Source organism: Crassostrea angulata, chromosome 8, assembly GCF_025612915.1.
Source record: "Crassostrea angulata isolate pt1a10 chromosome 8, ASM2561291v2, whole genome shotgun sequence".
Lineage (NCBI taxonomy): Eukaryota > Metazoa > Mollusca > Bivalvia > Ostreida > Ostreidae > Magallana > Magallana angulata.
In genome coordinates this window covers 723,826-1,010,187 of record NC_069118.1, presented here as the reverse complement: position 1 = coordinate 1,010,187, position 286,362 = coordinate 723,826, and the positions used below count along the sequence as shown (strand labels likewise).

Sequence of the window (286,362 nt, the reverse complement as noted above, 5' to 3'; positions counted from 1 at the left end):
CTCCATATGGCATAAGCTCTGCCTCCCACCTACTGATTAAGGTTGGAATAACCTCATTTTTATTTTTAAAAAATCATTAAAGATTTTTGATCATTTTTCAGAAGAAATAAGAGGTTCAAAAAATAAAGGCACATATGGATTAGGAAGATCTATCTATTAACAATGAATTCAAAAGTTTGAAATAGCTGAAACAATGCTATTGTATTGCATCACACAACTGTCAGTTAGATTGTATGCATTTTTAAGGACTACAAAGTCTAAAAGATTACAATCATCATCAAAAACACTTGCACAACATTTTATTCCCTTTTCATACCAGTATTTGATAAAAGCTGGTGTGTTTTCCACTTTTATATTAGAGTTATACCACTCAGGAACGTAATGAAATTTGTTTTTTAAATGCGGAGAGTAACTAAAAGATTTTATATAACAGGTCCAAGCAATGAAAACATCTTTCCAAAAGGCGTTGTTTTCTTTTATCAGACAATAAACACAAAACTATCTCCAAAATCATACAATTTCTGTAAAATATCATCCCCATTGAGAGCATAGGATATATCCATCCTTGGTTTATGTAAACAAGTTAACCTTTTAAACCATGTACATTTAAGTGATGTAATTAAACTTTTAACATTTACCATTTTCATACCTCCTGCAAGTAGACTTATGTTATAAGAGACCTTCTTTGTCTGCTTGGATTTCCATGGAAACTCAAAGATAGCTTTGCATATAAATGATACAATCTCTTTTCTGGGAATAGGAAGCGACATAAATAAATGATTTAATTATGAAATTAACAAACTCTTAATCCAACTTCTAGGACCTTTTCGGCTAGTTTGGAGAATTTTTTCGAATGTATTAACATTACATGGTGTTGTTGATAAAAAAAAAGCCTATCCTTACTTTTAGGTAAGGCTAATGTACTTACGAATACATGTAAGGCAAAGCATGATTCGATAAATATTTACTTGTTTACATGATTGTTTAATCAAGTTACTGTATGAAAGAAAAATTCATCATAAAATGAAATCAAATATTTAGACAAAATATGTATTTGCAAAGTTGACAAAGTGGTGCGATACGAATGGCTAACACTATATTGTAATTTCTACCACACATCATATAACTCATAATTATATTAAACTTCAAAATACGGTGCTGCAAGTATATTAAAATTTACCATAAAAATTAGTACAACCAACTCGTTATTTTCTTCGTTGTGGTGTGTATATTTTATGTAAACAACCAATGATTCATACAACAAATATATTTTTTTGCGACCCATTTGACGCTTGCGTCAATGTGATTTCTTGTCTTTTTTTGCAATACAGTACATGTAACAAGAAGTTCAAAACACAAAATTGTTACTAAAAATATTCTTATTTTTAACAAAATCACTGTTTCTGAACATAGTTGGAAAGGAAGAAAGAAAGTGTGTGTTTTTGTTTTGGGTATAATGTGTGTGTGTGAAATTCCTGCTTGTGTTGTTAAGAAGAGGGGCGGTTCCGAAAGCATTGTGACGAATACTGTTTACCTCGTTTCAAAAGAAATGGGTGTGTCTTATGTAACAATTGACGTTCGCTACAAACTCTAGAACATTCTATTCAAACAAACATTTTTACCACTTCAATGCGCTTCATTGTAACTCATGATTATGTGAAAGGTATCGACTCTTTAACTTCTAGGTTCAGAGCTATACGTGATACAACGTACAAAAAGAGCTTACAGCAATATCCAGGCGTGCTTCTATTATTTATCATAACAGGTTTGCTAGTAGAGGTCGCCCCTACAATGTCATAATGTAAAAACGGGGGTTTAGAGTCGTTGGAATTTCGGATAATACTAAAGCGTTCATATTTCTGTTAGAAACGCATGCATATGGTCCACTCATTGTAATACTTTTTAAAGGACAGTAACTTAATTGATATTTATTAATACATCAGGATTCATACGATGTCCAATCAATGGCATGAAAAAGTCCAAAGATATCTTATTTAAAACGTCCACTTTAGCCGGTTAAATTTTAAAAAGACAGCTTAAAAAGTCTACAGGTATTTTGATTTCAAGAGACCAAAAAGTACCCGGATGATAACATTGAGATTTGTACGATGTGTCCTGAGTGACTTCAAATTTATGTCAGATTTTACCTGAATTATTCTCTGTATGAAATTTCCTTTCGTTTCTTTGAATTTTTTTTTTACGTAAAAATAGATGAGGTGTGAAGGATATTGTTTTGGGGGATTTATGGTGTCAATTTTGGATTGTTTTAAAATTCAATATCCATAGTTAAACTTGTTCCGAAAAGGAAAGTATTATTTATCAAATTAATTATAATTCACATTCGATATAAAAAAAACAACGTTTTTCATGCTTACGGTTTTTAATCACAATGGAAATGTGAACTATTTAAAAGTTTGCAGGAAACACAGCTTAGACTGAATATTTCCATTGGCAGTCAGTAACAAACCTAGCAACATCTCTACAATTTGTCCCAGATTTACAATAACCTCTATTGCATTTTTTAAAATTATATCTGTGTACATAATACTAAACAACTTTGAAGACAAGTTTTAAGTTTTCATGTATCTTTTCGTAAACCTGTAATATCTTCTTTGTAAGAGCTGCTTTAAATATTTGCTTTCCTATTGGAATTATAGTTGGTACAGTGTGTTTTCAACTCCCTTTGTTTTGTGCAATGGTTTTTACCTCTTTCCTGGTTACAGGTTTTCTAAAATGATTATATCCTATCCAATTATATATGCATGTTCTGATGATTATCGCAACAAGTTACTTGGTCCTTCTCCTGCTGAAGGTATCTGACCACCTCAGTCATTTCTTAACTAGAAATTGCACGGATGTTGATGTTTTCTCTAGATTTCAGATCCAAACGTTTGTACCACCTTTACTTTGCTGCGTAATGTTACAAGACAATTGATTATTCTAAATGCCCTGCTTCTCCCCACTGCCAGGTTTTATTATAACAAAAAATTGCCTTGATGTCTTAACAAGAAACAATGACTTAAAGGAACCTGAATATTACACGAAACATTTAAAAAAAACTTTTCGTTGTCAACGGAATCTTATTACCTCTAGCTAGGCATCGAAAATGAAAAAAAAAATGATTTCTCAAACCTTCATTAACATTCTTGGATCGTACACCCGGAGACACTTGTAGATTTCCGATACAATTCCATATGCTTTTGTGTTTGAGAGCGTTTTTGAAAAACATTCACCAAACTTGAATGAACAGATTAACAGATTACCCACTGTATCTGAAACAACAAGCGTATAACGCATTAATGGTTTGTTCTGTACGTATGCAGAGCTTATGAACAGTATTTACTTAAACAATAAAATGCTTTTCTTTGGTGACTCATTCGGAATATGAAGGTAGCGACATTGCAGAAAAAATACATAACCTGCATTAAAAATTAATTAAGAAAAGTAAGTAAAATTCATCAAATTACTGTTAACGTACATATGTACGATAGCTAAAAGAAACAGCCAAATCGTCTCTTGTGGAACTTTGAGTCTGACATCATCATGATTAATTCGTGCGGTACGTGATTTTTCCTAGGTCGCTGTAGATTTCGACCAATCGATAAACAGGGCGTGTCAATTTGAGCCCTGCCACTTTCTTATCAGTTTCAACCGCTGTAGATTTCGACAATTCGATAAACGGGGCTTGTAGATTTCAGCCTGGCTGTTTCTATAGAGTTATGAATTAACTATAAGTTTCTGTAAGAAATAGAGGGAATAATACTTGGTAGATATAAATATCTCCATATGTAACAAGCTCCAAATCTCAAACCAACTTTAATTTGATCAGAAGAGTTGATTTGTATAACCGAGTTAAAGTCCGCACTGACCTAGAAACATGATCTGCTCGAAAATCCTTAACCTATATAACCTGATCCTCACTCACTCGCAGCATTCAAAATATACGTCTTAGTAGAAATGGAACCTGCTCAAAAACACGATCTGGACGCCAACGCAGATAGTATAAAATTCTACTTTTTCTCGATGAGATAAAAAGGACAAAAAAAATATATAACATTTATTTCTCAAAACAGCAACAGTATATAATAGCACTTGTAAACAATGATCAACATAATCAATGTGGTGTACTCATCTTTAATGAAAGTTTGTGATGATCCTGATAGTGATCAACATAATCAGTGTGGTGTACTCATCTTGAAAGTTTGTGATGATCCTGATTATGAAACAGTATATATGTGTAGTGTATATACATGATTGCACCATATTAATATCTTCATTGTATTCAATCAGAATGTTATTAACAAATTTACTTTTCATGTCATTTTATTCCAATATATTGCAGATCGTTTTTGGGGGATACGTTTTACGGTATAAACCAATGGCGGATTCAAGGGAAGCTTCCAAGCCAGTGTCTCAGCTTTCAATTATTTAACTCCTAATAGAACAAAATGAAATAATTAAACAAAGCAAGAAAGTAAAAATAAATATAGTAATTAAATGTACTAGAAAGTATCATATAATACAATAAAAAAAATTCAACTTCGGGTTCCTGTTATTGAACGCGACATTCTAAGCAAAGAAAATATAGCATTGAACCAATTCTGAGTTTCTATTATTTTGGTATTAGAGCAGGGGTCATGCTGACATTGATTTTAAAATCAAACTCTTTAGAATATCAAAAAGCTGGACTAGTAACATCAATTTTTGTTTTATTCTTACTTTTGTGAATTCAATATTTTTTCTCTATCGAGTGACTTTGTACCCCTATTGCATTTCTAGTCTCAACAATCTTTAATCAAAACTATCTAGAAGGCTTTCATGTAAATATTAAAACTTTTAAGTAACAAACTTAACAGAACGTTACCAGCGAATGCTTTGTGTCCAAAATGCAAGTACTTAAAACTTGATAAAACAGTTCCAGAATGAAGTATTACAGTTGATACAACAGAAAACAACAACATTACAGGCCACATGTTGATCAAAACAGCTTCTTTAGCCAACTGCTCAGATGAACCAATGAAAGATATAATTTTCTGTAACCAAATGCCTTGATCCATTTAAACACAACTAAATAAGTTAACGCAATTTTGTAAATTGTGTAGATAAAATCACATCACAACACAATAGATACCTAAACATATCAATTCTACACATAACAATAGATAATACACACACATCGAGTCCACACGTCACAATGGGTATGACAAACACGGTCCCTGTGTCACAATATGCACGAGGGTATGTTAGGGCTTTCTGATGGATTTTACAGCAATATATTTACATCTACTAAATATTATTCCTCTATTTCTTACGGAAACATATAGTTAATTCAGAGATTTATAGAAACAGCCAGACTGAAATATACACGCCCCGCTAACGCGGGTTATGTATTTTTTCTGCAATGTCGCTACCTTCATATCCCGAATGAATCCTTAAAGAATAGTTTTCATTCGTTAAGTGAAACAGTCAATTGTATAAACTTCATACAAAATGACATCATAATAAACTAACGACACGATTTCCATTCCATTCGATTATTCTGAAGGAATGTATCCTATCTGTTAAAGTTAGCTATAAAGAGACAGTTTCCTGTTTCCTTTACATAAATGATGTTGTTAATTCTGTACATACGTCAGTATCTTCAAAGTTTATGACATAAGAAAGAATTTTTTTTTTCAAAAACATATAAGATTTTAAGTCATTAATTACCTGCGCCGATGAGATTCAGTTACTGGAAAATCAGTTGCAAGATGATTTGTACGTCACATATGACAACGAAGAATATATGAAAATAACTTAATTCTGGTTGTAAAACGCTTTTTGATTGGTTAAAAAAAATTATTTTATATCGTATAAAGAATGTTACCTACGTCATAGTAAGACTAAAGACAAAATGGTATTAATCCGCCTGACGTTACGTTTGAATTTTTTAAAATTTAATGTCATTTTATAGATCATATGACTGTCTTCATCAACAATTTATAGCAACAAAAAAATTAAATTATAAGGAATGAATGCAATATTTTTTAGTTTTATACGTTAAAAAATGGTTTGGAACAGTTTACGCTTCGCGGTTTATAAAGCGTAAACTGTCCCAAACCATTTTATATCGTATAAAACTAATAAATAGTGAATTCATTCCTTAATCAAAGAAATGCATCAATTTCAATGCTGAACACCGGTGTAAATCATGTAATAAACATTTTTAACAATACTCTAGATTCCTTATTTTACGTGAGTATTTATTTGCGCGATCTAACTGTTTGTCATCAAACCGCAAGAATATTACATCGCGAACGCCGAGTTTTTATCATTATTATTATGGTTTACATGCGTCCATGATATAAAGGTGATGTGTTAAAATACGCGAGATGTGATTCTCGCGATTTTACGCGAATATTGATTCCTCGCTTTTAATTAGGAATTTAATTAGGTACTTCCCGTCAAAGTAGTTTTAGCTTTGGGACATAAGAATATTGATGTGTAAGTGTGACACTGTCCACTAGGGGTTCATATCTTGAATTCCCGGGATTATTTCCTCATTCACACTCCCCTCTGTCGACCCACAGGACTGACTCAGAGGGGAATGTGACATGTCAATGTATGGTCCGTCAAAATTGACCGGGATGCTGATGTGATGTGATAAAGAATGCTTTCCAACCTTTTTCTTGCAGAAAAAATTGTCCAAAAATGAGGGGTGTATGCAGATGGGAAGATAGTGTGTGCCGTCAGGGTTCATTACAAACGCTGGCAGTGGAACACTACTAGATAATTGTATCCCACTGGCGGAAGAACTACTGTGAATGGAACTACTTTGACTGCTGTGGGGGCGTACTTTATGGCGAGGGTACTTTCTCTTCACTTTCTCCTGCTCTTCTTCTCTTGAGCTGTTTGAGGAAGAGTCGCAAAAAGGCATCGATAAGTGAAGCTCAAGTTTCTCTTCCTGTGAAAACCTTTTAATGATGTTGTGTTTCAATTTGTATGCGTTATTTTCCTTTAATTTTGTCCCATTACAACTGTCCCTGTCAGAATCTGTGGACTTTTCAGGGGAATGACTACTGACCGAACTACATCCTTCAATTTCCTCCTGCCCGGAAATCTGATCTGGATTCCTCATTGACTTTGGATACAGGTAGAACTCAGATAAATTGGACCCACCAATAGAGCTGACAGATCCACTGATGGACCCACTCACTGACCCACTCAATGAACTCATGGACGGTTGTTTTGGTAAAAGGAAAGTTTTCAGGAACCGGTCCTGGATGTTGGAAGTGGTCACATCCTGGTGCAGTGATCTAGGCGGTACCACATGCGTCTCTTGTATCATAGCCCTTCCCACAACCCTGTCATCAGATTTCCTCGGAAGTGAGTGATCTGAAATCACAGAAATTTATAAAATCTTCTTTCAAGGGAATCTTTTTATTTCATGCAAAGAAATGAAATTCACTCAAAAATAAAATGCTAAAAAGATTTTCAAAACTTATAATCTATGAAATGTTCGACAATAACATTGATTTTTGGTGAAACTTGTATCTATTCTCTTGCAAGAAGCATTTATTATTGTTATCATATGTTTGCAGTTACAGGGAATTGATTTTAAGAAATGAATTTAATAAATTTTCTATTGATTGACGTATCAAAGGAAAAATTGACCAGAAAACTTTTAGAAGCGCCAATATCTCATCAAAAAAAGAAATATTAAATGATTCAGATATTTGGGCCCCATCGTAAGCAGACCAATTTTCTGTTTTCATTTGAAGCAGAATTTATTCAAAAACTTGCATTTGAAAAAAAAATTAATCATTCGCTTTGGCATTCAACATTGACGACGTATTATCAATTAACAATTATAACTTCCATATTTAAGTCGACTCGATATATCCTAGCAAACCTGAAATAAAAGATACCATAGAGTCTGCGTCATCTGTTTCAGATTTGGAAAGGGAAATTGATAATAACCTAACAACTGAATGTTATGATAAACGTAATAACTCTCTTGATGATTCTTCTAAAGTCAATTTTCCTTACTTATTAAGCAATATACCTTCATCTTACATTGTCATATGTCTAGCATCACGTACCATTACGTAGGAACTTTAGACTGATCTGTTCCAGGTGCTTGCTGATATTGACACAGACCGGGTCTTTGATGTCCCTTCCCTCAAACTCCACGTAGTACCGCATCACCTCATCCTGACACTCCTTAAAGCCCATGTAGAACTTGTCCTCACTGGACGGCCGCCCCACCCGCTCTATCTGGAAGTCTTCCATGTTTCTACCTGTAATCAATATATAATCAGTCAACCAACTTAAAATTATCCAATATATTATCAACCCAATAAAGCACAAACTTGGTATACATAGCTTGGAAATAAAGTGACTGATATGTTTGGTAGCCATTTTTATGATCTTGGTCTTCTTTATTCTTCCCTGACCGTTTAAGCAACATTGTTAAAAAAAGATAGTATAAGACGGAGACCATTTGAACTATTTTAACAATGTCTTTATTATTGTGGTTAATATCAGTAGGTGAAAATTACAACCATCTCGGAAACTTTCAGTAACTGAAGCCGTCTCTTCCTAACCTGTTTGAGATAATTTGCCTGTTTTAGTCTACTAAGCTCGGCGTAAAAGTTGTTCATTCTATCTCGACAACAAAAATTATGATCTATAAATTACGAACTTTTAAAAAAATACTAAAATGCTTACCCGTGAAATTTTGGGCTTTTTCATCCATGGTTAGTCAAACACTCGATTAATGGCAAGTTCTGCGATCCGAAATAAGAAAAGAACTGGGAACACATGTTAAATAGAATCTACGCCACAGGGAACACGCACACAGGAAGGTACAAAGGAAATGATGCAGGCAGTACAATTAACAACTATGCAGATGAATTTCCCTTCTAACCTTTTGTCTCAGCATGTATAAACTTTTATTAGATATAAAACCAATCCAAAATATCAACATAATTTGGAAAAGGATGTTTACCTTATCCTGCTTGTTTCATAATAACGTCGATTATCCCTCTTGTAGAGAGTCTTGTTTTTGTCAGCAGCTCTGTAAAGACATATGAACATACATATTTCTAAACATATATTTAATGAACAAGGATCGGAAAACAGCCACAGCTTATTTATGTCAACACCTTGTAGGTCAAATAAGGATAATTTATGAGGATATTATATAATTTTCAGATGTAGTTTTTCACATGAACTTGATAAAAAATTTAAGGATATTATTGGATTTGAGAGCTGTATTTTTGCGTAGATAATTATTATTATTATCATTATTATTCAAACTTTATTAAGCACCATATATAATTTATATTAAATTACTCTATAGCGCTGTACATATAAAAGTTATTGGCATAAAAAAGCTAAGAACATAAATAATATACCTAAATACACTAAATTTTAAAAACTAAAAATTTATATACTTATATAACACTAAATTTTGTTTACAGGTAAAAATCAATGCTGTGCTGTCTCTGTACTCAAAAAAAAATACAGTTTAAAATGCGTAAATACTTAAGAATAGTCTGGATAAGCCTTTCTGAAAAGATAAGTTTTCAATAATGTTTTAAAACGAATAAAATTTCCCTCGAATCTAAGATTATGGCCAAGGTTGTTCCACAATGTAGAACTGGCCACGTCGAACGCCTGTCACCATACGACCTAGTCCGCGCACACGACTGAACAAGGAGCATAGAGCTCTCTGAGCTAAGTAAAATGATATTCAAATCAAGATATACATATATAATTGATGAATAGTTTAAGTTGTATTAGTATATTGTATAGATATAAGTATTTAAGTATTCTTCAGAACTATGCTTAAGATAACAATAGAGGGAAAAGACATTATAAAGGCAATAACAACAAAAAAATAAAAATAATGATGATTTTCCAAAATTGAGTATAGGGCTTCCCGAATATCTTACCATGTATTCATTTAATCTCTCTACGATGTGGATGTAGAGAAGACGATTTTCTACGATTTAATACATTTTCGGTTTATGACCATATTGGACCCAGACAATGGGCCTGAACTCCTGATCCAGGAGCCATGAACTTTAAAAGAGGGCTTCCAGAACATCATAACCATTCATTTAGATTATTCAAATTCCATCATAACTTCTCATATGACCATTATAACTTTTCTCCAATGTAAATTGAAGTGGAGAAGATTGTTTTTTTTTTCAAAATTTAATACGTTTTTACCATATTGCCATACTGTAAACCAGCTTGCGATTACTTTATTTCGCGATTTACTGCCAATAAGGTGATTCGCGACAATTAATGTTCACAAGAAAGCGTTATGTAGATCAGCCATACAATATTGACTGGATCGCGGCAAGAAATAATTGAGGCTCACGCAAACTTCGCGAAAATATCTCGAATGAGAATAAAAATTAATTGAAAGTATTTATTTTAATTTTTTGCAGGGCTAAGGAGTCGCCCTGTTATACCTGTAAAGAAACCATGCCGTTTCACTTGACGTGGCTGTTGAGGGTGTTTTAAAGATTTATAAAAGACAGTTAAGTTATTACATTTTAAGCAATTTGTCTCAGGAAATTTTTGTTAGTAGTAAGACCCTAAAAATGTCTATCGCCTTTTTAACTTACTGTGACGAAGTAAATAATAAAGGCAAAGTTCTTTGTTCAGGATGTTTTATATGTACAAAAAGGTGATTCTGTAAATAAATATAAACACGTAAATATATATATATACAATTTATACACAGTAATTCATAATGGTTTAAATAAACCTTTAATCTTTATTATAATCTTAGTTTACTTTATGTACACACTAAGAAAAGTTAAAAGTTATACAAATTATTACAATTAATACCTTGTGCGAGGTGTTGGTGTACAAAATCGCCGGACCCAGAGTGAAACAAAATCAAAAGTTACCGGGTTTTACAATAATAGAAATGATCTGATTCGATAATACTATCCAATGGGAACAACAGCCAATAGAAAAGTAAAGAAAGTGTTCACAAATTCAACTCACCTGCGCACAAGAACTAGCGTAACTTAATTCATAATTAGATATTGTAAATTTAAAACCATATGCATTTGAAAGTAATAAATTTTGTTGTATAATAAACATTTTGTAATTTTAAATCTGCCCACATTACTCATACGGTGTCATGAAGCGTTATATTCTCGACTTTGGCGTTGAGATTTCTGGAGGAGGTACATCTTTAAAGTTATAACTGAAAATACCTTCAACACATTTTCGAGTAATCCTTCGGGAGCACCTTTAGAATGATTCGATCCTTTGTTTTTCAATAGTGCAGACTGATTCGATCCTATTTGTTCAATGCTGTAGACTGATTTGGTCATTTAATTTTTCAATGCTGTAGACTTATTTGATCCTTTATTTTTCAATGCTGTAAACTGATCTGATCCTTTATTTTTCAATGCTGTAGACTGACTTGATCCTTTTTTCAATGCTGTAAACTGGTTCGATCTTTTATTTTTCAATGCTGTAGACTGATCCTTTAATTTTTTCAAATGGGGTAGACTTATTCGATCCTTTTTTATAATGCTTTAGAATGATTCGATCCTTTATTTTTATATAACGCTGTAGACTGATTCGATCCTTTATTTTTAAATTCTGTAGACTTATTCGATCCTTTTTTATAATGCTGTAGACGGATTTGATTCTTTCTCAGTGCTGTAGACGGATTCGATCCTTTATTTTTTAACATTATAGACTGATTTGATTCTTTATCTTTCAGTGCTGGAGTAGGTTAAAATATTTGGTGTGGATGCAAAAAGTCATATCTTTACTAAGAAATGAAAGGTATATAATTCTATGATGCAAATGCAAGGCCATCTAAGAAAATCTATAATACATGTTTTGCGTTGGTGCCGGAAAATATTCAATTCAGTTGATGCTGGAGCAAGTAACATTTTCGATTAGGTGCCCTTTGATGATGGTCATATCTAGTTCTTATACGTAAAGGTTTCACCAAACTTGGGAGAAAAACGTTAAGATTCATGTTTCCGATTGTAATGTTTACAATGCTTCAGTTATTCAATTCTAATATCCAACCAAAATTTGAGTGTCATTTGTTGAGTTATTTACGAATTACAGAGCTTACAATTCTTTGCTATGTAAACAAAGCTTTTGATTTAAGGAATGAATTCAATATTTATTAGTTTTATACGATATAAAAAGGTTTGGGGCAGTTTACGCTTTATAAACCGCGAAACGGTTTATAAAAAAAGCGAAAACTGTTTCAAACCATTTTATATCGTATAAAACTAATAAATATTGAATTCACTACTTATAATTTAATTTTTTGCTATCAACTGTTGATAAAAACAGTCATTTGATCGATAAAATGACATCAAATTGTACAAAATTCAAACGTGACGCCAGGCGGATTGATACGTTTTTGACGTTAGTCTTACTATGACGTAGGCAACATTCTTTATACGATGTAAAATAAATTTTTCAACCAATCTGAAAGCATGTTACAACCAGAATTAGATTATTACATTTTAAATGTCAAAGTAAACATTCAAGTTTTAGTCCTTAAACGAACGTTTGTAAACGTTGAAACTGTTTATAAATGCTTAAAATGAATAAAAACATAAAAAAAAAATCGGCTTAAAACTTTTTTCACTGGTATGTTGAAACTTTGTAAACAAAAACAGGGCTCGAGCATTGTTTACATGACTAGGAAATGTGATTCCTGTACGTTGCTTAATTCAACTCTACGACTGACTCTCAAATTTCATTTGATCATAAGACATGAATTCATAGGCCGCATTTTTCAAAGGGACTTACGACTTATGACCAAAATATTGAATTCTGTAAATCATATATTAATCAATATAATAAATAATTGAATAATTAATTCAATTTTTTAATTTTGAAATACAAATATAGAATTGAAAATAGTTGTTAATCACTGGTTTTGTATCATTTTTTTCATTAAAGATAGTTCCATGATGTTGAAAATATTTACGACGTTGTCGTAAGTTTTTTTGGAAAAGGAAGCCCTGGAGCATTTTGAATAATAAAACAAAAAATAGAATTTGACCAAAATTGTGACCATGCCCCTTTAAAACACTCAATTAAATTGAATATTGAATAAACACAGGTACTTGATAGTAAAGAGGGACTACTATTTTTGAGAAGGATACAGTTTCTGAAGCGGTTCAGTATTCAAAGAATATGTCCTGAAACCAATCTTGTTAATTTGCATAATTAAGTTGACAATAAATTAAGATGAAGACCTTGATTATCAAACAGTGTTCGATAACGGGTTTAATCTGTCCAAAAAAAATCTGGTTCAAACAAATTCCAAAGTGCATGTTTTATGGAGTTCTGGATAAACATAAAACTGGCTACGAATATGTGTGGATATGTTCGGCGCCTGACCATGTTTAACTGGATTACTCATTAGATGATGCAAATCTGTGCTATCTACTTGTCATACCCTAATCAGACTTGCAGGGTGGTTAAAACATTAAAAGTCAAAATTGGTGCTTTATTCGGATACGAAGTTTGATTTCAGTTTTATCAAGACTCGCAAGCAGTCATTTCATAGCATATAAAAGATAAAGTAATAAAGAGACAATATGTCTTTTCCTTTTTTGTCTAGCATTTAGTTTTTGGTGTGTTGATGTTAAAATTAAAACCGCAATCTTCGGTTACAGCTTCTCTCTGTAGAGTCAAAACTTTGCCAGTGCATTACTTGAATATCATTTCTGCAAGTTGATTTTAATCAATTCTCCTACGCAGTTACTCTGACAATCCGAAACTGAAACAGCGTTTGGACCTAAGCACAAATCATCACCGTTGACAAGACTTAGTTCATTATTGATGAATGGTTTCCAGTAAATGTTCTGCCAAACCTCTCTCTTTACTCCTTACTAAAATTCTTACAGTAGTGAAGGAGAAACTTTAAAAGTTTTGCACAATTATATACTCCAGAAGTTGTGTGAATCATATGTGGATATTGAAAAACTCTAAAGAATTATTAGAAACTTTGAGGTAACAAAATCTTACCAAAATCAATAGCATCAAAACGTACGATTTTCCAACGTTTATACAACCATTCCCCATGACAAATTAAAATCTAGGCTTTTTGATATTATCGATATCTTCAATAAAAATGGAAGTCGTAAAAATGCATACCTTGTCATTGGAAATCTAAAAAATTATTTTGTTAAAAACCATTCTGATTACACACACAAGTACTCTGAAATTGACATTTAAAAGATGCTTGAGTTTCTGATAGACAACATCGATGTAGTTTTTGGAAATCAAATCTTCCAACAATCTGTTGAAATTCCCATGGATACCAATTGTGCCCCATTGTTAGCAGATTTATTATTGTATTCATATGAAGCAGAATTTATTCAAAAACTTGTACGTGAAAAAAATTAATCACTCGCTGTGGCCTTCAACTCAACATTCAGGTATATTGACGACGTATTTTCAATTAACAATTGTTATTTCCATACTTACGTCGACACGATATATCCAAGTGAACTTGAAATAAAAGATTCCACAAAGTCTGCGTCATCTCTTCATATTTGGATATTTTACTGGACATGGACATTGATGGTAACCTATGGACAAAATTATAAATATGATAAACGCGATGACTTCAATTTTTCTATAGTCAACTTTCCTTACTTATGTAGCAATATACCTTTTTCACCTGCATATGGTGTTTTTGTCTCTCACTTGATTCGATACACAACGGCATGCTCTTCGTATGAACAGTTTCTAAGACGAAGCAAGCTACTGACAAACAAGTGGATAAAACAGGACAATCAACAGTCTCGTTTGAAGTCATCTTTTGGCATCTTCCACTGGGTCGCATGCTGACTGACGTATTTCATACTATAATTGTTAGACCATAATTAATCACTTAATTGTCTACAGACTTTTCCGATTTTTTTCCCGATTACGACATAGAGCACACGGCGGGTGTGACCGGTAAGCAGAGGGTGCTTACTCCTCCTAGGCACCTGATCCTACCTTTATCTATTTGAAGGTTCGTGTTGCTCTGCTTTGAATTTGTTTATTTTTTTATGGATTTTTTGAGATGGTTCACGGTTTGTTATTGTCTTTTTTTCATCCGTACAACTTTTGTAATATTTCGATTACTATTTCATAGTTCGATGGAACCTATTCTATCTTTAAATATTATAATATCCTTGTACAGAAGTGGAGATCCTAATGACATAAATAAATAGGAAGGATTAACTGTCACTTGTTGTTTAGGAAATTTGTTCACAATTTATATGTTGATGACTTTTTAGAATACTTGCATAGTTAAGATACTTTACCAGCATATTTAGATTCAATACCTGATAATCACATGTTTTTGTTGATGACTTAGTTTTAATTTCTGAATCTCCATCTGGGCTCCAACATTGTTTGAAAGCTTTGGAAAAATATTGAACTGATTAGCAGTTACGAGTTAATATGGATAAAACCAACGCAATGATTTTCTCCAGAAAAACCACAGTGAAAGATATGTATGGTTTTTATCATAAGCAAATTTACCTATAACTAGATCAATATTAATGCTTAGGACAAGTGTTTACATCAAATGGAAAGCTTTAGTTTGCCTCTGAACAACTTTAAGAACGAGCTAAAAAGGCATATTATGCACTAAAATCAAGTATACCTGGAAATAATAACCTTTAAGTTCAAGTGTTACTTAAACAATACCATTCAATGATTGTACCAATTATAACATATGGAACTGAAATAAGGATCTCAGACTATAAACAAGATATAAAATCCTACCTCTATCTATTTGGAGGTCCGTGTTGCTCTGCTTTGAATATGTATTTCGTTTTATGGATTTTAGAGATGGTTCACGATTTGTTATTGTCATTTTTTCATTTAAAATCCTCAGAATGTTTTCTATTTGAAAAAATTCAGAATCATATATTCAAAGATATACTAGGTGTACATAGAATATCATCAAATTTAGCAGTCAATGCTGAACTAGGTTCTTATCCATTTTACTATTTTTGTTATGAAAACATGTTTATATATTATATCAGACCAAGAAATATGTAATCAAATACCACAAATAATAATGCACTTTTAGTTACAGCTTTTAAAGAAGACAAAGGTTAAGCTTCGAAAAAGAGTTATACTTCATGGCAAAACAAGGTTTTTAATCTCCAACAAAAACTAAACTTTACATCTTTAGATATTTCCCATAAGGATTTGAAGTTTAAGTTACATAAATTTTTGTTGATATGATCTTTGAGCAATTAAACAAAATCTCAACCTTTAACTCAGATAAACTTCATTTTTACAGTAAAATAATAAATACTAGTGAGTACTAGTTGCAAGATTACCTAAAGTTTTCCTTGAAAAAGCATGAAAGATCCCAGCTAACAAGATTAAGAATAAGTGCACATTCACTATTCATTAAAACAGGTATATATTGTTAACCAATTATCCCAAAGGAAAATCGTTTATGCTCTGTTTTATCAGTCCACAAGGAAATATTTTATTACAGTTTCTTTATGTTCTTATTCGTTTCACTCAAACGAACATAAAATATTTATGAAATAAACACAAACTCCTGAGTAGGATGTGAAGCACTCTGAAAGTGCAGTTGTTTTTAAATTAAATTCAATATAACAAAATTTTCTTTCTTTCAAACCACATCTTCCTCATCTACAAAATAAAATCACAAATTTTAGACAGTGGATACATCTTTTTAATATATAATACGAAGCAATGGGCGGGTGGGTGGGACTTAAATGAATGGGAGGAACTAGCCAGTTATTCTCCTTCACCCAATTTTTTGTAAAACAGTCTACAGCCTCTGATTCAGGATTCCAGAATTTTGAGTTGTATCTAAGCAATTTACAATTATTGAAATTTGCACATCTGTCTACAGTGAATGGCCCGAACATAAAACTAACAAAATCAAAAAATTCTACAGTAACTTCCCAATCATCATGATCTATGATTTTACTAAGAAAATCTGATTTGTCGTTTTCTGATCTCGGAATCCACTGATCATCAAGTGAAATTTTACTATCGGCGCACATTTTTAAAAATATTATGCCATAACTTGTAAATGGTGCTTCATGCTACCAGAGTGTACTATTTTCTCACAACTTTGGTTATCAGTAAACCACTTCACTGTCGTTTCTTGAAATTCATTCTTAAAAAATGCCAACGCCAATTCTACGGCCTTCAACTCTCTCCATGTCGAACTCATATTTTTCTCATCATCTTTCCACATCAAATGGAACACCTTAGAATTAACTTCAACTGTATATACATGCACTTGATGCTAAGTTGCTTGCATCTGAAAAAATGATTACATTTTTTCTGTAGAAGAATGTAGAAATCTTGTATTTTTACAAGGAATACAATTTTGAGTCCCATAATTCTTTTGTAGCTATTTTCATAGAAGAAAATCGTGTGATTATATTACACGTTACCCATTACTGGTGTCATGGAAATGATGTCTCTAACTACTTGTGCAGGTTCTCTCGTTGTTATATCTGGGAAAGGACCAATTACTTTCTTTAAACAACAAACAGCATCTTCTATTCGTCTATCCAGAACTGAAATGGAAAATGAATTTGAATTCCATGTCAAACCTAACCATTAATTTTTGATTTTGTCTATATTGACCACCAGTCCAGTTTCTGACAATGTTCTCTGAATGAAATTAAAATCTAAAATATATCGACCCTCAGTTGAAGCAAATGCTAACCCGTCATCTAGATACAATACAATCATTATACCACTTTTTCTCAGAAACTTCACCAGAGGTCTTTAACAATTAGTAAAAATAATTGGAGCTGATGAAAGACCAAATGGCAGAACTGTAAAGCAGTAATATTTATTATCCCACTGAAACCCTAGATATGCCTGATATTCCTCAGCTATATCTATATGATGGTATCCTGATTTCAGATCAAATTTAATGCAATAATAACCCTTTTCGAAATAATCTAATGCCGGCTTCCAGTCTTCAAACTTTATTTTTTCATACTTTACGTACTTATTTAACCTACTGAGATCAAGAATCAACCTCTTTTTGTTTTTATTTTCTGCAACACTCAGGGGACGGCACACAAATGGCTGAAATGGAACTTCTAAAATACGCTTAATTTATTTTTCAGCAAATCTGAAATATCTGAAGAAACAAATTCAACATTGTGAATGGCAGATTTCTTATTACGAAAACTCATTGTAGGTGGATTTGAAACAAGTGAATTTCATAACCAAATTCAATAACTTACAAAATAAATGGATTTGTACCAATTTCTCTCCATTTACTAATATTTTTTTCAAACTGTGTTTTATTAATGAACTTTGCTTTAAATAATTGTTTTGAAAGCATTTCACCTGGCCAGCAATAGTAGAATTGCCATTATAACCTTTATACTTGTCATTGACTTTGTGACTTGTTTTGGGGACAGTTAGTTTTCCCTTTTCCTGTGGAAAAACAATTGAAGCACACGTCACTGGGCTGTGGTTGACGCCGTGCAGATTTGCCACGAAAGAGCTGTTGCTGGTATGTTAATGGCTGAAACGAATTAGCATAAGGTACAGAAGAACTAAGCTGGGCTGCCGAGCCTGCCGCCGCCGCTGGGGGTGTCTTATAGGTGCCATATGGGTGAAAACGCCTTTTCTGCCTTTGTTTTTGTTGTCGGAGGGCGCGGTTTTCCTCACTTCTTATCGTCATCCGAGTTGTCCGCAATTTCTCTTGATTGAAATTCATTTACTGTTTTCCACCCGGCTGGAGAGGAATCAGCGATTCAAATATGTTTCTGGTGCGTTTTTATTTTTTTCTGCAAATCTCCTATGATAGTAACTGACTCGCTATCTTAATTGTCAAAGGCTCTTGTTTCTAATTTATCTAGACCCTCGAGAATCTCGGCATTAAATTCGTACTGTGCACGGTTCCCTTCAAATTTAATTTTCAAAATAAAATTTTGTTTTAATATTTAGTGATAGACTCCAACTATCCTGCTTTGAGCTGACCTGATAAATTTTGAAATTGCAAAACATCCGTGACGAGCTTCACCACGTCAGCAATATCCAGTGGAGCGTTTCCAGCAGCTTCTTTTTGAGTTTAGTTGGTTTCGCCTTTTTCTAATAGAGAAATTTTGTCGCCAGAGTCGTCCATGACAAAACGTGTTTTGACTGCACGAAAAATCATATAATAAAAGATTTACGAGGGTTGTTCGGAAATTATTGAGACAAGACGGATATTTCCATTTCTAAGTGACGAATTATGGTGAAAATTTGCATGAACATTGAAGAACCTTAACAAATAATTAAAGTAATATTTAAAAAATGTTTAATATTTTGTTTACAACGGTAGATTAACAAATCGATGGTGGGTACCCGGCGCAAGCATAAACTCGGAGAATAAGAAAACTAAAACATCGTCTATCTAAGTGTCCGCAAACTTACAGCTTATACTAAAAGAAATCAGATTATATTTGTTCATTTTGCTATTTATTGTGACTAACTTTTGATCAAGTTTCACGGGTGTTTGAGTTGAAATACGGATATGGTACAGATATATTTACCAAGCAATAGGTATTTGAAAACGACAATATATAGAAATTTGACGTCAAGGCAGCGCAGCGAATATACATCAATTTGATGGAAATTTCGGAAAAAGACCTTTTAATACCACCCAACTGCTTTAACAAAACTATACCATGGCAAGGGATAAAGAACTTCAGTTTATCTCTTTTTCACTAATTGTTTAGCTAGAATTCAGACAAAGTGACTTAATATCAAGTACTTTTTATACACTAACTGATGTAAACAGTTCTAAAATATGTACACAGAATCACTGTAGGAGACATTTAACAGTAATTTAACTTTCAGTTAGAAATGACCCGATTTTTTTCACAAAACCAAGAATGGAGGGAATATGCGAATGTTGACATCTTGAAATGTAAACAAAAGATGAGAAATGAAGAATTAATTCTAATTTTCCTTTGTTTGTTAGGTTTTCAAAACATAGGATCAATAAGAAGCGTCAAAATGACGTTGCGGTAAGTTTGCGGGTCACTGGGCGATGGCAATTCGGTGAGCTTACCAGGAATGATCCAATCATGCTATGGACAATATTTTTTTTACATTGATAAACTCTACCCTGGTGTACGTTTTGGTGAAATTTCAAGGATTTATCTGTTTCCCCAAGGAAATAATAGTAAATGTCTCAATAATTTCCGAACAACCCTCGTATATCAAATAATATTTATTATATTAATTAATACAATATCATTTAAATGTAATGGTTCAATTCGGTTTCATATTAGATAGAAGCTTATCGTTAAACAGCAAGTTGTAGTGCTATATTCTGTTTTCTTTGTTTTTATCCCATGTAATCTAATGAATCAGCATGGACAGTTTTATTAATTTTAGAAGGGATAGTACTTACAAAATATTGGGCAACACGTCTTTTCAGAAAGACAGCTGTATTTACCTAATCAAACAACGGTGACAATTGACAGTCGATTGATTACTCTAGAGCGATCGGCCACATGACCAACACCATCTCAGATTCTGCATCCAGGTCTACTTATTTCTAAAATATTCCCGTTATCACCATCCATATATGTTCGGTGTAGTTAAAACCAGAAATAACTTAGAGATAAAAACTGCTCCAAAAATAAAAATCCGACGCAGAAGGTAGATAATAAGTTCTCCGATTTCTGTTTTGGTAGGCTAACAAGGACAAATAAGTAAAGAAAATATATCATAACATTTATTTCTCAAAACAGCAACAAGTATATCATTGCACTTGTAAACAATGATCAACATCATCAATATGGTGTCCTTATTTCTAAAGAAAGTATGTGACGACCCTGATTGTGAATAGTATGTAGGTACAGTGACTATATTTATATAAATATATATATGACACTACCACAATGACGTCCTCAAAGTATTCAATCGGATTGTAACTAACAAACTTACTTTGCTTACCATGTACAAATACACCTGATTAAGTTGATATGGGACACTTCGATATTATGAAAGAGTTCTTATCTATATAAACATTACTTTATGATTTTTTCTTTCCCAAAAAATATATACCTTGCGTTGAATCGCAATGGATTAAAGTGTTAACGGATCTGTAAGTTCAAATCTCACTTGGGCTTTATAATTGTTATCTTTCCCAAAAGGACTAAGTGCGGTTTTATGCATTTTTTGCCCCCAAAATCAAAGTTTTAGAGAGAGCTTTAAAAATAAGGTGAAAGATAGTTAAAATCATATTGGAAATAAAGGTGTAAAAGGTTATCACCACAGTGACGTCATAAAGTAGAAATGACGTCATGAAGATTGCATTATTTTGATAAATTGATGTTTTTTAGCAAAATATGGGGTGTTTTCCGATGGTTTTTCGACTGGGAAACATCGAGCGCAGGCTTGCTCAAGTACCATTTTTAGTATAATGTGAATAACTATCTGAAGAAAAAAATATGTTAAAATCGCACTTGAGCAGACCTGCGCTCTATACTTTCGCATGCAAAATATAGAGCAAAAATGAGAATATTTTCATTTGTTTGCAAATTTGCGGGAAATATGTCATTTTGGTGACGTCATAGATAAATAGTGAATGAGCAATGATGACTAAAATCAAGATAACAGTTATAAACATCCTCCATACAATGATTTGTGAAGATTTTATTTTTATACAATACTATTTAAAAATTGGTTGAAATCGGGGGCAGATATTTGACCATACTGCACATAGTCCTTTTAAACTGAATTTTGGTCAAATATTGTATAATTAAATAATTTTAAACCGGTAAAAAATTTTGATTATATCATATTGTACTTTTATCTACATTGATATCAATTGTCCCATTCCACCTTAATGTTGTTGAATGATGGACAAAAAAAATGATGCATTGTCAGACAAAATACAACAGTGTGATAAACATCAACAAAACTAATATACAAATAAAGCTCAAGATAAAATCAATGTAATCTATAAAATCTCTCAAAAATCTTCATTGTTCTGTCATCACAATATCTGAAGTAAATTGTCTTGGTTTTTTTTTCACGGTATGATTTCTCCTTACTATTCGATGTAGCGAAAAAAAATCTAAGTTGACAATAATAATAGGGTGTACTATAAGAAAATGCAAACAACTGTTTACAGTCTGTAAAAGAATTGCTAAGCAGTCCTTTCTTTCTTTGCTTATTAAAGAGAGCTAAATACGACATGTATAATAGTACAAGAAATCACTACTTCAATGTCCTATTGCCATTCTAAGCTTTTAGATCCAATCTGTTGAATAACAGTGGACATTACTATAAATTATATATATTTTTCGTTAGTTTTTTGGTTTTGTGTACGGGATCAAACTCCAACTGATTAACTTCATTTTATACCATAGCAAAACAATTGCTGATAAACATTAAATATGATCTTTGAAATATGTGTGAAACAATGAGAAAATAACACTAGAAAAATATTCACTAACTCTATTTAGCTATCACTCTTCTTTAAGCATCATTTAATTGGCTAAACAAATTTATTTAAACCGCCATATTGTGACGTAGCCAAGTTTAACCAAACTTTCCTATATCATAATATGACGCAAGTGCAAAACATAGTTTTGTTTAAATTTTGGGCAAATTAATGTCATTTTGTTCTGTTTATATAATTGGGTTTTTTCCTGATTTTTGATGTAGTTAAAAAGCATAATTCTTATCATTAAAAAAAAATAATTTCTACCAATGTGATACGAGCAAAACAAATCTTGGGACAGTTTATACATTTTTAAACAATAACATATGTTTTGTCATTAAAGATATAAAGAAATTAAATTTTATTTAATCAAGGTCACCCCATATGCCTAGGTACCGGCATATTAAATATTAATAATAATTTTGGTGATCCATATTTAAGACAGTATTTTGTTGGTCAAAATTTTAGATGATCATGAAAATGTGTGGTACAGCACGTGGGAAAAATAAAATTAGAAAGATATTCAAAAACTTTTTGTAGCTATCATTCTGTATAAAGCATTATTTAACGACTTTGAATCAAAACTACATCCAAGAACACCAGTATATACAACAGAGAATGGCTTAACTTTAGATTCTACATAATCCAATTTTTAAAAAAAATGAATATTTCTCACCAATTTTCAGTATTTTGTTTTCACCTGTATGCAATAGAAATAAAAGGTATCGTTTGTTATCTTTACAAATATATAACACTACTAGAAAACTGATATATAGCCTGGTCCTAGAAAAGGTCAAATATTAATTCTAGCTCTAAATCAAATGTGTGTAGATGTTTCATAATGTTCAAATAAGAAAAGCAATAGTTAATTACTTTTGTTTCATAGCAACACCACAGCTGGTGGCTTTAAACCTCCCTATTGATTTTTCTGTAAATTTTCAAATAATCTTTTTCTCTCCTACTTATTAAATTCAGCTCAGCATGGCAATTATGTTATAATTTTGAACACAAAAACCCAATTATATACTACAGTAAAACAAGAGACTGGGTGTTCAACATTGCAAAAACAACATCTAATCTTCCTTACAATTTTAGACATGATTTTTTTGGCCATAAGCTATATGATTTAATAGTAAAGAAAAGATTCTTAACAATTCAGCTTTCAATTTTAAAGATTTTTCCATTTCGTTATAAAAAGATCTTCTTTTAAAGGAGATTAATAAAATAGTGGTCTAAAAATGGTCACAGTCAACCAGACCTCTTACTAATAACAATAAAATAGAATAGAGGACTCCTGTTACAGGCTACCTGAATGAAAATAAATACTAATGGACAAGTCTTTTGTAATTGGCAATTCACAATGCTAGTTTCTACTTCCCGTCTTCTCAAGTCTGATTACTTATCAAACTCTGCACACAAAATAGTATATAACACTTAAACATAAATACTGGGAACATTAAATCATCAACACTGATGGATATTTTGTAGTTTAGCTCAACAACTAAAGGCCCATGGGCCACACAACTCACATGATCTAAATGTCAGCATTTTTTGCATTAAACTAATATTGTGATCCCATGATTGATATAGTATAACACAATTTATATTATTTGAATGGTTATTTTGTACATGTATAAAAGTATTGATATGTATCAATAATTTTTACCATTATTCTTTTCAAAATAACAGTTTTCAAGATACTGCCCTTGATATTCTTAAAGTGCAATCCACATATCACCTCATCATCTGTCCAGTGATCTCAGTCTTGACAAACTAACATTTCTCTGCATTAAGTCAGTAAGCCTGCATTGTTATATTATAAATCACTACACTGTAGTTAAAAGGGAATTTTTTTAGGGATTTGTAAATATTATTCTATTGAACTTTGCACCCATACTAATGTCATTTTCCATTAGAACATTGTGATCATCTTTTTTATTCTTCCAATGTTGAATTCTTTCACCCTATTGGGGTTCCATTATTTGGTATTGGGGGGGGGGGGGGGGGGGGGGGGTGTCATGTCATCAATGAAACAGAAATCTGACTCTTTTGCTTATTAAGAAGCTAGAACAGCAATATCAAAATATATTTTATTGTTCCTCTTCGGCATCTACGTTTTTTTTCTATGTATTGATTTTGTATCCCTCCTAGTTTGATAAAACTTGAATCAAAACTATCTAAGATGCTTTTGGGGTTTAATTATTTGGTATCTGAGCAGAAGTCACGTTGTCAATGAATTTAAAGCTTGACTCTTCAGAATATAAAAGATGACACAGTAATTCACTGTTATTCTTAAATTTAAAGTTTTCCCTCTCTATATACTGTATTTTGTACCACTCCTAGGCATCCCAGTTTGAATAAATTTAAATCATATCAATATAACAAGGCTTTCCTGTAAATAACACACTTAACAGCAAATTAGATTGTTTTTGTGTCAAGATTTTTTTGTGTCAAGAACAGATCAAATTTGAACACTAGTTCCAGAAAAAAAAATATTACATTTGATCACAGAAAACATGCAACAAAGTCCGAACAAACTAATTTTGATCAGAAAGGCTTTTGCTCAGGTGCACTAAGAAGAGAAATAACTTTCTTTAAACAAATAACTTTATCAGATAAAACATAAATAAATAAGAATAAGAAAAAATAACATGTTTTTTGTACATTGTGTAGATAAAAGCACTGTGATAACAACAAACGATCAACGATGGGAGGAACTCTGTACAACAATGGATACCACATACACACATCACAATATCTAGGTCACACTGGCCCTAGAGGTTCATCTCTGGAATCCCAGGCATGACGTCTTTACCCACACTCCCTTCCATCGACCCACAGGGCTGGCTCAGAGGGGAATGTGGCATGGCAATGTATGGTCCTTCAAAATTGACCGGGATGCTGATGGGATGATATATAGAGTTCTTTCCCACTTCTTTCTTAGGGAAAATATTGTCCAGAAATGAGGGATGTATGCAGATGGGGAGATAGTGTGTGCCGTCGGGGTTCAACACGAACGCTGGCAACGGAATGTTACTAGTTACGTGTATTTCACTGGCAGATGAACTACTGTGAATGGAACTAGTTTCACTGCTGTGGGGGCGTACTTTATGGCGAGGGTACTTCCTCTTCACTTTCTCCTTCTCTTCTTCTCTTGAGCTGCTAGAGGATGTGTCGCTAGAGGGCACCGATAAGTGAAGCTCTCGTTTCTCCTCCTGTGAAAACCGCTTCATGATGTTGTGCTTGAGTTTGTATGCGTGATTTTCCTTTGAACTCGTTCCATTACAACTGTCCCTATCAGAATCCGTGGACTGATTCAGCTTCTCAGTGGAATGACTACTGACCGAGCTACAACCCTCCGTCTCCTCCCGCCCGGACATCTGATGTCCGTCCGGATTCCTCATTGACTTTGGATACAAGTAGAACTCAGATGAACTGGACCCACCAAAAGAGCTGACAGATCCACTGATGGACCCACTGACGGATCCACTAAAAGAACTCGAGGACGGTTCTTTCGGTAGAAGAAGCGTTCTCAGGAACCGATCCTGGGTAGTGGGAGTGGTCACCTCCTGATGCGAGGATCTAGGGGGCGCCACAGGCGTCTCTTGTATCACCGCCCCTCCAACACCCAAACTGCTGTTTGTGTCCTCCATCGTCATGTCCTCAGATTTTCTTGGTCGAGTGTGATCTGAAATCACAATACGCATTTGTTAAATTTACTTTTAAAAGATCTCTCTACTGATAGGTCCAAAAAAATAATTTTTAAAATTTCATAAATCACATTTCAATGGAATGTTATCTTTGACCATGACATTAACTTTTGGACAAACCTTTATATAGTCTCTAACAAAAAGCATTTAATAAGATTGATTGAAAAAAAAACATGGGTTGACAAGCTGTTACCATTACGTAGGAACTTTTGACTGGTCTGTTCCAGGTGCTTGCCGATGTTGACACAGACCGGGTCTTTGATGTCCCTCCCCTCAAACTCGACGTAGTACCGCATCACCTCATCCTGACACTCCTTAAAGCCCATGTAAAATTTGTCCTCACAGCACTGCCGCCCAGCCCCGTCTACCTGGAAGTTCTCCATGTGTCCACCTGTAATCAATAAATAATAAGTCAATCACCTGTAATCAAGACATATCAATCAACCACCTCCTGTTTTAAATCAATAAAAAATCAACCAACCACCTGTAAAACAATGAACATCAATCCAATCAACAACCTCTGAAATAATCAATACATAATCAATCAACCACCTGTAATCAATACATAATCAATCAACCACCTGTAAAACAATGAACATCAATCCAATCAACAACCTCTGAAATAATCAATCACAATCAATGCATATTGATTAGTCCAACCATACATCTGTACAAACGTCCATCCACAATCAGTTTAACAATGAGTAATCAAACAATCACCAGTAAAAAAATCATTTCACAATGAATAAAAACATCCCCTTCTTTACAGTATTGTAGAAATCCAAGTTCTTGAAAAGTATTCCCTTTTTTGATAAATTAGGCCTAACAAAAAAATAGGTTTGTTTCGCTTTTGGCTGAAAAAAATTAGGGTCGGTAGGTCGGCTTTTTTTTTTTTTCCCTCTCCATCTATTCAATTGTGCATATTCAACCACTTTGACTTATCTATTAAGCTGAGTAAGATAAAATAATTAAATTCAGAGGACACAATAAATTTTTAAATCGGATAAAAGATAAAAACAAAATTTTAACAAAAAACGGATAAAAACGAAACCTTACAAAAAAACTCGAAATTTTTTTTTGGGTCGGCGGGTTTAAGTTAGGGTCGGTCGGGAAAGCGGAAACAAACCTATTTTTTTGTTAGGCCTTAGAATTCTGTTTTACAAATGAAAGACAACTCTCTTTTGTGTGTTTGGTAAAAAAGCTGTGTACATACCATGGAAATTGTTCAGATTCTGTAGGTGACGGATGTGCTTGGAGGCCATTTCTATAATCTCAGTCTTTTCTATTCTTCCCTGACCCTGGAAAACAGGCAAAATTTCTTACATAAAAAAATATTTCAGAAAACAGGGAAAATATCTTAATAAGTGATGCTGTTACAGTATCTTGGTATATTTCAAAGAGTGAAGCAAATATTACTATCTCACCTGCTTTAAATAATTTGCAGGTATCAATCGACTAAGTTCAGCTAAACAGTTGTTCATTCGGTCTCGACGACGCTTTTCGATGATTCGATGGGACATTGGATCCTGTTCAATGAAAAATTGTAAAATGTTATGAGAATTCTAAATATTATACACCCTGAAGTGTACTAATACACCAAATGCTCACTGCCACATGCATTTGTTCACACAAAATTCTGAACGGCTGAAATGTACAAGCTTGACATCCAAAACACTAAATGGTTTGCATGAAATGCTTCACACAAAACGCTTTTAAAGTGTAGTACTTAGTAAAGTCTGTTAAATCAGAATTAAAACGTTCATCAACTTCTTAGCTCAAAAATTGTTAATTCAGAATTCAGAAAAATTATAAATGCATACCCGTGGAACTTTTGGCTTTTTCACGCATTGCAAGTCAAAGTCATCAGGATTAATGGCAAAGTTCAATGGTCTGGAATAAAAAAACCAACAAACTGTATACACCAACAATAAAAGCCTGCATTGCTAGGAATATATACCAGATATAACTTGTGACAGTACAATATGTGACAAACAATAAGAGTTTGACACTTAGCCTATCTGTCACAAATTTACAAGTTTCATAGTCACTAACGGGGATAATACATGTACTAAAATTCATGTGTATTTGGTAGTTTCCATAGAAAACAGCAAAGCTGCCATGGGAGATCACGGATAAGTTAAAGTTCATAATCCATCTAGCAAGCTGCATGCATGTGAAATTGTTTTAGTCTACTTAACATCTTTATAAGAGCCATACTGGTAAATATCATTATATGAATAAGCCTTACACCTTTATATATATTTAGAGAATATCAGTAGTCATTTCCTATGTTTACGGGACAGGAAATACCAGCAATAACCACCGGTTATTCTCAGCACCAGTATTTCCTGGCCAACCCTGACTACGTTTAACATATATAGCAGTGATCTGGATCTGAGTGATTAAGAATGGAGACAGGTACGTGTCCTAGCAACACCAGCACAGACAAGTTGTTCACAAATTCAGTGACTGACAGAGGTATACGTAAACAGGAAATGATAAAGCAAATCATACAGAACCAATTAACAACTTTAATTTAAAATTAGTAATAGAAATTAATTAACACATCCAAAATATCAAAATAATTTCTGAAAACGGATGTTAATAATTATACATTTCTGAAATCATCCACGTCACTATCTTGATCGATAAAAGAATGAACAGATAAACTTTATTTAAACATGATTCATTGTTTTGGAGTTTTTATTTTTTTAAAAATGTGATAACCGTATTTTTCCGACGATTAGTCGGTATTTTTTTCCTCTGAAGCAGAGCACCCGACTTATCGTCTTGTTCGACTTGTCGTAGGCTCGTAGTCAGAATTTTTTTTAAAAATAGCATTAAAAATCTTGGTTTTAATCATCTTGAGTTGGCTGTGTGATTGAAAATTACGTTGTTGAATTCACTGTTCATCTTTAATAATTATCATTTTCACTCATCTATCAACACTTAAATACATAATAATAACAACAGTTATTAAAAAATGTTACATTGTCTTTAATCAATTAAAAGTTTTACCGTTCCGTTTTTATAAACACATCGTCACATGGTTCTATGTATCACTAGTAGGAAGATAACATTGCGCAGTAAAATTGAAACCAAGTTTGAATGGAAGAAAATATTGCAGTAGGTCCGGGGATGTTTTTTTAAATTTAATTATTTTATTTGTAAAGAGTTGTTAGTGGAAAGTATACATCAGAAATATTTAATGGTCAAATTCAATCTTAAAATACGTAATTCGAAATTATCAATACTACTGTTTATACAATAGGCTGACACCGGTTGTGTTAATAATCTTGCCCTAAGGCTGAGATCTTTACGGCAATTTCACTCCCTGTGTATATAAAGAGTACCGTTATAAGAGTGATTATAGTTCATTGATTAATTATTGTCCAATTCTTTGATTATTGTTAGATCATTTTTTTAGGAAACATATGTATGTCGTATATCGTCATTATCAAGTCGTACAAATGATCGATTTATTTCTAACAGTGTTTATGTAAAACAATAGCGTGTAACTGCATTACTGGATACAAAGTAAACAAGTTTCATCAAATCATAGTAATTGCTAAGCTTTCTGCACTTGAGATCCCCCTTTGAAGTCCGACACGAGACAGGTGCATGCCTATGACACCGGAAATTGTTAAACAAACATTGACCACGCGCCGAGTCAACAGGTGGCTGGTTACGTATTGGCGAATACACTGGCGATAGTCAGAGTGGATACTTATTTTAATGCTTGGGAATAAAATATTTCTGACAAAGTAAGTTTAGTTTTGCATAACACGCGATATCGGGAATTGTTTGAAATGCAAGCGACTTTGTAGAAGTTGCCGGTATTTGAAAATTTGATGCATAAGTATAAAGCGTAATTGTTTAAATGTTAATCATTAATAATAATTGGTAGCAATATCGGTGACATCGTGGCATCATACACTGATAATGTTACTGCAGTTTTATAGGCCATTTTGAAGTGATAAGATCGACGTATGGTCTGAGATCGACGTATCGTAGGATTTTGTTAAAATTTTGGCTAAAAATGGGCAATTCGACGAGTCGTCCGCATCGACGAGTCGTCGGGAAAATACGGTATATAATCCTATGTTAATAAAGTATATATTAATAATTTTAAATTAACTCTTTGTAAAGTTTGTAACTTACAGTGGTAGATCCAAAATTAAGCTAGTAGCTGTGTAGCCTAATGGTGGTTTTGGGTTTTTAAATTAGTGGGAGACTGTAATAAATACATTGTACATGTTCCTCTTTGAATGGTGTTTGGGTAGCGGGGTCTCTCTTGGGGTTATTTTTTTCATGAATCAGATTTAGCATCTAATCAGGTATTTTTTTAATGATCTCTGATCCTCAGCAGTGTTTGATAACTCTAAATTATCCGGATTTTTAGATTAGTCTTCAAGTGTTAGCTAAGTACATAGGTAAGGGCTTCGAGCTGGGCACTGATGCACAGGTACTTGCAACCTTTTTCTTTTATCTCTACAAGAATATTTATTCTTCTTGAACAAGACTTGATGGTACATTTAAACTGAAATGAGTTGCTAGTTTGGATTTATATTCACAGTTGTTCAAATCAATAGCAACGACAGGAAAATTGATCGATAACTGGGCAGTAATTATCACACATCATGCTGATCTATAAGTGGCCAGATTACAGGAGATAACTCTTACTAATTATAAGCAGTTAGCTCTTTTCATTGCGGCTGGTTTACAGAATATACAAGATCTGGATTGCACAATATTTTTTAAACATAAAATGATAGGAAAATGTAATGGGACTGAATAATTTAGCTGGATTGGACAACATGGCGGAATGCACAATTAACATCTGGATTCAATGAGTTTTCCTGTGCATATTGTACATTTAATCATTTGTCAAAATGAAAGTTTTATATAGCATTATAGTGATGGATTTTTCATTTGGACTCCTTGAGAGAAGTTGACGGTAAAAATTTGATCTGGGTTATACCATGTACCCAAAATATTGTTAAATTTTTTTCAACCTGTTGAATTTGTTAAAAGTACATTTGCTCTCTCCATGCACATGCAATGACACCTCAATATATATAAACTATAAACAGAGATTAATTAAGTCAGTATTTCAAAATCATTTTCCACGTTTGGGATTTTTAAAGAATTTTCATCAAAATATGTCAATTAAAAATATTCAACTAGCCCAAAATATATTTATAATACATGTACACATACTAAAAAAATTATAAATTTCTCTAACAAATTCAACAATAATGATATGTAAATTTTTCCATTTCAAAGAAGATTTGTTCTTTCTTTTTTTTCTGATTAAGAATAAGTGCATGAACACAAATTAGAGATAGAGGTTGGCAGATATTGTAACCCTATCACTCCAAGGGATGAAAAATATTGTATTAATTGTCACACTGTTGTTGAAGATGAATATCATTTTTTATTTATATGTCCTCTTCATAAACAAATATGAAGTAAATATTGTTCACTTTTTACAGTAAATAACGTAGTGTATATTTTATAAGATTCTTCACCCAGCAGATATTTCATCAACAAGAAATATTTGTAACTTCATACGTGATGCATTTAACATATTAAGAGATGTCCTAATTTATATACATAATTTATGTCCTAATTATATTTGTATACTGTACGCATGACTTGCCCCATATGTGCTTTTTGTCAATAAATTGAATTGAATTAAATTAAATAAATAACCAGTAAATTCAAGCATACATTATATATTTATATAAGTATAGATTGATCAGAATCAGTCAAACAACTGTTGACAACCCCCTGGACATACAGGGTCCAAATGCAGTTAATATATCTAATATGTACATAAACAACTGGAGTAGATGTTTGACAAATCGGTCAAGTTTTAGTGAATCATATAAGACTGAAAACTGAAGAGCTCTCACTTTATAAGTGCATAAATTTGTGCGTTTATCAGCCTGAACAATAAACATGCACATGAATATGTTGATCTAAATGCTCCAATATGTCACAAACAATGTGGAATTGCTGACCTTTTCTGACCTTGTGCCACCATTAACATGATATTAACATGTTTCATATCCATTTCTTTCTGAACTTTTCCATCCAAAACCAGCTAAGTTGAGTTAGACAGTAACTCATAGCCCCCCCCCCCCATCCCCCACGTGATGAAAACATTGCAGACTGAATTCGTACATTGTGGTCCTTCACCAGTGATAAACAAGCAACACCTGACCTTGAGACAATTATAGCATTTTGTCGGCAAAATTCTTAAAACAATCATTCAAATTCTGTGACAACTAGACAGTGAACACACATTTATGCATGCAACAACAGGAAACTCCAAAAAGGTAGCATCAGGCATGACCTTTATAATAAGTTCAATAGGAATTAATTAATTCATCAATTGGAGGTTATCCGAATCAAAATGAAATAAATTATTGTAGATATCAACTGGAGTAATATAATGCCGAGTTAAAACACCAACAAATTGAATACAAATGTTGTATGAAGTATGTGTTAATAAACATTTCATTCTTAAAGCCCCAGTTTTTCTCCCATGGGAGAAACTTTTTTTATCAGGGTCTGCTGTCAACAAAAGGTTACAATCCAGTCAGATTTATGACTCTGCAGTGATGCTCTGCCTAAAAAGCTACAGCATTACTGAATGAAATAACAAGAATATGTTGAAATTTATTCCCACTTGTGTCCAAGGTAAGGAAAACTAAGTGGGTTTGGATACCTTGACCGTACTAATTTTAAAACAACCTTGTCCGCAAAACCTTCAAGATATTGAAGATGTGGAATAGTTCAGACTCGGACTATAAGAGTGATAATGGTGACTGAATATTATGTAAATATGGTTTATTTGCTGTGATAAATAATTGCTACTGTTAATTAATTGTATTAATTTGAGAAATTTTACTTAAAAAGTTAGCAATTGGTGTTTATCAATGAAAGTCAGTGATATACCAGCAGTGCTGAGCTGACGGCTCTGCAACTCAGCTGCTCTACATACAGCTGAATCTAATGCTAGGTGACAGATTCTGATAACAAACCAATTAAATTGAGTTTAAAACAAGCAGTGTGTGTCATACAGTGGCTGCATTAAATTCCCCCGAACTTGGGGCTTTAATTCAATTAATTTTTTTTTTTAGATTAAATGATTATGGCAATTGCTATGCTTTAACCAAATGGTCCAGAAAAGATTCACAAATTTGACTGTGTATATGATTGGATGTTCATGGACCAAAAATCAAGCCAAGCTGGTCAGCTATTCTGATAACCCGAAACCGTTATTTCCAGCACTGGATTTAAAAATCAAAAGACACATTTTTACACCCATTTTTCAAATTAACTTTGTTTTTACCAAAAGTCAAGAGAAATCCTTCTCCTAGACATGAGGGTCACAAAACCAGTGCAATAAAGTCCATGTGAGTCATTGACTCCCCTAAATAGAACATCAGTTTAAGGTAGGTCAACCCAAGTAGACGAGTGTCATCAACTCCCCTTTAAGGCAGGTCAACCCAAGTAGACGAGTGTCATCAACTCCCCTTTAAGGTAGGTCAACCCAAGAAGACGAGTGTCAACTCCCCTTTAAGGCAGGTCAACCCGAGTAGACGAGTGTCATCAACTCCCCTTTAAGGCAGGTCAACCCAAGTAGACGAGTGTCATCAACTCCCCTTTAAGGCAGGTCAACCCAAGTAATCGAGTGTCATCAACTCCCCTTTAAGGCAGGTCAACCAAAGTAGATGAGAGTCATCAACTCCTTTTTTATGGCAGGTCAACCCAAGAAGATGAGAGTCATTGGATGGATAGGATACCAGTTTGACAGCTTACCCAAGTCACCACACTTTGGGCGAGTTCAATTACTTAGGATTTACTGTGTTAACAAGGTAGTGTCCTAGATATTCATTTACCTAGATGTGCGTCCTGCTGAAGAGAGGCACATATTTTGCTCAGGACGCATGATGTCAACAAAAGTGCATCCCAAAGGTTTCAATAAATTTAGAAATACACATCTTTTTTATTTTATCGGGTATTTCCTAGCTTAGAAATTCCTAACTCATCCTCTAACATCATTTAATAAATATATCTTAATTTTAAAATCAAATAAATGCCCCACCATCAAATTCACGACGAACTTTGATCTACCATAGTTATTATAAGATTTTTGAGAAATAATGTGATTTTGACGCCTGAAATAAAATTTTAAAATGTGCAAAATCTGCTTTTAACATCTACAATAATACGTCGATATACGTAGTTGATAACTGATGCATTAAATTACTTTTTTTTTAAGCGAGGTACAGTAGGGATTTACAATGCAATATATATTGTACAGTTTTCAGTAAATTTTGCCCACATTCCAGTATTTTTTAGGTTCTGGTAAACAACCTGTACTCAGTCTTCAACTTATTACATGCATGGCATTATAATAACATATAATAATAATTTAACCTCCTTTGGTTCTAGCTGATTTAGGGCAGTACAAACAGGAAACCTTACCTAGCTACAGTCATTTGACTAGTTCCAAATTTTGACAAGTTCAGAATAGTTCATAAATTAATTAGTAAATAATTAATGAGAAAAAAGATTAAGAAAAAAATTAATATCTTTAATACAATACGTTTAAATTTAGCAGTTCTTTTATTTTTACCGGTTATATATGAATTTGATATTGGTCTTAGATAGTCGACCTACTTTCGCTCTGCAATAATTCCTGTTCATTGCAATGCTAAAATGCAAATAGAATTGTTGGTCAGCGCCTTAAATAAAATTATTACTTGCAACAAGATTTTTTTTTTATCAAAAGTAGGTTTGGTATGTATTCTAACATACCCTAAAAGCATGCAGGATACAAAATAAAATAAAATGCATGTATAGATGCAGATTTTTATGGAGCCGTCATTTTACAGGTAACTGTTCCAATTATCCAATTCATTTTCTTCTGTTTTAGGATTAAATAAAGGTATGGATCAAAATGAATACTTCTAGAATGCATTAAATGTCTTTTTAAGTCTTTTAAATCATATTGCACCACAATGATAAGTGGAGGCGCTGTTACTATATATGTATTCCAGCAGAATATTGAAAATTGTCTAAAATATTTTTATGTTTATATTGTCTGTCATTGCCATACAAATGATTGTAAATACCAATAACTGGGCGGTATGTATCAAACGTTATCTACATTTGATACATAAAAAAAAACAGCTATGGTTTTCTGAGCTCATTGCCTTATTTGCAACAGGTAAAATGCATATGAGGCGTTCCCCAGCTAATTTTGTAAATGACGAACAATATCTATATATGTTTACCCTCTAAACTACAAAATTGATTTTATAGTATAGAGGGTGGACATATATAAATACATGTACTCCTGTAGATATTAATTGTTCCTCATTTACAAAATTACCTAGGGAGCGCCTTTGATAAAACAGCTAAATCCCATGTAATTTGTTCAAATAAAATTTTACTTAATTAAAAATTATTTAATATAGCCATATTGCATTAATATCAGCTGGGATATGGTGTACATTGTTATCAACAAAAAATTACATCTAAATATAACACCTAGGAACATTTATACGGCACCGCCAAATCTGTACGTATCCTATGCGGAACTCGATCATGGTCAACAACAGTACATATATTTTTTAATAAATTATATTTTATTTTACTTTTCCTTTAATTTTAAACAAAATAATTAACATTATTTTGATATATCCCTATTTTTCGATTGGGGCTGGAAAACCAAATCAGGAGAATATTTAACCGGGAAATGTAGTTCAAAATGGGTCACTAAGATGCGATAGCTTTTACAAAACATCTATCTCTAAGATTCTTTACAAAACATATATCTCCATGTTATTCGCGTCTGTAATATAAACAAATAAAATACTATTATCATAAAGCTTATACTCGTGTAATCTAGAGGTCATTCTGTGAAGTGAGTTATCTCCCGCTGAATACAATCAATCTTTTATTAATAGATTCGTTCTCTACGTACGTTTGTATGTTCTGTTTCATGTTTCTTCTATAAGACTATGACTATACTGCAGTAATATATTCAAATCCAAAGAACGCAGTTTATTTAAATTCATACCAAAAATCCCAACGCATGTTCTGTTAAAGTATGCGGACATAATTAATTTTGTTTTCATGCACTGCATGGTTTATTCGCTATTTCCGCTCAACACACATGCCATGTGTAGCGACACGTGCGAGACAGTTCTATTTATAGAACTTGACCTGCATTTGATTTTTTGCGATGGGATTTCACTGCATACTTTCTATGTTGGGTGAAAAAATACACATTTTCTTAACTTTTTAATGTTATAGAATATACAGGCAGTTGAAAAATAAATAAATGACCAGTTAATCCGAAGCGCAGAACCTGGCCTCACGTTAGAAGTCAACATTGCTCCTTACCTGTCATTTACTTCCAATTTTATCCTCTTCGGCTCTTCCATGCAAGTCTCCATCTTCCTTAATCAACCATTTCCACTAATAAATAGAAAGTTGGACGGATATAAAATTTCAATCAACCGTCGGCCATGAAATTTGTAACGTGTTTAGGTTGGCTTCTACGATCATGCTTTTCCTCACGTGTCGAATTGTAAACTGTGACGTCACTTGTCAGGTTTGCTGTCACGCGGCCGACAGCCGCACATGTGTAAAACGTGCTTCCAATATTCCAAGTTCTTCCACGATTGATTTTTATAAAATAAAAGTACCTTTTTTAAAAAAAGAATAAAGAAATATATTTAACATATGCAAACATATAATGTCTTCTGCGTTTTAGATACGGTTGAATACCAAGACAGCAATGGGAAACATATGAATATGCGCACATCATTTAATTTAAGGTCAAGATCTAAGGCGTGTTAAACAGAGCGGGATTCCCAATACCTGAAACACAAATTTTGGTGAGCGCTTGCGAGAAGGCCTAAATGATACCAGAGTGTCTTTTTAGTGTTAGAATCATAATTAATAATGACGTCATAATTGAATGGTGAATATGTTTTCCCGTTCTTTAGCTTTAATGGAAATGACATTCGATATCAAATCATGGAAAAAGTAATTCCGAAACCCATATTCAATTTCGCATCATTTTAAAGAGGATCTTTTTAATGCTGTTTTTTTTGGAGAGACTTTAAATAGGCATTCTATAGATAATATTTCATTAGTAAAAACATGGGCAAAACTCCAAGATATGTTACATATTTAGGAATATTCCTTCATATTTCAAAGAAAATGACAGTTTAAAAATTAAAAGATATGTTACATATTTGGGAATATTCCTTCATATTTCAAAGAAAATGACAGTTTAAAAGATATGTTACATATTTGGGAATATTCCTTCATATTTCATAGAAAATGACAGTTTAAAACATGTTCTTCCATTGTGTTTACCGAAAATTTAAGCTCCGATACACCCTATCAAACAAAGATATTGTTGTGAAGCACTATTAAAAGAACATGTCTTGTATTTCATAAACCTGTAGGCACCTTTCTTTTATATAGTAGATCACCTTAAACTCGCATTTGGGCAAATAAATCAACGACAATTTTGTAATTATTATGGGGAAATTGATCGATTTTTACTGAAATGGGATCTTTTTCATGCTACGTAGAAAAATCACGGAAATTCAAGTTTTATGCAAATCCAAACATAATTTTTTACGTCTAAAAACCAGTAGCTATGCTTGATTTAAAAAAAAATCTATAAATTTGAAGGGGGGGTAGATTCATCACAATAATCTTTAATCTTGACAAGCCAAAAAGGCAAATTTGCAAATCATAAAAAATCCTAATCGGGGGTGTGTGGGGGGGGGGGGGGGGAGGTTGGGAATGAAATAATAGCACAGAGTGTTCAGGTTCACATCAAATTACAAACAACCATATGCATATTTATTCATCAATATATACAATGAAATATATGACTAAATGCAAGAGATAATGCCTGGACACTGCGGCTAGGTACAGAAACAAGGTGACCTGAAAACAGAGAGCACCAAGGGACGGTGCCTGTACGGTCAATCAGACTGGTCTACTTGTACTCAGAGTAGTCGAGCCAGTATGCTTATGTACATGTACATAAAATTTATAACATAACAACACCCCCTCTAAAAAGTAAAACTATTGTACATAATATGTAGCTACATATATTTTTTAGTCAGCATGTACAAGGACTTGAGAATTCTATTCTTAAATATATACATTTTCAACTGCCTTTCTCTGTGATAACGTTACGAATCAATTTTAAAGCCTAAAGCACAATAATTTCATAAAACATGAGTGACACAAAATAGGCGTGTTTTATAGCATAACCGAAACAAACTATTGGCTACGCCGCGTAGTTATCATAATACATAGCATGTGCTACATGAAAAAATAGTGGTTTTAAAATGTTGCTTTAAAGAGTAGAAATTAGAAATAATACTAGTATAAATATAAGTAATAAGGAATCATTCGTTGAATATTATGAGGTTATAATTTCGGTCGGGGCGTGATCAATTCTATCATAAATCCCTTCGGGATTTATTGGATTTGACCATGTCCCGACCGAAATTATCACCTCATAATACTCGATCGAAGAATGAGTCCTAATTTCATAAATTATAAAATTTACATAGACCGTCTCCAAACGCCCTTTTGAATAATTGTTTTGTTACTGACAGTAAATTTTTAATGCCATCATTGCTTTTAGTTAAAGATTAAATTAATCCTTTCCAGGTAGGGAATATTAATATTTACATCCTCCCTTCAAAAAAGTGTGTGGGGGGGGGGGACTCCTCGATAAATCTATTTTTCATATATGTAAATTTAAGAAAACATTTTGATGCAAGAAAAAGTAGAGGGTGGGGGCCAAATCCCCTATGCTACGTGCCCCGAGTTTTATAACCATACAGGGGAGTCGATGGATGAATCGGGGGGGGGGGGGGGGGTCCGTGGTTTTTGGTGACATTTTTAATCAAGAATAGAGCACAGGGCCCAAGCCCGTTTTAACATTAATTTAAATGTAACCATTGAAATTATAATGTTAAAACGGGCTTGGCCCCTGTGGAATAGAGGTACATTCTCAGTGCTGGGCTTATTTATTAAGGGGTAGAAATGATGCAAAATTAATCTTTTTCACCAAAACCAAAGCGCTCAACCATGATAAATGTTTGTTAGATTTTACTCACGGAAAAAAGTTCAAAATATCCTTGTTATTTTTTTAACAAATACTGAATTAAGATGTTTTGATATTCATCGATTGGAACTTTCCCCTTTCCCATATTGCTGGATCCGCCTCTGTGTGCGCGTCCTCGAGGTATCCTTAATGTCCAATGGATATTTCTTGTTATAGATCTATTTATATGCATTTCATGCACTAGTATTTCATATTTGACAAGTACATATGCTTTTTATTTGCACCATCTTTGGATTTCCAGACAGGTCGCCCGTACGGGGACGACATGTACATAGCATCTCGCCGAACAATCATTACATTTCTCCTTTTAATTGTGACTATTTCTTTTAAAATTAAATTCAATTTAAAATCAATTTATCTTATTGAAATGACGATCATTTTGCAAACAGCATACAACAACGAGGCTTGCATTGGGTATGTACATGTATATTGAACTTTGTTGAGCCATTTAATGGTATACCAGCCGGTGTACGCTATGTCTGTCTATATCTATATCATGACCTCACACCGTGCTGATCGGTGCACAATACGACTGGATGACATGTGCGCATTTAAGAAATTCATTTTAAAAAAGACATCAAAGGTGTATTAGTCACAAGTGCAAAAACGTCTTCTCCGAATCTTCTCTGAACTAACGACGTGTTACACAATAACGTGCACATAGTGGCAGTTTTTTTTTTTTCAGGATAAAATTATGATATAATATTAAAAAGTATGTCAACACGTGTATGAATTTCTTTCATAAATCACAAATATTAAAAGAATTAATTAAACCAAAGAGGGGTTTTTTCAGCTTGTATTTTTGCACTATCTGAATTTAACTTCATAATTATTGTCTATTCTACCTACATATGTAAATATGAGACAAGTGCAGTCACAGTCAGATTCAATCTAACCATGCAATATTCTATATCCAAAAGCAGTATTGGTACATAGGCGTCGGAACCGGGGGGGCTAGGGGGGCTTAGCCCCCCCCCCCCCCCACACACACACTTTTTTTGCAAAGGTAGACCTAACCATTAGGTACATAGCATCATAGAGGGTTCAGTCCCCCCCCCCCCCCCCCCCCCCACTTTTTCTCGCAGGAAATGTAATTGTTCCTAAATTTACCTTGAAAGATTGAGATTAGGAATTTCATGATTTGGGAAGAAAAAATTTTGGTAGGTAAATTTATTTTTGAAGTATAGGTCTACCCCCCCCCCCCCCCCCCTTACGGATTAGGATTTTCATTATTTTGGGAATTAGTTTTTTTTCTCAATATTCCTGAGGATTAGTCTAGCCCCCCCCCCCCCCCCCCCCTTTCAATTTGCTTCCGACGCCAGTGTGGTATCATTACTTGAACCTTTACAGGTATTCTGCGTGGTTCTCAATGATTTCTAATGAAACCGATTGATTATGGGGTTTTTCTCAAAATTGATCTGCTTTAATAGAAATCATAGGGAACCATACGATGCTTAATTTCTTCCGCACGTTCGCAAACACGCACCCAACTTCCGGACAGAAACAAAATTTTATTAATTCGGAAAACCCCCACCTCCGCGTTATTTTGACTTTGGTAGACCAATCATGACAAGAAGCCTACAACAGAAGACAGAATTATTGAGAATTTTCTAGAAAGTTGTGGAATGTTTTGATTTTATAAATGTCTTTCCACGTGAGGCACCTGACATTTACAGAGGAATCCAACTCCTACATTCTCCATACAGGTAAACCCTGGAGTCTCAAAACGTGATAGTGTGAGGAATAACAGACTCTAGGTGTACAGCTTCCCCACCCCATCTATATAGACTGGAACCCTGACCACGCGACCAACAGACAAATATATTTATTCCATTTCTTACACTTATATATATAAGAATCAAAATCCAGAAAAAATAGCAATATCTCAATATTTCAGTACACTGTGTGACGGCCCAATAACCGGAGAATGTCACATGACTCTATATCCTGATTTCTAGAAGGTCAAGCCTCTTTATAGAATATGTCTATGATGAAATTTGGGTGTTCGTACTAGTATGTAATAAATATGGTCTTACTTTTCCTCTTTATCAAATAAGGTATCAACTATACATAAGAACCTCCTTACTACCTCGAGTCTACGATGGCCGATATGGGCCTGGACAAAAAGTAACCACGAGTTGTGTTTGATTTGTCGGCAATTCCTAGATGCCGTCAGATCTTAGATGTGGGCAAATCTTACTTATTGTTCAATTAACCAGAGGATATAGAGGTATAAAAAAGTCAAGTTATCTTATTTGACAAAGGGTTTAGCATAAACAATGGCAGTGCTTATAGCTCATCAGTTTTCAAGGGCCTAATTAAAGGAGAATGTACCAGACATCTGAGAAATACTAGTGATCAAGCTGTATTGCAAAGTGTTTTTAAAAAATTCAAAACTCATCTCGAAAAAGAGGTTATAAACAATCAAAAATTGAAATATCGTGATTTCTTGTACATATATTAGAACAGTCTCAACAATTGAAATTTATTTTATAATCCCTTTGAGGAAGGGTTACAGAAATGGCTTATGAAATATTAGGAAAACATACAACATGACGAAGTATGCAAAAATTATTCACAACACATCCTATGGTTGCATACATGTACAATAAACACAAAATATAGGTGATCTAATCATTAGATCCAAATTAAAATCAAATGAAGTTCAAAGAGATTGATTGATTTATGCATAAGATGAACTCCCGACAATGTGGGTCTTATTATAAATTTGAAATGTAATTATTTATGACATATAAGCAATTGACAAATGCTTCATTAAGAGGGTCGGGTTTTAATGAGTTTAAATATTAGGATGCTGTAGATTCGGAATGCCCTTAACAATGTCGGCGTATACCTGTAAATTATTTTTTTACAAAATATCGACGATTTTGATGTTCAAACACCGACAGCGGGAAAAATCATTCTTGATTTAGCCTAATAGAATTTTGTACCATTTAAAAGCTTATAATTAATCAACCCTTAATGATTAGGACCTAAATGACATTTGAAGCAAACAGTTGATGAACCTTCCCTTTTTTATGGCAACTTACCACTGCTCAGCGTTCGGCAGAGTCCCCCGCGTTCGGAAAATCCGTATGACTGGGGTGGGTACCATGCATGTACAATGTATCCGGTCATTTTAGGTTTTATGCGATCACTTCAACATCGCAAAAATTAAATACTCAGAAATTATTTGTTATACTTGATAAATTGCAAAAAGTTACTGACGCGAGTAAAAGATCGAGAAGCCACACATATTCTACTGTGACGCAAAAAAAACCCCCCAAAAAACCCGGTATGAACACGATGCGTAAAAATTATTCAACAACGAATCTTCGGCTAACCTTCGTTATAACGTTGCGGGCACGTAACAATGAGAGGATGACGTTTTGTATATTTTTAAAATCATTCTTTTTCTTGCATATATTTGAAGTTAAAATTATCAAAGATTTGAGTTCTTTTCAGTTAATGTTCAGCTTTACTTTTATTGTTGTTAAAATGGTTTGGGATTATATCCCCCCCCCCCCCCCCCCCAACCACCACATAAACACATACTTAAACAATTAATTATTCTCTTTAGGTCAATGAAAAAATAGATGTACATTTTGAGATCACCAGGTGCGTTCCATTTTAGTTTATAGACAAAAAGTGTTGCATATGATAATCTCCTTTCCTAAATATTGTAAGGAAAATGCATGCGAATAAAAATAAATTGCACGTTGAATTTTAAATTGCAGTCTATGGGCAACGCATGTTTTGTTAAGATATATTGTTAAATGGAAATTTAAAAAATTAATGCAAATCTTTTGGTGAATATGTGCATAAACTTCCTCTTTGTTAAATCGTGAAATAAACCGAATCATATATTACAGAGACATTGGTTTTTTTTTTATTTTTTCTTCCTTTCATAAAGGGAAGATAACCCTTCAAATAAGAGTGCATATGTGAAATGGGTTCAATTTAAAAAGGCTGGGAGTTGGGGCAGCCTTGAGGCCTCCAGTGGGTCCAGAGCAAAGCCCTGATGGAGGCTCAGGGGGCTTGAAGCTTCCAGGGATGGGGGGGGGGGGGGTTAAACACCTTTTTGAGATATTCTAGCTTTATTTAACTTATTATAAGATCTATGAATAATCACAAAAAACTCTTTGTACATGTAGATCTACTATATAATTATTTTATAAAATTTTGATCACAAAGAAGGGGGTGGGTGGGCCTAAAAGCGATTCACTTTCATCGTTATCTCGCAATACACATTTTACACTAATTTAAAATAGTTAAAATTTGTTCAATATCTTTTCGTTATACATTGAATACCTTAATTATGCCAAAAGAAAAAACAATTATAAATTGCATGTTTTATGCCATTTGTGAAAAGGGCACTGTTCAAAAGTTGTCGTAAATAACATATGTATGTATATTCATTTATTGTATGAACTTATAAAATATATTTACATTTAGCTTCCAGTATCCTTGTTAATGATGTGGTTCTAGAATTGTAAGCATATCTATCTTGATTTAAAGAATTGTTAAAGTTTCCTTTACGGTCCAAAAACCTTATGATGACTTAATATTTGCCAGTATTTCGGAAGTTACATGTCCTTCGTTCTGGTTCTCATATTTTATTTCTCCTTTAATTTCCTAATTGAGTTTTTCCTATGGAGTGATGGACAAAGAAGATGCTGGCTTGATTATTTAATCAGTAAGACAAAAAAATTTGCATACATGTTATTTTACCTTGCAGATTCTGTGATAGTAATATCCAGTCAATTCACGACAAGTGTTTTTCCCCATCCTTTTTGTCGTTTGCCTTCTAACTTTCAGTTTCTATAAAGTTGCTTGCATATATTTGTTTAAAACTTTTGCTGTATCCAAGTTTATGTCTATAATTTTCATTTAAATAGTAAAGAGGGACAAAAATCGAGAGAAAAAAACAAAAAAAATGTCGTCACGTCTCCGACACAAGCGAGACAAATTGTTAAAATAAAAAGACTGCCTTGACAGCTGAGTCAAATTACTTTCTTCAGTATTTAGTAAGCTACTGTACTTAGGTGTCCCTTCAATCAATCGATCTGCTCGAATACCAAGAGAAGAGAATTTTTAGTACTTCACACCATAGGTGCAGGCACTCCAGGAGTGTCGGGACGCCTCTTTCCTTGGAGGGGAATAATGCGGTAGAGTCAGGTATATGGCATTCCTACTAGCTCTGGCTAGTGCGTTAACCCTTTAGCTCGATCAGTAGAGTGCTGGACTGGCATGCCAAGTGTCTCTGTTACATATGTATGATTTATTTTATTGCTATATGCAAAGGGGGATAACTTTACTTTTTAAGTTAACACCTCCCCCCCCCCCCCCCCCCCCACACACACACACCTCTTTCAAGTCTTGCATTAGAATAAAAATGAAAGACCTGCCTTTCATATTTCACATATGTTAATTTTCATATTTCTTGGCTGAAAAATTTAAAGGTTTATGTAAGATTTACCCTTGCTAGATAGACGTCCATCTCTGATAACTTAATGCACAAACTCCAGAGATGGGGGACCAAGAGATCTTCACGGAGAGCCACGCCAAGTCCATCCTCTCCACGATGAACACCCTCAGGAAGGACGGGACGCTATGTGACGTGACCTTGAAGGTTCAAGGTCAAAGTTTCAAGGCCCACAGGATTGTCTTGGCAGCCTGCAGTGATTACTTCTGTGCGATGTTTACGAACGAGGTGAACTGTCTCCTGTTACATTAAATATTACTTTTGGTTTGATTGATGGAGTCTTCCTACATAAACTTCAGATAATCAGTGTTAGACTGAATAATAATTTTGCAGTTATAACCATTATGAAGGAGTATGAGCTAGGCTTGGGTGGTTTATGAAAAAAGGAGTGAATTTATAAATAACTGAATTTATTATGATAATTTAATAATGAGATGATTTATTACAAGTTATACTCTGTCCGAAGTTTTTGCTTCCACCACTTTTTGCTTGATATTTCAATAATAGTAGATACCTTTGTGCTCAAAATACGTTCATCCGCTAATATGAAAAATGTCCAGATTATCCATTTTGAAACGCCTCCTCTACCGCATCAGGTTTCAATACACATCCCAAAATTGAAAGTCTATGGAGATTTTGCATTGCATCAGCCATTATTTAGCCCGGATGAAAACGTTAAAAAATTGCGCAATGTATTCCGAGTGTATTCTGAATGGAGAAAAGATGTAAACATTTCCCATTATAAATCTCCGTAAGAAATTTGTTTTTGTTCCTGTCAAATTTTATGAGTGAAAAGGGATAATTGTTCAATGAAGATATCTTGGATATATTCCCTTTCATCGATTTCAATTGTATTTCTTTCACAGGTATGTGTATTTTTATTAAAAATCATCATAAAGTGATGGAAGCAATAACTTGGGGCAGACTATAACTGAATTTTAAAGAAAATGCGAGGCAGATCAATAAGTTGCAAAATGCATATAACAAGATTAGTGGGAGGAAATGATAAAATACTGCAAATTTAATGAAGCATCTAATTGTATGTAAAGAAAATACAGATAGCTAAATGAATAAGTTGATAAAAACTGTGAATTAATGGCTTGTTTTTGCTACAGATGAGTGAGAAATGTCAGTCTGTAATTGAGCTTCACGAGGTTCCCGCCGGCATAATGGACGTCCTGCTGGACTTTGTTTACACAGAGACAGTCAACGTTAGTGTGGAGAATGTACAAGAGCTCCTCCCCGCGGCCTGTCTGCTGCAGCTCACTGGTCAGTATCATAGGGTCAGAGTTAAGGTCAAGGGTCGGAGGTCCATCATCAGCGTCACAGTCGCTGGGGTACTGTGGTTTCATTAATTTTCGTGGGTATCAATTTGCGTGGATTTTCTGAAAACCACAGTTTCAAGGATACGTAATTTCGTGGCCAATGATCCTATCAATACAAAATGTTTGTTGAAATTGAACTTCAATGAACATTTAATTTCGTGGATCAACTTAACAACGAAATCCACGAAAATTGGTATTCAACGAATATTGATGAAACCACAGTATTCAATGATCTTATGAGAATTTCATCATCCCAGATATCTCACTTTGTTTAAAGGGGGCAGGGCACAATCCATGTTTACAAAATTAAGACTTGTGATAGGTTTTTATCTCATAACTTGACAACTGATATTCAATGTTTTGAACATAAGACATACCCATAGTTTAGTGTTGTGAGCATTAAAGTTGGAAGAATTTAAATTTGAAAATTTTCAATTGTGACCATGCCTCTTTCATCTTATTGATATTTTTTGTAGGTGTGAAGAATGCTTGCTGTGCTTTTCTGGAGAAACAGCTGGACAGCAGTAACTGTCTTGGAATTAAGATTTTCGCTGAGCAGCATTCTTGTCAGGAACTATTTGATGCGGCGAATATATTTGGGTTGAAGCACTTCGAGGAAGTAGTGATACAGGAAGAGTTCATGAGCCTCACTCTCCAACAGGTGGAGTCGCTGTTTACCTGCAATGAAATCCAGGTCTGTTGATGTTAGATGCTATCAATAGCAGTTTGTTTCCACAGATTTACAAGCTATAAGTATAGGGAAATACAGCTTTTTAGAATTTAGGAAGTTTTACTGGGATAAATTTGCAAATAAGGCCAATGTAAAAAACCTTTGTATTTCCCTTCAAAGGGAAAGGTCAGGTATAACCCGTTGCTTGTGAAATAGTTTCAGTAAAGTTTGTTTTTAACACTCACCATATAATTGTATCAAAATAGGAGCTCACATGACATTGTCAAACTTTGATATTTAATCAGTGATTGTTGGTTACTTGTAATTGTTCTAAAAAAAAAATTATGGTTAATATCATTATTCCAATTTCTTTCTTAATAACATTTCCATTTGAAGAAAACACAGATATTTTTATTGGCAGGTCTTTGAATTTCATGTACATATCAAAAAGTAAGAGATAGGGGTATACCTGGGAAGATCTTGCAAGCAGATAAAAAATACAAATAGTTGAGGCATTAAGTTTGTAATTTTTTATGTACAGTACCCTGGTATACAATTTAATATATGTTTTGTAGGTGAACTCTGAGGAAGTTTTATATCTCTGAGGAGATTTAATATCTGTCTTGTAGATGAACTCTAAGGAGGTTTATTGACTGTTTTGTAGGTGAACTCTGAGGAGCCGGTCTATGAAGCAGTGGTGGACTGGGTCAAGTATGACCCGGAGGAGAGGAAGTCCCAGTTACCACGGTTACTACAACATGTCCGCCTACCTCTACTGTCCGCTAAATACATCACTGATGTTTTAGATAAGGAGGTAGGGAAACTGTTGGTTGCTTTAGTAGCAGTCACATTTCTAGCTTTTCCAGTTACCTGTAGGTCTGTTGCTCTCGATCTGACAAAGATTTGGATGGGCGACCTGGAAGCTTAAGTTTCTTACATGTTAAAAAGTTGCAATTTACATCACACAAAAACTTGTGCTAGTTTCGGACTGAAAACCATTGCACCTATATTCACAGCTACAGCTATTTCTTTGCAACATCAGATATTTCTTGATAACACTGTATTTTTCTGTTACATCTTATATCTTAATTGACTAGGGTCCCTCTGTTCTCTTTTCCACCAGTATAAATGTATTTCATTTGATTGACAGCCCCTCATTAGACAATGCCACGCCTGCCGAGATCTCGTGGATGAAGCCAAGAGGTTTCACCTTCGTCCAGACCTCCGCACAGAAATGCACGGACCACGAATGGCACCTAGGGTCGGTGAGTAAAGAGTGGTTCTTGATGTACAAGTATAATGGGAAATGTTGAAATGAATTCAGTAGGTCACTGTTGATATAGATGTCCTACAGGAAACGTAGATGGTAAAATGAAATCTTAGTGGTACCTTTGTTTTAATATATTCCTAAGATAGGGATATGGATTTCTCCTGTATACTTTGAAGGAGATTATTGTGACACAATTCAGAGGTTAGAATGCAGAATTTATTTCTATCAATACCATATATTTCTTTGTTAAGCAATAAATCTATCTTGCACAGGTACTGACGATCTGCTAGTCGTGTTGGGAGGATTTGGATCACACCAGAACATGGTGGATACGGTGGAGAAGTTTGACCCCAAACACCAAACCTGGAGCAGGCTGCCGGTAAGTGAGGAGGGGGTGGCCAGGGAACGGGGAGACCAAGCTGTAGATACATGTACAATGAGGGGGTAGGGGCAGATGATACCAAGCTGTAAATACAATGAGGGGGTAGGGGCAGGAGATACCAAGCTGTAGATACAATGAGGCCAGAGGGGGTAGGGGCTGGGGAGAGGGAGACCAAGCTAATTATTAAGAACAACACCCTAAATAAAATACAACTGATGTGCTTGATCAGCATGAAATTAAGTAAGTGCCAAATAGTGGACTGATATACTGAATATACCAGTGTTTAGGCCTGTCTTATTTATAAAACATAACTGACTCAATTTCTCTTTTTTTTGCATAGAACCTGTCAAAGCGTCGGAGGTATGTGGCTGCAGCTTCAGTCGATGGTAGGGTGTATGTGATTGGTGGATACGACGGCCAATCACGGCTCTGTACAGTGGAGTGTCTAGATTTATCTGAGGAGGAGCCAGCGTGGCAACTTGTGGCTCCCATGTCACAGAGGAGGGGGCTGGCTGGAGTATGTGTATATAAAGGTCAGTAAGTAAAGTTGGTTAATTAAGTCAGGGAATATACCCACAGTGAGGGAGTAAGCATAGTTTAATAGATTAGATTTATGCAGTGTTATAAGATTTTAATATTTTACACTAATGCATGCTACAGTGTACTTTGTATTAACACAGCTATGTATTTTGAGTGACATAGATGATGTGAGATTCCTGTTTAATGTTATTCAGGTGAGATTTTTGTGTGTGGGGGTTTTGATGGATACAGCCGTCACACCAGCATGGAGCGTTACACCCCCAAAGACGATCACTGGACCACCCTCAGTGGAATGGCAGTGGGTAGGGAGGGAGCAGGGCTGGTAGTGGCGGGGGAGAAGATATACTGTATTGGAGGGTACGATGGAATCAATCTTCTGGACTCGGCCGAGAGATACTGTCCTCTAACAGAGCAGTGGGAGACCATCACACCAATGACCACTCGAAGATCAGGTACACAGACAAACCCAGGCACAGTTCTACACACCAAGGCATAGCTCTACACACCGTACATCCAGACACACCCATACATACCCAGACCATCACACCAATGACCACCAGACGATCAGGTACTCAATCCTAGGCACAGCTTTACACTGTGTAGTACACACCAAGGCAAACCAAGATACAGTACACCCAAACATACCAATACATACCCAAACATACCAATACATGCCCATACCATCACACCAATGACCATCCGGCAGTTAGGTATTCAGACAAACCTAGGCACAGCTCTACATATTCAGACAAACCAAGGCACAGCTCTACACACCAAGGCATAGCTCTACACACCGTACATCCAGACACACCCAGACATACCCAGACCATCACACCAATGACCACCCGACGGTCAGGTATGTAGACAAACCCAGGCACAGCTCTACCCACCAAGGCAAACCAAGATACATTACATCCAGGCATACCCAAACATACCCATAAAATTCAGACACACTACTTAATACACTGACATGTACAAATACCAAGACACACAAACATGCTGAGGCACACTAAAGCAGCATAGACCCACAGAGAAACACCTAGACAAACTAAGGCAAATCCAGACACACTTTGACAAACCCAAAAAGATGTAGACACCACAGCACACCTTGAAAAAATAGACACAACCAAGCACAGCCATACACACTCCTATACATGTACATTAAAACTAGACAGATATCAGCTCTCTACTCTTCAGCTTACTTGGTGTCTTCTTTTTGGTTATTTTTAGTATTTATCTGCTCATCGGAACAAAGGGGTTTTCAAAATGTTTATTTGAGTCATGGTCACTAAAATCTGATGTTGTAAAAACATTAACTTGGTTAATTTTACACGTTGTTTGGGCTTGTTTTTTTCATGACAATAACTGCATAATTTTTGCCTGTTGTAGGAGCTAGTGTTGTCACGACAATAACAAAATTGATTTTTACATGTTGTAGGAGCTGGTGTTGCGGTGACCAATGACCTAATTTATGTGTGCGGGGGATATGACGGAACAGACCACCTAGCCAGTGTGGAGTGTTTCAATATTCACACACAACACTGGACACAGTTACAGAATATGGTGGTGCCACGGTGCTATGTGGGGGCTTGTGTACTGAGGGGTTACCTGTATGTGGTGGCAGGGTAAGTTATTGAGGGGTTACCTGTATGTGGTGGTAGGGTAAGTTATTGAGGGGTTACCTGTATGTGGTGGCTGGGTAAGTTATTGAGGGGTTACCTGTATGTGGTGGTAGGGTAAGTTATTGAGGGGTTACCTGTATGTGGTGGCTGGGTAAGTTATTGAGGGGTTACCTGTTTGTGGTGGTAGGGTAAGTTATTGAGGGGTTACCTGTTTGTGGTGGTAGGGTAAGTTATTGAGGGGTTACCTGTATGTGGTGGTAGGGTAAGTTATTGAGGGGTTACCTGTATGTGGTGGTAGGGTAAGTTATTGAGGGGTTACCTGTATGTGGAGGTAGGGTAAGTTATTGAGGGGTTACCTGTTTGTGGTGGTAGGGTAAGTTATTGAGGGGTTACCTGTATGTGGTGGTAGGGTAAGTTATTGAGGGGTTACCTGTATGTGGAGGTAGGGTAAGTTATTGAGGGGTTACCTGTTTGTGGTGGTAGGGTAAGTTATTGAGGGGTTACCTGTATGTGGTGGTAGGGTAAGTTATTGAGGGGTTACCTGTATGTAGTGGTAGGGTAAGTTATTGAGGGGTTACCTGTATGTGGTGGTAGGGTAAGTTATTGAGGGGTTACCTGTTTGTGGTGGTAGGGTAAGTTATTGAGGGGTTACCTGTATGTGGAGGTAGGGTAAGTTATTGAGGGGTTACCTGTATGTAGTGGTAGGGTAAGTTATTGAGGGGTTACCTGTATGTGGTGGTAGGATAAGTTATTGAGGGGTTACCTGTATGTGGTGGTAGGGTAAGTTATTGAGGGGTTACCTGTTTGTGGTGGCTGGGTAAGTTATTGAGGGGTTACCTGTTTGTGGTGGTAGGGTAAGTTATTGAGGGGTTACCTGTATGTGGAGGTAGGGTAAGTTATTGAGGGGTTACCTGTATGTGGTGGCTGGGTAAGTTATTGAGGGGTTACCTGTTTGTGGTGGTAGGGTAAGTTATTGAGGGGTTACCTGTTTGTGGTGGTAGGGTAAGTTATTGAGGGGTTACCTGTATGTAGTGGTAGGGTAAGTTATTGAGGGGTTACCTGTATGTGGTGGTAGGGTAAGTTATTGAGGGGTTACCTGTATGTGGTGGTAGGGTAAGTTATTGAGGGGTTACCTGTATGTGGTGGTAGGGTAAGTTATTGAGGGGTTACCTGTATGTGGTGGTAGGGTAAGTTATTGAGGGGTTACCTGTATGTGGAGGTAGGGTAAGTTATTGAGGGGTTACCTGTTTGTGGTGGTAGGGTAAGTTATTGAGGGGTTACCTGTATGTGGTGGTAGGATAAGTTATTGAGGGGTTACCTGTATGTGGTGGCAGGGTAAGTTATTGAGGGGTTACCTGTATGTGGTGGTAGGATAAGTTATTGAGGGGTTACCTGTATGTGGAGGTAGGGTAAGTTATTGAGGGGTTACCTGTTTGTGGTGGTAGGGTAAGTTATTGAGGGGTTACCTGTATGTGGTGGTAGGGTAAGTTATTGAGGGGTTACCTGTATGTGGTGGTAGGGTACATGTAAGTAAGTTACTGAGGGGTTACCTGGTGGCAGGGTAAGTTACTGATGTGGTAGGGTACATGTAAGTTACTTACTGGGGGATTACCTGTATGTTTTGGCAGGGCAAGTTACTGGGGGTAACTTACTAATAGAGAGATTGCCTGCCAAAGGTTTTGGTAAATCATGCATAAGAATTTTGTTAATGCCATTTTCTGGAAGACTTTGTCATAGGAAATCTTCTTAATCCCAATTACCTGGGCAATTACCTGTCATTATTGAGGACTTTTGATCTTCTTATCTGTTTAGATACGATGGGAACACACTTCTAAACACCATTGAAAAATTTGACCCCACCACTGGGAACTGGGAAATTCTGGATATTGCCATGACGACCCACCGATGTGATGCGGGTGTGACAGTTGTCAGGAAATGACAACCACAGGAAACAACTGGAATGTTGTCAATGAGAGAGTGATAACCAGTGATGTCTGCTTCAGAAAATCTCTTCTGTGTTGTCTGTGACTGTCCTTGCTCTGGGCGGCATATCCTAGGACTGAAGGATTCGACAACAGTCTATGCATTTAGTGACTAACAGACATTGACCTTTTTTTTGGTCCAAAGTGAGGCTCTGACAATTGCGGCCAATGTGATATACAAGAATGGTATGCTAGAAGACTTCTTGAAGGCTGATTGGAGGAATTCTGGGAGCATTTGAGAGACAAATTGTGCAATATACTTTTGAATATTCTGTGTGAATCTATATCTACGTTATCAACTGAATTGTACATGTTTTCTGTTTCTTCCACAGCTGTACATGTATGTGCATGTTGTTGCTTACTTCCACTGTGTCCAATTTAAATCCAGCCATTTGCTTGATGGTTTATTCAGCTATTTACAGGGTAGTGTTATGATGACAGATTATTTATATAAAAATGTTGTAACTTTATTTTCTGTGTTTTCAATGAGAGAGAGAGAGATCTCGAGAGATCAAGAGATGTTTCCAGCATACAATTAGAAAGCTGCTATCACATAACCCCCCCCCCCCCCCCCCAGTCAAGAAAAAAACCCCTAAAATATAGTTTGATGAGAAACCATATTATATAGCTGTAATACTCTAATATTTTATATTCAGTTAAGGTAGCTATGAAAATCATTCATGACTTGTGACCCAGTAAATATTAAGAATACATTTGTATTTGAATAGGACTTTCCATTTTCTGGTCCTTGAGAATCATTTGATGGTGAAAGAGAGACAATGAAAAAAAGGATACTGTACAACAATTAGATGATTTATTCAAATATCATAAAATTATGAACATATCAACAGGGAAGTAGGTATGGATGAGTTTATACAGTATTTACAATATGAACTTCTAGTGTCCTTATGATGCTTGGAATGTTGCTGATGCTTTACTTAGACCAGACCTCCTGAAAAGAGAGAAGATAATGCACAGGTAATCTCACAACATTTCAGTCTCCATGCAGAAGCAGTAGAATTTAATTAAGTCATCTTTATTTTTCCTTGTGTTGAGTTTCTTTTGTGTGTCTTGAGTGATTGTAATTGATATTTCTGGTATTTTCCCTTGTTTTTACATGAGTTTTATTGGAAAAATTGCAAACAGTAATCCACCTCAGTAAAAAATGAATTTGACGGGAAATTTCCCTCTTTAAAACATGCTATAATCATTATTGCACTGTAGGAAAAATGTATTACCATTACAGTTACAATGTTTTGACTGGCCAATGCACAACACAGGAAATTATTTTTGTTATCTACCCTTACTTAAATTCCCATGTTAAAAATCATTTCAATGAATACATATACATGTACCATGTCTTACTTTTTTAGTTTACAATTCAATGACTTTTAACTTTTAATCACAGCATTTGGCTGTTTAATTTATGGCGTTATAAAAGTAAGTACATGTAGTGTTTGTGTAGTATGTACAGAGTGCAAATGATAGGGATAAACATTGAAAATTGTTTCTAAATCAACAAATTTTTGAAACTGTAACAACCCCTTCATTTGACGGGCTGTGGATGAAGACAACTTACGCTTGAGAGAGGAATGTATCAAAGTTGATTTTGTCTTCGCTTGCACCTTCAACTTTTTCATTGACTGGGCTAATTCCTAGAGTATCCATAGCTGTCAACAGAAAAAAAATATAATCAGATGATCATTTCATTATGATGGAAGCAAGACTTAATTTTTGGTGTGTAGCAATGAGCGTAACAATAGATATCGACAGCTAATATGGCATTAGTTGGAGATAAAAGATTAAAGGGACTTGGACACGATTTGACTTAAAATTTTCAAATTTTATTTTTCCATTTTCAATGTTTATACTGATAAATATAGAAGATTATATAATGCTATGTCAAAATTTGAAAGTCAAATATCAAGTTATAAGCAAGATACAGAGTTCATAAACTGCTTTCTGATCTTGGGGCCAGACGTGTAATATTCAACCAAAGCCCCTTATCTATCTTTGCTAGCCAAGGGTTTTCATTACGGGGGCTATTCTTGTAGGAGGAGAGCAGAGTTTCCATCCTGCACCGCTCCATGATTGAAATCCTTGGCTAGGGAAGATGCTTGAATCTTTAGTTAGGTGCTCTTTAACTTAACTAAGTGGCACATGGAATGAAATGGGTCTAATCAATTCATGCAGACATTTTCAAATTACCGGTATGCTTGCTAAAAAGGTAGCACGTACTGTTCATATATTAGAATTTATTCATAATTCTACTACAGTTATTGCCGAGATCAAAGAGATGCCGCGGACATTACTCTCCAATATACCACGAACGTCATCAGTAAATTATTAGATCAGAAATACCTATTTGTCTCGCAATGATAATGAAAGAACAACTTCAAACCTTAAAAAGTTTTAAAACCATTTCAATTTCACGTGTTAGTTCCAGTCAAAACGATGTGTATCGCCTCAAATATTTATTTTTAAAGGGACTTGGACACGATTTAAGATCAAAAATTTTATTTTTATTTTTTATGCATTTTAAATGATTGACCAAAATATTGAATGTTAAAGTCAAGCTACAAGTGAGATACAGACGTAAGAAACAGTTGTTATGTAAACAAAGCTCGAGTCTTATAGTTGTTTACAAAAAATGTAATGTAGAGAATTACCATTTCTTCGACAAAATGACAAGTAAAAACTAATTAAACTAATTCAGTATCTTCATAAATACAATTATCAACAAAAGAAAGATACATGTGATTGAAATTACACCAATACAACACATATGTAAAAAATGACAATATTCGAGTTTGTTTACAAAACAAAGAATTATGAACTCTGTATCTTGCGTATAACTTGATATTTGACTTTCAAATTTTGACATAGCATTATATAATCTTCTATATTTATCAGTATAAACATTAAAAATGGAAAAATAAAATTTGAAAATTTTAAGTCAAATCGTGTCCAAGTCCCTTTAAGAGATCAATGCGGCTTCCCTAGCACATTTTCACTATGTGTTTTTACATAAAATATATAACGTATTGTAGTAATAATCGTATGAAATTGCCCTTAGAATATTAGGAATATGATTCAAAGATATTTTATAAATAAGTGAAGAGTATTAAAAATCCAAAGAAAAATTCTGTCGTCTGCATGTGATAATCATTCCTTTGATCAATACACATGTAAACATTCCTAACAAAACTGTTGGGGTTATATAGATGGCCATCAAAATGACCTAGATCGTCTCTGTATAGGATAAATTCGATCTGTAGAAATACTGGACTGTTAGTAGAATAGAAATAAAGTTCTTGTTTTTGTGAATGTTGCAGGATAACCTCCTCGGTCTCGAAATGTTGTTTGAAATATAATTAAAAGCCTCAGCTAACGCCTCGGCTTTTATATTTCAAAACAACATTTCTCGACCTCCGAGGTAATTCTGCAACATTCACAAAAACTTGTACTTTATTTCATAAATAAAATCACAGATATGGATACACCCTCTAATAATGAGGTTGTCCAAATATCCGACGTTTCCCAGACTTTTTCTTTGATATTATACTTTGCACTTTAAATATCCAATTCATTAGAAAGAGCCAAGAAAATGTCAGATATTCTAAAGTAACTGTAGTACGATAAATTCAAACACAGAACATGTAGATATCATTACACAGTCAGCCACATATTCAACATTTTTACCTTCTTTGTACTGTTGTAGTGTGATAAATCCCCGGTTTGTGGGGTCCAGCATGTTGTACACAGACTGGATATTTGTGTCGTCAAACAGACAGGGGTAGTCGTGTTTAGTAGCTCGGGATCGCTGCAGTTTCTCGAGTAAATCAATCATATACTTCTTTGGGTTTTCTGAAATTTTTAAAATGGCAGTTGAAAATCTCTTGCTTTATCTTAAATAGCCATCCTTTTTTTTCCTAATCAAAGAAAAGATACGTACCTGGTCTGTTGTATATGAGTTGTGAAGTCATGTTATTGAAAAGCTCCAACACTCGATGTTGTTCGAGGTATTCCCTCGCTTCGACATCACGACCAACCGTACTTGCTGTGGACGACATCTTTGATGACTTGTAATTGTCATGGCAACAGTTGAGAAATTGAAGGTAAAAAAATATAGAGTAGATAATTTTAATGTTTTGTGATATAAGGAATACATTAATATACACAAATATTTTTTTAGAGAAAAATCTTTGAAATATTGCAGGCCCTGAGTAAATGTTTGTTATTATATCCGGGCAGTTTTAAAATGGCAGCGCGCACTTGTTTCTGATGTTAACAAATAGAAAACGTTTATCGGCATGGATATGAAGAGAAATTCATTACCATTATAGTATTCAACTTTTATGGTAGTTATTATCTCGTGAGTGTTGTTATTTTTGGTTTGCATTATTTTGTGAATCATCGTTTTGCCTGTCAAATTATTTCGAATTGCCTCTATTTTTTTTTTTACCCCATTGTTCATACGTTATGTTTCATTACACATGTATTTAGATTCAATGTCTCTTTCAGACTGTTAAATCTAAATTAATAAATGCATCATGTAATGAAAGGAATAACTCAGTCATTGAAATGTTATCATATAATATGATGAATTTTATTTTATTTTCATTAGATTTAAAGTTTAAACCTCAGAAATGTCGTATCCAGTGGAACACAAAACAGTGTTTGTCCTGGACAGAGGTCCGCTGTTCGCGCGGTCCTGTAAACAGAGTATTGAATATGACGTCATGTCTAAGACCAAAACACCCGGAATTATCCCTGCTGCACCGATCACGAAGTCGATGTGGACTTGTAACGTTGAGACCATGATTGAGTACATGCGAATTGTGTTTGATATATTTCCTGCCAAACGAACGGTAGGTGTGAAATCTAAGACTGAATAAAAAGGTTCTCAAGAGCATAAAAAATGTTAAAAGAAATTATAAATCAAATAATTATTAACTGACTTAATGTGTAGTTCAAAATGGATTTAATAATTATGCATACTTCCAAATCAGTGCCTGTTTTCTTAAATGAATGTTAACATCAAATTCTCTCAATATGAAATGTTATAAAAACTGTTGAGGTTTATCTTTTTAGACTAAAAGATTATGAGTAAAGCTTACAAAAACAATAGATTTGTCTATATACTTGTAACTTTATAAGAATTCAGTTTTACATCTTGAATTAGATTTTATTTCATTGGCTTTAATAAAGATATCAGTCTTTTCTTACCGTCAAGTGACTATTCTGTCTTTAATGTTGTTTTGAAAGTTCATTTGAAGAGAGATCTTTCAAATCTTTTCATGTGTTCAAAATTAATCATATAGGATACTTTCCTTGGCTTCTCAGTCGCAATTCAAAATGTGAAGAGTTGTCCCTCTTTGCATGAATGTGATTGTCAAATAAACAGTGCAGGACCCAGTGAGCTAACTTTATATTGAAAAAGAATTGTTTTACATTTATAAGATTACCAAGAACATACACCTGTGTGTGCACCTGACTGACAGGTATAAGCAAGACATTTAACCTAAAAGAGCTATATCCACATACAAAATGCATTCAATGTAACAATTTACCTGACTGTTTGTTTTTATTAGATAAGAGTGGTAGTTGGAGATGAGACTTTAAATGAATGGCAGCAGAAAGACCAAAATATACAGCAGGTAATGAATAAATGACATATACAACAATGAACCATCAATCATTGTGAACAATAAATGTAATAGAGGGCACTACCGATTGTACTGGGACTGTGAACCTGGGTTCAAACCGAGCAGTGTACCAATGTGAATGAAGGGTTGCACATGTACCAATAACCAGAGCTAAGTTAGAAATCACACCCCGTCTCACTAGGGTGAGACCGTGTCACTAGTGCTTCTATAGTTTGTTCATTTTAACAGAGTGAATGCTGATAAATGTGGACCAGGTTGACAGATTGACAGCCATGGCAGATTGTAATTCTAATCAAAGTTCTTACATTTATCTCTAAATTATAGAACACAGAAACAAGCAAGGGTTTCAGATTGATTATTTGAGGTATTAAATTGGAATGCCCAATGGCGTGATGAAGATATTACTTTAAATGAATTGAAATTTGATCGATTTATCGCACCTATTAAAGTATAATTTATTTATAAAAATTAAAGTTGTTTAAATAGCTCTTTGTTTTTTTAAGTGTATTACTTCGTTGGAAGTAAGACTAACTTCTTACAAAAATGTTTATCATGAAGTGCTAATTCACTTGCTTGTGTCATAGTGAATTTTCAAAATGTGATGTTTTTATGTGTTGACAAAAATGTGATGTTTTTATGGGTTGACAGGTGATGTTGGCCTTGGGTCAGGTGGGACCCCCAGGGCCGAAAGCCAAGGAGGATGAGAATGTGATCCGGGGCCTGACCCAGGCTGTTCAAGTGCTGTGTGACCCCACCCCCCTCCAACAAGAGGAGGACCAGGACCTGCTTCAGAACAAAGGGAGGATAATCTGCCTCACCACAGTCAAAAGGTCAGGATTAGTTCTCTTATCCTGTAGAACTCGTATATTAAGATCAAAGTTCTCATATAGAGAAACAATTTATGGTGGAAATGCCAAGGATTGGATATGAAAACGAAAGTAGATTCAGTACATATAGCTAATCTTAAATTAAAACAGACTCTAATAAATGTACATACACACTGTGTGTATCCAGGGTTATACTCATCCATGTGACTTTCATCCAGTGGTACTGAAAAAGTAACTCCATTACAGCCTACATGTATGATTTACCATCTTTAACCAAACCCATTTCAAATGCAGTCATTGAAAATGTTGATGAATGGGAAGGAAATAAAATGGTTGTGAAAAAGTTTTTAAAAAAGCATGCAGTAGACAAGGGAGATTATCTATCTATGATGATTGTTGTCCTGATGGAGTAAAATCATCAACAGTTATCTGAATTTGTTCTTATTGATCAAAAGCACGACATGAAAGGTATCAAGAAACATCAAAGTTTCAAAATAATTGATTAGCATTCAGTTTTTAAGTGTGTAAAACCTGAAGGTTGTGGGCTTCTGTCCAGTTCTCTTTTGTGATAAAACAAGTATGTCAGCTTTGACCTCTATTGTTATTTGCAGTGAGAGTCAGATGCGGGCCTATGAGGAGTGTGTGAGTGATGCCATTATACAACACAACCAGCTGGCCGAGGACTCAGATAGGTAAGTCTACAACACATACAACAATAACACTTGAAACAACAACATCATAACATAAACAAAACCAACAACAACATACATCATACAACACAACCAGCTGAGAGAGGACTTGTAGAGTTTAGTGAACAACAAAAAAATCAACAACAAAAACAGAAAAACAACAAAAAACCAGCTCAAAATGAACAAAATACAACACAACAGCTGAGAGAGGACTCAGATATTTAAGTCAACAACACAACAACAATTGAAACAACATCATCATTCTCATACAACACAACAAGTTGAAAGAGGACCCAGATGGGCAGGTCTACATCAGGCACAACACTGAAAACCCACAACACAAAGAACAAATAAAAACAACAGACTCATCAACAACATACATCATACAACACAACCAGTTAGTGGAGAATGCAGTGAAATTATTCAGTAACAAATCGCGGCTATGTTAAGGCTGCCCGATTAATTTCACAGCGATGTGTAGAAAGTCACTTGTCTGTACTTCATAAGATATGACGTCATAGTTAACTTTGACGTCACGATCTGCATTCCTTTCGATCGTTCTTAGGGAATGTATCGTAACGTAATAAGTGATATTTGATTGTGCATAATAAAACCGCTTCATTCCTTTACATAGACACTGATGTAAATACCAGTGATACTAAATTCAATATCACCGATATGGAGTATAAAACAATCAACAGTTTTAAAGCTTCGTAATAGGTAAATAACTATTTATAAACTAATGGTTTTGAGACTCCCCCTGCTATGTGTAATCTAATAAATGAATGGTGATATGTATATGCATATAAAAAACGGCTTGGCACAAGTGAAAGATAAAAACAATCTAAGTATATTTTACGTGAAATCGGGAGAGAAAATAAGTACCCATGTAAATCTTGCTGGGGGAAACCTACCGATTGACCCGATTTTGTGTAAATCGAGCCTAAAATGTAAAAATGTGCCTAATTTTGATGGCAGTGCGAAATGTTTTGACAATATTTTAAATAAACGAAATATTTATATGAACTCCCAGCAAGAACTGCAAAATACATTACTTATCGAAGGATTTTTCATAAAAATATTTTTGAATTAATGTCATTATTCACTTGCGCCGATGCAATATTTATAGATTATTTACCCTGTTACAATACACCCGTCACGTGCTTAAGAGAAATATATGACGTCACAAAATACATCAAATATAGTGTTGGATCTCACTGTTAATTTATGTAATAAAAGTTTAAAGAAACTCACTCGGTGAAAGTATTTTTCGATAATTAAAATAGTATCATTTTTCGATATATATTTAGCTTCGGACAGCCTTAACATAGCCGCGATACAACAACAACAACAACAACAACAATTTAACACAACAGGAGGAAATTGTTCAGACAGGTCATTGACAACAACTCAACTGCATATAGTAAAACAACAGCATCAAATGGACACAGCACTCACAACAAGTTAAAACAATTCACTGACAACAAGAATAAAAACAACATTTTCAATAGCATCAAATGAAAACAACACTTATGACAACAAATAAAAGCAAACATCACTAACAACAAAAACTTACTAAAAAAACAACACTAATGACATCTACAACAAGTTCTTAACAATAATGTCATCCCCAGTAGCATGGAAAACAGTATTCTTGATATACCTGTACAATATATTTGGAACACAGGCTTTTTACGATACGTCTGTACACGTACATGTTTATGTGGGTGAGTGATTACATGGACTATATATTGGTATATATATAACAATAATTACTGAATCTTAATCCATATAATTCTGTGTATTGGAAATTGTTTTTACCAGTACATGTAGATGACACAGCTAGTAGGAAAGCCCAGAAACATGAACGGTTCATTGCAATAAGCAAAGTATGACTGTTTTATTATGAATTTATGGACAACATAAGATGGATGTTGTCAGATATGACAAATTGAATTTAATTTGTACGGAAAAAGCTCCTGTAGAATTTATATCTTTTACTGTCTGGAAATGTAAAGCATGCATGGATTACGTATTGTTTGGGGAGTCTGGCTTTCCTCAGGAGAATTTCTCTGAACAAGGGAATTATGATGATTCATGATAGCTTAAAATAATTCCTATTTAAATACAAAAGTACACTGAATCAGATATCAAAATGGTGTTGGAAGGGGGTTCTATTTTGATTTAATTACAACAGATTAATAATCAATTTATGTTTGATTAGTTAATCCAATGCAAGGTACATGTTTGAGTGATGTGTACTTTATTTTCTCCGATCAATGATTGCGTAGCTTTGTATATAACATTTAAACATATTGAATAGTCAACTGAGGGACTTGGGTATGAATAACTAAAACATCCACCAAACTTACACACTAATATAATACAAGGTAGGGTGATATTATAGAATCTATTGGTTTTCCTGTGACCAATACTTTGAGGTTCATGGGGGCATAATTTTACGAACTCATTAGTATCATTTAAAGTTAAAATTCTTTAAGGAGTTAATTGAGCAAGAGATTCCATGTAAAAATCTTATGATTTCACAATAGTACTCAGCCCCCCCCCCCCCCCCCCTTCCTACAGTGAACAAAAGTAACATGTCAAGGGCAATTTGGTACTTATGTCACCATCACGTATGTGTTTAAGAAGTTTGAATTATTTTCATGTTTGCCCTGTGTACTTTTGAAAAATGGGTCAGGGCCACAGGAAATCGGCATAGTTTGGGGTTGAGAAATAAGCTAAAAGTCTATATTGCAGAAAGAGGCTGTAAGTGGGGGTATTGAACAAGTGGAAAGGTTCCGTTGTTAAGATCAGCAGGTGCTTGCTGTAGGTATAATTGGGCCTCTTAATAACTCTCTTGATAACTTAGATGTGATCTTTTAAGTGAACTCCCAACAAAGCTATGTTAAATGGTGGATCGAAATATAAGGAGATATGCTTATTAGCAATTTACAAGTGTCTCCTCATAGATGGTCTCATCAATTATTAAAATGATTTTTTGTGCACTATCAGAATATTAATTATTGTAAAAGTTTTAAATTCCACAGATTCCTAAGGTAACTGTTCACACTGACTGAAAGTGGTTTCTTTTGAAACAGAGAAAAAACTGCGTATCTGAGTATTAAAAAAAATTAAGATATTAATTGTTTTAACTATAACGAAAGAATAAATTTATTGCTATGGCTCTCAAGCGCTAGCAACTACATTAGTCTTTTTCACTGGAATACTCGTGCTTTACTCCATAGTAGAGGATTCTGGAATACATGTACTGTACTACTGTAGATAAACTGTACCATTTGAGTTTTGTTTTATCATCTTCACATGAAGTTTTGTGTTTTATTGAAAATGTCAAAAAGTAACAGTAGCATAGGTCTTATAATGCAAAGTTATTTTAAATAATTATTATAATAAATAGCTAGCTTTATCTTAAATTCCTTCGAGCTCTGAAAACAACCTCAGATATGTTTTCCAAGCTTGCCGGAAAGGCCGGAGAAGATACAGTTGGGAGAAAACGGTACCAATGGTTCTTGAAAATTTTCACATCGAAATTAAAATTACAGTAGATACATAATGATCAAGGCTATCCCATGCATTGCTGATGTGAAACCCACTCTAGATTCACAATTCTAAATTGAGACCCCACTCCAGCACAATTCCAGTACACCACTGTGCCTTCTTATTGCTAATTAATCGATTCAGAAATTTAAACCATTGTTTTAGAAATCTGCTTCTGTGTTTTAGGATGGATACAGCGCTACAGTAGCTCATCAATCTTTTTAAAAGATTATAAGCTTGTTATAGAGTTATATTTCACCTTTCATTAGTTCATAAATATGAACTATTGACAAATTGTGTAACAAGCTTTTTGTTTTTTTGCTAAAGCCTCTTGTTGACCTTGACTGAGAAGATGCATTGATCTTACATGATTTCGAAACTTATGAACAAGGGCAGGTAATCTCAGAAAATGAGATCCAATAAAGATTATCAGAATTCGTGTCTCAATGAAATTGTTAAATTCCGTAAAGAAAGATAACTGCAAGATAAAATCATGTATTTTTATTTAAAAAGTCCTCATCGATAGAAAAGGTTCAGATTGGCCTTAATTGATTGGATGATAAGCTCGGGAGTGTTGCTTAAACATGCCAGGATAAAAATCGGATGTCATGTACTCACACATCAGATAATTGACAAGACATTAGGTGTTGCTCTGAATTTAGAAAAGCTGATTTAGCAGATTTAATTTTCTGAAGTCACTTCTATTCCAACTTTTAAAATCAGGCATTTAGAACATTTTACCTCTAAAAGAGCTAGAGCCACGAAGCATCAAAAATTGCCCTATCATTAAAAATTACCATATTTTGGTAAACTATAGGGTAGAATCTTAGCTTTTCATAGCTGTTTTTCTTTTTTCGATATCGATCATACTTTTTTATAAACGGAGTTTACAATATGGCATTGTTTTGATGAAAAATGTAGAACAGACGTCATTTTTGTTAAGTAACGTCATGAAATGATAAAACTACGTATGACTTGAATCTAATAAAAAAAAAAAAAACAATGAAATTATCATGTAGACATTATAATTAATTTATGAAAATAAATTCATTGATGAAAATAGCATGAACAATATAGTTTAAAACATATTACAGGGACCAGTGCTGAAGGTCAATATAACGGCGGTACATTTAAATATGTCGGTGTCTTAAAAGTTCTTTTTTCTGCAATTTGAAACTGCATGAAGTAATGCTGATGATGCGCAATGTATAACTGAGTATTAATCATTGAATTCTACCGATGTAATCACAAATTATTAAAAATAAATATATAAATATGACAGAGATACGGTAATTGAATTTAATAGAGATATATCTCGAATTTTGATGCATTACTGTCACAGTCTGTGTGCATTATTCTACATGATTATTTTACTTGTTTCAAGGCTTCGATATTTTCAATCAATCCTGGCGCTTTACAGCAGTTAGATGCCAGGGTTCAGTTCTCCCGTTGGCCTACCGTGCGTTCATGTGCGCTCACTGTGCGTTCACTTGCGCTCTCCGCTCCGCTCCGTTCCCGCTCATCGTTCACAAATCGCCCACCGTGCGTTCACAAAGATTTCGCCTTGCGCTCACTGCGTTTGTTCAGTGTTCACTTATTGTTTAGTCAGATAATATTTAGGCTTAAAAAAATACAAACATGTAGTTTATTGTTATTAGAGAGGTTTAGCAGACCAACGTGTACGTGTACTTGTACGTGTAGGTTACAAGTTAGAACTACCCGTACCAGCTCAATTACTTTTCTTGTTTAGCAGTAACTGTTGTAACGTGTACTTGTACATGTACGTTTAAATGTTTTAATGTAATTATGGATATCCTCTCCTACTAAGCTGAGAATGTTGGTTATATACGAAAAGTAGGAATTCTGCATGTGTTAATTTTATCAAACATCATTTATTATATATGCACATTTTTATTTATCGCAAATTAATAAGATAACGGAACCATTGCATGTTTTGGAGGAAGAGATGCGTGAAATATAACTCCAATAACATATAAAACGCTAATGAAAATTTATGTTGGTATAAGATATCAGTATTCGCATTGAATATTCAGGCTTAAGAAAAGTTAACATATTTTTTAAAATTAATAGACAACAGGGAAACAGAGGCTATAAGTTTGACCTTACGGGTACTTTGCAATTTACACGTATGTTCATTCGGGTAGATACGTGTAGAAATTCGTCATTTCACAAACTGATGACGTAATGCACATATTTTCCGTTATACACGTACACGTACGCGTACACGTTGGTTTGCTAAACCTCTCTAATATTTCCCGATTACCAACGAAACACAATGTAACAATACCGCCCTGGGCACTCCGAATAATAATCATCTTGCGTTCATACAGAGTACATATATCGTTCACTTTGCGCTTGCGTTTGCGCTCTGCGTTCGCTCTCAGTTCACCGTTCATAAGCGCTATCCAAATTCGGCTCAGCGTGCACCCGCCGTTCGTTTAGAGTGCACTCACTAAGCGCTCACCGTTCACGAACTGTTCAATTGAAAAATAAAACCTTTTAGCGACTGTGTATATGTAATGGATGTACTATTATGCCAAAAGCAGTTCTGTATGAAATAATATAAAACAGTTTCGAGGCCCGTTATAGGGCCGAGAACATTGATATTTTTCATACAGAAGTGTTTGAGGCATATATAGCCATTGAATATCATTGTTGATTCCTGAGACAGCCCGATTTTAAAGAATAACAGTGCTGTAACCACTGATAATGGTCTGATATTAAGAAGCTCTCTAATATATCGGACTGTCACAAGTAAATTTTTGACTGCTGGAACAAGGGAATGACATTACAGCAGTGTTTTAATGTTCATTAATTAAATGAAAAAAGAATATCGATTTCTTTAAAAATATTCTTATGGAGTTAATTATTCCTTATAAATGTCATAACGTCTATTCATTTATATTTCATTTTTTCTAGTGATATTCATGTCCTTTGAGAATTGTTACAAGTGATAAGCTATCCGTAAATGTCTTGAGAATTAAGATCATATTTCAGAGAGAGAGAGAGAGAGAGAGAGAGAGAGAGAGAGAGAGAGAGAGAGAGAGAGAGAGAGAGAGAGAGAGAATGTGGGTTTACTATTTTGAAGCGAAGATAGGTTAAAATGAACATTTTTATCTAAAACATCAAGCAGTAGCACATAAATAATGTCGTAAAATTGTCTTGAAAAGTCGAATTCATAGCTGTGTTATCATATATATAGATTTGTAGTGAACTCGGCCGTAAATCGATTTTTTCAGAGGGTAGGGAAGGGGGGGGGGGGGTTGAATGGAAACAAATATTGTTTTAATTCTCTCTGTACTCATCGTTGTTTTTTTTAAAGAAAGGGCCCGGCTATCTGATTTTTTTTCTATATACCACACAAGAAAAACTTTAATTAGATTTAATACGCATAAAATAATCAAAGATGATTTCAATCGAGAATTTTATAGGCAAAAGTAAGTCACCGATGTACATGTACACACATTTAGGGTGATTTTTTATTTTATTGGACAAATTATTAACAAAGACATCGCAATTAGGATTAGACTTCTATATAGAGCACATTCTGATAATGTATTCTAAGCTGTGTATACCAAAAGCCGTCTTCATCGAAACGGACACAATCGATCTTTTGGCAAAATGTTTTTATGCAAGGGACAATGGCTTAATATTCAATTACAGCTGTACTTAGGAATTAAATAATCAAGTTGTTTGACGGAATAAGTTAAGTTTATCATATATGTACATGTTTTCATGTGACGTCGACTGTCTTTCTCCCGCGGTATTCAGGAACAAGTACTTGTGTGAAAAAAATCGCTTGCATCTTTCCTTTCGTTTAATGCATTTCACCGTTTGACAAAAAACTCACAACTAGCTACTTATACATGCTATCGCTTATTCCACATAAAGGTATAGGAATATATATTTATTTACGTACGTACAATGTTAACTTTGCCAATTAATTTTTTTTCTGTTTGTTAGCAATGTTCATGTATCTCATATTCTACTGCAATTGAATAATACCGTGGTACATAAAAACAATGCTTTTAAAAAATGCATATTTTACTGGTAAATTCTATTGGCAAAATACTGAAAGAACTCAAGATTCCATGTACAGATTCAACTGACGTCGCAAACGTCAAACTATGACGTCATTGATGATGCACGATGTAAGCATGAATACACAGTATAAAATTACTAGATAAAACATGTTAAAGTTCAGTTTATATGCATTTCTTCCTCAAATATTTAATAAAATGATGATTTTGTAAATAATCACAAATAATTCTTTATCATTATTAATTAAATTCTGCTATTTCAATAAAAAGGAAGCAAATAATTACCCTAAAATAGAGTGGTCAGTTTTATTTTCTGTTACTAAAATTTTCAAAATTTGTAAAATACACATTGGCCACACTTGAGTACCTCTACGAAATTTTGCAAGCAGAAGCATTTATGCAATATCTCTCAGTTTTAAAAGTTTCAAAGAGGTACTCAAGTGTGGCCACATTCAAATTTGGGAAATACTGCAGTAAAATCTACAATTTTCAGCTATTTTTAACGATCATAGTATGTTTGATGATGCGCATGTGCTAAACGGTGGGGCCGAAGTGAAAAAATTTCATATGCATAGAAGCAGAATAGTGTGCCCTACATTATAAGTAATTACAATTTGTATTGTTTCAAACTTGAGTTTTGTGAAAATTTTAAGGCACATTTTGATGCTTCGTGGCTCTACCTCTTTGCAATATGCTAATACATGCTGCTTTGTGTTGCAGTACTGTATAGAATAATGATAATAATATGATTTCATTTTGCTCAAATTAATGTATTACTAAGTTGTGTATAACAACCCCCCTCCCCCCCCCCCCCCCCCCAAAAAAAAATAAAATAAAAGATAAGGAGTTATTAACAAGAGCTAGCAACAACAAAATTTAAAAAAAACCTCTGCATTACAACTTGGCCAGGCATACAACATTATCCCCAGTTGCCTTTTCAATATCTAGTATATATCATGTATATGTGGTGCTCACGTACAAGAGTGTTTTGGAATAATGACCTCTGTATTTGATAAGTTTTTTAATATGAAGACCATGTAAAACCACAGGAACGTCAATGTGAAAGTAGGCTACAATATCTGTAGCATTTAACCCTCACAAATCTCATTGGTCTTAGTGGTTCAAATATTCACTGACAAATGTTTTTTTTTGTGTAGTTGGTAATTTTAAGAGTCCTCCCATATGAAACAACCACCTGTGTGTGCTATGTACCAGTTTAAAGATACAGTATTTATGAATGAATGTTCAAGTTTTGTCCACAGTATCAAAAGAACTGAAATAAAAAAATATATGTAACAAATTAGTTTTATCTTAAAAAGACGAGGTGTTTCATTGGTCAGCAGTCAGAGATGTGTGGCTATAAATAGGTTGTATCTATAAATAGATTACACAGTACTCACATCTGTGATTTACGTATAGTAGTAGATAACTAATACAATGAGACAGGTGATGACCTGTGTAAAGAAACGGCAGAAGATCAGATCCGGCAAGGATTGCCTCTGTCAGGGTTTCTATAGAGTTGTGAAGAATCTTCTGTTGTACCTTGTGTATATATATTCTGTCATTTACTACCACACTTGTCTGACCTGTAAATGTATAATTTGTATCAGATTGGTAAATAATGATTGCCAATATCTTAAATTGTATCTCCATTATCCAGTAAAAAAATAACTGGCTAATCAGGATTAGTACATTTAATTTTGTTTTCTTGCAATAGAGAAAGTGCCCAATCCCCCCCCCCCCCCCCCCCCCCCCCCCCAATTATGTACCAGAAACTTGTTATTTTAAAATTTGTTCCAGTACTAAATGGCCTTTATGCCAGTAATAAGTGTTTTTTCCATTAGGAACCAGTGAGGTGTTAGGTATATATCTGATGGTGAACTACAAGATACCTGACAGTATTTAGTTGATACAACATGCACTGCTCCATGTCCTCTCTTTACCCTATAACAAGGGTATTTAAGAGAACGAGTGAAGCTGCACAGAGATAAATATTGTTACTGATAGACACTAATTTAAGGTATCTGTAGTGAGCTACAAGTTACTGACTTGATGTATTCTATGATATTAAGTACATTTACTGCTCCATGTTCAATCCTTGCTGCCTAATCCTTTTATACCCTATAGCCTGGGTATTACTAGAGCCACTGAGGTTAAGTTATAAATTATTACCAGTGAGACATTTAGGCTATTCCAAGTATTGAAGGTACTGTAATGACTTAACAATGCACACACTTGCGTACTTGAGAGGCTGCGATGTTTGCATTGTGATAATATCTCTGGATTTTTTTGGGGTCCTGTCTTTGCCAGGATTATGAGTTGAGATATCTCGAGCATGTATTATAGTACATGTATGTCTTGTGATGCCTGCCTTGGGATGCCTGCAGAATCTGTACTAGATCTTGTGTTTTTTATTACAGATATGTATTATCTACGACAGACTTTATACTTTTGACTTGACAAATTTGTCTAAAATTGTAAAAAAAATTATATGCCAATTTTTGTGATAGTTCGTTTATATTATATCTGCTGTAAACCAAAGGAAATCTTTGCAAAAGAGAATTCTTTCCACAAGAAGTTTATATTTTATCAAAATCATTTTTTTTTTTTTTATAAAAATGGGATTATCAGGTCATTTTGAACACTATTGGTCGATTAGTTTGACCAGACTTTGATATTGGAGTAAGTGGGCAGTATTTTGTATTGATCCTGTTCCATCTTGTCTTTAGGGTATTAGACTTTGGAAAAAATAAAGATATAATGTCCTGTATAAATCATATTTATTCATCCTTTTAATGGCCATAAAATGTGCATTGATGTATGTATCATTGCTTATTGCTGATTGGCTGTAAATAAAATGAAAAAATATACCTCAAGATTTTTTTAACTGAGTATGAAGCACAAGTCTGTTAAAAAAAAAACGTTGATTGATTTATGTAATAATGGTTTATTAGATACTTATGTGAATGATGATTTAAACATTTGCAGTTGCACAATGAATGGTTCCAGATTTTAACTTTCTGAGAGATTTGATCAATAAAATCTTCACTGCAACAGAGTGTTTTCACATTACACATGTATACATATTCCATTTGAAACAATATATCACAGACACATTCAAATCGTCAGTTTAACCAAGAAATCAATGAAAACACAAATTTCAGATAGGCGAGTCGGGAGGTAAATCGTTTGTAGTCCGACCATAATCATTTTTTTCAAAACTCTGAAACTCAGGCTGTGTGTATGGATCATATGTATCTTGGGGGTATATCGCCCTCTCTGTCGAGTGTTCTAAAATTCCATTGGCTGAACTGTGGTCATCCATGTGATCAGGATACCTATTTTCCGATTTGAATAAAATGGCAACCAGTCGAATCGCGAGTTCCACTAACTCCATAATTGTCAGAATCGAAATCCCCATCCACAGTCCTAAAGTTCCTCCGATATCTGACAGTAAATCTGCTATATCATAGTCAGCCATCTGCTTAAATTCTATGACACTAAGGTCTTCTAAATAAACATTCAAACGAAGGAGATTTTGATGAATGAGTTGAGTGGCACGGGCCTGCTTTCGTCTCTCATCCATCGGAATATCGGCATGTAATAATTGTTCCGCATTTTCTCCAGTCATGTTTTGAGCCAGTGGCTCATATTTCTTAATAATTCCATGAAGATTGTAATAAGCCTCTGACATGAAGGAATTATTTATCCGATTTGAATCTTCTAAAATTCCATAAAATGTCTGTAAGGCGTTGTACTGGTTAAACTCGAGGGGCCAGTACGAGAGGGAGATGGATTTTTGATAGGAGGTTTCTTGACATGGCTGGAAACACCCACACCCGACCTCGTAACTGCGGTCGTTAGAGAGACGGTGGAGCACCTTGACCTCACAGTCCAGTTTCTGGTTGTACAGGTGTGTTCTATTGAATGAGCCAGACTTACTTAGCTGTTGGAATAAGTTCTGCCAGTGATGGAATGTCCCGCAGTAAGACAGATTTTTCTGTTCCGGAGTGCTTGGGAGTCCAGAGGTCCGACACTGACACTCGCGGATCACTATCTCTTGCTTACACAACTGGAAACAGGAGAATATCGTATTCCTGTATTTTGGGTATCTCTTAAGTCTGTCATATGTACAGTTTCCATAAGGATAAGGTTTCCTTGAATTCATTACTGCTTTTAGACCCACGGAGGACGAATACCCAGGAGGGATGTCAAATCCGTGATCCATGGGGCTGGGCATCGTCTGAGGGGCATGAACCTGGACCCTCAGTCCAGCGGTGTGCTCAATGTTACTCTCTTGGTTGTAGAGTCCGTATGCCCCTAGTGGAGGGTCGTCATTGTCAAGTGCCATGACGATTGAGAGGCCATGCTGGGGACCGGTGGTATGCATATACTGCATGTTATGGTCCCCCATCTTACTGTTAAACGTGTAGCAGTTATAGTAGTTCTTGCCGTTGAAATATCGAGTGAAGTTGTGAGGGTGACACGGCCTTTGATTGAATCGGCAGTGAAGTAACGTATCGTTTATTTCATGGCCCACGTTTTTGGCTTCCTGGAATAAATTCTCGTAAAATCCCTGAACAGACTCCACTCGCGAGAAGTGTTCACCAAAGTTTGCATTGCTAATAAATTGAAACCAGTTGTTGATATCGGGAGTTTCATTCATTCTGTCCTTCAGTTTGGTAAGCGATAAAGCCTGCGTGTTGCAGATTGTTACCGATGGAAATTCCACCGGCATTCCGTCCTTCATTTCGGAGACTTCCACCACATTGTACTGTAGGTACTTTATCACAAGGAATGACAAATGTATGGCGGCCGCCGTAAACCCAATTATCACCAGCAGAGACCACATCACTTTTCGTTTAGTTTTTCGTGACATGGCGATTTTCGCTAGACCATGTGCATTACTTTCGGACCCCAGTTCCTGCACTATGGCCATGGCCGATTTTCGATTTTTCTTTCGAGCATGGGTGTCATTTGGCGGCATCTTCAAATGGTCGTGAAAATAGTTAAACTTTCCTACAGGTGAAAACTTCATGTGTTCTTTATTCTGACCCCTACAAAAAAAAGAAGGAAGTGTTAGGACTGGAATTACAATTATCAACCTACGAACTCAACAGTCCTGCAGACATTCATAAATATTTGCTATTAAACTTTTAAATTACATCAACCATTTAAGGTTGATCTTATATGGAGATGCAGTTAGAACTGCTGGGTAAATGACAGCAATTATTTTAATAATTCTAATACATGTAGTATAGAGGATACAGCTAATAACATGTCATGAAGAACACTTATGACTTTAGTTATGATTTTACAAGTCCGATCTCTCTGAAGCTTTGGATGTGGAAAATTGGTAGACTATTAGAGTTCAGGCTGAGTTATTAATCCTCGTAAACTCCTAGGGATGCTGTTTTGCCTCCGTAAATGTGATTGCTTTATTGGTATGGATTCTTTTTCAATTTGTCCCCCACACTCAAAGTCAGAACATAATCATACTTCATGTAAATATGACGTGTCAGCAAATTAACAGGAAGGAGGGATGAGCTTAGATTAAACATTGTTTTCCTGAACTGATTATCGTAGATTAACTGTTGTTTTCTGTACTGATCATCGTTAACCTTGAGAAAACAAAGATGCGAGAGATTCAAGTGACAAATGTCAAAACCTTCACACCAGGAGACCATCATAATTGTTATTTCAGAACCCAAGGAAACAATAACCTCCCCCCCCCCCACCCCCCCCCCCCCCCAAAAAAAAAAAAGAAGAAAAAAAAGAAAAAGAATTTTTTTGTTTGTTTGAAAGAGAACTGTGAGAAATCAATTGACGTCAGAGTTTTGCTACTAAATTGAATGCAACATCAGCAGATAAAAGGACACATCAACTTTTTTTATATAAATTTTTTTTTGTATAAGCTGCTCTCGATCAGGACCAAAGAGTTTTAAGAAGTTAATAGATACTGTGTTTCTAACCTTGCAGGAAAACAAAACAATGGATCTAGTTAATCTCTTGCTATGAACAATGCTGAAGTATGAGAGTTGCTTAAAACGCTATCGTATATCCGACCCAGGTTTAATATTATAAGTGAAGACATATGCACAACAATAACAGTGATATAGGTAATGTTCCGGTAATAGCGGCCATTCCGTGGAGGAGATTCAGATGTGTCAGGAGGAATTAACCTATATTTTTATTTATTTCTATTGGCGTAACCCCGACCAACATATAAATAAACAAAGTTATCGTTCTCTAACTAAGGTTGTCTCCCCTGTAATCAGCAATATCATATTACATAGGAATGGCATATGATTGAATTATTCAATAAAAAGCAGTATGTAATCCTTATGAATTACAAAGTTTATTATCATATTGGTCGTGGTTCATTAGGCCTTACTTATGTGTGTAATTTATATTTGGTGTATTTTGAAAATAAGCTCCGTAACAGCTGATATAGAAGAGATATATAGATACTTAAAAAGCTCTCTCAGATAATATTGTAATGAATTGATTCTGGTTAAAGTAGCGTGAAATATAATTTGCAAAACACAGATGTTTAAATCATAAAACATATGTTGCCTACCTAACAATGCAACACACATGCAAAACAAATTATTTCTCTTAATATACATGTAGCAAATTTAAGTGCAAATTTTGACCAATTAAGATACTTTGGAATTCATTTTTTTAATTACAAATTGTTTTACGCTCTGAAATGGTTATAAAAATTTTATAAATATGAATTAACTTTATTATACACCTAATTGTATGTAATAATGTTAGTATAACTCTTTCAAATTAAGAAATTCAAGTTTAGAGTAATCTCCCTTGAATTTTTTCCATCTGTTTTGTGTTTTTTAATAAAGTTGTTAAATGATAATTACAATGATTAAATTTTTTTTCTTTTCAAGTCATACATCATCAAGCTTTCAGCATAAATCTGTCAAAGGGCGTATACTTGGAGGACTAACAAATATTGTTGCACTCATTTACTTAGTGTCTTTAAAAAAGTCGAAAAAGGTAAACGATCTAAAAAATTTGAAGATCTTTGTGGCTGAAATATTTGTTGGTGGGGTGAAAGACCGTGTTCTGTGGGCTGGCTCCTCTGATATTGAGTGCTCGATTGAGCCTGTTATTGAGTGCTCGATTGAGCCTGTTATTAGTTGGCTTCGAGTTCTTCTTTTAAGTGAGTAACTCTAACCGCACTACAATGAGAAACCTGTTATACATGTCTGTGAATGACCTTCAAAAGATCAAACACTGGGGACCTTGGATAAGAGCAGTTCCTGAAGAAGTTCACACAGAAATTTCTTAATTATGTCTTGTATTCTTTGTGTGCAGGTGTAAAAAGAGAGAGAGAGAGAGAGAGAGAGAGAGAGAGAGAGAGAGAGAGAGAGAGAGAGTCTCTGAAAGATTTGTGTGGCAAATATCCCAAATATTCTGCATGTTGTTAAATTTATGACTCTTGAACAAATAAAATATAATTATAGACAGGTTCGGTTTGATTAACAATGTCTGAGACCAAAGGAAGGGAAGTTCTCCAAGATGTGTGGTTCCTTTAATACAGCCAAGGTTTATAACAAAATGACTGAAGTTCCTGATCTGGGATAAAGACAAAAGAAACCTCTGTGGATCTTTAAGTTTTTCATTTCCCATTTTTTCATTACATTAATGAAGGTTATAGAGGTTTGTGCAATGGCAGGAATTTAGGGATTTCTTATTAATCAGTGCTTCATTATAGTGATTGTTTACCTCACAGAGATATAGAAAAAAAGACTAACTCCCCTCCCACCCCTGAAAAAATTAAAGATTTTAGAGAGCCAACCCACTCATCCCTTGCTGGTAATTTTTTAGTCGCTCAAGGAATGTGTAAAAATGTCCAGAATTTATTTACTGACTACTGGTGTAATACCAGGGTGTAATATATGAAATATCATATTTTTGGGTTGGGAACCATTCATTTCTGAGCTACTGTACATGTATTACAATGTATGAAATATGGTAGATTACTTATTTTACTCGAGTTCTTAATTTTGTGAGCCTGCCGTTTTCTATCTAAACGTGAGAATTTAAAATCGCGAATGTAGAACTTTTATTCTAATAACTCTCAAAATATAAAACCAAGATTTTAAAATCTGCGGTGGTGCTTCTCGCGATTTATGCAGATATTAGTTCCTCGCGTTTAATTATGAACCTACAGTAGTGCTAAATTAAGTTCCAGAGGCAGCTCCCTTGTAACCCTAAAATATTGCTTCTATTTTTGTCAAAGAAAAATATACTACTGAGCGCTTTCCAAATATTTTTTCAAATTTGTCTGAACAAAATTGTCTTAATGTTTTTTTTTAACACAAACATTTTCAATTCTCAAATAAACAAACAAATAAAATCATGAATACAAAGGCGCGTGTCTGGATCATTGATAGCTTTATCACTCTCACCATATAATAACAGTGTTGTGTTAAATGTGACGAGAGCCGCAAATTTGCATTTTCAAATGTGGGATTGATTTTAAGGGACTGTCTTTGAAGAATTAAAAGTTTGTTTACTGCGGCTGAAGCTTCTTTGAGACCTTGATCAGACGCGCTCTGTATTCACACCTTGGATTGATCGCTGATCATTGATGCAGCATCAAGGAAGTGGGCAGGCGAACACTGAACAGCGTTTCCTGATCTGTATACTTAACAAGGAACCTCGGGTCCAATCTTTGATGGGGGAAGCAAAGGGAGGAAACAGTCGGAAACTAATGTCCGCACGGGGATAAATCCATCCCAATCTGCATCAACTGATCAGCAGAAAATCAGAAACTTCTGACAAAAATAAGATTTCTCTGTTTTATCAAAGGCAGGCTGGTTTACATTAAGGCACCAAATCAAAGGTTGAACAGTTTTTGGGAATAATGAAAAAAAAAGAAAGGAAGGAAGAATTTGATATCAGTGTGGTATTTCATCTTGAGTGAGATCAAGATGAATTCTGCTGTGTTCTTATCACATAATGACACACTATAAAAATTAAAATATTAACTTTGATTCAACACCCGGTAACAATTGGGATTGTAGCTAATTTTATCTGACACCTCCCTGCTGGGGTAGAAACATTAAGATGATGGAGGTCTCTTTGAATCGGACCAGGGTGTTGTTACAATGATGGATGAGTGATAAATTGAAATAGTTCACTAGTAGATTATGGCTCTTGAATTGATTGTTATAACTAAAACTGGTACTTCTAATAGGCCTGTATCAAGTGTACTTTGATAAAGAAATGTGTGGTACCTCAAATAGGTTTGTACTTTTATGATGAGAGAAATGTTTTACTTATGCAGTCAGCTGCATTCCTTCATCTTTGGACATTCTTATCAAACTGTCACAATTGAGAGGTATTATACCATTTGTATTAGGATTTGGCCCATCTTGAAGTCAAAGCAAACACTAATCTTGAAAGTCATATTTGTTCCCCTAATTTAACCTTAAAAATCTATTTTCCTTCTTCTTTCTGTATTTTTCTCTTTTACATTTGATAATTTCTGCATATCATGTAAAGATATCTTATTGACTGGGGAGCAGCAAGCAAACAAAGTACATGTATTTTTGAATATGTCAGCTTAATTAGTACATGTGCTAGAAAATACCAAACATTACCTCAATGGGTGATGCTGGGTAAAATAAGTGATGCTGTCCTCACAATATGAGATAAGTCACCTCAAGTTTGTGCTGGGGTGGGTGGATGGAGAGGTGATGCACAATGTGTACATATAAGCATGATTGAGGGTAAAAACTAATCTCTCTTTTATAAGTGACCCAAGCTATGAAGTTGTGGATGAGGGGGTGCACTTTGGGGGTCCATTGAAACACTAAGAAGGGTGGGGGATGGTTTGTTAAAGGGGGATACATAAAACTTCCTGGCATGGATATTACTTATATCTGTCAAGTCCCATCACTGGGCTGGTCATGAATGGCAGTAAATAGCTTTCAGATGTGGCTGATCTTAACATTGCGTCACAGGGCTGGAGGGTTAACTAATGGCTTGTGTCTGCTTGGTTATCCAGCTATAGTGGGGAGTGATGGGGCATTGTTTGTGGTGCCCTGCTTGTTAAGGCATGGAATTAATTAGCACTGGGCAGCACCCGGCCCATTAATTTGTGGAGGCATTAGCACTCGTTGTTAGTGTTTATTTGTAAACGATCAGCCACTTAGAACAATTTATTTTGGCTGGGTGTTGATAGGTGTAATGGTGCAGTAGTATGCATCCATTTGTTTTTTGCCTCTTAGATTGAGGGAATGCATTTTGTATGATGTACTTTAGGATGTCCATTGTGTGACCTACAGTTAAACTTCGATATTTCAAACACTTATATCTCGAATACAATGGATATGTCGAAGTTATTTGTAAGTCCCAACTTCTTATTTTTTAAGTATTCTACTCTCGATATCTCGAATACTTTGATATCTCGAAGTTTTTAAACAGTCCCATCTAGTTCGAAATAACGAAGTTTGACTGTATCTGAACTGGAGTCTTTGAGTGACTGTCCAATCAAAGCTTGATCTGTGTATTATGGGAAATAAAGAAGTTCAGGTGGGGGGGGGGGGGGGATGGGGGGGGGGGGGTGATATACAAGAAGTGAACAGTATAGGTTCAATCCTTTAAATGGGTCTCTGTATTAGGATGGGATATTTTACTTGAACTTTGGTATATTGAACATGCATATCTGAAATCTATCTTTTTATATTAAAGGGAGAAGACTTCTAAGTTACAGAATTTGTGTCCAATCCTAATTGTATATATTAACTACAATCAAAATATGTTCAAATCAAGGCAGAGTATTTTAGTATATAATAGATGAGTCTCTTAATCAGTACTGTATCTCCATTTCTTAGATATTTTAAAGGACTATGTGCGGTTTTATGCATTTTTTGCCCCCGAAATCAAAGTTTTAGAAAGAGCTTTGAAAATAAGGTGAAAGATAGTTAAAATCATATTGGAAATAAAGGTATAAGAGGTTATCACCACAGTGACGTCATAATGTAGAAATGACGTCATGAAGATTGCATTATTTTGATAAATTGATGTTTTGTAGCAAAATATGGGTGTTTTTCTACGGTTTTTCGATTGGGAAACATCGAGCGCAGGCTTGCTCAAGTACCATTTTTTAATATAATGTGTATAACTATCGGAAGAAAAACATATGTTAAAATCGCACTTGAGCAGACCTGCGCTCTATACTTCCGAATGCAAAATATGGAGAAAAAATGAGATTATTTTCATTTTTTTGCAAATTTGCGGGAATTAGGTCATTTAAGTGACGTCATAGATACACAGCGAATGAGCAATGATGACTAAAATCAAGACTAAAATTATAGGTATCCTCTATACAATGATTTGTGAAGATTTTATTTTTATACGATACTATTTAAAAATTGGTTGAAATCGGGGGCAGATATTTGACCATACCGCACATAGTCCTTTTTCCTTGTTCTAATTATTAGACCACATAAATGGAGTTAGACATAAGAAGGTTTTACTGTATGCATCCTCCACGAAATGAAAATTAAGTGTAAAAAAGAGTAGGGGGGGATGCAGTCATATTTGTTGTAATGGTCAAGTCTTAACTTAAACTGAGACAAATGCAGGACTTCTCAGATCTGTCAGCCATTTTATTTGTAGAACCTTTAATGGCAACACACTGCTTGAATGCACTTGACAGAGAGCAAATATCAGCCTTGAAATACATGTAGAATAAAGGACCCAGCATTGAGTATTGATATCTACACTGATTACACATACACTGTACGTGGGTTACATCATAGACTGAAGTTCTTTTAATCCGAGGAAACTTGTCAGCTTTCACTTGATTTAATAACTATAGAAATATATATCTATCTGTGGGTGTATCCAAATTCAGACTAATTCTATATAGTCAGGATTTTCTTGGAATTCCACCAATGTGGAATACATCAAGCAGTGACAGATTTTACGGCTAACTTAATCCTTCTAGATTTCTCATGAATTCTGAAGTTTGTACTGTTGAAAAATGATTGCCATTATGATATATTAAATTGCTAAAGAACTCTGTTATGAAGTAATGGAATTAGGAATTCCAAGTCATAAAAAAGTAGCCCAGAAGTTTAGCACTTAGCCATTAATTTTGTCAGTCAATTCTCAATTCAGCTCAACTCACTAATAAATCAGACAAATCTAAATTCCGATTAATCATCTCTCGGACAGACTTGGGAGCAGAAAGAATGCTGAGTCTTATGCTGCCAAATTATGTAAATTTTGTTAAAATTGATGGTCTTGGCAAATTGTGACAAATAGAGTTATTATTAAGGAAAAGCATATGCCTTGTTTCTGCCATTAGTCTGTTTGCTAAACATGGTCACGTGATTAAGTCACATGACCTCACTGCAAAGGAACTAGACTGGTCTACACACAACCCAGGAGTCTTATAGTGCAGAATCTCAAGGGAGCTTACTGCTTTAACCCCCAAATCTTCCCCAGGTCTGTGCTTTCTCTGAATGACTGTAATGGCTTGCTCTTTCAGGTTTTGTCTTGATTCTATGGCCGTTTTATGGCAGAATGATTCAGTTCCATAGTTCTGAGTAGTAGAGATAAATCTCTCCGTCTCAGAATGCAGGCTTCACAGAATGTCTTGGTAGATATGATTTATAGTTGGAGGTTGATTACATTGTAAATATTGCTCTAGATCAAAAATAAAAATATATATAAACTCTGGGGAATATCAACTTTTTACACTCACAGGGGATCTGACAGACCTTCTATAATCAGGCATCATCAATAACCAATGATAGGACATCTCACTACTAGGAAAGTTTGCTGACCCTCTTAAAGACTCCAATACCGGTAACCCAGATTTTCTTCTCACCCAATGACCTTCAGGTTAACTTAGTTCACCTTAGACATGACCTGACCTTCATTTTCTATGTGACCTTTTCTTAATCAGTCATTCTACAGTTGACCATTCCTGAACCAACTTTAATTTATGTGTGAACCTTAAAAAACAATGACAACCTGACCCTCAGTATATGTTGAACCTTTACAGACTTCATCCCAAATGTATATGTCCCAATGACCTTGATGACCATTAATTTGGACCTGAATAGAATAACTTGAGTCAACTCTGCATGATAGATGGTCATAATTATCCGGTACATGATTTTCTTCCCAACTTCTTTTAGATGCTGTTTATTAGTACTGTGGAATCATTAAATTTCGTGGGGGCCAATTTTCGTGGATTGCTCAAGTTTTACAGGTTAATGGGGACATAATTTCGTGTATCATCTTATACCTACAAAAGGATATATGACTTTATAACCCATATTCAATAAATCGTGGAGGATGTTAATTCGTGGATGAGAGGCAACCACGAATTCCACGAAAATTGAGCCACCACGAAATCTAATGATTCCACTGTATCTTCATGCATAGATCAATTATTTCATATTGATCACATATTATTTCATTTGAAACTTTTAGCAGCTTATTCTAAATTCCCATCATCTTTGTAAAATAACCATTAAAAGGGAATGTTCCTTTTTTTCCAAGACTTTTTGAGATAACAATATTTAAATATTGAATGACAGTTTATACATGTATAAACTAGAATATTATAGGTCCAACTAGTTTTCATACACATGCATACATTGAACTTGAGCTTTAACTTGAAAGGATACAATATTAGATGTACAATCAAACCAGTATTCATTCATGCCAATAGAAGAAAATGAAATGACAACATCATTGTTATATTTATAAAGAGTAAACCCTGCAGTGCATCCTTTTCCAGTATATGTTAGAAATGCATACCATATACAACCCTATAATTTTATTTTCTTATAGAAGAATTTATACCCAAAACAATCATTATCGTAAATTTCTACCATTGTTTTGTGCCCATTTTTTGCGACTCCTCTTGATATTTTTCGAGGGATTCCATAAGTGTTGTGTATGCAGTCATAATATAATGTTACGTATTCTCATGTCGAGTTTTCCTCTTAGAATTTCTGGAGTATTGTTATATTGACAAAGAGCTATTGACTTAGAGAGAGTGTTTCACAACAACATAATCTGGAAATCTCTTCAGAGAGCATTGTTTCCTGACTTAGGCCTCAATTCATTCAAAGTTTTCTAATTCCGCAGCTCTTGATGCAGAAAAGTTTGTGAACATAGTGGTTCAATGTTAAGTCAAGAGGTGCTAGGAACGACAAGTCTCAGACTCGCTCACATCGGCAGCAACCCAATAAATCTCGCTAAACTGCGTTCTCCTTCATAGATGAAATATTTTCTCATCAATTTTCATAATCATTATCAAATTGATTTAAATGTTTGAATTATAATTCTAAAGTAACTTAAATGATCAATTAATTGTTGCACGTTTTTGTAGATTGCAATTTGTACCATTAGATTGAAATATATTTTTGTTTCAGCTGACATATGCATTTATTAAGGGACAATGTAAGATCTCATTTTTTATATAAACAGGGTACAATTGTGAAATTTATTTTGTGTTATAGCAAAAATAATCCTTTAAGATTAGTATGGTGAAATTTTGTTTTTTCTACAGATTTTAAAACTTCCAAAATTCAATTTTGAAACAAGATATGACAATACTGAGAGATGTAATATTGTAATTTTAATTCAAAACATTAATTAATTTTCATGGTCATATATTGGTATTAACCATGGAAATAAAAGCTCAAACTGTGTGGCAAGGCTTCAGCCTATATAAGTTAAGCACGTTAAGCTTTGGATTATTTTTGACGTCTTTGTTAATTCACAGTCGGCCATTGATGTCAGCTATTTGACAGTTACAGCTCCTGTGTCATGTTTTTGGTCATTGTCTCTGGGCTCTCTCTGTCCCCCAGGAAATGCATGATAATACAGCGGAATACAGGGGAAGACATAGAGAGCGACTTGGACGTGTCAATCCGTCGGGGTCCGCTCTAACCAAGTATTCTCAGTTTCTATGACAACTTCTTCGTTCACAGTTCTAAGTGCAAAAAATTGACTCCTCGGTGTGTTATCTTTTGTGAACTTATGAAATATGATTCACCCCTGGTGCAGAATATTATCTAATTAATTTTACATCAAATCGAACCACTTGTGAAGCTGAGTATTAAAGGAAAGAAAGATAAATATTGACCTTCAAAAGTCAATCTAACTCAACAGTTGGATTTAACCCAAGGTTGAATTCTCATTTTGAGCTGTTAAAAAAATTTCTAATTTCTATGTGTTTTAAATTAAGGAATGGTTATCTTATTTCAGTTTTTTTGTGTAGAATGAATAATTGAAGTTGACATATTGATATGGATAAATCAACCCCTCGTTGATTGATGGTCAATTGATGTCAGGGTATTGTGGGCTTTATAGAACCATGGCAATATTAACTAGATGTTAAAACTGACAGATTAATTACAGATGAATCGACATTTGATTGATCATTCCTAGAATTTATATTTTTACAATATGCTGAGGTTACCAAGCTTTATAAAACTTGCTCCAGAAAAAGGATTGATGAGAGTGATATTTTACCATAAGATATATTGAACTTACCCATTTGCAATATATCCATTCATAAGTTAGAATTGTAATAAATCACAGTAGGTAATAAGAAAGCATCAAGACCTGCCCGAGCATCACTGAGGCAGTAAGCTGGGCGACAGCATAGCTACGCTTCACGCCAGTGTTCTGTGTTGGAGCAGCAGAAAAACACCCAATCCCACTACCTGTGGGTAATTGTTTGTGATGGGAGAAATGTTCCCTGTCTAATTAGAGGGGGGAGGTGGGGAGGAAGCAGTCGTACACCTGGACACCTGGAGACTACCTTTATCTCCATATCCCAGACCACTGGTCATTCTGAGTGCGGGAAGCTGAATGTAGGTACGTGGAAGGGAGTGGCCACAGTGAGACTACAGACTTACAGGGAGAAGAAGTGAGACCACAGGCTCAAGGGGTGAATATTAAGTAGGGCTGGGACGATACTGTACTGAGCCGATTCGGTACATATCACAATACATGAGATGCGATACGATACATATCACGATACATTGCAATTAAATGAAAACATGAATAAAAGCTTAAAATTTATTCAATCTGCCGATGTATTACCGCATGTCCAAAGTTATTTTGTTATATTCATAATGAGCGTTGCACAATTTACAAATTACTTTAGTCTCGTATACACTAGTTTTTCATAAACAAGTAATCCAAAAGTTTTCCACACTCCATATTTAGCTTCCTAACAGTTTCGATAACTTTACGATGTTTTCCGCCATCTTTGTACTTTCATATAAGGAGTGCGGACTAAATAGCCGATATATGAAGCTCGGATATTTTTGAAAAATTAAAAAAGTTCGGTAAGGTATTGTTGTATAAATGGTAAATGTATCGATCCAAATATCGTCAAAATAAATACCGTGATGCACCGGTGCATCGGTGGATCGTCCCATCCCTAATATTAAGGGAGACATTTTACAGACTAGTAGGGTGAAAAAGAGAGACCCCAGACTCAAAAAATAGGTGGGGGTGGTACATGTATCAGCTCCTTGCTGTAGGTGACCAAGGATGTCCATGAATGTACCTGTGTTTTAGCAGCTTTTACCTAGAAGATGTTCATCATTGTATTGTGTATTGCAAACACCTGAACTCCACACCTGTAGACCTGAGAGTTACAGACCAGGTATCAGCTGTACTAGAGGGTCAACTGTTTCACTGGCTGATCTTTGTGTGAGACATAAAATAACACCAAGAGACAGAGGATTCCTACATCATACTGTGGCTCTTTAACCTGTTATCAGTCCTGAACATTAGCACAGGGATGGATTGTTTTTAAGCAGGGAGACCAAAGTTCCAGGTGTTTGTACCTCAAGATGGCAACAGAGCTTGAGAGGGTGGGGGTTTGGAAGTCAGGTCTAGATAATTTATGTACAGATGTACATTATTTTGATTTGTTTTATGAGGGTTCCTGTCCTGAGAGGATGAAAAATCATCTGTTGATGGCCATATTGTAGAAATACGTACATCTGTCTAAAGTAATGGCTATGTCTTTCAGAAACGTAGAAGCAGGAATAAGATTACCGACATGGGAACATAATGATGATGATTATGACCGATGATTACAGCGCTGGCTGATTCACAGATCCCAGTTATTTATTACCAATTCTACAGACACCACAGACAAGTACAGGCAGCTTTAGCAAAGCTCTAAATTTTGTCTCGAAATCTGTCTTTTCTAGCCTTCCTGTATGTAGCAGTGTTTGAGGATTTTCTGTTTAGAATATGATGGACAAGAAGTTCTGTATATGTGGAGTGTGAATCTCTCCCCTCTATCTATCCAGTTTCCCTATCTGTGATGCCATAGATAAAAGGTTGTCATAGGTAAATATATGTTATGTTAATTCTAAAACATTCCACACAGAGAATACCTGTTCAAGGTGATTCAGTTCAGGAACCATTTACTGCTGACCTGTTATAAATTTCAGCTCCCCCAGATGGAGCAAAGCATTCCAGACACAGAGCACAGGTGATAATGAAGTCCAGTGATTGCTTAATGAGGGATTGCCATTCCTCTCTTAACTACAGTATGCCTCTCTCTCTTTCTCTCTTTTTCCTCTCTCTCTTCTCCTCTCCCATACTTTCTCTCTGTCTTTCTATCTCTCCCTCTTTTTCCTCCCTCCCTCTGTCTCTTCCTTCCTCTCTCTGACCACCCCCCAGATTCCCTGATGATGGAATCCTGAATTCCAGTGTTGGATGCCAGGGATTTTAACAATCCTAGCCAGTGGCCACCCTTTGATGTAAGCCTCTGTGTGGTACTGGCTGAGGTGTCCAGTATTGCAGGCACCACGGGGCCAGCTGGCATTCATTAGTTCCAAGGGTGTCTGAGGACATCTCCTCAATACACTGAAGTACCATTTCATAATCGGATAATCCAATTATATGATAACCCTTATATGTACACATACATGCAGAATTCCAGACTTCATATTAAAACAAAAAAGGAGGGTTACTGCTCACCATAATTATGGCTTTAATCAAGAAAAAGAAAATAAAGGCAAAGTACAGTAAAACTTGTTTAGTACAAACATGGAAATAGCAAATTCTCAAATATAGCGAAGTTTTAATAAGTCTCCAGTAAAATTCTTATCATATCTTTGCAAAATTTTACGGTTATAACGAATTCGGATATATCGAACTGAATTTGAGTCCCGTACACGTATAGAGGAGAATAATAATGAAATTTAACCCTTTTATAACAAATTTCTTTACAAATCAGGAAGTCCGGGCTACCATTTAACTTGATAGTTTGAATGAATTTATTTTCATATTAATTTTTCAATTCACAATCCGATTATTAAAGGTATCAAAGTAATGTATTTTTATTTCAAGCCTCAATTCTCAAAAATTATAGTGTGGTGAAAGAAAACATGTATATAGTGAATTCGCTATTAATAGTTATTATTATGAATTTGTTGTATGAATATAACATTGCATTGCATTAAAGACATGAATGTTCAGCGGATGATAACATTAAAAAATTGTGCAAGGTGTCCCAAGTACTTCAATAAATAGAGAAAAGATGTAATAAACATTTCCCAGGTGTTTAAATCTCTGTAATAAAATTTGGTTTTGTACCTGTCATCCAGATGATGTATAAATGAAGGTAGGAAGATTTTTCCTTTTATTGATTTGAATGGTGCTAATAATTAACAGGTATGTTTAATTTCATGTAAAATTATCAAAAAGTGAAGGAGGCAATGTAGCTTTGGACAGACCTAGTGGTAGTGGTTTGTACCACTTTTTTCTGCTTTCTGGTATTCAAAAGGCAGAAAAAAGTGGTAAAAATTTTAGTGCATGATAGTCACGATTTTGGTCAAAAATCATTTTTTTCCAATTTTAATGTTACAGTGCTTCAGTAAGGCAACCAAAGTTTTAGTGTTATTGGTCAAGTTATAAGCAAGTTTCATAGCTTACAATTCTTTGCCATGTAAACAAAGCTTTTGTTGTTGAAGTGAAAATTCCAGATTTTGACCTAAAATAAATGTGTTAAACGTTAGAAATTATATATTTATGCTTAAAATGAATAAGAAGATAGACAAATCAGCTTGAAAAAAGATTTTTTACTGGTATATTGAACCTATGTAAACAAAAACAAGGCACAAGCCTTGTTTACATGACAAAGAATTGTGAGCACTGTTAATCTTACTAATAGCTCTACGAATGACTCTCAAATTTCATTTCATCATTAGAAATGCATTTCTAAAGCATTTGTAAATAATCAAAGCATCAAAAAAAATTAGGAACAAAATTGTGACCATGCCCCTTTAAAAACTGTTGGGGAAGTTTAACATATTCCTTGGGTCTTACAATTCGTCTGAGAAAAAGACTTGGATATTAATGACCATGCTATACCTGATGTAAAGGACTAAGTGCGGTTTTATGCAATTTTTGCCCCCCAAAATCAAAGTTTTAGAAAGAGCTTTAAAATAAGGTGAAAGATAGTTAAAATCATATTGGAAATAAAGGTGTAAAAGGTTATCACCACAGTGACGTCATAATGTAGAAATGACGTCATGAATATTGCATTATTTTGATAAATTGATGTTTTGTAGAAAAATATGGGTGTTTTCCGATGGTGTTTCGACTGGGAAACATCGAGCGCAGGCTTGCTCAAGTACCATTTTTTAGTATAATATGTATAACTATCTGAAGAAAAACATATGTTAAAATCGCACTTGAGCAGACCTGCGCTCTATATTTCCGAATGCAAAATATAGTGCAAAAATGAGAATATTTTCATTTGTTTGCAAATTTGCGGGAATTAGGTCATTTAAGTGACGTCATAGATAAACAGCGAGTGAGCAATGATGACTAAAATCAAGATTAAAGTTATAGGCATCCTCTTTACAATGATTTGTGAAGATTTCATTTTCATACGATACTATTTAAAAATTGGTTGAAATCGGGGGCAGATATTTGACCATACCGCACATAGTCCTTTCGAAAACTAGGGAGTAAAAAAATTAGCCGGTATTTGAGCTAAGAAAAAAAAAAAAACTATGAACAAATCTCCCCAACCTCATTTACTCCAAATTAAGGATTGAGATAAATATAAGTTTCTTCCAAAGATGTAGGCATTCTGTTGCAGATAGGGTTTGATTGGCTGCCAATTAGCAGCCATATTGGGATAAGTCCATCAGTGAATCCCTACAGAGCCTAACTCTGTTTTCAGACAGAGCTATAGAGGGCTGCAAGACAGGGGCTCCCCATAGTGATGTTTAGCAGCTTGTGTTTAACAAATAATTACATTTAATTTGACAAATGAATGTTGTTTCTCCCATTTAATTTGTCCATAAGGTTCCGTGCTCTGGGATTTCGCGAGACATTTAGCTGCTGCGGGGAAATTTTTCTTTTTATTGTACTTGTATTGATCTGGGCTTTTGTTTTCTTTGTTCAAAAGAAAGTTATTAAAGGCTGCTCAGAGGTCTCAAACATGATGCATGTCCTTTCCTTAAAAAACAAGATTAAAAAGTCTTCAAAAGTAAAAAAAAAAAAAGCATCAAAAGTCTGAAGAAAATGAGCTGAAACAGAAAGAGGCGGAGGTTTCAGAGTTGTTATTGGTCAGCTCGTCCATTTATTGTGCATGTAAGACATGTACTGGTATTGACTCCTTTATGTTACAGAACTTTTCAAGCCAACATTACAAGATAAATGATAAAGTCCACTAATATATTTATAAGTACACAAACGCGTTTTCACTGTCATTCAAAATGGACGCGAATTGTAGCATGTATAGCTTTAAAATTACTGAGAGTTTATGTTTACAATAATCCAACCGTCAAGCGATAAGCATGTGCTATGATCATTGTGGTGTCATGAAAAAGTTCACACAGAATTGAACGTTTTTGCTATTCTATAGGTTCATATATAAGGAAACATATTTACAAATGTAAATATTGTATATCTTTAATGTTTTGCTTGTGTCATATAGGTAAATGTATGAATTTCTATATTCTGGTGAAAGACGATCTGCCTCGACTGTCCATTTAAATGTTTCCAAGGAATTTGAAAATCATTTCTGGGCAAGGGCCAAATTCTCAGCTTGAAAATTGTCCTAAAATCAATGTGAGCTCAAAAGATGAATAAGAATAGTTTTTCAATAGCCAAATCAGAGGATAGTTTCAAGTTCTCCAACGATTCCCATTCAGATTCAGAGTTCTTATTCTCCTTAAATTAACTAGCCAGCTTAAAAGTATAACAATAGATATAATTCTGCAATTCCCAGCATGGTTATAAACATGTGGCTGCAAATTGTCATACAATAGCCAGCTTGGAGGAGTATATAAGCTACAACTTGTTCTCCACTCAGCAGGTCCAGAGCTTGTTATCCACTGGCCGGCTGTGGAGGGTTTGGGGGTTATGATCTGTAGACAATACTCAGGCACAGATTGTTACAGATTCCTGCTAATTTAAGCCGTACCTGAGAGCTTTTAGTCAGCCTTTGATGTTTGAACATTAACCATGTCAAGAGATAGACAGAAGAATCACTCCAGCCACTTCTAATAAATCTGTCACTGAGCAGATGAAAAGATAGACAGAATACCCGCCCTGTCACATTGTATTATAAAGATGCAGTTATCACCCTTGTTGTACTAATTGTATGGTCGGGTCTTGTTGTTTTGATGAAATTGAGTGCTTAATTTATGTGAGAGAGAGAGAGGGAGAGAGAGAGAGAGAGAGAGAGAGAGAGAGTTTTCATTATCTGAATTACAGGATTAACAGAAATTGTTGTCAGTTCAGCAGATTCTAGAAAAGTTCATATTTGTGGTTTTTGCATTTTATAATAATTTAATTGAACGTGCAGAATTGGATAAAAAACTTTTATATCCATGAAACTGCTACACATGTCTGTCCATTACAATATCAGGCTTCTTTTTATCACCTCTGTAAGTTGAAATGCAATAATTTATTATAGACTCTTGGTTAAGTTCAAGATGTGAAAGCGTGAGTCTACTTTAAGGCCTGACTGATCTTGATACCTCCGTATTTGATGCCTTTAGAATTAATTCATTTGATTTCTCTGAACTTTTGACTTGTGTTCCAAGCCTTGTTTTTTTCTGTCAGTTGAATGTGTGGTCTCTGCATTGATTTTTGATCAAAGTAAAGTTTCATGCACCTTTAAAATTTTAAATTTTTTTTTTTCACAGTTCAATCACTTAATGGTACATAATGTACAAAAAATATTGACAAATAAGTGTACAAATGCAAGATATGTTTTTTTTTTAGTAGGGGAAGAAAAGTGGGGGTGTCTTTATACAAATGTAATTAACTTTTCTACCTGTTGCAATTGTTACAGTATCAATTTTTTTTTTTTTTTTTTTTTTGGGGGGGGGGCACTCTTCATAAATTATTTAATAACTATTATAATTGTCAAACTTTTGGAAATATTTTGGAGAAAAAAGATTGATTTAATGGATGAATAGTATCATTACCTATTTTAATTACTATTTGGCAAATTTGAATTTATATATCTATGAAATAATATTATCATCTACTTATAAGTCAACAAATGCAATTAATTATTCCTAAAATCATTAATCCCTCTTAATTATATATTAATGCAATTTTGATATATGTAACTGATCTTTATTAAAAAAAAAAATTAAAAAAGACGCAGAAATTACTAGCCTTGAAAAAAAAATATCAATTACTCTATCTAAATATTTCATATTTTAATATTTGAACATTGATTTTTATAAATTAAATTAATTGTCAGAGAAATCTCACCTTTGGTTCTGGACAGGAACGTAGGTGTTACTTGTGCAGTAAGCTGCACCACACGAACAGTGTACGCGCATCATCTAGACTGACTAAAAATCCCGGCACCCCATAGGGCAGTAAAGAGTGGTTGTCCAATGGCTGAGGGTCTCCGGTAAGCCACCCCACGCAGGAATCACCGTCACATCCAGTTAGAGACTAAGCTCTGATTTCCCAGAAACTGACAGAATCTCTCAACAGCCCACTCAGTCTCACTGGCTCAACCCTTGCTGATCAGTGGCTGATTTTTTTTTCCCAATATTTTAAACTTATCAAACCTGTGCAATCATTAATCCAATAGCCTTAGCCCCCTCAGGGCAGGAACCAATGACCCCCTGCTTTCTCAGTTAATACTGACCCTGAGCGGCCAGATTTCAGGGTTCAGTAGAATAAGTATTTGAGGGTCCTAACAGAGAGAACCCATTGTGTTAGTCCTGTAACACTGACAGATGCTATAGACTATAAGAGAGCCGGAGATGTAGACTGTGAGGAAAACTGAGACACTACCTCCTGCTATGGTAGTCGTGTACTTTTTTAGGTCACGGTTCGGGGTATGTAAATTTCTTGTCAGTGGTCTACATCACTGTCTACTGGTCAGACAGGACGGTGAGGGGTTACACAGCCTTGTCTGGGGGTGGGGGGGGGACTTAGAATCATAGACTGGTCCCCATCTCACAACACAAGCTGTCAATTATCTTATTTGGATTTTATTTTGGTTGTTTTGCTTAGAATTCTTTAAAAATGTCTCAGACAATAGGATTATTGGCTTATATTTACAGAGATGAATTTTTTTGTCTGGGATTTTAATGAGATTTGAGATTTTACATCAGTTGCAAAAAAGAAAGGTTTATAGATTTGGTCCAAAAAGTGGACAAAATGATTGGTTGAAAGCTTAATGGTGTTTTTAAATAGCAGTATGCCTAGGGATATGAAATTTGAATCATGAATTATATCTCTGACTGCAAAGAAATTTTTATAAGTTGGTGACTGGCAATAACTGGCAGATTGTAGCGCTGAGGGATTTTCCTAGAAACAATTAATCCACCATATTTCTTGGATTTTGACAGTTTTCCCTTAAGTCCAACAAATAATGTAATAAATCTTTTATATATTTTACTAAAATAAGATTTTTTTCAGATTATACACATGACATGACAGGATTTTCCTTGTAATAATTTAAATAAATACATCCAGTTTATTTAATTAAGTTTTCCACTTAAATCCAAAAAGTCTTCTCTACTTTGCTAAAATATAAAGCTTAATTGAGATAATTCAAACTAATCCCTATTCCATTGTTATTTTTCAGAGTTTAAATAATTTGTGATTCAACTTTTTTAGATTTTTTTCCATAATCTTCTTAATTTCTCTGTTTCCAAAAGCAAGAGGCTAAATCTGCTGAAGCTGTAGTTCAAAATGACTTATGCCACTGTTGATTATTTTGATTTTGCAGTGCATCGTGTCAATATCCTCTGTTGTAAATGTTAGATAAACTCTGCAATTCTTCCCCCAAGGTACCAGTTCTATGGGTCTAAACTATTTTGTAATATGATCTGAAACAAACTTAGCATAGACATTTACCCTACAGACCAGGCCAATACAATGCAGATACGGGATATCATCCCCCTACACAGAACTCAGGTTCAGGAAGCCAAAAAATATATATCAAGCCAAAAAAGGCCAAAAATCAATTGAATATATATCAAGTTTATCGCACCTGAGGGATGTCTTATGAAAGCTCTGAACAGTCCTGGATTATCTGCTCTATCTATTACCCAACTGTTGTAAGACACCGGCGGGCTTCCTATGAAAGCACAAACCATTGCATTACTTTAAATTAAAAGGGGAATTGGTGGCGGAGGAGGAAAAAGAATGGCTTTGCTTTTCTTATTAATTTTTGGAGGTTTCCCTGATGTAATAAAAGTAATTGGTTTAGAGATGTATTAATTTGTTTGAAATTGACCTTTTTCTTTTATTCCAACCTGACAATTCAAAGAAAATAAATAAGTGCAGTTTGGGGTGGAAGCTATATTAGGCTTTGTGAACAAAAAACATTCTTAATTAAGTAAGTCAAGTTTGCAAAAAGGCCATTGAATAATTATAATTTCGCTGCCTTTATATTGGGTGAAGAATTTTGGCATCAAATAATTTTGGATTATTTCTTTCAAAGAGTAAGTGAAAAAAAGGCTTTTGATTTTTTATTATTTTTCAAAAAATAAACTATGTTAAGTTTGTAAGTTTGTGGAAATGTTGATTCTTTATTTTTTTTTACAATTTTATTTTATATGTCGCCAATATATTACCCTTTGCAGTACCTGAAGTTGAGTTAACAAACTTTATTGAGAGTCTATGACAAGTTCCATATGCTGCTGAAATATATCCAGTAATTGTAATGAATATATACTTAATCAGAGGGAGGTGTGATGAATGAAGCTAAGAGCTTTTTCTAAGAATGTTTTTCTTAGTTCTTTATGTTTTTGTTTTACTCTTTTGGACTTTCAACTTGAATAGACCATCATGTATTTCTGTAACTTCTCAACCAAAGACTCTTAAATGTAAGACGCTTGAAAAAAAGTTTGCATGACATAGATTACAATTATCTGCGGAATTCCGCTGGCCGACAATGGTGTAAATGAACGTCTAGTTCCCTCAGATCAAAACTTTAGGAAACACTGAGAGAATTATTGATACACTGTGGCCAGTTTAGGTTCTCAGTTCTTATGTCAGTAATCAATGTTTTAAACAAAGAAAATGGCCAGTTCTGCTATCCTCTAGGGATATATGCTGTACTTATAACTCTAAGATCTCTCTGTGTGAGAGACCCATTGAACCTTAATAGACATATATATAACATCGCAAACAGTTATCTTTAGCCTTATAAGAGGTTTTACTGAATAAGCTGATGAATAATTGGCATTTTACAACTTGACATGCTTCTAATTTTTTTTTCTATAGAGAATGGGATCTGCAACTTGGTAAATAACTGTTTATATACATGTATCGACTCTGATTATGCATGTGTACAGTTGTTTAAAACCTACAGGGATATAAAGAGGAAGGCCGACAATTATCTTTTTGAAAAAGGAAGTCATGTCCTAATTGATGATTTTTTATAACCGAACCATTTATTCAAAAACGGTTTTTCCATTAAACTTTTGCTCCTCATTTATGTAACAGGTCGCCCCAGTTTCTTGATTTATTAATCTGTTGCTATGACGTCCTAGAGAATTGACCAATCAGGGTTGAGAGTTGATTTACATTGATGGAATGGTTTATGTTGTGTTTAATTTTATTTCAATTCACAAGGGAGGAAATTTGATGCTATTATACTAAGGATAAATATTGATACAGTTTATCAAATACTTTTTTTAGGGTATTTTTTTTTTTATCAAGATTGACCTAGATATGAGTAGCATAGGTTCAATAAACATTTCTTGCCTAATAAAAGGTTATTAAGGGTCAATAATTGCAGGTTCACATGAAGCCATAAATTGTCACAATGGCCTCAACAACGTGCCTTAAAGTATTCCATGAAGTCCTTTCTGATATAGGTAAGCACATTATGACGCCAGAAACAAACCAATTAGAACTGTACAAAATGAACTTATAATGAAATCAGTGTATGTAGATGGAATATAAAATGGATGATGGAGTGATAAGCAGAAAGACAGTGCTATGATGGAAAGCCATCCCCCCTTCTCCTCATCACAGAGGTTATTATCCTGTATAGTTAAGGGTATTAGGGACCCTTCAGCGGAGGGGAGATATTGGTCATAAATCTCACTTATTTATCTTGTATATGAAGGCATTAAGCACTGGACGTCATCTTGTAATTGAGTAACAGAGCTGCTTGTTCCCACTTCAGTCAGTCCGTCAAATATATTGAGCGGACTACGACCCCTCATGACCCCTCATCCTTCACTGCTGACCAATGGATCACTCCAGCCTGGCATTTGTCAAGACTTTTGTTTTGTTATTGATACCGTATATGGTCTGTTACTTGGGAATCCCATTAGAACTGCTTAAGAGTGCTGAATGATGCACCAATACACAGTTTGTTTCCTAAAGTACTAGTTAATGCATATGTCTATTAATCTTGCTTAAGTAATAGCATTCAAGCTTCTGGTACAGCCAGTTGCACTAAAATAATATCTAGTTATGTATTTTCAGTTTTTCTGCTGCTTTGAAGCCTGCTTGGTCTCACATAATGATTATGAAAAAAAGAACTGTCTGGCAGATATAGAGACAAGGGACTGTTGTTTTTATTTGGTTTTCATTTTCTCCGACATCGTAGGCTGTATAATATACCTGTTTATCCTTTAAACAAACTTTCCCATCACAGTTTCATGAAAATGATCTGTGCAACATTAATTGTTCTTTCAGCATCAGTTTTGTTTTCTATAGGAAAATTGTCACATCAGCTATCACTGTCTGATTCCATTCGTACAGTAAAACACCGTTATAGCAAACATGCCTATAATGAAATGATGCTTTACTTTATAACATGTTGTGAACTTGACGGAATTAATGAATTACATTTATAATGAAGCAAAATTGCCAATCCCTGGCACTTTGTTATAAGCATTGTCTAACTAAGAATGCTTTTGTAATCAGAAAACTTCATGTATAAACTTGCCTTTTTTCAAGTGACCAGTATATGTATTATAACATGTGTATATTAATTGTATATGTCTATGAGCTGTACAGCTGTTGACTAATAAACAATACAATACAATACAACTGTATAAGGGCTTACATTGTCTTAATACTTAGTCAGGGCCAATGATTTACTAGGTCTTCTGATTCAAATTATTTGTTTCAGGAGTTTGTGAAGCAGGAAGTTTCTGTAATATGTCAGGGGGTTTTATATATGTGCATGAAGGGCAAGAAGTCTGCTGTTTGTGGTAGAATTTTTTACTTTCTTTTGAGGCAGAGAAAATTGTCAGAGGAAAGGAGAGTTTTTTAAATTGTTGTTGAATTTAATCAATGATTTAAAGAAAATCAAGTGATTATCATTATGCCAAGATGTCAATTGTAGTACATGTATATTAGTTTAGCAAGTTTAAAGATGATTGTATTGATCTGCAATTAGCCCCCTTGAGTAGCAAGGACAGTTTGACCTTTTGAAGTGAAAATGACCTGCGTCATAGAGGGCATCTTTTATTTTTATGGTCATATTAAATTAACTTGAGAAAGAATTAAGAACCACAGATTCTGTCAGTGGAATCAGGTGGGTCTGTGGTCATTCATCACTCAAAGTGGTCCCCAAATATTGGGATGATTTTATCCCCAGTGGGACTAGATCTTACTGGGGACTACAACTTCTCTTTAAAGAGGCTGTTTATGTATGTGTGTGTCATGATGATGATTCTCTCGAGAAGATGGTTGTTTAGAGTTTTAATTTTAGATCCAGAAGATTCATCGGTCTCTGTCAAACGCGACCATACAGTTTCATTGATTCATGGCTTGTTATTTTGAGTGCGTCTGAAGCCTGTGCATTGTGCATGTAGTGCATTGATACAGTATTTCAGTTTCCAAAGAGATTGTTCATCATAATTGTTATAATGCTTATCATTATGTAACATCCAAGGCTTGGCATCTTGACATAATCGATAAAGAGTGAAAATTAACACATATTTCTTAACACTAGATCATCAAGTGAATTGAAATGTTATTTTTCTATAACCCGAACTGATGCATTATGATCTTTAATGATTATTGACATAAAGCCATATAATGATTAACCTGAATTCTGTTTCCAGTTTGTTACCCATCAGTCACTGTGAGCTGGTTCTGATACACGTCACACCAGTCGGGGACGAAACCAAGATCACAGAACGCCTGAGTAGAGAGGTAAGAAACGGACACCACAGAGAACAGAAGCCCCAAAAAACACCATCAATAGTACCACCAACATTCCCGCAATAGTACCACCAAAATCCCCACAATAGTACCACCAACATCCCCGCAATAGTACCACCAACATCCCCACAATAGTACCACCAACATCCCCACAATAGTACCACTAACATCCCCGAAATAGTACCACCAACATCCCCACAATAGTACCACCAACATCCCCACAATAGTACCACCAACATCCCCGCAATAGTACCACCAACATCCCCGCAATAGTACCACCAACATCCCCACAATAGTACTTCCAACATCCCCGCAATAGTACCACCAACATCCCCACAATAGTACCACCAACATCCCCACAATAGTACCACCAACATCCCCGCAATAGTACCACCAACATCCCCGCAATAGTACTTCCAACATCCCTGCAATAGTACCTCCAACATTCCCCCAGCACACAACACAAAGCAGAAACTACTAAAATATGCCACAGAGCAGACAACCTCAAAAAAACACCAATAATCGAACTTAGACACAAAAATTTATACTGTACCACCAAAAGATGCAATCATTACTTAACAGACACCAGAAGATACACATCAATAGGACAGAAACCCCTAAAGACACCACAAGCTGACACCAATATGCAATAGTACCACCAACTATTTCTTCAGTATAGACACCAATTAACACAAGTATACAACTAAACTTTACCTCGTCAAAGAAAAACCATTGGCAGGATGTCAAGGTTTTACCCAAGGAACACTTGTAGATAGAGATAAATGGACATAGGACCTCTTAAATACTCAACCTACCTGCTTTAACTTGGTTTTTTAATGTCTTTTATTTAATTTATGTAGATTTCTTAGTGCAGAAGGAAGAAGTCGGCCATTTTCTTCATTTTCTATAATATAATGTCATATTTCCATTTTTGTAGATTTCTCTGTACTTGAATGGCAAGGTCCTTGTTGTGCTCTTTATTTATGTGATCATAAGTTAACATATTTCTTTATTCGTAGATTTCTCCGTACCTGAACGGGGAGGTCCACGTGACCCAGTCGGGGAAGTTACTGTACAACAAGCTGATCCAGCTGGTCCAGATGCACTACGGACTCTCCTCCACAACGGTCACCGGGATACCCATGAAGGTCAGGGACAATTACCCATAATGCCATGTCAGCAGAGCAAGTACATGCTCACTGAATAATAATGTCATTTACATAAATTTATCATTAGTAACACGATATGTATGTGATAATTTATGCATGAAATACATTCATGTCTTAAGTGATGCATTTCTCATCATTAACTTTTTTGACAATCAATTAAAAATTTGCCTTGAAAATTTCTTTTCTTTTCTTGAATTCACCGAAAACTCTTAATTTTTTTTTACACAGGAGGAACAGAATGCTAGCTCCTCAGCAAACTATGACGTGGAACTTCTCCATCCCTCGGCGGCTCACGATGATCTGATGAAGTCAGGTAAGTTAGGACAGCAAACTATGACGTGTAACTTCTCCATCCCTCTGCGGCTCATGATGATCTGATGAAGTGTGGTAAATTAAGACAAAGGACTATGTGCGGTATGGTCAAATATCTGCCCCCAATTTTAACCAAATTTTAAATAGCATCATATAAAAATCAAATCTTCATATATCACTGTACAATGGACGCCTATCATTTTAATCTTGATTTTAGTCATCATTGCTCATTCGCTGTTGATCTATGACGTCACTCAGATGACCTAATTCTCGCAAATTTGCAAACAAAAGGAAATATTCCCATTTTTGCTTTAAATTTTGCATTCGGATATATAGAGCGCAGGTGTGCATAAGTAGGATTTTAACATATGATTTTCTTCCGATAATTATACACATTATACTAAAAATGGTATCTGATCAAGCCAGTGCTCAATGTTTCCCAGTCGAAAAACCATCAGAAAATACCCACATTCTGCTACAAACATCAATTTATCCAAAAAAGGCAATCTTCATGACGTCATTTCTACATTATGACGTCACTGTGGTGATAACCATTTACACCCTTATTTCGATATGATTTTAACTATCTTCCAACTTATTTTTAAAGGGACATGGTCACGATTTTGGTAAAAAAATATTTTCCGATTTTAATATTTACAATACTTTAGAAAGGCATTTTTAATAGGCAACCAAAATTTGAGTGTCATTTGTTGAGTTATAAGCGAGTTACAGAGCTTGAAATTCTTCGCCATGTAAACAAAGCGTTTGTTTACATTTTGAACGTTGAAGTAAAAATTTCAGTTTTAAACCTAATGAATGTGTTAAACGTAAGAAACTTTTTTCTATGCTTAGAATAGATAAAAAGATAGACAAATAAGATGGACAAAGATTTTTTACTGGTATATTGAACCTATGTAAACAAAAACAGGACACGAGCCTTGTTTACATGACAAGGAATTGTGAGCATTGTATCTTTTTTATAGCTTTACAAATGACTCAGATTTTATTTGATCATTAGAAATCAATTTCTAAAGCATTGTAAATAATAAAAACATAAAAATAGAATTTGACCAAAATCGTGACCAAGCCCCTTTAAAGCTCGTTATAAAACTTTAATTTTGGGGGCGCAAAATGCATAATACCGCACATAGTTCTTTAAGATACTAGACATACCATTCTATTACGAACATGCATCCAGAAATCAGTGAGTGATGATAACTCGACTACAAACAAAAGAACTTTTACACAACAAGGATTCTCCAATCACTCAGGGGGAAAGTACAACTGGTGTCAATAATTACAATATGAATTGGAAAATTATTTAATTCTTTTAGTAGATGAAAACAGATAAGACTTTTATCTTTCTTTGATATAGCTCACAGTGACGGATTGGTGATTGCCTCTAAAGAAGGACTCCCCACAGAATCAGTGACTCTAAAATGGTGTACCCCCAAGTCCAATATTGTAGGTAGGTCACGTCCAGTAGGTCTGTAAACTCCACAATTAAACTCCCCCAATTTATTTTTTATTTGCATTTGCCTAAGTTAATTTTGAATGTATTATTTGTTACTTTGTAGGTCAATCAGAATACTGCTACTTGATTTTAAATTTGTGATTTGAAACGCATAAATGTTAATGAAAGAGAGATAACTTTGGTGGGTTTTTTTAATGTTTTAACTGATTTGTGGGATGTTCATTTCCAGAGCTGCAGTATTGTACATGTGCTGCCAGAATCACGCCGGTGGACGTCAACAGTCGCCCCTCATCCTGCCTCACCAACTTCCTACTTAGTGGTTCGCTTCTCTCTCTCTCTCTCTTTCTCTCTCTCTCCTCTCTGCCCTCCATGTCAGTTTCTCTCGTACTCATTGCTTTCAACCTACTGTCTTTTTTTTCTTTCTGTATCTCTTGTTTATCTTCTGTATCTTAATTTATTTCTTGCATTTTAATTACATGTAGCTGTCATGCAGATCATACAAATGCTCTTGATAACTCAATATGTAGAATACTTGCTCACTATCATAATTCTCTGATAATCACGTAATCATGTTTTATGCCCAATCTTACAATTTCATTGGCTCTATAGGTCGAGCTGTAATGTTGGAGCAGCCCCGGAAGTCAGGTACCAAGGTAATCTCACACATGCTGGCCAGTCATGGGGGTGAGATCTTTATCCATGCCATCAATACTGCCCGGTCACTGCTGGAGGACCCACCCTCAATCAGTGAGGGGTGTGGGGGGAGGGTCACAGACTACAGAATCAATGTAAGTTATCAACAGAACGCTCCCCTTTCAACTGCTCAAGAACTATTGTTATGCCTTGGATTAAAATGATGCAATTTGATTGGATAAAATGCATCTTGATTGTCGTCTACGTTTCTCTTATCGGCAGCTAGCCATAAAATCTCTTTTTTTACGTTTCTTTCTTCAATTTATTGGCATACAAACAGTTTTGGTCCTTGACAAAACAAAACACCTCTTAGGTTTAGCCCAGTCTTCTGTGGGCTTTGCCAACATGAAATGTTTCCATAGTTAGTCAGTAACAAACATAATAAGTAAAAGTAATCTGTTGTTTCAATTTCATTACAAGCTGTTGGTTTGGTCATATTCTAGTCATTCTTTCTGAAATTAAATAAATCTTTTACCTTCAAAAAGGGAGGTCTACTTTATGTCAAAGAACAATAGGGTGTCTCTTGTAGGATTTCAAAGAGTTTATGAAGGAGAACCGACTAGCACCAGCATTACCAGACATGCTGTCAACCGGCATCAACTATCTAGACCGAGGTGAGCTTAAAAGACTCTATTCAAGATCTTAAAGATTTCCTGTTAATATAAGGAATAAGGAATCATTCTTTGAGTATTATGAGGTGATAATTTTGGTCGGGGCGTGATCAAATCCAACAAAGCCCGAAGGGCTTTATGATAGATTTGATCACACCCCGACCAAAATTATCACCTCATAATACTCAAAGAATGATTCCTTATTACTTTTATTTATATAATTTTAAACCATCGTACGATTAAATATTTAAATATTAATAAGCTTACCCAGCTGGTGCCTCAATTTGGCTTTATGAGTTATATTGTACAAAATCAGTATGTAGTGTTATCACAGGCAAAGACACTGGATAATGTAAATATTATAAATTGAGGCATACTTATTTTCTAACTTTTTTCAAGGCTTTTGCTGTTAGGAAAGTCAATCAGATCAAAAGAAATCTTAAACTGGCTTGAAATGTCTAGAGAAAAAATGTCAATAATTTTTGTTGTAATTATTTAGCCTCTGGTTCTGTCTGAATGTTTCTTGTTCTCTGTTGTAGCCAAGACACACCTTGAGAGGATGAGTCGATTCTGGCCACTGGTCATTGGAGAAACCATCATATTCAACATGGCATCCGTAAGACAGTTTTTTAAAAGGGGGGGTTAGATTTTTTAGTTCTTTCACTGCTATCTGTCAATCATGTCATGTTTGCAAGGAATTAGGACTGTGGAATTCATCTTTAAAAATGCATATGATGATTTTTTATTATTAATTTAACATATCTTGCTTGAAAAGAAGTCATTTGGACATGATCGTGTAGCTCTTGACGATTGAATTCTGTATAACAATATAAGTGTATGTTAAGAAAATGCTGCATATAACCAAGATTGCATTATTATATAGGGTTATTACCCTTATTCCTATGAGGAAGTTTTATTGCTTTCTGTAGAAGTTTGAAATGGGTCTTAATCTTTGTGTAATATCTGTGACAATGGTCAACATAAATAGATGTAAGTGATACAATATATTCTTCTGAAAAGAATTACAATATATTACAATTATATTCTTCTAAAAAAGAATTAAAATGCATATGTATGTCTAGTTTAAGGTTGTATTTCTTGCTACATTATGTAACTAGTTCTTGTAATGGTATGCAATATTTAAGATAAAGACTATTTGGTTAGTGTTTTGGAGTGGTGCTGAGTTTCCTATATTGAATTTCATTATATACCCGGGTATTCATTTCCTGTGTCTCTGTAGCACATTGACCCGCTCCCTACAATCATTGTTAAGGAGAAGTTGGATGACGAGGATGTGTTGGAATGTCAGAAAGCTATCTACCATGTCGTGGGGATGGAGTCCAGGAACGAACCCCTACCCACCTCTAGTGCAGGAACCCGCGGGAAGGGACCAAAAAGGTAAACCCAAAAAATACACATACTCTTGGTACCTTCCCTGTCAATCCAGATAACTCAACATTTGGAGAAAATCAAATCCATTAGTCACTTTAAAGAGGTTCTAGCCTTAAAATATTTTAATTAGTTGCACCCAGATTAAATCCAGGCCCCAGAATCATGAAGCGATCTTATACTCAAGTTAAAATTGAAAACTGTCTTAATGTCCATTGATTGAAAAAAATTGAAATGCATTTAAAAATATCTTGATATATTGTTGTTAATTACAAATTTCAATCGTTATCTTATGAAAAGCAATAATTTTATGACGGACAGAAATTTTTACTTACGTTTAAAATTGCTTTATGATCCTGAGGCCAGAACTCAATTTATCTTAAATGGATAGGTTTTTTGCTTGCTTATTTATGTTTGATAATCTCTGTAGAGACGAGCAGTACAAACAGATGTGGGCGGAGTTAGAGAACCTGATCCGCGCCCACGCAGACTCCTCCCCTCAACACCAGAGGGTGCTGGAGTGTCTCCTGAAGTGTAAGAAGCCGAGCGACGACGTCAAATCCTCTCCCAGCAGCACAAAGGAGGAGAAACAGGAGGCTAACACTGACCAGAACTATGCCTGGAAGGAGCTCGACAGGTCAGGGGTCAAAGTTCAATGTCTGTGTATTTGTAATCTTTGATGAAAATGCATTTGAAATTTGTAATCTCTGATGGAATTTTGTTTATTAGAGAAAGCATTTGAAATTAAAATTGGAAATTTAAGTTAAATTTTTTTTTGTTTTTTGTTTAAAGATTTCAGAAAATGACAGAGAAGGAAAAACAAGAAATGAACAAATCAGAAGGAGGACCATCCTCTGTTAAAAAATCCAGACTCAGCACTGATGATACTCAGTTCAAAAGCAAAGGTAGATGGACAGTGATCTACATGCATATAGAGGGTGGTCTAAAATGTATCTAAAGGGTGTCTAGGTGTATCTATAGGGAGTCTAGATGTATCTATAGGATGTGTAGATGTATGTAGAGGGTGTCTAGATGTATCTATAGGGTGTATAGATGTATGTAGAGGGTGGTCTATACACATAAAAAAGAAAGGGTGTTTAGACTGTGGTCCATATGTGTGTAAAGGGTGGTCTAGTCACAATTTAATAGGAAGGGTGTTTTGACAGTTGCCTTTGTAGAGGGTGCACTGTCTAGACACAATTTGTTGTGTAGAAGCTGAAAATACTGATATACAGAACACACAGTTTGATCTTAACCATTAACTTTAGTTACATGTCTTGCAATAAGGTTGTGTTTGAAAGATATGCATTGTCAAATTAATTTATGGTAACTCATATAATGATGTCAGATTTTGGTTTTGTCTGATGGCTAATCAATAATTTCTTCATTTTTATCACCAGGTGCTAGTAATCTGCTTTCGCTCTGGACCGATCGCATCAAATCTGTCCACTCCAAGCGGCATGTGGAATTTTCCGGGCGTGCACAGAGCGACGGAAACCAAGCGGAGCTGTATCAGAATCTTAACAAACAACTACAGGAGAATTCTGGGTAATAACAAGGGGTTGATGGTCTAGAACAGAGGGATGGTAAATAGAGAGTTAACATTTGGTTATTTATCAAACAGGAGAATTTTGAAGAAAAAGAATTATAAATCTGAGCAGTCTTTATTTGAAAAAGCATTGAGAAATTTTGGTTATAAAATGCAGAGAACTGTGTCCAAAGGAAATTTGGTTTATACATATATATAAGTTTACAATGGCACTACATGTATTTTACAAGGAGTCCTTTTCATTAAAGTCTCAGTCATACTGTTTTCTTTGTTGAAAATGGTGCAATTCCAATACATAAGAAATGCTTACTTCATTGGTATATTCATATTGTTAAATGTTGAAAATGAAAAGCTACTCATTTGTTAATTCTTCAAATTTTCTCATAAATATTTTGTACATGATATACATGAGTTAGAATAGTTGGTTTAAATTGTTAAATTAAAAGTCTATGATGAAATTGTCAAATTAGGAGTTTATATTTCTGATTAATTTTTTTATATGAAAGAGATCTAATCTAAGCGTTTATATTTCTGTTCTATTGTTTTTTTATGTGAAAGAAATCTAAATGCAGACAACCTTTGTAAAACAATGTCACATCTTTTATTTGTTTTTCAGAATGGATGTGTCGACTCCACCACAGAAGGGTATGGGGATCCAGAAGAAGATGTAGAGACATTTTGTCCATGAAAGATTTAGTGATGATAATCTGTAAACATCCAAGTGTCAACAAGATGGCCACAACCATCCATATAGAAATGGAAGAGCTCTATTGGAGTTTATCTGTAATAGACCAGTTAGTGACATCTCCGTGAGTGTGGACAATTACAATAAAGTCAAGATCTTCATGGCTGCATGTGTCGGTGAAAATCACTTTGATAAGTTTTCTGAATTATCAGAAGCTCTTGTGCAAATCTAGAAGGTTCCATTTTGCAGTGAACAATCTAGTATAAACGTTCTGTTTTCTGTTGCATCATTAGATACTATGTGTTGATATGTAGACGAGTTGGTAGGAAGTCCTGGGGAAACCGTGCTGGAATTGTTTTATAAGATGACTGTTATGTCCCCTTACCAATTTAAAAAAAGTGTTAGCTTGGTATCTTTATAATATTGACTATTCCACATATTGACATGCAAAACTTGAAAATAAAAAATACATAAAAATGCATCTTGGATTATTTTGATTTCAGGTCTAGAGACAAAGGTTTCATTGTTGTCATAATTCATTTGGCTGTAAGTTATTCAAAGAAGGTTTCCCTGACAAAGGGCATTTATACCAGTTAAAAAGCGACGATGAACATTTTTTTGGATATTGTATATGTCAGTAGAAACGACTTAGATGAGCTTTAATTTCTGGACAAGCAGCTACGGACATCTTTATCTGGAAGGTTCCGTTTTGTGAACAATCTAGTTACTTACTGCTCTCTGCTGAAAATATTGAATACTCCATGTAGATGTGTATGTTAAGATGTCTAATAGTTGGCAGAAAATCTTCAAAGAAATGTTGGAATTGAGCCTTTTTTTTAGTAAGATGACTGTTATGTTACCCCTCTTTCCAAAAAAATAAATTTTGAGATTACGGTAACTATAGCATCTTTTCATTATTTTGCTTATTCCATCTACGCACGTAGAAAACTTGAAAATAATTTTTTTAGAAATATGTATCAGTCATGGGATTATTTTGCATTTTAAGTCTGGAGACTTAGGATATAAATCATCTATTCCACTGTTGTAATTATCATTATTTCCAAGTTATTCAGAAAAGGTACAATATTCTTGTATTTAGTGTTTCCAGTAATAGTATTTAACCATGTTTTACGTAATGGATATATGCCAAAAACAGTTCTGTATGAAAAAAAATATCAGAAAGTTTCGAGGCTCTTTAGGGCCGAGTACTGTCCAATATTTTTTCATACAGAACTGTTTGAGGCATATCGTATATCGTACTTAAAACACTGCCATTGAATTTCATTTTTGATTTACCTGAGACAGTCCGATTTTGAAGGATATAAGTACTGTAACTATTAGTAACGTTCTGATTTTAAGAAGCTTACTTATATCGGAATGTCACAGGAAAATTTTAGGGAATGACATCACTGCAGTGTTTTAACCTTGGTTAACACTGTTTACATTCATTGAACAGCTATAGCATAAAAGCAATGTTTCTAAATCCGAAATGAATTACAGTTAAATCTTTTATTCACAATTCCATTGCTGTAAACCGATATTTTAACTTTACAATGTATAACATGTTTGAATGATATTAATTGATTTTAATGATGTATCCTTGTACAGGTGTGACAGTGAGGACCCGTCTATATTCACAATTCCATTGCTGTAAACCGATATTTTAACTTTACAATGTATAACATGTTTGAATGATATTAATTGATTTTAATGATGTATCCTTGTACAGGTGTGACAGTGAGGACCCGTCTAAATTAGGTTATCGCTTCGTTCCAAAATGTCGCATTCTACAAGATTTACTTTAGTTAATTTAGGTCACCGTGTTAGAAGTCATAATGCCTTCATTTTAAAACAATCAAAGTTGTTTTATTGCCATATTGGTAATTAAGATGTGGATATCTCTTATAGTTTTTTTAAAATTCTCCTTTTATTTATAATCATAATAAAACAAAAATTCTCTGAAAATAAAATGCTCAGATGAATACTATATTGTTTGATCTCCAAAATAAGAACAGGCGGGAATTACTCTTAAGAAAATTTATTTAGTTATAAGCGTTTCCACTGAACCAGGTAGCACCAGAACCAGTTTCAGTCCCGTGTGTTTAACGTCTGCGAGTTTTCTTGTTCCAGTTCATACTGGTTTTCCAGAAAGTCGTCTGCAAACATGAGCGACTGTCGTAGAGCTGTAAGGGCAAGGATGTTTATATCCGTCTTCAGTTGAGTTTCCTTCTCATAATTTTTGACCGGAAGAACATGGGATCTTGGGATAGCGATGATGTCAGCGGCTTTATTGACGGCATCTTCTACAACACTGCTCGTGAACATTTTGCTGACATCTTTGTTTACTCTTTCACAAATCTTGTCCATCTTTGTTAGAAAAGCCAACTGGGGTATACCTAGAAACAAAAAAACAATTTTTCACTTGTACAAACTTTTAATCTTTGAAGTTTCCCCGGTGTCACAAACATTTTTGATATTGACTCGCCCCTTCTAAATCTCTGACAGCCATAACTCATCTCAAACCACTATATGAGACTGACGTAAATCACACTTACACAACCACACCTGTCCACCAAGAGACTTAATTTCTTTCAGTTATAAAAGAAAAACCCCATCTATAAGAAGAAACCAGAGACATAAAAGTACGTCTCTGTAGTAAAGCACGGCCTTTATAACAAAAAATTGTTGTTTTTTTCGTTGTGTCTTTTAACAATCTCCTTTTGTTAAGGCTTTGATCTCTTTGAGGTTTACGACCTCTCAGAGAGAAGTTACTTTCTATACATGTATCTTCCACGAGACTTTTAATATCTTTGAGTTTTGTAATGGCCTTCTCAGACAGAAGATACTTACCACTTTCTACCAAAAGACTTTTAATCTCCATGAGTTTTGTAACGACCCCCACAGACAGAAGTTACTTACCCCTATCTACCACGAAACTTTTAATCTCCATGAGTTTTGTAACGACCCCCACAGAGAGAAGTTACTTACCCCTATCCACCACCAGACTTTTGATATCCTTGAGTTTTGAGACGACCCTCTCAGACAGGACGTCTAGGGTACTACCGTCAAGTACAAACACCACCACGTGTATCCTGTCCTTCACTGTGGGCTCTTTGACAAAGCCTGGAGTTTTTGTTGATGCTTTCTCTACAGGGTTAAACTGAAAACCAGATTGACTCAATTTGTTAATACTTGTATTTTACTAAGAAGAGAAATTACTTTGGAGTTTAACATGCACAACATCACTAGATATATACAAGATTAAAGAGTCATATTGTAGACTTAGTCAAACCTCCGTATCCATGCCAAAAGTGAAACGTTTTGTTTTGTTTGAAAAATTTGCAATGCCCATTTTTACTGTCAAGCTACCTGTAATGTCAAAGTTGTAAATGATGGCTTCAATTTGGGCTTTCTTTACCAACCTTTCCTTGTGCTATTACATGTATCATTTTAAAAAAATATCCATATAAAGACACATTGATTATTTATCAGTTGAGGAAGATACAACATCCAATACCGTGTAATGATTTGGGAGGTTTCCGTCCAGAATAAAGCCCAGATCTTCACTTTTGATGGACAGCCCCTCCTCCACGCCCCGTGTGTCACAAATCCGGAAACGGAGGTACGTCTTGGTTGATGGGTCACGGATCCGGAATTTTTCAAACTGATAAAGAGATGAATTGAAGGTTTTTTAACGTTCTTAACATCTTTAAACATTGAATCTTTCAATTAAAATGTTATTCTAGTGAGGACAGAATCTTAGACTTACAGTTTTCGTGAGGCTGTTTTCGGCGCTCCCTGTGCATGCGCGGGAGGATATCCCGCCCTTGAAGATGGAGTTGATGGTGTTGAGGAAACTGGACTTCCCGGCTCCGACCTGTCCTATCAGTAGAATGTTGACTTCTGGGATCTTCATCTCCTCCAGGGGCTCGTAATTTGCGACACATTCTTTTAATTCTTGAAAAGTCTGAAAAATCATACACAAAAAGGCAAAATAAGCGGTATTTTTTATCTGATTAATAGATGTAAGAGACAGATACTCGATAAGCAATTCAGTTTATGGATGCAGCTTTGGTGTTCATTATTATAAAATATAGTATTTATCTTGGTAAATGTTGTAACTCTAGAATTTAAAACCTCTAGTAATCCGTGTTTGATATAACGAGAACATATATTTAGTTTTATTTTAATGAAAATTGGTGTGGTTGTTTTCGAAATTACTTGAGATGTCTTTGCGAAGAGTTATTGAAGTGGACGAGTTACTTGGTTATTTGTAGATGAAAACAGACGACATACCTGTGAATTCCACTCCGATGAGTCCCTCCAGGGAGATTCCATCTCAGCATCTGGCATTCCATCTAAAACAGCAACAAAGATATGAAATACACGCTGCATATTTGAATAATCTTGCATAACTTAATACCACGAAACAAACCCCCCCCCCCCCCCCCCCAAAAAAAAAAAATATAAAAATTCATCAACAGCAGAGCTGTGCACATTGAACACTGAATAGATTGAGATTTAGTATCTTAAAATATTATGAACTTCTTTTAATAACCATACTGAGATCTTGATTACAGCAAGAAACCATTGGCAACTAGAGTATAGTTATTAATTGTATATGTTATTTCAACCTGATTTTGAACGGTTTCAATTCTCTGATGTTACAAATAAATTAAATGCATGCGTGTTGACTAAATGTATATGTTTATCTTACTTGTCAAATATGATTCATTGTTCTAGCGTTATGAGGATGATGACACTGATGATTTGACGAGGTAGAATTTTTGTTTAATATCGTTGATATGACCGTGACGAATTTTGAACCTCTAGTTCATTCATATACATGTACTGTTTAAAATGATGGCTGAATAAAGCAATTTTATTTACCTTTCACCAGGTAGACCTCCAGATCTGTGACATTGTTGTGACCGTTCGCTACAGACTGAGCAGTCTCTCCTTTCATGTCAAATCTTTCCCCGTCAAAAAGGGGAACATTATGTAACACGTAATAGCCTTCTGCTGATTTGTTCGTAATAGTACATGAGTAAAATGAAGGCGACGAATGAAACCATGGCCCATTATTTACTGATTTATAATGAGTTTCTCCACTTGCATAAGGAAACATCATTGGGTTCCAGTTGCCAGCAGAATATAGTTTGAACAAGAACGCTGTCTGGTCTGTACACCAGCCCCCAGTACTCCCCCAGCTGTCTGACAGGTACCCCCCGTACACGTTGTTATCCTTGTTGTAGAAGATGGTCACCGTGGGTCCCTTGTTGTCACATAACTCATGGAACCTCTGGTAAGACATCCCATCACGACTAATTTTGTATATGAGCTCAAACTGACTGTCCCTGCCAATCCATTGTGATATCTGCTTCTTGTCTTTACGTGTAAGTAGATCTGCCATGCTTCCTATGCTCTCAAACAAATGTGCATACAAAGAAACTGAAGAAATGAATAATATGTAGTCTTGTAACAATTTTGAAAAGTAATTTGTAGTTTTATATATTTTATTAAACGAGTTGAAGGCATCATTTTCTAGTATTTATTATATGAGTATACTTGTTAATCGCTAAGTTAAATTAAAGATACATGTGGGGTTTTTTTGCATTGTGATCATTTCATTCATTGCTAAGTGGTGGGGACTATAATTTGTTAGTAGTAATTAATTCGAATTTAATACCACAGTGTGACTGATATTACCTATGGTATAATTTAAAGGATATTTGAGTCCAAATTCAAGTTTAAAGATAAAAATTCACATTCTTTTGTAATATTTATGTAAAGGTACGGTAATACTGAACCTTATGCCTTATGTTTACATGCATATCATGCAATAAAACCCAATCGACGTGCATTGATGCGATATAAAATTTTTAAATTAAGTCACAGGAGCTCGTCACGAAGTTTTTGCAACCTTTTATATCTACCACCTCTATACAATATTTATATTGAAAAAACTTCGTGACGAGCCCCTGTGATTAAGTTAACTATTATCAGTAGGATAAAAGAGTAAGGAATATGTTAGGCCTACATGTACGTTATTAATAATATCTAAGATGCATTACATGTACTTAAAAGTTGATATTTAAAATACTAAAAATTTATGACGTCATTTTGATTCATCATGCAGATATGCATCTTAATCATTGATGATATCAAAATACAGGTTTAGGTGATATGTGCTAACGGGCAACTTGCAAGGAGAATAGAAAGAAGAACACCTATCAAAATAAGTTAGTCTGCAACTGTTGGTTGCCTAAACCGTTCATTTGTTATATAGTTCACGTTTACTATGTGAGCTCCTTGAGGTATAAAGTCTAACGTTAAGAAACTACATTGTTCAAAGTAACAATAAAACTATACAAACCGTGCAATTCTGCTACTTTCGTTTCATTTTCTGATTATTCAAGTACGGTATAACATATCAACCACAAAGGAATACATTTTGCGGGTTGTGTGATAGTTCACGTAGAGTTAACCCCTTCTGTTATTTTTAAATCTTTTAAGCTATCTTTCAACTTAATACACATTAAAGACAGTAAACTGACCATTCTAAAAAAATAGATTGTAAAAGTTTTTTGTTTTTTGTGTGCCAGGCAATCGTAAAAACTTATAAGACGACTACAGGTAGGTAAACAATATTTGTGAAAATAAAATCCATATATCACACTGGTAGTGATCTAAGAATGTTTAACACTGTCTCGAACAGACAAAAGACATTTTCACGTTGCTCAGTAGTTAATTAAATTCGATACCAACCTTAGCCTGGCTCATAATTAATCATTGAGTGAACAATCTTTATGAAAAGCTTTGGACTGTAAATTTATCTTATGAAACTTCCAAATGATTAAAGATTCATATTTACAAAATTTACCCTATTGAAACTGGAAGATGGAATAACATAAAAAGATGTCATAGAATTGATTCATTATGTAATAAAAAGCCATAGAATTTGTTAATTATGTAATAAAAACACTTTGGGTGACGAATACCACTATGTTGTGAAATGCCAAGCATTTTCTTTATTCCACAACGAATCATTAATTGAAGAAAAATATTAAGGAAGGAGTCTTTTCTGGTTTTCGACTTGTCAAACGTAAATTTGATTAATTGTTCATTAAATCAAGATGAAAGGAAATTAAAATAGTATATTTTTCTTTCTTTTTTACTATCATACAACTTGGGATAGAAAAATGTAATCAATGTTTAGAATGGAACAAGGACTATATTTTTGGCGTAGGAAAATATCACATGTTGCGCAATTCAGATTTGCTGCAGATTATAAATATATAATGAGTCTGTTTTAGCATTTTAAAAACAATAACAATAATGTTGGATTTTTTTTTACTAATGTGAACTAATAATATGATACTTGGGTTTCAGAATATGTTTTTAAAATATGATTTGCCTATCAAATAATATTTTTATAAGCTTTTTAAAGCGCCCATTCTATACATTGATTTTTGTGAAAAAATCACTAAAATCAGTTTTTCTCTCTTATGAAACGGTCAATATATTAGCTTTTCTGTCAATTTATATCTTTATATAAAGTCTTCATAATACATAAAAATTAGAAATATTTTATTATTGGAAGCATAAAAAAATAATCAAAATTTCTTCAAAATTTAAGAAAATTAGAGGAAATGCGGGCTAAGCAATATCAATTTTAGTATAAATATTTATTCCAATTTAGTAGTATAAGCTGATAGACACTCTCATGGTCTATGACTTCATTGAAGATTTGAATCTTCAAATCTTAAACAAATCTCTACAGAACTATAAAGAGCTACACTTATTTTTATCACTCTTTACGTTGAGGAAAAAGGTAGTGACCTTGACCTGACCTTTATCCGAAAACAAAAAGGTCAAATTTAATTAAACTGATAGAATCATTAAGTAATATGATCCGTTTGACTGTGTCAAAATTTCATGCATTTCTTATTATAAGAGGTATGTTTGATAATAAAAAGACTCCTTCCTTAAACAAATATAATATTTATAAATATGGGAATTTTATAAATACCAATAACATTGATTCATTTAAAAAAAATGTCCATATTAAACAAATATTAGCTCGATTTATTTAACTCTGTACTTTTTCTAACTTGCCTCTGCATTTGTACATTTGTAAATATTTTTTTTGTACATCATGTGCCATTGATATGATTAATTTGAGAGAAATTAACATTCATTGAACAATACAGTAAACTCCACACAACACTAGTTTTGTTGTAAGGACCTTTGTAGCAACTCTAATGATACACCGTCCTCTATCAGTGGTCAGTGGACTGTTTATCATTAGAGGTTGCTACATACCATGATCATATTTGTTAACAGGTTTACCTGATATTGTCCTTTTTTACACAGTTGATTAAATGCTTAGAGAGAATTAAAAGTCTTAATCTGTCATTCTAGATCTGTAAGTAAAACAGTCAAACAGTTCTCTCGCTCACAGAATAAATAATTTGAGGCTTATGTCCTTTACATGTAACATGTAGCAGAACAGATTTATACACGTTGGTTTTTTTTAGGTTTTTCTGTCATAAATACATGTGCCCAAATAAATGAACATGTTAATAACATTTACCAGTATGCAAATTACATCAAATGTACATTTGTTGCTTTTAACGCCTTCCCCAAACAAAAAACATATAATTAATCTCTTTTTTGTAGCATTAATTCACTTTTATTTTACTTCATCCTTAAGTTACACGAAGTTAACCCAAAAACGTCACAAAAGAAGTTCTAATCGTTTCCTCAGAGAATCCTAAACCGTTTGGGGGCCTCAGTCCTGTTTATTTAACGTCTCCATTTTTTCTTGTTTTAGCTCATACTGGTTCTCAAGAAAGTCGTCTGCAAACATCAGCGACTTTCGCAACGCTGTTAAAGCCAAAATGTTGATACTGGTCAGGAGTTCAGATTCTTTCTCATAATTTTTGACCGGAAGTACATGGAATCTTGGGATAGCGAAGAGATCCGCGGCCTTGTTGACAGCATCTTCTACAATTTTACTATTGTACACTTTGCTGACGTCATCTCTGACCAATTCACAAATTTCGTCGATCTTCGTAAGAAAAACTAAGGGAGGAACACCTATAAGAGTTTATTGTTTCAGAGTATTAACTACTAAAGTAAAATCTAACACTTCGTTAATGAATATACTAATGCACATCTATATTTATTCACCAAAGAAACGAGAATAATTCATTGCAATACTTTAGATATTGCTTTCATTTTTTATTAAGTGACTTTTCAAAGTTCAAACCTCTATCAATAGCAAGACTTTTGATCTCTTGAAGTTTTTTAACAACGTCATTTGACAGAAAGTTCAGGTTACTCCCGTCAAGAATGAAAACGACCACGTGTATTTTATCCCTCATTGTTGGTTCCTTGACAAAGCGAGAGCTTTTTATTGACGCCCCAGTCTCGTGGTCAAACTGAAGAAATTGAGTTAACTGAATAAGACACATTTTAGTTAATTGTCATATACTTATAAGCATAGCGAATAAGTAACAATAAGAAGAGAAGGCGGAACTTCACATATCGTGCAATCATTTTCAGAATGACTTCTGAAATTTGCTTCAAAAGTTATATGATTTACAGTAAGAATGACTTCTGAAATTTGCTCGAAAAGTTCTATTCTTTTTACAGTGGGATGATTAACGATGTTCCTATTTCCCTACAAAAAGTTTTATTTTTTCCCATTTCCTCAAAAACCTTGTCATTTTGATTAATACTTCTTTTAAGTTTAAAGTATAAAACCTAGATTATCATCTACTATATAACAATTTCGGTTACTTTTTTAATAACTGGCTTCATTCTCATTTTAAATTTAAAATGTGCTGACTCTTAGAGAATTATGTACACTGTATTTTGTTTTCAAAATTTCTTCTATTCTCCTTAGATTTTGATTTTAATTCTTATATACCGTGTAATGATTTGGGAGGTTTCCATCCATAATAAAACCAATATCCTCGTTCTTGATGTTTATCCGATCCTTTACTCCACAAGTATCACATATTCGGAAACGAAGATATTTCTTGGTGGATGGGTCACGGATCCGTAATTTATCGAACTATTAATGGAATATTAATATTGAAAAGAAAAAGTCTATATCTTAAGATATCAATGTAATCGTGCAAAATGAGTATTGTTAGAGAGAGAGAGAGAGAGAGAGAGAGAGAGAGAGAGAGAGAGAGAGAGATCTCACCTTTTGTGTGATGCCCTTTTCTGCACATCCGGAACATGCACGGGAAGACATTCCACCTTTGAAGATTGAGTTGATGGTGTTAAATAAACTGGATTTTCCGGCGCCGGCCTGTCCAATCAGTAAAATGTTGACTTCCGGAATTTTCATCTCATCAAACGGTTCGTAAGTGGCGATAAATTCCTTTAATTCTTGAAAACCCTCAAACATAAGGCACATATTTGTGTTAGTTTAAAGATAAATGCAAATTGACTTGAAAATATTTTTAAAAAATATGCTAATTCGATGTTAAGACTATATAATTGATATCAGCCCCATTGTAAGCTTCCTTATTACCACATACATTCCTCAGTTTACTTTAAACTATGGATTTTGATTATCCTTTCTGGAAAAATGATATAACTTGTATCAAAAATCTTTTATTCAAAAGCCAAGAAAAAAATAAATATCGATATTAATTTATCAATTAAAGCACCTCATTGTTGTTTAAAATTTGGTCAAAAATTTAATTTTTTTGGCAAATAATCCGATAGGGTATGAATGTACTTTATAACATATAAAGGTATTTGAAGAACTTTTTCTTAATGTTATTAAAATCGGTGCTCAAGGACAACTAGTCTAACGATCGAATATTTTATTCTGATGTAGCAACTATGTTACTTCACAAAGTTGTCTAACTTACCTTATTATTCCACTCTGTAGAATCCCTCCAAGGAATCTGTAGTTCCATGTCTGGTAAACCATCTAAAATTCAGGCACAAAGTCATCAAATAAGAAGATTTTTTGGGGTTACCTTTTTAGTACTATATATACTTCCCTGAAACGAACATCTCTGCATTAAGATGTGAAAATTTTCAAGGCATAAAGACAGTGTATACTCAGAGAGAAAAAATCCACTCATGATTATATATTGTTTCCTACAGAATCTTGGTTGTAAATATATTTTATACTTCTTAAAAACGCTTTCAATGACCAATATTTTGGGTTAGCGACTATAAAATGGTTTTGAAATTTTGTATTAGATCAAAATTTTAAATTATACGTATATTGCTGATAACTAAAGTTTTAATTAAATAAAATATAATGATCTTTTGTACCTCAATTTGTTTCAAATAGACAACATTTTTTTTTATTTTAGTAGGCACTTAAAGTATTCGGACAAATTATACCCAAAACATTGAACATTATAACAATCCCATTTGACAACTCTGGGCATATAAAATCCTTAACACTTAAATACTTTATTTATTTAAAATCCACTTATGATATACAGTTTATAAAGAGATGTTTTATGATACATGTATATATAGGCTATAGATAAAGACATCATTTCTGAAATTCTAAGGGTATTTCGATGACCACTTAGCCTCTTTAGAAAGTAAAAATACAACGAAACATTTAATTGCTCATTCTGACCATCCGTCAGCAATGTAATATCATTGATGATTTGATGAGAACACATTACCTTTAACAAGGTAGACCTCTAGATCCGTGACATTGTTGTGACCGTTTGCCACCGACTGAGCGGTCTCTCCTTTCATGTCAAATCTTTGCCCGTCAAATAGACCAGTTGTATTGCATTTGTAACAGTTTGATGGATTTGTTTTTTCCATTTTAACACACGTGTGAAAACTGTTTAATGAATAAAACCAAGGTCCATGATATATTGTTTGGAAATGTGTTTCTCCATCTATGTGAGGAAATTTCATTGGTTTCCAGTGACCAGCACTATACAATGTAAACAGAAACGCTCTCTGGTCTGTACACCATCCACCAGATCTTCCCCAGCTGTCTGACAGGTACCCCCCGTACACGTTGTTGTCTGTGTTGTAGAAGATGGTCACCGTGGGTCCTTTGTTATCACACAACTCGTGGAACATTTTTGTTGACCCTCCGTCTCGACTTAATTTGTAAAGGAGCTCAAACCTACTATTCCCGCCAATCCATTCTGATATCTTGTTCTTGTGTTTATGCACGAGGAATCCGTTCATATTGTCGAAATGCCTAAAAGGTGTTCGTGATTTTTTAAAACACACAATTTTTTTTCTCTGCCTGAAACAATGGGAAATATTACAGACAGTGTTATTATTTTTTAGCAAATCTAATTTTTAATGAGAGTTTGAAAGTTATGGTAAATTCAAGACTATATCAATAGATGTAAGAACATCGTTTATTCTGACTAAAACGCCTTTCCTTACAGTGCACATTTTAAATATGTAACAACTTTATAACTGTAGATGCATATTCTTAATATCTACATTCATACCTGATAACCTTCAACAACAAATATAGTTATTAAACAGCCGATCAAAAGTTATGAAAATACTTAAAACGATTTGCTTAACTTTGTAGAAAAACAAATAAACTACGATGCTCCTAGCTACCCTAAAATATTAAATTAACACCAACTTACCAAAATAAATACAACTACTTTCGTTTTGATTTAACTCACCGGTTTTTTAAAATAAGCATATGTACGGTTGGCTAAACTAATCATAAAAAGGGAAGAATAAATATTTTTGATTATGTACGCTGATGCATATATATATTAGATACAATTGTACTTGAGCATTTTATTATCATGATTCTCAAAACTAAATTTATAAGTAATTTGACTCAATTAAAATAAAGCAATATAAAAATCTTAATTAATTAGATAGTTAAGGATTTATTTTACATTTTGTTAACTTATATTTTGTTACAGAGAAATGTCAAGTCATTAATTATACCTTACTAGTAAAACAGAATTACCAATACTTCACTTATGGTAACAGAAAATGGCAGGAAATGGGAAAGAATTCAGATATATGTATTATGCTTGTAACATTTTTATTAATTAGAAAACATTGCAAATACATATCAAGAATTGTGAAAATTAAAAATTAATCAAATATTCTATAAAAATAATTAAAACAAATCGTACAAATTGCCTCTTTAAAACAATCAATAACATTGAGACATAGTTGACAGAAAAAATGTAAAATTGGACTCTATTTTTTTTCAGAACCAAACTTTATTCTTTTTCTTATGATTTGGCCAACGTTTGTTTTTCACATTATAAAAACTTGTAAACATTATAAATAAAGAAAATTTTTGAAGTGTGAAAGTGACTGTCCTAATTTACTTATAGAAAAATTCGTTAAGCGGGTCAAAAAATAACATTCAAATAATATTATTATACATCTACGAGACACCAAGTATCATAGTAAAAACAATAAAATTGATGGAAAAACCTTTAAAGCCTTTTCTTATGAAAGTTCATTCCATATTTTTTGTTGAGAAGGCCACTGGGCATGGTAGTTTATGCTTGTTGATGTAAACACTGACTAGCTTGAACAGTAAATACACTTGCACTTGATAAAAGATAATAATTATTTGGAAAAGTATAAATATTCTTTGGACCTTAAAAAAACCTGGTATTTATTTCCACAACTTTTAAAAAATTCAGATTATAAAAAAAATAATAATAATGATATAATAGTAAAAAATGTTAATATAAAAAACTGAAAGCTTTCTTTTTTTCCATTAAAATGTTTACGTGTCAAAAACAATCAATTATTTTTCTTTAAATTTTTTCTAATATAATCGATTTGGTTTTTGCTTCGGGGGTTTGTTTACTAAAGTAACATAGTGAAGAAGTTGTCATCCCTGAAAAAGTAACAGAATCTACATAAACCCCGTAAATAAAATCAGGACATATTGTCAGTCAAAAACAAAACAAAAAACACGACGCTTTATATGCTCGGAGTAAAATTCTTTCTGTTGTCATCATTTTGCAGCACACAATTTTGCCTGTATGCAATGTGGTCGGTTCAAATTGTCTTGAAGCAATTTTAAACTTTTTTGACTCTATTATTCACTATAAATTGTCCATATGCGACTATATAAAGTATAAGTTTTAATTAGGAGATATATATACAAAGTTAAGCTGAACATGTTTAATTACACAGGCGACATCGATGTAATTTCAAATTGAAATAACTTATAATACTAGTTCAATCAAATGAAAGCTTATTTAAATCTTTTAAAAAGCTCAGTCTCTTTTGTTTAATATCTGTACATTATCCTGTTGCCAATCATACTGGTTCTCCAAAAAGTCATCTGCAAACACCAACGACTTTTTCAGAGCCGTTAGAGCTAGAATATTTATATCCATATTAAGAATGGTTTCCTTCTCATAATTTTTGACCGGAAGGACCTGGGATCTTGGTATAGCTATGATTTTAGCAGCCTTATCAATCGCATCTTCTACGTTTCTACTCTTGTACGTTTTGCTGACGTCTTCCTCAACTAATTTACAAATTTTGTCGATCTTCGTAAGGAAAACAAGATGGGGTATTCCTAAAAAAAACCCATAGTTTTAATAATGATTGGATTTAACAAAGAATTGCAATATAATGACGAATAGTAGCCAAGGAACAGAATAAGAAAGGCGAATATATACATTTATAGACTCAAATCAGTATTCATAGTACATTATCTTCGTTTTTGTACAATATTCCTTTTCCCTCATTTTGGCCTCTCCTTCATTTTAGATATTTAATTATCTGATGACAGGTTGCTTTGTCACCTGTGAATTACTATAAATCAATCATATCTTAAGATTAACAATAAGATCTTATAAATTTGATAAGGTTCATTCAAAATGTGTTTTATTGACATTGTGTAATGTAAAAACAACAGATGATTATGCAGGCACGTAGCATCGTTTTTAAAACGGGGGGGGGGGGGGGGCCAGAATCATCCCAAAAAATCTTGACAAGTAAAAAAATATTAAGGTAAAAGGTTATACTTTCCAAAAAAAAATCTTAATCCGGGGGGGGGGGGGGGGCAGTAGGTATACTTGTGACTTTAAATTTTAACTTTATAGTTTTGTATTTGACCATCACAAAGAAACCATATCATCAACGTTCCGTTTTTCCCTTTTATGACATTTTCCCGATTTTGACATTTACCTCGATTATCACATGCCCAATTGTGACAAGGAGCACGCGGCGGCTGTGACCGGTCAGCAGAGGATGCTCACTCCTCCTAGGCACCTGATCCTACCTCTATCTATTTGGAGGTCCGTGTTGCTCTGCTTTGAATTTGCATTTCGTTTAATGGATTGTTGAGATGGTTCACGGTTTGTTATTGTCATCTTTTCATTTCACTGTCTATTTCCTTATTTTCAGTTTAGGTTTTACATGGTCACAGAAAGGGGGGGGGGTTGGCAACTCCATCTTCATTCAATTTTGCAAATTTAAGAATAATCCTTGCTGCGCAGAATAGTAGGGGGGGGGGGGCAACCGCCCCCTTCCGATTCTAGGTGCCTGTTATATCAAACAGAATCAAGTAATGCTGTAAGTTCAGAACTTGTACCATAGTGTTACTGTTAGCGTAACCAAATTATTAAAATAATAAAGTTTCATATTACAAGAAGTATTTTGATTTTGATAAGTGTTGTTCTACCATACTTATTATCCGCTGAAGTACGTTAACGGCCATCACACATAGTTTACTTAACTAACCAACATGATACTTTGATCATCTTAATTTTGTAACAATCTCTATGACATTAGATAATTACCCCTATCTACCACCAGACTTTTGATATCCTTGAGTTTTGAGACGACCCTCTCAGGCAGGACGTCCAAGATACTTCCGTCAAGTGCAAACACAACCACGTTTATTCTGTCCCTCACTGTGGGCTCTTTGACGTACCCTGGTTGTTTTGCTAATACAGGGGATTCAACTTCAAACTAAATAGATAAAATACCTGAAGGTTTATTATATGTTTACATAATCATACTTATGACTTTTTGTTTTCTATGTGCCAATCATATTTTGAAAACGTTTAAACGCACTTTTTTGCGTTGCTTTTAAGTATACATATTCTATTACAATTGCGGGTAGGAGACCACGTGATTGAGAACTTTGATATTTCATTTAAATTAGCAGATCTCTTACAAACTAATCTCAGCTAACATATTACACTTAGCCTATATGTACGCTGTTAAGGTGATATGATATGAGGCTGCTACATACATCTTAGAGATTCCCTTTTAAACGTTCTCGATTGTTTTCCATTTTGCATCCACTCTACTGCGTACCTTTATCAAGGACGTTTACCAGGTCTTAGCTTACCTTGTAATGATTTGGGGTGTTTCCATCCAGGATAAAGCCTACATCTTCAATTTTAATTGATACATCCTCCTCCAAACCCCTTGTGTCACAAATCCGAAAACGAAGGTATTTCTTGGTCGAGGGGTCACGAATTCGGAATTTTTCAAACTATTTAAGTCAAGTTAAAGTTTTTTTAGCTTTTAAAAGCACTGTTTCACTTTTGTATAATATTAAATACTAAATCACATAACGTAAAACAATATAATATTTAATATCATAATAATTAGTTATGAGAAAGTTTGGGGTTGATTGATAGATAGATAAATAGGTAGATGATATCAGAAAGGTCTCACTCTTTTGGTAAGGCTGTTTTCGGCACCTCCGGTACATGCCCGAGAAGACATTTCGCCCTTGAAGATTGAGTTGATGGTGTTGAGGAAACTGGACTTCCCGGCTCCGACCTGTCCTATCAGTAGAATGTTGACTTCTGGGATCTTCATCTCCTCCAGGGGCTCGTAATTTGCAACATATTCTTTTAATTCTTGAAAAGTCTGAAAAATCGTACATGTACACAAAAAACAAAATACATGTAAGTGGTATCATCTAGTGATATCATAAAAATAATCAGATCATAATCTAATGATATTTCGTTATTTTTGATATGCAAAGCGCCGTCGAGATTGCAATATAATAGTACTGTATCTCGTTATATGTTGCGGAAATATGTAGTATAAGGTTATTAATTACAGAACAGTACCGCAACAATTAATTTGAATTTTATACGGCAAAACCACACAGACAATAATCTTATTTACTGGAAATGAGTGGTTGTTGTAAGTTTCATTTGAAATGTTCGAGTAAAAGTTAATGAAGTGTTACTAGTACGTAATGTATTAGATATGCTTTTTCAATGACATACTTGTGAACTCCAGTTTGGTGAGTCCCTCCAGGGAGATTCGAGTTCATCATCGGGCAATTCTTCTACAACAGTAATAAGGGATGACAAACTGTCATGTACATATGCATATTGTACACACATTTCATTTCTTCATTTAAAGTGTACATATATTTTAGTTCTGAGATACTGATAACAGAACCCAACAACTACTTAAGCAAATGATAAGTATATTTACATGCTATCTCAACTATTGAAGTCATTGCAATATGAATTAATTCATGTGAATTGACAAATTATCTTCATTTACCAACCCTATACACTTTTTCTAACGTTTTCATGATGATGACGTCCATGAATATACTGACATGGATATATACTGACCTTTGACTATCTAGAAATAACAATTACCTTTGACCAGGTAGACCTCCAGATCAGTAACGTTGTTGTGACCGTTTGCCACAGACTGTGCGGTCTCTCCTTTCATGTCAAATCTTTGTCCGTCAAAGAAATACTGTTGAGAGTAAAGTTGATAGAAACCGCCCACTGTTTTTTTCAAAACATTATTTGAGCATGAAGCCAACGAATGAAACCATGGCCCGTGATTGCCTGCTTTAAAATGAGTTTCTCCACGTGTGTAAGGAAACTTAACTGGTTTCCAGTTACCAACAGAATATAGTTTGAACAAGAACGCTCTCTGATCTGTACACCAGCTCCCAGTACTCTCCCAGCTGTCTGACAGGTACCCCCCGTACACGTTGTTATCCTTGTTGTAGAAGATGGTCACCGTGGGTCCTTTGTTGTCACATAACTCGTGGAACCTCTGGTAAGACATCCCATCACGGCTTACTTTGTATATGAGCTCAAACTGACTGTCCCTGCCAATCCATTGTAATATCTGTTTCTTGTCTTTACGTGTAAGTAGCTCCGCCATGCTTTATATTCCCTTCAAACAAATGTGCACACAAAGGAATTAACTAAATGAATGTAGTCTTGTAACAGTTTTGAAAAAATGTTGTAGTTTTATATTTTATGAAATGAGATGAGTTGAATACATCATCATTTTCTAGTATTTATTCAATAATATTACATGTATGTAATCTTGTTTATTGTTAAGTTATTATAGAATGTCTTTTACAAGATACATCATTTTTTGGCAATATGAATCATTTCATTTATTGCTAAGTGGTGGTGACTATGATTTGTTAGTAGTAATTAATTCGGATTTAATACCACAGTGTGACTGATATTGGCAATGGTATAATTTAAAGGATACTTGAGTCCAAATTCAAGTTTAAAGATAAAAACTCACATTCTGCAGTATTAGTTTTGTTAGGATACGATACCAGTGAACCTTAAGCCTTATGGGCTATGTAAGTTGTATCCTGTCATCATGGGTTTCCGATAGTCTAACACTAAACGCTGCCTCTAATGACTCTTTTTAATTAACAATTTTGAATCTATCGCATTTTCAAGTTCAGGCATAGCATTAACACAAAATCAAAATTAGTTGTCATTATATTCAATTTGTAGCTTTAAATAAACTGGATGCCACGTTTGACCAAAGACAATGTGTGTCATGTGTTTCCGAAAGTATAATTCATCAACTTTTATTTTCAATAATACTTAATATAAATGTGAAATAACCTTTTGAATATATTCTATTCTTTTTTTCAATTGTTTTCTAAGCCTTTCAAAGTAAATCATTCAAATATTTCATTTTCCCTATAACTTCATTTTATCACTTAAATCATTACAATAATTACAATACCGTCATTTACATGATTATTAATAACGATTTTATTTTAGAAGAAGCTGAATTTGTAGCGCTCCTAGGAATGAGGATTGAAAACTTAAGAAAAACTTTACAAAGTCATATGATAATTTTATCATGTAAAGTCATCATCAGAGATCTATTTTACAGAACAATAAGTATTTATAGATACTGTGATATTATTAATTCGGATTTTGGGCAATTTTAGTGACTTTAATTAGAGTTACAGTAAAAATTAGTTTCCTATGGGTCCTTGAAAAATTGTGTGATTTTAATCATTTCATACAGCATTACTTTGATAGTATATACATGTTTAATGACGAAAAGAGATTTCGTTAGTCCCGTGTCCGAGGGAATGAGGAATATGACGTCATTTTGGAGAAAACTCAGGCGACCAAAATAGACTATCAGAAGCACATAACGGCACGATAGCACAACTATTACAGGTGCAGACCTCCACTCTCCTTCTTAAAAGCAATTTTTGTTTACATGCATTTCATGCAATAAAACCCAGTCGACGTGCACTGATGCGACAGCCCCCCCCCCACACTTTTTTTGGGCAGCAAAGAATTTTTTTAAATAAACATACAAAAAATTGAATTAAGATGGAGTTGCCCCCCCTTAATTGGACCATGTTAAAATTTGAATTGAAAATAAGTTCACTGAAGTTAAAAGACCCCCCCCCCCCACCCCCACCCCCCTCCCCCACGGTTTAGGATTTTGGAAAGTAACATTTTTCCTTTTTTTTTTTTGCTTGTCAAGATTTTTTGGATGAGTCTGCCCCCCCCCCCCTTTCAAAAACGATGCTACGTGCCTGAAAATTTTAAAATTAAGTTAACTATTATCAGTAGGATAAAAGAGTAAGGAATATGTTAGGCCTACATGAACGTTATTAATAATATCTAAGATGCAAGACATCATCATTTACTTAAAAAGTTAATATTTAAAATACTATAAAAATTGATTATGTCATTTTGATTAATCATGCAGATATGCATCTTAATCATTTATTATATCAAAATACAGGTTTAGGTGATATGTGCTAACGGGCAACTTGCAAGGGGAATAGAAAGTAGAACACGAATAATCTTGCTTATCGAAATAAGTTAGTCTTCAACTGTTGCTTGCCTAAACCGTACATTTGTTAGTTCACGTTTACTATGTGAGCTCCTTGAGGTATAAAGTCTAACGTTAAGAAACTACATTGTTCAAAGTAACAATAAAACTAGTACTATACAAACCGTGCAATTCTGCTCCTTTCGTTTCATTTTCTGATTATTCAAGTACGGTATAACATATCAACCAAAAAAGGAATACATTTTGCGGGTTGTGTGGTAGTTCACGTAGAGTTAACCCCATTTAAATCCTTTAAGCTATCTTTCAACTTAATACACATTAAAGACGGTAAACTGACCATTCTAACAAATAGATTGTAAAAGGTTTTTTTGTGCCAGGCAATCGTAAAAACTTATAAGACGACTACAGGTAGGTAAACAATATTTGTGAAAATAAAATCCATATATCACACACGTAGTGATCTAACAATGCTGTCTCGAACAGCCAAAAGTCATTTTCACGTTCCACAGTAGTCAATTAAATTCGATACCAACCTTGAACCAGAATTAATCATTGAGTGAACAATCTTTAAGAAAAGCTTTGGACTGTAAATTTATCTTATGAAACTTCCAAATGATTAAAGATTCATATTTACAAAATTTAACCTATTGAAATTGGAAGATGGAATAACATAAAAAGATGTCATAGAATTTGTTAATTATGTAATAAAAACACTTTGGGTGACGAATACCACTATCTTAAGAAATGCCAAGCATTTTCTTTATTCCACAACAAATTGAAGAAAAATATTCAACAAATGTTAATACTTATAAATTTGGGAATTTTGTGAATACTAATGACATTGATTCATTAAAAAAAATTGTCCATATTTGTTAAGAAAATATTCGCTCGATTTATTTAACTCTATACTCTTTCTAACTTGACCCTGCATTTGTACATTTGTAAATATATTTTTTGTACATCATGCACCATTGATATGGTTTGAGAGAAATAAACATTCATTCAACAATACAGTAAACTCCACACAACACTAGTTTTGTTGTAAGGACCATTGTAGCAACCTTTAATGATACACCGTTCTTTATCAGTGGACTGTTTATCATTAGAGGTTGCTACATACCATGATCATCTTTGTTAACAGGTTTACTTGATATTGTCCTTTTTTACACAGTTGATTAAATGCTTAGAGAGAATTATAAGCCTTAATATGTCATTCTAGTTCTGTAAGTAAAACAGTCTAACAGTTCTCTCGCTCACAGAATAAATAATTTGAGGCTTATGTCCTTTACATGTAACATGTAGCAGAACATATTTATACACGTTGGTTTTTAGTTTTCCTGTCATAAATACATTTGCCCGAATTAATGAAAATGTTTACCAGTAGGCCTTTGCAAATTACATCAAATGTACATTTGTTGCGTTTATCCCCCCCCCCCCACCAAATTATTATATAATTAAGATAATTTTTGTAGCATTAATTTTCTTTTATTTTACTTCATATTTAAGTTACACGAAGTAAACCCTAAAACGTCACAAAGCAAGTTCTAATCGTTTCCTCAGAGAATCCTAAAACGTTTGGGGGCCTCAGTCCTGTTTATTTAACGTCTCCATGTTTTCTTGTTTCAGCTCATACTGGTTCTCAAGAAAGTCGTCTGCAGACATCAACGACTTCCGCAACGCCATTAGAGCTAAAATGTTGATACTGGTCAGGAGTTCACAGAAAGTTCAGGTTACTCCCGTCAAGAATTAAAACGACCACGTGTATTTTATCCCTCATAGTTGATACCTTGACAAAGCCAGGGCTTTTTATTGACGCCCCGGACTCGAGGTCAAACTGAAGAGATTGCGTTATCTAACTTTTTAAAATGATGAATAAGACAAATTTTAGTTAATTGTCATATTTTAAAAAGCATAGGGAATGGGTAACATTTAAGAATAGAAGAAGGACCTTCACATATCGTGCAATCATTTTGACAATGACTTCTGAAATTTGCTTTTATGTTTTACAGCAAAACTATTGTCTGGGATTTGCTCGAAATTTCTATTGTTTATAGTCTTTTATTGCTCGAAAGTTCTATTGTTTATAGTCTTTTATTGTTTAAGACTATAATTTCTTTGAATGATGAATATATCTAATACTGTAATAAAATTATAACCATGACATTCAACTTTATAACAGTCCCATTTACTTACCTCAGGTATATGAAATCCTTAAGGCTAAGATAATTGAATTTTTAATTATTTTTTTCATTTAGCTTATGATTTACAGCTTATAGATTGAAAGATAATTTCTGAAATTTTAAGGTATCTTGCTGACCACCCAGCCGTCTTAAAAAGTAAAATTACAACGACACATTAACTTTCTTATTCTGGTCAGCAATGTAATATCGTTAGCATTTTTTTAAAACGAGAAAATATTAATATGATATAAATGAATGAGCTCAAACCTTTTACTCGGTAGACCTCCAGATCAGTAACGTTGTTGTGGCCGTTTTCTACGGATTGGGCGGTCTATCCTCTCATGTCAAATTTTTGTTCGTCAAGGAGCTCATTTGTATTGAATTTGTAAAAGTTCGATCAAAATTTTTCAATCATTTTAAAGGACCTGTAAAATGAGCCCAATTGCAAGGAAAAAAACAAGGCCCTTAATAAATAATTTAAGAATGTGTTTCTCCATCTATGTAGGGAATCGAAGCTTCATTGGTTTCCTTGACTAGCAGTTTACAATTTAAGAAAAAGTGCCCTATGTTTTGTACCACTGCCACCGCATTTCATCCGATTTGTCAGTTATCCAGTTCCCACTGCTCCCCAGATTTGTGACAGGTATCCCCGTACACGTTTTTGTCAGTGTTGTAGAAGGTACTAACCTGGGGTCCCTTGTTGTCACCCAACTCAAGAAACATTTTTGTGGACCCTCCGTCTCGACTTAATTTGTAAGGAGCTCAAACCTTCTATTTTTACCGACCCATTGATATCTGGTTCTTCTGACTGTGCACGAGTAACACGTTCATATTGTCCAAATTTATAAAAGGTATGAGTGATTTTTTTTAGACAACCTTTTGACTATCTGAAATAATGGGAATTATTATAGACATAGTATGTTTTTTTTTAGTTTCTAATGCGAGATTTAAAGTCTTGGTAAATTGAAGACAATATCATTGTATTTGATATCAAAGCTATACATAAAGCTGTAGGAAAATATTGAATTTATTCTAATCAAACGGTTTTCCTCACCTTATGCCTGTTAAATATGCAACACCTAATGCATATACATGCATTCACATCCCGGAACTGTTAATTGGTGTTTTAAAGAGAATCAACTTGTTGTACTGTACAAATAGTTAATAAATAGTTAATTGATTGAGAGCCAATCAATAGTTTACTTAAATTAGAAAACATGAAACATTATAACACCCTCAGTTACCCTAAAACATTTACACCAACTACTTACCAAAACAAATATTGCTACTTCCGTATTGATCCAAAATGATCTGTTTAATTTAACATAGGTAGGGTAGCACGTGTCAACGATAATTTGAAAGAAAAAAATTTATCAGATTTTTTATGAATTAGGCGTTTAGATACTATGGTACTAAAGAGTTATGATACAATGATTCTCAGAGTCATATGTAGTTGAAATTGACTCAATAAAAGTATTTTCTTTTAATTATTCAAATTCTATGATACAAAACATATTAATAAGCCAACTGCTTCTACATACATCACAGATTTTCAAGGATACAAAGTGTGTTTAACAGTGCAATGAAACAATTGCATCAACATTGCATATATAATGAATGTTTAATAAGAAAAAAAATACATATTGAGCATAAATTTTATTGAGAGAGAGAGAGAGAGAGAGAGAGAGAGAGAGAGAGAGAGCATGCACTCTAGAGTGAGTTAATCACAGGGGTTCAAATTTCCCAGTCCGTATTGAACTTATCCATTTCACTTCTTTCTGTTGCACAGAACTGGAATACTTTATGTAACTTTTTTAAATCATTCATAAGGGCATTTACTGTTAATTAACTACTTCTGTATATGTAATTTTTTATCATGATGAGTACAATATTGAACACTTTTGACTTCACACCATCTAAGACACCAAAAGTAAAAGTTTTATTATTAAAGACTATTCTAATTCCTTTAGAGTTGCAAACTCTACCAAATTTTGCTAGTAAATGTTGTTAATATATAATAGTTTATTCTGAACTGCATTGAAAGTTAGAGTCTGAGGTAATAGTAAAAGATAAATGAAATATTGAAACCCATTGTTTTTCTGTAATAACAAAATGTTTACTCCATTTTTCCTTTACCACTGGTGTTACATTTGTCTGATTTGATATATCATACAATGGTTTTAAACCTTTTTTTGTTAATACAAAGGTTTTTATACTAAATGGTTTAAAAGGTTTGAAAACTTCATTTCTAATGAAGCTGTATTTTCTTAAATCTGAGAGTACCGCTTGTCTAACTCCCATATATATTAAATAATTCATTTGAATATTAATTTTTTTTTTAATGTTTCAAAATCTAAAATGTTTTCATTTTCATCAAACAAGTAAACTACACGTCTTATTCCTTTAACATACATAACAGAAATAATGCATGTGCATTTATTATTATTGTGAAGAAGGTCACTGGACATAGTAGACTTATTGATGAAAATACAAGTCTAAATTTCCATAAACCTTTTAAATAATTCAATTCTAAACAAAAGTGAATATCAGTGAACCTTTAAATTACAAAAACTGGCATTTATATTTAGTTAATAACTGTTTAAAAATCCGATTTCTAAAGAATCAAAATATTATAATTAAAAAAAAAACGGTTAATATAAAAGAAAATAAAAGCTTTCTTATTAGAAATTAATTTTATGTAAAAAAAAAATGTCGATTCATCATTAACCTCAATCATGTGACTAATCATTAGTAAATTGTCTCATGGGTTTATTGACTGAATTAGCAAAGTAAAGAATTAATTATCACTATCATAATCATTATCTTATTATCTGAAAAAAAAGTAATAGACTGCCTTGCGCATTTGATAAAATCTACAAAACCTTGACTAAAATCCGGACATATTGCCAGTCAAGAAAAAAGGCTATATATGCTTAAAGTGAATTTTGAAACATTGTTATCTTTTTTGTGCCACGGGGTTCTTGCTTGTATACAATGTGTCTGATTATATATTGAAACAATTAAAACGTTTTTAGTACTTATTTATTCAATATCATGTGACCAACTGCCCTTGTTTAGAGTTCAAATTCATATATTCACAATCTTGGGTAAACTGGTGATATTGATTTGCAAATTGAAATGAGACTAAGTGTACAATGCTATTTCAAACTATGCAATCCCATTCATTTAGGATCAGACCAATGGTTTGAAATGCTCAGTCCCTTTTGTTTAATATCTGCATATTATCCTGTTGCCAATCATACTGGTTCTCCAGAAAGTCATCTGCAAACACCAACGACTTGCGGAGAGCCGTCAAAGCAAGAATGTTTATATTCGTATTGAGAGTAGTTTCTTTCTCATAATTTTTAACCGGAAGTACTTGGGATCTTGGGAGAGCAATGATCTCAGCGGCATTGTTGACGGCGTCTTCTACAACTCTACTCATGAATGTTTTGCTGACGTCTTTCTCCACCAATTTACAAAGTTTATCTATCTTGGTAAGGAAAACTAAATGTGGTATACCTGGAAATAATTATAATATATAAGATTCGAATGTTTTATCTATATATGCATTAACAGGCATGGCTTTAACTGAAATATTCATAATAAGAAGGAAGCACATTATTGCTTAAACATATTTGTTATATACCCTTCATCACGTCGTGTCACAATCTTCTTCGGTAAACAAGTAGTCGACTCGAGAGCGTGACCGTTTGATAATGGGATAACACATTTGGTAACAAAAGGAAGAAAAAAGCAGATCGGGAAATGAACAATGTTTTGGACTGAAGAGCTCCCAAGAGGAATAATATTGATATTTTATTTTATTTTTTCTCTTATCAAGTGTGACAATGGTGGTCCTTACGTGTTTATTGATATTGTTAATATTTATCTTTCCTAATGAAAAAAAAAATGATATAATAAATTGATATATTTTGCTTACATTATAGTAGTATTTTCATTTTCTCACTTAAAAAAAACCCCACTTGATGTCATTCATTTCCCCCTCGATTACTTTTCACGCGCACATGCGCAAATCTACACATATGTAAGTCGTTCACTTATATACATAAGACAATCTCCATTTCTTTTCCCATTGAATAATCAAGGTGCTAAACTAATAAAATAAATAATCTGTCATATTTGTCACAAATTGTTCTTTAATGCAGCCCATAAAACTGACAAACTTAGGGTCAAGTTTTCAACATAGCGAGTTTTAGAAAGCGTTAAAACAATACTTATAGCTATTCTTTTTATGTGGATCGTAAGTTGTTTGAACAATTGCTTAATCCAATCGAATCAATCATATTTATAAGGTGATTTGTATCGAATGATTTAACCCCTTTACTTACCCTTTACTCACGCTTCATTTACTTTTTGAGTATTTCATGCGTTTCTTAATAATAAAAAAAATCTTTTTTTGAAAATAATATACAGACCCTGAAACGTGCTACTACACCTCTAAAACGAACCGTACCGTTCCGTGCAAGAAACGAACCGTACCGTTCACAAAACGAAACGTACCGTTCACAAAGCGTACCGTACCGTTCACAAAACGAACCGTACCGTTCACAAAGCGAACCGTACCGTTCACAAAGCGAACCGTACCGTGCAAAAAGCGTGCAAGATAATTTATGCAAGACCCGCCTCCAGACGGACAAAAAAGCGTACCGTACCGTGCAATAAATGTGCAACTTCCATATACGGCTTATTGACCTAATGTCTTTCGATGAAAACGGACGGAGATTATCGCTGACCAGATAAGTTCAATATTTTGCTAGATTTTTTTTTATACGGGATTAGATAACACATACTAAGATTTAAAACTGTTATTCTTATTAAAACAGTCACAAAAATATTCCCTTTCATAGGCCGTAATCTTTTTTTTGTTTTTCCACAAAACTTGCATCGCCGATTTCTTAAACATTGTAAACTATTAACGTTCACACAATTCGTGGTTATACTATTTTAGTTATTTTTATGAAATGTTTGAAACATTGGGTACATACTGGACTTTACATAGCTTTAAGTGATTCTCAGGAAAGAGAGAGAGAGAGAGAGAGAGAGAGAGAGAGAGAGAGAGAGAGAGAGAGAGAGAGAGAGAGAGCGTTCTACTCGAGACGTTAAAAAAGGAGCGTATGCTTAGAAATAAATACACTATGGCTAAACAAGGGTTGAAATATATATAATGTTATGTCCTTTTAAATTAAAAAAAAAAGGATATCGACTTAAGTTACGCAGAACCAGAAAATTGTCGGGACTTTCAACGTGAAGTTGTGATCTGTAATCGTAAATGGGTAACTTTACTTAATTTGTTCTTAGATAAATTCAAATTAATTTACCAAATATATTTATTAGTCAATTGATACATTATCAAAATTCAAATCAATTTAAGTAATACGCTTTTTTTCTTAACAAATTAAATATATGTGCTGTAGTAAATGACAACCACATATTACCGGTGACTCGAGTGATTTGTTCTGGAGCTATTTATGTATCAATAAATAAACAAAAAAATCACTCATATGATAAATTGTAAATAAATACTTGTACAAAATCTTAGTTAATTAAATGCAAGCACTGAACGGAAAAAGTACACGCATTCCATAAAATAACTTTCAACTTTATTTCCCGCATAGCTGGTAATGGCGTCGTCATTTCACATGAACAAAAATCGCTCGTGCGAAACACGAGTACAGAAGTACAGATCTTTGGTTCTATACACAACAGGTGTTATTGTCTTTGTTTTTTTAGCAGTTATTGTACTTTACAACTAACTCTGTATATTTGGACGCTTAAACAGGTGTACACGAGATGCCGGTATTCACTTTTTTCCACGGACACCTGTGAGGTAGCTCATCACAATCTGTCGTGTGTATAGTCTGAATATATCTTACTTCTACCTTGTTAGTTTTATGGCTTTTCTTAATCTCTAAAAAACAAAAGAACTGTCAGTAGAAATGGACACAAACAACTACACGTAAGACTATCAGCGCGTGGATCCGTAGAACAATTCAGCGACTCTATACATGCGGGGTTTTCACATATTAACTTGCGATAAAAATATCATTTACCGGGTACATTAATGTACCAAAAAATGATTAATTACATCATATTAAATAGTTAAATGAGATAACAAGTACATGTAAGCACAAACACAGCTCTTTAAAAATATATATTCAATCTAATATGTGTGATGTGAAATAGCGTCGAAATTTTAACCGTCGAGATCAATCTATATGTACATCGTCCACTGTACAAACTTTTAGTCATTGTGTAGAAATCGTTGTGAAAATCGTGAGAATAAAATAAATGAATTCAATTCATACAAATAAAAATCAATAATTCCAAATGGTTTGCACATAATCACATACACACTCAGATTGAGAGAGAGAGAGAGAGAGAGAGAGAGAGAGAGAGAGAGAGAGAGAGAGAGAGAGAGAAAGAGAGAACGTATGTGTTGATTATAACACTTAAATTAAAGTTTTATCACTGAACTTTATTATTTCGCTTTAGGTTTCTATAGTTGGTCATTTGAGCGGGATTTTATCTCAGAACTCCACGTGCTTCGCCTGTCAATCAGTTTAAGTATAACAGTACAGATCACGCCATGCGCCGCGTGCTACTTGGCTCCTCCTATATGGCTAAGAGAAAATTATCGAATAAAACGTTTTTGTTTTATGTTTTCTTAAATCCCTATCGAAAAGAGTGTTCCTATTTTAAATTATTGGACAAAAATTTATTTCCGATTTCATAATTATAATTCATCTACTGGCGATCAGGGTCGTTTTCCCTCGCTGTCGTATTATTTTTGTTACTAGATAAATTCTTATATATTTATCACTTTTAACATTCATTTGTTGATTACCGGGTATTTTTTCGTGTCCTGTTTACAACAAGTATGTGTGTAAAAGGTAAATAAAACATAAACAGGTTAGTTAGCATTTGTAAAACGTCAGCTAAATCGCATGCATACAGTGAAGAGCGGACACTTGTTCAACAGAATGATAAATATCTCCATTATATATATAAAAGTTATTGACTTGTTGTTATATCAATATGTGTACATATTGTAAGAAATATGTTACATGTACATGTATAGTTTAACGGAAAAAACCCAAACTAATAGTCATAGTTTGACTATACACGCAATCTTAGTTCAGATAAGAGAAGCGATGACGGGTTACATGTAGGTATCATCTGTGTATACGAACAATTGCAGAAAATCATAGAATCAATATTTAAATGAATAAAAATTCGTTTCAAAAAACTATATAACAGTTGATTTCAAGATTTCTTATCTGAAATTCATTGTTTATCTTATCATTAATTTTACATCGTCTATTCACTACGGCAATCGGCGATCGGCAATAGTACTACAGTAGTACGCAATAAAGAATGATCATACGAATTATGAATAATAACAACTAGCCGAGAATCAAGACAACGATAAAGAAAACTAAAGAAATATCGGAATAAAGTTGGGGCAATTTTCCATAGCAATTTTAAATGGATTAGAAATATTTAATGACTTCAACTCAAGTACATGTATAGAAATAAAAATTTAAGATGCTTTGTAAAATTATCGACAGCTCGCTGAATTTACAAAAATATATCGGATCAAAGTCAAACAGTTCTTTTAATCTATCTTAATGATTACATCAATCTTAATTAATTACTAATAATAACAGACTGATCAAAATCAAAACTACCCTCCGCCTCCCGGTTGTCACTGAGTACACGTTTCACGCAACGTATCAAAAACAGGGGAACAGATGGAAGTTCTGATTTTAAATAGATCGATTGAAATACTTTTGTAATATATCATGTAAATAAAGAAAAATTCTTGTCATAATTACCACCTTGCTAAAGTAGATCGGAAAACTAAACAAAATTATATCGAGAAAAATCAAAGCGTTCAGGCCACGCCTACCTCATTAATATAGCGCGCAAACCGTTCACAAAGCGTGCAGCTATTTTTTAGCAAAGCGTACCGTGCAAGAAGCGAACCGTTCCGTTCACAAAGCGTACCGTACCGTTCACAAAGCGAACCATGCCGTTCACAAAACGAACCGTACCGTTCACAAAGCGAACCGTACCGTTCAAAAAGCGTAACGAACCGAACCGTGCAACTGGTGTAGTAGCACGTTTCATGGTCTGTAAGTATTACTAGATATGAGTTTAAATTTGTAGTTTGATATTAACTATTTTGATTTAAATGAACATTTGTTACTGCTATCAACCATAAGACATTACATCTCCATGAAGTTGGCAACGACCCCTTCAGACACGTGTTATTCATCCCTACATCGATACCTTTTATCTCTAAAGATTTAATAACAACCCTGTCCAACACAAGTTACTTACTTCTGTCTACCACTTTTCTTTTGATCTCTTTGAGTTTTGAGACGACCCCTTCAGACAGGACGTCCAGGGTACTACCATCAAGTACAAACACCACCACGTGCATTTTCTCTTTGACTGTTGGTTCTTCCACGAAGCCAGTTCTTTTTGTTGACGTCTCCGAATCGAGTTGAAACTAAAAGTATATTTTATTTCAGAAGCCTTACTCTATACTTGAAAAATATAAGTTAGTTTTAAATGATAATGAAGCAAATTTTTGTGATTTATAAAAAATATCGGATGGTAGTAATTTTTTTCACACATGTGTTTGTGTTTAAAACATATCTAGATCCATACTTACAGTGTAATTGTTTGGGAGGTTTCCATCAAGGAGAAAACCTAAGTCTTCATCATTAATGGAGACACCTTCCTCCACGCCCCGGGTGTCGCAGATCCGGAAACAAAGGTGTTTCTTTGTTGTAGGGTCACGAACCCGGAATTTGCAAAACTATTTATGTCATAATTTCGTATTTAAATAAACCCTGCTTGAACTGTGTACTAGAGACTAGAATATATTCTTGAATTAAATGTTTAACACAGAGAGAGAGAGAAAGAGAGAGAGAGAGAGATAGAGAGAGAGAGAGAGAGAACGAACCTTTTGTGTAAGACTAATTTCTGCGCTTCCAGCGCATGCACGAGATGACATTTCGCCCTTATAAATTGTGTTTATCGTATTGAAAAAGCTAGATTTTCCTGCACCAACCGGACCAATGAGAAAAATGTTGACCTCTGGGATTTTTATCTCATCAAAAGGTTTGTAGTTCGCGACAAATTCTTTTAATTCTTGAAAAGTCTGATGATTGAAGATTAACCAAACAACAGTGATATATATCAGCCAACATGTTTTCTGACATTAGCGCCAAAAAAAGAAAAAGAAAAGAAACACAAGCACTTTTATCAAAATAAAACTATTTGAAAAGGTTATATTTTGTACGTTGAAATACTCTGAAGTATAGCTTCAACATTCGTCTAGTTAAACTCATTTTCATTATCATTTTTCATAATTGTATTTGCGTCTTGTATTTTTGAGCCAAAATTTAAGTTATCTAGACATAAAAAAAATGTAATTACATCTCGTCTTTTTGAGGTTTTGTCAGACACAAGAGCACTTTAATGATCATTTTATATTTATTTCTGTCAAACTGTTAAGATATGGTTTTGCAATTTTTGGCATGGCATATATTAATTTTTTCCTACTAAACAAGAGAAAATACTATTTTGGTGTCAAGATACTATATTTTGAGTACTTTCTAGATTGCATCATTGTCAATGGTATTTTTTTTAAATAACACAAACCTGTTGACTCCATTCTGGTGAATCCCTCCAAAAAGAGTCCAGTTCTTCGTCTAAAGAACCTTCTAGAATAGAATATTAGTATTCTTTTACTTGTGTCTCTCAGTACTTATCGAATGACAACGAAAACAAAAGGGAAATACGTACTAATCGGAAACCATTAAGTTTTTTAATTTGAAGCATGGTTTTGCTCAGAAAAATAAAAAAAAATCGCTATTTTGAACAAAATTCCTAATGAGAATAAAGATCAAGACCACAGTTGGGAAGATTATTTTCAAGCATAACAATGATAACTTGTAGGAAGAATTTCTGACCTTTGACATGGTATACTTCCAGATCGATGACATTGTTGTGACCGTTTGCCACAGACTGGGCGGTTTCTCCTTTCATGTCAAATCTGTGTCCGTCCAAAAGACTCGAAGTTTCTAAATTGTAATAGTTTGACAATGGTTTACCAGTCGCGGTTATCTTTAGAAAAAATGATTTCAACGAATAAAACCATGGTCCGTTAGATTTATCTTTATAATGGGTTTCTTTTGTTACGTATGGGAACTTCATTGGTTTCCAGTTGCCAGCAGAATGTAATTTGAACAAAAACGCTCTCTGGTCTGTACACCAGTTTCCAGTACTCTCCCAGCTGTCTGACAGGTACCCCCCGTACACGTTGTTGTCAGTGTTGTAGAAAATGGTCACAGTGGGTCCTTTGTTATCACACAACTCATGGAACACTTCTGTTGATCCTCCATCCCGGCTAATTTTGTATAGAAGCTCAAAGTGACTGTTCCTGCCAATCCATCGTGATATCTGGTTCTTGTCTCGACGTGTCAGTGATCTTTCCATGCCTTTGTATTAGCTTTCCATACATAAGAACCTCATCAAACAATACTTTTTCTTGATTAGAAAAGTAATAAAACATCAATATTCGAAGTTACATGTGCATACAATATAAGTACATCATAAACTTACCATTTAACTACATCAATATCTTATAAATTGACATTTCATACTTTCGTTTTTAACCGTCAAAGGAGTACGGCAGCAATTAACAGTCTCAAAATAGTAGCGCTAGGGTTATTTTCAAAACACGCTGAATGGAATACAGGTAAAACTTGTAACATATCTAATAGTAATGTTTTATAACAATAATTGTTTTAATATTTGATATGTGTTTACGTGTCTGGATTATAGAAGTTTGAATATGAATCTTATTTTTCCGTCATAGCTTTTTTTATTGAAATATAAAGATGACGAAAAATATAAACTTTTCGGAAAATAACTGAACAGTAATCAATACATCTGGTCAGAAAACAGGTTTTAGGTTAACGAAAAATCTGAAATATGTATCAGTGTTGGCAATCACAACGAAGTAAATATCGTGTCTGTAATATATTCATGTTTGCATGTATCTGTAAAAATCATAGCGATCAAATCGGACTAAATTATGCATGATATACGTATATAGTGAAACGGATAGAAAACAGGTGCATTTCAGCGTGTGGGTTTATGAGTTCTTGAGACTTCCGATAGTATCGTTTTTAGAACTTATATGAAAATAAGCTATGTAAGCATCGGAAAAGAAACCCCTACTGATAAGAAAAATAATTTTTAAGACACGACTTAAACATTTCGGGTTAATAATAAAGTCTGGGCTGTCGCTTTTCGGCAGTTTTATAAAACCTTCTAATTACATCAATTTTATTTTACTCAGATGGCTTAATGGTGAGAGCAACAAGCGTATTAATGAAATGCAATACGTGAATAAGTAGTCCAGCAACATCATAAATGTTCGATTGAGTATTTAGACATTAAGTGATAAGAAAAAGAAAAAGAAACTCCGAATAATATAAATGAACGGAAACAATTGCTGACGACAGATATGAAATTGGATACATGGCTTATCCATTAACCGTAGATAAAGATAAGACTTTGAACATTAATTTATGAACAAAGAGAAACTTTATAATTATTAAATGATAAACCATTTGAACCATTAGTTACACTACGTATTCTAAGATGCATTTCCATGCACATTTGGAAAGCAGGAATCGCTGCTACGCTGTGGTATACCATTTTTAGACTTGGTTGGTCACATACAGTTATATACTGTAGTATACTTTATTGTAATTTGAATGTTTAATTATTGGAATTTGGTCACATACAAAATTGGGAACAAGCCTCGTATATGCACATTCATATGTACAATCGCTATCAAAATAGCGCTAGACCGTAAATAATCTTAGTTGTGGATCAGCCCCAACACTAACGTTTTTGAAATAGTCTAGCAATAACTATCATTTTTTTTTTTATCTAAATACTGTAGATTGTATGTTTGTTCATCAGATTCAATATGATTTTAAAGGGTTTATCAAATAATAAAGTGAATAAAGTGTTACCTTTTATTTGATATTAAAAATAAATTAAATAGTACGAAATCTACCATCCTTACAGTTAGCATTGCAGTCTATATGATGAGTAAGATTTAAGAAATTCAACGTTTAAGTACAAATTTAAGATATTGCATAATGTTTTTTCTTAAACATTCCCTTTAAAATTTAATTTTACCAATACATGTAAAAAGAAATGCATTTTCCTTATTTTTCTTAAAGGCAGAAAGCTATTTACAAATATTTTATGTGCAAACAGAATAATTTTATTTATTGCATACAGTCCCTTATAAATATATTTTTGCCAATCTTTTACTTATTGTAATTAAGTTGTAAAGCAATACAGTTAAGACCAAACATAAATGTTTCGAGGCTCTTTAAGGTCGAGTACTGTCCAATATTTTTTCATACAGAACTGTTTGAGGCATATATATCGTACTTAAAACTTTCCCATTGAATTTCATTGTTGATTTACCTGAGACAGTCCGATTTTGAAGGATATAAGTACTGTAACTATTGGTAACGTTCTGATTTTAAGAAGCTTACTTATATTGGAATGTCACAGGAAAATGTTAGACTGCAGGAACAAAGGAATGACATCACTGCAGTGTTTTAACCTTGGTTAACACTGTTTACATTCATTGAACAGCTATAGCATAAAAGCAATGTTTCTAAATCCGAAATGAATTACAGTTAAATCTTTTATTCACAATTTTATTGCTGTCAACCGATATTTAAACTTTACAATGTATAACATGGTGTTTGAATGATATTAATTGATTGTAATGATGTATCCTTGTACAGGTGTGACAGTGAGGACCCGTCTATATTAGGTTATCGCTTCGTTCCAAAATGTCGCTTTCTACAAAAGTTACTTTAGTTAATTTAGGTCACCGTGTTAGAAGTCATAATACCTTTATTTGCAAACAATCAAAATTGTCTTATTGCCATATTGGTAATTAAGATGTGGATAACACCAATAGTGTTTTTTTTTAAATTCTCCTTTTATTTATAATCACAATAAATCAAAAATTCTCTGAAAATAAAATGCTCAGATAAACACTATATTGTTTGCTCTCCAAAATGAGAACAGGCGGGAATGACTCTTAAGAAAATTCATTTAGTTATAAACGATTCCACTGAACCAGGTAGCACCAGAACCATCCTCAGTCCCGTGTGTTTAACGTGTGCGAGTTTTCTTGTTCGAGTTCATACTCGTTTTCCAGAAAGTCGTCTGCAAACATGAGCGCCTGTCGTAGAGCTGTAAGGGCAAGGATGTTTATGTCCGTCTTGAGTTGAGTTTCCTTCTCATAATTTTTGACCGGAAGTACATGGGATCTTGGGATAGCGATGATGTCAGCGGCTTTATTGACGACATCTTCTACGACACTGCTCGTGAACATTTTGCTGACGTCTTTGTTTACTCTTTCACAAATCTTGTCCATCTTTGTCAGAAAAGCCAGCTGGGGTATGCCTAGAAAAGAGGCGCCATTTTACACTTCAATGTACAAACCTTAATCTTTGAAGTTTCTAGCTCCTGTGTCATAAACATTTTTAATACTGAGCCCCTTCTAAATCTCCAACAGACGTTACTCACCTCAAATCACCAGGAGACTGTAGTAAATTCCACTTACACAACCACACCTCTCCACCAGGAGACTTAAATTTCTTTTAGTTATAAAAGAAAAAAACCCTCTATAAGAAGAAACCAGAGACATACAAGTGCGTCTCTGCAGAAAATCACCGCCTTTTAACACAAAGCATTTTTTTTTTCGTTTTAGTCTTTTAACAATCTCTTTTTGTTAAGACTTTTGATCTCACTGAGGTTTACGACCCCCTCAGAGAGAGGTTACTTTCTATACCTGCCACGAGACTTTTGATATTTTTGTGTTTTATAATAACCCCCTCAGACAGAAATTACTTACCCCTATCTACCGCGAAACTTTTCATCTCCATGAGTTTTGTAACGACCCCACAGAGAGAAGTTACTTACCCCTATTCACCACCAGATTTTTGATATCCTTGAGTTTTGAGACGACCCCCTCAGAAAGGACGTCCAGTGTACTTCCGTCAAGTACAAACACCACCACGTGCATCCTGTCCTTTACCGTGGGCTCTTTGACGAAGCCCGGGGTTTTTGTTGATGCTTTCTCTACAGAGTTAAACTAAAAGCAGATTGACTCACCCCTGTTACTTGTATTGTGGGGCTGTATTACTTAAAAGATACATTATGTTTTGTTTTTAACATGTACAGCAACATTAGAGATATGAAAGATTAAAATCATCTTATAGAATTTGTCAAACCTCCGTATCTATGCAAAAAGTGATTCGTTTTGTTTGAAAAATTTTCAGTGCCCATTTTTCACTGTCAAGCTACATGTACCTGATGTCAAAATTGTGAATGATTGTGGCTTGACTGTACCATTTGGGCTTTCTTTATCAACCTTCCCTTGTGCTATTACATGTATCATCTTAAAAAGCTATCCATATAAAGACACATTGATTATTTATCAGCTGAGAAAGTACACAACAATACCGTGTAATGATTTGGGAGATTTCCGTCCAGAATAAAGCCCAGATCTTCATTTTTGATGGACAGCCCTTCCTCCACGCCCCGTGTGTCACAAATCCGAAAACAGAGGTATTTCTTGGTCGAAGGGTCACGGACGCGGAATTTTACAAACTGATAAAGAGTTGATTTGAAGATTTGAACATTCAAAATATCTTTAAGCATTGAATCTTTGATTTAAAGTTTATTTTAAATTGTATCAGAGTCTTCGACTCACACTTTTAGTGAGGCTGTTTTCGGCGCTACCGGTGCATGCGCGGGAGGATATCCCGCCCTTGAAGATTGAGTTGATGGTGTTTAGGAAGCTAGATTTCCCGGCGCCGACCTGTCCTATCAGTAGGATGTTGACCTCAGGGATCTTCATCTCCTCGAGGGGCTCATAATTTGCAACAAATTCTTTTAATTCTTGAAAAGTCTAAAAAATTGTACGTGTACACAAGAAATAAAATACATGTAAGTAGTATTTCATCGGATAATTAAAATAATCAGATCATAACCTACTGATATTTCTTTATTTTTGATATGCAAAGCGCCATCGAGATTGCAATATAATAGTACTATATCTTGTTATATGTTGTGAAAATATGTAGTATAAGATTATTAATTACAGAACAATACTGCAACAATTAATCTGAAGTTTAAACGGCAAAATAACACAGACAATGATCTTATTTAGTGGAAATGAGTGGTTGTTGTAAGTTTTATTTGAAATGTTCGAGTAAAAGTTAATGAAGTGTTACTAGTGCATATTAGGTGTGTTTTTTCAATGACATACCTGTGAACACCAGTCTTGTGAGTCCCTCCATGGAGATTCGAGTTCATCATCTGGCAATCTATCAACAACAGTGGCAATTTATAACAAGCTCTCATGTATATTGTACACACATTTCATTTCGTCAGTAAATGTACACATATATTTTAGTTCTGAGATACTGATAGCAGAACCCAACAACTACTTTAGCAAATGAAAAGTATATTTACATGCTACCTCAAGTATTGAAGTCATTGCAATATGAATTAATGAATGCATGTGAATTGACAAATTATCTTCATTTACAAACCTGTTAAACATTTTCTAACGTTTTCTTGACGATGACGTCCATGAATATACTGACATTAATATATACTGACTTTTGACTATTTAGTAATAATAATTACCTCTGACCAGGTAGACCTCTAGATCAGTGACGTTGTTGTGACCGTTTGCCACAGAATCGACAGTCTCTCCGTTCATGTCAAAACTTTCTCCCTCAAAAAAGGAAGAAGTATATAACACGTAACTGCCGTGTGCTGATTTATTTTTACAAAAACCCGAACAAAATGAAGGCAACGACTGAAACCATGGTCCATAAGCGTCTGCTTTAAAATGAGTTTCTCCACTTGTATAAGGAAACATCACTGGTTTCCAGTTGCCAGCAGAATGTAGTTTGAATAGAAACGCAGTTAGCTCCCAGTACTCCCCCAACTGTCAGACAGGTACCCTCCGTACACGTTGTTATCCGTGTTGTAGAAGATTGTCACCGTGGGTCCTTTGTTGTCACATAACTCGTGGAACCTCTGGTAAGACATCCCATCACGGCTAATTTTGTATATGAGCTTAAACTGACTGTCCCTGCCAATCCATTGTGATATCTGCTTCTTGTCATTACGTGTAAGTAGCTCCGCCATGCTTTCTATTCCCTTCAAACAAATGTGCATACAAAGAAACTGAAGAAATGAATAGTATGTAGTCTTGTAACGATTTGAAAAGTAATTTGTAGTTTTCTATATTTTATGAAACGAGTTGAATGCATCATTTTCTAGTATTTATTCTATGAGTATACTTGTTAACCGCTAAGTTATATTAGAGATACATGTGGGTTTTTTTTGCAATGTGATCATTTCATTCATTGCTAAGTGGTGGGGACTATAATTTGTTAGAAGTAATTAATTCGGATTTAATTCCCTGTGTGACTGACATTACCAATGGTATAATTTAAAGGATACTTGAGTCCGAATTCAAGTTTAAAGATAAAAACTCACATTCTTTTGTAATATTTATGTAAAGGTATGGTAATAGTGAATCTTAATATGCCTTATGTTTACATGCATATCTTGCAACAAAACCCAATTGACGTGCATTGATGCGACATAAAATGTTTAAATTGATTTTTAAAGTATTATCAGTAGGATAAAAGAGTGAGGAATATGTTAAGCCAGCCTACAAGTACGTTATTCATCCAAAGTCAGTTAAAGTGCCCCAAAACAATTTTTGTTGTCACAAGCGATTTTTGAAAACAAAATTCTCTATTTTAAGTTGTTGAGGGGATTAAATTTAATATATCTAGCTATGACTGACTTATGAATTAAGATATAATGATGTATTAATCCCATTTACTGTATTAAAATGAAACATTTAGAAGCCAAATTTGATCAAAACCGGATGTCACAAACGAGAGTGGTCATATTTAGGTCCAAAAAATAATTTATCATAAATATGAAATATAAATATTGATTCGCTGGGTGTTTAAATCAGGAATAAGTCTGTATTTGAGTGTAACGTAATTTACAGCAGTTTAACGTAATTCACGAACATACATAACTACTGTTTTAATTTCATATAATGACTAGAATGGAATATGCAAAGCTTTAAAAGAAATACTGATGAGAACCAAAAAGATCAAAGGTTAGAGAAAACTATCGCAAAGAAGAGGTTATTATGCTGTTTTTCACGCGGGGGGGGGGGGGGGTGATTTGTAATAGTCGTTCAGATCATGTCTCTGGGACGCATGTTTCAAAACCGTCAATTTGGTACCATAAGGCTTGCAAGAAGTGGGTAACTTGTTGTATGAGCTCGGATCCTTGTCAAGGCAGTGAGAGTGACACCCCTACCAACAGTTTTACAGAAAGCAAGCACTGGAACATGTATATTGTTGGTGATTAGGTGAACGCAAGTATCAAGTATATGCGCGCATATTGCCACCATGTACAAAGGTTTATAGTACACTGTATGTTGAACAAATTATCGGATAAGACCAGGGATATTATATCAATTTATGATAGGTGGGAAAAAGTCCTTTAGATGGCCCGAACAGTCAGACAAGACTTGGATTCCTAGTACAGAGAAATATTGATATTCTTTTCTCTTTAAACGAGCCAGTAAAGCAGGAAAAGACTAGAAATATGTTTAAATTTTCTGAAATATAGAAGAAGAAAGAAGAAGAAGAAGAAAAGTTCAAAGTTTGTGTGATAAACTGTTAAAATCCCTTCAATAAGATAACTTTTACTTAATCTTAATATTATGTTTATTTCCATATTGACTCTTACAACCTCGTTTGTGAACTACGATACCTTGCTTGTTTTATTCTACAGGTTTATTTTGAAATATAATGTATTGCCCATTCCCATCAAATTTATATGGACACAAGAAAATATTGCTTTTATTATCTATAGTAAGTAGTTATTATGTTATTTAAGAACATACAGCTTTTGAATTCCCATAAGATTTAACAAAATATGTAAAATGTGACATAATCTGATTTGAAACAATCATAACACTTGAGAGATATATGTTATCATTTGCCACATATCTTTTTTTATTTCCCATGCTTTCATTTGTGAAATAACCGCTGTTTAATCATAAATAAAACATATAGATTTGCAATTTAAGGCATTAACGTGAATCACGTTACAAAGAAGACCATTTCACTATGTCTCAAAACCTCTGAGTTTCAACATAACAAAAACTTAAGAACCTCTTATTAAAAGGTATACAAATGAAAGCAGATGCATAATTCTTTATTGAATTTAGAATGCAAGTCTAAAAAAAGAATAAATAAAATAGGTTTTTTATAACACGACATTTTTTTTCTTTTTACCATACAGATAATATGTGATAAATGGACTATTTTAGAATTGATAGTCAATTTTCCATTGAACTATGGTTTTTAATTGGATAGTTACTCTATCTGCATCAAATATTATTACTTGAAACACTATTTTTTGAATGCTACAATAAAAAAATTATTTTACATTTTGTATAGTATTCCATGAAGGTACGTAATTCACTTCTAAAATTACACTGGATTTGTTAAATATGTCTGAAAAATATAACATCTTATTTCCCATAGCTCGTATATGTGTTTTCTGGTCATTCAGATGTTGCTCTATCCACATTTATACATTTCCTGCGATATCTGTACTGAGCCGTTTTTCGGAAATTTTTGGGGCACTTTAACTGACTTTGGATGTATTAATAATATCTAAGATGCAAGACATGTACTTAATAAAATAATATTCAAAATACTAAAAATTGATGACGTTATTTTGATTATTCATGCAGATCTAGACATGCACCTTAATCATTTATGATATCAAAATACAGGTTTAGTGATATGTGCTTACGGGTAACTTGCAAGGGGAATAGAAAGAAGAACACGAATAATCTTGCTTATATAAGGAATAAGGAATCATTCTTTGAGTATTATGAGGTGATAATTTTGGTCGGGGCGTGATCAAATCCAATAAAGCCCGAATTTGATTTGATCACGCCCCGACCGAAATTATCACCTCATAATATTCAAAGAATGGTTCCTTATTACTTATATTTATATGATATTAGGCCATCGTACGATTAATTATTTAAATATAAATAAACAAACCCCGCTGGCGGTTCAATTTGTCGGCATTTGTATGATGAGTTATATAGTACAAAATCGATACGTAGTGTTATCACAGGCAAATACACTGGATAATGTAAATATATCGAAATAAGTTAGTCTGCAACTGTTGTTTGCCAAAACCGTACATTTGTTAGTTCACATTTACTATGTGAGCTCCTTAGGGTACAAAGTCTAACGTTAAGAAACTACATTATTCAAAGTAACAATAAAACTATACAAACCGTGCAATTCTGCGACTTTCGTTTTATTTGTTGATTTTTAAGTACGGTGTAACATATCAACCACAAAGGAAATTCAATACATTTTGTTGTGTGATAGTTCACGTAGAGTTAACCCCTTCTGTTACTTATAAATCCTTTAAGCTAACTTTCAACTTAATACACGGTAAAGACGGTAAACTGACCATTGTAACAAATACTGTGGTTTCATCAATATTCGTTGAATACCAATTTTCGTGGATTTCGTTGTTAAGTTGATCCATGAAATTAAATGTTGATTGAAACGTAATTTCTATTAATATTTTGTATTAAAAGGGCCATTGGCCATGAATTTACGTATCCTTGAAACTGTGATTTTCACTTTTTCCACGAAAATTGATACCTTGGAATATTAATGAAACCACAGTAGATTGTAAAAGTTTGTTTTTTTTGTGCCAGGCAATCCTAAAAGCTTATAAGACGACTACAGGTAGGTAAAAATATTTGTGAAAATAAAATCCATATATCACACAGGTAGTGATCTAACAATACTGTCTCGAACAGCCAAAAGACATTTTCACTTTCCTCAGTAGTTATTTGAATTCGATACCATCCTTAGCCTGGCTCATAATTAATCATCGAGGGAACAATCTTTAAGAAAAGCTTTGGACTGTAAATTTATCTTATGAAACTTCCAAATGATTAAAGATTCATATTTACAAAATTTAACATATTAAAACTGAAAGATGGAATAACATAGAAAGATGTCATAGAATTTGTTCATTATGTAATAAAAACACTTTGGGTGACGAATACCACTATGTTATGAAATGCCAAGCATTTTCTTTATTCCACAACAAACTGAAGAAAAATATTCAACAAATGTAAATACTTATAAATTTGGGAATTTTATGAATACTTATGACATTGATATATTAAAAAAATTGTCCATATTTGTTAAGAAAATATTAGCTCGATTTATTTAACACTGTACTTTGTCTAACTTGACCCTGCATTTGTACATTTGTAATTATTTTTTTTGTACATCATGTACCATTGATATGGTTTGAGAGAAATGAACATTCATTCAACAATACAGTAAACTCCACACAACACTAGTTTTGTTGTAAGGACCATTGTAGCAACTCTAATGATACACCGTCCTCTATCAGTGGTCAGTGGACTGTGTATCATTAGAGGTTGCTAAATACCATGATCATCTTTGTTAACAGGTTTACCTTATATTGTCCTTTTTTACACAGTTGACTAAATGCTTAGAGACAATTAAAAGTCTTAATATGTCATTCTAGAACAGAATAAATAATTTGAGGCTTATGTCCTTTACATGTAACATGTAGCAGAACATATTTATACACGTTGGTTTTTAGTTTTCCTGTCATAAATACATTTGCCTGAATTAATGAACATGTTTACCAGTAGGCCTTTGCAAATTACATCAAATGTAAATTTGTTGCGTTTATTCCCCCCCCCCCCCAACAAATTATTAAATAATTTTAAAAGATCATTTTTGTAGCATTAATTTTCTTTTATTTTACTTCATATTTAAGTTACACGAAGTAAACCCTAAAACGTCACAAAACAAGCTCTAATCGTTTCCTCAGAGAACCCTAAAACGTTTGGGGGCCTCAGTCCTGTTTATTTAACGTCTCCATGTTTTCTTGTTTCAGCTCATACTGGTTCTCAAGAAAGTCGTCTGCAGACATCAACGACTTCCGCAACGCCATTACAGCTAAAATGTTGATACTGGCCAGGAGTTCAGATTCCTTCTCATAATTTCTGACCGGAAGTACTTGGAATCTTGGGATAGTGAAGAGATCCGCGGCCTTGTTGACAGCATCTTCTACAGTTTTACTATTGTACACTTTGCTGACGTCATCTCTGACAATTCACAAATTTCGTCGACCTTCGTAAGAAAAACTAAGGGATAAACACCTATAAGAGTTTATTGTTTCAGAGTATTAGCTACTATATTAAAATCTAACACTTCGTTGATGAATATACTATTGCACGTCTATATTTATTCACCTAAGAAACGAGAATAATTCATTGCAATAATTTAGATATTGCTTTTCAAAGTTCAAACCTCTATCAATAGCAAGACTTTTGATTTCTTGAAATTTTTTAACGTCGTTTGACAGAAAGTTCAGGTTACTCCCGTCAAGAATTAAAACGACCACGTGTATTTTATCCCTCATAGTTGGTACATTGACAAAGCCAGGGCTTTTTATTGAAGCCCCGGACGCGAGGTCAAACTGAAGAGATTGAGTTATCTAACTTTTTAAAATGATGAATAAGACAAATTTTAGTTAATTGTCATATTTTTAAAAGCATAGGGAATGGGTAACATTTAAGAATAGAAGAAGGACCTTCACATATCGTGCAATCATTTTGACAATGACTTCTGAAATTTGCTTTTATGTTTTACAGCAAAAATGTTGTCTGGGATTTGCTCGAAAGTTCTATTGTTTATAGTCTTTTATTGCTCGAAAGTTCTATTGTTTATAGTCTTTTATTATTTAAGACTTATTTCTTTGAATGATGAATATATCTAATACTGTAATAAAATTATAACCATGACATTCAACTTAATAACAGTCCCATTTACTTACCTCAGGTATACGATATCCTTAAGGCTAAAATAATTGAATTTTTAATTTTTTTTTCATTTAGCTTATGATATACAGCTTATAGATTTAAAGATAATTTCTGAAATTTTAAGGTATCTTGCTGACCACCCAGCCGTCTTAAAAAGTAAAATTACAACGAAACATTAACTTTCTTATTCTGGTCAGCAATGTAATATCGTTATATAGCATTTTTTTTAAAGCGAGAAAATATTAATATGATATAAATGAATGAGCTCTAACCTTTTACTCGGTAGACCTCCAGATCAGTAACGTTGTTGTGGCCGTTTTCTACGGATTGGGCGGTCTACCCTCTCATGTCCAATTTTTGTTCGTCAAGGAGCTCATTTGTATTGAATTTGTAAAAGTTCGATCGAAAATTTTCAATCATTTTAAAGGACCTGTAAAATGAGCCCAATTGCAAGGAAAAAAACAAGGCCCTTAATAGATAATTTAAGAATGTGTTTCTCCATCTATGTAGGGAATCGAAGCTTCATTGGTTTCCTTGACTAGCAGTTTACAATTTAAGAAAAAATGCCCTATTTTTTGTACCACTGTCACCGCATTTCATCCGATTTGTCCGTTATCCAGTTCCCACTGCTTCCCAGATTTGTGACAGGTATCCCCGTACACGTTGTTGTCAGTGTTGTAGAAGGTAGTAACCGTGGGTCCCTTGTTGTAACCCAACTAAAGAAATATTTTTGTTGACTCTCCGTCTCGACTTAATTTGTATTTCTGTCTCAACTGACCCATTGATATCCGATTCTTTTGTTTGTGCACGAGTAACACGTTCATATTGTTAAAATTTGTAAAAGGTATGCGTGATTTTTTAGACAACCTTTTCACTATCTGAAATAATGGGAATTATTATAGAGATTGTTTGTTTTTTTTTTTAAATAATTTATAATGAAAGATTGAATGTCGTGGTAATTGAAGACTACATGTATATCATTGTAATTGATATCTAAGTTGTATATAGAAATGTAGGAAAATATTGAATTTATTCAAATCAAACGGTTTTCCTGACCGTGTGCCTGTTAAATATGTAACACCTAATCTCCATAAATGCATATAAATGCATTCACATCCTGGAACTGTTAATTGCTGTTTTAAAGAGAATCAACTTGCCGTAACAGTACAAATAGTTATTAAATAGGTAATTGATTGAGAGCCAATCAATAATTTACTTAAATTAGAAAACATGAAACATTACAACACCCTTAGTTACCCTAAAATATTTACACTAACTACTTACCAAAAATATTACTGCTTTCGTATATTGATCCAAAATGATCTGTTTAATTCAACATTGTTATGGTAGCCGGTTTCAACCATAATTTAAAAGAAAAAAGTTTATTTGGATTATTTACGCTAAGGCATTTAGATACTATGGTACTTGAGTTATGTTACTGTGATTCTTGATGTCATAAATAATTGATTTGACCAAATAAAAATAATTAATATAAAAGTCCTAAATTATTATGTAGTTATGGATTTATTTTACATTTTGTTGATGTTCATTCAGTATTATTTTTTGAAAACAGGTCACTGGACATGGTAGACTTGTTGATGAAAATACTGATTACTGTTATTTATTAGTCTAAATTTCCATAAACTTTTAAAATACTAGTAATTTATTTCTAAACAAGTGTTAATATTACATATATAAACAATCTTAAGTAAACTGGCGACATTGATTTGTGAATTGAAATGAGACTTAATGTACAATGCTATTTTAAACTACGCAATCCCATTCATTTAGGATCAGACCAATGTTTTGTAAGGCTCAGTCTCTTTTGTTTAATATCTGCATATTATCCTGTTGCCAGTCATACTGGTTCTCCAGAAAATCATCTGCAAACACCAACGACTTGCGGAGAGCCGTCAAAGCAAGAATGTTTATATCCGTATTGAGAGTAGTTTCTTTCTCATAATTTTTAACCGGAAGTACTTGGGATCTTGGGAGAGCAATGATCTCAGCGGCATTGTTGACTGCGTCTTCTACAACTCCACTCATGAATGTTTTGCTGACGTCTTTCTCCACCAATTTACAAAGTTTGTCTATCTTGGTAAGGAAAACTAAATGTGGTATACCTGGAAATAATTATAATATATAAGATTCGAATGTTTTATCCATATATGCATTAACAGGCATGGATTTAATTGAAATATTCATCATAAGAAGGAAGCACATTATTGCTTAAACAAAGTTATATACCCTTCATCACGTCGTGTCACAATCTTCTTCGGTAAACAAGTAGTCGACTCGAGAGCGTGATCGGCATTTGATAATGGAATAACACATTCGGTAACAAAAGGAAGAAAAAGGCAGATCGGGAAATGAACAATGTTTTGGACTGAAGAGCTCCCAAGAGGAATAATATTGATATTTATTTTATTTTTTCTCTTATCAAGTGTGACAATGGTGGTCCATACGTGTTTATTGATATTGTTAATATTCATTCTTTCCTACTGAAAAAAATGATATAATAAATTGATATATTTTGAGATATAACATTGTAGTAGTATTTTCATTTTCTCATTAAAAAAAAAAAAACTTGATGTCATTTATTTCCCCCTCGATTACTTTTCACGCGCACATGCGCAAATCTACACATATGTAAGTCGTTCACTTATATACATATGACAATCTCCATTTCTTTTCCCATTGAATAATCAAGGTGCTAAACTAATACAAATAAATAATCTGTCAGATTTGTCACAAATTGTTCTTTATTGCAGCCCATAAAACTGACAAACTTTGGGTCAAGTTTTCAACATAGCGAGTTTTAGAAAGCGTTAAAACAATACTTATAGCTATTCTTTTTATTTGGATTGTAAATTGTTTGAACAATTGCTTAATCCAATCGAATCAATCATATTTATATGGTGATTTGTATCGAATTATTTAACCCCTTTACTTACTTTTTGATCACGCTTCATTTACTTTTGAAGTACTTCATGCGTTTCCTAATAATAAAAAAAAAATCTTTATTTGAAAATAATATAAGTATTACTAGATATGATTTTAAATTTGTAGTTTGATACTAACTATTTTGATTAAAATGAACATTTGTTACTGCTATCAACCATAAGACATTACATCTCCATGAAGTTGGCAACGACCCCTTCAGACACGTGTTACTCATCCCTACATCGATACCTTTTATCTCTAAAGATTCAATAACAATCTTGTCCAACACAAGTTACATTGTACTTACTTCTGTCTACCACTTTTCTTTTGATCTCTTTGAGTTTTGAGACGACCCCCTCTGACAGGACGTCCAAGGTTATTCCATCAAGTACAAACACTACCACGTGCATTTTCTCTTTAACTGTCGGTTCTTCCACAAAGCCAATTATTTTTGTTGACGCCTCCGAATCGAGTTGAAACTAAAAGTATATTTCATTTCTGAAGCCTTACTCTATACTTGAAAAATATAAGTTAGTTTTAAATGGTAATAAAGCAAAGTTTTGTGAATTATGAAAAAATATCGGATTAAAGAAAACAAGAACTATTGGTTAGAAGATCTGAGTTCCTCAGTAAAATTTTTTTCCACACAGGGAGGTTTCTTTTTTATAAAATAAATCCACATCCGTTCTTACAGTGTAATTGTTTGGGAGGTTTCCATCAAGGAGAAAACCTATGTCTTCACCATTAATGGAGACTCCTTCCTCCACGCCCCGGGTATCGCAGATCCGGAAACAAAGGTGTTACTTTGTTGAGGGGTCCCGAACCCGGAATTTGCAAAACTATTTGTCATAATTTAGAATTAAAATAAAAACCTGTTTGAACTGTATATTAATAGAATTTATTGTATCATATATATATATATATATATATATATATATATATATATATATATATATATATATATATATATATATATATATATATATATATATATATATATATATATATATATACAGAGAGAGAGAGAGAGAGAGACCAACAGACAGAGACAGGCAGACAGAGAGAACAGAAAACGAACCTTTTGTGTAAGACTGATTTCTGCGCTTCCAGTGCATGCACGGGATGACATTTCGCCCTTAAAAATTGTGTTAATGGTATTGAAAAAGCTAGATTTTTCTGCACCAACCGGACCAGTGAGTAGAATGTTGACCTCTGGGATTTTTATCTCTTCAAAAGGTTTGTAGTTTGCGACAAATTCTTTTAATTCTTGTAAAGTCTGAGTGATTGAAAATGAAATTAAAATATAAGATGCTGTCTAATAAAGGAAAAAAAACACCAACCATATTTGAAAAGGTTGTTTATTGTACGTTGAAATATTCTTAACAATTGGCCTCAACAATCGTCTAGTTAGACTGTAAAATTGTTTATTATCATTTGTTTATATTGCCTTTGCGTTTCGTAATTATGAGCCAAGATTGCAGTTGTCTGGACATAAAGAAAATTTGTCAATACAAGTCGTCCTTTTTGAGGTTATGAGAGACACACGACTAACTCAATAATTTAATGGTTTAAGAAATGAAGATAATAATTTTCCTATTGATCGACGTATCAAAGAAAAAATTGACCTGAAAACTTGATGAAAAAGTTTTCCGGTCCAATGAGAATCTTCATTTCTTATCATTTAATAAAACATTTTCAACTCATAAAATGTAAAGTATCATTGATCAAAAATATAAATAATTTAAATGAAGGGGCCCGGATGAATACAAAACAACAAGAGCGACAATATTCAAAACGGATGCGCCTTCAGCTGATGCAGAGCTATTGAGCGGAATTTATTGAATAAAACACGAACAGTGAGTTAAAATCTGAACGGGCTGAATTCGAAACGAAAGGAAAATACATGCAATAGTTTGTGATATTATTCATTCAATTTTCATGTGAGATCGCTGGAATATGCAACTGGGCATAACCATGCAAGGAGAGGCGATCGTGGACGAAAATAGTTGATATGTCGACAAAGAATAGCATGTATAAGCGACTTTTGTAAACGTTGTGGTAACTAGATAGCCAGTGATGTACTTAAATGGATATCTGCCGCAATTGGAATGCGCCGAAGGAGTTGATGCACTACTCATACAGTAGCTTTGCTTTACGGTGCTTATTCTGATAACCGATCATGTACGTGTGTAAATTTAAAACTCATCGTTACCAAATTTGAACAGCAGTGTTACCGTGTAAGTTCATAGGCCTATATGTTCGTTATAATTATTCCTGGAAAAGGAACAGCCAGTATATGTTGATTGATCTCAAGCAGACGAAATCGTGAGAAGACGCTTAGTTTTTTATTTAGTGAATTAAATAATGTGTATTTTTTATATTTGAAGGTTAAACTTTTAATTTTTTATAGTTTATTAATTTGTATTTTGGTTTAGTGAAAATTAAACAGACACAACTTTACACTTTGTTCACAATGATTATTTTGGAAATTCCCGTTCTATAAATAGTGTTAAATAATAACAGATGAGAAAAGTAGATCCGGCCAAAATGTTATTAATGTAGGTATCAAAGAAATTTTTAGACTAATCAGTAGCGCCGATATCTCATCAAGGGAATAAATATTTAATGATTGTTTGATCTTTATGTTTTATGATAACAATTGCATTTAAGATGAAAATGGTTGCTCTAAGTGAGTTGTTTTATTACATAGCTTTTTTTTCTTCTTTTTCTGGGAAGCTGTTGTATTTTTGTTGTGCAATTGAACTTTTTGATTGAAATCAAACAGTCAAAATATGGTTTTTTATTTTGGCATAGCATATATACTTACTATTTTGGTATAAAAATATCAAATATCTAGATCATTTTCAGTGTTTTTTTAAAATGACACCAACCTGTGGACTCCATTCTGCTGAATCCCTCCAAAAAGAGTGCAGTTCATCGTCTAAAGAAGCTTCTAGAAAGGTTATATTAGCATTTTGTTACATGTGTTTCTCAGTACTTGTCGAATGACAACGAAAGCAAAAGGGAAATACGAACAAATGGACACATCATTTACTTTTTTAATTTAAAGTGTGGTTGTTCAGTAAATTAAAAAAATATCGTTATTTTAAAAAAAAAGTCTTATGATAATTAAAATAAAGACCAAAGTTATGAAGATCATTTTCAAGCATAACAATGACTACTTGTAGGAAGAATGTCTTACCCTTCACCTGGTAGACCTCCAGATCTGTGACGTTGTTGTGACCGTTTGCCACAGATTGGGCAGTTTCTCCTTTCATGTCAAATCTTTGACCGTCAAACAAATTTGAAGAGTTAAGACTGTAATAGTTTGACGGCGGTTTACCAGTCGTGGTTATATTTAAATTAATTGAAAATAACGAATAAAACGATGGTCCGTATGTTTTATTTTTATAATGGGTTTCTTTTGTTACGTATGGGAACTTTACTGGTTTCCAGTTACCAGCAGAATATAGCTTGAACAAGAATGCTCGCTGATCTGTACACCAGCTTCCGGTACCCCCCCCAGCTGTCTGACAGGTACCCCCCGTACACGTTGTTGTCTGTGTTGTAGAAAATGGTCACAGTGGGTCCTTTGTTATCACACAACTCATGGAACACCTCTGTTGATCCTCCATCCCGGCTAATTTTGTATAGAAGCTCAAAGTGACTATCCCTGCCAATCCATCGTGAAATCTGGTTCTTGTCTCGACTTGTCAGTGATCTTTCCATGCCTTTGCATTAGCTTTCCATACACAAGAACCTCATCAAACAACACTTTTTCCTGATTAGAAAAGTAATGAAACACCAGTATTCGAAGTTACATGTGCATACCAATTTAGTACATCGAATACTTACCATTTAACTACAACGACATCTTATAATTTGACATTTAATACTTTCGTTTTTAACCGTCAAGAACTACGACAGCAAATAGCAGTCACAAAATAGTAGCGCTAGGTTTATTTACAAAACATGCTGAAAGGAATACAGGTAAAGTTTGAAACAGATCTAATGGAAATGTTTAATAACAATAATTGTTTTAATATTTGATACGTGCCTGGATTATACAATATATAAACATTGAATATGAATCTTATTTTTCCGGCATAGCTTTTTTTAACTGAAATAAATAGATGACGAAAAACAAAAACTTTTCGGAAAATTACTGAAAGGTAATCAATACATCTGGTCAGAAAGCAGGTTTTAGGTTAACGAAAAATCAGTGTAAGCCTTCTGTCTTACAGGATCCTATTGAGGGTCAGCTCAAGCTTATGGATGACAAGTCCAGTATTTCTTTCTCAAGCGGTTTTATTAAGCGTGATCGTATAATTACAATAACATCAGCTAATAGCAGCCCAAATCAGGAGTCTGCACAATCTCATTTCATATGGGTATATATAAGGTTTTACTTATGATGGACAGTTTTGACTAGTTCGGCCCATATACGACGATCATGAGTGAACATTTAGTGTTCAAAATTAAGATTAATATTTTATTTCTAAATAAAGTAACAAAACCGTCAAAACTGCCAATCAAAGAGTCTGGATGCAGGATGTGGGTCTCCGAGTCCTGGGTCTCGGAGCCCCCCTACCTAGTATGAGGCATCACTTACTCACAATACGTTCATTCATACACGGCATAAAAGGTTACAAAGGTTAATATATAGAATACACAATACATGACTCAATATAGAATACTAGAGCATTCGTTGCAGACACAGAATCGCCAAATAGGTCACATGTTGTTAAACTCTCAATTTGGATATTATTCTGCCCGTATTATGACCTGGTTTCATAACATCATTTAGGAATACTACGCATTGCTACAAGAGTCACAGAGTTCATTCTGTCAATTATTATTAACACCATTCAGTGCGCAGCATCTAGGTACACATAAATATCATAGTGACCATTATGTAATACTAGCAATTCAAGGTCATAGCATGGCTATCTGTTTACATACGTCCCCCAAACAAAAGAAATATCCCTTGATCTACCCTTGATCAGACGAACTTCCTAGTGACATACCAGTCAGAACATCTATGTTAAGAGATAGTAACAAGTGACATGTTTCCACCTCCGGCTTGGAACACCATTCATCTATAAAAACAAATCTATACCCAGGATGTATACATGTTCATAAAATCATATAGCTTGATTATATCGCATTACAATCATGAAAACAATAATGAATAAAGTATGATAATAATGACCAAGATGAAATAACCATAGTTGAATATAATCGTAATTCATCATCAAAGTAATACTAAGTATGGTTAAGCTTGATGTCACATATATATACAAAGTCAGTGCATGCTTATAAGTTCACAAAAATATCTCTTCCTTCCTAGGGGCGAGGTTCGCGTCATAAGTTCGGAGTCCATCGGTTTCTTCCTGAATTTCTCCAGAGTGAATCAACAAATACAAGATTTACATTAGCACAAGATAACGCACATTTCTACTTTAACACATTTCACATTTTTTTAATTTTCGCTAAATTTCACAATCCTTTCATAAGGAATACACAACTTCCTCGCGGCTGTAGCTTAATTATTCATTCATCATCGGCACCCGTGGATAGAGGGTCGGCGCGGATGGCGAGGCGACTTCTCGCGGAGCGTCTCCTGCGTTCCTCTGTTGCGTAGACATCGCGGCCTTCTCTTCCAGGTATTTACGTGCCAGCTCTGGGTCCGGTCGATAGTCTTTGGTCCATGGATAGTCTTCATTTTCCTCCTCTCCACGAAATTGTTGTGCTAGTTTAGTCGAAATGGTCCCCGTGTTACTGGCCAATTTGTGAGTTCCGATTCCTCCGCTTCGTCGGGGTTTCTCTTGGATCCTAGTGACTTTCGGGATTGGTTCAAGTTCAATAATGTCGCTAGAGGTCCTTTTCTCTGGATTTTCACAACAAAATACAGTGTCTTTGGAAGAACCTTTCTTATCTCCGTCACTACCCCTTTTTCGACAACCTGTCCAGCAACCACTACAGCATATACCACCCCACTTTTTAATAGTTTTACGTTTTTTAATACAAAGTCCTATCGTTATTGTTACTGCCAAAGTTAAACACACATAAAACCAGGGACTTCCCACCCAAGACGAGGATTTCATGGGTTGCAAATTAATTACTGGCAATTCCGCCATTAGTGCATTCATAGGGAAAATTTTAATATCTTTTAATTTGTCAGGAATTTTTATTTGGCTAATTTCGGGGTGTCGGGTGTTTAGAGGGTCCCAAAGGGTGCATGTATCGATCTCATTGATAAATTTTTGGAAAGAATTGGTCATGTTGAACTGACTTTCTCTATTATAAAATGGTGGTAATAATAATGAACCGTGAAAACCCGAGCAACCTTGTCCCATACTCAAGATGTCGATTGTAATATTTAATTGTTTTTACCAATAATCTTAAATCACGTACAAAAATTAGTCTTGCAGTTTCTTTACTTAGTCGCTGTTTCATGTATTTCGAGTATATGTTAAGTCTCTTTAACTCCACATATACATACAAATAACCGAGGTGTTATGTCCGCGTTTGCTAGTCGGCGTATCTCAATACATGTTTTATGTCACAGGGGGTCATCCTGTCATACCTTTTTTTTTTTTTTTTTTTTTTTAAAGCGTGCAATATATACAAAGCTAAGCTCATTCAAGATTATTTACATCTACATTCGGTTTCGAGTGACCCCCTCCCTCCTAACGCTCGCGGAGGTGATTTCTCCTCTAATGATTAGCATAACCATATCAGAGTATGGCTCTGTATCACTCAAATAATGGCTGTATATGTTCAAGGTTGCTGTCAATGTGACTCCTCCAAACTTTATTTTGATATAAAGTTCACTAGGGGGCGTCAATCTCAGTTCCAATAACTCAGATTCTGACATCTGAAAATAAAGGATACTGTATCTACCCTATTACTAACTGTTTTAAGACAACTAAACAATCCTCTTTAAATTTTTGTTTATTAGATTTACGGGGTTTAGGGATTGGTTTGAAGCCTAGACCTACTTTAGGGGCTATTTCATCTATTTCCATATTTTCTTCTAAGGGTACATTTGGGTTATCTAAGGGTATTTCATAGTCTTGACCACTATTTTCACCACATTGATTTGACTCATGGGTCTCATCCGATTCTGAATCTACGGTCTGATCATTCTCGTGTTTATACTGCTGATCATCCATGATCGTCTTAGCTCTTATACGTCTTTGAAGTTCTGCTAGGGGAATATCCTCTTCGTCTGAAGATCCTTCTCTTTCCCATTGTTTGGACTGTATAGCTCTTTCCAATGGTTCTGGTTGCATGTCTTCATTTTCTGACGACGATTCATCTTCCGGTGGCACCACATAGTTAGTTTTTCTTAGAGTTCTTCCACCATCTTCGGTAGTTTGTGAAAGGGGCCAGTGCGAAATATCTGCCAGTCTTAATTGTCGTGCATGGCATTTGGTGGTTAATCCAGTCAATTGATCTCTCACCACGAAACTAACTGGTCCTTTCTGCTCTATGATTCGATAATACGGTAGCCACTTTTTATCTAACTTATTTTGTCTTCTGTTGTTCTTAAGGTAGACAGGGTCACCTACCTGAACATTTTCATCTTTGCTTCTCTTATCGGCCTGAGCTTTCTGTTTCTTCTTGGCTTCCTTCATATTACGATGTACTAGCAGGAAAGCTTTATGCTGTTCTTGAAGGGCGATCTTGTGTTGATCTTCTCCCGCATATCTCCTTCGAGGTTTCATTAACGTATCAAGAGGTAATACGACATCTCTGTTGTACATAAGGTAATATGGGGAGAACTTTGACGAATCGTTAGGATGGAAACGAATGGCTGCCAACGTCTGATTAAGATGAATATCCCATGTTTGAGCGTTGTCTGTTGTTTTCTTAGCCATCACGTCATGTAGAGTTCTATGAAATCGTTCTACTTTACCATTACCTTGAGGACTGTAATTAGATGTTTTGATATGGTTGATATTCAATTCTTTCAAGGTTTCTTCCACTTTCTTGTTCACATTTTCTGTTCCGTTGTCTGTGAGGATTTGAAGAGGACAGCCATATCTTGGATATATTTCTTCTAAGATAAGATGTACTATGTTGTCAGCTGACTTATCAGGAACGGGAAAAGCTTCTGGCCAACCAGAGTAAATGTCAATAAAAGACACTATGTACTTGTTTCCCGACAAGGATGTTGGATATGGTCCTGATAGATCAAGTCCTACTTTAGCCATTGGAAAAGGTGGTATATCTGTCTCTTGAAGTGGAGGTTGATTTTTCTTATTGCTCCTCGTTTGGCATACTACACATCCTTCTATATATGAGTATAACCTTTTGTACAAATTTGGTATGTAGTACTTTTGTCTGATTACGTCATATGTTTTGTCCACTCCCATATGTCCAAGTCCGTCATGATATTGCTGCACTACTAAAAGTTCTAACTCACGTGGTACATACAGGCGAAGTTTTGGGCCTTCTGAGTCTCCATCTGAAAGATAGTACATTAAACCATCAATTTCCAAAAACTTCTTTTCTTCGGTTGCCGTTGCTGTTCCTTTATTTAACCGATTCTTTAGTTTCTTGATCTGCTCATCGTGTTGTTGATTTTTCTTATTGCTCCTCGTTTGGCATACTACACATCCTTCTATATATGAGTATAACCTTTTGTACAAATTTGGTATGTAGTACTTTTGTCTGATTACGTCATATGTTTTGTCCACTCCCATATGTCCAAGTCCGTCATGATATTGCTGCACTACTAAAAGTTCTAACTCACGTGGTACATACAGGCGAAGTTTTGGGCCTTCTGAGTCTCCATCTGAAAGATAGTACATTAAACCATCAATTTCCAAAAACTTCTTTTCTTCGGTTGCCGTTGCTGTTCCTTTATTTAACCGATTCTTTAGTTTCTTGATCTGCTCATCGTGTTGTTGACTTTCTTTGATGTTGATTTCTTCTGGTAGATCAATAAAGGGTTTGACCAATTCGTCGTGTTGTTTAACTTCACATCTGGCTAATCTCTTAGGCGAAAAGGCATTGGAGTTAAGTACGTTCACTTCAAAGAAATTGTCCTTAACATCTGGTTCATCATGCTCTGATTGTTCTTCCTCTTCACACTCGAGGTTGACTGTCGGTAATCGGGATAAGAGATCTGCACAGCAGTTAAATCTTCCTTCTATGTACTCTACCTTACAGTTATATCCTGCAATACTTAATGCCCATAGTTGAATTTTCTTATTTTGCATTGGAGATTCTAAGATGTACTTGAGCGGCTTATGGTCTGTTCTTATAGTAAACTGAGCACCGTGTAAATAATGGTCTAACTTCTGAAGGGCGTAATGGATTGCAAATGCCTCCTTTTCTATGGTTGACCACTTTTCTTGAGTTTTACTCAGCTTGTGGGATAAGTAATATATTGGCTTATCTTCTCCCTCATCTGTCTTTTGAGTAAGGCACGCTCCTATACAATTGTCGCTGGCATCGGTGTACAGGATGTAAGGCTTATTAGTATCTGGATATGCTAGTAAAGGCACTACCGTTAAACTTTCTTTAATAAAGTCAAACACTTTTTGGCAACATGGTGTCCATTTGAACCTTGCATATTTTCTGGTTAAGTCAATCAATGGTTCCGCAATCTTAGAGAAGTTCGGTATAAATCTCCTGTAATAACTACACATACCTATAAAGCCACGAACTTCTCGGACTGTAGTGGGCGCTGGTAACTTTCTTATAGCTTCAACTTTCTTTGGATCAGGTGTAACGCCATGTTCATCAATGATGAAACCAAGATATTCTGTCTGTTCCTTGAAGAAACTACATTTCTTTAGCTTCATTTTAAGTCCATGCTTCCTTAGGCGGTTGAAAACGTCTTGAATATGACTAAGATGATCTTCCGGTGTCTCTGAGAATATAAGAATGTCATCCAGATATGCGATAGCAAACTCTTCTTGTCCTTGAAGAACTATGTTCATCAGCTCCTGAAAAACTGCTGGTGCATTACTCAACCCAAATGGCATACGGTTGAATTGAAATAGTCCTTTGTGACATGCAAAGGCCGTTTTTTCTTTACTTGAATCTTCTAATTTCACTTGCCAATATCCACTCTTTAAGTCTAGTGCAGTGAAATATTTTGCCTTACCTAGTAAACATAGGATGTCATCAATCAACGGTAGCGGGAATGATACGGGTTTCACTATCTTATTCAAGCTTCTAAAGTCAACGCACATCCGGTCTGATCCGTCCTTTTTCTTCACCACTACTAAGGGAAATGACCAAGGCGATTGTGATCTCTCAATTATCTTTGCGTCCATCATCATTTCCAGTATGGCCTTGTCAATTATCTGTCTTTTATTTAAGGGTACACGGTAGGGTCTGTTCTTTATTGGGTGGTGATCTCCAGTTTCTATCTTCATTTTAACAGTATCAGTCACTCCAAGGTCACTGTCTTTCTTTGCAAATAAATCATTGTTTTTGCTCACAAGTCTTTTGATTGAGTGTTCAAACCTTTTAGGTACATCAATTTCTTCTTTTGTGTCTTGAGTAGTCTGTATTTCTGAGATTTCCTTCTGTTTTAATGCGGTAATTCGTCCGACTATGTAGCCTCTTGGAATTTTATAATTTTTGTTAGTTTGGTTAACGAAGATCATTGGAACTTTCTTATCTTTCCGAACTATACAAACGGCGTCTTTTAAATATAGTCCTGGGTCTTCCATAATGCAGTTATTGTCTATGCTGTTCACTTCAACCAAGTCATTTTTTTCCAGAGGAAAATTGTTATTTATTTTTCCATAGAATACAGTTACCGTGTTTGGTCTCATAATAAGTTTCTTAGGAGTTCTTACAATAGTTGAGATGTGTAAATCTTCTTTAAGTTCCGCGTATACTTTGCCATCAATACGCATGAGTCCAAGATCAAAGTATAAACGAACATTGTTTTTCTTGAGCCAATCACGACCGAGAATCATGTTTCGGTTGAGTCCCTTTGTCACATAAAGTTTGTGGTCCAAAGTTAATCCTGAAATCTTAAAGGAAATATTTACATACCCTATCGCAATTAAAGAATGGCCATTTGCTGCTTGTAGAGAGGGGATGTCATTATTAAACAACTTGGGGCGGGGAAATAGATTATCATACATTTTCTTACTAATTAGAGATACGGCTGCACCTGTATCTACCAAAGCTCTAAATTTATTTTTACCTACTTTTAATAAACAGCTACTGGGGTTGTTAGTAAAATTAATTTCATATGTAGGTCTTTGTTTAAAGTTCTTTCTTCGGGCTTCAACGAAGGAAGAACGTCTTAGTTTTCCTGTTTTTGTTTGTCAAAATAAGAGCGAGGTTTGAAATTTTGAGATGGTCCCTTATTTATTTGGTCGCTAAATTCATATGTTCGGCCTTGACGATTTGATGGTCTGCCCCGATTTTGCTGCGCTCTTTGATACATATGCGAGCTCCAACAATCTGCACGCACATGACCTACTTTACCACAATTCCAACATTCCACAGGTGAACGGGGTCTCTGCTCTATATTATGGACGGGTTTGTTTTGACTGAGTCTTTTATTCATTTGAGGCTGAGATCTAACTTGGGGTTTATTTTGAGGACAAAATCGAGCCCTATGACCCGTCTGTTTGCATTTAAAGCACCTACTATTTCGCGTATGGTCAATTTCCATTGGTTCTACATGCCTTGTTTCTATTGAGGTAAGATTATCTGCTCTATTCTTTAATAAGGGAAGAGTAGTATCAAAATTTGAAAGAGCTCGTCTGTTGTCATTACTTTGTAAAATTTCTGTCATATTTGACCCTCTTATCGCTAGCCTCTGTCTCAGATTTTGTTCTCGCATTGCTATTTGAATTGCGGATTCTAAGTCTTTCGGGTTTTCTCGCAAAATTTTCATTCTGAGATAGTCGAATGTCAACCCGTCACAAAAGATATCTACTAACTGTTGTTGTATCAAAGGATCTTTTAGTCTGTCATTACTGTAGGCGTCTTCCGCGATTTGCAATAGTCTCTCGGCGAACAACTGAACACTTTCATTTGAATTTTGTCGAGTCTTACGCATTACTGCTAACGCGTGTTGGGGGTCTGATATTTCTGCAAATCTATTTTTAAGGGATTCCTTAAGATCTTTCCAAGATGGGATTTCTTCAGACGCATCTGTTTCATCTAAATACCTTTTAATATAATCCCCCACTGAACCCTTACTCGTTATGTATGCAAGCATGGGGATCTCATGACCTTGTTTCCCAGACATAACACTGTACTTTTCAACATCCTTTATCCACTGTTTAAATTTTTGAGCATCTCCCTCAAAAGGAGTTATCACAGAAGATAGGGGCACTGAGAGTGCGGCTGTTAAAGCTTTAACTTGACCAATAAAAAAATCTTTTTCATCATCCTGATCTGGGACTCGGTGTCGAGGTTCACGAGTTTCATACGGCCTAGCATCATGATATGTTTCAAAAGTATTTTGTTTAATCTGTTCTTTTTCTGAAGATTTTTGACCTGTTTCTTGCCCTTTGTTTTCTTTGCTCTGACCCAACCCCGCGAATTGTTTTTCTAATTGCTCCATTTGATTTCTAAGTTCTTTTTTATAAAACTCATCACCTGTCGCCATATTGGTTGCTTAGACAAAGTTGTTTACTTCGAGATAGCTATAAGAGACATATAGAAATGGTTCTTACCTTATTCTGTTTTGAACTTCGCTAAGTCCTGGTCACGGCACCAAGAAAGTTCATGTAAGCCTTCTGTCTTACAGGATCCTATTGAGGGTCAGCTCAAGCTTATGGATGACAAGTCCAGTATTTCTTTCTCAAGCGGTTTTATTAAGCGTGATCGTATAATTACAATAACATCAGCTAATAGCAGCCCAAATCAGGAGTCTGCACAATCTCATTTCATATGGGTATATATAAGGTTTTACTTATGATGGACAGTTTTGACTAGTTCGGCCCATATACGACGATCATGAGTGAACATTTAGTGTTCAAAATTAAGATTAATATTTTATTTCTAAATAAAGTAACAAAACCGTCAAAACTGCCAATCAAAGAGTCTGGATGCAGGATGTGGGTCTCCGAGTCCTGGGTCTCGGAGCCCCCCCACCTAGTATGAGGCATCACTTACTCACAATACGTTCATTCATACACGGCATAAAAGGTTACAAAGGTTAATATATAGAATACACAATACATGACTCAATATAGAATACTAGAGCATTCGTTGCAGACACAGAATCGCCAAATAGGTCACATGTTGTTAAACTCTCAATTTGGATATTATTCTGCCCGTATTATGACCTGGTTTCATAACATCATTTAGGAATACTACGCATTGCTACAAGAGTCACAGAGTTCATTCTGTCAATTATTATTAACACCATTCAGTGCGCAGCATCTAGGTACACATAAATATCATAGTGACCATTATGTAATACTAGCAATTCAAGGTCATAGCATGGCTATCTGTTTACATCAGACATGTGCAGTGCAATGAATGGCACACCCTTTAACATCAGTGTTGGCAATCACAACGATATAAATATCGTGGCCGTAATATTTTAATATTTGCATGTATCTGTAAAAATCATAGCGATCAAATCGGACTTAATTATGCATGATATACGTATATAGTGAAACGGATAAAAACAGGTGCATTTCAGCGTGTGGGTTTATGAGTTCTTGAGCCTTCCGATAGTATCGTTTTTAGAACTTATATGAAAATAAGCTATGCAAGTATCGGAAAAGAAACCCCTATTGATTAGAAAAATAACTTTTTAAGACACGACTTAAAACATTTTGTCGAATAATAAAACCTTCTAATAACACCAACATTATTTTACTCAGATGGCTTAATGTTGAGAGCAACAAGCGTATTAATGAAATGCAATTCGTGAATAAGTAGTCCAGCAACATCATAAATGTTCGATTGAGTATTTAGACATTAAGTGATAAGAAAAAGGAAAAGAAACTCCAAATGATATAAATGAACGTAAAAAAGTTGCTGACGACAAATATGAAATTGGATACATGGCTTATCCATTAACCATAGATCAAGATAAGACTTTGAACATCAATTTATCAACTACGAAAAACTATATAATTAAAAAATGATAAACCATTTGAACCATAAGTTACACTACGTATCCTAAGATGCATTTTCATGCACATTTGGAAAGCACGAATCACAGCTACGCTGTGTAATGCCATTTTTAGACTTGGTTAGTCATATACAGTTATATACTGTAGTATACTTTATTGTAGTTTGAATGTTTAATTATTGGAATTTGGTCACATACAAAATTGGGAACAAGCCTCGTATATGCACATTCATATGTACAATCGCTATCAAAATAGCGCTAGACCGTAAATAATCTTAGTTGTGGATCAGCCCCAACACTAATTTGTTTGAAATAGTCTAGCCATAACTATCAATTTTTTCTCTAAATACTGTAGATTATAAGTTTGTTCATTAGATTCAATAAGATTTTAAAGGGATTATCAAATAATAAAGTGAATAAGTGTTACTTTTTATTTAATATTAAAAATAAATTAAATAGTACCAAATCTACCATCTTAACAGTTAGCATCGCAGTCTATATGATGAGTAAGATTTAATAAATTCATCTTTTAAGTACAAATTTTAGATATTGCATAAGTTTTTTTTCTTAAACATTCCCTTTTAAATTTAATTTTACCAATACATGTAAAAAGAAATGCCTTTTCCTAATTTTTCTTAAAGGTAGAAAGAAAGCTATTTACAAAAATTTTATGTGCAAACAGAATAATTTCATTGATTGCATACAGTTCCCTGAAATATATTTTTGCAAATCTTTTACTTATTGTAAGTTGTAAAGCAATACAATTAAGACCAAACATAAATGTTTGTAATTTAATATTATATAAATGTTTAACTTATATAAAGATTACCTAAAATGTCAGTTATATTTGAATATTTACTTATTTATGGCTACAGATAAGTTGCAAATAAAAATAAGATAATAATTTGTCGAAAAAGAAAAATTGTATGCCTTGTACCTTATGAAACAAACAAAGATATAGGAAAGAACATAAAGTTTTAGTATATACTCAAACATTATACTTTTCTTTTTCCTGAAAAAATTCTACCATTGATCATTACTTCTTATTACAAATAGTGCAAATGAATTCTCTATCAAGTTTTACTGTACCACAATAACATAAAGTGTAGCTATATTAGCACATGCTTTTCTGCACAAAATGAATATAACTGTTGTTTATATCAAAATCTTGCTCTAAGAATCCATATTTTCAAATCCAAAAATATAGTGTCAATATATGCAATACTTTGATAATCTAATTTAAATTAAATCTTCGATCAGCTCCCAATTGATCGCTATACTTTGTGTAGTACATGGTTTGTAAATAATGGTAAATACTTCATTTAACTTTAATCTTTCTATTGGCTTATTTATCTTGTATCTTGAACATTGTATCTTCTTGTTTTATGGACAGTACTTGTAGTTGCAGTGTATGATTTAAGCCCTGAAAAATTGTGTGAGTAATAGTGCTCTTTCAAACAGACACAAACGTGTTAATAATGGGCGGTAATGTAGTGAATAGGTATAAAATATGCCTAGCACATCATAATTCTTTTTTACATGATTAAATGAAGAAAAACAATGCCATACAAGACTAATTCTTCTTTTGTAAGGATAACTATCATGTTGTCAATATTCTCGTAGGTAGGGTAGCACGTTTCAACCATAATTTGAAAGAAAAAATTCTATCAGATTTTTTACGCATTAGGCGTTTAGATACTGCACGTTAAATTTTCTATAACACACTTCAAATCTGAATCACGGTGTACTAGTATATAAGCCCAAGTACAAATGTAAATGTCATCACACGTTTTTGAATAGATTTATTATTGTTTGTTCAAGTGAACGTTCAAACCTACATAACTAATTTGATTTGTACCTTAAAAATAATATTGTTTAAATCATAATTATTTGATCTCAAGAATTTTTCCCACCAAAGTTTCTGGCACTCTATTTTAAGCAGTGAAAGCGCATTAAATACCATGATTTTATATGGTTGTTCGATCTATTATTTATTTCCCTGACAAAGAGCATATATACCAGTTTAAAAGCAACGATAAACATGTTTTTGGATATTGCATATGTCAGTAGAAACTACTTAGATGAGCTTTAATTTCAGGATAAGCAGCTACGGACATGTTTAACTGGAAGGTTCCGTTTTGTGAACAATCTAGTTACTGTTCTCTGCTGAAAATATTGAATACTCCATGTAAATGTATATGTTAAGATGTCTAATAGTTGGCAGAAAATCTTCGTCGAAATTTATTTTGCTTATTCCATCTACTCACGTAGAAAACTTGAAAATACTTTTTTAAGAAATATGTATTAGTCATGGGATTATTTTGCATGTAAGTCTGGAGACATAGGATATAAATCATCTATTCCACTGTTGTAACTATCATTATTTCCAAGTTATTCAAAACAGGTACAATATTCTTGTATTTAGTGTTTCCAGTAATAGTATTTAACCATGTTTTACGTAATGGATATATGCCAAAAACAGTTCTGTATGAAAAAAAAATATCAGAAAGTTTTGAGGCTCTTTAGGGCCGAGTACTGTCCAATATTTTTTCATACAGAACTGTTTGAGGCATATATATCGTACTAACTTAAAACACTGCCATTGAATTTCATTTTTGATTTACCTGAGACAGTCCGATTTTGAAGGATATAAGTAATGTAACTATTGGTAACGTTCTGATTTTAAGAAGCTTACTTATATCGGAATGTCACAGGAAAATTTTAGACTGCAGGAACAAAGGAATGACATCACTGCAGTGTTTTACCCTTGGTTAACACTGTTTACATTCATTGAACAGCTTTAGCATAAAAGCAATGTTTCTAAATCCGAAATGAATTACAGTTAAATCTTTTATTCCCAATTCCATTGCTGTCAACCGATATTTTAACTTTACAATGTATAACATGATGATTGAATGATATTAATTGATTGTAATGATGTATCCTTGTCTATATTAGGTTATAGCTTCGTTCCAAAATGTCGCATTCTACGAGAGTTACTTTAGTTAATTTAGGTCACCGTGTTAAAAGTCATGATGCCTTCATTTTAAAACATTCAGAGTTGTCTTATTGCCATATTGGTAATTAAGATGTGGATAACACTAATAGGTTTTTAAAATCTCCTTTTATTTATAATCACAATAAAGCAAAAATTCTCTGAAAAGAAAATGCTCAGATAAATACTATATTGTTTGATCTCCAAAATAAGAACAGGCTGGAATTACTCTTAAGAAAATTTATTTAGTTATAAGCGTTTCCACTGAACCAGGTAGCACCAGAATCAGTCTCAGTCCCGTATGTTTAACGTCTGCGAGTTTTCTTGTTCCAGTTCATACTGGTTTTCCAGAAAGTCGTCTGCAAACATGAGCGACTGTCGTAGAGCTGTCAGGGCAAGGATGTTTATATCCGTCTTCAGTTGAGATTCCTTCTCATAATTTTTGACCGGAAGTACATGGGATCTTGGGATAGCGATGATGTCAGCGGCTTTATTGACGGCATCTTCTACGACACTGCTCGTGAACATTTTGCTGACATCTTTGTTTACTGTTTCACAAATCTTGTCCATCTTTGTTAGAAAAGCCAACTGGGGTATACCTAGAATAAAAAAAACAATTTTTCACTTGTACAAACTTTAATCTTTGAAGATTCCCCGGTGTCACAAACATTTTTGATATTGACTGGCCCCTTCTAAATCTCTGACAGACATAACTCATCTCAAACCACTATATGAGACTGACGTAAATCACATTTACACAACCACACCTGTCCACCAAGAGACTTAATTTCTTTCAGTTATAAAAGAAAACCCCATCTATAAGAAGAAACCAGAGACATAAAAGTACGTCTCTGTAGTAAAGCACGGCCTTTATAACAAAAAATTGTTGTTTTTTTCGTTGTGTCTTTTAACAATCTCCTTTTGTTAAGGCTTTTGATCGCTTTGAGGTTTACGACCTAGTCACTCTCAGAGAGAAGTTACTTTCTATACATGTATCTTCCACGAGACTTTTAATATCTTTGAGTTTTGTAATGACCTTCTCAGACAGAGGCTACTTAACCCTTTCTACCACAAGACTTTTAATCTCCATGAGTTTTGTAACGACCCCCACAGAGAGAAGTTACTTACCCCTATCCACTACCAGACTTTTGATATCCTTGAGTTTTGAGACAACCCCCTCAGACAGGACGTCCAGGGTACTACCGTCAAATACAAACACCACCACGTGTATCCTGTCCTTCACCGTGGGCTCTTTGACAAAGCCTGGAGTTTTTGTTGATGCTTTTTCTACAGGGTTAAACTGAAACCAGATTGACTCAATTTGTTACTTGTATTGTGAGGCAATAATTTACTAAGAAGAGAAATTGCTTTGGAGTTTAACATGCACAACATCATTAGATATATACAAGATTAAAGAGTCATATTGTAGACTTAGTCAAACCTCCGTATCCATGCCAAAAGTGAAACGTTTTGTTTTGTTTGAAAAATTTGCAATGCCCATTTTACTGTCAAGCTACCTGTAATGTCAAAGTTGTGAATGATGGGTTCGATGAACCATTTGGGCTTTTTTTTTTACCAACCTTTCCTTGTGTTATTACATGTATCATCTTAAAAAAAACTATCCATATAAAGACACATTGATTATTTATCAGTTGAGGAAGATACAACATCCAATACCGTGTAATGATTTGGGAGGTTTCCGTCCAGAATAAAACCCAGATCTTCACTTTTGATGGACAGCCCTTCCTTCACGCCCCGTGTGTCACAAATCCGGAAACAGAGGTATTTTTTGGTTGATGGGTCACGGATCCGGAATTTTTCAAACTGATAAAGAGATGAATTGAAGGTTTGTTAACGTTCTTCACATCTTTAAACATTGAATCTTTCAATTAAAATGTTATTCTAGTGAGGACAGAATCTTAGACTTACACTTTTAGTGAGGCTGTTTTCGGCGCTCCCTGTGCATGCGCGGGAGGATATCCCGCCCTTGAAGATTGAGTTGATGGTGTTGAGGAAACTGGACTTCCCGGCGCTGACCTGTCCTATCAGTAGAATGTTGACTTCTGGGATCTTCATCTCCTCGAGGGGCTCGTAATTTGCGACAAATTCTTTTAATTCTTGAAAAGTCTGAAAAATCATACACAAACAGACAAAATAAGCGATATTTTTCATCTAATTACTAGATGTAAGAGACAGATACTCGATATGCATTTAAGGTCAAGGATGCATCGTGGTATTCATTATTATAAGATATAGTATTTATCTTGGTTAATTTTGTAACTCTAGAATTTAAAACCACTTGTAATCCGTGTTTGATATAACGAGAACATATATTTAGTTTTATTTTAATGAAAATTGGTGTGGTTGTTTTCGAAATTACTTGAGATGTCTTTGCGAAGAGTTATTGAAGTGGACGAGTTACTGTGTTATTTGTAGATGAATGCAGACGACATACCTGTGAATTCCACTCCGATGAGTCCCTCCAGGGAGATTCCATCTCATCATCTGGCAATCCATCTAGAACAGCAACAAAGATATGAAATACACGCTGCATATTTGAATAATCTTGCATAACTTAATACCACGAAACAAAAAAGAAAACACCCCCCCCCCCAAAAAAAAAAAATATATATATATAAAAATTCAGCAACAGCAGAGCTGTGCACATTGAACACTGAATAGATTGAGATTTAGTATCTTAAAATATTATGAACTTCTTTTAATAACCATACTGAGATCTTGATAACAGCAAGAAACCATTGGCAACTAGAGTATAGTTATTAATTGTATATGTTATTTCAACCTGATTTTGAACGGTTTCAATTCTTTGATGTTATAAACAAATTAAATGCATGCGTATTGACTGAATGTATATGTTTATGTTACTTGTCAAATATGATCCATTGTTCTAGCGTTATGAGGATGATGACTCTGATGATTTGACCAAGTAGACTTTTTGTTTAATATCGTTGATATGACCGTGAATAATTTTGAACCTCTTGTTCATTCAGATACTATTTAACATGATGGCTGAATGAAGCAATTCTATTTACCTTTGACCAGGTAGACCTCCAGATCGGTGACGTTGTTGTGGCCGTTTGCAACAGACTGAGCAGTCTCTCCTTTCAAGTCAAATCCTTGCCCGTCAAAAAGGGAAGAATTATGTAACTCGTAAGAGTCTTTTGCTGATCTGATCTTAATATAACCTGAGTAAATTGAAGGCAACAAATTAAACCATGGTCCGTGATTGTCTGCTTTAAAATGAGTTTGTCCACTTGTATAAGGAAACATCACTGGTTTCCAGTTGCCAGCAGAATGTAATTTGAATAGAAACGCTTTCTGGTCTGTACACCAGCTCCCAGTACTCTCCCAGCTGTCTGACAGGTACCCCCCGTACACGTTGTTATCCGTGTTGTAGAAAATGGTCACTGTGGGTCCTTTATTGTCACATAATTCGTGGAACCTCTTGCAAGACTGCCCGTCACGGCTTACTTTGTACAGGAGCTCAAACTGACTGTCCCTGCCAATCCATTGTGATATCTGGTTCTTGTCTTTACGTGTAAGTAGCTCAGCCATGCTTTATAAACTTTAAAACAAACGTGCATACAAAGAAACTGAAGAAATGAATAATATGTAGTCTTGTAACAATTTTGAAAAGTAATTTGTAGTTTTATATATTTCATGAAACGAGTTGAATGCATCATTTTCTTGTATTTATTCTATGAGTATACTTGTTGATCGCTAAGTTAAATTAGAGATACATGTGTTTTTTTGCAATGTGATCATTTCATTAATTGCTAAGTGGTGGGGACTATAATTTGTTAGTTGTAATTAATTCGAATTTAATACCACAGTGTGACTGATATTACCAATGGTATAATTTAAAGGATACTTTAGTCCGAATTCAAGTTTAAAGATAAAAAACTCACATTCTTTTGTAATATTTATGTAAAGGTACGGTAATAGTGAACCTTATGCCTTATGTTTACATGCATATCATGCAATAAAACCCAATCGACGTGCATTGATGCGACATAAAATTTTCAAATTAAGTTAACTATTATCAGGAGGATAAAAGAGTAAGGAATATGTTAGGCCTACATGAACGTTATTAATAATATCTAAGATGCAAGACATGTACTTAAAAAGTTGATATTTAAAATACTAAAAATTTATGACGTCAATATGATTCATCATGCAGATATGCATCTTAATCATTTATGATATCAAAATACAGGTTTATGTGATATGTGCTAACGGGCAACTTGCAAGGAGAATAGAAAGAAGAACACGAATAATCTTGCTTATATCGAAATAAGTTAGTCTGCAACTGTTGGTTGCCTAAACCGTTCATTTGTTAGTTCACGTTTACTATGTGAGCTCTTTGAGGTATACAGTCTAACGTTAAGAAACTACATTGTTCAAAGTAACAATAAAATTATACAAACCGTGCAACTCTGCTACTTTCGTTTCATTTTCTGATTATTCAGGTACGGTATAACATATCAACCATAAAGGAATACATTTTGCGGGTTGTGTGATAGTTCACGTAGAGTTAACCATTTTCTTTTACTTTTAAATCCTTTGAGCTATCTTTCAACTTAATACACGGTAAAGACGGTAAACTGACCATTATAACAAATACTGTGGTTTCATCAATATTCGTTGAATACCAATTTTCGTGGATTTCGTTGTTAAGTTGATCAATGAAATTAAATGTTCATTGAAACGCAATTTCTATTAATATTTTGTATTAAAAGGGTCATTGACCATGAATTTACGTATCCTTGAAACTGTGATTTTCACTTCATCCACGAAAATTGATACCCTGGAACATTAATGAAACCACAGTAGATTGTAAAAGTTTTTTTTTGTGCCAGGCAATCCTTAAAACTTATAAGACGACTACAGGTAGGTAAAAATATTTGTGATGAAAATAAAATCCATATATCATACAGGTAGTGATCCAACAATACTGTCTTGAACAGCCAAAAGACATTTTCACTTTCCTCAGTAGTTAATTAAATTCGATACCAACCTTAGCCTGGCTCATAATTAATCATCGAGAGAACAATCTTTAAGAAAAGCTTTGGACTGTAAATTTATCTTATGAAACTTCCAAATGTCATATTTACAAAATATAACCTATTGAAACTGGAAGATGGAATAACATAGAAAGATGTCATAGAATGTGTTCCTTATGTAATAAAAACACTTTGGGTAACGAATACCACTATGTTTTGAAATGCCAAGCATTTTCTTTATTCCACGACAAATTGAAGAAAAATATTCAACAAATGTTAACACTTATAAATTTGGGAATTTTATGAATACTAATGACATTGATTCATTAAAAAAATTGTCCATATTTGTTAAGAAAATATAAGCTCGATTTATATAACTCTGTACTCTTTCTAACTTGACCCTGCATTTGTACATTTGTAAATATTTTTTGGTACATCATGCACCATTGATATGGTTTGAGAGAAATGAACATTCATTCAACAATACAGTAAACTCCACCCAATTTGCAACACTAGTTTTATTGTAAGGACCATTGTAGCAACCTTTAATGATACACCGTTCTTTATCAGTGGACTATGCATCATTAGAGGTTGCTACATACCATGATCATCTTTGTTAACAGGTTTACTTGATATTGTCCTTTTTTACACAGTTGATTAAATGCTTAGAGAGAATTAAAAGTCTGAATATGTCATTCTAGATCTGTAAGTAAAACAGTCTAACAGTCCTCTCGCTCACAGAATAAATAATTTGAGTTTTATGTCCTTTACATATAACATGTAGAAGAACAGACGTTGGTTTTTAGGTTTTTCTGTCATAAATACATGTGCCCAAATTAATGAACATGTTAACAACATTTACCAGTATGCAAATTACATCAAATGTACATCTGTTGCTTTAAACGCCTTCCCCAAACAAAAATTCATATAATTAACCTCTTTTTATTGTAGCATTAATTCACTTTTATTTTACTTCATCCTTACGTTACACGAAATTAACCCAAAAAACGTCACAAAAGAAGTTCTAATCGTTTCCTCAGAGAATCCTAAAACGTTTGGGAGCCTCAATCCTGTTTATTTAACGTCTCCATTTTTTCTTGTTTTAGCTCATACTGGTTCTCAAGAAAGTCGTCTGCAAACATCAGCGACTTTCGCAACGCTGTTAAAGCCAAAATGTTGATACTGGTCAGGAGTTCAGATTCCTTCTCATAATTTTTGACCGTAAGTACATGGAATCTTGAGATAGCGAAGAGATCCGCGGCATTGTTGACAGCATCTTCTACAGTTTTACTATTGTACACTTTGCTGACGTCATCTCTGACCAATTCACAAATTTCGTCGATCTTCGTAAGAAAAACTAAGGGAGGAACACCTATAAGAGTTTATTGTTTCAGAGTATTAGCTACTATAGTAAAATCTAACACTTCGTTAATGAATATACTATTGCACGTCTATATTTATTCACCTAAGAAACGAGAATAATTCATTGCAATAATTTAGATATTGCTTTTATTAAATGACTTTTTAAAGTTCAAACCTCTATCAATAGCAAGACGTCAAGAATGAAAACGACCACGTGTATTTTTCCCTCATAGTTGGTACCTTGACAAAGCCAGGGCTTTTTATTGAAGCCCCGGACTCGAGGTCAAACTGAAGAGATTGAGTTATCTAACTTTTTAAAATGATAAATAAGACAAATTTCAGTTAATTGTCATATTTTTAAAAGCATAGGGAATGGGTAACAATTAGAATAGATGACGGACCTTCACAGAATAGAAGACGGACCTTCACATATCGTGCAATCATTTTGATAATGACTTCTGAAATTTGCTTTTATGTTTTACAGCAAAAATGTTGTCTGGGATTTGCTTTCCTATTCTGGTCAGCAATGTAATATCGTTAGCATTTTTTTTAAAACGAGAAAATATTAATATGATATAAATGAATGAGCTCTAACCTTTGACTCGGTAGACCTCCAGATCAGTAACGTTGTTCTGGCCGTTTTTTACCCTATCATGCCAAATTTGTGTCCGTCAAGGAGCTCATTTGTACTGAATTTGTAAAAGTTTGATCGAAATTTCTTAATCATTTTAAAGGACCTGTAAAATAAGCCCAATTGCAAGGAAAAATCCCAAGGCCCTTAACAAATAATTTGGGAATGTGTTTCTCCATCTATGTAGGGAAGCTTCATTGGTTTCCTTGACTAGCAGTTTACAATTTAATGAGAAATTCCCTATGTTCTGTACAACTGTCATCGAATTTCATCCGATTTGTCTGTTATCTAGTTCCCACTGCTTCACAACTTTGTGACAGGTACCCCTGTACACGTTTTTGTCAGTTTTGTAGAATATGGTCACCGTGGGTCCCTTGTTGTCACACAACTCAAGAAACATTTTTGTTGACCCTCCGTCTCGACTTAATTTGTAAGGAGCTCAAACCTTCTATCTCCACCAATACCTGGTTCTTTTGTTTGTGCATGAGTAACACGTTCATTTGTCAAAATTTTTAAAGGGTACATTTGATTTTTAGACAACCTTTACACTATCTGAAATAATGGGAATTATTATAGACATTATTTTTTTGTGTGTTTTTTTTTTTAATTTCTAATGAGAGATTGAAAGTCGTGGTAAATCGAACACTATATCATTGTACTTGATATCGAAGCTTTATGTAGAGATGTAGGAAAATATTGAATTTATTCTAATCGAACGGTTTTCCTTACCGTGTACCTGTTAAATATCTAACACCTAATCTTCATAAATGCATATAAATGCATTCACATGCCGGAACTGGTAATTGCTGTTTTAAAGAGAATCAATTTGTAACAATACAAATAGGTAAAAAATAGTAAATTGATTGAGAGTCAATCAATGATTTACTTAAATTAGAAAACATGAAACATTACAACACCCTTAGTTACCCTAAAATATTTACACCAACTACTTACCAAAACAAATATTGCTACTTTCGTATTGATCCAAAATAATCTATTTAATTTAACATATGCAGGGTAGTCGGTTTCAATCATAATTTGAAAGAAAAAGTTTAACGGATTTTTTAACGCATTAGGCGTTAAGATACAGTGGTACTTTATGTTACTATGATTCTCAGTCATATATAATTGATTTGACTCAATAAAAATAAATTAATATAAGAGTCCTAAATGGTTATATAGTTATGGATTTGTTTTGTTGAAATAATGCATGTGCATTCAGTATTACTGTGAAAAAGGTCACTGGACATGGTAGACTTGTTGATGAAAATACTAAGATTTCTGGGTTTGTTTTTTTTTGTGTTTTTTTTGTTTTGTTTTTGTTTTTGAAAAAATTTCGATTTCTAAAAAATTCATTATATAATAATAAAAAATCCTATTAATGTAAAAATAAAAGCTATTTTATAAGAAATTATTTTTTTCATAAACCTTAATTGTTAATCATATATAAATGTTCAATTGTTTAAGGTTTGTAATGACTAAGTTAACATAGAAAAGAATTGAGTATCACTAATCTTATTATCTAAAAAAAGTAATAGACTGTCATGCGCACTTGATAATATCTAAAATTAAAAAAAAATGACTAAAATCGGGACATATTGTCAGTCAAGAAAAAGAACGTAAAGAAAAAAAGGTAAATTTTAAATCGTCTTTTATCAGTTTTTGGCGTTGGTTTTTTGTTTATATGCAATGTGTTTGATAATAGTTGTATTAAAACAATTTAAAACTTTTTAGTACCTATTTATTCAATACTATGTGACCATCTACCACTGATTGGATTTCAGATTCATATACATGTATTCACAGTCTTAGGTTTTACCTTTAAACCGGCTACATCTATTTGCAAATAGAAATGAGATTAAATGTACAATACTATTTCAAACTATGTAATCCCATTCATTTAGGATCAGACCAATGCTTTGAAAGACTCAGTCCCTTTTGTTTAATATCTGCATATTATCCTGTTGCCAATCATACTGGTTCTCCAGAAAGTCATCTGCAAACACCAACGACTTGCGGAGAGCCGTCAAAGCAAGAATGTTTATATCCGTATTGAGAGTAGTTTCTTTCTCATAATTTTTAACCGGAAGTACTTGGGATCTTGGGAGAGCAATGATCTCAGCGGCATTGTTGACTGCGTCTTCTACAACTCCACTCATGAATGTTTTGCTGACGTCTTTCTCCACCAATTTACAAAGTTTGTCTATCTTGGTAAGGAAAACTAAATGTGGTATACCTGGAAATAATTATAATATATAAGATTCGAATGTTTTATCCATATATGCATTAACAGGCATGGATTTTATTGAAATATTCATCATAAGAAGGAAGCACATTATTGCTTAAACATATTTGTTATATACCCTTCATCACGTCGTGTCACAATCTTCTTCGGTAAACAAGTAGTCGACTCGAGAGCGTGACCGTTTGATAATGGGATAACACATTCGGTAACAAAAGGAAGAAAAAAGCAGATCGGGAAATGAACAATGTTTTGAATTGAAGGGCTCCCAAGAGGAATAATATTGATATTTTATTTTATTTTTTCTCTTATCAAGTGTGACAATGGTGGTCCATACGTGTTTATTGATATTGGTAATGTTCATTCTTTCCTAATGAAAAAAAAAATGATATAATAAATTGATATATTTTGCCAACATCGTAGTAGTATTTTCATTTTCTCATTTTAAAAAAACGCTTGATGTCATTCATTTCCCCCTCGATTACTTTTCACGCGCACATGCGCAAATCTACACATATGTAAGTCGTTCACTTATATACATAAGACAATCTCCATTTCTTTTCCCATTGAATAATCAAGGTGCTAAACTAATACAAATAAATAATCTGTCAAATTTGTCACAAATTGTTCTTTAATGCAACCCATAAAACTGACAAACTTTGGGTCAAGTTTTCAACATAGCGAGTTTAAGAAAGCGTTAAAACAATACTTATAGCTATTCTTTTTATTTGGATTGTACGTTGTTTGAACAATTGCTTAATCCAATCGAATCAATTATATTTATAAGGTGATTTGTATCGAATTTTTTAACCCCTTTACTTACTTTTTTGATCACGCTTCATTTACTTTTTAAGTATTTCAGGCGTTTCTTAATAATCAAAAAAAAAATCTTTATTTGAAAATAATATAAGTATTACTAGATATGAGTTTAAATTTGTAGTTTGATACTAACTATTTTGATTAAAATGAACATTTGTTACTGCTATCAACCATAATACATTACATCTCCATGAAGTTGGCAACGACCCCTTCAGACACGTGTTACTCATCCCTACATCGATCCTTTTATTTCTAAAGATTCAATAACAATCCTGTCCAACACAAGTTACTTACTTCTGTCTACCACCTTTCTTTTGATATCCTTGAGTTTTGAGACGACCCCCTCTGACAGGACGCCCAAGGTTATTCCATCAAGAACAAACACAACCACGTGCATTTTCTCTTTAACTGTCGGTTCTTCCACAAAGCCAATTATTTTTGTTGACGCCTCCGAATCGAGTTGAAACTAAAAGTATATTTCATTTCGGAAGCCTTACTCTCTACTTGAAAAATATAAGTTAGTTTTAAATGGTAATAAAGCAACATTTTCTGAATTATGAAAAAATATCGGATTGAAGAAAACAAGAACTGTTGTTTAGAAGATCTCAGTTCCTCAGTAATTTTTTTTTAACACAGGGAGTTTTTTTTTAATAAAATAAATCCAGATCCGTACTTACAGTGTAATTGTTTGGGAGGTTTCCATCAAGGAGAAAACCTAAGTCTTCACCATTAATGGAGACTCCTTCCTCCACGCCCCGGGTGTCGCAGATCCGGAAACAAAGGTGCTTTTTTGTAGTAGGGTCACGAACCCGGAATTTGCAAAACTATTTGTCATAATTTAGAATTAAAATAAAAACCTGTTTGAACTGTGTAATAGAATTTATTGTATGAGAGAGAGAGAGAGAGAGAGAGAGAGAGAGAGAGAGAGAGAGAGAGAGAGAGAGAGGAAAGAGAGAGACCAACCGGCAGAGACAGACAGACAGACAGGGAGAACATAAAACGAACCTTTTGTGTAAGACTGAATTCTGCGCTTCCAGAGCATGCACGGGATGACATTTCGCCCTTAAAAATTGTGTTAATGGTATTGAAAAAGCTAGATTTTCCTGCACCAACCGGACCAATGAGTAGGATGTTGACCTCTGGGATTTTTATCTCTTCAAAAGGTTTGTAGTTTGCGACAAATTCTTTTAATTCTTGAAAAGTCTGAATGATTGAAGATGAAATTACAATATAATATGCTGTCAAATAAAGGAAAAAAACACCTATTTGAAAAGGTTATTTATTGTACGTTGAAATATTCTTAACAATTGGCCTCAACAATCGTCTAGTTAGACTCTAAAATTGTTTATTATCATTTGTTTATAATTGCCTTTGCGTTTCGTATTTATGAGCCACGATTGCAGTTGTCTGGACATAAAGAAAGTTGTCAATACAAGTTGTCCTTTTTGAGATTATGTCAGACACATGACTTATTCAATAAGTTAATGATTTAAGAAATGAAGATAATAATTTGCTATTGATAGACGTATCAAAGAAAAAATTGACCGGAAAACTTGATGAAAAAGTTTACCGGTCCAATGTGAATCTTCATTTCTTATCATTTAATAAAACATTTTCAACTCATAAAATGTAAAGTGTCATTGATCAAAAATATGAATAATTTAAATGAAGGGGCCCGTATGAATACAAAACAACAAGAGCGACAATATTAAAAATGGGTGCGCCTTCAGCTGATGCAGAACTATTGAGCGGAATTTAACTGAATGAAACACAAACAGTGAGTTAAAATCTGAACCGACTGAATTGAAAACGATAGGAAAATACATGCAATAGTTTGTGATATTATTCAATTTTCATGTGAGATCGCTGGAATATGCAACTGGGCATAACCATGCAAGGAGAGGCGACCATGGACGAAAATAGTTGATATGTCGACAAAGAATAGTATGTATAAGCGACTTTTGTAAACGTTGTGGTAACTAGATAGCCAGTGATGTACTTAAATGGATATCTGCCGCTTGGAATGCGCCGAAGGAGTTGACGCACTACTCATACAGTAGCTTTGCTTTACGGTGCTTATTCTGATAACCGATCATGTACGTGTGTAAATTTAAAACTCATCGTTACCAAATTTGAACAGCAGTGTTACCGTGTAAGTTCATAGGCCTATATGTTCGTTATAATTATTCCTGGAAAAGGAACAGCCAGTATATGTTGATTGATCTCAAGCAGACGAAATCGTGAGAAGACGCTTAGTTTTTTATTTAGTGAATTAAATAATGTGTATTTGTATTTTTTATATTTTAAGGTTAAACTTTTAATTTTTTATATTTTATTAATTTGTATTTTGGTTTAGTGAAAATTAAACAGACACAACTTTACACTTTGTTCACAATGATTATTTTGGAAATTCCCCTCCTATAAATAGTGTTAAATAAGAACAGATGAGAAAAGTAGATCCGGCCAAAATTTTATTAATGTAGGTATCAAAGAAATTTTTAGACTAATCAGTAGCGCCGATATCTCATCAAGGGAATAAATATTTAATGATTGTTTGATCTTTATGTTTTATAATAACAATTGCATTTAAGATGAAAATGGTTGCTCTAAGTGAGTTGTTTTATTACATAGCTTTTTTTTCTTCTTTTTCTGGGAAGCTGTTGTATTTTTGTTGTGCAATTGAACTTTTTGATTGAAATCAAACAGTCAAAATATGGTTGTTTATTTTGGCATAGCATATATACTTACTATTTTGGTATAAAAATATCAAATATCTAGATCATTTTCAGTGTTTTTTTAAAATGACACCAACCTGTGGACTCCATTCTGCTGAATCCCTCCAAAAAGAGTGCAGTTCATCGTCTAAAGAAGCTTCTAGAAAGGTTATATTAGCATTTTGTTACATGTGTTTCTCAGTACTTGTCGAATGACAACGAAAGGCAAAAGGGAAATACGAACAAATGGACACATCAATTTTTTTTTTAATTTAAAGTTTGGTTGTTCAGTAAATTAAAAAAAATCGTTATTTTCAAAAAAAAGTCTTATGATAATAAAAATAAAGACCAAAGTTATGAAGATCATTTTCAAGCATAACAATGACTACTTGTATGAAGAATGTCTTACCCTTCACCTGGTAGACCTCCAGATCTGTGACGTTGTTGTGACCGTTTGCCACAGATTGGGCAGTTTCTCCTTTCATGTCAAATCTTTGACCGTCAAACAAATTTGAAGAGTTAAGATTGTAATAGTTTGACGGCGGTTTACCAGTCGTGGTTATATTTAAATAAGTTGAATATAACGAATAAAACCATGGTCCGTATGCTTTATTTTTATAATGGGTTTCTTTTGTTACGTATGGGAACTTTACTGGTTTCCAGTTACCAGCAGAATATAGCTTGAACAAGAACGCTCGCTGATCTGTACACCAGCTTCCGGTACTCTCCCAGCTGTCTGACAGGTACCCCCCGTACACGTTGTTGTCTGTGTTGTAGAAAATGGTCACAGTGGGTCCTTTGTTATCACACAACTCATGGAACACCTCTGTTGATCCTCCATCCCGGCTAATTTTGTATAGAAGCTCAAAGTGACTGTCCCTGCCAATCCATCGTGATATCTGGTTCTTGTCTCGACGTGTCAGTGATCTTTCCATGTATTTGTGTTAGCTTTCCATACACAAGAACCTCATCAAACAACACTTATTCCTGATTAAAAGTAATGAAACATCAATATTCGAAGTTACATACCAAATTATATTTAGTACATCGAATACTTACCATTTAACTACATCGACATCTTCTAATTTGACATTTAATACTTTCGTTTTTAACCGTCAAAGAAGTACGACAGCAAAGAGCAGTCACAAAATAGTAGCGCTAGGTTTATTTACAAAAAACACGCTGGAAGGAATACAGGTGAAGCTTTTCACAGATCTAATGTTAATGTTTAACAATAATTATTTTAATATTTGATACGTGCCTGAATTAAACAATATATAAACATTGAATATGAATCTTATTTTTCCGTCATAGCTTTTTTTCAACTGAAATAAATAGATGACGAAAAATAAAAACTTTTCGGAAAATTACTGAACGGTAATCAATACATCTGGTCTGAAAGCAGGTTATAGGTTAACGAAAAATCAGAAATGTGCAGTGCAATGAATGGCACACCCTTTAACATCAGTGTTGGCAATTACAACAATGTAAATATCGTGTCTAAAATATTTTCATGTTTTCATGTATCTGTCAAAATCATAGCGATCAAATCGGACTTAATTATGCATGATATACGTATATAGAGAAACGGATAAAAACAGGTGCATTTCAGCGTGTGGGTTTATGAGTTCTTGAGCCTTCCGATAGTATCGTTTTTTAGAACTTATATGAAAATAAGCTATCTAAGTATCGGAAAAGAAACCCCTATTGATCAGAAAAATTACTTTTTAAGACACGACTTAAACATTTCGGGTTAATAATAAAGTCCGGGCTATCGCTTTTCGGCAAAGTTTTATAAAACCTTCTAATAACATCAATTTTATTTTACTCAGATGGCTTAATGGTGAGAGCAACACGCGTATTAATGAAATGCAATGCGTGAATAAGTAGTCCAGCAACATCATAAATGTTCGATTGAGTATTTAGACATTGGGTGATAAGAAAAAGAAAAGAAACTCCGAATGATATAAATGAACGGAAAAAAATTGCTGACGACAAACATGAAATTGGATACATGGCTTATCCGTTAACCATAGATAAAGATAAGACTTTAGACATCAATTTATCAACTACGAAAAACTATGTAATTAAAAAATGATAAACCATTTGAACCATAAGTTACACTACGTATTTTAAGATGCATTTCCATGCACATTTGGAAAGCAGGAATCGTAGCTACGCTGTGTTATAGCATTTTTAGACTTGGTTGGTCACATACAGTTATGTACTGTAGTATACTTTATTGTAGTTTAAATGTTCAATTATCGGAATTTCGTCACATACAAAATCTGGAACATGACTCGTATATACACATTAATGTGTACCATCGCTATCAAACTAGCGCTATACCGTAAACAATTGTAGTTGTGGATCAGCCCCAACACTTAATTTGTTGAAATAGTCTAGCAATAACTATCAATTTTTTTTTATCTAAATTCTGTAGATTGTATGTTTGTTCATTAGATTCAATATGTATTTAAAGGGTTTATCAAATAATTAAGTTTATAAAGTGTTACCTTTTATTTGATATTAAAAATAAATTAAATAGTACCAAATCTACCATCCTTTCAGTTAGCATCGCAGTCTATATGATGAGTAAGTTTTAAGAAATTTATCTTTTAAGTACAAATTTTAGATATTGCATAAGTTTTTTTCTTAAACATTCCCTTTGAAATTTAATTTTACCAATACATGAAAAAAGAAATGCATTTTCCTAACTTTTCTTAAAGGCAGAAAGCTATTTACAAAAATTTTATGTGCAAACAGAACAGTTTTATTTATTGCATACAGTCCCCTAAAATATATTTTTGCCAATCTTTTACTTATTGTAAGTTGTAAAGCAATACAGTTAAGACCAAACATAAATGTTTGTAATTTAATATTATATAAATGTTTAATTTACCTAACTTATATAAAGATTACCTAAAATGTCAGTTATATTTGAATATTTACTTATTTATGGCTACAGATAAGTTGCAAATAAAAATAAGATAATAATTTGTCGAAGAGGAAACAAATTTTATGCCTTGTACCTTATATGAAACAAACAAAGATATAGGAGAGAACATAAAAGTTAGTATATAATCAAACATTATACTTTTCTTTTTCCTGAAAAAAATTCTACCATTGATCATTACTTCTTATTACAAATACTGCAAATGAATTCTCTATCAAGTTTTACTGTACCACAATAGCATAAAGTGTAGCTAGATTAGCACATGCTTTTCTGCACAAAATGAATATAACTGTTGTTTATATCAAAATCTTGCTCTAAGAATCCATATTTTCAAATCCAAAAATATAGTGTCAATATATGCAATACTTTGATAATCTAATTTAAATTAAATCTTCGATCACCTCTAAATTGATCGCTATATATACTTTGTATAGTACATGGTTTGTAAATAATGGTAAATACTTTGTTTAACTTTAATCTTTCTATTGGCTTATTTATCTTGTATCATGAACAGAGCAATTAAGTTTTAGACCATTGTATCTTCTTGTTTTATAAACAGTACTTGTAGTTGCAGTGTCTGATTTAAGCCCTGAAAAATTATGTGAGTAATAGTACTCTTTCAAACAGACACAAACGTGTTGATAATGAACGGTAATGTATTGAATAGGTATAAAATTTGTCTAGCACATCATAATTCTTTTTTAGATGATTAAATGAGCAAGAAAACCAATGCCATACAAGACTAGTTTTTTGTAAGGATCACTATCATGATGTCAATAATCTCGTAGGTAGGGTAGCACGTTTCAACCATAATTTGAAAGAGCAAAAGTTTATCAGATTTTTTACGCGTTAGGCGTTTAGATACTGGACGTTAAATTTTCCATAACACACTTCAAATCTAAATCACGTGTATATAAGCCAAGGTACAAATGTAAATGTCATCACACGTTTTTGAATGGATTTATTATTGTTCGTTCAAGTGAACGTTCAAACCTACATAACTAATTTGATATGTACCTTTGAAAAATAAAATTGTTAAATCATATTTATTTGATCTCAAGAATTTTCCCACCAAAAATTCTGGCACTCTATTTTTAACCGCGAAAGCGCATTAAATACCATGATTTTATATGGTTGTTCGATCTATTATTTATTTCCCTGACAAAGAGCATATATACAAGTTTAAAAGCGACGATAAACATTTTTTTTCGATATTGAATATGTCAGTAGAAACTACTTAGATGAGCTTTAATTTCTGGACAAGCAGTTATGAACATGTTCATCTAAAAGGTTCCGTTTTGTGAACAATCTAGCTACTTACTGCTCTTTGCTGAAAATATTGAATACTCCATGTAGATGTATATGTTAAGATGTCTAATAGTTGGCAGAAAATCTTCGAGGAAATTTGGAATTGAGCCCTTTTTTTTAGTAAGATGACTGTTATGTTACCCCTTTTTCCAAAGAAATAAATTAAAAGATTACAGTACTTATAGCATCTTTTCACTATTTTGCTTATTCCACCTACTGACGTAAAAAACTTGACAATAAATTTTTTTCGAAATATGTATCAGTCATGGGATTATCTTCCATTTTAAGTCTGAAAACATAGGATATAAATCATCTATTCCACTGTTGTAATTATTATTATTTCCAAATTATTCAGAAAAGGTACAATATTCTTGTATTTAGTGTTTCCAGTAATAGTATTTAACCATGTTTTACGTAATGGATATATGCCAAAAACAGTTCTGTATGAAAAAAAAATATCAGAAAGTTTCGAGGCTCTTTAGGGCCGAGTACTGTCCAATGTTGTTTCATACAGAACTGTTTGAGGCATATATATCGTACTTAAAACACTGCCATTGAATTTCATTGTTGATTTACCTGAGACAGTCCGATTTTGAAGGATATAAGTACTGTAACTATTGGTAACGTTCCGATTTTAAGAGGCTTACTTATATCGGAATGTCACAGGAAAATTTTAGAGTGCAGGAACAAAGGAATGACATCACTGCAGTGTTTTACCCTTGGTTAACACTGTTTACATTCATTGAACAGCTATAGCATAAAAGCAATGTTTCTAAATCCGAAATGAATTACAGTTAAATATTTTATTCACAATTTCATTGCTGTCAACCGATATTTTAACTTTACAATGTATAACATGATGTTTGAATGATATTAATTGATTGTAACAAATGTATGATGTATCCTTGTACAGGTGTGACAGTGAGGACCCGTCTATATTAGGTTATCGCTTCTTTCCAAAATGTCGCATTCTACAAGAGTTACTTTAGTTAATTTAGGTCACCGTGTTAGAAGTCATAATACCTTCATTTTAATTAATTCTCTGAAAATAAAATGCTCCGATAAATACTATAATTTTTGATCTCCAAAATGAGAACAGGCGGGAATTACTCTTAAGAAAATTCATTTAGATATAAGCGTTTCCACTGAACCAGGTAGCACCAGAACCATCCTCAGTCACGCGTGTTCAACGTCTGTGAGTTTTCTTGTTCCAGTTCATACTGGTTTTCCAGAAAGTCGTCTGCAAACATGAGCGACTGTCGGTGAGCTGTAAGGGCAAGGACGTTTATGTCCGTCTTGAGTTGAGTTTCCTTCTCATAATTTTTGACCGGAAGTACATGGGATCTTGGGATAGCGATAATATCAGCGGTTTTATTGGCGGCTTCTTCTACGACACTGCTCGTGAACATTTTGCTGACGTCTTTATTTACTCTTTCACAAATCTTGTCCATCTTTGTCAGAAAAGCCAGCTGGGGTATGCCTAGAAAAAAGGCGCCATTTTACACTTCAATGTACAAGCCTTAATCTTTGAAGTTTCTCCTGTGTCATAAACATTTTTGATACTGAGCCTCTTCTAAATCTCCTACATACATTACTCACCTCAAATCACCAGGAGACTAAAGTAAATTCCACCTACACAACCACACCTCTCCACCAGGAGACTTAAATTTCTTTTAGTTATAAAAGAAAAACCCCTCTTTAAGAAGAAACCAGAGACATACAAGTACGTCTCTGCAGAAAAGCACCGCCTTTTAACACAAAACATTGTCTTTTTCGTTTTAAGTCTTTTAACAATCTCCTTTTGTTAAGACTTTTGATCTCCTTTAGGTTTACGACCCCTCAGAGAGAGGTTACTTTGTATATCTTCCACGAGACTTTTGATATCTTTGAGTTTTATGATGACCCCCTCAGACAGAAATTACTTACCCCTATCTACCGCAAAACTTTTCATCTCCATGAGTTTTGTAACGACCCCCACAGAGCGAAGTTACTTACCCTTATCCACCACCAGACTTTTGATATCCTTGAGTTTTGAGACGACCCCCTCAGACAGGACGTCCAGTGTACTTCCGTCAAGTACAAACACCACCACGTGTATCCTTTCCTTTACCGTGGGTTCTTTGACGAAGCCCAGGGTTTTTGTTGATGCTCTCTCTTCAGGGTTAAACTGAAAGCAGATTGACTCATTCTGTTACTTGTATTGTGAGGCTGACTTTTACTTAAAAGATACATTATTTTTTTGTTTGGTGTTTAAAATGTACAACAGCATTAGAGATATACAAAATTATCGTCACCGTCAAGCTACATAATGTCAAAGTTGTGAATGATTGTAGCTTGACTGTACCATATGGGCTTTCTTTACCAACCTTTCCTTGTGCTATTACATGTATCATCTTAAATTAACTATCCGTTTATAAAAATGTATAAGTTGAGAATTATAATAACATCCAATACCGTGTAATGATTAGGGAGGTTTCCGTCCAGAATAAAGCCCAGGTCTTCATTTTTGATTTACAGCCCTTCCTCCACGCCCCGTGTGTCACAAATCCGAAAACGGAGGTATTTCTTGGTTGATGGATCACGGATCCGGAATTTTTCAAACTGATAAAGAGATGAATTGAAGGTTTGGTAACATTCTAAACATCTTTAAACCTATCTTTCAATTAAAATGTTATTTTAATGATGACAGAATCTTAGACTTACACTTTTAGTGAGGCTATTCTCGGCACTTCCTGTGCATGAGCGGGAGGATATCCCGCCCTTGAAGATTGAGTTGATGGTGTTGAGGAAGCTAGACTTTCCGGCGCCTACCCGCCTATCAGTAGAATGTTGAACTCAGGAATCTTCATCTCCTCGAGGGGCTCGTAATTTGCGACAAATTCTTTTAATTCTTGAAAAGTCTGAAAAATCATACACAAAAAGGCAAAATAAGCAGTATTTTTCATCTGATAACTAGATGTGAAAGACAAATACTCGATATGCACTTCAGTTCAAGGATGAAGCATTGGTATTCATTATTATACAATGTAGTAATTATCTTGGTAGATGTTGTAACTCTAGATTTTGAAACCAGTAGTAATCCGTGTTTGATATGATTTAAGCACACACTTATGTTATTTTAATGAAAATTAGCGTGGTTGTTTTCGAAATTACTTGAAATGTCTTTGCGAAGATTTGTTGAAGTGAATGAGTTACTGGGTTAATTGTAGATGAAATTAGATGATGACAAACCTGTGAATTCCACTCCGGTGAGTCCCGCCAATGAGATTCCATCTCCTCATCTGGAAATCCATCTAGAATAGCAACGAAGACACGAAATACACTCTTCATATTTGAATAATCTTGCATAAATTAATGCTACAAAAAATAGAAAAACAAAACCCAAAAGAAAGCAAAAAAAAAAAAAAAAAATAAAAAAAAATTCAGCAATAGCATTGAAAACTGATTCGATTTAGTTTTGACGTATGTTATACGACATAACATAACTTGAGCAGTTAACGCTTTGTTTATTCACTTTGGTATACACCTGCATGCGATGTGTACATGTTAAGTTTACACGAGAAAAAAAAGTATTTCTGCATGGATGTGTCAAGGGGGTGTGTCCCTATACCAAGGTATGTTAAACAATATAATCCATACCTCTCCATCGGTATCAGCCAATCAAAAGAGGCGTTACAGCGAAAATTAAATCATATAGATAAAGATTTTGTATCTTAAAATATTACATGTATAAACCTCTAATAATAGCCAGACTGAGATAATAATTACAGCAAGCTAGAATTCATTGGCATCTACAGTATAATTAAGTATTGTTTGCTATTTCAACTAATCTTCAACAATTTCAAGTCTTTGTTGTTATAAGCAAATTAAATGCTTGCATATTGTTTGAATATATGTGTTGATAATTTGGATCAAATCTGATCAATTTTTCTAATGTTTTGAAGATGATTACGCCGATGAATGAACTTCGACCATTGACCTTCTACTTTGATCTTACCGTGAAGACTTTTGAGCCTGTTTTTCATTTTGATAATCAAATACTATTAAACATGGCTGAGTGAATCAATAATACATGTAATTACCTTTGACCTTGTAGACCTCCAGATCTGTGACATTGTTGTGACTGTTAGCCACATACTTGGGGGTCTCTCCTTTCATGTTAAATCGTTGTCCATTAATTTAATTACCTGTGTGTAACTGGTAATAGTCTCCTGCTGATTTATTTTTATTTGAAGCCAAGTAAAATGAAGTCATCGAATGAAACCAAGGTCCGTAGCCGTGTTCTTTATAATGAGTTTGTCCACTCTTATAAGGAAACATCACTGGTTTCCAGGCACCTGCGGAAAATAACTTGAACAAGAACGCTCTCTGGTCTGTACACCAGCCCCCAGTACTCTCCCAGCTGTCTGACAGGTACCCTCCGTACACGTTGTTGTCTGTGTTGTAGAAGATGGTCACAGTGGGTCCCTTGTTGTCACAGAGCTCATGGAACCTCTGGTAAGACACCCCGTCACGGCTCAGTTTGAACAAAAGGTCAAACTGACTGTCCCTGCCAATCCACTGTGATATTTGTTTCTTGTCTTTACGTGTGAGAAATCCCGCCATGTTTCCTATGAAAAAAAATTAATAACACCTCGTCTTAAAAAGAACTAAAAAATATGTTCTAGCATTATTTGGTTTAAAACTATCAATATAAGAGGTGGGCTGGCTCAATTTTTGTATATATTATTTGATTCATTGTTGAATATTGTCATTTTTGAATCGTTGCAGGTACATAAGTTTTGTGCCATAGAATATCTCTTACGTTTTACATGTATTTTAAAGCCTACATGAATTCATAAAAGTATTTGTTTGTCATAATAATGTTTAAATATTTATCATGTAATTTATATAGATATTGCCTGTTTGGGAGGGTAAGAGTTGAAATTGACACCCCGAGAAAACCATTGTCAACCGACGCTTCGCGTCGGTTGACAATGGTTTTTGAGGGGTGTTAATTTCAACTCTTACCCTCCCAAACAGGCAATATTTATTTTATCATACTGAATGTCTTAATTTCAAACAAAATTTTACGGCTTTTATATAGAAATGACGTGAATTCTATGGCGAAACGTACGCGCATGATTTCCGCGCATGTAACAATTTGTTGTGTTACCCGATGCCAAGTGTGTTGCTAACGCTGAGGGTAATAGAACGGATTATCAACTGCGTCTAAACCAATCAGATTTCAGTATTTAACATAAAAGTAATATGTTTTACGGTGCGACCGTTGGGGCGAGCGCAGCATTTGATCAAATAATGAATTATGATACATCAATAAAAATAAAAGTATCAACGTAACGTAAATGAATTTGAATGCAAAATAATATAAACATGCCTATTTTTTCTTGTAAATTCATAGAATTTATCTCAGTTTTTACAATGTTGTTGAATAATAACGATTTTAACATAATGTTTATTGCAGTTTATTTTCTCTTTTCTTGCAGTAGACATTTTTCTTAAACTTACATATAAAAAATTGACTTATCATAGAGCCCCCCCCCCCCCCCTACTGCTGCGCTCGCTATAATAAAACAAAATACTACATAAATTGGTTAAAGTGAATAGGCTAGATAAATAACGAATGATTGTTTATATTCATGGAAAAATGGGTTATCAAGTCCAGTAATGAACCTGTCTGCGCCGGGTCAGAAATTATAAATAAAATGCTACGGCTGACCACGGTGCGTCAGAACATTGGTATGGACTTGAGCTCATTTACTTATAAGGTTCGGAAATTAGAGGTACAGTGTCCGTGCATATAAAAAGGAGATGCGGGAAAAGCGGCTCTCCAGTAGTCAACTGGAAGGTAAGATCATATTAAAATACTTGCGCGGTTTTAATAAAAGTTAACAAAAATGATTCAGAGGGTTCAAGTAAATATAATATTTTTTTTTCAGAGTTTTTGTTATCAATGTTTATTGTTATTAATTATACATTATATTGTGGAATTTGATCGGAATGTTTTATATTATTAACGAGGCCGAGTACAGAACGAGTACGCATGCTTTCGCGCAGCGTTTCATTTGGATTGTGACGTCATCTTTTTGCTTGGTTGACGCCATGGCGTGATAGTTTCAACTGCAGATATTCAGCGAAGTTTGTTGAAAATAGCTCGTTTGATGCGTAAAATTAATGTTATACTGTGGAATAAACATAAATGTCTCGAAGTATAAGTATAGTTGGGCTCGGGTTGAAAACATGAAGAGGATTCAGCAAGCCTAGCCCTCTGTCACGTTTTCTTAACCCGCGTAAATATAGCTTAATTCATATATTTCAAGACAGTAACCATGTATTTTATATTAATGACCCTTAATATGTGATGTTATATATCTTTTTATTACTTAAATATGTCTTAATGTTTTAATAATACTATAGAGATCACCTTTTCCGCCTTTGTCAAATAAAAAATAGCCATTATCTGACGAATCTGGGAAATTGGGCATACAAAAATCAACTTTGATAAGACCCCTGGAACAAACCAGGAGGTAAAAGGTTTTTTTTATTTGACCATTTGATGCCTTTTAGCAATAACTTTAATATGTAGAACAGAAAAAGAAATCCCTAGGGCAGAAGTTTTAAAAAAATGTAAAAGATGTGCAAACTTGATACATTTCATGCAAAATCCCATAGGGGCCTATGTTAAAGATTAACAAACTTTGAGATGACCCCCTAAACAAACGGTGTGGTAAATGTCTTATTTTTTAATCTTACAATAATAATTATATCAGTAGAAATTCATGTACAAATTTTCATCCAAAAATCTAGGGCAAAACAAATTAGACCCGGCCTCGTTAAAATTGAATAAAAGGAGTAGTCAACTGGAAGCTGTCTTTTGCCTCCTCTTTTTGTACAGGGAAAGGGCTACTCCCCAGGTCGAGGAGGAGATAAATCTGGGTTATATAACGTGGCACAGGCAACGCCAGGTGTCTTGTCAAGGACAAATAAGGTCCCGAGGATCAAATTAACTGAAATATTGTATTGAGCGAAATCCTAGTACGATCACAGGAGTCGGCGATTTTATCAATTTCTGGAAAATAAATGAGAAACAGGCAAAACTCCTACCAGTGAGCTTCGTGAGCGTTGCGAGCGAAAACTTAATATGCATCCAATTTCCTTAATACTTTAGCAGAGGATTTTTTTTAAATTAATAAGTATACTCGTCTTTTTCCGACATTACCTAAATTAAAATTACACGTAATCTATCTTGCAAATATGAAATTAGATTTCTCTTAAACTTTCACCTTCATACCATATGATTACCTCAAAGTCTACAAAACTTTTATTTTGGTTTGCTACGCTCGCGAAGCTCACTGGTAGGATTTTGCTTGTTTCTCATTTATTTACAACAAATTGATAAAATCGCCGACTCCTGTGGTACGATAAAGTGGTGGATAATATTCGCTAGTACGATAGATGCCTTAAATTGGTTGTTTACAATGTCAACGATTGACTCACATGATCGTTTTTACAGTACAAATGGTTATCTGCCAGTAGTCTGCCAGTTCATGTCTGCTGTATGAAATATTTAAAGTAAAAAAGCTAAGAAATTACGTAATTCATAGTACCAATAAGATTATACAAACCGAATACTTCCACTACTTTTGTTTTAATTTTTCAGAAATCCATGTACGGTAGCACATATCAACCATAAGCTTAAAGGCCGAACATTTTTAGTATAATTTAACTTAATTATTAGAGGTGTGAAAGCCCCCGGGGCTTGCAGTCTACCTGTGGTCGTGAACGCTGCTAATCGCTATACACAGGAGGCAAATTAATACACAGGAAATAAAGAATTAGTTAGAATTGGTCTTAGTTTAAATATCTTATTGTTTTAATGACCATACAAAGCGATTTTATACGGATTTTATACGGAAATGGTATGTGTCGTCCGAATTTTCTCTACGCACACGTGTGTAAAGCACAATTGAAAAATGCAGTAAATTAATTCTGCTATAAAATTACAGCTCAGTACATTGTGTTTAGCACTTGACATTGTTTAAAAAGTTAAAATTAACAATTAAAATAGTTTAAGAAAACCATACGATCAGTAAGAATGTGGAATGTAAAGACAGCCATTATACGTCGACAATTAATGGAGTTCGTTTTCCATGGAGTGACGTTTACATGCACCAACTTCCAACTGAGTGAATTGCCAGTAAATATAGCTTTAGTGGCATAGTGGACGTTTATTGTAAAAAGAAAATTTTATATGTTTTGGAGCTGTCCATGCTTTTTCGTGGAATTTATTAGGTCACACACATTCAACATAATTAAAATATAAGTTGTGCGTATTTTCAATCACTGAATAATTATTTTTCATAATCAATTTTAATACTGGTAATGTTTAAAAATCAATTTTCAATTCCCCCTTTTTTCATACATGACGGAAGATATCAAAGATAACGATGTTAATTGCTAGTAAACAGAAATCCGCGGACCTGACAAGATCACGCTCGGACGATCACGTCAATCAAACTGGGTTCTATTGTTTCAAACTTGATTGACAAGCGGCATCATTTTGAAGTTTGTACAGGTAAAAAAGGGGGCGTTCGTAAAATGTTCGGCCTGAAATTGAAAATATGAGCACCAATTTTGTTCCAGGTCTAATTCCATGACAATTATATCATTCTTAGGAAACGCGCTGATAGTGAACTATGACCCTAGATAACTGTTCCTTTTACATACAAAGTTTTTTTATTTCCCCTTGTCGTCCTCATGTAAATAAGATTGCAGCATTCTTTGAGTATATCAAACTCCTTGAAGGAACATATTCATGATATCAGCTTAGAATTCAGATCATTTTTAGACAGGGTCACGTGACCCCGTCTATTGGTTTACGGTCAGCCGAAGTCTCAAACCGGAAGACACGCATAGAACACATGAATTGAGTATACGCGTAAGAAAATAGTGCAGAAAGTTTCGATGCATTTCATTAAATATGTACATGTATTATAAAAACAAAATTCTATTTAGAAAATAAAAAAATAGTTTTGTTCAATTTGATGAAAATATTCTTGCTCTGGTTCAAATGTGGAATGAGTTACGTAACTGAATGCACAGCGCCGTTGACGATTAAGTCGGTGTACGAGCTCATTAATCAATAGAAAAGATTGATGGTAGAAACTAAATTAAAGTTCCCAAACGCAATGTGTCATTTTTGAAAAGTTGTGAATTTTATTTTGACAATCTTTCACCTTGATACTACCAAACTTCATGCGCAAGCCGAAGTTAAAATCGTGACAGGTTATACACAGTTGATTTACAAATTAAATAGGTGTTTCATTGGGTTCCAGTCTACTTGCGGTATGACTGCTGTTCGTCTCTAAAGGAATTTTGTACACAAAAAAAAACAAGTCTTGATTAGCCTTTTCGTTCGTTGGCTCTTTAGTTGATTAAACTGAATTCAAATTTTAAACAATGCATTGTAAGCAAAATTTATGATAGATAATACATTTTGGAAGACTTATACATCATATAATATATACAATCTTATCGATTGAAGAACGAAGTTAAATGTTAATGTTCATTTTTTCCGGCTTAGTTGGAATCAGGCTTGGGGTGAATTACATTGTAAAATAATGCATTACATTACCATTACTTCATGAATTAGAGCATTAAATTACCATTACCATTACTTATTTTTTTTAAGCAATGCATTACATTACCATTACATGAGTAAAGTAATGCATTACCATTACTTTGTGAAAAGTCAATAAGTTTTAAAAAAGTAATTTAAAAAACTAAATAAAGAGTTTTTGTAAATATTTCATAAACAAAACGTGCTTAAAATATTTACTGGTTCATGTTCATGTTCACTATCAGGTTCAAATTTAATGACTTATACAAGATTGCTGTTGCACTTGTAGTTCTCAAAGTAAGGTTGGTCCCGTAACATTTACACGCTAATGGCAGAGTTGACAATCTCTGTTATTTATGTCTCTGATTTTCGGAGTATGATTTTTAATGAAAGGAACGGTTGTATCGTAATTCGTGTAGGTAATGCACGAGTTTACACAAAAAAGTTATAAAAATCAAAATGGCGACCGTGACAAAATCTTTTTATTGTCAAAGTTCTTGGAATCTTATTGTAAAAAAAATATATCTAACGTCAGGTGTCTGTGTTTGTTATCGGTATACAAATGTTCACTTTGTTTGTTAATTCAGCAGTTTTAGAGTTTTTGGGGTTTTCATAAAACTTTTATTACGGATACCGTCCGACTTGTGGATTTTCCCTTGGATCACAAAATTAAATAAATAATTTGATGAAAATTATCTATTTTGATATAGTTGTTTGATTTTCCCGGTTAGTAGTAATTTTTAAAAAAATTTCCTTGGGGTCTTATTTTACATAATATACCGTTAGTAGGTGTCAATTTTCTACAATTATGAAGGCCGGGATTGAGTAAAATTTAGAGAAAGTATCACACAATTGCAAAAAAGCCGAATTAACATAGATTGTAACAACTAATTCAAACTCATAAATTTTGGAAGCATATTCGAGGGAATCCAGGACAATAACAAATTCAAACTTTCAAGACCCCGTCTTTCAGTACTCTCAGTACTTTGATTCTTAGTTGTTTTAAAATCAGTAACTATATGTCTTTAAATGTGCTCGTCAAAGACTTTCAAGAAATTAATACGAACTATTTGTTATGTATTTTCATAAAGAAAACGTTTTCCAGCTCTATAACCCATCTGTGTCTTAACTTTTGACATTCCACCTTTAGAAAATCTTTAAAAATTCACAAGTTAAGCATTTTAGACATGTAAAAAATCAAAGACAAATGTTTGAAATACTTTGGTAGATTCAAAGCCAAATGTCTCTTAACTTTTTTGATTCAAATATTTTTGTAAAGTCAATTTGACTTTTTTTCAAATTCACTTTTTACAATTTATAGTCTAGATATTGATTTTTAGGTATAAAAAGTCGATATCAGGCGATTATTTACGAAATATAATATTATACAACAATATCCTTTCAATGATCTCAATGTATTTTATAAATAAATTTGATAAGAGTGCATTAGCCGAGGACGTAGGTTGATAAGTTCTCAATAGGTATATAAAACATTGTGAGTTGACTTACGATGCCAAAAGGATTGGACGCAAGTTCTAAAAACTCCTCTCCTTGAAATAAAACATTATTTGACCGATATCAAAAGATTGTATTTGTTTTTCATAATATGTTGAGAAGAAATTATCTTTAAAATAATGATTGTAAAATAGTTTGTTCATAATAGATAGACATTGATGGATCCATTGTGGCACAATGTCGCAAATACCAAAACATGTTTTATATATATAGAGAAGTCAGGTTTTCAAAGTAACGTTTATAACTTAATTTATTACATGATCTTTTGACCATAATTGACCAATCATAGCAATGAAAAAACCCCACGATATTAAACAATAAAAATCTCTATAATATTCTAGTAATATTTTTTATTTTGATTCAGGTAAATCTTAGATGGATTCAAGCAATGATATACCCGTTCCACTCCTGTGGGTCTATTGTAACTGTATATTTGAACACATTTGCTTTAAATGATGATAATGAAATTCTGAAAAAACGTTCAGATGAGTGACCTTGTTGTTGTAAACAGATAGCCATGCTATGACCTTGAATTGCTAGTATTACATAATGGTCACTATGATATTTATGTGTACCTAGGTACTGCGCACTGAATGGTGTTAATGATAATTAACAGAATGAACTCTGTGACTCTTGTAGCAATGCGTAGTATTTCTAAATGATGTTATGAAACCAGGTACATAATACGGGCATAATAATATCCAAATTAAGAGTTTAAAAACAATTGTCATATTTGGCGATTCTGTGTCTGCAACGATAGCTCTGGTACTCTATATTGATTCATGTATTGTGTATTCTATATATTAACCTTTGTAACCTTTTATGCCATGTATGAATGAACGTATTATGAGTAAGTGATGCCTCATACTAGGTGGGGGACTCCGAGACCCAGGACTCGGAGACTCACATCCTGCATCCAGACTCTTTGATTGGCAGTTTTGACAGTTTTGTTACTTTTTTTAGAAATAAAATATTAATCTTAATTTTGAACACTAAATGTTCACTCATGATCGTCGTAAATAAGCCGAACTAGTCAGAACTGTCCATCATAAGTAAAATGTTATATATACCCATGTAAAATGATGTTGAACAGATTAAGATAGAGAGATTCCGCTTATAGATAGATTCCGCTTATAGAGATTCTGAGACTCTTGATTTGAACTGCTTTTAATTGTTGTAACTATACGATCACGCTTTAATAAAACCGCTTGAGAAAGAAATACTGTACTTGTCATCATTAAGTTTGAGCTGACCTTCAATTGGATCCGAAAGACAGAAGGCTTACATTGTGATAGTTTGCTACAGAATTGCGATTTTCTCCTTTCATGTCAAATCTTTGAACGTCAAATAGTTTGTAAAAATATAACAAGTTATAACTTGCCAGGGTGCAGACTTTTCTTTATTCGACCAAAAAGAGGGCAAAGAATTAAACCATGATTATCAACTTAAAAATGAGTTACTCCACTTTTATGAAGAAACTGTCACCAGCAGAAAATAAATTTTTAAAAAGCTCGTTGATCTGTACATATCATGTTTAAGTATGCATTAGCGTGAAAAAGAAACAAAACATGCATATATGTATCTATTTAATCTAGTATACATCTTGTAATGTTCTTGATTTTTTGCTCTTCTGATATTTTTGCTATGACGTTGATCTTGTTCTTGATTTCTTGCCTTTATGATATTTTTGATATAACCTTGATCTGGTTGTTGTCAATCTGTCATCTCCAGTGATTGTGAGTAACATGAACCTGTTGCATTAAATTGCTGGAGTAACTAGAGAGCATTGAAAGTCTTTTTATTAAAATCAATAGAAGTAGGATGTATAGGGCCGATTCTTATCATTGTTAATGTTTTATATGCGTGACATAAGAACGCTATTTAATTACATTGTTTTGAAAGGAAACAGAAGTATACATATCAAATACTTACCACATAAAAATCCACTTTTTTCGTTTAAATTTTAGGGAACCCAAAATGCAGGTGCAAATAAATTCTAATTTGGAAGATTTTTTTTATCTTAATTTTTTGAATTTATTTAAACAAAGGAATCTTATTTCATGAATTTATAAATGCAAATGCTTCCTCTCCTTCTGAAGCACTTTCATTGCATATAAGGCAAGACAGGATTAAGGGGTCTCATTAATATTGCAAATACAGCAGACCCCTTCATATTTGGGTCGAAGCATTTAATACCCAAATGTGTTAAATAGAGATAAAATTGATTGAAAGGCTAAATTTTCTCCAAGGAATCATATTTACAAAGGAAAAAAGCAATTTTTCAGGTGTGATTCATCAATAACAGAAGTGGTTACGATATCTTTATTAGCGTTTTATTATAAAATACATTTCTCTAGAAACTGTTTAATTAGCAACATATACAAGTATGCTGTACTTGATTCTGCAATTTAAAAGAAATGTGATGTGGTACATCCTAAATTCAAAATGATTTTTACCCCGAAAATAATGTCAATGTCAACATAAAGACCTTATATTATTTCATTATTACATAAAACACAGCTTTGAAATATTTAGATTCCAACTCTTTTATAGAACAACAAGAATTTTATATTATCATTTAAACAAGCGAGGGAGATTTAACAAAACTAGTTCTTACTGATTAGGTCAACACATATAAAAACAGGCACATATTCTTAAAGGCTCAGTCCTTTTTGTTTAATGTCTGTACATTATCTAGTTGCCAATCATACAGGTTCTCCAGAAAGTCGTCTGCAAACATCAACGATTTTCGCAAAGCCATCAGAGCAAGAATGTTTATATCCATATTGAGAATAGTTTCTTTTTCATAATTTTTAACCGGAAGTACGTGGGATCTTGGGATAGCAATAATGTCAGCGGCTTTATTGACAGCATCTTCTACTAAACTGCTCGTGAACATTTTGCTGACGTCTTTCTCCACTAATTCACAAATTTCGTCCGTTTTGGTAAGGAACACTAAATGAGGTATATCTATAAATAAGTAGAATTCAAAAAGGTTTAGAGTGTGAAAGTTGTTAATTCAATAAGTTATCAATAAATATATAAGTATCAAAAAAATAATCTATGTTTTTTAAAACACGCATTGTTTTTAGTGACATATTGGCAATAATAGGTACATGTAATACCATTATTGCTATTTTTTACTCGATACTACTTTGTTGGTCTGGCTCTACTGTCGAGGTGATTATTTGTTCAAAAACGGCTTATCAAATGTTTGATTAAATCTGAACCTTTTTATTCTAAAATTTATAATCTATGCTGATAATAACCGCCCCCCTCAAATAATGCTGCATCAAAACATCTGGCAATTCATGTAAAAATGTTTGCATAATATTATTCAATGTTATAATTGAAAATGCATTTATTGATTATATGTGTTTTAAAAAAGGCACATCATGAATCAATAATATTTGATGGTTTGTATCAAAGATGGAATTATAATTTACTTTTCTACGAACCTTTGAATTATTACTTGTAACTTTTTTTTTATGGATATCAGCTAGATGTCTTTTAAATGATAGTTATTGTATGCGTTTCTTTATGAAAAAAGCACGAAGAAACAATTGAACTATTTCTGGATATGCGTTTAACTTTGTATCATTTTATAATGTTTTTATTCAAATGAACATTTCCGTTGACATTAGTTACAAACCTTTATCTATCACGATACGTTATATTTCTTAAGGCTTAATAACGACCTCGTCTTACAGAAGTTACTTACTTCTGTCTACCACCATTCGTTTGATCTCTCTAAGTTTTGAGACGACCCCCTCTGACAGGACGTCCAGGCTTCTTCCGCCAAGTACAAACACCACCACGTGCATTTTCTCTTTCACTGTTGGTTCTTTCACGAAGCCAATTTCTTTTGTTGACGCCCCAAAATCTAGTTGAAACTAAATGGAATTTTTTAAAAAGCCTTTATACATTTACATGTTTGTTAAATTCAAATTATTTTTAAATGGTAAATAAGGTCATGTTGAGGAATCATAAACATAATTTGATGGCCAAAGATAGGAACTGTAATCAACAGTTTCTCACTGATTTTTTTTTAATTCCGCTCTTCTCTATACGATGAAGTTCAGATTCATACTTACAGTGTAGTTATTTGGAAGGTTTCCATCCAGTAGAAAAATTATGTCTTCACTTTTAATAAAGAAACTATTCTCCACGCCACGAGTGTCGCAGATCCGGAAACAAAGATGTTTCTTTGTTGTAGGGTCCCGAACCCGGAATTTGCAAAACTGTTAAAGTCATTATTGAGATTTTTTGAAAAGGTTGTTTGAACTGTTTTTCTATTTTTGATAATCACTTACACACACATACACACATACAGAGAGAGAGAGAGAGAGAGAGAGAGAGAGAGAGAGAGAGAGAGAGAGAGAGAGAGAGAGAGAGAGAGAGAGAGAGAGAGAGAGAGAGAGAGAGAGAGAGAGAAAGAGAGAGAGAGAGAGAGGATGAGGATATAACCTTTTGTGTGAGACTGTTTTCTGCCCATCCTGGGCATACACGGGATGACATTTCGCCCTTGAAGATTGTATTAATGGTGTTGATAAAACTGGACTTCCCAGCGGCGATTGGACCAATCAGTAGAATGTTGACTTCTGGGATTTTCAACTCCACAAAAGGTTTGTAATTTGCTACAAATTCTTTTAATTCTTGAAAATCCTGCATGATTAAATATATAGAACATAAGTTGATGGTTGAACAAAAAACAATTCAATATTTGAATAAATGTTATTATATTTTATATTGAAACTGGCATACAACCATTAGCGCCAAAATAACCTGAAAAAATATAATTATCAATGCAATAATTTTAAAAAAAAAATTCCGAACCAAGAATGACATTCTCGAGATATGGACAAACTTTATGGAAAAAGTCAACTGTATTTTCTTTGTTCGTGGTTACGTATATTAATACTTCATTCATGTTTTATTTTTTTCGTTAATAAGATTTATCATTTATTTAAGATGAAATAGAAAATCTTTACACTGGGAGATTATATTTTAATTAAAAAACAAAAAAACAACAACATTTGATATGTTCATTTTTATTCTAAATAATTGTAGTACAACGTGAAATTAAAATATTTTCATTATCTTAACATGTTCAGATGTGTTCAACTCATTTTTATTTTCATAGTCTATATCCTGCGTATTTTGATTTTTTAAAGGATTATTAAAATGCTCAATTGTTGAAAAAAAATGTTGTTGAATGCTACATTTATTATTTTGATAATACTTACCTGTGAACTCCATTCTGGTGAGTCTCTCCAAGGAGAGTCCAGTTCTTTGTCTGTACATTATACAATTATTGGTTAAAAGTTTATTATCTCTTAACTTCATGAAATACATGAAACTACAAAAATCATGGAATATGTTCGACTTTAGCCACATGCCATTGCGAATCTGTTTTTGGTATTGTTCAGAAAAATACCAATAAAAAATGACGGTTTTTCTTATATTTGTTAACTTAAGTACAAATGATTTCCTAAGAAAGGTGGATATAACGACGAAAGTGGTTATAATCATTTTCAAACAACGGTACAAATGAAAAAAAGCTCTGACTTTCAACCAGATAGACCTCTAGAACAATGCCGTTCTTCATGCTGTCATGTTGTTAATTTTGAATTAACCTTATGGCAGTGAATACAAAATTTACAACATAAAAACTTTAATTTATTTTTGCTGCCACCCGGTAAATTCAAAATTTACAACATGATAATGCCGTTCAGAACCCTGAGCCTCTCGTTTCATTTTGATAATCAGATACTAGTACTAATAAACATGCTAAGTGAAGAATATTTAATACCTTTGACCAGGTAAACCTCCAGATCAATGACATTGTTGTGACTGTTTGCTACTGACTGGGCCGTCTCTCCTTTCATGTCAAATCGTTGTCCGTCAAAGAAATTTTGAGTTTCTAACTTATAATAGCTGCCTGAAAACTTATCTGTACTTGTAGGTGAGTAAAATGAAGGCAACGAAAAAAACCATGGCCCAAAAGTCTTTTCTTTTACATAGTTTTCTCCAATTTTATAAGGAAACTGCTTTGGTTTCCAGTTACCAGCAGAATATAGTTTGAACAAGAATGCTCGCTGATCTGTACACCAGCCCCCAGTACTCCCCCAGCTGTCTGACAGGTACCCCCCGTACACGTTGTTATCCTTGTTGTAGAAGATGGTCACCGTGGGTCCTTTGTTGTCACATAACTCATGGAACCTCTGTGGAGGCACCCCGTCACGACTTAGTTTGTATAGGAGCTCAAACTGACTGTCCCTGCCAATCCATTGTGATATCTGGTTCTTGTCTTTACGTGTAAGTAGCTCCGCCATGCTTTCTATTCTCTTCAAACAAATGCACAAACAAAGGAATTAACTAAATGAATAATAAGTAGTCTGTAACATTTTTTTTTTTACATATTTTTTAGTATCATAATTTATAATAGCGAGCGCAGCTCGCCGGCGCGCAGCGCCGGCTAGCGAAGCGAGCTCTAAGAACCAGTGTGCGCGGGAAAAAGAACGAGCTAAACCTACAGTTCATCAAACAAATTTTTTTGTCTACGTCCCATAATGCTCTCTAATGTTCTCACCCGTGGTGCTATGCCAAAAATGGCCGACTTTTAACTCGTAATTTACGGTGACTTAAAGTTTGAAGACACGTTTTGAGTACCGCATATGCTTTGGTGAGACTCAAAGATTTGTTACATGCTTCCATACCTTCGTATTGAGTCGAGAAACGTAAACAGAGACGAACAAAGTCATGGATGACGTCACAGTGCACTCGCGCTATATTTCCCGCGATAAATTTAGAGGTGGATCAAACATCTGTAATGCGTGTACTAGCTATTTCAGTATAGATTGCGATACCTGCCTCATTGGCATATGATTTGTTTTTATTTTTTTTTAATATAGAGATTTTATATATAGAGCCATACTTTACTGTCATATCGATCCATTTTTAAAGTAATTGTGCATGCATGTACAGTAGGCAGGTAAGTGTATGAGTAGGGAGGAAATAAACAATAGGACATTTTGATCTAAATAAAAAGGAATAAAAGAAAAAATAAACAGGTAAAAAAATATGTAGATATTGCATATAGTCAGACCATTAAATTTAAAAGTGGGAAATTACACACCTACAAACAGGTACTGGGCTCTCTCTCTCTCTCTCTCTCTCTCTCTCTCTCTCTCTCTCTCTCTCTCTCTCTCTCTGGGTAGGGGGTTGCGCTGTATGTATCGTAACCATTAAAATTAGTACCTTTGGCATACTTATTGTAGAGCAATACTCTCTCAAAAATTCTTTGACGTTCGTTGATACCTAAATAAAACTATAAGTTGACAATGATGCAAGGCACAGTATGTGTAATTCTTGCTGCGATCGCCAGAACGGTAGCACCGTAAAACATATTATGAGATGAGCTGAATGTATCATTTTTTTTTAGTATTTATTCAATAATAGAGAGGTTTAGCAAACCAACGTGTACGCGTACGTGTACGTGTAGAAGGAAAACATGTGCATTACGTCATCAGTTTGTGTAATGACGAATTGTACACGTATGTACCCGATACGTACACCGATGTACCCGATACGTGTAAATTGCAAAGTACCCGTAAGGTCGAACTTGTAGCCTCTGTTTCTTTGTTGTCAATTAATCTTAATGAATATGTTAACTTTTCTTAAGCCTGAATATTCAGTGTGAATACTGATATTTACCAACATAAATTTTCATTAGCGTTTAATATGTTTTTGGAGTTTTATTACACGCATTTCTTCCTCCAAAACATGCAATGGCTCCGTTATCTTATTAATTTCGATAAATAAAAATGTGCATATATAATAATTAAATGATGTTTAATAAAATTAACACATGCAAAATTCCTACTTTTCGTTTATAACCAACACGCTCAGCTTAGTAGGAGAGGATATCCATAATTACATTAAAACATTTACACGTACAAGTACACGTTACAACTGCTAAACAAGAAAAGTAATTGAGCTGGTATGCGTAGTTCTAACTTGTAACCTACACGTACAAGTACACCTACACGTTGGTCTGCTAAACCTCTCTAATATCAAATGTATGTATACTTGTTAATCGCTAAGTTATATTTGAATGTCGTTGACAAGATATATATTTTTGCAATGTGAATCATTTTATTCATTGCTAATTGGTGGTGACTGTAATGAGTAAATAGTAATTAATTTGGATTTGATGCCATAGTGTGACTGATATTAGCAATGGTATTATCAAAAGGGATACTTGAGTCCGAATTCAAGTTAGAGGGAAAACACATTCTTTTGTAATATTTATGTTAGGATACGATATTGTGAATCTGAAGTCTTATGGGCTATGCAAGTTGTAGCCAAACTATTACATGTGTAGATCTCCACACTCCTTCTTAAAAGTAATTTTTGTTTATATACATGCATATCATGCAATAAAACCCAATCGACGTGCATTGATGCAATATAAAATTTTCAAATTAAGTTAACTATTATCAGTAGGATAAAAGAGAAAGGAATATGTTAGACCTACATGTACATTGTACGTTATCAATAATATCCAAGATGCAAGTTATGTACTTAATAAGTTAATATTCAAAATACAGAAAATTTATGATGACATTTTGATTATTCATGCAGACATGCACCTTAATCATTTATGATATTAAATTACAGATATAGGTGATATGTGTGAACAGACAACTTGCAAGGGGAATAGAAAGTAGAACACGAATAATCTTGAAATAAGTTAGTCTGCAACTGTTGGTTGCCTAAACCGTTCATTTGTTAGTTCACGTTAACTATGTGAGCTCCTTGAGGTGTAAAGTCTAACGTTAAGAAACTACATTGTACAAAATAACAATAAAATTATACAAACCGTGCAATTCTGCTACTTTCGTTTCATTTTCTGATTATTCAAGTACGGTGTAACATATCAACCACAAAGGAATACATTTTGCAGGTTGTGTGATAGTTCACGTAGAGTTAACCCCTTCTGTTACTTTTAACTCCTTTAAAACTTAATACACATTAAAGACGGTAAACTGACCATTGTAACAAATAAATTGTTAAAGTTTATTTTGTTTGGTTTTGTGCCAGGCAATCCTAAAAACTTATAAGACGACTACATTTGTATACAGGTAAATGTAAACAATATTTGTGAAAATAGAAACCATATATCACACTGGTAGTGATCTAACAATGTTTAACAGTGTCTGGAACAGCCAAAAGACATTTTCACTTTCCTCAGTAGTTAATTTAATTCGATCGATGCCAACCTTAGTCTGGCTCATAATTAATCATCGAGGGAACACTCTTTAAGAAAAGCTTTGGACTGTAAATGTGTCTTATGAAACTTCCAAATGATTAAAGATTCATATTTACAAAATTTAACCTATTGAAACTGGAAGATGGAATAACATAGAAAGATGTCAAAGAAGAATACCACTATGTTATGAAATGCCAAGCATTTTCTTTATTCCACAACAAATTGAAGAAAAATATTCAACAAATGTTAATAAATGTTAATAAAATTTGGGAATTTTATGAATACCAATGACATTGATTCATTAAAAACATTGTCCATATGTGTTAAAAAAATATTAGCTCGATTTATTTAACTCTGTACTCTTTCTAACTTGACCCTGCATTTGTACATTTGAAAATTTTTTTTTTGTACATCATGTACCATTATATGGTTTGAGAGAAATAAACATTCATTCAACAATACAGTAAACTCAAAACAACACTAGTTTTATTTTAAGGACCATTGTAGCAACCTCTAATGATACACCGTCCTTTATCAGTGGACTGTATATCATTAGAGGTTGCTACATACCATGATGGTTTACTTGATATTGTCCTTTTTTTTTTTACACATTTGATTAAATGCTAAAAGAGAATGATAAGTCTTAATATGTCATTTTAGATCGGTAAGTAAAACAGTTTATTACCTAATCAAAGATATATATTTTGTTGTTTTATTACAAATTAAATATTTGCGTCTATTTTGAACTGCCGGTCAAAAGACTGCGATCTATTGGACCGCCGGTCAATAGACTGTGATCTATTAGACCACCGGTCAATAGACTGCAATCTATTGGACCGGCAACGTATTTCAGAACGCGGGTATGTTAATGTGACATCCTTTCGATAGTTCTCAGGGAATGTTTATTCCTTTACATAGACGCTGTTTTTAGTACTTGGTGAAACCAAATTCAATGTTATCAAAATCAACTAATCAACATATAAGGTAAAAGACTATTTAAAATCTAATGGGTTGAAGACTCCCCCTTCTTTGTGTAAACTTATTTTAAATTGAGATGTTGTAATGCATGCAACAGGTTTTGTGCATGTAAAAGATAAGAAAAAAAAATGCATAATGGCATGAAAACCATCTGCAATATGCAAATTGTAAACCCCAAACACTAAAGAAGGAATTAGGTAATAAAACAATTATTTAATGCTTGAACAGTCAATAGACCAGAATTTTTCACTTGGTGCAGGGAACAGCTCAGTATGATCTATTGATCACACTGAGCTGTTCCCTGCATCTCGGGAAAGATATTCTGGTCTATTGACTGCTCAAGCATTAAATAATTGTATACTACCAGTTCTTTCGCTCACAGTATAAATAATTTGAGGCTTATGTCCTTTACATGTAACATGTAGCAGGGCAGATTTATACAGGTAGATTTTTAGGTTTTCCTGTCCTAAATACATTTGCCAGAATTAATGAAAATGTTAAGCCAGTATGCAAATAAGATCAAATGTACATCTGTTGCGTTAAACGCCTTCCCCAAAAATATAATCATATAATTAAGCTCATCTTTGTAGCATTAATTCACTTTTATTTTACTTCATCTTAAAGTTAAACGAAGGTAACCCAAAAAATCACAAAACAAATTTTAATCGTTTCCCCAGAGAATCCTAAAACGTTTGGGGGCCTCAGTCCTGTTTATTTAACGTCTCCATCTTTTCTTGTTTTAGCTCATACTGGTTCTCAAGAAAGTCGTCTGCAAACATCAGCGACTTTCGCAACGCTGTTAGGGCCAAAATGTTGATACTGGTCAGGAGTTCAGATTCCTTCTCATAATTTTTGACCGGAAGTACATGGCATCTAGGGATAGCGAAGAGATCCGCGGCCTTGTTGACAGCATCTTCTACAGTTTTACTATTGTACACTTTGCTGATATCATCTCTGACCAATTCACAAATTTCGTCGATCTTCGTAAGAAAAACTAAGGGAGGAACACCTATAAGAGTTTATTTTTCAGAGTATTAGCTACTATAGTAAAATCTAACACCTCGTTAATGAATATACTATTGCTTTCATTTTTTATTAAGTGACTTTTCAAAGTTCAAACCTCTATCAATAGCAAGACTTTTGATTTCTTGAAGTTTTTTAACAACGTCGTTTGACAGAAAGTTCAGGTTACTCCCGTCAAGAATTAAAACAACCACGTGTATTTTATCCCTCATTGTTGGTTCATTGATAAAGCCAGAGCTTTTTATTGACGTCCCAGTCTCGTGGTCAAACTGAAGAAATTGAGTTAACTGAATAAGACACATTTTAGTTAATTGTCATATACTTAAAAGCATAGCGAATAAGTAACAATAAGAATAGAAGGCGGAACTTCACATATCGTGCAATCATTTTCAGAATGACTTCTGAAATTTGCTTCAAAAGTTATATGATTTACAGTAAGAATGACTTCTGAAATTTGCTCGAAAAGTTCTATATTTTTTTTTTACAGTGGGATGATTAACGATGTTCCTATTTCCTTACATACCTTGTCATTTTGATTAATACTTCTTTTAAGTTTAAAGTATAAATCCAAGATTATCTTCTAATATATAATGATTTCGGTTACTTTTTTAATAACTGGCGTCATTCTCATTTTAAATTTAAAATGTGCTGACTCCTAGAGAATTATGTACACTGTATTTTGTTTTCAAAATTTCTTAGATTCTCCTTAGATTTTGATTTTAATTCTTATTTACCGTGTAATGATTTGGGAGGTTTCCATCCATAATAAAACCAATATCCTCGTTCTTGATGTTTATCCGATCTTTTACTCCACAAGTATCGCATATTCGGAAACGAAGATATTTCTTGGTGGATGGGTCACGGATCCGTAATTTATCGAACTATTAATGGAATATTAATATTGAAAAGAAAAAGTATATATCTTAAGATATCAATGTAATCGTGCAAAATGAGTATTGTTGGTGCTGAGAGAGAGAGAGAGAGAGAGAGAGAGAGAGAGAGAGATCACCTTTTGTGTGATGCCTTTTTCTGCACTTCCGGAACATGCACGGGAGGAAATTCCACCTTTGAAGATTGAGTTGAAGGTGTTGAATAAACTGGATTTTCCGGCGCCGGCCTGTCCAATCAGTAAAATGTTGACTTCCGGAATTTTCATCTCAGGAAACGGTTCGTAAGTGGCGATAAATTCCTTTAATTCTTGAAAACCCTCAAACATAAGGCACATATTTGTGTTAGTTTAAAGATAAATGCAAATTGACTTGAAAATATTGTTAAAAAATATGCTAATTCGATGTTAAGACTATATAATTGATATCAGCCCCATTGTAAGCTTCCTTATTACCACATACATTCCTCAGTTTACTTTAAACTATGGATTTTGATTAACCTTTCTGGAAAAATGATATAACTTGCATCAAAAATCTTTAATTCAAAAGCCAAGATAAAAATAAATATCGTTATTAATATATCAATTAAAGCACCTCATTGTTGTTTAAAATTTGGTCAATTTTTTTTGCAAACAATCCGATAGGGTATAAATGTACTTTATAACATATAAAAGTATTTGAATAACTTTTTCTTAATGTTATTAAAATTGGTGCTCAAGGACAACTAGTCTAACAATCGAATATTTTATTCTGATGTAGCAAATAAGTTACCTCACACAGTTGTCTAACTCACCTTATTATTCCACTCTGTAGAATCCCTCCAAGGAATCTGTAGTTCCTCGTCTGGTAAACCATCTAAAATTCAGGCACAAAGCCATCAAATAAAAAGATTTTTTGGGCGTTTCCTCTTTAATACTATATATACTTCCTTGAGACGAAAATCTCTGCATAAAGATGTGAAAATTTTCAAGGTAAAAAGCTAATGAATACTCAGAGTGAAAAAATCCACTCATGATTATATATTGTTTCTTACAGAACCTTGATTGTAAATATATATTTTACTTCTTAAAAACGCTTTCAATGACCTAGATTTAAGGCAACAATATTGGCAATTTTGGATGAAAAATTGCATTTTCAAAAATGTAATACAGTTAACATGAGCAAAAGCTCCAGGCGGATTTGAACTCACGATCTGCGGACCCGAAGCCCAATACTTTAACCACTGAGCTACGACGATATTAACATTTTGACAAAACATTAAAATCGCCATCTTGTGACGTAGTGTCTTAAAATGATATTGATGATATGATGATAATACATTACCTTTGACCAGGTAGACCTCCAGATCTGTGACGTTGTTGTGACCGTTTGCCACAGACTGGTCAGTCTCTCCTTTCATGTCAAATCTTTGCCCGTCAAATAAACCAGTTGTATTGCATTTGTAACAGTTTGATGGAATTTTTTTTTCCATTTTAACACACGTGTGAAAACTGTTTAATGAATAAAACCAAGGTCCATGATATATAGTTTTGAAATGTGTTTCTCCATCAATGTGAGGAAATTTCATTGGTTTCCAATGACCAGCACTATACAATGTAAACAGAAACGCTCTCTGGTCTGTACACCAGCCCCCAGTACTCCCCCAGCTGTCTGACAGGTACCCCCCGTACACGTTGTTATCCTTGTTGTAGAAGATGGTCACCGTGGGTCCTTTGTTATCACACAACTCGTGGAACATTTTTGTTGACCCTCCGTCTCGACTTAATTTGTATAGGAGCTCAAACCTACTATTCCCGCCAATCCATTCTGATATCTTGTTCTTGTGTTTATGCACGAGGAATCCGTTCATATTGTCGAAATGCCTAAAAGGTGTTCGTGATTTTTTAAAACACACAATTTTTTCTCTGCCTGAAACAATGGGAAATATTACAGACAGTATTATTATTTTTTAGCAAATCTAATTTTTAATGAGAGTTTGAAAGTTATGGTAAATTCAAGACTATATCAATAGATGTAAGAACATCGTTTATTCTGACTAAAACGCCTTTCCTTACAGTGCACATTTTAAATATGTAACAACTTTATAACTGTAGATGCATATTCTTAATATCTACATTCATACCTGATAACCGTCAACAGCAAAAATAGTTATTTAAGAGCCGATCAATAGTTATGAAAATACTTAAAACGCTTTGCTTATCTTTATAAAAAAACAAATAAACTACGATGCTCCTAGCTACCCTAAAATATTAAATTAACACCAACTTACCAAAATAAATACAACTACTTTTGTTTTGATTTAACTCACCGCTTTTTTAAAATAAGCATATGTACGGTTGGCTAAACTAATCATAAAAAGGGAAGAATAAATATTTTTGATTATGTACGCTGATACATATATATATATAAAGATACAATTGTACGTAAGCATTTTATTACCATGATTCTCAAAACTAAATTTATAAGTAATTTGACTCAATCAAAATAAAGCAATATTAAAATCTTAATTGATTAGATAGTTAAGGATTTATTTTACATTTTGTTTACTTATATTTTGTTACAGAGAAATGTCAAGTCATTAATTACACCTTACTAGTAAAACAGAGTTACCAATACTTCACTTATGATAACAGAAAATGGCAGGAAATAGGAAAGAATTCAGATATATGTATTATGCTTGTAACATTTTTATTAATTAGAAAACATTGCAAATACATATCAAGAATTGTGAATATTAAAAATTAATCAAATATTCTTTAAAAATAATTAAAACAAATCGTACAAATTGCCTCTTTAAAACAATCAATAACATTGAGACATAGCTGACAGAAAAAATGTAAAATTGGACTCTATTTTTTTTTTCAGAACCACACTTTTTTCTTTTTCTTATGATTTGGCCAACGTTTGTTTTTCACATTATAAAAACTTGTAAACATTAAAAATAAAGATAATTTTTAAAGTGTGAAAGTGACTGTCCTAATTTATTTATTGAAAAATTCGTTAAGCGGGTCAAAAAATAACATTCAAATAATATTATTATACATCTACGAGACACCAAGTATCATAGTAAAAATAATGAAATTGATGGAAAAACCTTTAAAGCCTTTTCTTATGAAAGTTCATTCCATATTTTTTGTTGAGAAGGCCACTGGGCATGGTAGTTTATGCTTGCTGATGTAAACACTGACTAGCTTGAACAGTAAATAAACTTGCAAGTGATAAAGAATAATAATTATTTGGAAAAATGTAAATATTCTTTGGACCTTAAAAACCCTGGTATTTATTTCCACAACTTTTAAAAAATTCAGATTTCTTATAAAAAAAAATAATAATTATATAATAGTAAAAAATGTTAATATAAAAAAACTGAAAGCTTTCTTTTTTTCCATTAAAATGTTTACGTGTCAAAATCAATCAATCATTCTTCTTGAAAATTTTTCTAATAATATCGATTTGGTTTTTTGTCTCATGGGGTTTGTTTACTGAAGTAACATAGTGAAGAAGTTGTCATCCCTGAAAAAGTAACAGAGTGTTGTTCGGTCTAAAATAGAATCTACATAAACCCCGTAAATAAAATCAGGACATATTGTCAGTCAAAAACAAAACAAAAAACACGACTCTTTATATGCTCGGAGTAAAGTTCTTTCTGTTGTTATCATTTTACAGCACACAATTTTGCCTGTATGCAATGTGGTCGGTTCAAATTGTCTTGAAGCAATTTAAAACTTTTTTGACTCTTTTATTCACTATAAATTGACCATATAAAGTATAAGTTTTAATATATATATATATATATATATATATATATATATATATATATATATATATATATATATATATATATATATATATATATATATATATATATATATACACACACACACACACACACACACACACAAAGTTAAGCTGAACCTGTTTATTTACACAGGCGACATCGATGTAATTTTAAATTGAAATAACTTACAATACTAGTTCAATCAAATGAAAGTTTATTTAGATCTTTTGAAATGCTCAGTCCCTTTTGTTTAATATCTGTACATTATCCTGTTGCCAATCATACTGGTTCTCTAAAAAGTCATCTGCAAACACCAACGACTTTTTCAGAGCCGTTAGAGCTAGAATATTTATATCCATATTAAGAATGGTTTCCTTCTCATAATTTTTGACCGGAAGTACTTGGGATCTTGGGATAGCAATGGTTGCAGCAGCCTCGTCGATCACATCTTCAATGTTGCTACTCTTGTACGTTTTGCTGACGTCCTTCTCAACTAATTTACAAACTTTGTCGATCTTCGTAAGGAAAACAAGATGGGGTATTCCTAAAAAGAAAAAAAAACATAAAATGATGGATCATTGAGTTTAACATTTAGGAATTGCAATAAAATAAAACTTTGTCATTATATATTGATTTAAGACTGCTTCTAAATTAGAATCTTACACTGACTTGTATTCGTAAATATGATTTGTTGCCCATTCAAGTCCGACAATTGCTATATTGGTTCTCAAATATTTTTGTTATGCTCATTGCTACCCACCTGCTATACAAGGATGAACATATATTATAATATTTCATTTCATTCAAGTATTCTTTTCCCTGGAAGTAAGTAACCAAACATATCCAAGCAAAACAGAATGACTTCAAGGCAAGCAAAGTAATGCAACCTTTTCTGTTTAAGATACTTTGAATATGTTGTCATTCTTGCCAAATGATTGTTTAAAATATCAAATTTAGTTGGACGTCTTTGTTTCTCTTATCTGAATTATAACTACAATCAGTATAAAATGTGTATAGAAGCAGAATTCCCTGTAACCTAAATGCATCGGTCTAAAATCAACTGACCGTTAATATACCCCAATAGTAGCTGAGGAACGGAATAAAAAATAATACATAAATTTATAAACTCAAATCAGTATTCGCAGTACATGTATCTTAATCCTTTTCCCTTAATTTGGCCTCTCCTTCACTTTAGATTTTCAATTATCTGATTACAGGTTGCTTTGTCAACTGTGACTTCTATGAATCTATAATATCTTAAGATAAACAATAAGATGTTATAAATTTGAATTTGAAAAGGTACATCGAAAATGTGTTTCAATGATATTATGTAATGTAAAACAACATGTGGTGTAAAACAACAGACGATTATAATTAATCTAATAGTATCATGTAATTCTGTTAGTGCAGAACAGGTCTTTGAAACACCCTCTTAATGAACTACGATACAACGTTTCATTATATTGGTTATTTGTAGCGTAACTATATTAACAAAATTAAAAAAAAGTTTCATTTTACGAGAAGTATTTTGATTCTGATACTTGTTGATCTACCATACTTGATATCCGCGCGAGTGTGTTAACGACCCTCACATATAGTGAATCCAAACTAATCCAAAATGATACTTTCATCATCTTGATTTTGTAACGACCCCTCTGACATTAAGTACTTACCCCTATCTACCACCACACTTTTGATATCCTTGAGTTTTGAGACGACCCCCTCTGACAGGACGTCCAGTGTACTCCCGTCAAGTACAAACACCACCACGTGTATCCTATCCTTCACTGTGGGCTCTTTGACAAAGCCCAGGATTTTTTTTGATACAGTGGAATCAACTTCAAACTAAATAGATCAAATATATGAAGGTTTATTATATGTTTACATAATCATACTATATATTTATTTTCAGTGTGGAAATCCCTTTTTGAAAACGTAAAAGCGCACTTTTTTTGCATTGCTTTTAATAAAACTCAGTATTACAATTCCGGGTAAGGGACCACGTGATTGAGATCTTTGATTGATATTTTAGTTAAGTTCTCTTACAAACTGATATCATCTAACAGATTAACACTTATCTTAATGTACGCTGTCAATGTGATATGACAGGAGACTGCTAAATACATCTTACAGATTCCCTTTCAAACGTTTATGATTGTTCCCCCTTTGCATCCACTCTACTGCGTATCTTTATCAAGAACGTTTACCAGGTCTTAGCATACCATGTAATGATTAGGGATATTGCCATCCAGGATGAAGCCTACATTTTCAATTTTAATTGATACATCCTCCTCCACACCCCTTGTGTCACAGATCCGGAAACGAAGGTATTTCTTGGTCGAAGGGTCACGGATTCGGAATTTTTCAAACTATTAAAAACAAGTTAAAAGTTTTTTTTTTAATTTGTGAAAACGCTGTTTGACCTCTGTATTTTATTTATACTTTAATATTCTATATTAATTTATGCACCGTAAAATAATATCTTAATATGTCATATCATAATAAATATGTTATGAGAAAATTCGGGGGTTGGCTGATAGATAGATAAATAGATAACTAGATAGATGCTATAAAGAAGAGGTCCCACTCTTTTTGTAAGGCTGTTTTCGGCGCCTCCGGTACATGCCCGAGAAGACATTTCGCCTTTGAAGATGGAGTTGATGGTGTTGAGGAAACTGGACTTCCCGGCTCCGACCTGTCCTATCAGTAGAATGTTGACTTCTGGGATCTTCATCTCCTCCAGGGGATTGTAATTTGCAACAAATTCTTTTAATTCTTGAAAAGTCTGAAAAATCGTTCATGTACACAAAAAACAAAATACATGTAAGTGGTATCATCAAGTGATATCATCAAAATAATCAGATCATAATCTAATGATATTTCGTTATTTTTGATATGCAAAGCGCCGTCGAGATTGCAATATAATGGTACTGTATCTTGTTATATGTTGCGGAAATATGTAGTATAAGGTTATTAATTACAGAACAGTACCGCAACAATTAATTTGAATTTTATACGGCAAAACCACACAGACAATAATCCTATTTACTGGAAATGAGTGGTTGTTGTACGTTTCATTTGAAGTGTTCGAGTAAGTTAATAAAGTGTTACTAGTACGTATTAGATATGCTTTTTCAATGACATACCTGTGAACTCCAGTCTGGTGAGTCCCTCCAGGGAGATTCGGGTTCATCATCGGGCAATCCTTCTACAACAGTAATAAGGGATGACAAGCTGTCATGTACATATGCATATTGTACACACATTTCATTTCTTCATTTAAAGTATACATATATTTTAGTTCTGAGAAACTGATAACAGAACCCAACAGTTAACTACTTTAGCAAATGATAAGTCAATTTACATGCTACCTCAACTATTGAAGTCATTGCAATATGAATTAATTCATGTGAATGGACAAATTATCTTCATTTACAAACCTGATACACTTTTTCTAACGTTTTCATGATGATGACGTCCATGATTACTGACATGGATATATACTGACCTTTGACTATCTAGTAATAACAATTACCTTTGACCAGGTAGACCTCCAGATCGGTGACATTGTTGTGACCGTTTGCCACAGACTGGGCAGTCTCTCCTTTCATGTCAAATCTTTGCCCGTCAAAGAAATAATGCTGAGAGTAAAATGGATAGTAACCTTGCAATGATTTGTTCAATACTGTATTTGAGCATGAAGCTAAAGAATAAAACCACGGTCCGTACTTGTCTGATTTAAAATGAGTTCCTCCACTTGTATAAGGAAACATCACTGGTTTCCAGTTGCCAGCAGAATGTAATTTGAACAGAAACGCTCTCTGGTCTGTACACCAGCCCCCAGTACTCTCCCAGCTGTCTGACAGGTACCCCCCGTACACATTGTTATCCTTATTGTAGAAGATGGTCGCAGTGGGTCCTTTGTTGTCACACAACTCATGGAACCTCTGGTAAGACATCCCGTCACGGCTTATTTTGTATAGGAGCTCAAACTGACTGTCCCTGCCAATCCACTGTGATATTTGTTTCTTGTCTTTACGTGTAAGTAGCTCCGCCATGCTTTCTATACTTTAAAACAAATGTGCATACAAAGAAACTGAAGAAATGAATAATATGTAGTCCTGTAACAATTTGAAAAGTAATTTGTAGTTTTCTATATTTTATGAAACGAGTTGAATACATCATTTTCTAGTATTTATTCTATGAGTATACTTGTTAACCGCTAAGTTATATTAGAGATACATGTGTTTTTTTGTAATGTGATCATTTCATTAATTGCTAAGTGGTGGGGACTATAATTTGTTAGTTGTAATTAATTCGAATTTAATACCACAGTGTGACTGATATTACCAATGGTATAATTTAAAGGATACTTGAGTCCGAATTCAAGTTTAAAGATAAAAACTCACATTCTTTTGTAATATTTATGTAAAGGTATGGTAATAGTGAATCTTATAGTGAGCCTTATGTTTACATGCAAATCTTGCAAGAAAACCCAATCGACGTGCATTGATGCGACATAAAATGTTTAAATTGATTTTTAAAGTATTATCAGTAGGATAAAAGAGTGAGGAATATGTTAGGCCAGCCTACAAGTACGTTATTCATCCAAAGTCAGTTATAGTGCCCCAAAACAATTTTTGTTGTCACAAGCGATTTTTGAAAACAAAATTCTCCATCTTTAGTTGTTGAGGGGATTAAATATAATATCTAGCTATGACTGACTTATGAATTAAAATATTACGATGTATTAATCCCATTTCCTGTATTAAAATGAAAAATTTAGAAGCCAAATTTGATCAAAACCGGATGTCACAAACGAGAGTGGTCATATTTAGGCCCAAAAAAACATTAATCATAAAAATGAAATATACATATTGATTCGCTGGGTGTTTAAATCAGGAATAAGTCTGTATTTGAGTGTAACGTAATTTACAGCAGTGTAACGTAATTCACGAACATACATAACTACTGTTTTAATTTCATATAATGACAAGAATGAAATATGCAAAGCTTTAAAAGAAATACTGATGGGAACCAAAAAGATCAAAGGTTAGAGAAAACTTTCGCAAAGAAGAGGTTATTATGCTGTTTTTCACGCGGGGGGAGGGGGGGGGTGATTTGTAATAGCCGTTCAGATCATGTCTCTGGGACGCATGTTTCAAAAACGTCAATTTGGTACCATAAGGCTTGCAAGAAGTGGGTAACTTGTTGTATGAGCTCTGATCCTTGTCAAGGCAGTGAGAGTGACACCCCTACCAACAGTTTTACAGAAAGCAAGCACTGGAACATTTATATTGTTGGTGATTAGGTGAACGCAAGTATCAAGTATATGCGCGCATATTGCCACCATGTACAAAGGTTTATAGTACACTGTTTGTTGAAAAAATTATCGGATAAGACCAGGGATATTATATCAATTTATGATAGGTGGGAAAAAGTCCTTTAGATGGCCCGAACAGACGGACAAGACTTGGATTCCTAGTACAGAGAAATATTGATATTCTTTTCTCTTTGAACGAGCCAGTAAAGCAGGAAAAGACTAGAAATATGTTTAAATTTTCTGAAATATAGAAGAAGAAAGAAGAGGAAGAAAAAAAAGTTCAAAGTTTGTGTGATAAACTGTTAAAATCCCTTCAATAAGATAACTTTATTTACTTAATCTTAATATTATGTTTATTTCCATATTGACTCTTACAACCTCGTTTGTGAACTACGATACGTTGCTTGTTTTATTCTACAGGTTTATTTTGAAATATAATGTATTGCCCATTCCCATCAAATTTATATGGACACAAGAAAATATTGCTTTTATTATCTGTAGTAAGTAGTTATTATGTTATTTAAGAACATACAGATTTAACAAAATATGTAAAATGTGACATAATCTGATTTGAAACAATCATTACACTTTAGAGATATATGTTATCATTTGCATAAGTATTGCCACATATCTTTTTTTATTTCCCATACTTTCATTTGTGAAATAACTGCTGTTTAATCATAAATAAAACATATAGATTTGCAATTTAAGGCATTAACGCGAATCACGTTACAAAGAAGACCATTTCACTATGTCTCAAAACAAATATTTCCTCTGAGTTTCAACGTAACAAAAACTTAAGAACCTCTTATTAAAAGGTATACAAATGAAAGCAGATGCATAATTCTTTGTTGAATTTAGAATGCAGGTCTAAAAAAAGAATAAATAAAATAGGTTTTTTATAACACGACATTTTTTTCTTTTTACCTTACAGATACTATGTGATAAATGGACTATTTTAGAATTGATAGTCAATTTTCCATTGAACTATGGTTTTTAATTGGATAGTTACTCTATCTGCATCAAGCATTATTACTTGAAACATTATTTTTGAATGCTACAATAAAAAATTATTTTACATTTTGTATAGTATTCCATGAAGATACGTAATTCACTTCTAAAATTACACTGGATTTGTTAAATATGTCTGAAAAATATAACATTTTATTTTCCATAGCTCTTATATGTGTTTTCTGGTCATTCAGATGTTGCTCTATCCAAATTTATAAATTCCCTGCGATATCTGTACTGAGCCGTTTTTCGGAAATCTTTGGGGCACTTTAACTGACTTTGGATGTATTTATAATATCTAAGATGCAAGACATGTACTTAATAAATTAATATTCAAAATACTAAAAATTGATGACGTTATTTTGATAATTCATGCAGATCTAGACATGCACCTTAATCATTTATGATATCAAAATACAGGTTTAGGTGTTATGTGCTAATTAACGGGTAACTTGCAAGGGGAATAGAAAGAAGAACACGAATAATCTTGCTTATATAAGGAATAAGGAATCATTCTTTGAGTATTATGAGGTGATAATTTTGGTCGGGGCGTGATCAAATCCAATAAAGCCCGAAGGGCTTTATGATAGATTTGAACACGCCCCGACCGAAATTATCACCTCATAATATTCAAAGAATGATTCCTTATTACTTATATTTATATAATATTAGGCCATCGTACGATTAAATATTTAAATATAAATAAACAAACACAGCTGGCGGCTCAATTTGCCTGCATTTGTATTATGAGTTATATAGTACAAAATCGATACGTAGTGTTATCACAGGCAAATACACTGGATAATGTAAATATATTGAAATAAGTTAGTCTGCAACTGTTGTTTGCCCAAACCGTACATTTGTTAGTTAACATTTACTTTGTGAGCTCCTTAGGGTATAAAATATAACGTTAAGAAACTACATTGTTCAATAACAATAAAAGTATACAAACCGTGTAATTCTGCTCCTTTCGTTTCATTTTCTGATTATTCAAGTACGGTGTAACATATCAACCATAAAGGGATACATTTTGCGGGTTGTGTGATAGTTCACGTATATTTAACCCCTTCTGTTACTTTTAAATCCTTTAAGCTATCTTTCAACTTAATACACAATAAAGACGGTAAACTGACCATTGTAACAAATACTCTGGTTTCATCAATATTCGTTGAATACCAATTTTCGTGGATTTCGTTGTTAAGTTGATCCATGAAATTAAATGTTCATTGAAACGCAATTTCTATTAATATTTTGTATTAAAAGGGTCATTGACCATGAATTTACGTATCCTTGAAACTGTGATTTTCACTTCATCCACGAAAATTGATACCCTGGAACATTAATGAAACCACAGTAGATTGTAAAAGTTTTTTTTTGTGCCAGGCAATCCCAAAAACTTATAAGACGACTACAGGTAGGGAGACAATATTTATGAAAATAAAATCCATATATCACACAGGTAGTGATCTAACAATACTGTCTTGAACAGCCAAAAGACATTTTCACTTTCCTCAGTAGTTAATTAAATTCGATACCAACCTTAGCCTGGCTCATATCTAATCATCAAGGGAACGATCTTTAAGAAAAGCTTTGGACTGTAAATTTATCTTATGAAACTTCCAAATGTCATATTTACAAAATGTAACCTATTGAAACTGGAAGATGGAATAACATAGAAAGATGTAATAGAATTTGTTCCTTATGTAATAAAAACACTTTGGGTAACGAATACCACTATGTTATGAAATGCCAAGCATTTTCTTTATTCCACGACAAATTGAAGAAAAATATTCAACAAATGTTAATACTTATAAATTTGGGAATTTTATGAATACTAATGACATTGATTCATTAAAAAAATTGTCCATATTTGTTAAGAAAATATTAGCTCGATTTATATAACTCTGTACTCTTTCTAACTTGACCCTGCATTTGTACATTTGTAAATATTTTTTGGTACATCATGCACCATTGATATGGTTTGAGAGAAATGAACATTCATTCAACAATACAGTAAACTCCACCCAACACTAGTTTTATTGTAAGGACCATTGTAGCAACCTTTAATGATACACCGTTCTTTATCAGTGGACTATGCATCATTAGAGGTTGCTACATACCATGATCATCTTTATTAACAGGTTTACTTGATATTGTCCTTTTTTACACAGTTGATTAAATGCTTAGAGAGAATTAAAAGTCTTAATCTGTCATTCTAGATCTGTAAGTAAAACAGTCTAACAGTCCTCTCGCTCACAGAATAAATAATTTGAGTTTTATGTCCTTTACATATAACATGTAGAAGAACAGATTTATACACGTTGGTTTTTAGGTTTTTCTGTTATAAATACATGTGCCCAAATTAATGAACATGTTAACAACATTTACCAGTATGCAAATTACATCAAATGTACATTTGTTGCTTTTAACGCCTTCCCCAAGCAAAAAATCATATGATTAATCTCTTTTTTTTGTAGCATTAATTCACTTTTATTTTACTTCATCCTTACGTTACACGAAATTAACCCAAAAAACGTCACAAAAGAAGTTCTAATCGTTTCCTCAGAGAATCCTAAAACGTTTGGGAGCCTCAATCCTGTTTATTTAACGTCTCCATTTTTTCTTGTTTTAGCTCATACTGGTTCTCAAGAAAGTCGTCTGCAAACATCAGCGACTTTCGCAACGCTGTTAAAGCCAAATTGTTTATACTGGTCCGGAGTTCAGATTCCTTCTCATAATTTTTGACCGTAAGTACATGGAATCTTGGGATAGCGAAGAGATCTGCAGCATTGTTGACAGCATCTTTTACAGTTTTACTATTGTACACTTTGCTGACGTCATCTCTGACCAATTCACAAATTTCGTCGATCTTCGTAAGAAAAACTAAGGGAGGAACACCTATAAGAGTTTATTGTTTCAGAGTATTAGCTACTATAGTAAAATCTAACACTTCGTTAATGAATATACTATTGCACGTCTATATTTATTCACCTAAGAAACGAGAATAATTCATTGCAATAATTTAGATATTGCTTTTATTAAATGACTTTTTAAAGCTCAAACCTCTATCAATAGCAAGACGTCAAGAATGAAAACGACCACGTGTATTTTTTCCCCATAGTTGGTACCTTGACAAATCCAGGGCTTTTTATTGAAGCCCCGGACTCGAGGTCAAACTGAAGAGATTGAGTTATCTAACTTTTTAAAATGATAAATAAGACAAACTTCAGTTAATTGTCATATTTTTAAAAGCATAGGGCATGGGTAACAATTAGAATAGGTGACGGACCTTCACAGAATAGAAGACGGACCTTCACATATCGTGCAATCATTTTGATAATGGCTTCTGAAATTTGCTTTTATGTTTTACAGCAAAAATGTTGTCTGGGATTTGCTCGAAAGTTCTATTGTTTATAGTCTTTTACTGTTTAAGACTAATTTCTTTGAATGATGAATATATCTAATACTGTAATAAAATTATAACCATGACATTCAACTTTATAACAGTCCCATTTAAATACCTCAGGTATACGATATCCTTAAGGCTAAAATAATTGAATTTTTAATTTTTTTTTCATTTAGCTTATGATATACAGCTTATAGATATAAAGATCATTTCTGAAATTTTAAGGTATCTTTCTGACCACACAGCCCTCTTAAAAAGTTAAATTACAACGAAACATTAACTTTCCTATTCTGGTCAGCAATGTAATATCGTTAGCATTTTTTTTAAAACGAGAAAATATTAATATGATATAAATGAATGAGCTCTAACCTTTGACTCGGTAGACCTCCAGATCAGTAACGTTGTTCTGGCCGTTTTTTACCCTATCATGTCAAATTTGTGTCCGTCAAGGAGCTCATTTGTACTGAATTTGTAAAAGTTTGATCGAAATTTCTTAATCATTTTAAAGGACCTGTAAAATAAGCCCAATTGCAAGGAAAAATCCCAAGGCCCTTAACAAATAATTTGGGAATGTGTTTCTCCATCTATGTAGGGAAGCTTCATTGGTTTCCTTGACTAGCAGTTTACAATTTAATGAGAAATTCCCTATGATCTGTACAACTGTCATCGAATTTCATCCGATTTGTCTGTTATCTAGTTCCCACTGCTTCACAACTTTGTGACAGGTACCCCTGTACACGTTTTTGTCAGTTTTGTAGAATATGGTCACCGTGGGTCCCTTGTTGTCACACAACTCAAGAAACATTTTTGTTGACCCTCCGTCTCGACTTAATTTGTAAGGAGCTCAAACCATCTATCTCCACCAATATCTGGTTCTTTTGTTTGTGCATGAGTAACACGTTCATTTGTCAAAATTTTTAAAGGGTATATTTGATTTTTAGACAACCTTTACACTATCTGAAATAATGGGAATTATTATAGACATTGTTTTTTTGTGTGTGTGTTTTTTTTAAATTTCTATTAATTACGATTGAAAGTCGTGGTAAATCGAAGACTATATCATTGTACTTGATATCGAAGCTTTATGTAGAGATGTAGGAAAATATTGAATTTATTCTAATCGAACGGTTTTCCTTACCGTGTACCTGTTAAATATCTAACACCTAATCTTCATAAATGCATATAAATGCATTCACATGCCGGAACTGGTAATTGCTGTTTTAAAGAGAATCAATTTGTAACAATACAAATAGGTAAAAAATAGTAAATTGATTGAGAGTCAATCAATGATTTACTTAAATTAGAAAACATGAAACATTACAACACCCTTAGTTACCCTAAAATATTTACACCAACTACTTACCAAAACAAATATTGCTACTTTCGTATTGATCCAAAATAATCTATTTAATTTAACATATGCATGGTAGTCGGTTTCAATCATAATTTGAAAGAAAAAGTTTAACGGATTTTTTAACGCATTAGGCGTTAAGATACAGTGGTACTTTATGTTACTATGATTCTCAGTCATATATAATTGATTTGACTCAATAAAAATAAATTAATATAAGAGTCCTAAATGGTTATATAGTTATGGATTTGTTTTGTTGAAATAATGCATGTGCATTCAGTATTACTGTAAAAAAGGTCACTGGACATGGTAGACTTGTTGATGAAAATACTAAGATTTCTGGGTTTGTTTTTTTTTGTGTTTTTTTTTGTTTTGTTTTTGTTTTTGAAAAAATTTCGATTTCTAAAAAATTCTTTATATAATAATAAAAATCCTATTTATGTAAAAATAAAAGCTATTTTATCAGAAATTATTTTTTTCATAAACCTTAATTGGTAATCATATGTAAATGTTCAATTGTTTCAGGTTTGTAATGACTAAGTTAACATAGAAAAGAATTGAGTATCACTAATCTTATTATCTAAAAAAAAGTAATAGACTGTCATGCGCACTTGATAATATCTAAAATTAAAAAAAAATGACTAAAATCGGGACATATTGTCAGTCAAGAAAAAGAACGTAAAGAAAAAAAGGTAAATTTTAAATCGTCTTTTATCAGTTTTTGGCGTTGGTTTTTTGTTTATATGCAATGTGTTTGATAATAGTTGTATTAAAACAATTTAAAACTTTTTAGTACCTATTTATTCAATACTATGTGACCATCTACCACTGATTGGATTTCAGATTCATATACATGTATTCACAGTCTTGGGTTTTACCTTTAAACTGGCTTTATCTATTTGCAAATAGAAATGAGATTAAATGTACAATACTATTTCAAACTATGCAATCCCATTCATTTAGGATCAGACCAATGCTTTGAAAGACTCAGTCCCTTTTGTTTAATATCTGCATATTATCCTGTTGCCAGTCATACTGGTTCTCCAGAAAGTCATCTGCAAACACCAACGACTTGCGGAGAGCCGTCAAAGCAAGAATGTTTATATCCGTATTGAGAGTAGTTTCTTTCTCATAATTTTTAACCGGAAGTACTTGGGATCTTGGGAGAGCAATGATCTCAGCGGCATTATTGACAGCGTCTTCTACAACTCCACTCATGAATGTTCTGCTGACGTCTTTCTCCACCAATTTACAAAGTTTGTCTATCTTGGTAAGGAAAACTAAATGTGGTATACCTGGAAATAATTATAATATATACGATTCGAATGTTTTATCCATATACGCATTAACAGGCATGGATTTAATTGAAATATTCATAATAAGAAGGAAGCACATTATTGCTTAAACATATTTGTTATATACCCTTCATCACGTCGTGTCACAATCTTCTTCGGTAAACAAGTAGTCGACTCGAGAGCGTGATCGGCATTTGATAATGGGATAACACATTCGGTAACAAAAGGAAGAAAAAAGCAGATCGGGAAATGAACAATGTTTTGGATTGAAGGGCTCCCAAGAGGAATAATATTGATATTTTATTTCATTTTTTCTCTTATCAAGTGTGACAATGGTGGTCCATACGTGTTTATTGATATTGTTATTGTACATTCTTTCCTAATGAAAAAAAATGATATAATAAATTGATATATTTTGCCAACATCGTAGTAGTATTTTCATTTTCTCATTTTAAAAAAAACCCACTTGATGTCATTCATTTCCCCCTCGATTACTTTTCACGCGCACATGCGCAAATCTACACATATGTAAGTCGTTCACTTAAATACATAAGACAATCTCCATTTCTTTTCCCATTGAATAATCAAGGTGCTAAACTAATGCAAATGAATAATCTGTTATATTTGTCACAAATTGTTCTTTAATGCAACCCATAAAACTGACAAACTTTGGGTCAAGTGTTCAACATAGCGAGTCTAAGAAAGCGTTAAAACAATACCTATAGCTATTCTTTTTATTTGGATTGTAAGTTGTTTGAAAAATTGCTTAATCCAACCGAATCAATCATATTTATAAGGTGCTTGGTATCGAATTATTTAACCCTTTTATTTACTTTTTGATCACGCTTTATTTACTTTTCTTTTTTTTTTGCTTACAACAACTTTACCGTATAAGTATTTCATGCGTTTCTAAATAATCCAAAAAATATCTTTATTAGGAAATAATGTAAGTATTACTATATATGAGTTTAAATTTGTAGTTTGATACTAACTATTTTGATTAAAATGAACATTTGTTACTGCTATCCACCATAAGACATTTCATCTCCATTAAGTTTGTAACGACCCCTTCAGCCACGTGTTACTCATCCCTTCATCGATACCTTTTATCTCTAAAGATTCAAAACGATCCTGTCCAACACAAGTTACTTACTTCTGTCTACCACTTTTCATTTGATCTCTTTGAGTTTTGAGACGACCCCCTCAGAAAGGACGTCCAGGGTACTTCCGTCAAGTACAAACACCACCACGTGCATTTTCTCTTTGACTGTTGGTTCTTCCACGATGCCAGTTCTTTTTGTTGACGTCTCCAAACCGAGTTGAAACTAAAAGTATATTTTATTTCTGTTCGTTTTAAATGGTAATAAAGCAAAGTTTTGTGAATTATAAAAAAAATCGGATTGAAGAAAACAAGAATTGTTGTTTAGAAAATTTCAGTTCCTCAGTAATTTTTTTTTTCACACAGGGAGTTTCTTTATAAAACAAATCCAGATTCGTACTTACAGTGTAATTGTTTGGGAGATTTCCATCAAGAAGAAAACTTAAGTCCTCACCATTAATGGAAACCCCTTCCTCCACGCCCCGGGTGTCGCAGATCCGGAAACAAAGGTGTTTCTTTGTTGTTGGGTCACGAACCCGGAATTTGCAAAACTATTATGTCATAATTTCGAATTAAAAAAATAAAAACTGCTTGAACTGTGTACTAGAGACTAGAATATATTCAAAATATTTTACACAGAGAGAGAGAGAGAGAGAGAGAGAGAGAGAACGAACCTCTTGTGTAAGACTAATTTCTGCGCTTCCAGTGCAAGCACGAGATGACATTTCGCCCTTAAAAATTGTGTTTATGGTATTGAAAAAGCTAGATTTTCCTGCACCAACCGGACCAATGAGTAAAATGTTGACCTCTGGGATTTTTATCTCTTCAAAAGGTTTGTAGTTTACGACAAATTCTTTTAATTCTTGAAAAGTCTGAATAATTGAATATAAATCAAAACAACAGTGATATGTATCAGTTGACATGCTTTCTGACTTAAGTCCCCCCCCCCCCCCAAAAAAAAAAGAAAAAAAGAGAAAGAAAATTAGCACATTATTAAATAGAACTATTTGAAAAGGTTATATATTGTACGTTGAAATACTCTGAAGTTTAGCTTCAACATTCGTCAAGTTAAATTCTAAGTTTTTTATTATCATTTTCTATAATTGCATTTGCATTTGCGTCTTGTATTTTTGAGCCAAAATTTAAGATATCTAGACATGAAAAAAAACATTGTAATTACAAGGCGTCTTTTTGAGATTTTGTCAGACACAAGAATACTTTAATGATCATTTTATATTTATTTTTATGTTTATTTCTGTCAAACTGTTTAGATATGGTTTTGTTATTTTTGTCATCGCATATATTAATGTTTTCCTTCTAAACAAGAGAAAATACATTTTTGGTGTAAAGATATTATATATTGAATACTTTCTAGATTGCATCATTGTCAATGGTATATTTTTAATAACACAAACCTGTTGATTCCATTCTGGTGAATCCCTCCATAAAGAGTTCTTCGTCTGTAGAACCTTCTAGAAAAGAATAAAAGCATTTTTTTTTATACATGTGCCTCTCAGTACTTATCGAATGACAAAAAAAAAGAAGAAGGAAATACGTACTAATCGGGATCCATTAAGTTTTTTAATTTGAATTTTTTTTCCCTCAGAAATTTTATTTAAAAAAGCGTTATTTTGAAAAAAGTCCTAATGAGAATAAAAAATAAGGACCAAAGTTGGGGGAAATTTATTTTCAAACACAACAATGATTACTTGTAGGAAGAATTTCTGACCTTTGACCAGGTAGACCTCCAGATCTGTGACGTTGTTGTGACCGTTCGCTACTGACTTGACAGTTTCTCCTTTCATGTCAAATCTTTGCCCGTCAAACAAAGTATAAGAGTCTAGATTGTAATAGTTTGACGGCGGTTTACCAGTCGTGGTTATATTTGAATATATTGAATTTAACGAATAAAACCCTGGTCCGTGAGTTTTATCTTTATAATGGGTTTCTTTTGTTACGTATGGGAACTTTACTGGTTTCCAGTTACCAACAGAATGTAATTTGAACAAGAACGCTGTCTGGTCTGTAGACCAGCCTCCGCTACTCTCCCAGCTGTCTGACAGGTACCCCCCGTACACATTGTTGTCTGTGTTGTAGAAGATGGTCACCGTGGGTCCCTTGTTATCACAAAACTTATGGAACACTTCTGTTGATCCTCCATCCCGGCTAATTTTGTATAGAAGCTCAAAGTGACTGTCCCTGCCAATCCATCGTGATATCTGATTCTTGTCTCGACGTGTCAGTGATCTTTCCATGCCTTTGTATTAGCTTTCTATACATAAGAACTTCATCAAACAATACTTTTTCCTGATTAGAAAAGTAATGAAACATCAATATTCGAAGTTACATACCAAATTAGTACATCATATACTTACCATTTAACTACATCGACATCTTATAATTTGACATTTCATACTTTCGTTTTTAACCGTCAAAGAAGTATGGCAGCAAATAACAGTCACAAAATAGTAGCGCTAGGTTTATTTTCAAAACATACTGAAAGGAATACAGGTAAAACTTGTAACATATCTAATAGTAATGTTTTATAACAATAATTGTTTTAATATTTGATATATGTATACGTGTCTGGATTATACAAGTTTAAATATGAATCTTATTTTTCCGTCATAGCCTTTTTTTTATTGAAATATGAAGATGACGAAAAATAAAAACTTTCGGAAAATAACTGAACGGTAATCAATACATCTGGTCAGAAAGCAAGTTTTTAAGGTTAACGAAAAATCAGAAATGTGCAGTGCAATGAATGGCACACCCTTTAACATCAGTGTTGGCAATCACAACGATGTAAATATCGTGGCCGTAATATTTTCATGTTTGCATGTATCTGCGAATATCATAGCGATCAAATCGGACTTAATTATGCATCATATACGTATATAGAGAAACGGACAAAAACAGGTGCCTTTCAGCGTGTGGGTTTATGAGTTCTTGAGCCTTCCGATAGTACCGTTTTAGAACTTATATGAAAATAAGCTACGTAAGCATCGGAAAAGAAACCCCTATTGATAAGAAAATTAACTTTTTTAGACACAACTTAAACATTTCGAGTTAATAATAAAGTCCAGGCTGTCGATTTTCGGCAGTTTTATAAAACCTTCTAATTACATCAATTTTATTTTACTCGGGTGGCTTAATGGTGAGAGCAACAAGCGTATTAATGAAATGCAATACGTGAATAAGTAGTCCAGCAACATCATTAATGTTCGATTGAGTATTTAGACTACAAGTGATAAGAAAAACAAAAAAGAAACTCCGAATGATATAAATGAACGGAAAAAAATTGCTAAACGACAAACATGAAATTGGATACATGGCTTATCCGTTAACCATAGATAAAGATAAGACTTTAGACATCAATTTATCAACTACGAAAAACTATATAATTAAAAAATGATAAACCATTTGAACCATAAGTTACACTACGTATCCTAAGATGCATTTCCATGCACATTTGGAAAGCACGAATCACAGCTACGCTGTGTAATACCATTTTTAGACTTGGTTGGTCACATACAGTTATGTACTGTAGTATAATTTATTGTAGTTTAAATGTTCAATTATCGGAATTTGGTCACATACAAAATCTGGAACATGACTCGTATATGCACATCAATGTGTATCATCGCTATCAAACTAGCGCTATACCGTAAACAATTGTAGTTGTGGATCAGCCCCAACACTAAATTTTTTGAAATAGTCTAGCAAAAACTATCAACTTTTTTTTATCTAAATACTGTGTGTTTTTTTATCTAAATACTGTAGTTCATTAGATTCAATATGTATTTAAAGGGTTTATCAAATAATTAAGTGAATAAAGTGTTACCTTTTATTTGATATTAAAAATAAATTAAATAGTACCAAATCTACCATCCTTACAGTTATGCTCGCAGTCTAAATGATGAGTAAGATTTAAGAAATTTATCTTTTCAGTACAAATTTTAGATATTGCATAAGCTTTTTTTCTTAAACATTCCCTTTAAAATTTAATTTAACCAATACATAAAAAAAGAAATGCATTTTCCTAATTTTTCTTAAAGGCAGAAAGCTATTTACAAAACTGTTATGTGCAAACAGAATAATTTTATTTATTGCATACAGTCCCCTGAAATATATTTTTGCCAATCTTTTACTTATTGTAAGTTGTAAAGCAATACAGTTAAGACCAACCATAAATGTTTGTAATTTAATATTATATAAATGTTTAATTTACCTAACTTATATAAAGATTACCTAAAATGTCAGTTATATTTGAATATTTACTTATTTATGGCTACAGATAAGTTGCAAATAAAAATAAGATAATAATTTTTCGAAAAAGAAATAAATTTTATGCCTTGTACCTTATGAAACAAACAAAGATATAGGAAAGAACATAAAGTTAGTACTCAAACATTATACTTTTCTTTTTCCTGAAAAAAATTCTACCATTGATCATTACTTCTTATTACAAATAGTGCAAATGAATTCTCTATCAAGTTTTACTGTACCACAATAACATAAAGTGTAGCTAGATTAGCACATGCTTTTCTGCACAAAATGAATATAACTGTTGTTTATATCAAAATCTTGCTCTAAGAATCAATATTTTCAAATCCAAAAATATAGTGTCAATATATGCAATACTTCGATAATCTAATTTAAATTAAATCTTCGATCAGCTCCAAATTGATCGCTATACTTTGTGTAGTACATGGTTTGTAAATAATGGTAAATACTTCATTTAACTTTAATCTTTCTATTGGCTTATTTATCTTGTATCATGAACAGAGCAATTAAGTTTTAGACCATTGTATCTTCTTGTTTTATGAACTGTACTTGTAGTTGCAGTGTATGATTTAAGCCCTGAAAAATTGTGTGAGTAATAGTGCTCTTTCAAACAGACTCAAACGTGTTAATAATGGGCGGTAATGTAGTGAATAGGTATAAAATATGCCTAGCACATCATAATTCTTTTTTACATGATTAAATGAAGAAAACCAATGCCATACAAGACTAATTTTTCTTTTGTAAGGATAACTATCATGTTGTCAATATTCTCGTAGGTAGGGTAGCACGTTTCAACCATAATTTGAAAGAAAAAAGTCTATCAGATTTTTTACGCATTAGGCGTTTAGATACTGGACGTAAAGTTTTCTATAACACACTTCAAATCTGAATCACGGTGTACTAGTATATAAGCCCAAGTACAAATGTAAATGTCATCACAAGTTTTTGAATAGATTTATTATTGTTCGTTCAAGTGAACGTTCAAACCTACATAACTAATTTGATATGTACCTTTGAAAAATAAAATTGTTAAAATCATAATTATTTGATCTCAAGAATTTTTCCCACCAAAGTTTTTGGCACTCTATTTTTAGCAGCGAAAGCCCATTAAATAACATGATTTTATATGGTTGTTCGATCTATTATTCATTTCCCTGACAAAGAGCATATATACCAGTTTAAAAGCAACGATAAACATTTTTTGGATATTGCATATGTCAGTAGAAACTACTTAGATGAGCTTTAATTTCTGGACAAGCAGCTACTGACATGTTTATCTGAAAGGTTCCGTTTTGTGAACAATCTAGTTACTGTTCTCTGCTGAAAATATTGAATACTCCATGTAAATGTATATGTGAAAATGTCTAATATCTGGCAGGAAATCTTCGAGGAAATTTGGAATTGAGCTTTTTTTTTAGTAATATGATTGTTATGTTACCCCTCTTTCCTAAGAAATAAATTATGAGATTAAGGTAACCATAGCATCTTTTCAATTTTTTTGCTAATTCCACCTACTGATGTAGAAAACTTGAAAATAATTTTTTTAGAAATATGTATCAGTTATGGGATTATTTTGCATTTTAAGTCTGGAGACATAGGATATAAATGATCTATTCCACTGTTGTAATTATCATTATTTCCAAGTTATTCAGAACAGGTACAATATTCTTGTATTTAATGTTTCCAGTAATAGTATTTAACCATGTTTAACGTAAAGGATATAATATGCCAAAAACAGTTCTGTATGAAGACAAAAATATCAGAAAGTTTCGAGGCCCTTTAGGGCCGAGTACTGTCCAATATTTTTTTCATACAGAACTGTTTGAGGCATATATATCGTACTTAAAACACTGCCATTGAATTTCATTTTTGATTTACCTGAGACAGTCCGATTTTGAAGGATATAAGTACTGTAACTATTGGTAACGTTCTGATTTTAAGAAGCTTACTTATATCGGAATGTCACAGGGAAATTTTAGACTGCAGGATCAAAGGAATGACATCACTGCAGTGTTTTAACCTTGGTTAACACTGTTTACATTCATTGAACAGCTAGAGCATAAAAGCATTGTTTTTAAATCCGAAATGAATTACAGTTAAATCTTTTATTCACAATTTCATTGCTGTCAACCGATATTTAAACTTTACAATGTATAACATGATGTTTGAATAATATTAATTGATTGTAATGATGTATCCTTGTACAGGTGTGACAGTGAGGACCCGTCTATATTAGGTTATCGCTTCGTTCCAAAATGTCGCATTCTACAAGAGTTACTTTTGTTAATTTAGGTCACCGTGTTAAAAGTCATAAAGCCTTCATTTTAAAACAATCAAAGTTGCCTGATTGCCATATTGGTCATTAAGATGTGGATAACACTAATAGGTTTTTAAAGTCTCCTTTTATTTTTAATCACAATAAAGCAAAAATTCTCTGAAATAAAATGCTCAGATAAATACTATAATGTTTGATCTCCAAAATGAGAACAGGCGGGAATTACTCTTAAGAAAATTCATTTAGTTATAGGCGATTCCACTAAACCAGGTAGCACCAGAACCATCCTCAGTCCCGCGTGTTTAACGTCTGCGAGTTTTCTTGTTCCAGTTCATACTGGTTTTCCAGAAAGTCGTCTGCAAACATGAGCGCCTGTCGTAGAGCTGTCAGGGCAAGGATGTTTATATCCGTCTTCAGTTGAGATTCCTTCTCATAATTTTTGACCGGAAGTACATGTGATCTTGGGATAGCGATAATATCAGCAGCTTTATTGACGGTATCTTCTACGACACTGCTCGTGAACATTTTGCTGACGTCTTTGTTTACTGTTTCACAAATCTTGTCCATCTTTGTTAGAAAAGCCAACTGGGGTACACCTAGAAACAAAAAAGAAGGCAGAAGTTTACACTTGTACAAACTTCAATCTTTGAAGTTTCTCCTGTGTCACAAACATTTTTGGTATTGACTAACCCCTTCTTAATTTTTGACAGACTTTACTCACCTCAAATCACCAGGAGACTGAAGTAAATCACACTTACACAACCATACCTGTCCACCAAGAGACATTTAACACAAAAATTGATTTTTGTATTTCGTTTTAAGTCTTTTAACAATCTCTTTTCGTTAAGGCCCTCAGAGAAAAGTTATTTTCTATATCTACCACGAGACTTTTGATATCCTTGAGTTCTGTAATGCCCCCCCCCCCCCACAACCCAGACAGAAGTTACTTACCCCTATCCACCACGAAACTTTTAATCTCCATGAGTTTTGTAACGAACCCCACAGAGAGAAGTAACTTACCCCTATCCACTACCAGACTTTTGATATCCTTGAGTTTTGAGACGACCCCCTCAGAAAGAACATCCAGGGTACTTCCATCAAGTACAAACACTACCACGTGTATCCTGTCCTTCACTGTGGGCTCTTTGACAAAGCCTGGAGTTTTTGTTGATGCTTTCTCTACAGGGTTAAACTGAAAGCAGATTGATTCACCTCTGTTACTTGTATTGTGGAACTGTATTTTACTTAAAAGGTACATTATGTTTTGTTGTTTATCATGTACAGCAGCATTAGAGATATGAAAGATTACAATCATCTTTTGTTTTCCCTTGGACTGAAATGTGACATTTTCATTGGTTTAAACATAGCACGTGATTGCCTCATATATCTCTATATTTGTTCTGTGAGAAATAATATTAGGCAATATGGCCGTCATTGGTCGACGCTTCGCTTACTCATTTCGACATTTCATAGTATTTTATACATAAATTGCATGCCGTAAGTTCTTAAAGTATTTGGAGTAGTTGCCCTTTGAAATTCTTTAAAATTAGAGTAGTTGCTCTTAGAATATTGACGTCACATTGTTTTGTCTGGAGCAGAACAAAATGGCAGCGTCGAAATTTGCTCAAATCTCTGCAGAGGAAAGAGAGAAAACATTTAAAATTGAATTGCAACAAAACATTGTAAGTAAACATGAGTGAAGCAAAGATTTTGAAAGAGTATTTGAAAGGTGAGATTGAAAATTTTGAAGAGTTTAAATGAGTTAAATAGGACGAGATGTAAGGCATCTTGTACATGGCTTTGCGTAGATCATCGTTATTTGTGAATAAATATGTCGCTTGATAGTCCTCGAGAAAACAAAACACTTATTAGGTTAGTTACTGACTCACTACCGAAATATATTGGGTTGATCAATCTCATAGAAGGCTCGGCTTCGCCTCGCCATCTATGAGATTGATCAACCCAATATATTTCCGTAGTGAGTCAGTAACTAACCTAATAAGTAATAATAGAATCTGTCAAACCTCCGTATCTGTGCAAAAAGTGATTCGTTTTATTTGAAAAATTTTCAATGCCCATTTTTCACTGTCAAGCTACATGTAGCTGATGTCAAAGTTGTGAATGATTGTGGCTTGACTGTACCATTTGGGCTTTCTTTATCAACCTTTTGCTATTACATGTATCATCTTTATAAAAAAAAACTATCCATATAAAGACACATTGATTATTTATCAGCTGAGAAATTACACAACAATACCGTGTAATGATTTGGGAGATTTCCGTCCAGAATAAAGCCCAGGTCTTCACTTTTGATGGACAGTCCCTCCTCAACCCCCCCTTGTGTCACAAATCCGAAAACGGAGGTATTTCTTGGTCGAAGGGTCACGAACACGGAATTTTTCAAACTGATAAAGAGTTGATTTGAAGATTTGAACATTAAAAATATCTTTAAGCATTGAATCTTTGACATAAAGTTTATTTTAATTGTATCAGAATCTTCGACTCACACGTTTAGTGAGGCTATTCTCGGCACTTCCTGTGCATGCGCGGGAGGATATACCGCCCCTGAAGATTGAGTTGATGGTGTTGAGGAAGCTAGACTTTTCGGCTCCGACCTGTCCTATCAGTAGGATGTTGACCTCAGGAATCTTCATCTCCTCGAGGGGATCGTAATTTGCAACAAATTCTTTTAATTCTTGAAAAGTCTGAAAAATTGTACATGTACACAAGAAACAAAATATATGTCAGTTGTATTTCTTCGGATAATTAAAATAATCAGATTATAACCTACTGATATTTCTTTATTTTTGATATGCAAAGCGCCATCGAGATTGCAATATAATAGTACTATATCTTGTTATATGTTGTGAAAATTTGTAGTTTAAGATAATTAATTACAGAACAGTACTGCAACAATTAATCTGAAGTTTAAACGGCGAAATAACGCAGACAATGATCTTATTTACTGGAAATGAGTGGTTGTTGTAAGTTTTATTTGAAATGTTCGAGTAAAAGTTACTGAAGTGTTACTAGTGAATATTAGGTGTGTTTTTTCAATGACATACCTGTGAACTCCAGTCTTGTGAGTCCCTCCATGGAGATTCAAGTTCATCATCTGGCAATCCATCAACAACAGTGGCAATTTATTACAAGCTCTCGTGTATATTGTACACACATTTCATTTCTGCAGTAAATTTACACATATATTTTTGTTCTGAGATACTGATAACAGAACCCAACAACTACTTTAGCAAATGAGACGTATATTTACATGCTACCTCAACTATTGAAGTCATTGAAATATGAATTAATGCATGTGAATTGACAAATTATCTTCATTTACAAACCTGATACACTTTTTCTAACGTTTTCATGATGATGACGTCCATGAATTTACTTACATGAATATAAACTGACCTTTGACTATCTAGTAATAACGATTACCTTTGACCAGGTAGACCTCCAGATCGGTGACGTTATTGTGACCGTTTGCCACGGACTGGGCGGTCTCTCCTTTCATATCAAAGCTTTGGCCGTCAAAGAAATCATATTCAGAAAAAAGTTGATAGAAACCGCCCACTGTTTTTTTCAAAACATTATTTGAGCATGAAGCCAACGAATGAAACCATGGCCCGTGATTGCCTGCTTTATAATGAGTTTCTCCACTTGTATAAGGAAACATCACTGGTTTCCAGTTACCAGCAGAATGTAATTTGAACAAGAACGCTTTCTGGTCTGTACACCAGCTCCGAGTACTCCCCCAGATGTCTGACAGGTACCCTCCGTACACGTTGGTGTCTGTGTTGTAAAAGATTGTCACAGTGGGTCCTTTGTTGTCACATAACTCATGGAACCTCTGATAAGACATCCCATCACGGCTTAGTTTGTATAGGAGCTCAAACTGACTGTCCCTGCCAATCCACTGTGATATTTGTTTCTTGTCTTTACGTGTAAGTAGCTCCGCCATGCTTTCTATTCCCTTCAAACAAACGCACAAACAAAGAAATAACCAAATGAATGTAGTCTTGTAACATTTTTGAAAATATGTTGTAAATTTATATTTCATATTTTATAAAAGGAGATGAGTTGAATACATCATTATTTCCCAGTATATATTCAATAATATTACATGTATGTAATCCTTTTTATTGCTAAGTTATTATAGAATGTATTTTACAAGATACATATTTTTTCGCAATATGAATCATTTCATTCATTGTCAAGTGGTGGGGACTATGATTTGTTAGTAGTACTTAATTCAGATTTAATACCACAGTGTGACTGATATTAGCAATGGTATAATTTAAAGGATACTTGAGTCCAAATTCAAGTTTAGAGATAAAAACTCACATTCTGCTGTAATAGTTTTGTTAGGATACGATACCAGTCAACCTTAAACCTTATGGGTATGTAAGTTGTATCCTGGCGTCATGGGTTTCCGATAGTCTAACACTAAACGCTGCCTCTTATGACTCTTAAAAGCAATTTTTGTTTACATGCATATCATGCAATAAAACCCAGTCGACGTGCACTGATGCGAAATAAAATTTTAAAATTAAGTTAACTTATAATTATCAGTAAGATAAAAGAGTAAGGAATATGTTAGGCCTACATGAACGTTATTAATAATATCTAAGATGCAAGACATGTACTTAAAACGTTGATATTTAAGATACTAAAAATTGATGACGTCATTTTGATTAATCATGCAGATATGCATCTTAAGGTATACGTTTACTCAGGATGAAAAAAAATTCCACTGATGATAATGAAAAACCATCTATTGTGTGTTAAAGACCTTTCATGGTAGTGCAATTTTTCACTTTCAAAAAAGTAGGTCAATGATCTACTTTTTGAGATAATGGCCATTGAATATTTTTTGAAAATTTAAGAAAAATCCCCGAAAATTTAACACTATGATTGAGATTTTCTTAATTGTGAAAATAATTGAAATTGCTAAATTCTTTTAAAAATTAAATTCAGTTGATGAATGGCAGTGACACTAAACAGACACAAAGCATTAAGTTTTCATTTTCCTCTATCAGTTTCCAAATTCCTACACTTTTTTAACTCAATTTTACAAAAAACTGAATGATGATAATACCAAAACATTTATAGCATTAAACTTGGTATATTAACCTTACACTGCAGGCATAAAAGTTATATGAGGTCAATGATCAATATTTTGAGATAAGGTGTCTTTTATCATTTTTAAGCATTTTTCAATATTTTTGTAGTGTGTGCCATTCAAATATCTAAACAAAAGAGTGAGATAAAACCAACAGAAAATATGCAAAATTATGTTGACTAACAAATAAAATCTTAACTGTGAATATTACAGTACTACCAAAAATATCTAAGGGAAAAACAAAATCTGAAAATTTTAGTCCGAATTTTATTCTGTTTTGAAAAAGTCAAACTTTGTTTGAGCCTAGTTCCATAATATAGTAAAAATGATAAAGATAGAATGGTTTGTCAATAATAATTCATTTCATAAATACTTTTAGTGATTAAAACAAATTTTACTCATCATATTGAACTTTATAACAATCCGACTTTGAGAACTCAAACCCTGAGTAAACAACGTCCTTAATCATTTATGATATCAGACTTGCAAGAGGAATAGAAAGTAGAACGAACACGAATAATCTTGACTATCGAAATAAGTTAGTATGCAACTGTTGGTTGCCTAAACCTTTCATTTGTTAGTTCAGGTTCCTTGAGATATAAAGTCTAAGAAACTACATTGTTCAAAGTAACAATCAAACTATACAAACCGCGCAATTTTGCTACTTTCGTTTCATTTTCTGAAATTCAAGTACGGTATAACATTTCAATCATAAAGGAATACATTTTGCGAGTTATGTGATAACATGTAGAGTAATAACAGTTTTTTGTAGTTTAACCCTTTTCTGTTACTTTTAAATCCTTTTAGTTATCTTCCATATTAATACACATTAAAGCAAGATTCAAGTAAATATTTAGAGGTTTGTCTCGGAACATTTGACAGTAGAGAAATGATACAGTCTTAATTTGACATTACTAGTGTTGGATTATATCCTACATTATTAAATAATTCCCTTCTAAAATCAGAATACATTTCACAATTAAACAGAAAATGATTCTCGTCTTTTATTTCATTTGATACACAAAAATGACATATTCTTTCATCGAGAGGTTCCCCCTTATATCGCCCCGTTTCAGTTCTTATTTGGAGTATCCCACACCTGAATTGTGCCAAAATAGATCTTTGAGATTTTGAAATGTTCATTTCAAGGTAATTTTCAGTTTTAAAATTTGTTTTAATGCTTTTATACAATTGCAATTTTGGTAATTGGTTTATCTTTCCCAACGATTCATTTTCATAAGTAAGAAACAGTTTGTTTTCAAATTCATTAACATCACAGACTGATAAATTATCATAAATATGTAAAAGATTCGTGGATTCGAATAGTGATTTAATGCGTAATGTAAATCTACATAAACCAGGTTGATTAAAGTCCCACAACAAAACACGCTTTGTTAGCCGATTGTCATCCATTGTCAGCAATCGATTCCATAATCGCACGGCGTAAATACAGTGTCTATCATAACAGAGTTCCAATCCAAATTCCCGGTGTAGCGCTGGTAAAGGTGTTAATTTGTGAACGCCTAAGTAAAAACGGAGGGCTCGATTCTGTTCCATTTCGATAGAATGATAATTCTGGAGGCCCCACACTTCACTACAATAATCCAAACTGGCGCTACACAATTTTAAAAACAATTTTTCAAAAGTTGAAATTCCTATTTCTTTATATGGACGAATTTTGGAAACCATCCCTCCGAGAGCGCGTCCACCAGCTTTTGATAAAGTATCGGCGTTGTTTTGGAAATTCAGTTGTGCATGAAGTATTACACCAAAGGTAGCAGTATAAAAATGCTGTCTCGAATAGACAAAAGACTCATGTGTCTCAATAGGTAAATAAATTAATTAAAGTTTATGGGACACAGCTTCAAATCTTACCTTAATTTGTCTTAAAGTAACTATTCATTAAGTAAACTCCACACAACATTAGTTTTGTTGTAAGGATCAATACCATCTTTGTCAACAGGTTTACCTAATAATGTCCATTTTTTTTTACACAATTGAGGAAATGGTTAAAGAAATCTTAATCTGTCCATTCTATATTTAGGTAAAACAGTGTTTATCAGTTATCTCGCTCACAGCACAGTTTGAAGCTTATATCATTTACATATTTAACTTATAGTAGAGCTGATTTATTTATACAGGTAGGTTTTTCAGGTTTTCCTGCCTAAAATATTTTAACCAAATAAATAGACATGTAACGTTTACTAGTATTTAAATTATAAACAATGTTTGGGCTTAATCCCTCCCCATACAAATTATTATATTAACTCGTTTATTATGGCATTAATTCACCTTTATTAATTGCACCATCTTTCAATTACACAAAATACAAATCCGAAAAAGTCATAAAAATGTGGTTTAATCGTTTTCTCAGAAAATCAGAAAAATTACGAGGGGATCAGTCTTGTTTATTTAAAGCCTCCATATTTTCTTGTTTCAGCTCACACTGATTCTCCAGAAAGTCGTCTGCAAACATCAGTGACTTTCGCAAGGCCAAAAGGGCCAGTATGTTGATACTGGTCTGAAGTTCATGTTCCTTCTCATAATTTTTTACTGGAAGTACATTGGATCTAGGGATAGCGAAGAGGTCCGCGGCCCTGTTGACAGCATCCCTTACAGTTTTACTTTTGTATACTTTGCTGACGTCATCACTGACCAGTTCACAAATTTCGTCGATTTTTGTAAGGAAAACTAAATGGGGTATCCCTAAAAAAGAAGTTTACAGTTTTTGAGCATTAGATGAAATAGAACACATAATTAGATCTCATTTATGCAAATTAATATGGTATATATATGTTCATCTTTAATTATTATAAACTGTATTCTTTTTATATAACTTAGTTATAAATTTCGAGTCAATTCATACCTCTTTCAATAACAAGACTTTTGATTTCTTTAAGCTTTTTTACGACGTCTTTTGACAGAAAGCTCACGTTACTTCCGTCAATGATGAAAACTACCACGTGTATTTTTTCCTTCACAGTTGGTTCCTTGACAAAGCCAGGAGTTTTTGTTGACGCTCCCGAATCGAGTTCAAACTACAAAGGTTCCAGTTTTAAAGATCACTTTATATGTATTTAGAAATGATACTTTTACATGATGAATGAGATAAGTTTTATAAACACAATTAGTTAATTTTCTCGTATACCTAAAAGCATAGGACCCAATACTAAAAATTATAAAAGACGTGCCTTCACATATCCATATGGTCTTCATTTAAAATAAAATATCATGACACGTGAGATTGCCATGAGAAAGCTAACTCCTTCTTTACAGTGTGATGAGATTTCCAGTTCTTCAGTAACAGATACCTTGTCGTAATTGAATGATGCTTTTCAGACGTTTTAGGATTAGAACCCAGTTTTTCTTTTCGCCTACTGGGTAATAATTTAGATTACTTTTTTTATATAACAGATTTCGTTCTCATTTTGAATATGATATATTTTGTCTCGTAGAAAGCCAAAGTATTAAGTTCTCGTACTCTGTATTATGTTTTTAGTTTTAATTCCTAAATGTTTTAGTTTCTGTTTCGATTTTACCACAACAAGACTCTCACTTACCTTGTAATGATTTGGAAGGTGTCCGTCCAGGATAAAACTAATGTCCTAGTTTATAATAGTCACCCCTTCTTTTACTCCACTAGTGTCGCAGATCCGGAACCGAAGGTATTTCTTCGTTGATAGATCACGGACTAGCAGTTTGTGGAACTATTAAGGAAACATCAAAATCAAAATATTCTATAGTTTTTGATATCCATATAATGGAATATTGTACTGATGAAGAGAGAGAGAGAGAGAGAGAGAGAGAGAGAGAGAGAGAGAGAGAGAGAGAGAGAGAGAGAGAGAGAGAGAGAGAGAGAGAGAGAGAGAGAGAGGACAAAACTTACTTGCACCACATCCATACATAATAAATAAATAATAATAATAAACATGCATGATATACTTCCTTGCTTCATATTCTAATAGAAAGAGAGAGAGAGAGAGAGAGAGAGAGAGAGAGAGATATTACTTTTTGAGTCAGGCTGTTTTCGGCGCCCCCGGTGCATGCGCGAAAGGAAATTTCGCCCTTAAAGATTGAGTTGATGGTGTTGAGAAAGCTAAATTTCCCGGCGCCAACCTGTCCTATCAGTAAAATGTTGACTTCCGGGATCTTCATCTCTTCAAGAGGCTCATAACTGGCAATAGAATCCTTTAATTCTTGAACAACCTGTATATATGTTCAAAAATTATAGTTTCAATCAAAATGAATTAACAGATCGTTCGATATAAAAAAAAAATTATTACGCTGCTTTAAAAGGTGTGTAACAGAAAAAAAAATTGGGGATTCAGGCGATGTCAATTTGCCCCACTAACCTGATGTTTTAAATACAATTATTTCCTATAAAAATATTGAAGTATGTGAGCTTAAGACATGTATTTTAAAAATGAACAATTTTTTAATGGAAGAAAAGTTTATCTCTTAACTTCTTGAGCAACAATAGGAGCAAATAAACAAAGTTTGATTGATGAAACATTTGTAATTTACGTGTGATAACTTACTTGTAAATTCCACCCTGTTGAGTCCCTCCAAGGAGACTGCAGTTCCTCGTCTGGCAAAAATTCTACATGGGAAGCAAAAATGTAGCATGGTTTTCATAAAAGTTTTAATTGTTTTCTTTAAAAAAAATATCCTAATATTTTTTTGGTCTCATCGATCAACAATGTGATATTGTTGTAATAATCTGTTTATGATAATAAATTTATTGATGAAATGAATGAACTCTGACCTTTGACAAGGTAGACCTCTAAATCAGTGACGTTGTTGTGAGCGTTTGCCACAGACTGGGCCGTCTCTCCTTTCATGTCAAATCTTTGTCCGTCAAAAAAATCAGACGTGCTGAGACTGTAAAAGTTGGAACGTGATTTTTCATCCACCTTAATTGATGTTTGAAATGAAGGCAACGAATAAAACCATGGCCCGGAGAAAAATTTTTCGAGGTGAGTTTCTCTTTGTATGTGAGGAAACTTCACTGGTTTCCAGTTACCAGTTGTATATAATTTATAAAGAAAGGCGGCATTGTCTGTCGAATAGTTAGACCTAAATGTCCTCCAGCTGTCTGACAGGTACCCCCCGTACAGTTGTTATCCGTGTTGTAGTAGATGGTTACCGTAGGTCCCTTGATGTCACACACATCGTGGAACTTTTTTGCTGATCCTCCATCTCTACTTAATTTGTACAGAAGTATAAACTGACTGTCTTTGCCGATCCAATGTGACAACTGTTTCTTAATTTTACACGTAAGTAACCCGTCCATTTCATTTAAAGTACACGTGTACAATCTATGAAATTTCCATCACCGTGCTAAACTAGCCGATATTTTTCTGCAATAAAGTAAAATTAAGGTATACAAATATTTATATATATATTTAATTCATAAATTTATATGTGTATCAAATTTGGCGTTCTCTTTTTTATCTGCCTTGAGATATTCATATTAAATTTGTGAAATTTGAGCGTGTATTTCAAATTTTAAATTATTATTAAATGGTCGAAAACGTAAATTGATTTAGAATACAACATGTTTGTTTTTTAACTCTATTTCAATTTATGTGAATAGTGTAGAATATGATAATTTTGTGTTATTTAGTCATGAAATTGACAGTTATAGCTAGTTAGAGCTAAATTGCTCAATAAGGTAAACAAGTTGGACTGCTAATTATCACATCATTTCTGAATCTAGGTCATAAAGTTACTCAAGTGTACATTGTTATCGTACAGTCAACCAATTAATATTACACAAAGACAACATCTAGAACACCCTGTTCTATCTTAAATTATTATATTTATTTAATTTGAAAATCATATGCACAGAAATGTTCGTTTTTCATAACTTTACCAATATTCTTTGAATAGCTGGAGTGTTTTTAACACATGAAGACAAAACATACACGTATTCAAAGTAACACGATTAGCTCCCTTTGTGGATATTTAAATATTTATTGATCGCATCATGTTAGCTTGAGTATCGGTTTAAGTAACACAAAGACCTAAGAGAAGAACAGATGGATGTATTTGATGCATATATTATTCCAATGTTTAAAAATGACCCGTGACGATATAGTATTATTTAAAAATAGCACTTTAATATTTTTATGATAATGTATAAAACACTTATTGACATAACAGAGCTTTTTCAATGTTGATATATTAATCCAACAATACTTTACCTGAATTAAAAATATCAAACAGATATCAAACAAAGAAACGGAGAAAAATATGTATCCTGCACAGTATTACACAAAACCTACTTATCATTAATTTCGGATTAATTTCTCCTATGCACTGTCCAATATTTTATGAACTGATGTATGGTAGCAAATATCAGACACAATAAAATTAAGTTTTTAAAATATTATTAGTTAAATTTCAAGTACTAGTAATATATGCTAGTAACCCTAATGAAATTATAGAAACAATATTTTTTGAAAGAAGAAATTCATTTCATATATATCATAGCATTTGTGTTTCTTTAACTTAATCAAAGCATCAACGGCATCTATACAATTAAAAAAAAAAAACTAAACTAATTTGAACTGGAAAAAATGTAAGAAAATCAGAATTTGGAAGGCAATATAGACGTCACTTATTTAGTGGATAGTTACAGCTTATTTGTCATTTTTAACACCTAATTCCTTGCTAAAGTGGGCGTAGAGTTTTAAGCCTTTAGAGCCTGCCGAATTCGTTATATCTATGGATATAGAACCGATATTTATCAAATGATTTACAGAGAGCTTATGGATCTATATACCACTATATTAAAATAATAGACTCGATTTTTTGGGCTTTAATAGCGAGAAATCGGAATAGTACTGTCTTTTGTTTAATATATTTTAAACATCATTGGTACTTGAAGATTACCAATTTATTTTTATTTTGTCTCAATCGAGCTTCGCCAATTAATAATCAACGAACATTCTTTTAAAATATCCGGAAATTATCTGGATTATTTGGATTTTACAATCTTGCACATGCGCATTACAATCACGCTAAATCACGGTAAATGTTTCCACAATATAACATTTGCATGGATAAACTCAGAAACGATATTACAAGTAAGTGTAAATTTTCATTGCATGAAAATTTGTCTTATATTCTGTTCATCAAAAGAATATGGGAGATAACTCTAACTCAGTGCATTTAATATGAAATATCCCGAGAGTTCTGAATGTCAACATGGTGTGTAAATTCGTAGCGAGTAAAAAACGTTGATGAAAAAGTGTTGAATTCTTCGTTAAAATGAATTAAATTTTCAGATGAAAATTTGACTGTTTATTTTTTTCAATGCAGCCTCACTAATTTTTCCAAAATCGTTCCGGAGCGATTCTGCCTTTTTTTCTACATTACGGGCATCTAACTGTGGTGAAGGCCTGTTCCGAGACCCAGTTAGATTTTTATAACCAAGCAGAGTGTAGTGAAATTAATAGCATTATTGTAGTCTTAAAGCTTGGTTATGTAAATGTCAACAATATGGTGTGTCGATGTATCTATTTCATAACTGTCCGATATCATCTGCAATGTCAACCCGTGCACGCACTGGTCAAAATCTAGTAATAATAATAATTTCTAAAAGTGTACATGAATATATTGTCTTCTACATTGTTAAAGACGGCCATCTTGAGTAAGAAATGGGTCTATTTTGAATAAGATGCCTCTTTTAAATCAGAATCTTCTAAAAATTGCAACGCATTCACATAGTCATCTAAACTAATTAAAATGCCACGAAACATTGCTTGTGTTTGAAATTGCAATTTTCATTTCAAATTTTTTTGTGTGGATTCATTGTATATGTCATGGTAGAATTGTTTAGCATTAAATATTGATTATGTTTGCACTTATGACCATTGAACATTTTGATTTCATAAAATTCACACTGATGTCTAATTGTTATTTGGGTAAACATATAAGTTTACGTAAACATAAAACGCTATGGTTTTGACAGAAACGTGCCCCATTACTGTGCGTCATTGTATAGAAAATGAAACGAGGAACTTAATTCTGATTGGGTATACACATGACAAATTAAAAACAAAAATGTAACAACTCTTGTCGGCATTTTTGCAGATCGTACAACAGAGTCACAATAATATTTTCCTCACATGTAGTAAAACATGTTATCAACGTCAATGTCGAAGAAATCTCTCCATAACGAGAGACGAATTATTATTTTCGCTTCGTTTAAAGATTAATCATGATATGTTTAATTTGATTGACATGGACATCAAGAGAACTTAAACAAAATAAAGAATATTTCATGACGTTAATGAAAAATCCGAAAAGTTAACAATTTAATTTTGCAAACATTTTTTTTTTTATTAAAAAACATTACAGCACATATATCAGCCGTTCATTGAGAGATAAAAAAAATTGTCGTGTTTCACCAGACAATTGCCATAACACAGACGCATACCTTTGTTTAAATCGGTTAATGATTCCTCTTTATGCAGCAAACATTACACGATGTTTATATTAATTTAAAGCTAAACTAGTTTGCAATTGGGTTTTATCTACAAAAAGACACGTTCGGTAAAGCTTTAACAAATGATTTTTAGCATATAATTTGTTATGTCAGCTTTCAATATAATACAATACAAGCTTATAGCATTTGTTTATACTTCTTTTTCAATATTTTAATCAGCTATACCACAATTGACAAAAACACATTAATGAAATATTAATAATATATTGATTAAGCCATCAAGTTTATTGGTCTTTGTATTTGAAAGGGACATTTTATTCCTAACGTCTACGATGTACAGTGTCCAATGGCATATTACCTGGTGGTCAATATACGTATTTATTTAGTTCACATATAAGCTGAAGCATTTATAATGGTCGATGCAAATGTGTTGTTTTGTACCTTATTTTAAGTTTAAAAGACCTGAATAGTTTTCAGAATCTAAATATAACAGACATTTGATTTATTGCCTCTGCAGTTTGTGATATTATGCTTTGCCTCAAGTTTTTGGAATATAGAATGTTTAAGATACAGAATAAAAAAGACAGTTTCAATAATAGAAGTTTGCATTCAAATTTTCAAAATAAAATCATCGAAAGGTAGTGAATATAATTGTGGAAATGGTATGGGTATGTAGTCATCTTGGCCATCTTTTTAAACATACTTTAAATTAATATAAATGCTTTTGGAACACAACTTTGAAGATAAGACAGAAATTTTATTCATAATCAAACTCTCAAAACAAAGACACATGTTATCCAGACACTTAGAATCTCAAAACCTTACTTATGATCAAGAACAGCATCAAATAATAATAATTAAAAAAGTATACATTTATTTGGTGTTTGCGAGTGCCATTTTATATTTGAAATGCTTATGATCCTGAACATTTGTGTAAGTTAAGAATTGGGTTTTGGACTTCTGTTATCAATAACAGATTTACTGTTGGGACTGGCTGAGTTCATATTTGTCCTCCAAGTAATCATCTGCAAAAACCAGAGTCTGTCTCATTGCAGTCAGTGCCATAATACTTATATTAGTTTGCAATTGGCTCTCTTTTTCATAATTTTTGACAGGAAACACGTGACCACGAGGAATTCCTATTACGTCAGCCGCGGTTTCCAGGGCTTGTTTGCAGGCTTGGCTGTGATAGACTCTTCGTACATCTTCATCAACAAGTGGACACACCTTGTCTAGTTTTGTCAGATAAACTACATTGGGAATTCCTGTATAAATAAATTACAATACATTGCAAAACTACGTGTAACACTGAATACATGTTTAGTTATCAAACCACGCATTGTTTTTTTTACTTTCAATCTAAGCATTATAAACTAGAAAGTTAGAAAATAATGCTATACATTGTAATATGCAATTATTAAATATGAAAAAAGCATAATAATCTTACATTGCGTGTAATAATAAAACGGGTGTTTTTTACTTGTGTGAGTGCACTGATATTATGTATTGTACCCCTCTCTACTATCAAGGAACGAAAATGAAGCAGTTTCTGTGAAACGTTTGCTTGCAGGACGTCAATTGAACTGGCATCCACTACAAAAGCCACACAGTGAATCTTGTCCTGAAACGTCGCGTTAAGGACAAAACCCGGATCTTGGTGGGTTGCATGCGCCATTGGGTTGAACTAAAAATATATTGAATAACAATTCATTGCACGTGGTTTTTCATTTAACATTCATGGCATACTTTTGTTTGAACGTTTAAATTAACAGTTTGACCGTGTCGTACTTTGTACTGGTCTGATAAATGTCCATCCAGAAGAAGCGCCATGTCCTGTAGATGCATGGACATTTCTTCCTCCAATCCACGGGTGTCACAAAGCCGGAAATTCAGATAGCTTTCTGTTTCACGGTTCCGAATTCTGTATTTCCGAAACTTTGGTCGAATAAAAGTCAGATAATACAAAGAACATGAATTTTTTCATGCTTGAATAGCAATTAAGACATATTAATAATAGTTTGTTTTAATATCTTGTAGAAAAAAGACAACTTTTTCTCAAAATTATAAAAAAAAAATATCTTCTCGTGCGCTCGATATCCCCTCTTCCCAAATGATACTGTATATAAAAGCTATGAAACAACATTTTTTATTGAATGAGATATAGAGTAGCAAAATACTTGCATTCGTTGTAAGACTGTGGGGTGAAGTACCGGCGCAAGCGCGTGAAGATATTTCCCCTCGGAAAATAGAATTCAAAGAGTTGAAAAAACTAGACTTTCCAGCGTTGATCTGTCCTACCAGTAAAATATTGACCTCTGAGATCTTCATATCAGGTAAAGGCTTGTAACTGGAGACTAAGTCTTTCAAAGACTGCAAATTCTAAAGAAAGGTTATTTAATTAGGTTTTTGTGAAATATTCTAAAACATTATGTGTTCTACTTGAAGACATTTAAAACAAACGTACGGTTGACTACTTTAAATTCATTTATTTGAGGAGTAACCTGTTCATTCCATAGAGGCGTCTCTCTCCATGGTTTCGATAATATGACTGTTAAATCAGGCCCTTTTAAACTTGGCATCTTTTCTTCGGCTACAATAAAGAAACATTCAGAGGCACTATATTGCACAAAGGCTGCAAAAGAAATAAAATATGTTTCATATGATTTAGAGAAGTTTAACTTTACATTGGAAAAGGTACATGTAAATGCGTACAATTGTATATCAATTACAAACCTTTAACTAAATATACTTCTAGATCAAAGACACACATGTGACCATTGTTGATTGCATTCATATTTACTGTTGGTTTTTGGTAAGCCGAACCAAAATCTGATCTTCCGTTCAGATTAAAGAAATAAGTGTCGCTGCCCTTGTCTCGTGATGCAGTGACCGTGTCTCTAAAAGTTGTCAGATCAGAGGAACTTTCCATACGCAATTTTGATTGAAACCTTGGTGACTCTCTTCCACTCCAATTTGTCTCGTTAACATCTCCAAAAGATGGTCCGAAATATACGTGTCCAAAAGCTGCCTTTTTAGGATTGGTTACGGGGAATTTTCTTCTATTTTGGACCCCATTATAGGATAAAGTAAACAAAAAACTCTCTGGGTCTTTGATGTGGGTTCCAGATGACACCCAACTCTGAGACAGGAACCCTCCATAAGCGGTGTTGTCTGTGTTGTATAGGATAGTGACGGTGGGACCTTTTCCATCACAGTGTTGATGAAAAGTTTTAGAAGTACAACCGTCTCTGCTAATTTTGTACAGCAACTCAAAACGTGATCTCTGACCAATCCATGAAGAAAACTGAGCTCTGTCGTCTTCAGTCAGGAGTTCTGTTGACCTTTTGAACACATTTATAAACAATATCATTACGTTAAGATATTTTTAAAAAAAATCTTGATATAAAAATTAAAGATCAATGGATGGATAAAAAGAATTGTAAAGATTTACCGGGTTTTATTTTATTGAAATTAATCGGTGATGTTTTTTAATAAAACAATATTTGTAAGTCATCGCTTTTTTCTCTCTCCAGAAATTATTCCTCTATTAACACTCGATTACTGCAAACTAAATATTATTCGCGTGCAAGAAATTTTCGCGTGGTTCGCGAGAGCGACATTGTCGCGAATAGTTCTCGCCGCGGACCAGTATTTGGCATATAGTTGTAATAAACAAACAGAAGTGAATAAGGCTAAATCGCAAAAATTAGTCGCCACTAAGTAGTTCATTGCATGGAAATTGCGAAATTAAGTCACGAATATTAGCTGGTTAACAGTATACCATTTTAAATAGTCAGTTTTTTACAAGAGAAATTTCAATTAACACAAAGCAGTACATGTGCAAAAAAAATCATTGATAATGTTTCAGCAGCTGTTAGACTGGAATTGAACAAACATACACTCTTGGAAAAATTGATCCAAATGTATACAATTTTTAACATAAGACACTAATTTATTATTTAGAAGCAATTCCATGGTTTTTTTTTTTTACCCTTTTTACAATGTTTTGAAAATCGATAATAATGTTAAAATTACAGATTGAAAAAAGAATAAACCCTCCAATAATTTTCGTTCTAAAAGTTACATGTCGATGACACTGTTTTATTTTTAAGAAATAGCATCGCCTTCTTGAATTTCAGTTACACTTTAAACAAGGTAAACAATTTCTTTGCATTGTGTAAAAGGTCCAATCAAAGAATACATCATATTACTAGAAGCCGTTAATGTACTGGCTTAATTGACATACTGATTTTAAACTAATATAAATCAGTTTCTTGCTTTATGAGTAAGTAAGTTTAGCATCAAATATTACATGAAATTCATTAAATGTTATTAAAAGGAAACCTGGTGACCTGCAATAATTTTAATTTTTGTTGTTTGAAGGTATTTGAATTCTTTAAATGAAAATATGGTCTTTAGTAGGTAGAAATCTTATAAAATTGTTATTCAAAGTCACCTCACCTGCCGGATTTTCTAAAGGAATCCATTAAAGTTGTATCTACAAAATGCAATAAAGGCTTTCATAAAAGATGATTGAACAATCTGCTTTTAGACTGTATCCGAGACCTTGTCTGACATACAAGAAAACATGGTAAAAAGACTGAATTAAGGACAGAAACAAAGAATAAAATGACCACATTCTTAGAAGAGATAATAAAAATTAGACAAGAAATCATTACAAACGTTAAAAACTCAATTTAGATATTAAAACAGCGTTGAAAAAAGTATTTGAACAAAAAAATTGAAAACGAAACAAGTGAATGCTTAAAAGAAATCAAAGAAAAGTGTGAAGGTTTCAATCTTAATCTAGAAAATTTACGTGAAAAATTCAATGCTCAGACATAATCAATAAGAAAAATGAGGGAACGATTGACCTCCCTTCAATACATGTACATGGCAGATAATGTTTTAACCAGACTCACTTCTCAGAAAAATAACATTGAATTTCTACAATGGAACAAAACACAAAACAAAAATCTCCGGGACATCTGTGCCGAATAAGGAGACGGTTAATGCCGACCTTAATAATAATTTTTGGAAAAATGTTTTTTAACTCAATGCTCAATGTTATGAAATCTTTTGATTGTAATTGTGTTGAAGAAACTTTTTATCTATACCTGTTTAGTATAAAAGTCATATTAGAGTTGGTATGAAAAAAGTGTTTATAAAAAGTTGGTACAAGAAGGTGAAAAAGTCATCAATGCCTTTCTAGGTGATAATGGAAATGTTTGTCATATGTAACTTTTCAACAAAATTTTGATAAGCATATTTGTACAATGCAATACAACAGTATAGTTAGTGATATATGACTATATCTTAAATCTTTTTACCAGTACATATAAAGTGTTTATTTAAAAGATATATTACTCCAAATATTCTATTATATTACGAACTTTTTCTTTTGCAAAAATAAAATGTACAAAACCCATCTACAAACATTTCATTGCCTGTAAAATAACTCCAACTTCAATTTCAGAGTGGAATTCGGAATTCATACAATACGGGGTGGAAATTTGTGATTATAATGCATTAAATTTATTTTCTAAGACAACCAACGACACATCTATTCAATGGTTGCAATACAGATTACTTCATAGAATTCTTCTTGAAAATTACTATGTGAAAAAAAATCATTGCTGTATCTTCTGATTGCTGTTTATGAACGTGGAATTGAGACAATCCACCATGTTTTTGTAAGCTGTGAAGAAATATCAACAAATTGGAGCAACTTCAGCATGCATATTTATCAATCAACTTCCATTCGAATTGATCTTAATGTTATTAATATTTTATTGGATTAACTCATATTGTCAAAAGACAACTAAGTGGTAACCTCGATAGTTTTGTATACAAAACTATATTTATTTTGCTGTCTTAAAAATATACTGCCTAGGACTGTTTTTTTTTTTCATTTATATAAAAAATACAAAATTGAAAAAATATATTTCATGTTAGAAATTTTAAATGCAAAATCTTACCAACGACTGGCATGTATGGAAACATTTATTTGATACTATTCAGAATTTTAAATTTTTTTTTTTTCATGTTTATCATTATTATTTATTGTTTGCCATTGTTTAACAAGCAACCATTGCCAAATTTGGGTGAATATGAGCGTGAACGTGTGAGTGGATAAATAAAATCAAAGTACTGAAAGTACTGAAAAGCGCTAACCTAGCTTGGTTCTAAGAAAATTTACTGTGTGCAAGCGTAGGCGGAAATGAGCCTTATTGAAATTTTGGTTTATGCTTAATAAATATCAATTTAAAGTATCGAAGGCCAGATTTCTTTAAATATATGTTACTTTCTGAAAATGATGTGAATTAAAGCTGAACACGACTTGTATATGGATACTTGCCTGAAAAAAGATATGTTAAAATCACGAATTATACCTTTTGAACAGTAATTTATCACAGTTTTTGACATTTTCTTGCAAAGAATCGATTATATTTTTCTATATTTTAGCTTCTGAATACGCACTATATTTTTTCATCACTGCGTAGCATCCCGTGCTGATGTACGTAAGCCCCGCAAACCAATCGTATCTACTCGGCCATTTCCGTCACCCAGATAACTGGTTCCCTATACCTCTTACCAGTTTAAATGATGTATATTTCTGCTCATAGAGGGCAGTTATTCCTTGCACCGGAAGTAGAAGTCTAACGACAATAAAGCGCTGAGCTATGCTTAGCGCTTTAAAAAGGCTTTGAATTATATTATTAAAATATTTGTTTGTATATAAAAAAATAAAAAAATAAAAAAAGACTGTATCTGAGGTACACAATATGTTTGCATGAACTTTTAATCTCTCCTTTTAAAATTTTCAAGAAAATATGAATTTGACAAAGGTTAATGTTTTGTTAATCCCAGAAAGTTGTAGAATTAGGAAGAGGGTAGATATGGAAGCCAAACATAACATTTAGAAAAATCCACATTTCATTGCATTTCCACTTGAAACAAAATGTTAAATCTTGAGGTGTAGGTAGCGTAGTAACGATGATCAATTGTCCGTATTTTTCATTTCAAAGTTAAATGTTCAAAATTTTCAAAAATAAATGCAGAAATTAGGGAATTCATTCAAAGAAGCTACTGATGGCCCACGGACCCATCGAGATCTGTGCAGATTATTAAAATGATGAAAAGACTAGTTCATTGATGATTTGAAATTTCCTTATCACTGAAATCGATTAAATTAAAATATTAAATAACAAATATTCATCTCTTTGTTTTATCACTGGTATTACAAATTGATTCCTTACCTTTATTCAGATAAAACTACTTTACGTTGTTTCCATAAGAGAGAAAATAAGATCTTCTGCAAGACTAAACAATGTTTCCAAACCAAACAATGTTTTCCAAATCTTTTAAATCCAAGCGTACAAAATGTAATCATTGTTTGCAATGCAATTTCTAAAGATTGTTATTTGAAAAAGCCAGAACTAATTTTGCTTTGACGACCTTTGTTCAAGGTTAAACGGTTTTCTTAAAGGGTTTGCGGAATAAAGATAACATTATTTGTCACCTGTATTTACGTTGGCGATAGATTTTCTGACTGCATAACGTTCCCCAAGTAGTGAACAATAGACAGCCTACTGTATTAGGGTAGTTTCATGCATTTATAGATTTTCTTACTTTTAACCTGCAATTTTTAGGAAAACAAATCAATATTATGTGTAACAACTTTCTAACTTTATAGATAAATTTCAATCAAGTAAATCAAACATTCTATGTACCGAAGAAAAGCGAAGGAGCTAACGTACGTACGTAAAAAAAACTAAACAACAACAATATTCGGCACATTAAAGAATGATATATGTATGAGGTAATGATTATTTCTATGCATTTTTATTGTCTCCATTAAAACAATGTCTTTGAAAGTGAAATGTGCCGTCTTGTAGCCGGGAATTTTTTATCCGGTACGGCTTGGTTTAATCTTTTATTGTTTACTTTCCATTTCCTAACATTTATATTGCACGGGTTTTTTGGATCACTCGCCGCCCAACCTCAGATCTGCACAGTCGTGCACTGTTTTTCTAGTCTGTCAACAATGTAAGTACCTGTTATTCATTATCTTTGAGGCTTTTTGTTGTTAGGTTATTTTTTTACTCTCGGCTATGTATTGTGATAATTTACAGTAGTTTTTACATATATATTTCTATGGTTTTGGGTTAGGTGAGTTTATCACATTTTCATACATACATTTAAACCTTATGCAAAATTCTTATTCATGTAATATTAATATGCCGATAAAATTTAAGCTACATGATACGTATTAACACATTTTCAAGATATTTTCTATTTTGTGGCTCTGTACGTCACATTTATTATCTTTTCTTTTCTTGTAGAGTTTCACCATGTTTTGAATAAATTTAATCATCAAACTACATGAGTTCACTAGCTTTATATCATGAGACAGCATATGGATTTTTTTTTCTTTTTAGATAATCCTCACTTCGCCCACATTGGGACGTTTGCTAAGAGGGCTGGCTGATAAGCTATATTTAACTCTGAATAGAAGAAATAGGAAAATGCTCAAAATATAAAGCTAAAAGTTTTGGATTTTTTCTTTACTTATTGGCTGTTTATTAATAAAATATTATATTCCAAAGATAGAAGAAGATATGTTGGTAAGTTTGTGGACCACCTAGTCTTAAAAAAACTTCTTAAGATAATTAGAAATAGAATTTAAATTAAAACTATGTCGCCTTGAGCGCACTCAAATGATCTAAACCCTATTGAAAAACATATTCTTGTGGCATAAATGACAGCATATATAATGAACTCCACTGTTTCTGTGAAAACTGTATACAATGGTATCTGTTATATTAAGATAAATCAACTGATTCCATGATCATAAAAAAAATTAACAAATGAATAATAATTTAAAGCAATATGAGCTGTATTATTTAGAATTTTATTTTGCTGCAAAATCCTGCTGGTATGACAAGCCTGCAAATAGTCAGATTTCTCTTCTAAAAAATATTGACAGATCATTTTTTTGTACAGGACGGCAATAATTAAATTTTGCTGGCTTCTCAACGGCTTTTCCCAAAAAAATATGGCAAACAGAAAACCATAATATATTCGTCATTTTAGTAGAAAATAACATTTTTATCTAAAAAAAGATTCAACATGAAAATTGCAGCTCATATTGCTTTAAGTGTCAATTATTTAAGGTTGTTTTGCACTCGCCCGAAACACTGTCGATCCGGGATTGTAGCCACAAAGCTGACAAATTAAAGAATAACTGAAGATGTTCTGGCGACTAACTGCGTTTATGATTTCATGTGACCTGTCCGAAAAAAGGAAACGTAAAACTTAATGTTGATTTTGAAAATTGTGTTTATGCTTCCTTTGACCAAATGAAGATGAAGTTCCCGTTTCAAGGGAGATTTTTAAGAAAACTTAATTGAAATAGAGTGTGAAAAAAGAAAATGTACAAGTTTTTTTTCTATATAATATTCGTAAAACTTAAACAAAAATATTTCTCCAACCTATCACTATTCTAATTGTTAGGTAGGCAAGCACTTTCATAGCGGTAGTTTTAGTTTTAATAAATTCTAATTTATTTATTATTTTCAATTTGATAACAATATTAGATAAGACCTCCGCATATGAATCATCAACCACTTTCTAACATTAAAACTAAATAAATCATGGAGCCCATCGGATAACATTTTAATGGCCACCACAAATTGGAAGACATGACAGTAGTGGTTATTGACCAACACCCAATTCGACATACGCGGAGAGAAAAAAAAACAAGGAGAAGTTCTGAATGCACAGTCTCAAATCATTCAAACCTGATGGCATGGACAAGCAAACTGGATTCATTAAAAAAAAGTCTTGAAGCCTAACATCACCTGACACCAAAATACTAATTTTACCTAATTTATCAACTTCGCTTTTCTTAGTTATTGCGCGGGTAGGTTAAGGCAACTCTTAGTTAAATGACCGTCAAAATAATGATCTATTTGAAAACTGTTTATTTTTATGAAAACAGTGCGGAATATTAATACCAAGTGATGTGTTCACCAAGATATTATTTTTCTACTTCGGAATCGACTGGATCTTGGAAGCTGCCGTGCCATGGTATCACGTGACAGTTAAAAATAGATCAATTTTTTACCTTAGCAAAAAATCAAGAAGTGTAACACTACCCCGAAGTTCATTTGTATGATTGCTACAATAATTCGATTGGCAATTAGTTCAGGTTCATTAGTATTACTGCTAGAATCCTATTGTTAATCGCATAAAAGAAATATTGTAAATATTTATCGGAAACCCTCTAAACTTCTATAATTTCATTGAAAATACAACGTATTTTTCATTTAAAACAACGATTCACATGATTCTAGCAGCATTTTTCAAGTAGTTTAGGTCATATAACGTTGATATTTACCAAAGTTATCTTTCATAATATCCGGGGTAGTGTTACACTTTTGCCTTTTTTGTACACACTGACAGAGGAAAGGCTGGTCAAGCCATATAAATGTCGATCTGCTTACCTTATAACACTTGCTGATTAAACAAAATATCCATGCCTGTATTACCGTGATTATATCCTAACTGAAACTCATCTAAATCTTACGTATCTGAATTAAAAAAGTCTTATCTCGGCATTGTTTACACTGCATTCCGATGATTTGTCTCCCGACATGATCTTCTCTAATAAACATGCTTGTGATGTCATCAATGAGAATTATACGTAATAGAGAGAAATCGAAGATATATTCAGTTAGAAAAGCTTTTAGTGATATTTTATGCCTGTAGTTTTTATGATTTAAACCAGAAATAAAGTTAAAATCGACATGTTTCTGAGTAAAATATGACATCATGCTGCTTATTGTGACGTCATTTCGATCAGAGGAATTTGATCGCTGATAGTTGCCTTATCATACATGTACCCGCGTGATTTTCATTACTATATATATTTTTTTTCTTAAAATTTTGGTTACTATTTCTCAATTTATCTGTTTCTTTATTTCTCTTTTAAATTAACCTCTGATTCATTGTAAACTAAATTCCTTAGATAAATAAAATAATTTGGATCGTGCGAGTGTCGTGCGACTTAACACCGGGGGGTTACATTTTCATTATGAACATTTTAAAGCAATATGAGCTGCAATTTTTATGCTGAAATTTTTTTTTTCGAAAATGTTATGTTCTACTTAAATGACAAAAATATCATGTTTTTAAAGTTATGTTAGCCATATCATTGTGGGAGAAACGGTTAGGGTCAAAACAAAACTGAATTATTGTCGTCCCGTACAAAAAGTGATCTGCTATTTATTCCTTAGAAGAGAAATCTTTCTTCTTACGAAAATTAGATTCCTTCAAACCCTTTTAATCAGAGATTAATTGACATGCAGACTTAGCATACTAGCAGGTTTTTTGCAGCAAAATTGCAACAAGTGGTAATCATTTTGAAATCTATACATATACAAAGTATACAAACAATTACATCATTAGTTTTCTTGTAAGCCGGGTCACAACTATTGCTTACGATACCCGGTTAGAAATGGGTTAGGCGCATCAGAATACATGATTTAAAAAAATTGTCAAAATACTGTTCGGCAACTATATTAGCAAATAGACTAAGACACGTCAAACGCTAACAATATAATAATCATTGACTAGGATAAATTTCTGTACCAATAAAATCAGTCCAAAGTATATGCAAGCAGATCCAATTGTGAAGCTATTCGCCATTCTAAATATCGGTTTTATTTAAATTTCTATAATTTAAATTCCACGAAAAACTATAATGTAAAATGTTGGAATATGTAGATATTTTTGTGTAAATACCAAAAAATTCCACCAACTTATTTTTTTAAGATTAAACCCCCTCCCCCTTGGTTAAAAAAATTTTGACCAGTATGTCATTAGTTTGTCTCACAGTGCCAAGCAAATTCCTAAATTCAAAACGCGTCGTTTATGCGCTTGAAAATTTGCAACTTATAAACGTTGGAATAATGCGAGGATTTCCGAGGTCGATGTTTTTCAGATACTGTTTTGTACTACCTTAATTAGCTAAAATACTCAATCAGACGTGAAGTTGGCGGTTGATTGATAAGTCCAGAGCGAGTGTCCGCAGGCCAACTCCTTCTTTAACACTGGGAATCAAAACTATTTAAAATGTAGTAGTTGTTTTTTTTAAAGGTTCTTTAGAAGTGGTAGTTGTACTGCTAGATTTTGTTTTCTTTGTTTTTACCCTTGTTTTTTTTTCTTATGTTCATGTCGTTAGCCATTTGTAGTGCTTTATACGTGTATATTCAGTTTAGTGGCTTAGTATCTATATATTAGATCTGTCACTTATTAGATACCTAGTGTTGTTGATTTTCTTCAGTGCTTTATACAGTCTGTCCCAAGATATTTATGCACATTTGAACGATTTTTGATAAAAACACACATGCCTGTGAAAGAAGTGCAAATGAAATCGATAAAAGGGAAATTTTGTTCTGCCCTAGATTTTTAATGAAGCTTTTTACATGAATTTCGACTGATAAAATTAGCATTTTAAGATAAAAAAAAATTCAGACAATTACCACATCGTTTGTTAATAAGGTCATCTTAAGGTTTTTTTAATTTCTGACATAGGACCCTAAAGGATTTTGCTTGAAATGTATCAATTTTGCTCATTTTTTACATTTATCTTAAACTTCTGCCCTATGGATTTTGTCTGTTCCACATGTGAAAGTTATTATATAAAAGTTTTGTTTATTTGCCCAACTTCCTAGATTTTTCAGACAATGGTTACTTTTTATTTGACAAAGGCGGGGATAGTGATCTTTATATAATTAATAAAACAGTCACACATATTTTAATGATGATTTTTTAAACTTGAAATACATGCATTAGCTATATTTAGGCGGGGTAAGAAAACGTGACAGAGGGCTAGGCTTGCTAAACCCTTTTCGACCCGACCCCAAATATAGCTTATACTTTAGGACATTTATGTTTTTCTACAATTTAATAACAATTTTACGCCTCAAAGGAGAAATTTTCGACAAATTTCGTTGAATATCAGAACTTAAAACCATAACTCCATGATTCCAACCAAGCAAAAAGATGACGTCACAATGCAAATGAAACGCTGCACAAAAGCATTCGTCATCGAACTGTACTTGGCATCGTTTTTACAGAAAGTGAAAGGAAAAGTTACTCCAGTTTAATTTATATCTGTGCATTTTCCTGTTCTTGTTAAATCTATCTCTGAAATTTGATGAGGTTTCCCAGAATTCATGTACTATATATCAGGTGAACTGACATGATAAAATGTATAAGGAACAAGAATTTTGCCACGGGCACTTCCTGTTCGAGTTAGTCAGGACCACCCCTGGTGCACACATGCCTACATACCATTTGATGCTCCTTGACACAAAGAACAAGAAACAAGAATATATAAAGTCTAGGGATGGGGGTTTCAACCGTTTTCAAGATATTTGGGCATTTCCTGTTCGAGGGGGTTCTGGACCACCCCCAAAGCTACATACCATATGATGCACCTTATTATAACGAACAATAATACATATGGTTTAGGTGTCGGGACCTTAAAGGATTTTGATATATTAAGGCACGTCCTGTTTCAAGGGGGACGGGACTTTCAAAGAGTTCTTCAAACTCGATTGCGCCATCTCTTGATTATCAAGAATGGTAACGTATTACTTAGATTCAGGTAATTTTAAGAAATTGTACGATCTAATATTAAAATATCATTGAAATATGTACCGGTCTATATGTTAAAAAATTGATAAGTAGTTTTTTATAATTACAAAATCGATTTGAAGTTTTTAATTACTGTGGAATCATTAAATTTCGTAGGGGCCAATTTTCGTGGATGACTTAAATTTTACAGGTTCTTGGGAACGTAATTTCGTGCATTCATATATATCTACAAAAGGGAATATGACTTTATTACCCTAATTCATCAATTCGTGAAGGATGTTATTTCGTGGATGAGAGGTACCCACGAATTCCACGAAAAATAAGCCACCACGAAATCTAATGATTTTACAGTATTATAAAATCGATTCGTAGATTTTGATTATTACAAAATTAATTCAAAGATTCTGATTATCAGAGACAAAGACATTGGTAAATGTTAATGCACACTCTGTTTTTATCTTTGACGAAGTTTTATAATAAAAGACCACTAGATGACCATTAGATGACTATACTGCAGTCATTGCCTATGACAAAATTACAATTACAAACTGTCAACCATTTCAAAATCCATAAAACGAAATACAAACTCAAAGCAGAGCAACAGGGATCTCCAAAAAGATAGAGGTAGGATCAGGTGACTAGGAGGAGTAAGCATCCTCTGCTGACCGGTTACATCCGCCGTGTGTTCTTTCTCATAATTGGGAAAACGGAAAAGTTCGTAGACAATTAGGTGATTATTTATGGTCTAACAATCAGTATGAAAAAGTCAGTCAGCATGCGACCCAGTGGAAGATTGTATTTGCTGACAAGGTTGTTGTATCGACCATATAACTTACGAAAAGATGACCTCAAACGAGACTGTTGATAGTCCTGTTTTATCAACTTGTTTGTCAGATACGATCCTTCCTTTCTTTAAAACACATTCGATTTTTAAATCAAGTTCCAACCTAGTTAATGTGAAGATGAAACAAAACATAAGGCGCTATTTTTCTATATTGCATATGTCTCGGTAAAACTATCAAACACAAATGGTACAGCAAATTAAATGTTTCCCCTTAACTATTTTATAAACAACAAATAATCTAGCTGCAGAAATGTTCAATCTTTAATTTCATATGATAAAAGCCAGTAAATTTGTACACGAAGGGAATTTTACTCCAATGTTACTTATATCTGTGCATTTTCCTGTTCTTGGTCATACTGGTTCTCAAGAAAATCATCAACAAACATCAACAGCCTGCGAAGTGTAGTTAAAGCCAGAATGTTAATATTTGTTTTCAACAGGGTTTCCTTTTCGTAGTTTTTTACAGGAAGTACGTGTGATCTGGGGATACCAATGGTACGAGCAGCTTTATCAACAGCGGTCTCTATACGTGCACTTGTGAACACTTTCTGAACGTTGTCAATCTCCAAATTACACATTTTGTCAATGTGGGTAAGTAACACAACGTGTGGTATTCCTAAAAAAGAAAATAGAGACAAATAAAAGACCTAAACACAATACTCTTTAATGCCCTTCTATGAACTTGAAGGTAATTTGTTTGTATTAAAAGTGCAGTGCATTATAATGGCTGATGCAAAATGGGTAAAGATTCCATTCTGAAATTAAAATCCCAGAAATATAGAGGAATGGCACAGATTATTCATAAAGTTTATGTAAAACTGTGGGAAGTTCTTTCAGGAAACAGGTGTTTATTAGCTGGTTAAAAATACAAGAACAAAATGTGCTAAGTAAACCTCAGGTTAAAAATGATAATACATGGTACAATCCGAAAATCACAGTAGAAAATCAATCAATATTTTTTAAAAGCTTTGCTCATTTAAGATTTATTTTTGTGGATGATTTACTTAATATTAATGTAACATTTATAAGCTTTGAGATATTGAAACAAATAAATCCAATGACAAACTTTACTGGGTATGCAAGTTTAAGAACTGCTGTAAGGACCAGATTGCATACACAAGATTTAAACATACCAAACTTACAAATAATAAAAGAATATGGACCCGTTATTCCTACTTGTTTAATAATAATTGTAAAGGCTGCAAACGTATGTACAACTTGTTATTAGATAACAAGAGAAACAGGTAAATCTATACCAAAATGGAGAGAAAAGGATCATAACCATGCACAAGAAACCTGGCACAAAATTTTTGAACTCCCCTTTGAATCTACACAGGAATCAAAACTACATTGGATATAGTTCCAAATTCTTCATAAGATTGTTCCGACAAATAAATAACTTTTCAAAATAAGAAAAGCAGAGTCTCCTGTATGTACTTTCTGTAAGAGATGAAGAGAGTATTGGGCGTATATTCTTTGAATGTACTATTGTAAAAAAATATATGGTCTGCTGTTGAAGACTGGATCTTGCGACAGTTTGATTTGTTAATAACATTTGATAAACAATCAGTTCTCTTTGGAAAATATAAGAAAGAGATATAGATTTTTTAAATTGTTAGTTCTTATTGTGAAGCAAATATATTTTTTCTTGTAAATACAAAAGTTATACAAATCCAAATAAACATGGATTAAAAAATGATATAATGGAAAGGCTCTTGACTGAAAAATATATGCTAATGAAAAATTGTAGATATAAGAAGTGTGAAAGCCATTGGCAAAAATATGTGATAAGCTGTAGCACTGCATTATATATAGTTAAATTCATTTGTCTCTCTGTTGTGTCTCATCTCAATCTTGTTGTGAACTGTGATGTACTTTTTTGTGTTTTATCCTTCTTTCCTTCCTCAAGTATCCCTGTGGAACAGGGATCTATCACATAATTATGGTTTTCATTTTATATCCATATGTGAATAATGCCCCAATCCTCTCTCTCTCTCTCTCTCTCTCTCTCTCTCTCTCTCTCTCTCTCTCTCTCTCTCTCTCTCCCAAAATTTACTTTCACTACATAAGAACTGTATAATATGGAATAATTATATACTTAGAAGCTTCTCAAGATGACTATATAAGCATATGTACAAGATATGTAATGTATGTACATATATATGTTGTGAAAGTTAAAAATTCAATTTTAAAAAAAAAGAAAAAAAAAGTGCAGTGCAATATTTTAAATGTTTTTTGGCAAAGATTTCATGATTTTGTATTTTCACTTTTTACAAAAGGACTTGAAAACCGTGTACCTCTTTCAACAACAAAGCTTTTCATCTCCCACAATGCTGATAGAATATTCTTTGATAAAGAGTCCAAGGATGTACTGTCAAGGACAAATGCAACCACATGCATTTTCTCCCCCACTGTGGGCTTGTCAACAAAGCTTTTGGAGTGTGTGTTCAGCGGAAATTCTGGAAACTAAAACACGACAAATAATATCAACATGTTTGAAATCATATGAATTACCTATGTATGAAAATAAATAGGTAGTTTTTATAATGCTGATGATATAACATATACAGTGTGAATTTGAGTTGATATGCACGAATGTAAAGGAGCTGAGGAAGAAATACATGACGACCTTTTAGTATACAAATTTCAATGAATAGGTCAGCAAAACTCTTTACTGTTAGAAATCTTCTGTTTAATGATAGCCATTCCTTTTTAAGATACTTATAAAAATCATTGCTCCGTCATAATAATACAGTTAACAAAATAGAAGTATCTTGTAGGATAACAGCCGATTTTTCCTTTTCCTGTGTAATGGTTTCTGATTCTAATTACATTACCGTGTAGTGATTTGGAAGTTGTCCGTCAAGGATAAAGCCTAGATCTATTCTGTTGATAAACAACCTCTCTTTCACTCCACGTGTGTCACAAATTCTAAACCTAAGGTATTTCTTAGTCGAATGGTCACGGATCCGGAATTTTTCAAACTGGTTACAATAAATATGATATTATTATAAAAGCGAAACAAGATTATTTGTTTTTTAAAAGTGATGTCACGAGAGAGAGAGAGAGAGAGAGAGAGAGAGAGAGAGAGAGAGAGAGAGAGAGTTACATTCTTTGTGACGCTGTATTCTTCGCTTCCAGAGCATGCACGAGAGGATAGTTCATCCTTAAATATTGAGTTGATGGTGTTGATGAAACTAGATTTCCCGGCACCAACTTGTCCTAACAGTAGAATGTTGACCTCCTGTATATTTTTCTCCTCAAGTGGTTCATATCTCGCAACAAAATCCTTTAATTCTTTCATAGTCTAAACCAAATGGTATTCAGTAAGCTAAAACTTGTTTGTATTAAAATCACAGAGTTTTTTGTTAATTTAGCATATACTTATATCTAAAAATATCATACCTGTATATTCCATTCAGGGGTTTCCCTCCAAGGTAAATTTAGTTCCTTATCTGATAAAGTAAATGAAAACATATCAATATGCAAAAAAAACCGCTTGAAAGGCTGTTCCGTAATTGTTTAAAACTGTTAAACCTTATATGAATAATGGTAAATAATTCTTAAACATTATGATTTAAAAAAGGGCCTTTATTAGCAAACATCATTGTATTAAAACAGTCGCTTCTAGGCAGGAAAGACATGATGTTGATGATTAAGATTTCAAAGAAACTTTTATATGTTATGAAAATATTATATCTGTATTCAGATTAGGTGATATATAGAACTTTTACAGTTTTAGTTATACTTTTAGTCACATTTAATTAGACATGAAAGCTGATGATAGAAATAATAATTACCCTTCACCATGTAAACCTCTAAATCAGTGACATTGTTGTGACCGTTTGCCACAGACTTGGCGGACTCTCCTTTCATGTCAAATCGTTTTCCGTCAAAGAAACTATCTATGTTTAGATGGTAATAATTTTTCCTGGATATTTTTTCCTCTTTTTGGGAATTAAAAGATGGCAAAGAAAAAAACCATGGTCCGCAATAGTCCGCCTTGTAATGGGTTTCTCCACATATATACGGACATTTCTTTGGTTTCCAGTTACCAGCAGAATATAGCTTGAACAAGAACGCTCGCTGGTCTGTACACCAGTCTCCAGTACTCCCCCAGCTATCTGACAGGTACCCTCCGTACACGTTGCTTTCAGTGTTGTAGAAAATGGTCACCGTGGGCCCTTTGTTATCACACAACTCGTGGAACCTATGTGGAGACACACCGTCACGGCTAAGCTTATAGAAAAGATCAAACTGACTATCTCTGCTCATCCAATTTGATAATTGGGTTTTGTCCTTATGTGTAAGAAAACCAGACATGATTCTTTAGCTGCGGTTTCTAAATTTTTTCAACAGCTGAAGTTACAGTCCTTAAAAGAGAATACACTTTAGTCGAAAGGTTTGATGTTTGATGTATTCGTTTATAATTGTAAATTCTAGGATGATTGTGTAATTATGATCCACCCTCCTAATAATTTCATTGAGGTTATTCCGCCTATAACGCTTTTTTGACTTTATTGGATTTGATCCTCCAGACCGTTTTAATCACCTCATAATCAAAGAATGATTCATTTTTCCTTTTATAAAAACAAATAAACAAAAAGTATACTGATTATTAGGATTAGTTTTATGTCGAAGGTTTGAGATAAACTGATTGTTGTTTTTCAAAGACATTATCAAACGGGCATATTATACTTATCCGCAATCCAAACTAAGATACGTATGTATCCTTTTATGACCTTTTATAAAAGTTGATGAGTACAAAACAATATCAATGTTATCCAAATTCATCAAGCCAATTAACGTATCTCATTTTTTTTTGTCACTGGAAACTCGTAAGTGGACATAAACTTTCAACAATACTTTACCGTTGCATTATTAAATATTCATATAAAAGTCTGCATATGTATACATTTATCTGTGGTAAATAAAAACAAATCATATAGAACTCTTATGCCAAAAATGTGATAATCCCGTAACGTATATGATGCATGTATGTTTGCGTTCGTCTAAAAATAACAAATTCAAATGATTCATACATCAAAAGTTAAAATAACTAATATATTTTAAATAAAGCCTAGTCGCAAAGCGGTGAAGGTAAACAATCATAAAAAAGCAAACAAAAAATCAGTAACGTAAATTAGCATGTAGAATTTCATATGTGTAAAAGGAACTTAATTTCCAAATTACGATTGTCCTAAACTACGACCCTACTACATTTCCGTGTACAAAATCAATTAGGCTAGCTAAATCAAACCAAAATAAACCCGTTATTTGCCCATAGTTAACAAAGAAAGACTTTATTTCATTAAAACAGTACAAAAGATGATAAATGACATAACAAATAAACACACTGAATACGAACCTTATAAATAGTTACTTTCGTTATAATTTCAAGATAACACAAACATGCACACAATTCCAAAAAATCTAAAGACGATAGCAAATATCGACATTTATCAGCTCTGGCCAATTTTTGGATATCGATCTGATTAAATTGTTACATAACATTTTTGTTGCATATAAAAAATAAAAAAAACAAAACATTGCGTATGCAAGGGATTCTCCAACGCTTTCAGGACATCTTAGTAACGTCACATTCTGTTATCAGCGAGTTGCTTACTTATTAATGAATTGCATATTTTTCGTTTGCTTCATTTTAATCATATAACATTTTATATGTAGTCGATTTTGGTTCAGTCCTGGCTTCAGTCAAGTAACGGTTTTTATTTTAACGTTATTCTTTTTTTTTTCGCTATATGCCTTTGTCAGAGCAATGCTTTAGGCACCTAATGAGGTTCATATGTACCAAGTAAATGAAGTCTGTCGCACTTATAAACAAAATTAGAAGGCAGTCGATAAATTTATAGGGGAAACAGAATAAATATCGGGTCTCAAATGAGCTGTGGTATCTGTTTTACATACATATTTGAACATTTGAAACAAAATCTCTTAAAGGTAGTGATGCATCAGTATTCACACTTTCCAACGTTTTAAGCATAAAAAATTCTATTATAAATAACCTTTATATTTGACGCCTCATGCAATGATTCTGAATAATAATATACTTGGTACAACAATTCAATTAACATGCAAAAATGTTATTAAGTTTGAAAAAATACAGAGTGTAACATTTTCAAATTCATTCGTAATTTTAATTCTAATCAGGAAATATATAGAATTGAAGCTCTGCTGGTCATTTACTAATCTCATTTTAATAATCTCATTACAATATAAGGGTTGTATTTGCAAACTTTGATAATTGATACATCATTTTGAGAATTCACATGCGTATAAATTGACAAAAGTTTATTTCTTTTACTTGAGATCTTAAAAAACCTTTAATATTTTCATTTTTAATCAGGGGAACAGTTTTAGTTATTCAAAAAAAGCGCATTTGGGAAAATCAGACCCTGATATTAATATGATAATGAAATATTATATATAAATTTAATATTAAAATAATATATAATATATAAAATCTAATTACAATTTGTTCTTCTTTTTTTTTTTTTTAACAAACTTTATCACTCATCGCGGTCTATACAATTAAAATTCTAATTGTTTTTAAATGTTGAATAAACTTATTACTGGGTTAAACAATTATTACATGATAAATATACTATATATTATATATTAGTTTTAAATGACAAAGGAAACCAATTAAGCATGGAATCTTATCTGACATAAGACAACAAAATATATATTGTTTCATATAAAGAATTATAAAATTAATGACTTTGTTATGAAACGACAACGGAAGTTGGCCAAGTATAATATCAGACATATTAAATCCGACTCTTTCAGAGGTCTTTCTGTAAATGTATAAACTAAGTTCACTCCACAGGGTATGTATTTTCTCACAAGAAATAAAAACATGTATAATAGTTTCAACATTACTTTTACAGAACCCACATCTGTCAGGAGTTTTGACATTAATTGTTTTAAGGTAGAAGCCAACTGGAAGAATTTTGTGTAAAATTCTAAATTGAAGCCATTGTATGGAAGAATCTTTGGTAGTTTTAAAACAAATCTTAAATATGTAATACAGTAAGATCTTCAACATTATAACCCGTTAGATCTGTTTTCCATTTGGTTACCGCAATTGGAACAACTACATTTTCATTAAAAACATTATAAATAATTTTTGTACACTTTTCATGGGGTATAACTGTTTGAAAAAAAAATGGTATACATGGATTAGGATTTCTTTTAACAGAAGTCTTGCAATATTAGACATTTTGAAAAACTTAAAAATGGCTGTTTTTACACTATTATATTGCATAGTACATATAACATTAAGACTGTATTTACATTTAAATTCCTCAATATCTAAAAAATAACAATTTTCATCATAAAAATCTTGTATAACCTTTACACCAGTCTTATACCAGGCTTTAATGAAAACGTATTTATTTGCTATGTGTATGTTAACGGTCTTAACATGGTTGTCCGATTGTTCTCGCTTGTTAATATAGTATTGGAGATAGAAAAGTAATTTAAATCACTTTAATATGTAAATCAACAGCTAAAAGTTATAACTTTTTTAGTTCAATTCATTTATTTTCAACCAAAATAAACTCAAACAAACAATCAAAAATCATGATAAATGGAACAAATTGTACATTAACTCAATATTATGTATTGATAATGTATAAACATGTTTATAACAGTTTGGAAGGGCAAAGCTAGATCAGCATGTTTGCGCAGAACATATACTCTTATAAAATTTAGTTTTATTTAATTTTTTATAAATATATACATAACTGGTGTAAGACAACAAATTACAAACCATTTAAATATTTGGATAAACGTAATATTCAAATGTAATGAAACGAACTATACATAATAATAAAAAACAAGATTGGCCTTATTATAATAGAAACAAATAAGAATAAAATAATATACATATATTGTAGATCAGACACAACTCATGAGATATTTTGATAATATTGTTTTTGAATTTTTTAAAACAATATTTTTTACACATAGCTTTACATTAAGCGTTAGATGTTAGGCAGCTTGATGCCTCCTACTGATAATTTAAAAAGGGTATTTTTTCATTAAAAAAAATGTATTTGTTTTTTGCTTCAATTACATAAATTGTTTAAATGGTCCTTTTTATTACTTATAACAGTTATACGATTTTTCCTGGATAGTCTTGTATACAAAATAACAAAAAACTAGATGCTGTCATTAGACAGTAAATCCCACACCAAGTATTTGCCCCTAAATAACACTGTTTTGTACCAGTTGTATTAAAAACGAAGGTTGCATGCAATGTCTGGTAATTTTTAAACATATTAATCTCATAAATTGAGATTCCATCCCATAATACTATTAAGCATCCTTTTATGTACAATTTGAGGTTGAATTTTTGGCATGTTAATTTTAAGTTAATAAATAATCTGAACATTTCATGTCAAAGAAAGTATGGTCTATATAATTATTTCAATTAAAATTAAATTATGACCCCTCCTCTCGGTGGTTGCCAGCTTTAGATTTGCCAACATCATTATGAGCACAGATTTAGAGAAGGGGTGAGAATGAGAGGTCCAGATCCCCCCCCCCTCCATTTGAAAATTCATTTATATTACCGTACTAGTAAAATTACCAAAAATACACCTGGGACCCCAGTCACCCCCCCCCCCCCCCTGCAAACACAATCACGTGTGTTACTCTGAACCCCGCCCCCCCCCCCCCCACACACACGCAATCCTCATGGATAGAATATATTGATAACATCAAAAGCCTGTACACTGTATATGCAATTGCAACAAAGAATGTTATAAACAGAGCAAAATAATATAAAAGATATATAAAAATAAAAGGGTGTTATAAACAAAATTCTCTCACGGTAATGTTTTAAATTTGCAATACATGTATTTGGCAAAAAGGAAAAGATTTAAATTTCTGGGAACTTAAATAAAAATAGAAAAGCCCCAGCAGGATTTGAATTCTTTACTTACGGAAAAGTAGTAAACATTCTTATTTAACCCATTGCGCTTCACTTTAAGGTTACATTATTTGGGGGAAAATATTATATCTATACTTTATTGTTTATTTCAATAGGGAGTACATCACAATATGCAGGTGTCCTGTACCACCTTTAGACTGAAATGTGTGCTTTACATAGTCGTTATTTACCTAATAAAATAGTGCAACGGGTTTTAAAGAATAAAGTCACAAATATACATGCATTTTACAAATAACTGATCTTTGTTTGAAGTTATGTACACAACACAGGTCTGCAGGCCACATTAGCGGGTAAATAAGTGATCTCCCTTTGCCAGCATACTGTATCATCATCTTTTAATCACACGCCTCTGAATTTCTATCAATTATATAAGCCGTTAAATGTAGGGGAAGCGAGATATATATATACCCTATTTCTATATAAATAGATAGGGTATATATCTCTCTTCCTTTACATTTAACAGCTTATTGATAGAAATCCAGAGCCCTGTGTTTTAATATCTAAATTTTAAAAGCTTATCATCATTACCTATCCTATCGCATTTGTACAGTTTCTATCATTATAATTGCAAAAGTTATATTGACTTATCATGTACAATTGAATAGGATGGAAGGGGTCTTTTTCCTTAATGTATAATGTTGCATTAAATATAATGTAGCCCATGACCCTATGGGATTGTTCTGACCCCATGAAACAGAAAAATACCAAATATCTTGAAAACGGTTGAGATCGCCAACACTAAACAATATACCGGTATATTAATTCTTGTTTCTAATGTCATTATGATGCATCAAATGGTGTAAAGTACATGACACCTAGGTGTTTTCTTTAACCCCCCCCCCCCCCCCCCCGGAATAGGAAATTATATATTTTGATAACCTTTGAGATCCCCATCCCTAAACCATATTTATTCTTGCACTTTGTGCTATTGCGCATTAAATGGTATATATGTTATACTCCCTTTGAGACACCCTGCCTTTCTAGAACTGGAAATGTTTAAGTATTTTATCTTATTCATATGTAGTGTTTGACTCATGTGGGTAATTCCTAGCCTAATGATGAACCTGTTTTGTTTAGGAGACATTTCAATTGCTCCGAATTTGTTTATCTTAAAAATTAAAAAGCAAACAAATCTTAATGTGCATCTAGAGAAAAATGCCAATCAAGAAATGATTTATAATTTACTAATGTACATATGTAAGAATAAAAGAAGACTGAATCTTAGAACAGGGTTTGATGGGGGGGGGGGGTATTGATCCACAGGTAGTGAATAAGAGTTCTGATCATTTCTCAATAGATCATTTGTCAATTATGCAACATGTAATGAGATTTTTTTAAACATTTTTTAACAGTTTATAAAACTTTTTAGACCCCAAAAATTATATTTTGATTTTAATAGATTATTCGACGATTAAGAAAAGTGTAAATGTAAATTTTTATTTTAAGCAAAGATAAACGCAACTCTTTTTTTTTATTTTAAGAAAATGAAACTGAAACGTCATTTTATTTGCAAAGTAAGCAGGGATACATGCACGGATCCAGAAAGTTTTTTTCCCGGGGGGGGGGGGGGGGGTAGACACATCTTTATAACAGTACCTATCATATCCCAATATATTCATTAAATCATTAGAGGAGTTTTGGGATTTTTTTTTTGAGTGATAAACGTCAATTTTTTGCTACTATTTGACTCCCTTGATGAAATTCAAACTTTTAAAACCTTATTGCACATCTATAGGTCAGCCACAATTATATACCAAAGAGATGACCTAGCTAAAATTGAAATTCCCGAAATCTTTTTGCACAGGATAATCTAAAACATATTATATAAGAGATGATTTGTCTACTGTTGAAAATATAGGAGGAGTTCGAGGAAGAAGGTTTTTGTGAAAAAAATCACACTTTTTTTTTTATCAATTATTTGTCCTCCAGGACTACCAGAGAATTTTTGTAACCATTTTACAAAACAACAGGACACCCCAAATCAAACTCTAATAGTTCAATTTGCTGGTTTGTAAGATGTAAGAGCAGTTTGAGAAAGTAAAACGTGACAGACGGACGGACAGAAGGACGGACGGACGGAATATGGTAACAACAATATACCCGAACTTTCTTAAGAAAGTGCGGGTAAAAAAAAACTAAATAGAAAATCCGTTTTAATCGTATTTTAGGGGGTTGTTTAAATTGTCACCTAACACTATCTCAAACTTTCAGTCAGGTAACTTATTGCTGATGTCATATATCCTATCATAATTTGCACAAGTTATTGAGATTGACTGGTCAGACTGGAGCTCATACTGATCTTCTAGGTAATCATCCGCAAACACCAGCGTCTGTCTCATGGCTGTCAGAGCCAGAATGCTGACATTTGTCTGTAGTTGAGTCTCCTGTTCGTAATTTTTCACTGGAAATACGTGACCTCGAGGAAGTCCTATGACGTCAGCTGCTATCTCTAGAGCTTGTTTGCAGGCTTCGCTATGATAGATCTTTCTAACATCTTGATCAACCAAAGGACAAACCTTGTCTAGTTTCGTCAGGTAAACAACATGCGGTAGTCCTGCAGAGAGATCCCAGATATACTACATGTACAGATATGTATTGTTAAATTTCAAATAATACCGAAAATATTTTGCAAAGTTCTTAAATAATTTTTTATTGTTTTTAACATAAGGAAAAAAAAACCCAACCTCATTCTTTTTAGCAATAATTCTCATTCTTAAACAACGATTTTGAGGATTTGGTTCAGTGGTTTGTAAAACGATTGATATTTTATATGAAAGTTTTTAACTGTGTTTGGACTCAATATAACAACGATGTCTTAACACATTGCATCTTACCTCTCTCAACGATTAAGGAACGAAAATAAAGCAAGTTCTTAGATACATCTGCATGCAGCACGTCAATGGCACTGGCGTCCACTACAAAAGCCACACAGTGAATCTTCTCCTGAAAGGATGGGTGAGATACGAATCCAGGGTCTCGTTGAGAAGCATGCGCCATGGGATTAAACTGAAAATAAAACCATACCGATTTAATATGATTTTTAGCCGGGCTCTGCTGAAAGCAGAGTCCTGACTGTAGGCAGGCAAATCAACAATGTTACTATAAATAGCACAACTTTAAAAGTAAACAAAAAACCAAACAGCTTCAAAGTAAAAGCTTCTGCTATACCAAATAGTTACACAAAGAGCCACGTTTAATCAAAAGTGTTGGTATTTTGTTTCTTTTTTTAATTTCGAGAGAGTTGTCTATCTTTTTTAGTTTTCTTATTAATAACGTGTTTTAAAAACAAGACCATGCATATTGGACACACACAATGCGCATGAATTTCCATGAACTACTTTGCTGTGCGTTGAAGAAATGGGGATTGAATATATAACGCTTGTTGCAAAATTCAAGGCAGCAACTGTTGAAATTTCGTCTACTAGACAGACATATTTTTGTTTATAGCCGCTTACAAAATTTGGTCGCTCTCTGACGCTTTGCCGACATTAAAAGCATGAGAGAGAGAGAGAGATAGAGAAAGAGAGAGAAAGAGATTTTCAGTCTTTACAACACAATCTGCACAAAGACACACCAACAGAGCCCGGCTTTCAGTACTTCAGTACTTTGATTTTAATGTAGGATTTAGAAAAACGTAAAAAGTAAAGCTTCGTGCCTTGTATTGATCAGTCAAGTATCCGTCCAGGAGAAGTTGCATGTCGTGGTAGTGCATGGAATTTTCTCCTTCTAGCCCACGAGTGTCACAAAGCCGGAAATTCAGATAACCACCAAATTCCCGATTTCGGATTTTATATTTTCGAAGCTAAAAAAGAAAGTATGTGTAAATGTTGAATTATTTTATGAAAACTGTTTTTTAAGATCATTACATTTTCATAAGTATGAAAAATTATTTTAAAATAAGCGAAGCATTTCACTATCTTTTCTTTTTCTGTTTTTAGAGAAAAGAAATATCGTGTCAAAGAATGAATGATCTGAATCGTCTTAAACTAGATTGAACAAGTATTTTTGTATCAATAACTTTAGTACATAAGTAGAATATCATTGATCTGTTTTTTTTTATATACAAACTGAAAGTGAAAAGATGACAAGAATTGTTGAAATATACATTCTAAATTTTGAAGTGCTATATTCACATTTGAAAATTTCGTTCATTGTTATGTGAACAATTTTTACAAGTCAGAAGGTCATAACTATGATGACACAATGATCATTTAAACGTTTTAACCAATTAGACTGTCTTAAACAAAATTATAAAATTCGTTATGTTGATACGAGCACAAAGACGGAAAATGAATTTCGTAAGCACACAAGCTACGTCCAAAAAATACACTTACAGTTGTTGTAAGGCTGTGTGTTGAAGTACCGGCACATGCGCGCGAAGAAATTTCCCCTCGGAAAATGGAGTTCAAAGTGTTGAAAAAACTAGACTTCCCAGCGTTGATCTGTCCTACGAGTAAAATATTGACTTCTGAGATCCTCATATCAGGCAATGGCTTGTAGTTAGAGACGAAGTCTTTTAACGATCGCAAATTCTGAAAATAATTTATCCTATATATTTAAAGGGTAAAAAAAAAAAATTAAAATGTCCCAAAAAATTAATTCGGAAAAGGAACAAATAAAACAAAACCTGTTCATGCCAAAGAGGTGGTTCCCGCCAGGGGTTAGTTATGATTGTTTCATCGCGTGGCGTTGAGTTTGACACCTGCTGAGTTGCTGTCAAAAGACAAAAATAAAAAAACAGTTCAAGGAACCTAGACACGATTAAAAATAAAATATTCAATTATACTTTTATGTTCATAAATGATATTATCAGCATAGAAAAGTTATATGCGATTGAACCATAAGGTTCAAAATAATAAGAAAATTGTTGTTTACATATATGACATAGATTATATTCTCAGCAAAAACAGCTTTATGCGATTGAAACTTAAGCCAAACAACATACATATGAAACAATTAGAAGATCTTTGTTTACATACAAAACTGTCAAATTCTGTATCTCTATATCTCTGTACCTCAATATTAAAATTGAAAAAAAAATACTTGATAATTTTGAGCTAAAATTCTGGCTAGGGCCCTTTGAATTGTACTGAACATTGCCTCAAAGTGTTCCTATGATAAATATAAGCTTTTTGTAAAAAAAAAAAACAATTTTAAAGTAAATACCTTTAATGGAATAAACTTCTAGATCAAAGACGCACATGTGACCATTGTTGATAGCATTCATATTCACTGTTGGTCCTTGGTAAGCCGATCCAAAATCTGCTCTTCCATTAAGTTCAAAGAAATGAGTACCACTGGCTGTGTCTCTTGTTGGCGATATTTTGTTTTTAAAAGTCATGAGATCAGTCGGAATTCGCATTAAGGTATTCCCTTTTACATGGAAAGAAATGAATTATGCATTAAGTGAAACCAAATATATGGGGTATTGCAAATAGCTGATTTATTTTAGGTCATTACTACCGATTAAGAATTGCAATAGAAATGACTTTGATGTTTCTCCCTAACTAGATGAAGCACTCGAATTTGATAAATTGCGTCGTGTGATTCGAAATTATACTGGTAATTGATCTAAAGAACCAATTTTTAGAGAGTGAGACAACTAATACTCATTCATTGGTTTGAAATAAATACAATATAAAAAATGTTGATTTTTTCAGTCAGCTGCAACAAACAGGATTAAGGCCACGTGCATGTATATATATTTTTCATTTCTGTATAGATTTCTCATCCTCCCCCGCTCCTCTAAATATCCAGCAATGCAGGTCTTTTTATTAAATTTTAAAGAATAAGATAAGAAAAGATCGGACGAAGAAAATAGAAAAACAAACAAAAAAATGGTTCAACATATTAAACATTTATATATTAAAATGATGTGTAAAGTGTTAAATTCCCACACTTAAGCGGACTATCATCTAGTAGGCTTAATGTTTGTACTGTATTGATTCCACACAATATACTTTTTTGACGCCTGTGAACTATATATTTGTGGGAAAAACTTTCTACATGTTGATTTGGTAATCTATATTTTAAACAAGGTTTGTAAACTATTCAATTGCTTAATTTTCTCAAGAAAAAATCTTTAAAAAAAGTTGTGATAAGCTTTTCTGCACGACAATTAATAAATTTAACGTACTTAAGAAGGGCTCTGCATTGTAATATTGATATCCTGCACATGGTAAATTTTCGATTTCGACTTTTCCAAAAGTTGGTCCTAGATTGTTATGCGCATATGCTGCTTGATTTGGTTTAGTGACGGGAAACTTTCTTGGTTTCCTGACACCATTATAAGACAAAGTAAACAAGAAAGCACGTGGGTCTTTAATGCAACCCCCCGATGACTCCCAACTCTGAGACAGGAACCCTCCATAAGAAGTGTTGTCTGTGTTGTATAGGATGGTAACTGTAGATCCTTTTCGATCGCAGAGCTGATGAAACTTTTTGGAGCAACAACTATCCCTACTTATTTTGTAAAGCAATTCAAAATGGCATTTCTGACCAATCCATGAAGATAACTGTGTTCTATCGTATGCAGTAAGAAGTTCAGTTGGCCTGAAGATGAAATATATCAATAAATAATTTAGTGTTGCTTACTTCATTTCTAACTACCTAATCATAATTATTTCCATTATTTATCAATGTGCTGAGAATCTCGTAATACTTATATTAGAAAATAGAAATCAAAATGGAAGATTACAGTTCCACTTTCCATTTAAAAACGATATCAAATTCCAAATTTGATTAAAGCATGTAATTTTACTCCAAAGAATTAGTTCCTAATTGAAGATGAATAGCATGAGACATTTGATATAATACACCATTTCTTATTATGTATTTTGTATTTGATTATATATCGTTGGGCAAAAAAGATGTGGAAAAGATCAATTTCAATCACGTAATATCTTTAAAATAATCTGTTTTATGGTATAATGAGGAGCCGCTGGCATCTGTTTAGAGAAATCTTTTATAACATAATGTAAAGGTTGTGAATTTTTTGCTATTTGTAATGGCTTTTCACTTACCTTGGAAATGACATGTTATTTTCCTTTGAATCCTCAAGGTATATCATATCTATAAAATAAGATAAAAATAATGTGCCCCTGGAATAAAATAAAATTGAGGAGTTTTGCACAGTAGACAAAGAACGAAACAATAAAGCTGTTTGGTTACCTTTAGACATAGGCCATGTATCCCTGTGCATCACGTTATCAATATTAAACACTATGGGGTTTTTATTCAGAATTACTATTTGAACATTTTGTCAATGTTTAACTGGTGAAATTGTCTAACTCTGTTTAATTAATTTACAAGATTCACAAAAAACCGTAGATTTAACTTTCAACAACTTTTGTTTCGCATATAGTATTAGGTTTTATTCAGTGTATTTCATTTTTTGTTTAGCTTTGATATAGATCCAGAAAAATTATTAGATATGAGAGATTACATTAGATATAGAAAACATTCAATTTCAATTTTATTTCAAAATGAAAGTAAAAAATTATATGTTAAAATTATTTCCTTTGATAAATATTTAGTGTATATACAAAATTTGAAATTCAAAAAAATTCTGAATTTAACAACTCAAACCTTGAGTAAACAACATCCTGAGTATGTACATATAATTTTATGTTGATGTATTAAGGTCGTAAAAATTGATTTTAACTTTTTGCAAGTCCTACCACTCCTTGACGAAGTTTTTATAAAAGATGTATATTCATTTTAAATTTTATCAGCATTTCTGATTCTTAAAGTTTATTTTTACCTTTCTGTCCTTTCAGTCTGGTTTGTTTTTCCCTGGAAAAAAACTTGACACCATGCCAGAAGACTATATTTTTTCTAAAATCGTTTATGACCTCGTTTACAAATACCAAAAACTAGACCGCTTTTTAAGCATCTAAATGGACCCTGATATAGATATTATCTATTAAATCCCAATGACCAAAAATGTTTCGTTTGTCTCAAAAACATGGTAAATACTGCTAGAAAAACTGTAACAGGAAGTTTAACAGAATTATCTGACTCTAAGTAGTGCAGATATATTAAAATCCTTCTAAGAATACCTAGTATTTTTTTGATATAAATGTGCATGTCACTGTTTAAGGTAAACAGTAGAAGGTTTGGCTTTTGTACACGATATACGCCATGTTTGTAAATAGTGTTTCTTACTTGAATCATATTCAGACAGTATGGAAAATTAGGTACTTAATGTTATGAAAACAATTTGATTGATAGGATCTACTTGTATTAACACAAAACTAAGATAGTGGTGAAAACAATTTTAATAAAATAGTCATAGTGGCCCTTTAAATCCTCTCCTCATCAAAACTACACATGTACACATGTTCCCTTATATTATGTCTTTATTACAACACCACATATTCCCTTACATCTTGTCTTCATCACAACAACACACGTTCCCTTGCATCCTCCATTCATCACAACATCACATGTTCCCTTACATCCTGTCTTCATCACAACACCACATGTTCCCTTACATCCTGTCGTCATCATAACACCATATGTTCCCTAACATCCTCTTTTTATTACAACAACACATGTTCCCTTACACCCTCCCTTCATCACAACAACGAATGAACACGTTCCTTTTCCTCCTCTCTTTATCATTACATCTCATGTTCCCTTGCATCCTGTCTTTATCATAACATCTCATGTTCCCTTGCATCCTGTCTTTATCATAACATCTCATGTTCCCTTGCATCCTGTCTTTATCATAACATCTCATGTTCCCATACATCCTCTATTTATCACAAAACGACACGTTTTCCTAAATCCCCTCTTTATCAAAGCACATCATGTTCCATTACACCCTCTCTTTATTACCACCTTAAATGTAGACACGGGGAAATAAACTTATTGTTGACGTCTTGTACGTCATTATCTCTTACAAAGATTGAAATCTAGGATTTTATTTGAAGAAAGGCTTTTTAAAAAATTGCATTTTATAAATAGTTCTTAAATTGGATTCACATGATTAACGATTTAAGTTTATCTTAACTAATTTATGGCAGAACGCTTAAAATGTTTATGAATGGTGGAATGGTAATGACCAAAATGCATCTTAACAACACATTTGTCATAAAAATGCAATACAATTGATAGGTGTATAATGATACAAAATATTGTTTTCTTAAATAAGATAGGAATGTCCTACAGATGTTCATCTACATTTTTTTTTTTTTTACAAATTATTTATATTTCAAACTGCTATATTTAAAAACGTTCTACAAATAATTAAGTTTGCGAATTAACCCCCCCCCCCCCCAAAAAAAAAAGTTATACAAGTGGCGAAAAATATATTGGTAACTATTTGTTTTTCAGAATTACGAATAAAAAAAAGTAACAGGTGAGCCCTTCCAAAAAATTCATAATGGTAACCATAAAAATATTTGAAGATATAATGTATGCGTTCTTTCAAAAACCGAACAAATTATTCAATAAAAAAATGCTGCAGCTTCCTAACAGACAATTTTAGCTAATATATGTTTATTTTTTCTTTATCTTGGTACCATTATATTGCTATAAGATTTTCGAAACAAACATTTATTACTTACCTTTTTTGGACCTATTCTTTCGTTTTATTTTCGGTGAACTGCTTTTCAAATTTGACGCTACTTCATTAAATGTTATGATCGCTATCGTGAGTATTGATTCTATTACATAGAACTACGGTACAGTGATTTGTCATAAATATAGCGGACTGAACAAATCCTGCTAAACTTTAAACCTTTTAAAGGTTAAATTTTGACACCTTTTGCATTGTTTTTTTTATTATTGTTAATTAGACATCAGCTACCGCCAATGCGTTCTTGTTAAATGAACTGGAATTAAAGGTTATTTATTTTTTCTTTATAAAGCAGGTATCAAAAGAACTTTGCTGAATGATTCAGGAATGTGCCTGGGCGTTGGGACCAAGGTTTTAAATATGAATTTAATAATTGATCTGGCTCCAAGAAAATGAAACTATCTTTAATCGTAAGTCAGACTTAAGTCAATGAATTTGCACTTAAATTTAAAGATTATTCTTAAAATGGATCACAAAAAAAATTGATTTAGAATTACACCGTAAATCTAAAATATTGTCTTAAATCTTAAGACTGCTATTAGGCAGACTTAAGTATAAAGATTGTTACTAAGTAAGTTTCATAATGGCGACACTCGTTGGATTTTTAAGGTTTTCTATTTATAGTTTAGGTTCTTCCCTTTGTGGACTTGCTATTGAAGTTATTTATATACACATATAAACACACTTATAAAAACATCTGTAAAATGACTGAAATGGTATCCAGTAAAACACTATACTAATATTTGTGTAATTCATCTTTTAAGTATAATTTTCAAACTTTTAACTTTGTGATATATGATAATGTTTAAAATGTAGCCGATAGGAATCTTCAAACGAAGAAGAGTTCCATTTTTAACACTATGCCGTTTAAGCTAAGATAAATCTAAGATAGATCCACATAAGTAAGCAATCTTAATTAAGTCTAAACCTTAGATTTAATACAAAACTCCAACTTAAATTAAAGACAGTTTCATGATTCCGGAGCCAGAATTATAACTTATGATGAGAGTGTTATGATTGTCAGGCTCCGGGATCATGAAACTGTCTTTAATTTAAGTTAGAATTTTGTCTTAAATCTAAGATTTAGACTTACATAAGATTGCGTACTTATGAATCACAAAATGATCTAAGAAAAAACTTAGCTAAGATTTGTCTTAGCTTAAACATCATAGTAACTCACGCGATTTTTCGACCGAATTTTTTAAAAGTGGAACTCTTAATTGTTTGAAGATTCCTATCAGATGCATCGTAGACATTATAATATATCACAGAGTTAAAAAATATATTTAAAAGATGCTGCACACAAATATTAACATAGTTTCTTACTGGATAACATTTCAGTCATTATACAGACGTGTATACACACTTTCACTTTAACAAGGGAAAATAACTTCAATAGCAAGTCCACGAAGGGAAAACCTAGACAATAAATAGAAAACCCGAGGACGAGGAAGCCGCCTTCTTTGCTGATCATTTCTTCTTAAAAATCCAACGAGTGTCGCCATTTTGAATTTACTTAGTAACGATCTATACACTTAAGTCTGCCTAATAGCAGGTTTATGATTTAATACAATATTTCAGACTTAACACCAAGTCATTTTTTGTAATCAACTTTAAGAACAATCTTAAAATTTAAGTGCAAATCTATTGACGTAAGTCTGACTTAAGATTTAAAACAGATTCATGGTCCCGGAGCCAGGATTGTTTCATGATCCTCGAGCTTTGATATTAAGACTATAAAAGTACTTAACATACTAGTAATTATAACCGGCAACTTTTTCGGGCAACTTTTTATAGGTGACCTTATCTATCTGGGCTCTGGTTGTCGGTATTCTCATCATCAATCCAATAATACAATCAGTTAACAAAAATGTCTTGTTGTCTCACAAACATAGTCTTTGTGTCTAATGTTGAATCACGAATCATTTTCATTCTTTCGTTAATTCTTTGCCCCGTTGATATAAATTCAAAATATGCATGCAATCTACTCAAATTAATTTGAATTGCATCAGTCATATTTTAAATATCAAACAACTTCTCAATTATTCAAACAACAGACTAACAATTTCATTGTTTATTAAAGAACGTTTAGATATGATTAATTTCATAAAATGTTTTGCTCAATTTGGTGCTTATTATTATTAGTTTACCATTTTGCCAACAATGATAAATAACATGCATCATGGACATTGAATACACTTAGCACGGACAACAATTTTTCTCAAAGTCACTTAACACCTGATAAATGTTCACAAGTTTCACCCAATCACAAAGATTGTGAGAGTGAATCGATCGCTCTTTCTGTTTAAGATTGATTTTCTAAAAAGTCTTCAGCGAATAGTAGAGCCTGTTTTAATGCCTTTAGGGCTAAAATGCCGATGCTTGTCTGAAGAGATCCTTCTTTCTCATAATTCTTGACAGGAAATATATGGCATCGTGGAATGGCGATTATTTCAGCCACTTTATCCAGTGTGGTCCTCACAGTCTCGCTAAAGAATACTTCCTCAACAAATTTGTCAACAAACCTGCAAACCTTGTCAATCTTTGTCACAAAAACTAATAAAGGAACATCTGCGAAAACAAAACTTTGTAATCACAAACAATTTCAAATGTAAAAAAAAAATAATAATTACGCAAACCTTTTGTAGCCGAGCAGTAAGGAATTCCAAAAGACAGCCGTTTTGTTTAACAGATTTATTAAACGTTTTAAAGCATTGACCTATAACAAAGAAAAACACATTAGACAAAATACAATTTTACATGTACATTCAATATGTTTTAGTTTCGATATTTCGTTGATAAAAATGCAACCGTTACTTCAGTATTCATTTATATGGTAAAACATGTTTTGTAGCAATTTAATATTAGAACTTACAAACAAGTTTCAGAAATTACAATGGCAAGATTAACTGCAAAAATACGATAAAGTATAAACCTTGCAATTAAAATAATATGCCCTAATCACTATCATGGTAGTAAAGAAATATATAACTCAATATGATATTAACATACCACAAGATGCAGCTGATATACACTGGATTGTCCGACGTCGTTAAAATGAAATACTGCCCAATTGGACTTAGGTTGAACGGTTACTTATACTATAGAGAATCAAATTTATTGGATAATAATATGAACCAATGAAATTAAAGAACCATACGCGCGCAATAAAACTTTAGATGAATAATATTTAAGAATGTACTGCACAAAACGAAAATAGAAAATCCAAAAACGAATAAATACATACGCAATAGATAGTAATAAATCTGTTCTACCACACTTTTACTCTTATAATAGATATAATGTAAAGGTAAAAACCATTAAAATATCAATTTATAATAATTCAATTGCAATTGTCCTTTATACCATTCCTTTCCAACGAATGAGTGCGGGTATAATAATATTAATGTTAAAGCATGTCCTGAGATTCATTTATTTTTTTTGGATTAAACTTTAAAAATATTCTATAAGATTAAGTTTGTGACCTCTGTCGATAAGCATCTCCTTTATATCTTTCAGTTTCTTGACAATCCCATCTGGCATCACCTCAACATTGCTGCTGTCAATCACAAATACTACTGTGTGTATCCTGTCTTTCATTGTTGGATCTTTTATAAATCCAGGAGTATCCTTGGTGGCAGGAGCCGCAGGGTTAAACTGAAAAAATCTTTTTGTATAAATGTTTGATTTCCTTATTTTAGACACTTTTTCGTGTTAATACTCTTAGAATGTATATATCAGTCTTTTCTGTGTTTTTGAATTACAGGTTATCAAGGAAAACGCAAGTTTAGCATGATACTAACACAGATATATCTTTAAGGCTTCTCTTTAACTTTTCTTTTATGGCTAGTGAAAAAAAGACCAAAAACAAAGAGTTTTGTTCATGAAATTTGTTAAAAGCCGGATATACAGACTGTACATGACAACCTTGTACTTGTTGGGTAAATGTCCATCCAGTAGGTGGACAATATCCTCCGATTTAATGTCCATGGTATCCTCCAATCCTCTCATGTCACATAGTCGAAATTTTAGATATTCCTCAGTAGAAGGATCACTAATGCGATACTTAGTGAACTGAAATAAGTGACAAAAGATTTAGCTAAACTTTTATACAGTTGTAACACCGCAAATTCTTTGGCAAATTCTGTTTTGTTCTAAACCTGCATATGTAAAATCATGTACATGATTCTACAAGTACATGGTATTGATTATGATCCTATATCAATTATTTATAAGTCCAAATATAGTGTTTACTGGGTTTTAAATCCGAAGGACGATGTAGAGTGTATATTTCATAAAGCATTTATCAGCAAATAAATATAGATAATTTAAAGAAACTTCATAAGCCCTCTATACATCATACCAATTTTAAACATCTAATCTATGGGAAACCATTGAACTTTGAACCTAACGTGCTCGGTGTGAAGTCTGTCAATGTAAGACATTAACAAAAATTTACATACGCTTGTCGTAATACTGTGATCAGAACTTCCTGCCCAAGACCTGGTGGAAATCTCCCTTTTCCAAATGGAGTTGATTGTGTTGACTACACTAGATTTTCCTGCGCCAACCTGACCAACGAGGAGAATGTTGACCTCCGGAACATTTAAATCTGCTTTCGGTTGAAAGGATCTGATGAAATCTTTCAAACCTTCCAGCGTCTGAAAATCGAATTAAAATGCAAATATTTGTGCATATATAATTTGATTTTTTAACAGAACAACACCAAAATACTAAAATAAGAATTTTGATAACCTGTGAATCCCAGCCTGGTGAGTCTCGCCAAGGCTGAATAATACTATCTGTTTAAAAATGGAAATGAATAAGATAATTTCTATATTGTTCAACTGAGACAATATGAGATAAATACACAGAGAGGAGACATTAAAAAATCAGAACGAAAAATAAAGAGGTAGCCAAAACGACCAAGAAAAACATGGACAGATATGAACAGAAAAAGAACTGGAAAATCTAAAAATAGAAATCAATATTGTTAGAAATTTCAGAGAAAAAGGGAAAACAGAGACAATAAAAGACAGAAACAGAGAAGGACAAATAGGAAAATGAGCAAAATAATTTATCGTCAATTTTGTTGTAATGTGCAAAATAAAACGTGAAGAAAATATTGTTTAGCATCATCACTCTATAACATGAGAATATTTACGGCATCTATTATGAGGCAAAAATGTTATGAATATTATCATATTTATCCCAAACAAAAATTAAACGAATATATATATTTTCTCTTGAAGATTATCAATTGTCTGCTCCTGAAAGTATTAATCTTTCAATAAAACTACATTAGTCTTTGATGGCTTGTACCAATTAGAAATATATCTAAAATCAAGATAATTGATTTCAATTGATAATCATAACATACAGCGTCAAAACGACGACGATATGAGTTCATTTGATTCTACTCAAGCTTTGCATGTGTCAAATTTAAGAGGGTTTGTTTGGTTATATTCAAGTTTTTTGTAGTACATGTAATATCATATAAGTAATCAGAAAAGAAGCATGGACTGAAAACAAAAGACAGAACTACATCAAAGTTAACAAAAAATGATGAAGGAATCCGAGAACATGGGACTATATCCGTTAAAATGTACTTTCAAGTAAACAAGCTCTTAAAAAAGTGAGCCCATAAAATCTTTATAAGATCAATGCGCAGAAGACTGACTATAAGTTCGCCATAAAAAGTAATCTGTATGGCTGTTACGTATACCTTCAACCATGTAGACTTCCAGATCTGTAACGTTGTTATGACCATTAGTAATGGATTTCATATCTTCACTTCCAGTGTTATAGAATCTACCACTAAACAAGTTAGTTGTACTCATGTTATACTGATGTAGGTTTTTTTCAATTTTGATAATAGATGAGGGTAGGTCCTCAAACGTTGGACCATATGCTGAATTTGCCAACACATTAGTTTGCGTCTTTCTCAGCGAAACTTCATTTGTTGTAAACATATTTGGTATCCAAATACGGTTGCAATACAACTGGAATAAAAACGAGGATTCGTCTTTATACCACTTGTTGGAACTGTCCCAGCAAAGCGACGTGTATCCCCCGTACACATTGTTGTCTGTATTGTAGAAGATGGTCACAGTGGGTCCCTTGTTATCACACAGGTTGTGGAAAGTCTGAGCTGTTCCCCCGTCTCTGCTAATTTTGTACAAAAGTTTGAAATGACAATCCTTCTCTAGCCAATATGACAACTGGACTCTGTCTCGATCTTTCAGAAAGCATCCCATTTTCGCTAGAAATCAAAAGACATGTAATTCCTTAAATCTTTTACAAATCGTCAAGTTAAGTGTATTGCAAACTTGAAAACTTTTGATAGATCATCTAGATGATTCAAAAACTATATAAAAGAATATTTCCTTTATCTCAATGTATGATTGAACACAAATATTGTTTTTATTTAAGGTTTTGCATTTTTGTGGCAAATGTGAATCAATTTGGTATAAAATAGTATTTAAATCTCTTATAAAAAGTTGAATTGTTGTAATTAAGTAAATTGAGACGGCAAAAATGTGAGTGCAATATGCTTCTGCTCAACAAGTAGTAAGTGTAAGACAAAAACTATAATTCACTTTGACTGTTGCAGATTTAAGAATTAAAATCTGACATGGTTTGAATTTCATTGTCATAAATAATGTTTCGTTGGATTTCATATTACAGTTTTAAAAAATTATTTAAAAAATAACAGTGAGTACAACTTAATCATGCTGTACATTTATGAATAGAGAGAAGATATTTAAACTGTGTATACAAGGCTCCTTGAAATCGTGTATTGAATCATATATATGTCATTTTTTATTTCTATAAATTGTGAATACTTTGAAGTAATTGTTTTATTTAGCAAAGCACATTCGGGGCTGAAACCTTATTTTAATTACTGAAAATATTTTAAAGGTTAAAATTTACTATTCAGCATATGCTTTAAGGCCAGAATCAAAGAATTGTGCAATGTCTTTATCATCAGTATCAAATACGCTATCCATCTATACTGAATTAAATCCAAAGTAATTTTGAGTACAATGTGCCCGTCAGTGTGCGTTAATGTAGTAATTGGTCATAGGTAGTTCCCAAACTGGTAGTTG

General features: G+C 33.4%; 19 protein-coding genes, 1 long non-coding RNA gene and 10 pseudogenes across 22 annotated transcripts; 3 read left to right on the top strand and 27 right to left on the bottom strand.

Moving 5' to 3' along the window:
• Positions 1-6,240: 6,240 nt before the first annotated feature.
• On the bottom strand, positions 6,241-8,271 carry LOC128158742 (uncharacterized). Its single transcript, XM_052821691.1, has 2 exons — positions 8,082-8,271; positions 6,241-7,374 (listed from the first exon to the last, which is right to left on the bottom strand). The coding sequence occupies exons 1-2, from the start codon at positions 8,269-8,271 to the stop codon at positions 6,503-6,505; spliced, it is 1,062 nt and encodes a 353-aa protein (XP_052677651.1). The 3' UTR covers positions 6,241-6,502.
• Positions 8,272-16,657: 8,386 nt separating this feature from the next.
• On the bottom strand, positions 16,658-18,748 carry LOC128159127 (uncharacterized; annotated as a pseudogene).
• A 1,996-nt stretch (positions 18,749-20,744) lies between these two features.
• LOC128158740 (class E basic helix-loop-helix protein 40-like) lies at positions 20,745-36,812 on the bottom strand. Its single transcript, XM_052821690.1, has 6 exons — positions 36,613-36,812; positions 28,005-28,074; positions 27,609-27,710; positions 27,398-27,482; positions 26,378-26,575; positions 20,745-26,162 (listed from the first exon to the last, which is right to left on the bottom strand). The coding sequence occupies exons 1-6, from the start codon at positions 36,663-36,665 to the stop codon at positions 25,249-25,251; spliced, it is 1,422 nt and encodes a 473-aa protein (XP_052677650.1). The 5' UTR covers positions 36,666-36,812; the 3' UTR covers positions 20,745-25,248.
• A 7,192-nt stretch (positions 36,813-44,004) lies between these two features.
• On the top strand, positions 44,005-53,125 carry LOC128159361 (kelch-like protein 12). The gene is made up of 11 exons (XM_052822424.1): positions 44,005-44,075; positions 44,868-45,092; positions 45,980-46,133; positions 46,666-46,883; positions 47,524-47,673; positions 48,010-48,124; positions 48,402-48,508; positions 48,852-49,044; positions 49,246-49,503; positions 50,490-50,676; positions 52,486-53,125. Exons 2-11 carry the CDS (start codon positions 44,910-44,912, stop codon positions 52,610-52,612), a joined length of 1,692 nt encoding a protein of 563 aa, XP_052678384.1. The 5' UTR covers positions 44,005-44,075; positions 44,868-44,909; the 3' UTR covers positions 52,613-53,125.
• A 330-nt stretch (positions 53,126-53,455) lies between these two features.
• Positions 53,456-57,125, bottom strand: LOC128159126 (EF-hand calcium-binding domain-containing protein 10-like). The gene is made up of 5 exons (XM_052822179.1): positions 57,121-57,125; positions 56,611-56,858; positions 56,358-56,522; positions 54,235-54,325; positions 53,456-53,607 (listed from the first exon to the last, which is right to left on the bottom strand). Exons 1-5 carry the CDS (start codon positions 57,123-57,125, stop codon positions 53,562-53,564), a joined length of 555 nt encoding a protein of 184 aa, XP_052678139.1. The 3' UTR covers positions 53,456-53,561.
• Positions 56,901-104,502, top strand: LOC128159397 (integrator complex subunit 13-like). The gene is made up of 18 exons (XM_052822470.1): positions 56,901-57,030; positions 57,283-57,526; positions 58,250-58,315; positions 58,973-59,154; positions 59,763-59,843; positions 96,040-96,130; positions 97,159-97,287; positions 97,537-97,621; positions 98,996-99,088; positions 99,324-99,413; positions 99,704-99,882; positions 100,317-100,401; positions 100,938-101,014; positions 101,639-101,796; positions 102,218-102,424; positions 102,580-102,692; positions 103,188-103,335; positions 103,953-104,502. Exons 2-18 carry the CDS (start codon positions 57,305-57,307, stop codon positions 104,005-104,007), a joined length of 2,061 nt encoding a protein of 686 aa, XP_052678430.1. The 5' UTR covers positions 56,901-57,030; positions 57,283-57,304; the 3' UTR covers positions 104,008-104,502.
• On the bottom strand, positions 70,226-90,853 carry LOC128159398 (FMRFamide-activated amiloride-sensitive sodium channel-like). Of its 2 annotated transcripts, none has more exons than XM_052822471.1 (2): positions 90,251-90,853; positions 70,226-72,516 (listed from the first exon to the last, which is right to left on the bottom strand). In XM_052822471.1, exons 1-2 carry the CDS (start codon positions 90,322-90,324, stop codon positions 70,620-70,622), a joined length of 1,971 nt encoding a protein of 656 aa, XP_052678431.1. In that variant the 5' UTR covers positions 90,325-90,853; the 3' UTR covers positions 70,226-70,619. The 2 variants fall into 2 exon arrangements, with proteins under 2 accessions (XP_052678431.1, XP_052678432.1); XM_052822472.1 differs by lacking the exon at positions 90,251-90,853 and adding an exon at positions 83,021-83,320.
• A 1,541-nt stretch (positions 104,503-106,043) lies between the features above and the next one.
• LOC128159847 (interferon-induced protein 44-like) lies at positions 106,044-109,469 on the bottom strand. The gene is made up of 6 exons (XM_052823056.1): positions 108,912-109,469; positions 108,318-108,379; positions 107,791-107,988; positions 107,539-107,685; positions 107,010-107,181; positions 106,044-106,417 (listed from the first exon to the last, which is right to left on the bottom strand). The coding sequence occupies exons 1-6, from the start codon at positions 109,432-109,434 to the stop codon at positions 106,110-106,112; spliced, it is 1,410 nt and encodes a 469-aa protein (XP_052679016.1). The 5' UTR covers positions 109,435-109,469; the 3' UTR covers positions 106,044-106,109.
• A 2,630-nt stretch (positions 109,470-112,099) lies between these two features.
• LOC128159086 (interferon-induced protein 44-like) lies at positions 112,100-116,274 on the bottom strand. The gene is made up of 6 exons (XM_052822136.1): positions 115,703-116,274; positions 114,920-114,981; positions 114,241-114,438; positions 113,959-114,105; positions 113,296-113,467; positions 112,100-113,123 (listed from the first exon to the last, which is right to left on the bottom strand). The coding sequence occupies exons 1-6, from the start codon at positions 116,226-116,228 to the stop codon at positions 112,816-112,818; spliced, it is 1,413 nt and encodes a 470-aa protein (XP_052678096.1). The 5' UTR covers positions 116,229-116,274; the 3' UTR covers positions 112,100-112,815.
• Positions 116,275-117,063: 789 nt separating this feature from the next.
• On the bottom strand, positions 117,064-124,314 carry LOC128159085 (interferon-induced protein 44-like). The gene is made up of 7 exons (XM_052822135.1): positions 124,253-124,314; positions 121,649-122,183; positions 121,262-121,323; positions 120,696-120,893; positions 120,364-120,510; positions 119,807-119,978; positions 117,064-118,578 (listed from the first exon to the last, which is right to left on the bottom strand). Exons 2-7 carry the CDS (start codon positions 122,169-122,171, stop codon positions 118,271-118,273), a joined length of 1,410 nt encoding a protein of 469 aa, XP_052678095.1. The 5' UTR covers positions 122,172-122,183; positions 124,253-124,314; the 3' UTR covers positions 117,064-118,270.
• A 4,610-nt stretch (positions 124,315-128,924) lies between these two features.
• LOC128159084 (interferon-induced protein 44-like) lies at positions 128,925-136,876 on the bottom strand. The gene is made up of 6 exons (XM_052822134.1): positions 136,279-136,876; positions 135,968-136,029; positions 135,267-135,464; positions 134,973-135,119; positions 134,636-134,807; positions 128,925-129,790 (listed from the first exon to the last, which is right to left on the bottom strand). Exons 1-6 carry the CDS (start codon positions 136,802-136,804, stop codon positions 129,483-129,485), a joined length of 1,413 nt encoding a protein of 470 aa, XP_052678094.1. The 5' UTR covers positions 136,805-136,876; the 3' UTR covers positions 128,925-129,482.
• Positions 136,877-139,514: 2,638 nt separating this feature from the next.
• LOC128159083 (interferon-induced protein 44-like) lies at positions 139,515-142,826 on the bottom strand (annotated as a pseudogene).
• Positions 142,827-147,421: 4,595 nt separating this feature from the next.
• LOC128159124 (interferon-induced protein 44-like) lies at positions 147,422-148,183 on the bottom strand (annotated as a pseudogene).
• Positions 148,184-150,025: 1,842 nt separating this feature from the next.
• On the bottom strand, positions 150,026-155,220 carry LOC128159080 (interferon-induced protein 44-like; annotated as a pseudogene).
• Positions 155,221-168,534: 13,314 nt separating this feature from the next.
• Positions 168,535-172,886, bottom strand: LOC128159082 (interferon-induced protein 44-like). Its single transcript, XM_052822133.1, has 7 exons — positions 172,867-172,886; positions 171,472-172,004; positions 170,874-170,935; positions 170,348-170,545; positions 170,096-170,242; positions 169,547-169,718; positions 168,535-169,017 (listed from the first exon to the last, which is right to left on the bottom strand). Exons 2-7 carry the CDS (start codon positions 171,992-171,994, stop codon positions 168,710-168,712), a joined length of 1,410 nt encoding a protein of 469 aa, XP_052678093.1. The 5' UTR covers positions 171,995-172,004; positions 172,867-172,886; the 3' UTR covers positions 168,535-168,709.
• A 1,620-nt stretch (positions 172,887-174,506) lies between these two features.
• Positions 174,507-175,248, bottom strand: LOC128159123 (interferon-induced protein 44-like; annotated as a pseudogene).
• A 1,733-nt stretch (positions 175,249-176,981) lies between these two features.
• On the bottom strand, positions 176,982-182,315 carry LOC128159079 (interferon-induced protein 44-like). The gene is made up of 7 exons (XM_052822132.1): positions 182,270-182,315; positions 181,620-182,197; positions 181,309-181,370; positions 179,502-179,699; positions 179,174-179,320; positions 178,791-178,962; positions 176,982-177,671 (listed from the first exon to the last, which is right to left on the bottom strand). Exons 2-7 carry the CDS (start codon positions 182,143-182,145, stop codon positions 177,364-177,366), a joined length of 1,413 nt encoding a protein of 470 aa, XP_052678092.1. The 5' UTR covers positions 182,146-182,197; positions 182,270-182,315; the 3' UTR covers positions 176,982-177,363.
• Positions 182,316-186,646: 4,331 nt separating this feature from the next.
• LOC128159078 (interferon-induced protein 44-like) lies at positions 186,647-190,079 on the bottom strand (annotated as a pseudogene).
• Positions 190,080-198,923: 8,844 nt separating this feature from the next.
• LOC128159077 (interferon-induced protein 44-like) lies at positions 198,924-202,949 on the bottom strand. Its single transcript, XM_052822131.1, has 6 exons — positions 202,421-202,949; positions 201,855-201,904; positions 201,076-201,273; positions 200,703-200,849; positions 200,330-200,501; positions 198,924-199,578 (listed from the first exon to the last, which is right to left on the bottom strand). The coding sequence occupies exons 1-6, from the start codon at positions 202,941-202,943 to the stop codon at positions 199,271-199,273; spliced, it is 1,398 nt and encodes a 465-aa protein (XP_052678091.1). The 5' UTR covers positions 202,944-202,949; the 3' UTR covers positions 198,924-199,270.
• Positions 202,950-207,561: 4,612 nt separating this feature from the next.
• LOC128159076 (interferon-induced protein 44-like) lies at positions 207,562-210,652 on the bottom strand. Its single transcript, XM_052822130.1, has 6 exons — positions 210,094-210,652; positions 209,564-209,625; positions 208,893-209,090; positions 208,618-208,764; positions 207,981-208,152; positions 207,562-207,869 (listed from the first exon to the last, which is right to left on the bottom strand). The coding sequence occupies exons 1-6, from the start codon at positions 210,617-210,619 to the stop codon at positions 207,562-207,564; spliced, it is 1,413 nt and encodes a 470-aa protein (XP_052678090.1). The 5' UTR covers positions 210,620-210,652.
• A 1,999-nt stretch (positions 210,653-212,651) lies between these two features.
• Positions 212,652-217,966, bottom strand: LOC128160641 (interferon-induced protein 44-like). Its single transcript, XM_052823994.1, has 6 exons — positions 216,084-217,966; positions 215,695-215,756; positions 215,136-215,333; positions 214,771-214,917; positions 214,222-214,393; positions 212,652-213,092 (listed from the first exon to the last, which is right to left on the bottom strand). Exons 1-6 carry the CDS (start codon positions 216,604-216,606, stop codon positions 212,785-212,787), a joined length of 1,410 nt encoding a protein of 469 aa, XP_052679954.1. The 5' UTR covers positions 216,607-217,966; the 3' UTR covers positions 212,652-212,784.
• A 3,506-nt stretch (positions 217,967-221,472) lies between these two features.
• LOC128159122 (interferon-induced protein 44-like) lies at positions 221,473-222,214 on the bottom strand (annotated as a pseudogene).
• A 2,081-nt stretch (positions 222,215-224,295) lies between these two features.
• Positions 224,296-228,356, bottom strand: LOC128161168 (interferon-induced protein 44-like; annotated as a pseudogene).
• Positions 228,357-232,705: 4,349 nt separating this feature from the next.
• Positions 232,706-238,409, bottom strand: LOC128157816 (interferon-induced protein 44-like; annotated as a pseudogene).
• A 546-nt stretch (positions 238,410-238,955) lies between these two features.
• Positions 238,956-244,071, bottom strand: LOC128160040 (interferon-induced protein 44-like; annotated as a pseudogene).
• Positions 244,072-245,824: 1,753 nt separating this feature from the next.
• On the bottom strand, positions 245,825-253,525 carry LOC128157979 (interferon-induced protein 44-like). 2 transcript variants are annotated; one of them, XM_052820650.1, is made up of 8 exons: positions 253,438-253,525; positions 250,640-250,676; positions 248,912-249,519; positions 248,680-248,810; positions 248,360-248,557; positions 247,967-248,113; positions 247,691-247,862; positions 245,825-247,443 (listed from the first exon to the last, which is right to left on the bottom strand). In XM_052820650.1, the coding sequence occupies exons 2-8, from the start codon at positions 250,663-250,665 to the stop codon at positions 247,157-247,159; spliced, it is 1,569 nt and encodes a 522-aa protein (XP_052676610.1). In that variant the 5' UTR covers positions 250,666-250,676; positions 253,438-253,525; the 3' UTR covers positions 245,825-247,156. The 2 variants fall into 2 exon arrangements, with proteins under 2 accessions (XP_052676610.1, XP_052676611.1); XM_052820651.1 differs by having other exon boundaries at positions 248,680-248,768.
• A 617-nt stretch (positions 253,526-254,142) lies between these two features.
• LOC128160534 (uncharacterized) lies at positions 254,143-263,059 on the top strand. The gene is made up of 3 exons (XR_008240300.1): positions 254,143-254,227; positions 261,147-261,281; positions 262,970-263,059. It is a non-coding gene; the product is annotated as an uncharacterized LOC128160534 (long non-coding RNA).
• Positions 260,992-265,133, bottom strand: LOC128160533 (interferon-induced protein 44-like). The gene is made up of 6 exons (XM_052823871.1): positions 264,491-265,133; positions 264,096-264,145; positions 263,800-263,997; positions 263,528-263,674; positions 262,988-263,156; positions 260,992-261,306 (listed from the first exon to the last, which is right to left on the bottom strand). Exons 1-6 carry the CDS (start codon positions 265,011-265,013, stop codon positions 261,014-261,016), a joined length of 1,380 nt encoding a protein of 459 aa, XP_052679831.1. The 5' UTR covers positions 265,014-265,133; the 3' UTR covers positions 260,992-261,013.
• Positions 265,134-271,275: 6,142 nt separating this feature from the next.
• On the bottom strand, positions 271,276-278,178 carry LOC128159121 (uncharacterized). The gene is made up of 9 exons (XM_052822175.1): positions 278,058-278,178; positions 276,693-276,741; positions 275,807-276,222; positions 274,837-275,043; positions 274,298-274,383; positions 274,005-274,202; positions 273,326-273,472; positions 272,505-272,676; positions 271,276-272,224 (listed from the first exon to the last, which is right to left on the bottom strand). The coding sequence occupies exons 1-9, from the start codon at positions 278,176-278,178 to the stop codon at positions 271,878-271,880; spliced, it is 1,743 nt and encodes a 580-aa protein (XP_052678135.1). The 3' UTR covers positions 271,276-271,877.
• Positions 278,179-281,397: 3,219 nt separating this feature from the next.
• Positions 281,398-285,510, bottom strand: LOC128158212 (interferon-induced protein 44-like). The gene is made up of 6 exons (XM_052820973.1): positions 284,979-285,510; positions 284,009-284,055; positions 283,717-283,914; positions 283,181-283,327; positions 282,739-282,910; positions 281,398-281,824 (listed from the first exon to the last, which is right to left on the bottom strand). Exons 1-6 carry the CDS (start codon positions 285,508-285,510, stop codon positions 281,559-281,561), a joined length of 1,362 nt encoding a protein of 453 aa, XP_052676933.1. The 3' UTR covers positions 281,398-281,558.
• Positions 285,511-286,362: the final 852 nt, after the last annotated feature.

Excerpts from the sequence above, each read along its gene's own strand:
- LOC128159126 (XM_052822179.1), bottom strand. Across the intron at positions 56,523-56,610 it reads ACTCATATACAACAGACCAG|AAAACCCAAAGAAGTATATG; the intron begins GTACGTATCTTT and ends TAAAAATTTCAG. Across the intron at positions 53,608-54,234 it reads GATACATTCCTCTCTCAAGC|GAGGTCTGGTCTAAGTAAAG; the intron begins GTAAGTTGTCTT and ends CTCTCTTTTCAG.
- LOC128159121 (XM_052822175.1), bottom strand. The coding sequence starts at position 278,178 with ATGACGACAGGATGTAAGGGAACATGTGGTGTTGTGATGAAGACAGGA. Across the intron at positions 274,203-274,297 it reads CACCTCTTTGGCATGAACAG|AATTTGCGATCGTTAAAAGA; the intron begins GTTTTGTTTTAT and ends AATTATTTTCAG. Across the intron at positions 272,225-272,504 it reads TTCCTTAATCGTTGAGAGAG|GACTACCGCATGTTGTTTAC; the intron begins GTAAGATGCAAT and ends ATCTCTCTGCAG.
- LOC128159077 (XM_052822131.1), bottom strand. The coding sequence starts at position 202,943 with ATGGCGGAGCTACTTACACGTAAAGACAAGAACCAGATATCACAATGG. Across the intron at positions 200,850-201,075 it reads AAAACAGTCTCACACAAAAG|TTTTGCAAATTCCGGGTTCG; the intron begins GTTATATCCTCA and ends TGACTTTAACAG. Across the intron at positions 200,502-200,702 it reads ACCTTCCAAATAACTACACT|TTTCAACTAGATTTTGGGGC; the intron begins GTAAGTATGAAT and ends AATTCCATTTAG.
- LOC128159397 (XM_052822470.1), top strand. The coding sequence starts at position 57,305 with ATGTCGTATCCAGTGGAACACAAAACAGTGTTTGTCCTGGACAGAGGT. Across the intron at positions 59,844-96,039 it reads CTGGCCGAGGACTCAGATAG|TTTGTTACCCATCAGTCACT; the intron begins GTAAGTCTACAA and ends TTCTGTTTCCAG. Across the intron at positions 99,414-99,703 it reads CACCAACTTCCTACTTAGTG|GTCGAGCTGTAATGTTGGAG; the intron begins GTTCGCTTCTCT and ends TTGGCTCTATAG.
- LOC128159082 (XM_052822133.1), bottom strand. The coding sequence starts at position 171,994 with ATGGCTGAGCTACTTACACGTAAAGACAAGAACCAGATATCACAATGG. Across the intron at positions 170,546-170,873 it reads CATCGGAGTGGAATTCACAG|ACTTTTCAAGAATTAAAAGA; the intron begins GTATGTCGTCTG and ends ATGATTTTTCAG. Across the intron at positions 169,719-170,095 it reads ACCTCCCAAATCATTACACG|TTTAACCCTGTAGAAAAAGC; the intron begins GTATTGGATGTT and ends ATCTGGTTTCAG.
- LOC128159361 (XM_052822424.1), top strand. The coding sequence starts at position 44,910 with ATGGGGGACCAAGAGATCTTCACGGAGAGCCACGCCAAGTCCATCCTC. Across the intron at positions 48,125-48,401 it reads ACGAATGGCACCTAGGGTCG|GTACTGACGATCTGCTAGTC; the intron begins GTGAGTAAAGAG and ends TATCTTGCACAG. Across the intron at positions 50,677-52,485 it reads TACCTGTATGTGGTGGCAGG|ATACGATGGGAACACACTTC; the intron begins GTAAGTTATTGA and ends TTATCTGTTTAG.
- LOC128159076 (XM_052822130.1), bottom strand. The coding sequence starts at position 210,619 with ATGAACGGATTCCTCGTGCATAAACACAAGAACAAGATATCAGAATGG. Across the intron at positions 209,626-210,093 it reads GGAGGTCTACCTGGTCAAAG|ATGGTTTACCAGACGAGGAA; the intron begins GTAATGTATTAT and ends CCTGAATTTTAG. Across the intron at positions 209,091-209,563 it reads CTACAGAGTGGAATAATAAG|GGTTTTCAAGAATTAAAGGA; the intron begins GTGAGTTAGACA and ends CTTATGTTTGAG.
- LOC128158740 (XM_052821690.1), bottom strand. The coding sequence starts at position 36,665 with ATGGAGACTTGCATGGAAGAGCCGAAGAGGATAAAATTGGAAGTAAAT. Across the intron at positions 27,483-27,608 it reads CTGCAAATTATTTAAAGCAG|GGTCAGGGAAGAATAGAAAA; the intron begins GTGAGATAGTAA and ends CCTGTTTTCCAG. Across the intron at positions 26,163-26,377 it reads TCAAAAGTTCCTACGTAATG|ATCACACTCGACCAAGAAAA; the intron begins GTAACAGCTTGT and ends TTGTGATTTCAG.
- LOC128159398 (XM_052822471.1), bottom strand. The coding sequence starts at position 90,324 with ATGATGCGCGTACACTGTTCGTGTGGTGCAGCTTACTGCACAAGTAAC. Across the intron at positions 72,517-90,250 it reads GTTCCTGTCCAGAACCAAAG|GGGTCAGAATAAAGAACACA; the intron begins GTGAGATTTCTC and ends TTTTTTTTGTAG.
- LOC128159079 (XM_052822132.1), bottom strand. The coding sequence starts at position 182,145 with ATGGAAAGATCACTGACACGTCGAGACAAGAACCAGATATCACGATGG. Across the intron at positions 181,371-181,619 it reads GGAGGTCTACCAGGTGAAGG|AAGCTTCTTTAGACGATGAA; the intron begins GTAAGACATTCT and ends TAACCTTTCTAG. Across the intron at positions 178,963-179,173 it reads ACCTCCCAAACAATTACACT|TTTCAACTCGATTCGGAGGC; the intron begins GTAAGTACGGAT and ends ATATACTTTTAG.
- LOC128158742 (XM_052821691.1), bottom strand. The coding sequence starts at position 8,271 with ATGGAAGACTTCCAGATAGAGCGGGTGGGGCGGCCGTCCAGTGAGGAC. Across the intron at positions 7,375-8,081 it reads TCTAAAGTTCCTACGTAATG|ATCACTCACTTCCGAGGAAA; the intron begins GTACGTGATGCT and ends CTGTGATTTCAG.
- LOC128159084 (XM_052822134.1), bottom strand. The coding sequence starts at position 136,804 with ATGGAAAGATCACTGACACGTCGAGACAAGAACCAGATATCACGATGG. Across the intron at positions 136,030-136,278 it reads GGAAGTATACCATGTCAAAG|AAGGTTCTTTAGACGAAGAA; the intron begins GTCAGAAATTCT and ends ATTCTATTCTAG. Across the intron at positions 134,808-134,972 it reads ACCTCCCAAACAATTACACT|TTTCAACTCGATTCGGAGAC; the intron begins GTAAGTATGGAT and ends ATATACTTTTAG.
- LOC128159085 (XM_052822135.1), bottom strand. The coding sequence starts at position 122,171 with ATGGCGGAGCTACTTACACGTAAAGACAAGAAACAGATATTACAATGG. Across the intron at positions 121,324-121,648 it reads GGAGGTCTACCTGGTCAAAG|AAGAATTGCCCGATGATGAA; the intron begins GTAATTGTTATT and ends TTACTGTTGTAG. Across the intron at positions 118,579-119,806 it reads AAGTCTGGTGGTAGATAGGG|GAATACCCCATCTTGTTTTC; the intron begins GTAATTATCTAA and ends GGTTTTTTTTAG.
- LOC128158212 (XM_052820973.1), bottom strand. The coding sequence starts at position 285,510 with ATGGGATGCTTTCTGAAAGATCGAGACAGAGTCCAGTTGTCATATTGG. Across the intron at positions 283,915-284,008 it reads CACCAGGCTGGGATTCACAG|ACGCTGGAAGGTTTGAAAGA; the intron begins GTTATCAAAATT and ends TTCGATTTTCAG. Across the intron at positions 282,911-283,180 it reads ATTTACCCAACAAGTACAAG|TTTAACCCTGCGGCTCCTGC; the intron begins GTTGTCATGTAC and ends AGATTTTTTCAG.
- LOC128159086 (XM_052822136.1), bottom strand. The coding sequence starts at position 116,228 with ATGAACGGATTCCTCGTGCATAAACACAAGAACAAGATATCAGAATGG. Across the intron at positions 113,468-113,958 it reads ACCTCCCAAATCATTACACG|TTTGACCACGAGACTGGGGC; the intron begins GTATATAAGAAT and ends CAATTTCTTCAG. Across the intron at positions 113,124-113,295 it reads AAGTCTTGCTATTGATAGAG|GTGTTCCTCCCTTAGTTTTT; the intron begins GTTTGAACTTTG and ends AAACTCTTATAG.
- LOC128160641 (XM_052823994.1), bottom strand. The coding sequence starts at position 216,606 with ATGGCGGAGCTACTTACACGTAAAGACAAGAAACAAATATCACAGTGG. Across the intron at positions 215,334-215,694 it reads CACCAGACTGGAGTTCACAG|ACTTTTCAAGAATTAAAAGA; the intron begins GTATGTCATTGA and ends ACGATTTTTCAG. Across the intron at positions 213,093-214,221 it reads AAGTGTGGTGGTAGATAGGG|GAATACCCCATCTTGTTTTC; the intron begins GTAAGTACTTAA and ends TTTTCTTTTTAG.
- LOC128157979 (XM_052820650.1), bottom strand. The coding sequence starts at position 250,665 with ATGGATTCCTTTAGAAAATCCGGCAG. Across the intron at positions 248,811-248,911 it reads AGAAGTATATTTAGTTAAAG|CCTTTGTGCAATATAGTGCC; the intron begins GTTTGTAATTGA and ends TTTCTTTTGCAG. Across the intron at positions 248,114-248,359 it reads CCCACAGTCTTACAACGAAT|TTTCGGAAATACAGAATTCG; the intron begins GCAAGTATTTTG and ends ATTCGACCAAAG.
- LOC128159847 (XM_052823056.1), bottom strand. The coding sequence starts at position 109,434 with ATGGCAGATCTACTTACACGTAAAGACAAGAAGCAGATATCACAATGG. Across the intron at positions 107,989-108,317 it reads CATCGGAGTGGAATTCACAG|ACTTTTCAAGAATTAAAAGA; the intron begins GTATGTCGTCTG and ends ATGATTTTTCAG. Across the intron at positions 106,418-107,009 it reads AAGTCTGGTGGTGGATAGGG|GTATACCCCAGTTGGCTTTT; the intron begins GTAAGTAACTTC and ends TTTTGTTTCTAG.
- LOC128160533 (XM_052823871.1), bottom strand. The coding sequence starts at position 265,013 with ATGTCTGGTTTTCTTACACATAAGGACAAAACCCAATTATCAAATTGG. Across the intron at positions 264,146-264,490 it reads AGAGGTTTACATGGTGAAGG|ATAAGGAACTAAATTTACCT; the intron begins GTAATTATTATT and ends TTACTTTATCAG. Across the intron at positions 263,998-264,095 it reads CCCCTGAATGGAATATACAG|ACTATGAAAGAATTAAAGGA; the intron begins GTATGATATTTT and ends CATTTGGTTTAG.